This window comes from Gambusia affinis, linkage group LG23, assembly GCF_019740435.1.
Source record: "Gambusia affinis linkage group LG23, SWU_Gaff_1.0, whole genome shotgun sequence".
NCBI classification, from domain to species: Eukaryota; Metazoa; Chordata; class Actinopteri; order Cyprinodontiformes; family Poeciliidae; genus Gambusia; species Gambusia affinis.
Genome location: NC_057890.1, coordinates 12,139,887 through 12,383,679, shown reverse-complemented (window position 1 = coordinate 12,383,679; position 243,793 = coordinate 12,139,887). Strand labels below are relative to the sequence as shown.

Genomic DNA, 243,793 nt, shown 5'->3' with positions numbered 1-243,793 from the left:
ACATACTGCAAAGCCTAATTTTGTGGAAGCAATTAGGTAAAGTAAATGAACTGTACCAAAGTCACTGCAGCATTCTGCGATGGGATCATTGAGTATTGTTAGCGTGGCAGCTGCCGCACGCTTGTCTGGCACCTCATTCAGTGCTAACTGGCTGCACGTGTGTCAAAAGGACAGGTCCAGATATATTACATGCACACACACTGAGGGCTACATACTATGCAGGCGTAAATGCACACCACGACACACAAGAAAAAGGCTGGCACGTGTGCACACACACACACTTGCTAATCCCCCACTTTTAGAGGCACAGCAGGAGTGCCTTGGTCTTGTGGCGCTTTATTAACTAGGGTGGGGACAGGGATAGAGTGGTTTGGAGGAGGTGGGGGCAGGAGGTGATGGGATGGAGTGGAGCATGTGGGGAGTCCCACCAGGTGCTAATAGATTTCCTGCAGCTTTGAAATGTTTACTTGTATTGGTCCCCTGGAATGGAGTCGGGTTTCATCTGTGGCAAATTAAGTAGACCGAAGTTTGACCTCCGAAGACACAACCTTATGGTGAACATTGATAAACAAACTAACTGAGTGGGCCAAACCTGTGGACAACACCTACACAGGTTAGATGGAGGAATTCCTGCTGCACCCTCAGACTCTCGTTTCAAATAATAGTTTAATCATACATCAGCACAAGAAATTTATTTCAAAATTCTTTCAAACACACTGAGTTTGTTTCGTAGGTTTTAAAGGACTAACCTGGCATAAGTTTTAACATTTTGTCTGAAATAATCACATTGGTTTTGATAGGAAACGCCAGTTCAAAGACTTTATAAATCCTCCTATCTTACATTCACTGAATGGTGCTTTGAAAATTTAAACTGATGGAGAATCACAGTAAAAAAGCTAGCTATAAACCCTGATATTCAATCTGTTTGACAAATAGCAGTTTTAAACGGTTGACATGAATTTGTATTTAGCCACCCTGAGTCAACCATTTGTAGATGCATATTTCCAAGCAATCTCAGCACTAAGTTGTTTGGGGTACGTCACTATCAATTCTGCACATGTATTATTTTGTCAATAACCTTCTTGAGAAAAGCTAATGTTCAGTCAAATTGCAAAATTAAAAATCGATGTCAGTGGGCATGTGGCTGCACAGTGGTGCAGTTGATAGCACTGTTGCCTTGCAGCAAGATGGTCCTGGGTTCGATTCCCAGCAGGGGGTCTTTGTGCATGGAGTTTTCATGTTCTCCCTATGCATACGTGGGTTCTCTCCGGGTTCTCCGGCTTCCTCCCACAGTCGAAAAACATGACCGTTAGGTAAATTGGTTTCTCTAAATTCTCCCTACGTGTGGGTGAGTGTGTGTGTGCGTGTGTGTGTGCGTGTGTGTGTGTGTGTGTGTGTGTGTGTGTGCATGGTTGTTTGTCCCGTCTGTCTCTGTGTTGCCCTGCGACAGACTGGCGACCTGCCCAGGGTGAACCCCGCCTCTCGCCCGGAATGTTAGCTGGAGATAGGCACCAGCACCTCCCGACCCCACGAGGACGTCAGTGGGCATCAATTTTCAAGTCTTGTCACATAATTTTATTTGTAGGTCTGGACTTTGATCGGGCTAATGTAACACATGATTTATGGTCCAATTTAATCAATTCAACTGCATGTATGTTTTACTGCTCTGAAAGTAGTTTTCATTTTGAACAGAGTGTTCGCTACATCCATCTTCCTCTAAACTATGGCAAACGTCTTGGGCCTGTTTAAGAAAAGCCTCCCCATAGTAGGATGCTCTCATCATACTATGGAGTGTATGATGAGAGCCCATGTTTCGTGATGTGGATAATACATTAAAGGTAAAATGCAGCTTAGGGGTATTAGTAGTGATTTAATAGCCTTCCCAATTCACAGTTTTTTTTTTGTTGGTCTTTTACAGACCGACTCCGTAAAAGCACTTTAAGGTTTGTGGCTAACATGAAAACAAACATCAGGTTGTCAGAGCCTGGAGTCACAACTAGCAGGGAGTTTTGTCTAGAGATTGTAACTTAAGTCACACACAGACATGCAAGACATCTGGGATAATAAAAGTGCTTTTTGTCCAATCAGTCTGAATAAAGGAGTTTTCTTATCAGAACAGTTTTCTTATCAGAACACTTGAAACTAAATATAAAAGTGACGTTGAATTAAACTATTAGACAATTTACAGCACAGGGGAAGCTTAGCTGGCCATGCAGATCTGAAACACAATGAAGCAAGCTTTGTGTTTCTGAATAGTCAGATTCCTTAAGGCTAATATTAGCATTTACAGCCAACATTAAAAATGTTTGTGCACACCGCACTTGTTATACACTGATTAACACTCATTTGCACTCGCTCTGCATTAAATTACCCCAGTGCAAACCACCGTTGGCAAGCTCACCACATGCCAACTCTTTGATCCCGACATCCTCTGTAGTTTCTTGTTGTTGTCCTTGTAATTTGTGTGTGGGTTCGCGCGAGGGGGGTCTGTAGGTGTACATCTGAGGATTTACAAGTTTGTTTATCTTTGTAAGGTACAGAATGTGCGAGTGTGGGCTTTGTAGAAATATTAGCGTCTGCATGCAGCATCACTCTTGCGATGCAGCTGTAAGTTAATTTGGCTGTAGTGGATGAAGCTTGGCGTGTCAGAGCATCTTTAAGAGCTTACATTTTGATTTTTGTCAGACTTCAGAGCTTAATCACCATGTTATTACACATGATTAAAATGTGCTGACTGACTTCTCTGATCAGACACCTGTGGCTCGCAGAACAGGAAATAACTCACAGTCTACCAGCGCTAAGCCATTGGCCCGACTGTTATGTAACTTCAGCTGTATCTATTTGGTAGGAGTCTCCGTGTGGTACCAGCACATAATTGGCCAGTCGAGCAAAGTGACTCATTATTCGCCACTCTCGACAAATTTGTCTGTTTTGTCTGTTGGTCACAAAGATGATCAGCCGGTGATTCATAGATAATCATTTTGAATGACTGATTAATGCTGCATCATGCTGCTGAGTTTGATATCTACCCTAATCTAAAAAGAGATCATTTCCTTTCCAGAACTGGATCATGTAATGTAAACAAGCAGATTAGTTGTCCTATTTCTTGTGAGAGCAACACTTTGGGTTATATTTAACAGATTTCACCATTCAAAACAGGCACATTTGTCTGATCTCAATTTTGATCTATATTCCATTCATTAAATTCCAAGTATAAACCAAGTACATTTCCAACGACAAGTGCTTTAACAAGAAAACAACTGCAACTCAAGGAGTAGTCCTCTACAAGCTGAACATCCACACTGAACCTGCACTTCTCAGCAAATCCTAGTAATTATTTTCTCATTAATAAAAAAAATAAAAAACACATACTTCCGCTGTATCTATTTGTTAGAAGTAAATGATAAAAGTGTCAAGTTACATCAGTTTTCACATTCTTTAGCAAATAAAGATGACAAAAAAAAAAAAAATGAAGTGATGCCAGATTTTAGAGTGCAATTCCAAAGCAGGAATAAAAATACCTGTTAATTACTGGTAGCAATGCATTTGAAATAAACGTGGCTTCTATTTAATTAATACTAGCTGATAATAATCCACAAGTTCCTGTTTTACTAGCATACATACAAGTGACAGAGGTCCATTTGTCTTTGCCACTATTCAAGATCAGAAAGACAATCAAGCATGCCAAGTTTGGTATGGCAGAGGTGTGATGATCCTCATTAAATAGCACATAGCTATTAAAATTTCCCCCATATTTAACCCTTCCACAGTCCTAAGAGGCGGGATACAATGGGAAAGCTTTTTATTCTGTGTGCGGTCTCGTTGAGGTCGCACTGACCCTGATGGGCCTTTACAAGGTTGTGTGTGTGTGTGTGGTTTCGGGAACTGACAGGCTGATGGGAGACCCCCATCCATTCCCCGTTGTCCTCCAAAGTATCGGTCAAAGAATGCGGGAGGGTTGAAGTCAAAGCAAAAATGAACAAGTCTGAAACAACTGTAAATTTGACAAACAAGGCCAGATTAGGACCTGGGTGTTGGGTGGTTAAGGCTGTTTGGCTTTAGTGACCAGGATTTGCAAGGGAGGTTAAAAAAAAAAATCCTTCCCCCACAAAGAATTACTGTAAATACTCAACTTTAGGTTGGCAAATCTCCACAAATATCAAATTCTATTTACAAGCCAACTGTTGTTGTTGTTTTGGAGACACTTCAGACCAATTACTGCAAAGACTAACGAGTCCTAAATGCTATTAAGACATCAACTAACTGTTTGCTTTGTTCATATGGCACAAAGGTTTTCTGCTACGATTGCTCTAATATAAAAAGGATGAAGGTTCTGTATACAGGTATAGGAACACACACACACACACACACCCACACACACACGCACACACACACACACACGCCAGCATGTCTTTCTGTGTAGCATAAGTAAATACATGTGGTGCGCTTACTCCTCTGTTTTCTCTGAGACAGCTGGGATCTCCACCTGAGCTTCACTTTCTCCTTGGCCAAAAAACATGAAAGGAACATAAAAAGCAAAATGCTACCAGACTGCAGCAGTTACAACAAAGCAAGCACATTAATGACCAACAGGTGAGTCACGAAGTGACACAGTTCCGAAACGGAGTACAAAGTTAGACAGATACAATAAAGCAGGTGGAGGACATTTGGAGTCTAAGCTGGTTTGGAAATATGAGAGAGGCTTTGACTGGTAAAGAGGCTTTGGGCCACTCTAATCCTTTTATATGGAATTTACCTAGAACGCAACCAAACTGAACTTTTGGAAATCCAAATTATAATTATTTGAGGCCATTTGATGCACTTTTTTAAATAGTCTACTGGGAAACTTCAATCATATCTTGCAAATTTTACTGTATTTTTATTTTTATTTTTTAGCTCTATCCCATTATGGTTAAATCTTATGTTGCTTATCAGGCAGGTCTCCTTTGTAAAATAAGTTTTTAATCTCAATGGGATACAACTTGGTTAAGTAAAGGTGAACTGCGATTCTACGCAGAAAAATCCACCATCGAAGGATTTTCTGCAATCTTTTCAGCACTGGCAATCTGCAACAATAAACATCTTAACTGTTCAAGCGCCTCTTTAGATACAGTGAGTTTAGTTTTGACATTGTATTGTATTTTTTTTTAAACTAGACCTTTCATGTTCCTAACCATTTAATTCAGTTTTAGTTTATTGCTCATATTTTCTGATCTACATCTGGAATGACTGATTTGAACTCGCACCAAAAGGAGAAAAATTGCCAGTGAATGAACTACAAAATACTTAAACTTTCTCAAAATATGTATTTCAAACTATAACGGCTATTTTTTATATCTCACCACATTTAGAGAAAAACATCAAAAGGGATAGAACATTGAAATGGCCTCTGTTTGCTTTAGTTTTCCTCTATATTAGGGTTGAATGATGGTAGCGAAAGTACATGTGTTGCACATTATGGTGACAGATTAAAACTGATAAATAAGGCAGGATATTGTTTCTTGTTTTACATAAACCAAAGTGTAGTCAAAGGGATTTTCTTGTTAAGGATCAGACAACAAAACTGAACCAAGAACTAGGAGCTATTTAGGCTAGATGAAAGAAAGCTGTACTCCTACTCCAATATCCACTATCATTATTGCATGTCTGAACATTTTAAGAGTTGGATACTGCTGAGCCCCGAGGGTGGAGACCTTCTGAATGAAAGGCGCCGAAAAATATTCTCAGCTTCATTAATACCTGTTAAGCAGTTAAGAAAGAGAGTACCCCTAGGAAGAGTTAAATAAAAGTGGTTTATTTCATTATGGTTTAGGTGTGGTTGCACATTTCTCTGCCGAGCCCAAAGTCAAACCTTTAAAATTACACAGAAGAGCTGAAGAGGAGTCAATGTGGAAATGATGCAGAAACAAAAGGAAACCTCAACAATGCCTTGGTGGTCTTATTCTAGCTCGAGGTTGTCTGTTTTCGTCTAAACTTAACCCACAAAAAAAATCTTCCTTTTTTTCCCCCCCCTCTCTCTCTCTCTCTTTCCCAGGAAAACATCTAGGAATCTTTCTTGGCTACTTCTGCGGAAAAGTAAACCGGGTTTGTTTCACTTGTGCACAAATGCAGACTCTGTGCAGACACGAAACAGGTTCCACATGGGGACAAATGAGCTCTTTGATAAACTAAAGGTAGTCGCCACTAAAAGATCGCTTTCACAGAGCAGGAAGGGAGAGCGGAGAAAGTATATCTTCTTCATCTCGAGTAGCAAAGAATGAAAGGCACGAGCTAAGAAGAGGGAGGAAAATAAGGAACGCTGCACTTCAGACAGATTTCAGTTTCCTGATTTGTAATGTCCTTAGTGGTTTTCCAGTGACACCATTTCTACTTATTGGAAAACCCATTTTGCACAAATAAATCTGCTGGTGTAATGAGAGAACTGTTAATGGTTTGAAATGTAATTACTTGCACAATAAACCACTCTTATTTACTCTGCAGGCTGCGTACTTGTGGGACTGGGGGCTAGATGCGCCGGGGACGTGAGCCCACAGTCTTGGGATAACAATCAAAAACACAACACAACTGACCTCTCAGTGTAAACCAACAGGGTCATCTTGTTGCCAGACGTAAGATACAGAGCTGCTGGCAGGAAATCCTCTGTGGGCTGTTGACATCGCAGCTCATCCGTGACAGACAAGGAAAAACACTTTTGGAAGGGAAGAGTTTGAGGAGGAAAGGGGTCAGGGAATTTGAGCCAGACAGGGTGCTGTCACAAGGAAATATGACTGAGCATGATGATAAATTTTATGCCCGTATTAACTTAAAGCAACAAAATGCAAAGAAACAAACAAACAAACAAAAAAAAAAAGCAAAAAAAAACGACCCCCCCTCCTCCCCCCAAACAACAACAAAAAAACTATTCTTGTACAGATGTTATAAAATAGATTTGGGATTTATATTCTCTTTCGAAACTTTTTTTTTTTTCATAGACCAGGGGTGTCCAAAGTGCAGCCAGGTGGCCATTTATGGTTGCTGGACTGATTTTGTGCAAACTCCAAGCAAAATTGCCAGCACAGGCGGTTGCTATAGAAGGAGTTTAAAAAAAAATTGTAATGATAGTATGAAATCTCCCAAAATGGTAGAAGTCAAATTCATCTTTTAATGACCCTGTATTTTCACTTCATTTTAATAATCCAGGAACTTTTACTCAGAAGGAGACCAAACTGATACCATCACACGTGGGTAAAACAGGCTGAACAAGAAACGCATTCACATGAGCAGCTAGCAAACTGTTGGTAACTCAGGAGAGATCCAGTTGTTTTGAGAAATATGACCTTCGTGGAAAAGTGATAAGAAGAGATCTGTTGTTCACAAAGTGATGAAAATTCCTATTGGCAGTTTGCCTCAGGTCATGCAGGGGATAAAGCAAAGTGTTTTGGCCAGATGAGATAAAAATGCAACTCCTCTGCCTAAATACAAACACCATGTCTGGGTGAAAACCAATGCTGCTCACGTGGTGGTGGCAGTATCATGCCATCTGTTGTGCTTTTCTTCATGGAAACTGGTGTTTAGAGTTGTTTCTACAAAGTATTTACTCAGGGAGACTGAATCGAAATGAGTGTCATACTTCTTAGATTTTGAATTTAACATCTTTTCGAAACTATTAATTATTTTACAGACTACTTTGTATTTGTAACACGACACCCGAGTAAAATACAGCGCAGGAAGTCTGTATTTACGAAGTGACAAAACGTGAAAAAGTTCAAGGGGTATGAAAACTTTTACACGGTACCACAATTTTAAACTCTCGGTCCCAGTGCAGTCATTTAGCTCTCGGGCTACCTGCAAGAAAGACCCTTTTCATTAAAATGAACACTAATGACATCAAAATTGGTCTCATTCAAAATGTCCCAAAACGCCTTAGGAATTTCCGGTTATCCTCATGAACCAGGGTAAGTTTAATGTGCGTAATAAAGAGCAAAATGAGTGAAAGGTTTGTCTTTTGGGGGCAGTGAAAAAAACGGCAGCTCGAGAACACTGCAGACTCAAGACACAGCTGGTTTCAGGTACAAGTGTGAAGTGAGCTGTGTTAATGACTGAGCCACTATTTGGTCAATGTGGAAGACAGAAATTACAGTACATTTACAGGTTGTTGCCAACTGATGCTGGTACCAGCTTCTTTGTTGTGACATTCAGCTTGACTTTTTTCCTAAGGTTGTCAGTTTCAATTGTCTGCTTGACAACTTGTCACTCTTCTATCACATGCTCACATAATCGGATGGAAAAAGTGTGTTCAAAATGTGATTAAAGTAAGAAAAAAATAATCTGCTGTGGAAACAATCACACACACGGGTATAAACTTAAGAAGAAAACAGGGTAAAGGCAAAATTTTATTATGAATATACCTCATTTGACATCAACTTTTCTCTCCCGGGATGTTCAATTTGTTCACTCCCCCCTCGCCCCATTTGATTTACATGTTCTTTTTTGAAACAATCAACCTCCACAACGTAAGTACTGTTGTGAGAGACTCTGTCCACCAAGAGTACCAAAGCTGTCACACAGAGAGCGACTTGATGGCTCCATCCATCAAAAATATTCTCTAAGAATAAAATGGCACAATAGATTTAAAAAAACAAAACAAAACAAAACCAAAAAAAAATCCCCTCAACTCATAAACATCAAAATTCCAGAAGGAAAAAGGCAAACCCACATGGTCTGTATAGAGAGCACCAACAGAATCAGATACATTTTATACCACACTGAGTTTATATTGTTCCTGAGGTGACAGCATCTGATTTTAGCTAAATTTAATAAATACATTGTTTTTCTGCCAAAAATGACTTGACAGACCATGCCAGCATTCTTAGCCCAGTACCTACACCTTGTATGTACTTTATTTTAAATGTATTTAATATGAGTCTTGTTTATTATTTCTACAAGGAAGAGTATAAATTGACAATTTTTTTTAATATGGAATTTGTTTGGATAGTATTTAATCAAAAATGGTCTGCAATATATGGAAGCGTTTTGGAGGCAAGTTGACAAGAACCTGTGGTTTCATGGTAGTTGGGAATAAGATGAATGTCAAAAAACACGTCAAGGTCAAACTTAGCGTTCCAATGATACTTTGTCATCATTGGGTCTGATTAAGACATTAAATGATCCATAACAGAGTTCCTGTCTAAGCTCCTGATACTCGTTTTAAGTTAGTGATGTAGCTCAAATTTGTGCAATTCTTTAAAATTCTAGCATATTTTTATGCGTGGCTTGCTAAATGTATTATAACTTGCACAAGCTATTTTGTGGAAGCTAAATTTTTCTTTCACCATGAAATGTAAATTTTCAGCCTTTATCATGATGTTCATAACGGAAGACTATTTTGATTTGTGCAGCTTCCAGTCTGTCTGTGTCAGATGCTGCTCCTCAGAAAACGCTTTTACAGAGAGCAGTAAAAACACGAGTCATTGCTTGTTTGTTTTTTTTAAATGTTCAAAGAAAGGCTCCAAGCAGGAGACAGGCTTTTGTAATTCTATTTGCACAAGATTAACTACAACAGCACTAGAATGTAAAAAAAAAAGAAAAAAAAAAAAAGAAAATGCTAACATTAATATAGCATTTCAGCAAACTACTCAGCATGCAGGAGCGATAGTTTATTGAAAACTGTAGAAATAGACTTTGAGAATTAAGAGTTTATCTTCAGAAACGTATCTCATCATGTCAAAGGAAACAGAGGAAACTGAATTGTCCAGAACATAGAGAGTAATTTCATTTGGACACACTCACATCACTAATCAATACATGTAGGCTAATAAAGATGGCACTTTACTGCACTAAAAACCAGGGCTTAATTAAACTGTGTTCAAGTTTAATTACATAAAGTTAAGACTTTTATCAGCAAATATCTACACTACATTTAACTTGATAATTACATTTTTGGGGAATAAGTAAATCCTGTCAAGAGACTACTGTAGTCGGCAATGTTTCTTTGCCTACTCTTAGTAAATTTGTGGGTTTTACACTCAACACTAGAAAGCTTCTTGTCGTGTCATTGGGTGTATTAATGGCATGGGCAATGGGACAGATAAGAGCAGGTTCACACAATAAACCGCAAAACTTTCAGTCTATTTGATATTCATATAGACATTAACTAACTGCATTTAAAAATACACTTTAAGCCAAAACTGGGTACACACTGGTACTGGCACTATGACATCTTTGGTAGAAAGGAGGTAGTCTTTAATAGACAGTTGTATGTAAAGCCAGGATACTTAAGAAAATCACCAAATGTGATTTTTATCTGCAAAAACTGTGAATATGGATCACATCATTAATCTTTAATAAGAGGTACATTTATTCTAAATATAAAGCATTCCAACATCTCTGAAAAAAGATTTGTTACTGATTGGGTAGAAAATGTAACTCTACAAATAATTTACTGTGGAGTGTAGCAAAGCAATAGAAAAACAAACATGTCTAAAAGGTATAATTCTGCTAATTTTGTGTCCATAGCACACAATTAGGCTGTAATAGCAGGCGGCAGACGTTTAACACCACGCTTGAGAAGTCCAAAGGAGCTGTCAGAAAATGGTAGCAGCTAAATATTAAGTAGGAACACATAATCTCTGCTGAGCTCCATTTTACAAGACAAAACATAAAAAAAGTTTTCCATCTTCCATAGCCTTTTAGAAAGGAACCAAAGCAAAAAAAGCCAATTATTAACCCTTTATATATATATATATATATATATATATATATATATATATATATATATATATATATATATATATATATATATATATATATGCACTGCTGTTCCTTTCAACACAGCCATGAAAAGACAAAACACCCACTCCCTGCAGCTTGACAGCTAATTGATTAGCTAGCTCCTAGCTAAACCCCTCCCCACAAAAACTGTACAAAGTTAAGTTAAAAAGCGCTACAGAGCAAACTATTACATATTATATTAACAAAATAGCAATTTTGCTTTTATGCTAGTCTTTTTATGGTATACTTAATCATGTTCTCCAGTGCAGATTAGCATGTTAGCCAGAGCATGTAAACAAGTTACCACTGAAATAGTGCTGCTATTTATGCAATTGCCAGAACTTTAAACTTCATAGCGATGCTAAAACGTAGTCATATGGTATCATGAAGTTTTTGTCAACGAAGGAAGGTAACCTATTAGCGCCAAGTTTAAGAAATAAATCATAGGAAAACCTGTAGACAGTTTCCATTTTATATCTAAAGACAGCTGAGAAACAATTGCTCAATTTCCAATTTGTAGAAAATGGGCTAAACCACTGGTATGGTGTATGCATCATGGAAGGCATCAGTCAGTTTGATTGAACAGTGTATCTAAATATCATTAGTCAGGATTTTTTTGTATGCAGTAAAGCCAAATGCTGTCTCCTCAACAGGAGGGCAGTATTAGCTGATCATACCTGGTTATACAGTGGATAAATGCTCGACAACGATATAATGCTTTCCAAGGCTACACATTTTAAAAAAGCAGAAGCACACCAGATTTTATCAGCCATCTCCATGCAGCACAGGTATATAATTTCAGATACTTCAGTCGTGCCTCAGTAACATTGCATAAGTGCTATATCATAATAGGTTCTCCGCAAGAGAAGAGAAGTTCAACTATATGGCACTTTCTGATGGTTAAAGAGGTGAATAGATACAATTGTAACCACATGGTTGTTGTTAGAAGTCTAATGTTACAGAAAATGCCTTGAGGATTAAAAGTGCACCTCAAAAAACCTGCAAAGTGGATGATTATACCAGTTTTGGTTTTACGATAATGTCAAAACCTCATCTGCCACCAACAAATGTTTGTCACACAGAAATGAAATCCTTGCTTATGAAGTGATTAACTGAAAATCAAAAAAAAAAAAAAAAAAAAAAAAAAAAAAAAGTTCACGGTTAAAAATGAAACAAAGCAAATTATCAAATTCTTTTTTTTTGGTCAGCCCATAAAAATTATTACTACACGCATGCATCTGAACATACACTTATACTTGGACACAAATACCCTGGCTTTGTTTCAAGTGCATTACAAACTTTTTTTTTTTTTTTTTTTTTCCCCAGAGTGGATATCTTATAATGTAAGCAGATTCAGTTTCTAACATGATATTTGATGTAAAATGTCAACAGGAGGGATCATTCTAAAATGTAACCACACTGGCAGCGTCAGTTATTTTATGTGCATCATCAGCCACTAAAGAGTACACGATGGCAGATCATCTTACATCTGACTGGCTTGCGTTACCTTTTTAGCCAAGTATCAGTTTCGATTCTGAGATCAACAAATTCCTGATTCTCAAACTGCAAGAAAAGAATAAGTATCAAGTAAAGTTTTTTTTTTTTTTTTTTTTTTTTTTTTTGAAGAACGTTTTCAAGCGGAGAATTTAAAGCTTGGTTATAATGCACGACTTCCAGCCTATTTGGGGTATATTCCACAAATCCTTCTGACATTACAAATACGTAAACTAGCAACCTAAAACAAATCATTTCTGACACCCTTAGACTTGTGGGAAGGCCAGATTTCCAATGTGGCTCTCAAAGGCCAACACTTCATTTGTTTTCACTCAAGAAGCTGGCAGATTTGTTTTGCTTGGAAGCGGTGTTCAGACCAATTAGCGCATTCATGAAACTAGTAAATTGTTCTAAAAAATAAGATCATGCTTCTGTTTACTTTTACAGTGACCTCAATCAAACATTTTTTTTAATATATATTGTATTTTGCATACACATAATCTTTTTTTGCATACAGCATGGTTGAGCCCACCATGCTGTAAGGATATTTCTTTACTAAAAACATGGAAGTTGGTTAGATTTAATGGGAAGATGGATGATGTTAAAAGAATGAGTCCAGGAAGGAAAACCTGCTAGAGACCTAAAGACTTGAGACTGGGTGGGAATTCTCTTTTCAGGTGTAATTGCAGCAAAAAGAGCTTCAACAAAGCATTGACTTGATGAATAAATATAAATGTACAAAAAACCTCGACCTTTGTGGCTGTAATGTGATAAATGTTAAAAGTTTGAGGTGTACAAGTATATTGACGGGGCATGTAGCAAATGTAAGAACAAGGCACAAAAAAACTACAACTTCCTCAAACAGCAGCAGCAGCTCGTTTTTGAAAAAATAAATAAATAAAGATGAAAGGAGCAGTTGAAAGAATTAAGAATGCTGATGTACTATAGGAAATTTAAAGAAACAGGAACAGCATGTAACTAAAAAACTGCAACAATAAGCAAATCATTAGAATACTCAATTTAATCTATTAAATGGACCAATTGCTAGACTCCTACCAAACGTAAATTAAAACATGGTTTATTAAGTAGTAGCTATGTTAATCAATGTGAACTTACTTTGCCTTTCTGAATAAACAAAAAAAAAAAAAAAAAAAAAAAAAGGGAAAACACTTTCTGGACAGTTGGAAGTGTTGCTCTATTTCTGAATGCAGAACTCTTGCTACCGCTGAGAAACATTTGCAACTTTTAAACATTAAAAAAAGACCCCAAAATGATCTAAGACTTCTTTTTTTCTGTCCTCCAATGAATTTCCAGGGAGGGATCAGTTTTGGAAACAGGGCTATGAAATAATTGGAGACCAACATGCACTTGAATTTCAATGCAGACAGTAAAATTATACAGCGACAGCAAAAAATATAAATGTACCCCATATGACCACAGAAAATGTTGCTTACTCCTCATTCAGATTCTTTAATGCATGAACCCTGTATAGACACTTCGCTCAAATAACCAATAAATAAGTCGATATATTCAACAGTACACTCCATTTAGCAGCTACAGTCTACAGAGGGTTTGTCTGAGTCTCACAGTCCACATGGCACTAGACATTTTGTCCACTGAGCCACAGAGGACACAAGCAGCACGTCTCCTGATTGGTTAATGTGCGCTATGGCAACAAAGAATACCCTGGAACAATCCAACAAAACAAAAATCGAGGCAGAAAATTCAAACACATAACTCCAGAGCTAATTTCAAAAACTAACTCGAATGTTAAAACTCAACACCCATAAACAAGCGCTCTGTGGCAATAGAAGATTTGGCTTCTGTGAATAAACGCAGCTAAGGATATAGTTTCTGCTTGGGAGAAGGGTTACGCCAGCAAAAGAACATCAAACTGTAAGAAACATCGTGAAAATGTGGTATTCTCTTAAAGTATCTCTAGGACATTAAAAAAAAAAAAATTATGACTTCGCTTCTACCTTAGAAAGTTGAAAATCAGAAAAAAAAGCACTGCAAGTCATTTCTTATCTTTTTTCTGGCTAAGAGTGATATTCTTCCTGGTAGTGGTGGAAAAATGACTCAACTTTAATAGTCAAGCCACTACACTCATGACGTATGCCAACAGTTATGGCACTGTACCAATGCTTAAAACGATCTCTTTCAGAGACACAGATTTTGTTGGAAAGTTGGTGATCACGATGAATCTCTTCATTTCTCAGCTGAAGAAACAAGAGTCACAGTTGAAGTCCAATCGCTTTACCCTTTGTCCTCCGTTAAATGTTTTCATCCACATCACCCAAATGAAGACACTTTGAGAACACTCTGAAAACAAAAGAAATTCAGTCTCTTCTTCTTCTTTTAATTAATTTATTATTTTAATTAATTATTTTTTTGTTCCGAGCAGCTGTTTGCTTTGGGTGGCAGCTCAGGATGCTGGTAGCCATGTTGTTGATCTGGAGGGAGTGAACGTAAAGGGCTAGATCATGTTTATCTCAGGTCATGATGGGATGGCATAGTGCCTGGAATCAGTCACAGCCCAGAGCAATACCACCTGAATGACCACCATCAGCCAAAGTGAGGGGGTCAGGCCGGACACCCCGCCACAGTCTGGGTCCTCCTCCTGGAAGGACAAAGAAAAAAATAAATACTTAAAGTTGTAAAATAACTTGGAAATGTTTAAACTTGCTGTGTTGAATCACACTTTCAAGCTATTGCTGTCTGATGAAAGAATAGTAACGATAAGTTGGAGTGGTTGTACTCAAGCTCCAATATTAAATTTGCAGTTGTAAAGCTAAACTAAATATCTAATGAATCTGGAGAACCATCATATAGTTGTTTCAACAACTTCAAGTCAGAACTTTGAAAACAAATGAAAAATTTCCATTGTTCCAATGTAACAATCATAGGCTGTAGTTCCTCAGTTGTACATGTTGTTTAAAGAGTAAGCTATGATAACAGTCAACAAATTTAAGTGGAGCTCAGTTACATCCTTTTAGTCAAATACCAAATCATTACCAAAAACAAAATTGGGTAAAGATTTTACATTAACTTTAGAAGTTAAAAGAAAACTTCTAAAGTCTATCTAATGATATATGTTAGCTGTACAAATTAGACTAGTCTCTGAGCATGGGTAAAATTATTTCTAAAGATGTATTTAGTCATCATGCCATAATTTAATTCAAGAGGACCTGAAGCCATCTAAATTTTAAATAAGTCAAGGCACAAAGTTAAAGAAAAACAAAAAAGTGTTCTTGTCATGACAGTAGAGTTTTGAGTACAGAAGATGCTTCATCTACGGGGAATCATCCATGTTCTTAAGAGCTCACTTTGCTGAACATCACTCAATAAGTCGTTAGGTTATTTAAAATGTTTTCACATGTGATGCAGCAGAAGAAAACAAAAAGAAAAGTCGCAGGACAGTAGGACTGAGGAGCTGTTATGGATGTAGACCAGGGGTCTGCAATTCCTGTTGACAGCCGGTATTCTGCAACGTTTGGGTCCTCTATCTGTCATTAACATAAATGAATGTTTTGTGCCAAAGACTTTGTGAAACTTGCTGAGATACCCAGGCGGTAATTCAAACTTTTGATTCAGGTGTGTTAGGGCAGGAATGGATCCAAAAGTCACAGGACACCAGCCCTCGAGGACTGGAGTTGCAGAACGTTGATGTGAACAAACCAGGACTTTGGTGGAGTAACACAAATCATGAATGAGTGTGACGTCCTACAGTTACCCCTGAGCCATAGAAATCACAACTTCTATCAATGACATTACTTATGTAATGACACCTACCTGGGAAAGAGTTACTGTTTCCCCCAAAGGCTAAATGTTTGCAGAAGTCTCCTTTACAACAGCTTCCAACATTGTTCTCATTGGTTTTTATAGTTTTTTTTGGTAGCTTTTAACAATATAAATGTTCATGGTGAAGGGGATTTGTGAGTTAGGACAGTAGTTCACTATTTTTACTGTGTGAGCAAATATGCTAAATAAATGCTAGCTTATGTACCATTGGTACCATAAGGTTGAAAATAAATATTGAACTTGAGACTGAACCTCCTTATGTTCCCTACTGACAAGCTTTCTGTCTATAGAGAAGTAGCAGTTTTCTAATTCTAATTAAAGACAGATCATTGAGGAAGACAAGTAATACATAAAAAAAACTGTTGAAACTGAATATGAAAATGTGAAAAACTGTATGTAATACCTTTGAGCTCTATCAAAGGCGTGCAAGTGTTTTTTTCAAACCACTACAACCAAACTTCGTCTGTATGCATACCACGGTGAAAGCAAATTTCAAAGCTTTTTAGCAAATGGAAACCAAGTTGATAAACATTGAGAGACGCATAAATATGTGGATGCAAATGAGAGGTGAGTGATCTGTTTTTGCTGGTGTCTGGGTACGTCAAGAGTCACTAGAGGCACAGGAGTCTCTGTAGCTCGAGACAGATAATGATAGATGAGGAAAGATACAAAGAGCATGGTTCGCAGTTCAAAGTCAGGTGAGATGGGGAATATATTGAGGAGAGACAGACAGAGACTGGGAGGTGAAGTCAGACAGTAGTATAATATGAGCGAGTGACAGCCGATGAGGACAAGTGTGGGAAAACAACGGAAAAAGGCATGAAGTCGTGGAACAGAGTAGATATTTGAAAAAAGCAGGAGAGGAGATAAGGGTAGGAAAACAAACTGAGGACTAGAAACAAGAGTACAAGACATGAAAGCCAAAAACGGTTAGATTCAGTGTCAGAAAGTAACGGGACGTTCATGAGAGACGGAGAACTTGCTTTACGCGACTGACCCGAGACAGCACATGAACAGTGGCAGCAGTAACATGAGCAGAGAGGAAGCCAATGGGGAGCCAGCGCTCCTTTGGCACATGGCCTCATCCTAACCATCAACAGACAATCACAAAGCAGGACAGAGAGAAAGCAGAGAACATGAATCATGCAGCAAAAGGTCAAAGTTAGAAATCAAACATAAGCAGAAAACTCCAGAGTGAAAGAAGCATATCAAAAAAAAAAAAAAAAAAAAGTCAGATGCGTTCAATTAAGAGGCAATAAGAGTTAGTGTGTGGGTGAGTGTTTGCATTTGTGTGAGTGAGAGAGACAAAGCAGGCATAGAAGATCATTTGTGAGAATGTCAAACTGACACTGGAAAAAGGACTATAGAATCAAAATAAACGGCGCGCTCCAGCCTTGAGGTTTCACACGCAAAGATTCTGTGCAGCTCAGAAAAATATTTGTTTGGCCTGGATATTCATTAATTCTTAGAACATCTGACTGTTTATCTCTGCATGGAAAACCTTCACACGGACCTCTCTTTAGGGAAACAAGAAAGTGTGACGTGCATCAGGTAAAGATAGTGATGGATTGCTGCCATGGGTAGGATTCTTCCATGACAAACTCAGCCAAAAGTAACGAGGGGAATTTCCTCTTTTCCAATAAACTTAAACATTATTCTGGAATTGGCTTCATTCTCTCTAATAATTTGTTACTATACCTTTCATTTTTGGGAGGTGGAAAGTGGAAAAGGTTAAAGTATTTTTTTTTCATTTTGGCTATATTAGGGTTCCTACACATTTTCATGTCAAGATTACACACTTTTACAGGCTTAAAAATAAAAAAAGACACTTTAGTCAATTTTAAACCAAAGCTGCTCAAGACGTAATTTTTTTTAGTGAGCTAAAAATATTTTACTGAGTTGATTTTTACTCATTTTAAGCATGAAAGTAAAGAGGAAGAAGACATTTTTTTCCTATGTGACATATTTCTACAATGGCAAGCCTTTAAATAAGCAACCTGTCTATAAAAATGCCTGAAATAAAAGTGGAGGGTGGATGGATGGATGGAGCAACCAACAGATTCATAATGGTAGGATGAACAGAGGAACAAACTTGATTTTTGTATGTTTGTTTAACTTATATAATCAATCCTGATAACTTGAATAGATTGAGGACAAACTAGATGAACAAAGTTGATGTATGCATTACAGTATGGATGGAGAGATTGATAGACGGACAGATGAACAGTCATACTGGATGTAAGTATTTAGATAATTATTAAGGAAAAGTCTGAAAATACAAATATTGTTCTAAACTTTTGTCTTTTTCCATATTTATCCAGAGGTAGGAGATTCTTCAAATTCCTAACCTCTTCACACTATATTGAATATGTGCAAGAACTGTAATGTGTATCCTTTCTATTTCCATTTCCAAATGTTTCAGATGTTAAATTAAAGTTTCTAACATCTATGAATCAGCTGTGGATGAAATTACAAAATGCAATTTGAAACTGGGAAACTGCAGAACTACTCACCGGGAGTTATCACCTGGACCTGCACTTCCACTCAGCTCTGTGGCAAGTTCTAGTGTCTTTCAACAGCTCGCAAACTTACCATAGGTCTTGATTTAACCTTAACTGCCCTCAAATGTCCTATTTCCTGCAGCATCTGACAGCTATAAACCCACCGTTTACAGAACACCGCTGTTTAAGCTATTTTGAAATGTGTGCCATTAAAGGAAGGAAAAACTTCAATAAAAGAAGAAAAACAAAAACAATCACTGTATGCCGTTTCAGTCTTCTAAAGATTGTCCTTCTTACGAACCTTCCTTCTGGAAATTGTGTGTGTGTCGAGGAAAAATGTACAGAAAATTAATACTTTTGAAGACAAAAACATTTGTCAGTGATCTCAAGAAAAAGAAAAGAAAAATAACTTACGTGCTCAGTTTTATCAAAGCAAACTATTGGGCCTTTCCTGTAGCGAGGACTGAGAGCCATTTCACAAGGATTCGGCCCAGCAGCTAATAGAGTCAGATAAGAAACCACAACAACTAAAGAGTGATTCAGCAAAAAAAACAAACAAACAAAAAAATCCATTCTCTTCATATGGAAAGCTCTGATTGCAGTAGACATAGCTACAATCCAAATGACCTGAAAGAACATTAAATATTTAAAACGTGGATTTTGAGCACGTTGCTCAATATCTCCATGACGTGGCAGGCATTTTCAACCCTATTGGGTTTTCCAAGAAGCTCCTTCCATAATTGAATGCAGGCTTGAGTGTTTGAAAGATCATCTCAAATTTGTTTGTAAGCTACTTGGCAGACTGATCTCTTGGCCATGTGCTATACAGACAAAGACACTCAGCAGGCCAATAGGAAGTTTGTGTTAATTTGGAAAAGTCAGTTGTGGAAGGGAAATTATTGCTCTTATTACGGTTGCTGAATCTGCCAATTCATGACTGCATCCAAACACAACCTTCTTTGCACAAGCTTTTCTTAAACACCTGTCCACTGAATTAAATGCACACATACTCTGCTGTATAAAGTTTTTTTTAAAAAAAGGATACACTGCTTTTCATCCTGTATTAAAGGCCCCAATCCACATGACTGGCTGTTGCCTTGTTGTCTGTCACTAATGATTAAGACCAGGTTTGTATTTGGCACCTTTTCAGCTAGGTATTGCCTAGAAAAGAAAAAACACACAGAAGAGAGATGAGAGCACTTTTTCAACTTAAGAGCCTGAGTCGAGGAAAGACACAGTCTCACTAAGCCATCCTTACAGGAGATGTGGGAAGTAGAATATTTAACCCAAAATGAATACAGAGGAAGATGCAGGAATGGCACCTTGCTTTTTTTTTTCCTGCATGCGGAACTAACACTACTAGAATTGATTGCAACTCAAAACATCATTTTGGAAAAATCAAATCTAAGATATGTTGTGTGACACACTTTACCTGGTGGAGTTTGCACACTCAAATAAGCCTCCAAATGATGACTCATTGTTCTCAAAGAAGTACTGCGTTTGCTCTGTGATGCACACCTCCTTAGACATTGCATCCGACACTTGATCGTCCGTTTCAGCTGTCGGGTGATTTAGAGCATGTAGAAATTAACTTTATCACTAAAAATTACAACAATATAATCAGCTTAGATAACAACACCTATGTGCAGCTACATTTTCAACCAGCAGACGATAGGCGGGTCTGCACGAGTGAAGGAGCAAAGAAGAAACAAATATGGCTGCAATGTTACAGATTTGATGTGTCAAAAGCTTTTAAATACATTTTTATTGCAGTGAGAACCTCCCAGTAAATTTATAAAAATCCAACTCTTGAACTCGAGTATATTTATTAAGCATGTAAAGAAGTCCATGTTATACCGTTCCTATGCAAATTCTGATTCCTGTAGCTAAGATGTTATTTTCCATAGATAAATACGCTACGTTTTTCTGAAACCAAAATGATGTTTGCAACAGCCAACAAGCACATGTTTACAAAAAATAAAACACAATAAAGAACACATGCTTCCTGAAAATTTCTGCTTGTAATGTACAGTCGTGACACAAATTTCAAGTGGCAACAGCAAACCTACTTCAAAACTGTGTTTTATTAAAACAAAACTGGATCCATATGGCAGGAAAGAGAATTAATCCAACAAGGGAACATCTTCATCACAAAACAGACAAGCCTGATCTTGAGGCTTTGTTCTGAAGTCGTTTGTGATCTGTCATTTCTGATACTTCATTTTCATCCGCACAAAACCCGACACCTCATGTATCTGTGTGCACCAACTGAATCTATCCCAAGAGGAGGATGGGTCTGAGTTGAGTTTACAAAGTTTATTTTCAATAACATAAAAAGTTTAAGGCCAGTTAGTTCTTTTGCCCAAAAGCAATATTTGACCCTTTTACAAACCGGTTACATCTGACGGGTGAGTTCTGAGCCATAGTCTAACTTAAAGCTTCAAAGCCCTTTTCAAAGAACCAAAAGCCCAAATTTAAAGTTAGAAAAGCATCTTAAACATTTAATCAAACACACTCACCTGCATCCAGAACATTTGGGAAAGTGATGCTGATCAGCAACTGTTGCACAATTGACCTAAATCCAAAGACAAGTTCATAAGACATAGAATATTAAGCAGTCAAAATATCTCAACCAATTCAAAGGTGCATCTCAAACATTTAGAATACAAATTACAGCTTATTTCAGTCATTTAGTTCAAGTGGTGAAACTCAAAAATAAATTTGGTACAAGTATATATTTCTGTTAATTTTGATTTATTATGGCAAATAACTAATAAACCCCCATTCTCCTGCTGAAAAATAAAAACAGTATCCTGCTATGGTCACAATGTGCAAAGGCAGTCCTAAATCTGAGCAAAATAAATAAAAATAAAAAATTACATGAGAAGTTCCATAAGGCTTTACTCTTGGGCCTTGTGGAACCTGCCCATTGCTTTATCGATATTTCTGTTTTTCCAAGATACCCAATGATAGAATATTTTTTTAAAAATGTGTTTCATCAGCTAAAATGTTAGCTGATGAAACAGCTAACATCAGCTAACATTGAGTCACTACATTAACACAGTCTCTTATAGTCAATGAGAGAACAGGTCCATGATATCAATGAGTTGATCAGTCAGAATTACATCTCCCTCCTCAATACATCAAAAACAATAGTCATTTTGGTCCCAAACTACGGAACAAATGAGCCCCAAAGATGCGACCAAATCTCTAAAACATGCAAAAAAAACCCCCCTCAAAAAATCAAATGACTGCAGCTAAAGAGTCAGGCCGAAATTTTGACATCCACAGAAATTTAATTATCATCTCCACCTGTCACCAATTTAAAAGTATCCCCAGAATTATGGGCTTCCTGTCAAAACAGGACACAGAAAAAAGCATATATTTTAGGAATAGTGTCCATACAGCTCATTGAAAAAACAATTGCTAAAATAATAAAAATAAAATAATAATTCGGTAGTTGTAGCTTATTCTAATTGCTGCTCCAAGAGTCCTGGCCCCACCAGGGGAAAAAAAAAATCTGATTTCTAGCCCCTAAATCACTGCACCAACTATTTGTAAAATAATAAAGTTGGTTTGTAAGGCTCTGAATGCAGGCCTCAATACATTTCAATTGATGGTGAAGAATGAGCCATATGGACCCCCCTCAGGTTATCAGAGACCTGTTTTGTGTTCCCAGGGCCAAATACAAACCAGGTGAGGCAGCATTTAGTTTCCATGGTTCTGAGCTATAGGATAAATTCCCTGAAAACATGAAATGAGAAGAAACTGATGGCTTCTTTAAATCAGGACTAAAAACATTTTTCAGCAGTTTATTCTTACTGAACTAGTTATTTGTTCATGATGTGCATTTTATTTTTCTTTCATGTACTGCTTTAGTCTTACAGCTATGCTTTTAATGCACTGCTTTAATATAGTTAAGTTTTGTTACTTTTCTGCAAAGCACTTCGAGTTGCACTCTGCAGAAATTCTACTCGTCTTGGTATTTTTACTCTGTTAGTTATATATAAAAATACATTTCTTGAGAAACTGAATGTGGGGCTTTTATTGGCTGGAGAGCCCATAGATATTAAAATTAACTGCTAAAGACAATAGAACAATTTCATTCTATATACAAGTTCCACTTCATGAAATTAAACTTTTTGATTTGGTTATTTATTGCGATTTAGCTGGAAATTTCAAACTAAATTTTGTACTCAAATAAAAGTCGTCCACACCAAACTGCAAACCAGCAACAAAGTGACTCAAAGGCTCAATTGCATCTTTTTCCAATTAAAAACATGAACGTGAGGTTTTGGCCGTGAATATAGCCACACTGTCTGTGGCCTTCAAATTCAGCTTTACAGGACATATTGTAATACAAGCTGGTGATGACATCAAGACAGTGGGACGGAGCATAAATCAATGGAAGATTTTGTGGAATGTTAACCATCTTGGGAACAATTTATCTATGAAACAGATGCTATACTGTATGTGCATTTGGAGGAACAAATCCTTGGCTGCTTTTCATTACGAATTGGACTGAAGGATTTACAATGTTGGCTTTAAGATGTTTGAATTTGTACGAAAAAATGGGAGGGGAATGAATCTAATTGTATCCATATTAGGGAAAAATAAACTAAAAGTGACTCACCAGGCTGCAGCTGTCGCCCACCATCCCAAATTCAATATATCTGCTATTGTGGGCTAGAAGAGGCACGGGAAAACAAATATCAAAAAACAGACAGTGAATGAAGAGTTTGACAGATCATCCTAGGCACATCCTGTTTATTCTCACAGTGGCTGCTCAGATTTACAAGGCACAAATACCAACAGGCCCTGCCAAGGAGTTTTATTTTCTTCTTTTCTCTGAGGAAATTAGAACGCAGTTCTCCTGAGCAGATGCTCAGAGTAAATATGCAAACAAAGCACCGGCAAGAAAACAAAGTAGCCAATGGGTCGAGGGAAAGAGCCAACATGCTGCTTTGATTAGGGTTAGCATGCGAGGGCCTTGTTTTGGAGAGTCGCCGCCGTATTCCTGCACTCCAGTTGATGGCAGGTTGAGTCATCAAGGAGTTTTTAAACCGACCGTGTTAGAGGCATCACCCGCCGCTGATGGGGCCTTTGATCGCTGAGTATGCCTTTCATCCTATCCTGATCAATCCAGTGTTTTGTACACATTCTAAGTCAGGTCGGGAAATTACACATTTCCATCTGTCCATTGATGAGGACGGTAAACACTTTTTCTTTTCTTTTTTTTTCTTTCCTGGGAAGCTTTTGTCTAAACCTTGAAGCACCCAGAGAAACTCGCCCGTCGCTGTGATCTCTGCATGCAATCTGCGCCGTTTCACTCCAATTTGTGCGTTCTGGAAGTGATGTAAAGCAGTACCTGTTTCTGCATTTCTCCATGTGTTACTCAAACACATTAGACCACCTAATCTTGTTACTGTTACAGCAAGCCCCACTCAAACACTTTTCACCATGCCTCTCTGCTCTCCCACCCCCTCATTTGCTATATTCAGATTTATGGCTCCCTGGCGACTGATGACCTTTGTGTGTGAACGGGCAAATATAAGTTCAAATCGCTACACTTGCATTCATCTCTCTGCTCATGCACGCAAATTAGTAAAAAGAACATGTATGAATATGGAAAGGTGTGAACAAGGCCCTGGGTGTTTTGCGTGGACGGTCTCTGGCTTGTGTAACTCACCACATAAATGGATCGCAGGCCTGCAGCCGCTTTGCTCTCTCTCTTGGGCTCACAGAGAGACTGGTAGTCATAGGTGCTCTTGGCGGTGAACAGCGACGAGTTGACCAGAGTTCTCATGAGGTCAGGGTCGATGACACCAAAGAAACAGCCAATCTAAAGTTGGGAATAGGGAGAAAGCGTTCCCTTCAGTATTCGCTTCACTCTCGATGGAGAGTGCAGGGTTCATGGCACGGTGTTTTTAAAAAGAAATTTGATTCCAAACAAAAACAGAGTGGGAGACTGAAAATTTGCCTCAGGCCCAAAGGCAAAGTCTCCCGGTGTGTGACTGCGTGACCTCAAAACTTATAGGGGAAAACAATTTCAGAAACAAAGGCCAATTAAATTGTTTTGGAATGAGACAAACACCTATAAAGAACACCTTGTAGAAAGACCTGACTTTACTGAGACTGAGACTTCATGATCTATGAACTTCTTCACAGTTTACTTTCTTTTACGGAAGGTTTTTTGCAAATAAGAACTCCAGATTGTAGAGTGCAGAATGGAGACATTCTGCAGAGTTACCTTCAGGCTCTTGGCTACTTCCTTGATCACCACTGAATTTACCCTGCCTGTCAGTTCAGTTGTTTAAAAATTTTTGTAGGTTTGTCATCCTCTTTCCATTTTAGGATGAAAAATATGAGAAATGTTCGAAGGTAAGGTTGTTGTCGAAAGAAGTATTAATATGTTTCTTTCTACTTTGAAACTCAGCACCACTTTGTCTTATGATGTACAATTCCAGTTCAAAAATTTTTTGGAGGTTTGCAGTTCTAAGTAAATGTTAAAGGAATACAGCAATTTCCTTAATACAATGTATATACAGGCCCAAAGGCAAAAGGGATGGTTGAACAGGGATTTCACAGACACTAAAACCAGGATGACAGACTTCATTACAATATAGTGAAAACAGTCCATCAAGCAGCTGTAATCTCAGAGGTGTGACATGACCGCATGTTCGAAAGTGTTTAAGTACTCATGTATCCAGGTGGGAGCTCTCACATACAGTAAGTATCTTGTTGCACATGTGCTTAAATGCATGTGTGAGCACTTTAGGAAATGCAAACTATCCTTTTCCTTCCACTTTGTAGGGTCACTGTTAACAAGCGGCCCCTCCACACAAGCTTTCCAGTTTCTAGCCAAACGATGTATAAATCTTCCAATCCATAAGGTAACGAGAGCCTTCTACTCTTTCTCAACGCAGCAAGAGAAAATAATGAATTAACGATCTCAGCCTCGCCGGCTGCAGACTCCCAGTAGGTACTTAGGAGTATGAAAAGGAATGAGCTGGGGAGAGAAAGTCATAAAGAGGGAAAGACGTTTTGCTCCTCAAGGAAATATGATTGAGCGCGCAAAGGCCTCTACAAACAAAGCTGCTGGCTTTTTAGTTCAGCTGCCAAACATCAGAGGACAGCTGATTTATCCAACGGACACCCAGCCCTGATTAGGACAGAGTCAAAGCTGCATGAAGAAAAAAAAAAATAATTTCATAAATGACATCAGCGGTCCACTGTTAGTGTTTAGCACAAGAGAACAGGGGTGTTGCCTATATGTTTTCTGTGCTTGCGTTTGTTTGATTTTTGATAGAAAAATTTACCAAAATAAAAATTAATTTATAACCTGATGTGGACCCGAATATCCTTGATTAACTTATTTGTGTCTATTTTAAATGGCCTACAAATAATTGATCTATCTAATAATGTAGTAATAGTGATATTTACGCTGCACAAACACAAAATCTTACAAAGTATTTTTGGTGCAGTTTCTAGTACAAAAATCTTGGCACACTTGAAATAAAACAAAACTAAATGGCAAATAACTTTTCAGCAAGAAACAGGAGATCGATTTAGGCCAATAAATCCTTAAAACTGACACAAAAGTATTAGTTCACAGACAGATTATTCCACTTATGAGATTTTTTTTTTAATGTCGTAAGTGAAATGGACATTTGCACAAGAACTAGATCGAAAATACTTGATAAGATTTTGTGTTTTTGCAGTGTGGATAGAGATTTAGTCAAAAGCATCTCATAAACTTATCACTGGACCAAAATTTAGTGCTGCTTTAGTACCTTGCAACCTTTTGGAAAATTAAAGATTCAGATGTCTGAGTTAACGCTGTTTCTTAGCAGTGTTAACTGTCAAGCAATTCTGAATTAAAATACAAAGACCCACCTGATTAACATAGTCCTCTTGATTAGACATCACCAGGAATCCGCCATCATCCAGAATGACACAGTCTATATACTGAAATCACAGAAATGATTATGCAGATGCGCCACTATGTTGTCTCAAACACCCCCCAAAAATTTATTTAAAATAAAATAATAAATAATAATAAAAGCCACTCTTACCGGGTCACCTTTCTTACAACCACAGATTTCATCCTTGCACTTTAAACACAGAGAAACGGAAAAAGGGTCAAACATCGACACTGAGCTATGCTTGAACGCTTCATGCTGATAAATATCTACTTACATTCATCCTGTAAGTGATGTTGATGAAGCTCTCCATCCATGCATAGATGTCCAACTTCACACCCACAACTGATCAAAAAAAAAAAAAAAAAAAGGAGAAACAACATAAAATCCAGACGTCCTAGATCATACTGGTCCTCCGTGTCAACTTTACTCTTTGAACCTGAAAATTAAACTTGGCTAAAGATCACAGGCGATGAGATGACTTGATATGTGGTTCGTGCATGTGTGTTAGAGAGCAGGGAGAAACAGATGAATGAGGGGTGGCGGTTATGAAATAAGAGTGTGACTGTGGATGATAAAACTGTGGTCCGATGGTTGCAAATGTAGGTGTCTAACAAGAGGAGCCGCTGTAAGTAGGCAAAGAGGCTTAAAAAAAATAACAAAAATCACGTTTAAACATTAGAATGCTGCTTACCAGCTGGCTTGAGTGTAACGTTGTGAATCTCGAGGTTTACTGCTCGGCTCACGAGGACATCGTTATCACTTTCTGTGCGAAGGAGACAGGAAAATTTATCTTTTTTTTTACAAGCATTTTTTTTAGAAAGCAACCCTGATTATATAGTGCCCGATATTTGGCAGGTTTACCGCTGCAGTGTGTTGGTGTAAAGATGTACACGTCGTTGTCTAAACTTCGCTTGTAAAAACTCGACTCGTAGGTCTCTGCTTCTTCTTTCCAGTCCAGCCCGGCACTGTTGGACATGCAAGCACACGATGAAATCCAAATTCTGCTTTTTAAAAAAATAATTTACATTTTACGTTCTCGCAATCCCGCTGCGGTTAATTCACATTACATAGTACACAGCAACACTTTCAGTTATTCATGAATTCTTTAAGGCGATATGTTTTTAATTTTATAAACTTCAGTTTAAGGAATTTTGGCAAAAAGAGAAAATTGCTTTACCCATGACTATTTTGTGAATAAAAAAACACATTTAAAAGCTGATGAGGTGGAAGTTTTCCTGACATATTAGTGGGAACAGAAAAATCAGCATCAAAATATAAACACTTTACAGTAACATCAAAAGATTCAGATTACATCCTTTGGAAATAAGAGCCTTTCTGATTTTGGATGGCAGTGCCAATCTGTCTTTTGAGCCTTACTACAGGTCCTACATTAACCTACTGCCAATCAGAAATGTTAACTGGAAAAAATAAAGTTTTTTGTGAATCTTATTTCCTATATACCTTTTGGGGAAGACGCGAGTGATTCCTCCATCAGTCGCAACAAATCTGGCAATAACACCCTGCCTGACAAGCAGGGAAAATGCAGCTATAAGAACATGGTAACAAAAACCTGAAACATGTTTTATGCATGCTTGACATTTACTGGTGATGTTGAAATATTCAAACCATCTGTATCGCCAAACAGCAAACACGACCGCTTTACTTACTGCAACTCATTCTGTTTCCAGATCTTGATCAGATCAGAGGTGATGCCGGCATCAAGGAGAAGCCGGTTTACAAGCTCCACATTACCTTAGTGGAAAAAAAGTAGATTACTTAAACCTACAATTTTATAATTTAATACAAAATGACTGAAGAATAATTACAGATATTGAAAAAAATAATGACATGGATGAAAAAAAAAAGAGGAGAGGGAGTTTAAACACAACACAAACATCTTCTGCAATTTCCAGGCAACCAAAAATAATTAAACCTCAGGACTAAAAACACCCAAAAGGCTCAAAAGGGAGCAAAATTATATGGAACCCCCCCATTGCAATTCAAAATTCTGTGGTGTAGGTGGTGAAGTGGTGCAGGTGTAAAGAATACTTTTGCAGACATCCAACAAGACCACATGACAAACATAAGAGGCGATAAAAGGGATTGCCCCTTTTTTGGCCGTTCCTGGCTCTTTGAACCCACCATCGACCCGCTCCAGTCCATAAACGTCAGGGTTCGCCGATACACCTCCGCCGCCACCTCCCCCAGTCTTTATGGCACGCCTCACACATCAGACAGAACAGCTGGTGTAACACTTTGGTCCCCTCTGAGCCCACCATCCAGTGGTTTTCATTAGGGATTCTTTATTGAAGGCAGCCCAGGAATTCCTAATGTACTTCTTCGCCACTGCAGTGGCTTAACCGCGTAAAGCGTGTAACGATTCCTGAGCCGCCAATCCTCCACATGGGCCGCGCTCCTCTCCCTCCCTTGTGGTTCTCTGTGGACTCCATTAAACTAGCAGCTAATAACAGTGGAGGTAATAATTCAACTGGGTGAAAAGTTTTATTGGATTGATCATGTTGAGATGTTTGAAGTAAGTCCTTAAATGCAAACCATCAAATTAAACAATGGAACGCAATAAAAGAGCCCTTTTATAAATGTCCAGGGAACATTTTGCTTTGCTCAATGCGCCAACAAATGGGTAATTCATATCAATAAGTGTATGCCAGAAAGGGTAAGGATGGTAATGCGTTGGTCAGATGTCACGGAGAAGGTCCGTCGGACCTGATTTGTGTTTTATTGCTCTGCTCGCACTCTGGGCTGCATGTGTCCTGCTCTTTTTCACAAACACACAGTAATTGGATGAGGTCGAGCGGCTACAGGAGGGGTGTGGGAGGCATATAACTGGTGGATGGTGTGTGTGTGAGCGAGAAAGCCAGCGTGGGTGCGTGTGTGTCACAGCTAAGCCGATGTGCCTCACACATGTGCAGCCAGGCATGTGATGGTCAAATCTTTGGAGTTAGCATCAAATAGGTAACATGAAGGGAGGGGGTTCCACATTACAAAGCTTTGCTAGGTCATGCACACCAAACCATCCGGCCAAAGCTCAGTGGGGAATGACAGATTTGGGAGAATGGTCACTTAGAGAACTCACATTAAATGCTTATTGCTTAAAGTACAATGGCAGGGACTTATTCACGTCGCTAAAGCAAACGTGGCAAAGACAAATTTCAAAAGTTTCGTTCACACTATCTCCTATTTTATCTTGTTACAACCAACATATTGAGTATTTATTGCAATTTTATGTGACAAATGTCACAAAATAGCACATCACTGTGAAATGACAGAAAATGGAATATGTTTAAAAATAAATGGATGCATAAACATCTGAAAATTATTTCAGGCATTTGATTTCATCAGACATCCACAACTCAAATGGACCAATTCACAAATCTGGCCTTTGAAGAAGAGTAAGAACAAATAGATTGGTGAATTCAAATCCAGTCTCACTTGGAGTTTGTCACCCGCCATGTAGGGCAGACGGCAAATGTGGAAGATGGTGCTCTGCTAGGATAAAACTATTAACTTTTTGGCTTACATCCCAAAAGTGTGGGATGACAAAAAAACAACAAAAATCTTCACATAATACTTGACATGCTACTGGCTGGTATTTGCAAAGTCCAGGAGCAGCATTCATTTTCCTTGGCACTGACTGACTGGATTCCCAAGAACAGAGATAAGACTGCAGATGTTGCCAAGACAGTCTCCACTGTGTGTATTTATGCAGATTAAACATATATTTGGTGTTTGAACTATTAAAATAGACAGTTGCAAAGGTTTTCATGGGGATTGCGGTCCCCAACAACCACAAATACCTAAATCTTTGGGAAGGCTTGCTTATAGAGTCTCTCCATCCAATCTGATTGAGCTTGAACAACTTTACAAAAGAGGATTAAAAAATACTTTATTACCTAGGTGCAGAAAGCTGGTAGAGATGTACTGCAATGGACAAGTAGCAATGACTGCAACAAAAAGAGAGTCTACAAAAGCCCCTTCTCCATGGTCCACTCTCACTCTAGCCAGTAAATGTCTGGTTCCGTTCTAACAAAGTTAGACACATCACCATCGGCAGTGTGTCCCTCGCTATGTGGGCAAGAAAGCGGAGGGCCGTGCAGTCGGGGGCTATGGTTGAAGTTTCGATGATGTCATTCACTAAATTTTGTTGGCCCATCTATATGCTTGTTGATGTTGAACAGTAAAGTGTGAAAAGGGTTCGTCGTGCAAGGCACTAGCATTGCTGAAAAGAGTACGATTCCACTTACACATAGGGTTGTTTGGAGTCTTTGTGTCAATATAATTGTTGAAGTCCATCAGGTACTCTGTGTTGTTCGTTTCCTTGTCAGGCGGCTTCAAGTCTTTGCAGTACATCCTGAGGAAAACAGAATCAAATGTATAGGTAGACTTAGTCAAAGCAGTCATGTTGGGAGTGAAAGTAGGATTTACATGCATTACATGTAAACCTACCTTGGTGCAATAAATGTATATCCGTATTCATCAAACTTGTCTGCAAGCAGGCTCTCAGAAACTAGATGAGTGAATAAATATCACTTAGGTTAGTAGAAAGCGGTTGTGATGACATCACTGGGAATAATAAAAAACTTAATACATTTTTAACAATCCTTTGGCAGTGAGCAGAAATCACACCTTCTTGGTAAAGAGATATTTGAAGAGCAACTCCATTAACATTTAGACAAAAACACATATGACAGTTTGCCCATTAATCAATTCCTACCACAATGTGGTACTTGGACGATGGCATTTTATTCCAGCCTGCAGATCAGTTTATTTCCCAAAGTTGAAAGTTTTAATAAGTTACATAATTACATTTTGTAATGTTTTTCAAAACTTCATAAAAAGCTCCATTACTTAGAATAATGGAGATGTCATGAAACCAACAGCCCATTGTAATGGTTAAAGAAACATTTTGTATTTTATTGAAATTTATTTAGTGCTCTGCCTTTGATAAACCTGCATGTTTCTGTGCATACTCAAACTTTACTTTGATATTTTCTAAATAGTTTGCTTTTTGGCATTTTGAATAAAAGTGTGTTTATACTTTGAGAAATGTTGTGCAGCTTTTCATGAAGCCAAACTTCCAAGTTTTGTGTAATGTTTTCACTCAAGAAAGTGCTTTGACAGCCACCAATTTAAACTGATTTTCTGCTCACTCCCTGCTGCTCAGAAATGTGATGTGGCTTTCATAAATACCATTTACCATAGGAATACCATTTAAAGTTATTTTGGTTTGATTAGGGGGTCATAATTTGTAATGTTTTATTAGAATCAGTGGAACCAAGCTGGGATCAAAACCAAAACAAATAAACACGGGCATTAAGATTTTAAAAAAATCTAGTTAACTTGAATTATTTGTAAGATTTTAACAGAACTTTTGACAGTTTTTCCTCATTTAAATGTCATTCTGTAAAAAACCCCCAAAAAACAGTTGTATTTACATTGGTCCAAAATGCTTTGTTTGTAAGGGAGACAATTGTGACACCTTTGTATGAAAAGGGGTGCAAATTAGTGAGATGGTGAAAATACCTCTTTGTAATCATGTTTAGAAGAATGATGTGCCAGTCATTTAAAAAATGATGGGTATAATTTTACACGCATCTGCTTAGGATTAAATCAGTAATGATGAGAAGTTAGGGAGGCTTATTAGATTTAAGAAAAAAACAACAGTAGATTTTCTTTAGCACAAACATTGGCACAAATAAGTGGACAACTTGAGCAACTTTAATTGATTAAAAAACTAAAAAATAAACATATGATGATGAAATAATGCGACGGGGCAAAGATTGGGAGTGCAGACATGAAAGTAAAAAGAAAGGATACTTGCCATCTTTCCCTGGAGTAGAAATAATCCCAGAGAAGAGAAGGTGAACAAACACGAGGATCCCCCAGGGAGGAAATGATGAGAAGGAAAAGAAAGGGAGGGGAGAAAGACAGGGTGAAACCACAGAGGTCAAAGGTGACAATATTTTATTCACAGAGCGAGTCCTGAATAGAAATATTGCATTGCAAGCAGAAGATTTCAGGTCTTTGGATGCAGATGGTGCTGATGGGGAACACACAGAAAGGCTTAGACTGCGGTCAGAGGATGTGTTTCAGAACCCAAATTAACATCTTTTTGATTATTTGATCAATCTCAGGAGTTGCCAAACTTGTGTGAAGGATTTACTTTACTTTTCTTGGATTTTATGTAATAGACCAAACCAAAGGATCAAATAATAAGGTGGGAGGAAGAAGATACGTTTATTTTTGTTATTTTTTTAAGCATTTTGTGCAACTAAATTTATATTTTGCAACACTTATATTTTTTTTTTATATGATTCAAAAAAGTGTTCGCAATGTGACAAAGGGTCCGAAATTCAAGGGTGCAGAACAGGAGGGAATTGGGATATGACATTTCTTCTGGTTCAATTGAGTTGCGATAATAAAGTTTTATTGTAAAGAAAAAATGAATAAAACAAAAATATGAGGCAGGCTTCAGTTTCAGATGAGCTTCAAAGCGTTATGCGCTCTGGAGGATTTTGACTGAACACCCACAAATACGAAAAATGATGACCCTGCATTCAGAGGGACAAACAGAACAGATCAAGCTTAGTGTGTAAAGAAGAGTCCTGCTTTTCATTAAGAGTAATTTACCAAAGTTGTAAAACATAAAATGAGTCAAAAAAGGAGAAACTGGAGAAAACTCCAATTTATACTCTGGGTACAGTCACGGCCTTCTCCTTTATGGCTTCACCTTTAAATAATGCAAACATCCTGTTCGTCTGTTCTTCCTGCTACAGTGGGCCGGTGCCAAAACCACATCTGAGGGCCATTGGATCAGTCAAAGCAGGTGGGGGAGTTAATACATACATGGGCTCACACACACAGACACACACACACCCACTGTCTGCAAAAAGGCTGGTGGGATGCCTTGCATGCAAAGAGCTGTCTCTGGGTGAATTAATCTTGCTTGATTCATCGTGATAAAGTTGTCGTTAATTGCGGGGGAAACAAACGGAGAACAAAATGCTTTGGTGTATGTGAGTCTGCAAATTTACATCTAACGTGTGTGGGTGATGAGAGAGAGAGACGAGACAAGGATGGCTGTGGGGAAAAGTACAGAAGGGGGATACTTGCCCAAAAATGCTGCGGAGGTTCCATAACAGCAGGAAGGGTTAGGAGTTCAGAACAAGAGGTTAAAAGATTGAGAAGAGAAAGGAGGGAATTGGAAAGAGACAAGAAAACAGGGTTACACAATATTTTATTCAAATGCGCATTGAATAAGAATATTGTACGCAGAAGTTCGAAACAAAAAACAAAACAAAAAAACAACAACTTTACAGTACATGTGGTAAAAGGATTAACTTCAGGTGAAATAATAATTACATGTCAAATGAATTAAAAATATCTTCAAAAAGCTACTTATTAATTCAAAAAGTGAAACTCATTTAAAAACTGTTTACAAATTCAGGTGTCATTTATTTTCATTTGGATGTTTATGTCTTGCAGGCAGCCCAAATTTCATCTCTTGAGAAAAATAAAAATTTTACAGAAGACCAATAATAGTAATAATATAATAATCATAATAATAATACATTGTGAAATTTTTTTAAACAAGTTAGTTTTGTGTCCAAGCATAATGATGGAGTAGTATAGGGCAAACTTTAGAAGTGCGAATCAATGAAGAAGAAGTAAAAAGTTTAGAGGAGATTCATAAAAAGAAAAAAAAAAGACACAAAACCTCTTAATATAACAATTTATAAATGTATATAACATAAAAGGTTTCACTTTGTAAATTAAATCACCACTAACTTTTTTTCAACTTTTTGATGATATGTTAATGCATAGAGATGTATTTTGTTTTTCAACAAAATACATCTCTTCACCAAAAAAATTTATATTCACATAATATCACAACATAAAATGTTGTGGAAATTCACTTGGAAAGCCTAACATAAACTGGATACTGATTGCTTTAAGACAGACTGACCTAAAGAGGAAAAGTCTCAATTTTCACAAATCGGTCGAGTTTCTTTCCATTTTTTTCTCTGAAGTGTTTTTGCAGCGCTTGTGGCTCGTATTTTTGTGACAGTAGGCAGACAGGAAAGAGGGCGAGGAGAGGGAGGAAGACATGCGGCAAAGGACATCGGGAATGGGAGTCGAACCCGCGACGAGTAAGGCCCACAAACGTGGGGCATGCTAAACCCCCTGCATCACCACAGCACGCCCCTCAAATCGGTCAAGTTAAAACATAAATTGGTGCCATTCAGAGGATGTAAAATAGACAGCTAAATTGTTTTTATACTCATTTTCTAGTTTGCACTTTAATAATGCAAAAGTGAATCTCAGATGTTTGAAGTTCTTTAAAGGTCTTCCAAGCTTTTCAGCCTGGTTGCAACTTTATTTAATAAAGCTGCCAGAAACAAAACATGATGACATGTTTTGCGGTAGAGGGAGCAGCTTCAAGTGAGCTCAAAGCATCTGCCAACTGAATCTATTTTATTTTTTTTTAATGTTTTTGCACACGCACTGGGCACCTAAAGCAAATTTTTTCCAGAACAGCCGGAAAGATTGCAAGGTTTGTGAAATGCATGTAAATTAAAATGTATCATTATGGATGCAAAGTCTAATGATCCAAAAAAAGAAAAAAATAGAAAAAAAACAAAACAAAAAACAGAGCTCAACAAGGCCCAGTTGCATCTTAATCCAAAAATACAGAAATACCACAAGGAAGAAATCAAAACATTGAGTAATACTTTAAGCTTCTCCAGACAGAAAAATTTACCTTTAAGAGAAAATGCACATAAAAAAATCAAAACTATGCACATTATTTTAGTCAAAAAGACTGAGCATAACATCATCATTATTTTCTAATTAACCTCAACTTCCTTAGTAAAGAACTGACTTGTATACTACTTACGACATACATGGCTGATGCAACTTTCCCTTTCAGTTTTAAAGTTTAAATGCAAAACATTACTAATGAAGAAATAGAAGATGTTCCAACAGAGGCTAGAATATCTACTAAAAGACAATTAGGTTGATTTAGACATTTGCTCTTGCTCAATTTTCTAATTCATGTTTATAGCCCTTATGGATAAAAGCTGCAAAAACAAAATTTCAGTTTTCCACACGAGGTGAGAAAACTGAGGAAATGTCTATCATCCCATTCATTCACGGCTGTTAGGGAAGGACACCTACAGGGAATGCTGGGAAACTGCTGATTTATAAATAATCATACATGTCAAAGACCAATCATGAGTTGCTATTAAAGAGGCATAGAAGTGATACAGAAAAGAATGTTTTTTTTTAGAATTTACACAATTATGGCTGAGGATTTTTGAAAAGGATGCCGTGAAAAGAACATGTCTTTGGCTCAGTGTCGAAGGCACAATGCTGCTGTTTTAACAGCAAGCATCTTCAGACACAGAACAAGCTGTATGTGTTCAGGTGACTTTGTTCAATGTGCCATTTGTTTATTCTAATGAACAACATTAGAATAATGTTGTTGAAAGACTACAAGCTGGCATGGTGCGGGATGGGTTTCTACTTAGTGGATTAGTTCAAATATCTCAAAATCAGTTCCAAAGATGTGCATCAGATGGTGCCATAAAACCAGAAGTTACGGGCTTAGTAAGCTTTTCAGGACGTTTTCTCAGTTGGGACAAACCCGTCTCTTTTCTGCAACAAGAACAGAAATGGGATCACTCTCTCTCTAGATGTTATCTTGTTGGAAATTTGTGATCCTCCTTACTATAAAATTCCAAAGAAAGGAAAGTATTATAAAAAGTTGAATACATTTTGAACCACATTACATTTTCCATTTTTAAAATATTTCAATTTGTAAGTAAAAAGTATTAGCATTAAAAAACGGGGTGTGCAAAGGCAAATATGTAAAATTTTTGAGTTGCAGTTGAAGGCCCACAGAAAATTCCGCCCAGGTTCAAATGGCCCCTGACCCTGGACCACATTTTGTACAACCTGAACAAAGTCTGATTCTGAACATAGTCTATTACAAATGGTCCTCTCTGAGTTTTTACACTCCTCTCTCTCATGTAGGAGTACTAAGGTCTTTTTTCCCCACACATCTAAACATTGTTTTTGCAAATACTAATAGGGGCTTTTTACAGGAGGATCCCCTCATTTGTGTCCAATCCTGTTGATTAGGATATACAAAGGAGCTGTGCTTAGGTGCATGAGAAAGTATCACGTTATACACCTGGATTTGTTTATGTGCATGCAGTTTTCTGAACTTTAGTGTACACAAGGTTTCAGGAAGGAATCCAAGCGACTCTTAGGACATGAGGCCCCTGGAAAATAGTCAAGCCAAATTCCATACTTTTCCAGACAGTGTAGGAACTGCGTTATGTGTAGAAGGGGACAGGACAGACCTGCTCTGATGTTTCCAGATAAAAAAAACAAAAAAAAAAAAAAAAAAAACTTCCAACTTCACCACAGATTAGGGCATGTTTTGTTTCAGAAATACTAGTAACAACTGTTATAGCGTGGTGTAGATGTATAGGGTAGTCATGTTGTTTTTCAGAGCTCACTTATTGATGGACAGAATCCATGACAGCACTTTACTTCCACCAAGTACTGTTTATCTAACATCTGTAAACATAAGTGTAATAATAGAAGAGGCAGGGTTTTAGCTGTGATGTAAAAGTCAACTTACATTTTGCCTGGGTAATTGTGTCGCCTATGGTTGCGCGGATGTAGTGCATGCTGTAGTTTGGCAGGACCAGGGCTAGGCTGGGACAAAAAGAAAACAAAATAAAAGCACCACTTTTAATCATTTTCAGCAAACTATCCAATTCTCTCAGCTTGTAATTAAGGCATTGTTTAAAGTGCTAACAGCATGCAATGTGCCTGTTTTTACATGAACTCTCATTAAGCACAGAAGCATTTCGCCATCTTTAGCCATGTTTTCCGAATCCAAAACAAACAGCAGAACTCACTGAATTTCAGATAATGTTTCTCATAACATACACTTATGCAATATTGATAACTAAGATCTGTATGAGTAATATCCTACAATAGGTTCTTGTAGATTTTTAAGCCAATACGCAATTAGCAGAACTCCTTTGCTGAACAGCCATGATTGGCTGAGGAAATATCTGAAGAGATTTAAGAAATGGAGAAAATATTAACTGTGGATTTAACAGGAAATGAAGCAGGAAAATGGCCCCGAGTATGTTTTCAAGTTTTGACTACAGTGAGCCTAAACAGGACTGGGGAATGACCTGGCTTTTCACCAATCCTTCTGATAGCTTTTAGAGTGGTTAGTGATTTGTTGTGATGAAACGATGAACATCATTCATGAGTCCTATGACCGCAGTGCTTTGCAGTGATAGGACTGCAGCTTCAATGAGGTTAAAATAAAAGAATCTTATGATGCAAGATATCAGCATATTTGAATATAAATGAAAATATTATTTCAATAACTCATTTCAAAAACAGTATCTCTTATGCAGATATATTACAGAATGTAATGGGGAAGTTGAGTGGAAAGAAAAAGTATAGCAGAAAATAGTGCAGAAGCAACAGGAATAGCTGCAATCTCGAGCGGCTTGTGGAGCAAAGTCCATATAAGAATTTGGGAAAGATTCACAAAGCGTGGACTGCAACTGGCACTACAGACTCAACAGCACACAGACGTATCCAGGCAATGAGCTACAACTGTGACATTCTTTGTATCCTTGACGCCAGAAGCGTATCAGCTGCACAAAGGAGAAAAAGGACCGGTGCTTAGCTTTGTGGTCCAGAGCTCTAATTTTAGAAAAAATTTACTTTTGTATTTCATTGTGAAGATCAAGGTCCCAGACACTGGAGAAAGACTGAAGGTGCACATATCTGATCACACTGCCAAAGGTCATCAATACTCACTTTAATAACCATGATGTTATCTGACTGGCTCTCCTGACATACATTACATTGAAAAACTAAAGAATATTGTATGAATTGAAATACAATAAGAGTTAATTTTTTTTTATTTGAATTACTGAAATCCTTAAAATAGCCTAATTACTACAAAATATATTTAAGAAACCCCCTTTTTCTTCATTGTATAAATGAATGTTAAAGCTTGGGAATGTTTTATAATGAAACATTTCGGTTGATCTACTTAATCAAGTATCATACTGGAGTAAAGAGTTTTACCTGTAGTCTGTTCCCTTCACAGGAGCGAAGGTGTAGGTCCTCTCACCTTCGTCAATGTAGCGCTTAAATAATGATATTACTGTCAGTTCAAGAAGATTCCAAGTCAAAAAGGATAGAACCGCAAACAAAATAAATACATCACCTCATCTTGAGATTTCACCAGTGTAGATATTGTGTAGTTTCCCGTTTTCCCATCAATCATTTTATTTCTTATCTGTGTACAAAACAACAACAAAAGAAACATAACACCAAATATATGAATCATATCCTCACACCATCATATGGTTCCAGTTTGTGAAATCAAATTAGAAAACAAATCTGTGTGTCAGACCTCCACTTTGATGTCGTTCTCCAACTCTGCATCCAGAAAGTCGAGTGTTACAGGTTCATCAAACTTGGCAGTCTGTGAGAAAATGCATAAAATTACTTCTGTCAGTTTGGTCAAGTGTGAAAACAAGGCAGGAGGGGAAAAAAATCCCTGAAAACATCAGTTACTAATCCGCTTCCAAAAGCAGGTTGTAATGCTTTGCAGCCCTAAAAAGGGAAATAATCAGGAAGAAAATCCAAGACACATATCTGCAACAAATTTACCTAATAGCGTATTTACAAAAAGCATATTTCACAAATGTCAGGATGGAACATTTTGCCAAGCAAATAAATCTAATCCTGCTAGCAAATGATGGTTTCCCTGCAACATGTACAATTTCTTGCAAAAGTATTAATGCCCCTGTTTTCACATTTTGTCACATGATAATCACAAACTGCAATGCATTTTACTACAATATATAAATAAAAATTAATTGGTAAAATGAGACACGTTTGTATACAGCCCCTCTTACTCTGATCTATCTAAATAAAAATAAGTGTCATCAATTGCTTTCAGAAGCCACCTATTTAGTAAACATAATTCATCCGAGTGTGATTCAGTCCTTGTATAAATACAGCTGCTCTGTGAAGGCCTCAGATTTTATAAAGAACATTAACGAACAAAGAGCAAAGAAAAGGCCAAGGAACACAACAGAGATGTTATGGGAAATGTTGTGGAGATGTTTAAGGGCCAGATAAGGAGAATATTATCAGGAGACCCATGGTAACTTCACTTTAAACACAAAATCCTCATATAAAAACATGACTGTGGTAGTATCATGTTATGGGAATGTCATTATCAGCAGGGAAAGAAACTTTAATCATGACAACTACTAGAAAAACATCCACATCAACGCCAATAATGGAATATATTAATAGTTTAGTAATCTGCCCAAATGATCAGCATTTCACAAAAAAACTAAACAGATCACTTTGAAGCAAATGTTCTTGTCAGTTTAAAATTCTACTTTTCAAATTCCCTGCAACAGCTAGCTGTGCCGCAAAGCTAATGTTGGTGTACACCTGGGCAGAAAAAGGAGAAGAGATTGACTTTTTATTGCCGACGTCATCTACAACAGCACTTTAGCTAACATATATGCCAATAGTTCCCGTTGAGCTGCCACTTCTGCCATCAGAAGTGAGGCTTCACGAGATAATTTTGAGGAAACGTCTGAAATGAGCCATGTTTGACCAACACTATAAGTAGCAGACTTAAACAATAGATTTGATGTATATTCTGTTATTAGTGTGAGCAACAAACCAGCAGAATCTTGGAAACGTTTTTCTATAAAGTTCTACAATGCAGTGTGAAATGGTAAAAATAAAAACTGTATAACATTTATACAGTTTTGTCAAGCTGGTTTATTTTTTCAGAACAGCAATTATTTTTTCTAACAATTGTGAGATTTTGCTTACCAGCGGTTGAAGATTAGGGTGGAGCAACACATACCCATTTGGATCAATAGCAAAGTAGTAGCCATTTGGACCAAACTTAAAAAAAAATAAAATGAGAATTAGTGGGGGGGTGGAATATCTCTGCATAAAGACTAAAATGAACAGAACATGTTTGTCTGCAATAACATGACTTATGAGCTCTTACTGTGAACCGAGGCGTAAGTCTCTTGATATCTTCTAAGGAGACATCAATAGCCATAACTCCCAGGATGAGCTGGTTTTGTGACTTCTGAGAGAAAAAGCACAGGAAAAACAGAGAATGTCAGCTGCAGAAAGAGAAACTGTAAGGCCCTCTTATGAGTTCGGTTGCTTTTCCTGGATGAGTCAATTCCCTCTGTGGACTGTGAAGGATTTCAAGGAAATGGTTGCAATAGAAATCTGGACAGTTTCATTCCCAAAAGCTTCATGTGCTGCAGTGAGTCACTGACAAGGCATTTCCAGACTTGCTTTCAGTCGCACTGGAGGTAGGCTCCAAGTCCTTCGAGGTAGACATGCAGACTCATCTTGAAGCATTTAAGCTACCGGATCATTTCTCACTCTGATCTGCATGATTGATCTATTTTTGAATTTTGCTGTGTGACTTCCTACATTCTCTTCTTGTGGAGAGCTTTGGGGGACCTCTGCATCAACAGAGGAAACAAGCCAAAGCCACAAGAAGATAAAAAAGATCAAAGATGAAAGCAAGTATTCATGTTGAACGTTTATCTTTTGATCTTTTTAACATTTGGCATATTAATGCATCTCTGAAAGCCAAAAACCTTTTAATCTATGAAATCAAAGAGGACGGTCAAAAGCAGACGGAAGGTGTTGGTAAAGATGCCAGAAAGAGATATTGTTATCAATTATTAGCACTTACAGCCCTATGCAAAAACAAAAATGTTGGGGAGGTTGAAAAGTGACTTAACTAAAAAGGGATTTTGTGGATACCTTGGAGCCTGTGTCAGTCTTGTTGAAGACAGGCAGCGTTCCGGTGATTACAAGACCCAGTTCCTGAAAGACAGAACATAACACAGAGAGCATGCTTGTAAAAGCCGTGTAGAGTTATAACCATTATAGGGGCTTGCAAATTTATTCAAGCGTCCCAAACTCTAATGCTTCCTCAGACTACAACCACAAATATATGGATGGTACAGAGTTGTGTTATCTTACCATTTTAAATCTACCTAATCTACTCAAATTGCAATGTGATTCCACACATTGAGATTTTGTAGAAACTTCTTTCAATGCAATAACAGTAAAAGTTCTTTGGGATCTGCCTCTACAAGTGGCACAAGGTTATAAACTAGGTTCATTTTAGTCAGATTGGTTAGAAAACATCTGTGACAATCCATACCTTAATCTCTAATTGTCAGTTGGATTTATGGCTGGAACTTTGACTGGGCAATTCTAACAAATGATTGTGCTTCAATCTAACCTAAATAATGTTACTGTACATCTGTTTTCCTGACATAAAATGAATTTCTGCCTCAACGTAAACGCTACATGGATAGTGGAAAACTGAAAATAAGACTTATTTTTTCACATCACTTTACACCACAGATGATGCAGTGTTCTCAGTGAGATGTTCAACACTTCGAAAATTGCTTTATGACCAAACTGACTTTAACTTCTCCATAGTTTGGTCCTTTGATGATGATGATGATGATGATAATAGTTTATTTACTGATGCGCTCAAATCAACATTGGTTACACTAGATTTGATCTCAGAGTGAAGGAAGCTGAATGCAAAAGTCCATCACACCTCAGATAACATTTCTATTTGTGCAGCGATGTTTCAAGAGCACATGCAATTTGCTTTAGTACATTTTAAGTTTGTAATTACTGTTTCTAATTAATACAAAACCATTTACAGATATAGATGTAATAAAAATTTGCAAGCGACTACTTGCAATTTTCTTCAAAAAACTGATTTCATGGCTACTGTTTTTTTTAAAAAGACGTTTTTGGTGCCGAGACAGTCGAAGCAATTTCCCAAATGGACAGTCTCCAATCAAATCCAAACTTCTTTTATCAGTCTGGTTTCTTATCTGAGGTCTCCTGGCAGTAAATCTTGACAGAAACATAAACAAAAAAAGGCAACGCTTGGAATACAGTTCATCTGTCATCGTGCAAAAACAAGATAACACGACGGCAAATAACTAAACAAGTCTTCAAGAGTACATGAAACAATACATAAAACAAATTATCCCAGGTTCACACGGTAAGTAGCATAAATTTTTCACCCTTGTAAATGTGATGGTGTCACCTCTCCCCAGCAGAACATACCAGTGCATCTAGGTAGACATTAGTCCACTGGACTTGCTTGGCCTTTCGGCCTCTCTTGGGCCCGCTGTCAGCTCTGACCATTGGCCGACCCAAAACGTCCAAGTACTCCTGCCAAGATGATCAGAAACTTATTTTGCAACCTGCACATTGAGAGTTCTACCACAAGGGGGCAACATAAGCAGCAAATTGGAAGAGCCAGAGTTTATGGATGAGAAGTAATGAGAACACCAAGTACAATTACTGAAATGTGCTTTTATGACTGTGTTTACCTGAGTGTTCAGCCGAATGGCCCCAATAGATGGAATCTCATAGTAATAACCTGAAGGAGAGAAATGGATTTATAAGACAAGATCCTTTAGAACATTGATTTTTAAAAAGGTTTTATTTTATTCCTACTACAGAAATCAACTTATCTCTCAGTTCTCCAAAATGTTTTGTTAAACTTGACAAAAATCAAAACAAAAAATTCTAAATATTCAGAGCAGCAAACACACATTATAAAAAATGTGTCAAAATACCCTTAATGTCTGCACATCATTTCAAATTGATAAAAACATCAACAATAGTGTTTTTTGGCATTAGTGTGCAGGCCATTACAAGTAAATGGCTTGTACTTGTATAGCGCTTCATCAAGTCCATAGGCCATTTAAAGCGCTTTGCACTACATTTAGTCATTCATCCACTCACACACACACATTCACACACTGTGGCCACTACTGGATAGTAGCCACAGCTGTCCTGGGGCCATTTGACAGTGTGCCCCAGAGATGGAACACTGAACTTCCCCATTAAAGGAAATGCAACAGAGGCAGTTTTTAATTCATCCTTTATTTATTTTTTATTTCTTTAGTTGTTAAAAAATGTTTGACACCTAATAATTAGTGTTTTCTGGATACGTGGCCCATTTTGCTCAGCCATTAGGCTAAACAACAACCAGTTCTTATTATGTCGTAATACAGCACACATTGATCAGGTTGGTAGGAAAGGTAAAAGAAAAGAAAACTCAAAACCCACAGCTCACTTTCAGAATAAAATCTCCCTGACAACCATTAGACACTCCATTTGTGTCAACCAGCTGCTTACCTGCCATGGCAGCCAAAGCCTTTTTTTTCCCGTGTTATTACAAACGCAAATATTGATTTAATTCATACAGTGATGGTTTGTTTCAATGAAGCAATGATTGACCTTTTTTGTAACAAACACTCCAGCTGAGTTTGGCATGAAACAAAAGGATGATTATGTGGAAAAGCACCTTTTGCATTAGGTGGTGTATAATTTAACAGCTCTGGAAAAATTTTTTAAAAACACTGCACCAAACCCTGAGTTAAAACACTAGCATTGTTGTTTCTAAATTAATATGTACTTGATTTTTTGCTTTATTATTTTGACCATTTCTCATTTTCTGAAAATAAATACTAAATTTTTGCTTGGATGTTTGGAGACATGTAGACATTAATCAGTAGTTTATAGAATAAGAGAACAATGTTACTTTTACTCAAACATACACATATAAAAAGTAAAATCAGAGAAACTGATAATTGTGATAAAAGAGGTCTCTTAAGTTTTTCCAGAGTTAATATATAAGACAAGATCCTTTAGAACATTGATTTTGTTCAATGCATAAACCGCTATGGACTTTCATAATTGTTATTAAAACATTACAAATCCAATTATATTTCGTACCTTTATTATTGCAGGCCATCCACTGTATTGGGCCTTTGTCGTAGCTGTGCTGGCCTACGGAGAAAGTAAAGATGCGCACCTGTAAAGGAAAGTAAGTGCAATAAGATGAAACAAAAGATGCAGAGAGAAGAACAAATATTAACAACCATGTTGAAGCTGAATATGAAGTCCTACCTCTTGCTTTGGGTTGTATTTTTGAAAGATTTCCTCAGCCCTCTCCTCTCCTCCATCAGTGAACAGCATTATAATCTTGTTGCAGTCGGCCCTCGACACATTGGTCTGGTTTACACAGAAGCAAGGACTTTCAACTTTACTAAGAACAGCTACTGGATTAATGCTTGTGAAAAGAAACAAATAGTGCATTATGAGTGCAATATCTGAAAGAACCAGTGGAGGGTGGCATATGCTCACTCTGAGAATATTTAAGAGCTATGGGTGATTATCCAACTTTTGACAAACAATTCTTGAAGTTGAGTGGATATGAGCTCTTTCATAATACAAAGATTTACATAAACAAAAAAGTTTAATTAGTCTACACACAAGTTTTTTTTGTGATGTTAAATTAGAGGCCAAGATCAATACTGACATTTTTAGCATCAGTGTGACAACCAACCAATCAGACTCAACCAAAAAATAAATTGACTATTTAGGGGTTAAGATAAAAACATACACACAAGGGGATGTTACTGGGTTTATAATTACATTTAAACTCAAGTTACACAGTCGGCACACAGCTGCTGTCATTTAAAGTGCTTCTTATTAGCTCAAAGTTCAGATGTTTGAATAGGCTTTGTCTGGTGTTTTCTTTGTACCTCCTTTAAATAAAATTCAGGAGGTTCCGCAGTTTGTACACCGACCGGACTCAAACGAATGGGTCATTAGCAGGCCTCTACAGAAGTTAAAGACGTCATCAGAAGGTTAAGTGAGCCATTTATATTAATTGTCCCACACCACAGTTGGTGTGGGACAATTACCCTTGAAGAATTAAGTTGGCCATCTATGCAGGGGAGTGCAAAGTCACATAATCATAGCATTTTCTTACTTTCCATTTGCTTTTCAATAAAGTTGAACAGGTCAGAGTTCACACTGAGGGCGGAAAAAAGTTCTGAGCTGATTTATCCTGGTTTCATTTTATTTTCTCAAAAAAATCCTGGGATTTTAACAAAGGTATGCAGACATTTCAGATTCACAGTATGTCATCAGTTTCTTCAGATTTATATGGGCTACATAAAATAAAAACGAGAATTGTTACCTTTACCTCAATATGGAATTTAAATACAGTCCACACACTCTTTACCTGTGCGAGCTGTTCAAAGGCGAGTTCAAAGCCACTTGTATAATTGGTGATGCCCTCGGCTTTGAGTCTCTGCACTGCCTCCTTCAGGACCCTTTTGTTCCTCACATTGGCCTGCACCAGATTCTGAAAGCATGCCGCAGGCCTGGCGGTTTTGTTGAACTGGGGGGATAAGGGAAGGAGGGTTGACGGGAAGAACAGGGAAGGCACTTGCACATATTTTCTAATAAATATGTGGGTTTATTTTTGCAAACTGTTGCAGTGTTCCTTAAAACACGTATGTTAAACTGCGAAGTAGAAGTGCCATTTAAAAATAAAATGCTACTGTAGACAACTGTGTTAGAGAGAGCAACACAAATTGTCATGTGCAAACAGAAAGACAATAAGGTTGAATGTAATCAAACTTCACACACCGAAGGAAGCTAAATTAACACAAGGATGGAAATGTAGGAGAGACGGAGGGGATGAGAAAACAGTGGCACATGGAGGAAAAAAAAAAGAGCAAAAACAAAGAGAGCTTAAGTCCAGAAAGATTATGTGTCAAGTCACAACTACACATAAAGCAACTTCAGGTAGATCCTGGTGAATAGCTCTCGTGGAGGAACCGATGGAAGTCAATCAATCCACACACAAACACACACATCATCTATAAATGTGTGTGGCCATGGCTCATTAGTACTCAGCATCTGCTTTGGGGCTCTTTTGAACACAGCTCCCAATCATCATCATGGTCCAAACATAGCATAACAAATTATAGCACCAATAACATCCATGAGGGAGTATTTCTGCACATAGGATGAAAATATCGACTCAGGAAACTGGAATAGAATATTCTTTATACTTTTGTTAAGAGAAATATTTAAAAACATTCCATCTCTTTCCCCTCAGATAAAATCCCATTAAAATAAATCATTTTTAATCGCACAGCTTCGCAGTTAGAATGCATCAAAATGGAAAAACTTTCAAGAATATTAACTGTTCAAGGCATCATATTTTCTTTGAGTAGTAGGATTTATTACTTGCAAATCTTGCCTTCTAATGACAACCAAACCATAATTATCAATTGAGAATTATGGTTTGGGTATTCAAATCTATTAAGCTCTTTAAAATTATTTTACTGTAAAGGCTGACTGAAATGGGATACAAAATTGATATTGTAGAACAAGATAAAAATAGGGTTGTTTGTTTTATTAACTTACGACTGAGTGTGGGGGCATGCTCAGTCACAGAAACAGAAATCAGAGCAAACTAAAGTCTATAAAGCATTATGTCATAAACCATTCTACTAAACCTCCACACCCGGTCCAAAACAAATGCACACCAGTACATCTAATAAGGGAAGTGAAACAAAATGTTATTTATGGCTAATTTGGAAAGCAGAGTAATTTATGTTCCCAGCCATGAGGAGAGACCGCAGGGAGAACAAAGTAGAAGCAATTAGGATAAAGGAGATGCTGGACAGAGGAAAGTCAGATCCAAGTACACAACACATTCTGAGCCAAGAAACTGGAGGGATGCATTAAGCTGAGAAGCTGCATGCTTTTACAAAAGCATAGAAAATAAGAGTTTGACACGTGACCCAGAAAATGACTACACTCTAATGGAACATTTTAAGTTCAAAAATATCCTTGATGTTTTCCGGATGTTTTCTGTTAAGATCCAGTATGATGAAATGGCTACATTGTCTACTCTGAATCCACTTTAAATAGTTGAATATATTTAGGAAATTCCTTAGTAATCGAGATTTTTTTTTTTTTTTTTTTTTTTTAGAATTTTATGATTGTTGATACACAATAAGTCATCATCTTCATAGATAATGAACATTTAAGCAAGAAAGGGTCCGATAGTTACAAAAGTATCTGATTAGTTTGAGGTAGTTTTAGAAAGGAGACAATTATATCAATTTATCAATAACTAGAAACACAAAAAATATACCTCAAACCACGTCTACATACGCTACTAGATGAATTACTTTATGAAAAGCTTTTACACTCGCATGGAAAAGCTCTTAGAAACAAAAGCCACAGACACAGTATTACACCAGAGAAAAAAACTTTTTATGCAAACCCACATCAGCAACAGTAATGGGAGGCCATGTTTTGGACACTCTGTGGATTTCAGTAGTAATCCCATTCAGTACGATTGCCTCTAATTTGTCTCGGCAATGCCCCGTAAACATCCTGAACTGGAGGAAAACACTCATCCTCTGAACCGTTTTTTTCCTGTGTGAAAGTAATATAGCTTGGGTGCAGAAATGCTTTAAACTGACAGTCACTGGAGCTGTAAACTGTGATGGATGAAGGCTTCCTCCGCCCTAATGCCAGGAAACCTTTGGTACTTGAGATTTCTATCAAAACTCAATTTGGCAAGGAAGACATTTTCTATTCCATCCCACAGAGTTAGAAATGTGGCAAAAGAACGCAGCGAAGATTCATTTGTCGAAGGTTTCATGTTGCATCTCATAGCTCGAACTTGAGAATTCATTTTCAAACATATTTGGGTATCCTTGCTCTATTCTCTGATAAAATTTATAGTTTATGGAAATGTGCTTGCCTTGATATGTGATAACTTAAGTTATTTTTGAAATTTAAATTCCTTCGACAGACTAAAAGATGTTAATGACACAAAAAAGGAGATACAATTTGTAAGAATGCAAATACTTTGTCATAGCACTCTATCGGGATTATCCATTAAATCAGTGAGTTGAATCAAGCTGCTTAAGCAGTTATTTCCAATCTGGACTCCAGCACCTGTAGAACAAGAGTGAATACTCACAGATACCACATTTATGAAGTCATCATCGGAGAGAGTCTCCAGCATCCAGCTGACTGAGGTTTTGATCAGCTTCAGGGTGAGGCCTGATACGCTTCCACTCCTGAAGTACCAGAAATGGGTTTTAGAATTACTCAACCATTACACTCAATGACTGAAACACAGTCATTGTCGCTGTAATTTTATTCTATGCAAATATTACTAAATCAACAAGTAACCCAGACAGATTTGATAAAAGTATTGGAATGTGTAACTTTTAGATTGCTATGCCTTTTCTTGGTACAAAAAAAAAAAAGGTTGTAAAAGAGCCAATTTTTGTACAGTAATGTAGAGTGAGAGCAATGGTTACAATTGTACCAACTGGAACAGTGAAATACAATTCTAGATAACGGTCTTTAATTTCTCATGCCCCCACATACCATGAGAAGCCTTATGAAGGATTTAATTTTACCTACTGGAGAACTAGAGCAATATGGAATTTTGGTTTCACCATATCTCCATGAGGAAAAAGTGTTTTAAGGCGTTTCAACACGTCTTTTTCAGGGACATTAATGAATGAATGGTGACGTGTAAGAATACAGAACCAACACATTATTACATAGCAAGAGAAGATGCCGCCAAAATTAATGCTGCTAGCATAAAAGTTAGTAAGAATTCATCTTCCCAGTGCACAGTAATTGGTGCTTTACATCTGGAGTTTAACATAGAGTGAGAAGCTCAGGCCAGTTGAGGTGGCTCAGGTATCCTCCTGGATGTCTTCCTGGTGAGGTTCCCCCAGGAAAAGACCCAGAGGAACCCAGGACACGCTGGAGGAACTATATTTCTCTGTTGGCCTGGAGACGCTTGGAGAGCTGCCTGAAGTGGCTGAAGAGAGGGAAGTCTGGGCCACTGCTTCAGCTGCTGTCAAAGCGACTCAACCGCAAACTAAGTGGAAGATAATGAATGGATGCTCCTCATACATGCTTGTCCGTTGTCTTCCCATAGCAGACAGTATAGGCATTGTGTTTAGCTTAGCTAAACTGGGCTGCAGCAAAATTAACTCAGCAAAAAGAGTTAAGACACCCCTGATTTCCAACAGAGAATTAATATTCCCTATTTATTTCATTATAAAGAAACTTAAAAGTTGAATTCGCCATTCCTCAATCAGTGTTTTAAAAAAAAAGTCCTAAATGACTAATTCAATCAGGTTTCTATACAACCAAATACATATTTTGTTAATCGAAAAGAAGTGATGGATAATGATTTCAATATGTGAACATAATTATCATAATATGTCAAAAATTCAATCTTAAACTTTCACTCCTTCAAAGTTAATTCTTGAAAGTGTATCTTCCTCAAAGATGACAGAATTAGTGCTGGAATCTCTTGATGCGAGAGTACTTTTGTCATATCTGGTAACGCTCCAGGAGTCCCTTATGGACCTCGGAGTTATTCTAACCTCAAAGTTTTCCAGTCTTAAATCATTGTAGGGAACAACTGGACTGCAAGTAATAAGGTTGGCCAGTGCACTGACTGCTTTTTGTTAGTCAGTGTCACACATGAGCGCAGCCCGGCAGCGCCCAGCGGGATGAGGCCAGTCACAGAGTTAGCATCAGTGCCTCCTGGCGTGCAAAAGCAAATCCAATCTGACTGTAATGTATGAATCATAAGGATGTCACTCACGCATCCACTAAGATCAGCATGTCCTTGGGTGACGCCGCCCCCTGAATGTACCTGGTGAGTAATACCAGAAACACAGACAGATTGTACATATGGAGCACACGAACACATAGAAAACATCGAAATACTAATTCCCATAGAAGTGAAGCTTCACCAAAACCCACCGCTACAATGCACACTACCAGAAAAACAGTTGCTAAATTTTAAAGTCACCTATTTTCTTAACCAACTGTTTGAACATATTAACGTGAGACTCAACCAACTCACCAAGGTCGCCTGCGTACGTCATACAGGTCAATCTTGTTAGGTGAACTTCTCTTGTCATTCCAGGGGGAAGCTGCATGCAGGCACAGCAATGTGTTTACATCACAGTCAAGTTCTCCAGACCCAACCAAAGAAACTGCATTTGTCAACATGTATAAACTAAACATAAATACACACAATATGCAGTATTATTTCACTTTCTTTGAAACAGGCACATTTTCTTCCAGGTTTTTTGCATTGAACAAAAAAATGTCTAGTATCAGAGAGATACAAGAATATATTTGCATGAAGCCTAAGCCATTTTTGAAGCAAGATGAGATAGTCTTGTGTCCTGACTCAAATGTTAGAATTATCTCCTCCGGCTGTCAGAAAGTCCTGCAGCAGCCTGCTAATGACACATTTATTCACATCAGGTGTGCTCAGCATTTAAAGCATGCAGGACTCTGGCTCTCAAAGACGGGAAACAGCCATGCCCAAAATAGATCTTCGTGTGCCAAACACAAACTGTGTAGTTGAAACATAAACGAGGGCACAAAAAGTTTTTAATAAGGTTAAAATCACACTTTACGATTCAGTCTCATTCCCTTTTCTGGCAAATTCTATGTAATTTTTGTTTGCTACCAGACATTGTGGGGATTGTCAGTAAAAATTCCAGATTTTAAGGTTTCAAACTGAGCAACTGCATCAACCAAACTGTCATGTTGTTGATGTACAGCTTTTACAAGCAGTCTTTCATTTACTTGTCAATGAAGTTCAAAGCTGCTCATTTCAAACTTAGTTCTGTGTTTTGTAGTTTTGACACAAAGCTTAGCTGATACAGATTTCTCAAGAAACAGCATTCGGAATATGTTTTCTCATCCTCCTGGTGTGAGTGGTTATTGATTATTTGTATTAGAAGCAGCCCATTGTTAATGAAGTTTTGTTTATGTGGAGATTCATCAACCTGGCGTAAGGGGGGGCTCACCTGGGTAATACCGAGCCAGTCCAGTAGCGGAGCCAAAAACCTGCCAGAGCAGTGAGGGATCATCCTCTTTGTTTTGTCGGAAAATATCCTCCAACTCGTCTGTCCAGTTCAGCTCATTCAAAATGATGGCGGCTGGAAGAAGAAAACGGAATAAATAAATGATCTTTAGGGAAGAATTAAATCAGTGTGCTTAGATTTCTATGGAAAAAATATCCTCTAAATAAAATCTCTAAAAATAATAAATAAACAGAAGAAATGATTATATGCCCACATAAAAATAAAAAAATAAAAATATACAGCTTGTGCAGTATTACATTACTGATGGTGACTACTGGGAGAAGAGAGTCATCTCACGGCTATTCAAACCGACATAAGTCTCCTAAGATGATATATTTTTTTAAACTCCTCTAAAAACATCAACTCCTCCAACAGCAAGAAGTGGCCAAAACATGAGATTCAGAATAATTACAATTGACATTTCTAGAAGCAGATAAAATCTACTGAGTACTGCATAGCCTGAAGCACACAGTGCTTTTCTGCTTCTCCCCAGAAACTCATAATACTTATTGCTCTAAATGCGTAGCTTGTTTTTCAACCATTATCATTGTAAACTTAGTTTGATAAAAACAAGCCCTGACAAATCAAGCTCAGTGGGCGAAATCCCAGACGAAGCACTGAACCTAGATGAAAATGGAAAAAGGCAACGATCATGCTAATGTCAACTGCCAGGAAGAGCAGACCGAAAGTCAAAATGAGGTTTTGCACGGCTTGTTTAACTATCTCGAGAGGGGTCTTATGTGAGTCAAAGTACAATTTGAATAAGACATAAAATATAGATTTTTTGCAACAAGGTACTCTAAGGCCAAAAGAAAAATGTGAGGGACTTTGGTGTGGTTCAACTAACTTCATATTGCAAGATATTTCACCAGAAAAAAGCCTCAAGATAAAATACAAATATTGAGAAAAATCTCATAAAACCCTTAGCATTTGAGCACCACCTTTTATTTTGTTGAATTATTAGCCAAATGCCCCCAAATGTCCAAATACAGCAGGATATTTGGGACCGTGGTGCATTTTAATCAAATAAGTTTTTTTCTTTAAAGGCAAAGAAAATGCAAAAAAATTCTTAAAACAAAATAGAATAATAATAATAATAATAAAAAATAACCATTTAATGATACAAAGTCTATAATCATAGCAAAAGTTAAGGATTCCACCAGCTGAAAGCAGAAAGTCGTGTAGCACTCTCGTGGAGTGTAGAAAAAAACCAAAATGATTTTTTTATTTTTTTATTTTTTTTAAAAACAAATCATTTTGAGTTTGTGAGGGTGTGGGGATGTTCAGCGCTCACATTCCTGCTCCCCAATTTTACAACATAATCAGGTTTCCACTTGCCTGAAAATGGCATCTGTTGGGGCCCCCTATCATGATCCCAATCAGTCCATCAGAGATCTGCACTCTGGATCTTGCAAAGTTAAAGCACTGCATGTTTGAATGTTGAGGAGTGCTTCAGTGGAAGAAGTAACATAAATTTGCCAAATTAAACATTGTTTTCTTTTAAAATCCTATACTCCACGTCTAACAGCGTTCAAATTGTTTGCCTTTACACAAAGAAAGAGCAGAACACAAAGAAAGTGTTTTGCTCTCCATGGCTTTTCACCATCCCTTTAACTTTGGTTAAGGATTTTCCCTCCACTATGCAAGTCAAGGATGGACTTTAGACAATACCTGACAGGTTTTGTGAATCAAATTGTGTCCCAATTGTAAGCAGTAAAAAAAAAATGTTCAGGTCTAACAACCCGATACTCCCCGAGTCTGGATTCTATTGGATTAGTTCTGCTGGTACACTGACACCACTAACTAGATGCGTCTGTCCAAATAAAAAGCCTTAAAAAAAGGAGCAATAGTATGTTTTCGTTTTCAGAAAAAGGTGAAACCATTGCAAAAGAAATGTATGTTTTTATTGGTCTCCAAATAGAATTCAAATATAGACATCTGTCACAAACACACGAGAGTAATAGAGCAGGTTAACATGCAGGGCTGAGCCCTTAACTTCTATGTTGCGGGGATCTAATCCCAGCTGACTGATGAAACAAATCACAGTTTCGGTGTAAACAGATCCATCTGTGAAGTGACGTGCCTGTTGCTTGCTCGAGGTCACTGTGGCGAGAGGAAGAGAGGTGTCACCACAGCGATGTAAGCACTGGTCGGCTCTATTTGTCAGTCGTGGCATCATTTCCCGAGGGACTTCGGAGGATAACACGTGCGGTTTTGAGTGTTTGTATACTCAGAGCGACAAGCGTGGATCAGTGTCTCTCAGAAAATATGGCTCAGAGTAAAAGGGTTTTTTTTTTCCTTCGAGATGTGAAAAATATGTCAAGTCACTGCATAATATATATATATATATATATATATTTTACACATGTATTTTGGCGTGAGTCTCTTTTTGCTTGGATGAGATGGAAAAAAAAACAATAAGGCAACGTTGGAAAAACAATGAAATGAAGCTGTATGTATGACAGACAGCTAACAAAGGAATAGTCAGCAGATGTAATCCAATAATTGAGCTTTTTCAGGAATAGGCATTTGTAGAAACAAATGCAAACAAATTTGTTTCTGCCAATTGTCACCATGTTGCTGAGGTAGAGGGAGTTCAAAGCAACTCTTAGGGTTTTCATGAAAAGGAACTGAAGAATTGACTTTAAAAAGATTCAATTCATCAGTCAAGAAGACATGGGAATATGTTTGGAGAAAACCATGATTCCAGCAGTGAATTAGAAGGCGTTGGGAGTGGGAAGTGAAACTGCGAGGGAACTCTGCTCTGTGCCATGCAGTTGCCTCTGCTGTTCCCTTCCATCAGCTAACTGGTAGTTGACTCTGCTGGCGCACTTGAAAGTAATAACATGGTAGAAGAAGAGGTGGTGAAAACCTGTAATCACTGAATCAGAAAGGGTCTGCTATCCAAAGATACCTTATTACTTTGCAACTTCTGAGGTCGAGAAATTAAGCTAACATGGAAAACGACTAAGCTACTTTTTAAAAAAGGTTTTGTTGGCTCTAGTGGCCTTTATTTGAAAGTAGTTAGACAAGGAAGAGGGTAATGAGAGAGGGGTAAGACATGCGGCAAATGTCGTCTGGCCGGGAATCGAAACTCTGACCACCACCACGAGGATTATGGTCTCAATAGATGGGTCGTGTTTTGCCCCTGCGCCAACACAGCACCACGACTAAGCTACTTAATGCTGCTTCAACATCTTACTTGACCTATGATGTCTAATCTCAATGTAAATATTTAACATTTCAAATATTTTACAAAACGTTCTTGGTTGTAGTGATTATTCTAGTTGGACAGAATGTTTTGCTTTATTTCAGTGTTTGAGTTGCATCTAGAAAATAAGTAAATTTGGTTTTGCAACTCACATTCACATCGTAGCCATGAATGTCCATGTATTCTATTGGACGTTTGTGTAACAATCACCACAAGTATTACCAAGAAAAACAAATCAAAATAGTTGAAATTTAAAATTGAAAAGACCGTGGCATAACCTAAAACCCAGTAAAACATGGCAGCCTACCTAAGCTAATCAATAGAGTGAGAAGAGCTTCCCTAAAAGCAAATGAAAGACCCAGGTGACTTTTTGGGAGGCTGTAAAAACAAGAAGAGACTGTAAGAAATAAAAGGAATGGTACATCCCACCACTTATTTTCTCCCACGTGGTATAGGGGCTTGCGGTCACAATACAGATAAGGACAGACATCGACTGTCTCCCTATGTTCTTGATTTATAGAAGAGGTGAAATCAGATTAGGAGACAACTGTCTGGGAGCCTCCTCGCATCCAAATGGGACCCCACTTAGCCGATTAGAACATCACGGGCAGGCATCCAACTCCTCGCAAGGGACACAAGTTATAGATGTAATGACAGTGAGACAAGGATTGAGAAGGAAGGATAGAAAGATGGATTTAAGTGCACTTCAGAGTTTGGCTGCAAGCTTTGTAAATGAAATAGGATGTGTATAAAGTGGCACAAGGGTGCAAGTAGAAAAGAAAATCCATTTGTAAGCTGTGAGCTTTGCCAAAAGGACTTTGGCAATAACACAATTGCACACACACACACACACACCCACACACACACAGTCACAGTATCTCAGCGCATCACAGTGTGTGCATGTCTAGGGCTGACAGGTGTCACACAGCGTAGATGCAAACGGGCATCAGACGAACCTCGCATCTCCTGCCAAGGCCACAACATTCCCCTTTCATCTCCTCTCATCGTATCCACACTGCTCTACCTAATGAGCGAGAAGACATGCATATGCAGCCACGAGATCCCTCTCCGGCGCAATACGTGCACGTGACGTGACACACACACACGCACGCGCACAAACTCTCACACCTTAAGTGTTTCCAGCTCTCCCTCGATCACAATCATGCATGCAGACAGGCTGATTCATCCGTGGTTTGAGTGTGCGAACACAAACACTAGATAAATCCCAGTCTGACCACCCACACTGGATCAGCACAGAGAATGGATTCCAATCATGTGGGGGAGAAAGACAGTAGCATATTTGTCCACAGGAAGCAAAATTTATTATGCCTAATGAAATGGAGCTAAGGCTAAGGGAAACCAGTATGAGATCCACTCTTTTGGCTCTGCAGAAAGTCTTCTCTTACATAAAAAAAGCGGTGGATTATACAGCTGTCTTATAGCATCATAAAAAGCAAAAGGGACGCCAGCCCCGTCTAGACCGAGTCCCATAATCAAGTTACAACCGACTCTCCTCACGCCAGAGAGGCGCATCTGGGTGTGTCCAAGTCTCTGCTTCTCCTTCAACCAAGATGCCCATTACCATGGCAACTCTGAATATACTGGCCAATCGGAGAGGCAGCAGGGTAGGAGCTGGTCATCATTTCAAGATTTCAAAAGCTGGGAGTTGCTATACCCATAACTTTACAACTGGGCTAATGAGACTTCATCCAAGTCTAGGCTGTGAGCGGGCAAAGATCAAATCTAAACAGGCGTTCACATTGCAGGTGGACAACTTAGGAGCAGAGGCCTTCCTGGGCTGCAGAGGAATAGAGCAACTTAATCCGAACTTCTTTAGAGACAGAACTTGTCAAAGTAGACATTCTAAAAAGAAACAGTTTTTGCACAATCTATTTATATATTTATTAAGGCCAGCAAAAGGAGGATGAAATGTGAAGGCCTCCAACTACAACCCTACATTTATCAGAAACGTGCCAACTTTGAAATATCTTCCCATTGTCACTTAAGTTCAACACTGAAAATTTACTGACCATAAATTTATTGAACGTTAAGGGGAATAAATATACTGGCCCTTCATACAGATGAGAAACTAAAAGTGCACCCCAAGTCGAGCTGCCAGTAGTCCACTCACTATTAGAAAAAACGTAAATAAATTTTTTAAAAATCACTGAATCATACTGAGCATAACGCACTATTGAATCTCCTGAACCCAACCCCAAGCCTCTTCATCATTATAGCTGCAGCTTGTAAAAATAACCAAGTGCATTTGGCAATGACAAAATGTCTGCACAGTCAGAGGCCTCAGAGGCCCGTCACTGCACATTTATAGTCCGCCTTATTGGGAGTGACTCGCTGTATAAGGACATAAAAGTCATGTGATGTAGTCCGTTGTATTTAGAAGGCCTACTGTTAAGATTGTTGCCAAAACTGATATTGAACTCTCAGTTGATGGTAATAACCTCAAACTAAAGCAATATCATCAAGCTGTATGCCTCAATATAATCGACCTATTTCCCTCCACTGAGATTTGCCTGTTTTTCCTTTCAAATTTAATATATAAACATAAGCTGGCCTCATAGGATTACTTCTGTGTTTGCCTGTTATGTTGCAGCTGTGGATTTGCCTTCTTGTTGCCAAATCCATGTCAAGTGTGTGTGTATGTGCATGCAGAAGAAAGACATAGCATGTTTCAGTATGAAGACTTGCCTCCATTTAAAGTGTTGTTCGTTTGTAGGCTGTCCTAGAATAACTGTCTAAAAACCACAAGGATAGAGTTGTCAATTCTAGACCAGTTTGATCAGCTTAATGGGAAAATCTACTTTATTGTAGTGAAATTCTGTAAAGTTGTTGCTGTTAATGATTCCCTAAACATTTTCAGAAAGATGTTGCATTCATTCTGGCTGACTCGCAATCGACCAATTAAACTGATTAAATGAGTTCAGACAGTATGTGACCAACCTCCTGGGGATGCATTTCCTTTTCCAACAAGTATGATATTTTTCTATTAGCCATAAATAAATCAACCTAACCTTTTAAATGTTTTAATTTAAACATTTAATTTAAATGTTTATTTGCAGAAGTATAGACTATATATGGTAAGAAAGATCAAATTGGCTCCTGTGATGGTCTCTAAAACAAAAATAACAAATGTAAAAGGTGTAGCCTATCTCACAAAGAACCTTCTAGTTGCTTTGTGAATTGAAGCTGTTGTTATGAGCCCCAATTGAGAAGTTAGGCGATTAAGCTCAACATCTTGTATCTATGTTTAGGCCTTTCCCAATTTAATTGGAGAAGTTGTGGAGTAGTTATGATGAACTGAAAGAGTTCATTTGTAGAAACAGTGGGAGATAGTCAACAACTAAATGCAATGAGGAAGTCTGAACCTCTTTTTAAAGAATATGGTAGCACTGCATGTTTGTAATAGAAAAAAAAAAGAAATGGTGAGAGATGAGAATGATTTGTACACGTTGTGAATTTACAATTAGCCACTAAAGATATTAATAGAATGTTTTTAAAAAAATCTAGACAGCATTTTATAAAATCTTAGGACAAGCCTAAGCTGTATAATTCTACAATGACTGGAGATTCTTTGAAGCACAGATTTAAATCTGTAAAATAGCAACTCACTTTCAATATTTTTTTTTAACAATTTAGGTTATCATAGATAGAGGGGTGTAAGGAAATCCCAATATATGGACTTATGAAATCTAGATTGGATTATTGTAGCTTATTTAACTACAATAAATAAGCTACAATAATCAGCACGGAATTGAGTTTTTAGTATTATAGCAACAAAGAGAATTATTAGTTTCTCAAAAAAACTAAAGTTGCAGTCTTACCTTGCTTTTGTGGACTCATAATCTGACACATGAAATGTGTATTTAATAAGTACATAAAGATATTTCTATTAAACATTTGATGCTTTGAATACACAAAAATGAATCAACCAATTCTAAAATGTGGCTGTTTTGGAGAAAAAAAAAAAAAAAAAAAAAAAAAAAAAAAAAAAAAAGGAACAAATGAAATGTTTAAAGACTTTGTAGAAACAGAAAGCAAACAAGCTAAGCTGTTTGTCTGTGAGATGAACACAGAATAATAGCATAATATTTCTCAGAGGCGCTTCTTTAAAGAGGATCAGTTTTGGGTGTGCTGACACGCTGTGAACAGATCAAGAAATGTTGGTGGAGTCAGTGATCAGCATGAGGGAAGGGAGCAGCTGGTGACCAGGGTAAAGAGGGGGCTAGTGTGCTGACCAGTGGGTGGATGGCATTTGAACTAAATATAGACTAGAATACTTCAACTGTCTACAGTACAGATGGTGCTCAAAGGCTGAGCGTTTTATCATTGAAGAATACTGTAGATGGTGTCCGTAGTGATGACGAGTGAAAACAGGATGGACGGGAATGTTCTATACCAGCTATAGAAATATACCAGGAAATATTGTATTAACGCTCAGAAATTAATAAAATGAATATTTAACAGCTGTGTTTTTATGTAAACGACCCCACTGATTGAATTGCACACTACCATCATTGTAAACATGGCACATTCAATAATCATTCAATGACAGAATCAATAGGATGTGTCGTGTTCGTTAGGCCGGTTAGTTTTGCATTACTCTCCTACAACAATATGTAAATTATGTGCTTTGTACAAAACTAATTTCTATCACAAAAGCAGTGTCAACTGACATGTATGCGCAAATACCAAACATCTCCACATCTAACTTAACATTAATATTGTTGATGTTGGAGCATACATAGTTTAACTACTGCAAATGTCTCCAAGTCTTTACATTTTGTGACTCAGTATCTCAGTGGGATATTAAAAAAAATTAAAAATCCATTTACGTTTTAGATATAGAGTTTGAATCTCCCAAATTTTTGGCCAATGTTGGTTCTGGCTGAATTCATTTAAGCAAGCCTTATCTTCAAGAATGGTCACTAGAATGCCATTTCTTAGAACAGAGAGGAAATCCTCACAAGCAGAGATATTTAACACTGGTGTGACTGCAAGTTGATCAGGTCTGAGCAGCATGAAGTCTTCCACTAAACCGAATCGTACAGTACAATACAAGTAGTTAATACAATTCTAAACCACTACCAGATTTTCTCTGATTAATGGCCAGTAAGATATTTGTTATGGATTTAGATTAGCTCCTTTTAGGTTTCCCCTGCATGACTGTGTGTTGTGGTACTAATTAAATTACCACACAAGGAAGAGAATTCATTTTCACACCAGTGACAAATGGGTGAATCAGCTCAGTCAAAAAAAAAATAAAATAAAATAAAAAATACAATGACAATAAAACATCACAGGATTGATTGCAAGGAGAATCTTAATGTTTTCGGGCCAAAAAAATTGGCAAAGCAAAAATACTTTTTTCTCACCACCTACTGAAAAGGAGGGAGGAGTTCCTCTACCTTAACAACTGCTCAGGCAGAGAGGCTGACTAAACTAGAACATTTTTCCATTGCATCATAATTCATCTTTATCTGTTTTTCTGTTAGCTTTGTTTTATTAAATAAGTTTTTACAAATATTTTTTCTTACAATGAAGTTTATTCCATTCCACTTACATCCTTCGTATATGTCAGTGGGGATGTGGACGGCAGTGGTGTTGTAAGAGACGAGACGTTTGAAGTCGGGGTCTATTTCAAAGTCCTCTGGAATGAACCTGTTGGTCTTGTCCTCTTTATCTTTATTTTTTTCTTTCTCTTTCTCTTTCAATGCAGTCTTATTTACCTGTGCAAAGGAATTCAAATGAAACAAAACCTGTTAAGTTAAAAAAAGATATGGCTACAAAGACTTCCATTTGCACTGTGATTCTATAAAAGGTTTGACAAAGGGAGTGGATGCATATGTTGCACGTTAATGGATTTGTGTTTAGGGGAAAAATGTGATCATTCAAAAACACTCATCATTTTCCTCTCAGGCACAAATATGCACGGCATTATGAAAAAAAATCCAATAGGGAACAAGATGTAAAATAGTTCAAGAGGAATTCATATTTGTGTACGTCACGGTTTATACACCCAAGATTATATATTGACAGAATGAAAAGTGAACCTTTAACAGGTGTGTTCATCAGTTCATCAGTTGTCGTGATATCTAGCATTTGGTTGTTGCCAAGGTATACATAATGTCTTCTTCAAAAAAAGGGAATTAATATGTACTTACGCCATCTTTGGCATTGTAGTACTTGAGTTCGTTAGCCTGCAAAGTGATCCAAAGACAGAAAGGAAGAGATCAGGAATGACTGACTCAATAACTCCATAAAGCTACAAAAAAAAAAGTGTTTACATAAAACTGCCCCTTTAAACATGTTTCTCCTTTATATTGTAGGGCCCTGTACTGACAGCATGAATCAGCGAGGGAAGTGGTGTTATTTTGCACTGTTGAGCTTCCTGTCAGTACACAGGATAGTCGGTTGCTAACAAGCTAGCCACAGTGTTGACGTTCTAATTCCCCAGAGCAACCAAGCTGGTTCACTGACTCCCACCACCTGTCTGCTTACTTTATAGCCACGTACAACAACAGGACGGCAAGTGCTGCTGCCACTGTAAAGTTAGTTCAAAGGGTTTGTAATCAAATTAAAGCCAAACAAAAGCATCTGCTTCACATTTTCAAGTCATGAATAAGGTAATTAGGTTCTATTTTTATATAAAAACCTTTATACAAACAAAAAGGAGAAAAAGAGGGAAATGACTTTGTTCCATTGTAAAACATACAAAAGCAATGCTGCATAGTACTGTAAAATTTTTATTAAAACTATAAATTTTACAGCTGGGAACTGACATGTTTTTAAAAATATGCAACCATGAGCACTGGAAACACTGTTAATCAAATTACAGTTTTCCAATAAGCCAAAATAAACATAACGTTTAACTTTACCAGGAAACTATTTATTGGTATCTTCGATTTAATGAGATTTAAAATTACCTACCTACCCATTGCCTATAATCTGCATCACGACTAGTGATAAGAATCTCTTCAAAGCTGCACCATAAAACTTTTTAGCTTAAAAAGTTGGTTATTTTATCTCATAGTACACAAATACACTGGAAGGATTTCATTGCATCAGCCATGGTTGTGAAGTACTGAATATCAGAAGGAAAAAGTTCCTAAAAGGATGCTCCTGCAATGTTCCTCTGCTCAGGAATGTTAAATTCACCTGATTGGAAGCATTCCAGTTGAGGGAAAAAAACATGACCAACCACTGTGTGGCAACTTTAGGAAGAATCACCGTTTTAAACCGCCACTGGCAAGCTATCTGTGATTAAATCATGCGCTATACGTTTGCTTTTAATATTTGTATTAATGTGAAGAATCTTTGGCATTTTTACTCAAAGTTACCACACTGAGAATTACACATCGATGCCTCATCAAATCTGGACTGGGATATTCTAGATTAAACTTGGATCCAACCACTGTTAAAATACATGACCAGCTTTTAATAAATATCTGCTGATATTTTGACAATTTACCTTTGGTGATGAACTCCAAATCTTTGAGACTAACAGAACATGTTGTCATTATGCTAGTCTGTAGCTCCTCTACAGATTTCCTTTCAGTTTTAAGCCAGGACTCTGATTGGACCACTAAAAGTGAAATCTATTAGTAAAATTAAAACACTACTGAGACCTAAACCTGCCAGGGATATGAATAGTTTTTGGCTCAGCCGTAATGTTTTTCAATCAGATCAGTATACATTGTACATATGGTTTGTATTTGCATACAGAGAATACCATTATTTTCATTGGGCTCTGTCAGACAATTTTAGTTAATTAAGCAAAAAGGTATGTACTTTGCCAGGTCAGCAAATCTGTTGAGTTATATAATGTATAAATCAGTCAGTCTACTAAAGATATATTTAGCATTTAGCTTCTTTCAATGTTAAATGTTCAATGTTCAATGTTATTAAACAATGCCAAAATGCTTAATGGAATAAAGTCATTAAGATTTGGAAGCACTGGGAGGTGGAGGGGGGAGTCAAACCTAAAAGCTTTAATGGCTGTGTTCAATTTTGTTTTCCCTCCATCACTAAATGAACACTCAGTATTTTTCATTTGTTAATTGGCTGCAATATAATGGCATTTCTAAAATTATATAATAATAATTTTAGAAAACCAACACGTGGAACCCCAAAAACCACCAACGACTGTCAGACATTGTGACTTAACGAGTAAAACAAGCATGACTTCACAGTAGCTGTGAATTCCCTTTTAATGCACTGTTAATACTCAGAATAATGAAAACTGGAAGAGATAAAGTAGTGTATTAGTGTTCCTTATGACCAGGTCTGCTTCTTTTCAGGCTGTTGGGAGAGATAATGAAATGCCATCTTTTAGACTGTTATTAAAATACAATCTTTACTGTAATGAGGTTACTACAATCATATTAGATGACACATCACTCTGCTCACTGTGCACATGCAGCTTACTGCACCTCTTGATCTTTATGTAACACGGGGTGTGTGTTAATGAACTTATGGGATCGGGCCGTGGCCACACACTCACCTCACCGTCGACTGTCCACTCATGTTCTTTTTGAAACTTTTCGGCCTCAGTGGCAAGTCTCTAAAAAGAGTGGAAGAAAGATGTTTTTAGAAATTTATCTGAGTGGGGGGGTGGGGGGGGAGAGAGCAACAAACAATTGTCAAAGATGTGATCATGAAATTAATGAAATATAAAATTTTATATTTTGGCTGAACTTAGCCACAAATTCAAGAGAGTGCACTCAACATCTTCCTTCCTAAAGGCATTTGTTAGAACCAGTGACGACAGTGTTACTCTAAAATTAGACACACACATATTCAATCTTTCCCCAGATCCTAATGACTAGGTTAATGGGTTTATTATGGCCCCAGTTTTTAATCTGTACCTGGTTCAGAAATTCACTGTACTATTAATTTCCCCAGGGAAATATGAAATCTATCTCTTCCTCTTGATATGCACGGCTCTAAGGGCATTAAGTCATGCATAAAGAGAAGAAATTTGACGAGGAAACAAATTTACTCATCAAATGAGAGTGGAAGGTGGGAGGGATTAATTTAGTGAATTATTGATATAGTTTTTGCTTTGAAATTAAGGCAATCACAGCAACCACAGTGTTTTTGATCTCAATGTAAAATGCACTTTGGAATGTAGTTGCCACATTTGTGCTCAAGGAAAAACAAAGTATAAAACCTAAAAAATGAAAAACCAATAATTAATCATCTACAGATAAGAATTGGGATATTTTTCCTTGAATAAAATGAGAATTGGTTGAACTCTGATTCAGCAGGTCAGGCAAGAAAGTGGAAATCATTACCAGTCTGGAAAAACTTGATCCATCGCCGATAAAACAAAACATATATTGTTTTACTGACATTTTAATTTTATGTATTATGACTTTAAGTTTAATTACTAAATTATATTTTAAAATACATAACTTGATCACTGTCCTACAAATATCTTTTTCCTATATGTAGACCTCTCAAGATTTTTTGCTGAAAATGACTTCCTCACTGAATTGTCTATTGGCTCAGAGGCAAATGCCGATGCAGATTTTCCTTCCCGTTCCCCTAAGATCTGGCTTGACATCCTTTCACATCTCATAGCACATGCTGAGGGCCGATGCTATTGTCATTTGAAATCAGGTTAGCTCAAAAACAATCTCAGCTTCATTTCTCTTTACATTTGTGTTATTGGTACACATATGCCTGTCCTGCAGGGGGAGGGGGGAAGGAATCCATAACTGTAACCACACTAAAGCTTGCATAATATTTTGAGAAATATGTGTGCTGACAGTTGGGGTCATGGTGGTCTTTTTACTGGACATATATAAGCACACAATGCCTTCCTGCAGTTTGAAATGCAAGTGGCCAAAACCAAATGGCAATTGTGATATCACTTTCCTGTCAAGCTCAAGACTAATTCAAAGACAAACAATCGATTTGTATTGTTGTTTGCTGTTTTTACGAACCAAATGGGAGGAATCAGTTAAAATTGGTATAGAAAAAAAAACAAAAAACAAACAATCCATTTCCAAATTTAGTTTGGGAATACAGAGAAATTCATCAGAGAGTTTTCTTGATGGCATATCAACTCATGAGGAAACGAATCAAACCATATTCAAAAAGGGGCCTTACCTTGCAAACCACTTGCTTTTTGGAAAAAAAAAAGTGTTACTAAGTGTTGCCCTTCATAGAATAGCTTATTTGTAATAATTTCTGTATACTCTACAAGGGGCAGAAAAACTGGACTATTTCATGCAAGAAATGATGTTTGTCCACAAATCTCCATTAACGTTTGGCTATCAAGTAGTATTTCTTTGACACTTTTAAAGAATGAACAGGAATATGTTCTCCTCCACTCGGGTGTACCCATCTAGTAACATAAATTCATTGTTTTTTTACTCAAAGTGAATTCTCTGCAGATAGAATATTCACAGGACCCACTGACCTCGTCGTCGACAAACCTCAGCTCACAGTTGTCATCTCAAATTTCAGGCACCTGTTCACCCATACACACACCTGGGCACTAATTTGTGCACCCACACACTGACAGAAACAGACGCACATTAATGAGGAACTGAGCGCCAGATGAAAAGGTTCAGAGGTCAAAGGCCAGCAGCTGGTTTAGTTTCTGTCACTTTCTAGCTACTCCATTATGTCCATTCCAGTGTTTTACTGAGTTTCCACCCGAGAGAGTGATATGAACTAAAATGACATGTGTAATATAAATAATGATGGAAGTACTTAATAGATAAAAATCTTAAAACTAGCAGCAAAGGCAGAACTTTCTAGAAAGTACATATTAAGAGATTACGATGTTACAAGTGGTTATTGATCCACTTTATGCTGTGTAGTTTTATGCCCAAGATCCATCCATTAATCCATCTATTGCTCTTCTGAGATCAAGTCATGGAGGCAGCAGGTCCAGATTTAGATCTAAAGAAATCAGATCACGAGGGCTAAGAGGTCAGGGAGGGAAATACCTGCCCTCTCCCTCAGCAGTCCATTCTGGAAAACCCCAGCATGTTCCCAACCCAGAAGCAAAATAAATGGCTCATCTAGCAAGTTGTAATCTATCTTTAGAAGTTGATTGGAAAAGGGAGGTGGTCTTCATGATCAGAGACCCAGCCCACCTCAACTGACTTCTTTCAATCAGGAGGATCAGCTGGTCTACTTATGGCTCCCACCAGATGATACAGGATCCTCATCTCAGCACACATCACCATGTTTAGTATGCTCATTTCAGGCACTTGCACAGACTAATTGCAATTCATTGGTGTAGATGATGGTAGACAATGCTATTGGCCTCCACAGTTTTAGGGACACTGGTGGATCCTCCTGGATCCAGACCAGGAGTGCTAAACTATGTGGGAACTCACTCCAAGGTAAAGAGCCAGAGTAAACCCTCCTGTGTATTTACTCCATTTTCTAGTTCCCAATTAGTTTGAGCTTAATTAGCATCTTGTTAGAGGTTAACTGATTCCTTGTAATGATCAAAAGCAACTTTCGCCACGTTTTGAAGGAAGTCATGTGTCTAATCTGAGTTTTTTCCTCATTTGAACAATCATGTCAGAACAGATGGAACATCTAAATGGATGAATGGGGTACATTTGAAAAAACATCTCAGCTAATCAAGATGATTTCAGATAAAATCACAGGGACAATACATGTTCTTCTGATGTAGAAACACTCCAACTCCTGTGATTTTCATATTCTGTTTTATACAGTACCACACTCGGGTACTGTATAAAACACACACCCTCCCATCACCCTGATTAGAGCATGTAGTCCTGCCAGGAGCGAACGCATACACACAAACACACAGACACACCTGCCACCCCACTGATATGCAGGGAGGCATGGGACAGCAGAGGAAACATGAGCATCTGCTGTTGTGACTGGCACCACTTTAGTCAGATCTATCCTGCTCAGCCCATGGGGAGCTGGGAGGGAAGTACTGAGAGGGGGCTGGGGGGAAAAGAAAGAAAGGGGGAAAATACATTTGCACACATCACACTAAGGCACACACAATGGAAACAGAAGGAAAACAACTGTACAGTAGTACATGCACGGTGACAAATTATTCAGCAGCACTGCTCCTTTACACAGAGAAAGAAGAATTAAAACATGCTAGCTTTGCAGAATGCCACTTGTTAGAAACAGGTGTTGGTTTGGAGATCAGTCATCATGCCCTGGTTTGATAACTCCTCCCTTCCTCAGCAAGCAGACCATGCTATGCTATCTGTGTGCCAGATGGCTGCAAATGAGACCCAAAAACAGCTGCACCCAGCTGGAATGTTTACATGGTAGCCCTGTGCACCAAAATCAATACCCACTGTACAATGCATTAAATAATAATCACTCCTATCCTTCGGTTTATTGTGCTAATTTCGAGATACTAAGATTCTAGATAACTTTGCGACCAACTTGACATTTGAAAAATAGCTTTTTTATATGGCAACAGGTGAGGGAATCATCAATTTGTGGCAGATATTCCACGATTATTGATGCACCCGTCATTGGAATCAAATATATTTTCAAAGGAAATTAAGTGAGCAGCACAATGAATGAGTGTAATTTTGTTTGTACAAGATGAAGCACAGGTGTTCTTCTCCGCAGCTAAATGGGACTGAAAATAGCAGCATGAGCAAGGCAGCGAGCTCTAATAAGGGAGACATCAAACACACACTCCCCTCTTTGTACGCGTACTGTATGTCTGATAAGCATCATGTAGGAAAACAGAGATGACAAACAAAAAGCAGGTTCAGTGGAGCCATACACAGAGTCCAACAGCTGTACTGACAAAAGCAGCCACATACACACACACACACACACACTCCAGGAAGTGGTGAATAATGAGTCACCGGTGGCCAGAAGCACACACAGTCACAAAATCAGCTCAATTTCTTAAGCACACATTAGTACCAATATCCAGATGTATGTCTTCATAGTGTGAAAGAGATAAGCTTGGGCCATAAATTACCAAACAAAACAAGGGCCAGTTGCTAGAAAAATGCTTGGTAATTGCCTGCCAAACTTACAACGATGTGTAATTCCACACTTTTTATTTTGAGTAAAGCGCTAGTCAACTCGAATCAGCCAAACTAGATACAACCTTATTTGGCTTTTTCTCCACGATACCGATTTCAAATTTTCTTAGAGGTGTGACATGTGATTTGGATTTTCTTTCTTTTCTGAAGACAACAAGAACAAAATGTGCTGAAAGAGAGGTAGAAGTCGTGAACTACAGGTCATGCACAGTATCAACACAAGATATTGCTTTTACAACTGGGAGCATCTGATTAGCATAATTAAATTTGAAAGTGTGCCTCACAGAATCAGCCTAGCGCCTCAGATTTATAAATATCAAAAAGGTGCCTTGAAGCAAAGTTTGTTGGTTGGTATGACTCTAAAGAGTAGAAAATGACAGCTCTTAGATTTGATGCATATATTGAAAAAGATAAGATTCCCAAGTAGGCATCATGCCATTCCCTTAGACTTGGGTGTGGCTCATTACAATGGACAAAACAACAGAACTTAATACAATTTGTTCATGCTTTTTAAATAAATGAAGACGCCATTTGGGGGAGAAAAAAAAAATCCCTTTCTGCATTTAATCATGTTATCAAAAACATGTAACAAACAACAAAAGGTTATCCCTCAAAGGAGAGAATACTTTGTTGCAGCTCTGTAAATGGATCTATGAATCCATGAGTCTGTACTCGTTTATTAAGACTAACAGCAGAGGCTAATGACTCTCACCATGTCATCAAGTGGCAGCCTAATAACACACTTGCAGACACTAGAGATCAGTGTCTCCTCCATAATTACACACCACTACACAACATAACATAAAAAAAAGCCTTATTCCACCATTACACTGTTGTTCTCGTCCTCTGCAGACAAGTTAATGAGCACGGAAGCTCCTAAACAAGCAATTCAGAGTTTTATACATGAAGAAGACTGATGAGGATAGTCGAATGAGTTTTCTCACTTAGTTAGCCCAGAGTTAGAAACAAAATTTGATAGCAGAGAAAGTAGCAAAGCAAAAATTATTCACAATGGAAGAGGGGCATCTGTTTATGATCCCCTTTGTAGCTGAGCAACTAGGGTGTCATGGTTACCTACTGCATCCATGGTACATGCACTCTGCAGACCAAAATCTCCCAGAGACCAGAGACATTTTATTCATCCGCAGTCCCAGTGTAGCACAGGCCGTCTTTCATCTCGGCAGTTATAAGTCAAGCTAAACCCACTCTCAATCGTGGTGGCAGCAGCCCACTCTCAATTAAGCAAATTTGGTTTTCCTCTTGATGGAGAATCACTCCGGGAGGGATTCAAACCTATGCAAGATGAGGCTGAAAAACTGTGTTTTTCTGTTTCCATAAAGGGATAGCAATTGTGGTTCAGTCTCTGGTGGGCAGCCAAAGCCTTTTAAATCTCCTGCCAAACTACTAATGCAATCCAAGGCTTGAAATAACTGGGCAATCAATATTCAAATTTCACAGTCTGCTCTGTGGTGCAACGCCATCTTTAGTTGTCTGTCTTTTTCTTTGGCACAGTTGAAAAGAAGCAGTCTTTTGCTTCTATTCCCCCCCCCAAAAAAAGAAACCGGTTCTTGTCCTTTTTAGTCAAATTTTTTCTTTCCCAATCAAAAGGTTCCTAGACCGTTTCATGTTAACATTTGTTACTTTTTGAGACTGAATCAATTTTCTAGTTCTTATCACTTATTTTTAAATTTTGTAAGTAAACAGTACAAGTTCTCCACAAATTGTTATACAGACATTAGGCCTTGAACTGGCAAAAATACCAGACTGTAAGGAGAAAGAAGATGACAGACTTAAACAAAAAAAAAAGAAGAGTAGATGAGACAAATTGGATGGCTAGATGAACCAAAAGTCAACTGGATAATTCAATGCATAGATAGACACACAGAGTCAGTCTATTTCAAAAGGTGGTAAGAGGTAGTGAAAGTTCCTAATGATCATTTAATAGATGTGCGTAATTTGCAACAAGTGCTACTTTCCTCCCAAGGAACAAGAAGCTATAGGCGGGAACAAAGTACAAGTTATTGCTTTCAGACACAGAAACACTTCATGTGTGTTATTCCTCTTTTTTTCCTTTTGTCCAACCATCAATTATAAAAATAAAATAAAATCAGCTTATATAAGCCATCTGCATACCTTAAGAAGACTATAAAAGAAAAATCCTAAGTGTGGAAGGCTGACCATAGGACAGTGTCATTTCTAGAAAATAAACATGTATTGGGACGTCTCTAAGCCAGAAATATAGCAACAGTAATCATTAAAAAACAAAACAAAAAAAAAAAACATAACTTGCCAACATTTTTAGAGATTTCTACCAGAGTCACTGTGGAAGGAAGGATGACCTATTCCACAGGGAGACATTACCGGCTCCATCAAAGGCTGTTGGTTAAGAAGAACCATTCAATAATTGATGAGCAGAGAGCCAGATGAGCTAGAGGTGAACTGAATATCAGAAGGAGTCTATTTTTTGATGAGCCAGGATAAAAAAAGAAAGCTGAGTAATTGTAATTAAAAAAAAAGGTGTATGTTGGTCGAGACTGTGTGATGCTGGTCCATTCACTATTAATTGCACCTATGCTGCGCTGTGAAAGATTTATGTAATGGCACACCATTGAAAAGGAAGAGAGTCTAGGACACACAGAAACTAAGATATCCAAATACAACTATTCCTTCCCAATCATATGCATTTATGTACATATGCTTGTGCATACATATATAAATACCATTTAATTATGGCACTGAATGATGTGTCCCTACTGGCAAGATACATTTACATAGTGTTACATAGAATTTGCATATGAATTACTCCATTGTCAGTTTTAGTGACACAATTAAAAAATTAAACTTAGAAGAATTTGTACCACCAAAATATAACCTCTATCTCATAGAAGCATTCTACTTCAAAGTGTTTCAAATGTAAAGCAGTTTGAAATGGAGAAAGAGAAAAAGACAACATTGACATGCATGTTCACACAACCCAGAGAAGAAACAAGAAAGGACAGAAGTGGATGGAGGAAAAACAAGGGAGGGAAAACAAACACAGGAAAATTGGGATTAAGTGTGACAGAAAGTCAGGCTGAAGTTATGGGAGAAGCAGCGCAAAGTCACAGGCAATACAGCCAACAGAACAGGATTGAGGGAAAGTTTAAAGGAAAAGGCACGCAGTGTGTAAGAAAAAGAAATAAAGCATGTGGCGTGAAATAAGACTATTTTTAATAAGAATAAGATTAAGAAAGTTTAAGAAATGGGACAGATGGCCAAACATGTTGTATGAGTTGCAACCATCTTGGCACAAATGTAAGGATTCAGGGACTGCAATCAAGTCCAAAAGATATTGGTGAAATAATCTGATTCATCAAAAAGGTCTGGGTGAAAAATCTTCCTCTGACGCCCTTTGTAGCATTTTAATCTGGCTAAAAACTGACAGTTCCTAGGAGCGCTGTGCTTCATATAAACTCGGCAGATGTGCAGTTTCACCAGGTAATTCACCAACTATTTGAATTGCTTCTGCTGCTAGTCTCATGGAACTGTGTGTCTAACTATCTACTTGATGGGATCTCTATCTCTATAACAAACAAAATTGTTAATCCAATTTTGTTTCGAATGGTATACTAAGAGGCCAACATCCCAATGACAAATTGTCTGCAGTAGACCTCTTATCTTTAGTATACTGTCTGGAGAGACAGAGGGCACAATTTTACACTCATCTTGCTTAGATATCAATAAATTCCTTTCAGAGAGAAAGCTGTATTACACTCATGTTGAGCCACAATCCCTTCTTCTTAAAACAAAAGGAAGGGAGATACTAGGCTCAAAAAGGACAGAAATCAACTTTATGACAGACAGATAAATGGTTGTTATTTTTCCTTTGATGCTAATTAACAATTAAATTAATGAACTGTCCATCAAGCAATCTCCTACTTTATTATTTCACTTTTCTTAATAGCTAAAATGCATAGCTGATGAGTCAAATAAAATGTAATGAGCAAATCTCTAGTTTAACATCCCAGTTTTACTACCCGGGATCACAGCGCGATTGTGTTTCCCTCTCTAGGTGCAACACAACACCAGCAACTAATTGTCCCTCATCCCTAGGCAGTTATTGGGATGCTTGGCGGGACTGATGTTGCAATCGATGGGACTGTGACCATGGCAACAGGCCGACAGATTTTAATTGCATATTTCTGGCACTCTGAGCTGGATTGATCGAGATTGGGAACATCCCAAGACTCTAATTTAGTCGGCCTGATCTGGTTAACCTCATGAGCAGTGAAAGGTTGTGCAGATCAATTTAGCCTCCTGCCTTTTCTAAGTGTACATACACAGAACCAAAAGTCACAATGATGATGCCATCATGCTGATGCCTTGTAGCATCTGGCAAGTCTGCTCAGTGCATTAACTCTTTAAAAATTACCTCCGCAACTTATTGGGGGCAGTAGATAAAATGGTAGCAGTTTCCAAGATTTGATTACAGGTATGTTTAGTGTAGCAGAGTTTGAATAAATTGATGAAACATTTGTTCAATTTGGGAAAGATTGTCAATAGATCTGCCTATAAGTTAATTTTAGTGGTAGCATTAATTAGATGAATCATATTTGTAATGGCATTTAAGTTTAAACTTCTGGTAAACAGTTTAAGACATGCCGTTTACTTATTAAAAAAAAAAAAAAAAAAAAGAGAAGAAAAATGTCATTAGATGGATTAATGTGTTTTGTGGAATTTATACGAGCACAAAACTTGATGTAACCTCATAAAGGAAACATAAAACTTTTTCAATAATTATTCTTGTTGGAAAAAGTTTGGTCTTTTTCTTGAGTTGTGTTCAGTGAAATATAGTCCAAAACTGCCATGTGGTCTGGGATTGGCATAAGGACAGATGCAACAATAATAAACATTTGCTGGAATTAGAAACAAACCCTCTGTGATAGCAACAACAAGACAAAGCAGCACAAACTGTTACAATATGAAAAAAAATTTAAGTGGCAACTTAAATTAATCTATCTGCACAATATGTGATTATGTTTGATCAACAAATGTCTTGAAGCAGTGGAAGAGTTCCAGTGCTTGTTCTCATTGGTAGCAAACAGAAAACAGATTTTCTCTGCTTAGAGAGAAATTTGACAGCACAAACAAATGAAATCGCACATCCAACAACAGATTCAAAGACTTGAGAGCTTGGCTCTCTCAATGTCATAGGTTTGCAAAAAAAGGAAATCTTACCTTTAGGGCTTCAGAGCGATTAGCCAGCAGCTTCTCTATGTTTCCTGCAGCCGTTGCCACCAGCTTTCTCGCATTGTTGGACTCCATTTTGAAGTGGTTTTGGTGTTTATGATATATCTAAGACAATCACAATAGAGAAATGCCTGGGTGAGAGAGTTAACTTTCTATTAAGTGAAGACATATAAAAATAGAAATAAATAAAACCCAGTTTCGTCCAGCGACAGTAAAAATCAGGATCTTGGTAGCAGTTTTGAAATTTTGAGTCATGTTTTTTCCTAAACTTCACTTAATTCAAAAGCACAATTCTGATTAAGCTGACTTTTCCCTTTGATTAATGTCAATCGCCAAAGCCCAATGAAAGCTACCTTAATGCTGATAAAATTGTACAGTCAAGCTAAAGCAAACTATTTACTAGAATGTAGAATATGACCCTGCAAAAAGAATAAGGCATAAAAATGCCAAACATCCAATTATTTAGCAGCCGGAAGGCATTCTACTGCATTCAAAAGCACAGAAATGAGGCATATGCGAGCATTCGTCTTCATGATCCTTGCATGCAGTTAATTTAGTCATTCCATGAACATAATCATGTTCGCTGCTGATTTTTGTGACGCTTCAAAGTTGACTGATTTTATCCTCGGAGGCATCCATCTTTGTGGATTAAAAAAATAGTTGTGTGAATTCTGTGATACAGAAGTTTAGATGCAATTTTATCTAACACTTGAAAGCTTTTGTTCGTGATCTTATCTGTGTGTATATTGTGCAAGCTGAAGGAAATGATGTCGTCCCAGATATAAGGAAGAGTTACTATAAATAGTCTGTTGATGCTTTTCCAACAGATCAGGTCAAGCAAAGAGGGTTAATTAGAGGATAAAACCCAAGTAACAAACCACACACAATAATTAACTTCAGCTGAAGAAATCTTATTTCTTGCAATCTATGCTGACATCACTTAGTTCTTTGCAAAAGTTTTTATACGCCTTTAATTTTTTTTCCTCACCTTGCTGTACACCTAGAATGTGAAGGTTGTAATCCTCTTTGGAAAACAGCTCAAACACAGTCAGTCAGGTAAGACAAAGTACCTTAAGTTAAGATTTACTACTGATGCTTTCTGGGATTTAGATCTGGACTTTGAAAGACAAAACATTAACATGTTTTGATCTAAAAAAAAAAAAGAAAAAGGCATGTCTCAAGTCCAGTCCTCAGCAGCTACACTCTAAAAACCTTTAGATGTGTTCCTTCTCACCTTCCATCAAACATATGGCTAGTTGTGCCTCAAAGTGTTTTTGATATAGGAAACAAAATTTATTTGTTATCCTTTTTTAACAACATCGGCAACATTGGGCAAATCTGTGGACTGCATGTCCAACAGATGTCCTGTTAAATTCTCCTACCCAAGCTGTGGGTCACTACAAGTCTTCTGACTTACCCACTTTTCAGGCATTAGTTTGCAACGTTATTATAAAGTACGTATCATTTTGCTTCCACGTCACAAATGATTCACTGTTTTGTGTTTGGCCATCAGATAAAATCCAAATTAAATACATTTGAGTTTGGGGTTGTGACAAAACAAAGTGAAAAAGTTTAAGGATACCTTGCAATGAAAAGTAGACTAAATTTAGCAAATAATCAGAGTTGGGTTAGAACCTGGGTCACAGATGTGATGGTGCTCATCATATCTGTGACCCAGATGTGATGAGCAATCAATTTAATGGCTCCATTTACTATAGAATAACAATGTCAAAGAAAATAAAGCCTCTTACCTTTATTAGGTCCTCCAACCCACTGGCTTTGTCTGTTAATGTGATCAAGTCTTTTTGAATCTGGAACACCCAGTCTTTTATGCTGCAAGCGGAGAACGGAGAAAAAAAAAATTGTTTGTCTCATTCAGCTGGAAAACCACCTACATTACCACATCATATTATCAAGTAAACCAACTCGCTAAAATATCCATACAGACTCAGGGAAGGGAAGCGTGAAATATTAATGTTTAGTCAAGTGTGAACTGTAAGTTGCTCTGGTTCCCATGTGTATTAAAGCAAGGGCTTTCATGGTTTTGAAAACTGTCATGGCCTCTGGGTTAACATGCTGGCTAATGTATTTTGCCCATGATGAACAGAAAAAAAAAAAAATCAAATAAGTTTTTTTTTTTTTTTTTGAAGGGGTGGATGTAACTTCCTAATCTAGAGAACGATCAGAACATATGAGACACCTGAGTCAAGTGTAATCCATCTTTACCCTTGCTATATTTCATAACCAGAAGCTTTATGTGACCTTGGTGTGAAGCCAGCTTCAATTAACATGTATAAACAGTTAAGAGAACTTCTAAACAACTATGGATCATATTTCTCCACTGTAGCTTAACAGATGACTTTCAGCACAGCAGCTCCTTATAGAGTAATCGACATGCAGTTCAGTTTTGGTTATGCATGTTTGTGTACAAGTGTGTGCAGGATCAGCGCTTTCAAAACAATGATGAGTCTCTCCACTTGTTTGGAGTAGTGCTCAACTGACCACGGCACTATTTTCCATGTCTGTGCCTGGGCCCTTGCATGAGTTGTGGCAAATTGAAAACGAGTCTTCTTATGGTTTTTGACAATAGCTTTCTTCTGGAAGCCAGGTTTTTGCAGCTACAACTACAGGTATATATTAAAAATATGTATTATGAGGAAGTTTAAAATTTTTTTAACTCTTTAGAAAATGTAATTATGCCAGATTCATTACATAGATATTTTTTGTTGACTCAGTCTTTGTTTCTTGGGATTTAGATGATTACGGCTTGCAGATAACAAAAACCCCAAATGTAATGTGTCAGAGGTCTTGGAGGTTAACAGCGATGTCTGGGTAAGTCTGCAGTTGTGACATATTTTTAATTTTTGGATGATGAATTGAACACTGTGGAATACTCATATCCTGTCTTGTCTGCTCTAAAAGCTGCTTTCCGATCCCCTCTCAATTCAATAAATATTTGATGCAACTTTCTTTTCTGATGTGCATTATTTCCAGTGTGCAGCTAAACAGGTTGGTATTTATGTCTTCATGTAATTTGTCAGGATGGTTTTAAAGCACTTCAAAAACATTTGAACCATGTTTTTCAATGCTTCAAATCGATGAACCGGCTCCTGCCCATTATTTTGTTTTAACAAGCACTTTTCTGGTGATTAGGATCTTATAAAAAGAACTGACAAACATTTCTCTGCAGAAACAGTCTTGACATGTAAACAGATGCGAATACAATGTGTCCATCAATCTCCTGTTTTATGGCTAATCTTTGCGAGTCTTCCAGTTTAAAATGTAATATCTCCAAATTGTCTTCTTCCCCAGCATTGTAAATTTTTTGTCAATGAAACTGTGCAACATTTTTTAGATCTGACCACTGTTCATATTATCAGACCAAAGAGATAGAAGTACAGTGCAATATGACCAGCGGAAATATGTGGCATAGCAGCCACACATTATATTTAGCCTGCCAAGAGACAGCTGCAAGTGGCTCAGGGCAAATATAGAATGAACCTAATGTCAGCACATTCCCCTTTTCAAACTTCTGCACCCAATGTTTCACTGAGTGGGGCACATAGCCAGAGGTTGATAAAAAAAAAAAGGTATAAGCAACTTAGCATATTTTCAATCAAACAAGATCTCAAGGTCTATATTTTGGAGTTTATTTTAGCATGAATCCTACTTCAGAGTTTAGAGAGCTGTAACCCAGATGCCCTGGTAGATGACAGGGCATCTGGTGTTTAAAGGGAAAGGCATTGTAATGTGTTGGTTATGGTTACAAATGATTATTTACCAAGTTTGGTATGCACTTGTCGACTTAATTAAAAATTCTTTTAAAATCCTTACATTCAAGTTTAAGTTTTTGCTCATACCTATTTCTTTAGGTCGATTAACTGACCTGCATTAAAAACTTCAGCTCAATGATCAGCTTCCATAGCCATTTCCATGACAACAATTAAAGCTGCAGCCCTACTGGAAAGTGAACCTCCACTCAAGTCTTAAGTCATATTTCTAAATGCATTTAGCTTCATCCAACTTCCCATAATTTTTTTCTAGGTTCCCTGTACCAGTTGAACAAAAGCATTTCTACTGCATGGTGCTGCCATCACTACGTTGCACTGTGTCCATCATGATGCTAACTGCTATTGTTCTCCAACAACCTCCGAGGCTTTCACTGACCAGCTGGACTTAGAGAGAGTTCCCACCGTTTGACTATTCAGGTGACTTCTGAAGGCAAATGATTGCACTGGATTTTATACGGAAATATTCAGTAGAGTGGTGAAAAAAACAAACAAAAAAAAAAAACAACAGCACCTTTTCAGATTCTAATTTGTAAATCATTCTGAAAACCATGCATCTTTGCATTATATATATATATATAAATGACAAAAAGTGAAAAGATTCAAGGAGTGCAAATACTTCTTAAAGACGGACATATCTGTGGAACATTCAGCTTTTTGGAAAGTTTATGTAAAGTACTACAAAGCACTTAAGTCAAACAAGCTCTCTTCTAAGAAGTCTTCCTATGAGTTCTTTACAAATTTGTTAAGAGTTGTTAGTTGTGTTCTAAGGAATACAGAAAAATTGAAGGTAAAGTCTTGGTCTGAAGGCTTCTTAAAGTTAAGTAGTTTTCAAAGAAAGACCAAGAAGCTATAACAAATATTTAGAGAAGTTGGTATGTAAAGTTTTGTCTATTCTAAGCCCCTTTGGGCTTTCTACCTTAATCTTTTGGGAAATGAGAGCCAGGTAAGGGATGAATAAGGACAAGCACCAGAAGGAAACAACCATAATGGCGGCTGAGCAATGCAGAGTGATTTGTCTGCAGCGGCTATCGACCTCAGGGCTGGAAATGAGAGAAACCATGTGAAAATCAGCTGAGTGTTAGCCCCGCTGGCACCGTACGCCTCTGTTCTCTCACACTTGTCTCACTGAGTCATTAATATCACCCACTTATAAAGCAGGCATTTTTTTTCTATGACAGACAGTTTGAGCCCCTTTTTCTCCTCAACTTCTTTTGTCCATTTTGCCAAATGTTATTTAATATTTAGATTTTTACCCATTCTACTAGAGTTTATCCCAGGAACTTCTAAAACATAATTTCCCTTGTAAATAGTTCAACCACTGAAAAGATTAGACACCATTGCACAATCATACCTTCTTAAATCGGACAAAATTCAACAGTGTCCAAATTTGACAAGTGTTGTTGGAGCACCTTTTGGAGTAATCATGTTGTTCTTGGAAGGAAGAGGATTCAGATGTCACCACACCATTTGGAGGCAGGAATGTACCAAGACATTTGTTAATTACTAGAACCTGCCAATTATGATCATGACAGCCAGGAGACGCACTGGGAAGAAAAAGTGGCCCAGCATGGATTTTCTCAGCAATAATAAGCAATTGTCTGTGATTGCTTTTAAACAGTGATAGTGGTGGTAATTTTTTGGAGCAACCACTAAATCATAACCGCTGAAGGCCGTTATGCCACCTTGGGCCAGCCCTTCATGACAAGCTGGAGCCACAGCACTGTGCATCTGTGCTGGATGTAAAACACAAAATATGTGTGAAACACAGGGAGATTTCCAGCTCTCAGGCCTTTCCTGAGAGCTGGCCTCTCAGGAAAGGCCAGCTCATTCCTCAGAGTAGGCTCTAGTAGGGACAGAGGAGGCTTTTCCCTTTCATGACTGTTGAGTTGTTAATAAGCACGGCAGCAGCTGTTTGTTTTTGTAGACCAGGCTTTATGGGACGAGTTTTGTCAGCTGGTTCTGTAGCTCTTGTTCATGCGTTTACGGGTCCACTCCGCTGCAGCTCAGTGAGTTGATCTGTGAAGCGCTTGAATGTAGCAGAGAAGAGATAGAGAAGGCAACCGCATACTGCGTGAGAGTGACAGCTTCTCCATGGGCTGAACCACCAGCCAACTAACTAATTGGCTAACCGGAAAAATCCCCAGTAGTCCCGTGTGCCTGTCTGCCCCCTGATGGCGACCAAGGTGACCTGTCAAAAAGCCAAATCTACATCAGCATTTCCTCTCCCATTATCCAAGGAAAAAGCTCTGCCAACAGGACCATCTGTTCAATTAAATTAATTTTTTTTATTCACAGCATTTAAAAGAAAGAAAAGTCACTTTCTTGCACTGTACATTTCCATGGCGACAATAACAAATCCAACAACAACTCTATAGACATGCCAGCAGCTCATTCATTGACCCTACTGCTCAATCTATCTTACTTTACTTTCCAAATTGAGTCTTAAATCCTGAGAAAAAAACAAGATTCACTCAGTGTTTATTTTGTTTTGTTTTGTTTTTTTAAAGTGTTCACAGTGACTTCACTTAGCATAGGTCAGTAACCTATGACAACCACTTTGTTTTTGGAATCCCAAATGGCTATAACTACGTAAATAAGAAAATGCATAAGTGTGGTTATGCATAAAACATTACAGGACATAATACATTTGAGACAAAAAAAATATATTTATGGGGTTTTCTAATAGGAAAAGCAAAAATCTATTAAGCTTTGAGCTCCATAAAAAAATTATCTAATGATCATTGATGCAATTGTCTATTGCAGCCACTTTCAGAAACCTTTCAGGGTTATTTACACAACCTTCTGATCCAAAATATAGAAAAAGTAATATCTAGTACCACATTGTACAAACGACAGTGCAAAGATTCAGGATTTTCTGTGCAGTTGCAAGTTAAATAGGTCACAACTTGCCTAAAGTATTAGACCAGTGGGTTAAGCATTTGTTTGCTTAACTGCAGCTTTTCATATTAATTATTTTCTCTAAAGTTGATGGCTGTTATATTTTATTCATATCAGTGGTTTTTTCCCCCCCACATTGTGCCCACTGCTGCTGCCATCTTTCATTGGCACCAAGTGTTCATTTTTAATTGCTTTAAACCAACTTTCTCTAAATGAGCATTTATTAACATAAATGTCGTGTTTAATTGCAAAGCCAAATCGCACAGCATTTTTGTGGGCTCACATTACTTGGAGACCACATGGAAATAATACCACAACTCAGAAGTAAAGGTTTTGGAACAACAACAACAAAAAAATAAATAAATAAATAAAAAAAATAAAATAAAATAAAATCCAAGGCTTTAGTTTCATCAAGTTTAAATTCAACTTATTAAAAAAAATGTTAAGCAAAACTGTTAAAAACATAGAATACTCACTGTAATCACCATTACATGATTTCTTGTGGTGTTAATATGATTCGCACTTGGATCTGATTCTGCAATAAGACACACACACACACACACACAAACACGCACACCTGCAATACTGCTGCATATTGTTCACAAAAGTTATGTTTGACAGCAGATATCATCTCAAGCTGATTAGCTTTAGAGAGCCAGAGAAACACTTGGCTGGAGGTTGGACAAACAGGAAGAGAGACGTGAAGGCTCAAATTCAATATCAAACGTCATTATGTTCTTTCCATATTCTCAACATGTACAATAATGTGTTATTGAGTTAAATGCCATTAAATTAAATGACACGCTGGCCAAGCAAGCATAATAAAACAAACAATTCAGTCTCATTGATGAGAGCTTCTTCTCACTAATCAAACTCTCTAAAATAAAAATGTTGTCTCTTACTACAAATTCAACACTTTTACATAGGAATACTTTAAAATAGAAAAATAATCCCTCCAGTTCACTATAATGACTGTTCCACCAGCTGTTCTGTGTATGCAAGTCAACACTTGTCGGAGTCTATCAGTAACTAGAGTGTTAAGTGTTTTAAAGAACAGTCAGGGGTTATCTGTGGGTCAGAGGTAACCATGGCAGGTGGAGGAGCCAATATGAAATATATAAATATGCAAAGAAGGTCAAAAATACATAAGCCAAAGCTATACAGAGCTTGAGAAGCAGGAGATGGCAGTATTTATTTTTTAAGACTAAATGTGGTTCTAAAAATAAAACTGCACAATTTTGATGTCGACTGTCAATATACTGGGCTGGCTTTGCTGTTAGAAGGAATTATGAACTGCCACAAGTTAATGGTAATGTTCTTGAGTTGTTTTAGGAATGACATCTCCTTAGAACTGATTTTGAGTACAGATGCAAAAAGTAATTGGGCAGGAATGTGATGACATTTGGCTGCATCAGTTAACAAAATGAAAACACAACTGCATTATAGCAGTTGAAAAAGGTTAATGGCTACTTTTAAAACACACACCATCATCACATCAAATTACAAAGTTACAGGAATACAAAATTAAATAACCTTTGCTTTTCTAGCTATTCCAGCTTCTTAATATTTGACTCTGAATCTAATCTACATTAGTTCTTCTAGAGAAGATAAAGTCATCACAAAATATTGGGTTTAAAATATTATAGTCATTGTAATTTGGGGTCAAGTCTGTTCTTGGACAAAAAAAGGCTGAAATGATCTCGAGCAGTGACATACAAGGAGAAGGAAATGTTTGAGGAAGTGGGCAGGAATGTAATTGAACCACGAGGAGATAGCAAATAAGAGCTCTGACTGAGAAGCGATGCAGCAGATAAGTTGTGGGCTTGACGGGGTTCTGAAAAGGACAAAAATCCACTTTGTTTCTTTATATGTATTTTATAGAAGTTTCCCCCGAAATCTGATAGGCCAGAAAAGAGCAGCATTATTTGGAGAAGCAACTAAAAATGCCCACAGATTCAGCAACACGAAGTTGCCTGAGAAAACTTTTAAACAGTTTAGGGAGCAACAAACTGGAACATCAAATCCTCCCTGGCTTTGGCCTTGTACAAGGAAGAGAAAACAACCTTAAGATTGAAGAGTTTGGTTAAAAGCTGACACAAATAGCCAGGACCACGGCCTTTTAGAACCGTGTGGGTGAGAACAGAATCTTCAAAACAAATTCTAAAAAACCCCAAGAGCCAATATAGAGCCTATAACACAGGGGTGACACAAGAGTACTTACTAAAAATCTGTCTGCTGAATTCTGAATAACTTACAGACATAAAACTGATATGTCCAGACTGGTAAAAGAAAAAGAGCATACCAGTTCTCATATTTTATAAATGTTTCTTAAATGTAAGAAACAGGAACAAGATATTGATCTAGTCAAAGCCTAATGAGTCGAACGCTACTCCTAGATTTTTTCTTACATTGGATTTAGTTACCGGATAGAAAGAACCAGCTGCCTGCTCTTCCAGAGATGCTTTGCTATCCATCAATTGTAGATGGAGCACAGGTCTGGTTCTTATGCAGTTGTGATATACACACCAATATTGCGATGGCAATTTCAATTCAGTAAATTGTGGATCTCTATCCTCATTTATGCTTTATGAGGGGTTGTTTTAATTTCATATAACATTCTGTTTGTGTTATGAAATGCCTGCCTTCTGCTGGTAAATCTGTTTGAAAGTTTTCTTCGTTTCAATTCTGCAACATGATTACATGATCACATTAATCATGACTCCAAGACATAGACACATTCTTGTTCCTCCTTCTTCTGGCCACATTTATAACCACAGATCCCGAACCTGAAACCAGGTCCTGTTGTTAAGAGAAAATTAAACAACATGTTGGTGTTTGTTGGACAGAAGGTTTTCCTCATTATCTTCAGAATATCTGACCTTGCTTCCAGTTACAATCAGACTTGTGCACATTTTTTACAACAGTAAAAGGTCCTTAATGTGTTGACAATTGATAACTTATTCAGATTATTTTTGTTTTATCCATCATGCATCACCTGTTTCCTACAAGGTTCAAACAACACTACTGATATTTCCCCATTTACCGAGGTCAATAAAGTGATGATTGCAGGCTTTATAAGTGTCTCTCTGTCCCATTATTTTCTATGGCAAACTCTGATGTCTCTGCCTCTAATGTTCATTTTCCTCTTAGCAAACCAGCCAGAACATTTTATTGCAACTCCCCATCCATAAGCGGAAAAGCAGTGTTTAAATGAAGCCTTGACAACAGTAATCTCAGCGCTTGATAAAGCACTTACATTGGCTGAACAACAGCTGTAAATGAGCTGAGCTGAAATTTTATGAGACCACTGCAGAATGATGAGGAGGGTTTGTAGGCAACCAAGAGCATGTGTGCTTCACAGCAAGAGCAAACACACACAAAAGGTAGCTTAAGGGAGGCAATATATTTATTTATTTTTGCCATTTTCTTGTGTTTATATATAATTTTTAAGTATAACTACATACATCAGTGTTTCATGAGTTTTCCTATTTCTGAGGCTCATTACGAAATGAAGCACTCAAGTTCTAATTCATCACCGTTTATACCAAACTGAAACAAACAAAAAAAAAAGATAAATAAATAAATAAAACACTACGTATGTTGTACTCTTCCATGCAGAAAATTGAGTTCTGTGATTCACAACCAAATAGCATGCATCAACTTTGTTCTTGACTCACATCGTTTGTAGTGGAGCAGAAAAGGTTTACAATGCCTACATGCAGTACATCTGGAAACTATTCAATGCTTCACTCTTCCCACTTTTTTATATTGCAGCCTTATTCCAAAAATTGTATTAAAGTTTATTTCTTTCCTCTAAATTCTACACACAAAAACCTCATTATGACAATTTGAAAACTGGGTTTAGTATTTAGCAAATTTATTAAAAACTTAAAACCAAGAGATCATATTTACAAAAGTGTTCACAGCCTTTGCTTAATTATTTGCTGATCCACCTTTGGAAATCACAATATTTCACTTTCATAAGTGAACCCAGCAGCAGGCTGGGTTTGTTTTTTAATATGTGACGGTCAGAGTACCCAAAGGATACCTCATCATGAGGGCAATATGTTTCTCAATAAATGTAATTGTATTTTTGTGCGCTTGTAAACATTCTTTGACAAAAACAATACATTTGTGGGATGGGTTTGTGGCAAGAAGCAAGGCCAGATTTTCTGAAGATAATGAGAAAAACCTTCTGTCCAACATATACAAACAGGTTATTTTAAATATTTTAAATAAGATTACCTGTTTTCAGGTTTCGGGTCCAGAAGAAGGAGGAATGAGAATCTGTCCATGTCTCGGAGTCATAATTACCATGATCATATAATCATGTTGCAGAACTGACTGGAAAGCAGGAAACAACCCCTTGTAAACCATAAATAAGGACAGAGACCTGCAATTTACTGAGTCAAAATTGCCACCGCAATCTCAGTTTGTATAATAATTACAAAAGACTGCTTAGGTGTGGTATACGGGAGTAATTATTTCAACTGGAAGATATTTAGGCTTTATATATTACTTATATATTAGGACTAGTTGGACAGACTAACAGGCCTAAATTGCCTGCAATAGATGGTAGTTACAAAAGCAGAGTTCACAGAGAGTGGTAGGGAAGCCTAAGGTTGAAAGGATTTGCAAAAGAGAAAACAATGTTAAAATACATTAAATAGGCCTAAAAATAAATGTTTTTACCAGTTTATTAGTCACATTACGCAGGTCAAAGCTTATAGAAACTGGTTCTTATTGAATAATTAACTGCTAACTCTTTCCAAATAGTTTATTTTCCATTGCCCACCCCGCAGACCGTCTCTGCCGCTTCTTCATGGCCTCTGCTCTGATGACTAAACCTCATCAACCCTGTCACCTTCACACTTCCTGAGCAAACTCGCTACTCATCCATCCATACATCAAAACTACCCTTCAGCTTTACAGCAGACAGACAATCTCTGACGGATGTGCAAGTATAGACAGTTCAGGCCCATCCACATCCACCCCCTGGCCAATATGTCCAATTAACATCAGTCTACTCGCCTACTCAGGCAGACTGTCAGTGTTGCACTGAGGACTGGCTACAGTGTCCAGTGAGGTCGCAACACTGGACATAACAGTTCTTACATCTCAACGCAACTCTGTTAAGCAGCTCAAAACAAGCCGAATATTATCATAGAACCACTTTTTTTATGCTTCCTCAAGAAACAGAGGTCTTGTGTTTTCTCACCAGAGGCAATTTCTCAATCTAGAAATCTTGTCATTTGGTATTATGACTGCTTAATAACTATTTACATTTACATACTGATTTTTTTCTTAAACTTTCATATTGCAAGCCTAACTATCAAGTTCTACTCCAGCCTTGAACATAATCCATTTGTTGCAACATTACCTATTTCTTACAACAGGAACTGCAGTGAGTGTGGCCTGACTTGAGAACTCTGCAATGATCCTGTAAGAATATGCTCACCATAAACAGTATGGAGTATTTTCTGTCATTACCATATTGATTATCAGCACTTACAAGACACGCAACTTAAATTTTTGTTCTTAGAAATGGATAATTATGCTTTTCTTTTTCTTTTTTTTCGTAATTTATTGCAAGAATTTGGTAACCATTAGTGAGCCTAAAATGGAGTGGGAAGCTGGGCAAGTTTATTCACAAAATAAAGTTGGTGATAAGGCAAAGCTAAAGTAAAACACTGGTACAGCTAAATTAATGGGTCACATCAGTACATGTTTTTAAAGGGCTTTTTTAGCGTAATTAAGAATACTTGCTTTCTTTCTGTTTGTGATACAAATGTCTGATAGAAATTTGAAAGACAAGAATCTATAGAGTGTGAACAAAAGACAATTCCTGACATAATTCACCACTGAATGCAACATAACTTCTGCTTTTTAGTTTGAGCTGAGTGTGTTTTGTTAAACTGCTATTCAGTGATGGCAAAAAGAAAATGTTTTGCAGCCATTAAAAAAAAAATGTATAAAGTCAACAAAAGAGTCACAAAGTCTTCCTATTTTTATTTCTTTGATGTTCATTTTGAACTTCACTGTGCCATGTTCACTGTATATAAATGTGTAAGTACACCAAGTTCCTGCAATGTGATTCAGGGTCAAGCTCTGGTAGTTAAATGATTAAAAAAATATATATATATTTAGCCAATTTATCACATCAAGCTTTTGTAAACTCAGCAACTGGAAGGACGGGAGTGACTGGCCTCAGCAGGCCATTTGTCATTTACAGATCTTATATCATGTTAATGTCTAAAAATATACAGAATATTCTCAGTCATATTTTCCAATCCAACTTCCAGACACACACAGCCCACTCCACTGACTCTGTGCTGCATTTAATAAAATCAACTGCTGTATGGGTTAAAGTGCTTGATTATACAGACATCTTTCTCTGTAACATAACTGTGATAAAAAGCTTACAAGACACTCGCACTACTAGTCTCTGCAAGCATCTGCTTCCTGCAACAAAATAAGCTTCTAGCTTATTTTGAACAGCTGCTAGCTATTCCCAAGGTTGCCTGGGCAACAGTGTAATGGAAAATTCTTGGGAATTTCCATGTGGCAAAAGATTGTTAACGCAATAAAGCTGCACTGGAGTTGCTCCCTGTGATTTCTTGTTTACAGACATGCCTGTCTCTTCAGAAACGTGGGACGGGAAACTTAATCTGGATTCTATGTATAGGTAGAGTTTACAAAATTTACAGGAATTTGAGCATTCACGTCTCTGCAAAGCCTTCTGCCACTTTGCGCTCCATAGTCGTTTTTGCTTTACCCTAATATTTGAGCAAGACCTTCGGCTTCTTTATTCCTTATAAGAGTAGGGCCTTTCTAAATTTAGAAAGAATGGGGCAAAAGGAAGTGAAGAAAGACAGAATAATATGAATACAGTCTGAAAGATAATGTGTAAGCAAACGAGCTTACAAAGCTTACAAATCATAGTTAAAAGAACCCAAGACCAGAATTTTTCATTTCTTGTTGGTTACAGTTAATACAATCCACCCCAAACGTCACTCTGCTACCACTGCCATTTTCAAAATGAAGGAAAATCATTTCTTATAACTTTCTTTTCTTGGGTATTTTACTAAATGAGACATTGTCTCTTGGAAGATGCAGAAATATTCAACCGCCCAAGATGTTATTTAATCAAGACTTGCCTGAGGCATTTTGAGTAGAATTAAAGTGAATATGTATAAATAGCAAAAAAAAAAAAAAAAAAAAAAAACTACCAATGTGTTGGACCGTGTGCTTGCAGCCAGCAAGATTTTCCAGAGATGCAGGCACATTTTCTGGTTCAAATCTTCTTGCACAGTGGTTACATAAAGCAAATACAAAGTATTAATACGTTTTCTTTGTTGCAAGTCAATTGTAAAATGTTGGCTCAATCACTCTGCGATTGCAACATGGCAGATTAAAGTCACAATTGTATGCATAATTGAGAGTTTCTGTTTGTTGCGTCATTTTATAGTGGGTTTAACGATGGAACTACAGACAACAGTATAAACACCAAGTGTCTGGGATCCAGAGGAAATTACTACAGGTTAACATTTGTGTCACTCAGGCAAAAGTGGATTTAATACAAACTTAAGACAAGTGCTAAGAAGACAAGAACTCCAAGAAGACAAAAAGGATAAAAAGACAGATAAGTGGGCCGGGTAGAAAGAGGACGGTCAGGAAGAGAAAACATTAACCCATGAGAAAGATAGTAAGAAGAAAAGGTCAAAAAGAGAAAAAAAAATACTTTTTTTTCTTTAGTTCCAGCTAATATGAGCTCAGATTTGAAACATGAGTAAAAAGTTATATTGATTTTTTTAATGGAGCTTATCCATTGTTGTTGCCACAGATTTAGATATTGATATTAATATCAATATTTAATAATGATATTAATATCTGAGAGTTTAAACTGAATAATTCAATCTCTCCATCTTTGCCCACAGCATTTTATGTTCTTAAGGATTTCTTCCTCACGCAATCAAGACAAAGGTTGTGAATCTAAATGTGACAATCCAAAGGAAAACGCAACTCACGCCGCTCTGAAAAAAGGCAATCTGCAGCACAACTAAACTATAAATATGGTCTCGTATAACAATGCCTTTGTTTATACTTTGAATGCTGTCTCCGGAGCTGACCTTTCCCCGTTTTAAGCAATCACTTGCATCTGGTTGTGCAGCTCCCTGTGTGAACATCATGTACACAGCCCACAGATCAATCCACTTAGTGCCCATAAAATATAGGGAGTGGGTAGGCGACTCAAAGTGTGACATCATCGCTCCCAGCCATTAGGCTAAGTCCCATCATCACTCATGGCTCACCACCTCTCCGAGACCAGACTTGGGCTGCATTCAAGACCAATCCTGTTTTGTCCAGGCTCCCGTGAACCATCAGGATTCTTGTCAACCTGTTGATTAACGGTGAAATGCTGCATGAAGAGTATATAGAGCTTTCATTCAGGAACTACTTTCCTCTTGCCATGTGCTGCAAATATTGAATTAGCACCAGAGATATCCAGGTCAGAAGTCAAATTTAGACAAGGGCAAGAGACACCCTGCCTCCTCCCGCAATATCTCCGCCTCATGCTATGAGTTCATAATACAAATTATTATGGGCAAATTACATCATTTCACCTCATGACTGAGAGCAAACCTGCGTGATCTGAAGCAATGAATAAAACAAACTGCACATCTCATCAAACTGACAAGGGTCTACTTACAAACATTTGGTTCGGATTATGTCACTTAAAGAGGTATAAAAACAAAGTTTAACAGCTGCACATTGACTCAATTTATATTTAGACAATTCTACAACAAAGTTCAGGATTTCTAAAATTAGATTCCATCAAAAGGTTATGAGGAATTAATATATATCTAGCAATAATTGATATTTTTGACTGAATTTCTAACAATAAAGCTTGATGATTTTTGTGAGGATTGTGGGTCACCGATGATCTTCTTCCAACATGCAGTCAAGATGGAACGTATGAAGCAAATCAAGTCAACAATAAAAGAAAACAAAAATAGTATAATTCTCAAAACCTCCATTTATCCAATAATAATATTGTTGTTTTTTTAACTCTATTTACCTTACCAGTTACTATGCCCCCCCCAAAAAATCAACTTTATCTTTTCTCTTTACTTTTTACAAAAGGACATTAATGACCCAATTCCTAGCTTCTTTTATCATGGATGTAATTATTGACTTCTCTAAATAACCACCCAATGCAACTTAATTTTTAAAAGTTTCATAACAGCCTTAAAAAAAACAAACAAACAAACAAACAAAAAAAAGAAAAACGTGAACCATTTAAGCCTGGGCTGATTTGGTACTGCCTAGACTAGTCATTTAGTTTCAGTATTAAAAAATATATAAATAAATAAGAAATAAGAGGCAGCTAGGGGCAACTAATCTCGTTTTATACTAAAAGATGCCATTCTTTAAAAAAATAAATAAATAGAAGCAGCTAATACACCTGCAGAAGACAACTCTTTGTACCTTTAATTAGAATAAAACCAGATCAGATGATAGAGGCTGAAGCTAACAGCTAGTCTGAGAGAGGCAGGGACCAAACCAAACCAAGAATCTTAATCCCCAAAAAACCTCATGCTGTTTAAGCAAACATTTTGATTTTTATAATAGTTTTCTATCAGATTACTCTGACTTGAAAAGCTTAACACGTTCTATTCTTAACCCATGTTTCACAGCTGTAGTTTCTAAACTATTCACATTCTGGATACCAAAATGACAGCTAATAAAACTTGTGACATCTGCTAACAAATGGCATGATTTGGCAATTTATTTGTAATTAAAAGTATAGTTAGTTGTTTTCATTATATATATGCTTATAAAACATTTGGTTGATTCTTTTTGTAACATCCTCAAGAGCCCCCATTTATTTATTTATTTAAGACCACCAGATAGCATTAGGAAACAATACCACAGGAAAGCTACATATTCCCAATAAAGGATGCCAATAGTAGTTCAACTCTGTACTTGACTTCATATAACTTAAATTCAAAGCAAGTCTCTTTAAAGGCGCAACTGGAAAACTTTAGACATTGAACTTTATTTATCTTTTCAGGTATGACAGCCAGCAAGACACATGTCACACCGCTGCAAGCTGATATAGTAAGGACAACTAAAACATGTTTCATGAAGTCAAATTTGACTTCATATCGGCCACATGCATTTTTAACAACTTTCACTTTAACTCAGACTAGTGGAGAAAAAGTGTTACGGTTTCACACCAGCAAGCGCTCTGACAAAAATAAAGCCGTTATTTCCCAGGCGCGCATTACAGTTACTACCGGAGAGTTTGGAAAGCCAACAGGCTCTTTTGAGGCTATACTCACATCTGGGATGTTGGGAATTGTCCGGGCGAAACAGACGAAAGAGTCGTCAGAAGAACCAACATGCAAAGAGAGTAATCCATGGCTTTTGTCTTTGTTCAACCCAAGATGAGGGAGAAAGAACTGATCACCAATCCAAAGCAGCGTCCTCCGCATCCAAACGCCTCACAGCGCCATCGGTGCACGTTTGGAAACAAATCTAATCTGGTCGCTATCTGACTCCCCCTCCTTCTCATCATCCTCCTCCCACCGGTGGAGTTGGGGGATTTGCTTTTTTAGGTTCAGACGTGAGACAGCCTACTGTTAAGTGTCCAACACTTGTTGTGGAAGGCTATTAGAGAGCGGTTCAACAGCTTGTGTCAAAGAATAAAAAGAGAAAAAAGGGGGAGGGCGCAACAGATCGGTGCCCAGTCGCACACTGCAAGAAATATTCCAGTCTGGGATGTCAGACACGGCGAAAGTGCATGTATGCTGTTTATCACCAGTTTAGTGGAAAATTAACACGCAGGCATATGCTTATTGTAACAGTTTGCGTGCGTCTGTGTGAGATGAATTTGGAGCCAAAATAAAGAAAAAAAATAGTGAAACTACGCGTGACCAGTGGGTCTCAGTGTTTCCGGGGGTTGCCAGATGGGGACCACATGGCAGGATTGATAGGCGTCTGCGTCTTTTGGCAACGTAAAAATTAATTTGTTATTTTGCTTCTACTTCTAAACAAAGTTAGATCTAACATTTTAATAGAAGGTAGACTCTATAGTGGACAGGCGTAACTAAAATGAACTACTTCAGTGAGGATTATAGTACTCTGCGTAAAGAATTTAAGATTAGGGTGATGGCAAGGAGGCCTTCCAACATCAAAGCCTAAGAGCTCATTAGGTAAATTGTCAAAATGTCAGTGGAAACATGGAAAATGTTGTCCTGCAATATTAAGACCTTGATCGAAACACATTTTACCGCACTATTTTTTTTACATGCTAGTCGTATGAATAATTTTGGACTTAGCTGTGTGAGATTTAGATCAGTTTATTTTTCCTTTCAGTGTATAGATTTTACTTAGCCCTGGTTTCTTTGCATCCTTGACATAAAGTCTACATTGCAAGCTGGGCATTGCAGGCAAGGGCAACTTTGCTGGTCACATGACTTCTTAGCGGCACTTTCTGGCCTCAACCTCGACCTATAAACCAGTCAATTTGTCATTCAGTCGAGCGTCTCAAGAAAGTCTCAGAATTATAATGGTTCACCGTTTTACTATGTGTGTCACTACAAGCCTTCATTTAATTTTTCATAGTGCAAGGCCTTTGTTTATGCTGAAATGTGATAAATTCCACTTGCTTCAAGGGTTGTGGCAAACCTAACATGAAGTGACATTTCCCTTTCCTGGGAAATACACCAAGGTGAATACTAAAATGCTGTTTCTCTACAAACACTTTTTATAAACCAATTTCCTCTATTATTCCACGATCCGCACAGTTATTTTCTGTGTAAATATAACTTGTTTGTCTATTCTTTTATGTGCATGCAAGTAAATGTGTTGGCGGTGCATTTTAATGAGAGTCACAACAGGCAAACAGAGCAAAATGCTCCTCACCCGCTGTTATTTGAATCACATAAATAGATTTACTGTGCAAATAGCTGCTCAGGCTGCCCCTCTCAGGTTTCACTGTAACTGACAAAAGCTGATCCTTAGGGATCTCTTGCTAGGCAGGAAGGCAAGGGGATTGAGGGAGGAGAAATGCATTTAAAGAGCAACAGCAGAGGGAAGGGAAGTTAAAAATACTTAAGTGTGCAAAAAAAAAAAAAGGTTCACTCCAATCTGTCAAGAAATAATTTCTTTATAATCAATCATTAACCAATAAGTAATAAGTCATGATTGTTTACATTTTTCAGAAGAAATTAAATGGGAAAAAAAATGCAACACATTGCCAGGATTTTATTGCACATGTACACATCTCTCACAGAAACATCCAATCGGGATAAAAAGCCAGGTCTTTGTTGCTGTGAGGCAGTAGTGCTGGCCATCACAATGTGTAGCCTACAGCATCTGTATGGTGTAACTTAGCTTGTGGAAAGTGTTGTTTTGTCTGAAACGTCAGTTGAAAAGAAAGAAGTGGAGATTTTGCCAAAATTGCTTTTGGCAAAACATGACAAAAAACCTTTAGGAAGGCGATGATATGCAATGATATGTCAGAGACATGGTTTACACAAAGAAAATTAAAATTTGGTTTCAGCATTTCTAATATTTTTGGTTGCAAGTTATAATAAATCGCAGAAAGACCATCTTGAAGATGCTTTGTCTGTATGAAAATTGGTCTTGAATTTACAGTGCAAGGGTAGAATTATGAACACAGGGTTTAGAAAAAAAAAAAAAAAAAAAAAAAGGTTTGGTAACTGAGCAAGTCAAAGCCCAGACCTGGGAGAGGTTACTGTGGTGTGGCCTTATTGCGGTCCATTAAAAACAGTGGCAAACTATAATGTACCCAAGTATTGCTGTGAGGAACAGTAGCTTGAATATTGTACCTACTGATGTTAGAGACAAAAAATATGTCTTGTAAGAAACGATTCCAGATAATTGATCCTGAAGCTGAATCTACAAACTACTGGATTTTGGGAATTGTTGTACTTTCCAGGGACTGTTCTTTCCTTAAAAATAAATAAAATTTATAAAAAAGGAAAAAAAGTTTTCTTTTATTTTATTTTCCAAACATAACCTTAACATATTTTGGTTCATAATGGCTGGACAACAGCAAGTAGTGAAAAAATATTTATAGATATAGATTTATGGATATTTCTAAAGGTTTCATGAATGTCAGTAGCATGGCCCTCTGTACTCTTAGTTTAACCTGTTGAGCAGTAAGTCCAGCTGGCCGCGGGTTATGTTCTCAGAATAAAGAAGCTGCAGCGGAAGTAAAGTCAACATGTGTTTGTGTGTAATGAAATGTGACACTGTTGTCTGCTTTCTTAGAGCATTAGGAACATATGTGAAGTATGGGGTGAGGAGAGGGAAAGATTGTGCCCTTCTGTCCTCAACCACTAATCACATCCACCTGTGAAGGGAATTGTGGCCGTTTAGAAACTCTGTTGTCTCTTCATTAGACTCTTTCCAGGGGCTTATAACAAATTACATGCATGTCATCTTGCTGGTGGAAAAAGGAACATTGGTTGGTGATAAAAATCTTCAAACATTTTGGAATAAGTGATTTCTACTCCACATGTACTTTAATGTACAAATATCAGTAAACTTCTCCATGCAAAGCACAAAGAATCTATTCCGTAACTAGATTAATTGCTGAATATTTTTTAGCAAAAGAAGTCAAGCTAAAATCTACAACATAAGGAATATTTCTTTGCCCATTGGCTTCATTTTTGAACTTTGTGTTTTTATTGCTGTTCTATTCACAACCAGAATACCCTGAAAATGGTTGTTGGCAATACAGAGAGCAGTTCAAGCTGCAAGACGTGATTCAGCATGATTAAGCTGATCTGTCAAGTCTGACCTCCTTCAGGAAACTTGAAATGTTATCATTTCATTCTGTCAAATTCTCTGCAATACCATAAAATTGGCATTTCCATCTTTCTGAGCCTTCTACAAAAACAAATAGGGGGCATTCATACAGAATCTTGAATTCAGTTTTACCGAATACACCACATGTACTAACTGCACTACCAATCTTCTCCACCCTTGGCTTCCCCACAGGCTGTCAAGCTTAATTGATTCATTAAATTCTACTGGGCCACTGTGTTACCATGGCAACAAATGACTTCCATGTTTAAACTTTAATCACCATCACCCCCGCACAGTGACTTCTTGGCAGGATGATTGGACATGTGTTCTATCGCTACGCGAGTTGACATGGATGGATATCTTCCTCAATAGATATTCTAAAAGTGAAGGAGGAAAGTTGGAACCTGAAAGAAGAGCATAACGATTTGTACAGCTATGCTTTAGTTCTTTTTAAACCAAGCCTTCAATAGAAGGCACAATCTGTCAACCTAATGAAGTCATGTCATTAGATAAGGTAAGTTGGAAGGTATCAGGGAGTTGGCTGTACTTCAAAGACTTTTGAACATGAGAAAGATTGACATTATATATATATCTTTAAAGTAAATGGAAGGTTAATTTAAATGAGACAGATAAGTAACAACGGTTTTCTTTTTTTCCAGAATGACTGCAAATATTTGCTTACATTTGTTTCTTCATTAATATTATGTCTGCTTCAAATGACAATCTATGAACGGATCTAAAATGTGTTGCATCTGCTTCACGTTTCTTCTTGGCCATAGATGCAAATGTTACACCTTGTTGCCTCAGAACAAATTGAAATGATGGCGGGCATGTATGATATGATCTCTCACTTGGGACAGGGCAGTCTCTGTACACTCTGTGCACTGACTGATCACATTACTATTAGTGGAAGCCTTTCTGTCAGGGGGATAGGTTAAAGCCCAGAGAAGAAGCAGCACAGGGTGAAACAGGCACCAAGTGATGGGAGCTGCCCTCAGGGGGGGATCTGAAAAGATTTGATGTTATAGGCTCTAGATGTACTGTATCCTTTCAAGCTCTGGTCTGCGAGGTTGAGGGTTCTGTGCATCCTTAGCTGTTCTCTGCAGATTTTAAAATCCCATTACGCTTCCAATTTGGGGGTGACAGCCCTTGAACTAGAAGGAGACTATGAACACTTTGAAGTAGAGAATGTGAGTTCAACTTTCCACAATTAGTGGACTTTTTATTTCTTATGCTACTGATACCATCAGTAGGTATTACAACGTCCAGTAAACTGTTTCAGCTGCTCATTTTGTTTTTCTTGAATTATTTGACATCATCCACACTCATTAAAGAACTGGGAAACATTGGCACATTTAAAACCATACCTCCAGTGCCCCAATATTTGACGCCTCATTACCTGCTCTGGTGTTTCCAGTTGATGGTTTTATAACCCCAGCCAATTGGTGTTAAGTGTGCAGAAAGTAATTCCCTGATTATGGTTCTTCCTCAAGATTCTGCTGCCTGGGATATTCATTGAGGTTAGCACTCAAATTGTCCACTCTTGAACTACAAGAGAACTTGTTCCATTCACAGTAAAAAACTGTATAAGTGACTGTCATGATGCCAACTGATTATCAAAATGTCCATCCAAGACCAGTGGAGACTAGACATTCACTATTGTAAGAATATGACCACTTCGCTTTAATGTGCTATTTATTGTTTATCTCTATAAAGGAATTAAAAAGAAGTACTTTGAAAATATCCAATTTGCTGTGCCTTGGAAAACTATTCATTCTCTGTAAACTTATTAAATGTTTTGGCATGTTTTACTTCAAATATCTCTTTTGTTTTCATACAAAATCAATAAAGGTGAACGGGTCAGTATATTCATAACTCAGACCTAATACTTTGTAGGACAGCGTTTTGAGGAAGTCACAGCTCCAAGTCAGTGACCACCAAAGTTCCCCTTCTGCTGCTGCTATCCCTCAAGCATCCTGTTGCCACCATCAACAAAGGGACAGTGCCAAAACAAGTGGACAACAGTTTAAGGATATGAATCACAAAATGTACAATTTACAGCAAATTCTTTCTTTAATATAGAGTTCTCATAAAAGGATTAGTGCAAACATCTGCGATAGCTTTTAATTTTAAACGGGTAGGATATTCTGATGAAGGAAGTGATATTTTGGTGTTTTTGTCATGTAAATTGTTCCAATGCTATTTTAAGCATAACTTCTAAGCTTCCACTTCAGTCTCGTCACATAAAGAAGTGAGTGATCAGAAATGATAATATTTAACATTAACACAGCCTGCTAGAGTTTTCGGTTTGTAAACATCGCAGTAAAAGTTTTAGACAGGTAGCGCCGACTTAGCTATTTATCGTGCTACGGTAGGAAACGACGAGGCAGCACAGGTGGTCAGAACAACGGCTCATGTTAGATCATTTCACCTGCATACGGTGAGATCCATGATAAATTCTTGTTGAACTTCTGTCTTTTTTTCCCCTCTCAAAATAGCCCAGGATTCTTCAGCAAAGCTGCTGGACAACTTGTTTGGCAACACTGAAGCGATTCCCTGCATTTACTGGCTGCCCCTCACAGAGGAGCAGATGAGAGACGCATCACAGCTTTTATACTGATTTTAAACATTTTTCTTCTTGTTGCCTTATGAACAAAAACTTCAGCGTATTTTGTTTGAATTTTATTGACCATAGTTGTAAAGTTTAAGCAGAAAGATTTTTTTAAACAATTTTTCATTCTAAATGTTTGAATAGCGTGGCATTCTGACCTTCCAGAATAACATTTTGGGTGCTCAGGGCACTGTTCATTGTTAGCTTTTTTAGAAAAAAACTAACAAAAACAAAGCATTCCAAATATTCACAGATCAGCTGGATTGTATTGGACACAAATAAACCATTTACAAATAAATTAATCTCTGAAGTTATTTGTTGTGCTGGATTTTTTTTATTAGTGTACAACATCTTTCTGAAATTGTAAAATGAAAGTTTATTTTGGGGATATATGATGGCAACAATTTGGCCTATCTCAAGAGAGATATCTTATGTTAAGATAAAATTAAGGCAAACTATGTCATCTTCAGATTAGATACTGTTGCAAATAAAAATACAAACTTGAAATTTTGCCCTGGAATTAAGATTTAACTTTAGTTATTCCTATATTTTACAAAAAATTAAAAATAAGGCCAGTGTGTTAGCATCTTTCATTTATCCTGTATATTGTGGAATGTAGGAAATAATTGTCTCACAGTAAGCTCTAAAAAAAAAAAAAAAAAAGAAAAAAAAAAGATAAAACAAACCTCCTCTTTGGCCGCTGCAAAGAGATCTAACCTCTGTTCAACCTGAGATGAGATGATGCAGTCGGCGACATTGTTTGATGTGGCCCCTCCAGATTTCTGTCGTTTTGATCATCCTCTTCTCTCAGTGAGTTGCTGAAGCAGAATGACAGCCAGACATTTTAATGCCTTTGCCTGACACAAACTACATCTTTGAAGGCAGAAGAAGAGGACATATACACATCTTTATAGTTTAAGAATCTAAGAGATCTTTCACAAACAAAAAGGGAGGACACAGATGAGGAATTATGGAAAGCGAGATACTGTGATGATAAATATGAAGGACAACAGACAGGGCAGAGAAAAGGGAATCATTCTGACAGAAAGGGACAGCTGGGCTTTGATAAAGTCGTCACCAGTGACAAAAAGACTCATTCAAGAAGTTAATCCAAAACACATGGAAAGCAGTTACAGATTGGATAATTTGACCCAAAATTTACTTGATATGGTACTCAGATTCTAACAGCTATAAAATCTTGGATTTTAGTTGCTCCTCTTGCTATGAACTGTCACTATAACCAAGTTGATTTTTTTTCATATGATCAAGCTTATTCCATTTTCCCATCTTGTTTCAAATACATTCTTCTTGATCTGTGGTATAAAGACTTATGTACTCTAAGGATCACATAAATGCTTACTTCCATAAAATATATAAAAGCCTTGAAATAAATAAACAGTTTAAATGCATGGTTCTTAATATATGGTGATTGGAGTGCTATTAGTTTGCTCAATGGAAATGGTGATCCTCTTTTTGTCATAGCAACATACAAATAATATATGAAGTTGTGCAAAAAACGAATCTGACAACCAAAATGAGATGCTAGCTTCAAAAAGAAGCTGCACAAATTGTCAGAAATTCTAATATTCTTAAAAGGAAAGGTTAGAGAAATGTCCAACTTTGACATTTGAAATTCTAATCTCACATTTTTAGAATTAAGTTTATGTTCCAGTACCAATGGATATAATAAACTGCATCCAAAGAAAACTGCAGCATACTGATTTTTTTTAAAAAATACATATACAATAATAAAAATAATTTCCACAGTAATGTGTGGAAAGAAATTATATCCCTGTTCCAACACAACTGAATCAAATGAATTGCTTTTTAACAGGCCTCTGCAGAAATACCACAGGTGGAACCTGTCAGTACTACACGTGGTGATTTATATGCACTGCACAAGAGAAAATGAACAGCTTATGCTTTTCAATTGTGCTCAATGAATATATTGGGGCATAAATTATTTTTGCTGTAAAACCTGGCAAACTAAAAACAATAAATGAACTGGGGGAGAAACAACACAAACCACTAAAACAGATGAAAAAAAAATACATTCATACTTCCCAATGACATTCCAATAAGCCCATAACTATACACACACCTGATGCTGAAACAACATCTGAAGCTTGAAGAAGTGATGCTACAGCAGGAGCTGGTAACAAACCCCATCTGTTGACAGAACAACCACGCGTTCCTGAGCAGAAGACTGATCAGCCACAATCAGCCAAACACCTGCGCTTCAGGGCGCCTGGGAGGAACTGCTCAACAATAAAAAAGCAGCACGATGCCACCTTCTGGAAACATGTTGTCACTACATTAAAACTGTAACGTAATGTGAAGATATTTTAAATATACTTGTTATACAACAGTGCACATAAAAGTGAAAAGAATTAGGACACCCTATATGTTTTTGTAACACACTGAGTTCTTGTACATTTAAAAAAAAATACAGAGAAATTCAACTGAAATCAAAGCAGTCTTTTAAAAATCTCCATTATGTAATGAAGAGTGCAATTTCTACTGAGGAATAAATGAGGATACTCTACACTTAATCCCTCTAAGAATGGCTAAAATCACACATATGCACTGAGGTGTACATGATTAGAACATTGCATTTGACAATAGGCATTTTTCAAACCTCAAATATTAATTTTGCTTTTGACTTTTTACTGTTGAAGTAAGAGTGAACATCAGCTGGATCTGTATTCAGAAAAATTATTGCTGCAAGTTATGAGTCTTGTAAGTGACTCCAAGAAGTCCAAACAGAATTTAAGTTCAGCTATGAAAAATATACTAGAAGGAAAAGTAGTCCAAGCAAATTCACACTGAAAGTAGATGAAAATATCCTAGGTGAACAAACTTATCTCAGGTCAAGACTAATAAATGTCAAGAAGAAGCATCTCACTGATGTCATTCCAACAAATAGCATCAGTGCACTGATGACAACTATGAGAAAAAAAACAGACACAAACAAACAAAATAAATCGGGTCATAAGTGAATACACGATAGAAAATAATACGTTTTGTACTGATATTTAATATTTAGACATGAGGCAATAGCCATTTTTACAGCACATTTTGCATAATTTATCAATACCTTCTGTATACAACCACAAAACCATCACAGTAGATTTATTTTTTTTTTTTTCTGTTTACTTACAAGTGAAAAACCAGACAGGTTTTACAAGCAAAATCTTTGTACAGTCAGCATACATAGTCATTAATCTAAGCTTTTCTTCATTACTCTACCCCCTCTCTGTGACATTTTTGCTTAATATCTTTCTATACCTTCTTTCTCATTTAAGTTTTTCTGTAATAATATCTGGACACAAAAATAGTATGAACCACCAACAGAACATGCAACATCCAGTGAGCACATTTAAATTCTCCTGCGGCTAACTCGGGTTGTCACAATAAGACTTCTGTGTTACGACTGTGTTAACCTTGTAGTGTTCTGTGTAAAGGGTTTGGTTAATCTGGGTCCTTATAAGCAGACAAAACATCTTTTTTTTTCTTCTTTTTTTTTTTACAGCCTATCCACTCCACACTGTTTAAGAGAAAATACATTTCCTTTTATTATGTCCACTAAAACATCTCTTACTCCCCAGTCCCCGTCATAGATATATTTATATGTATGTATAAAAAAACTAAACTATATATTTACAATGCTAAAAACAGGGAGATGGCATCTTTGTTTAACTCTGTGTGAACACGTGGAACCAGTTATGACTTACTGCAGGTGTTTGAGTGGAAACACATAAAAGAAGAGACATGGATGAGACCACATGGCTCGCTGCACACAGGCACATAAATATCAACCTAAAAAAAAAAAAAAATACAGAACACAAACAAACAGAAACTTACAGAGACCTTAAAACAACTACCACCTCATGTATAATGTCCATTAGATACAATCTTTTACAGTCTTTTCTTTGGATAATTTTTGATATGCTGACTGTAAATCAAACTAACTAAGAGATAGGTGCAGACAAGAGGCAAGTTTTTTTTTTTTTTTACGTCGATTGTTTCTTTAGCTTCGAGGAATTTCTCGACGTAACATAATATCTCTGAGTTTCAGGTCCTCCTGATGTTGTAAACAAGCTCTACATTGTGTAAAAAAATTGTTTTCTGTACACTTGATATGTACTGTAAGCAAATGCAATTCAACTTAACGTGACACTGTCTCACAGGCAATAAATACGTAAACAGCTGTACAGCATTACAAAAATCACAAGTTCAAAAGAAAACGAAACCAAATTAAAGCAAGTAACCAGTTGTGGAGGATGCAGCAGTGCAAATTAGGAATCGGTGGCTAACTTCTGGCAAGTTAAGATGCAGTTCCTTCCCTCTTTTTACAGTGGATGTTGCATAGAAATTACTCAGGTGTTAGTTTTACTACTTGTTTTAGCTTATGATATTGGATGAATCAGTAGCAGTACCTCTCAACCTCCACAAAGCCTACCTTTCTCAAACATAATGGACATAGAGGACATTGTAGATGATACTTTTCATTTTAACTTAAATAAATGACAAACAGCACAGCATTATAGCAGTTAAGATGGCAGTAGTACATTTACATGTGTTATTGTACCCCACAACTGCTGTTATGTCATTTTACCACTTCTTTTATTTTGTCACAGTAAAGAAAATTTAGCAGGATGCCAACTTTTTACATTCTAAGCAGGACAAAAAGTGCAAAATACCACAATAAGCGTCTGTTGTTAAGAGTGCCGCCCATACAAACTGAAGCAAGACTGATGCAAAAACAGCATTTGCTGCTCTACAGAATTCTCCAGTTTTTGTTTCTTTGTTACTGTTGGATGTTTTGGATAATGAAACATATTTAAATATTGCATAAAGGTAACATGGTTAAATACAAATCGCAATTTTCAAATGTTGATTTCATTTACTGATTACTATCATACTTGTTGATTTAAAAAGTGCCTTAAACTGAACCAACAGCATGAAATAGGTCAAAATATGCTTCCATAATCTAGGGGGACACAAACTTAAATCACAATATAATGAAATTCAGTAAAAAAAAGTCACTTACATTTATTTATTTGGAAAGGGCTGCAAAACCATTTCTAATCCCTTGGGACCCCAGTGAACCACAGTGAGAGCCATTATCCACAACTGGAGGAAACAGGGGGGAACTTTTCTAATGGCCATCCTAAATTTATTCCAATGACTTATCCAAGACAGAACCCAGAACAGCATCTCACAGCACTACAGGCCTCGTGTGTTCATAATCCAACAATAATAAAATGGCAAAAATGGTATTCATGGAATAATTCAGAGGCCAAAACCACTGGTGACCAAAAATAGCATGGAGTCCCTGCTAACATTTTCCAAAACAAAAAAAACATCTTAATGGTCTCTAACTCTATTAGAAAAATATTCTGTAAAGTGACGAGAATAAACTGAAACTGGATGTGTAGATCCCTGCAGTTGAGTGCAAAATGACAGCATTTAAAAGAGAGAACGTCATACTGATTTTCATGTATAATGGTGGCAGACTCAAAGTTTGTGGGTTCTTTGTTTGTGTAGTACTTTAATGACTTGTTTTTGGTTTAACCTAAAATTCTGCTCTGTACTAAAAAACCTTGATGGAACTTATCCGACCAACAGTTTGTTACCTTAGCCTCCAGAACGCAAAGAGCAAAACAATAATCCAAAGTATACAAGCAGGTCCACTTTTAATGGAATGACAAAAAAAAGAAACATGGGGAGGCCTTGATGTGACATAACCTGAAACTTAGCTTATGTTTGCAAACTCTTAACTTTAACACGGTAATTCTGCGAATATGAGTGGCTCAACATTTGTCAACAATGTTGTGACTTGCAATAGGTTTACATTTTCATGCAGCGCCTTGTTGGTTAGGCTAACCATTTTTCCCTTAAAGAAATGAAATCATCATTTGAGATTAGCTCTTTTTTTTATTTCATGACGTTTTATAGGTCTGATTTCAAAATAGCTTGAAGTCTTGAAACATTTAATTCTGACAAAACAGAAGAATTATGTAAACAACAAATCCTTTTTCACAGCACTTGGATCTCACAAAGCAAAACAGGAAATCTATGGTCGACGTCTCACATTCTACGGGGCCGTCGTGGATAAATAAAACCTCTATGTCACAATCGTCAAGACATGATTGTCTGTGATAAAGATATCTATTTATCGAGATATTTTAATCTCCAACTATGACAATTCACTATTTACAGAGTGAGCCTTAAAGGTGTTTTTTAGTGGCAAAACATGTGGTGCTGCATGCCAAATAGACTCATGCGCACAATATACTGTATAGTATCCAATCTGGTATATATTTATAATAATTCTCTACCAAACAAATTAGAGCTATATGATAAGACAAAGGAGGAAAAGTACAGTTGTTCATTAAACTTAAAAAGAAATCTAAAACATGCTTGGTTTTCTTCTTCCTTGATCTGGAATGCTAAGTAGGAAGAGTGTTTTGGAAAATATGCTTCCATCCAAACATGGATTTTTAAAACATCTGATAAATAACTGAGACAAACAATAGAATTTTACACCAATATAATAAAAAAATAAATAGCACTTTTCTGTGGCAGAACCTTCTTTGTCTCATTTCTAAAAGGCTTTGAAATTCAATAAAATTCTGAAAAAAAGAAAAGGTGTCGATGCAAAGACTCATTACTGGATAAAGCATCTGAATAAATTAAAATCTACAAGTGTGTCAATTCCCTGTTTTCCCCTGTATCTTTAGAGCCAAGGGTCTTCCTGGGTGGAAATGATTTTGTGCAAAGTAATTGTGTGCATGTGTGTGTTGGTGGATTAGTATGTGTAATACCTGGTTGATCTTGACCTCTGCTGAGCCACATCACCTGCTGTTTGTTGTCTCCTCCCTTGGAAAACCTATGGTGTATCCTGCGCCCTGTAAACGTGTTCAATTTCATGTAAACGTGAATCCAAGGTCCCTATGCTGAGAGCGTCATCCGAAACAAGTCCCACACAAAGGCTGGAGATGGAGTGATTTAGTCTCCTTTTGTTCCAGAGCTCCCATTCATCCAAACAGCCAAACGGGATCGGTCTTGTAGATGCTCAGCTAAGTTCCCTCTGATTTCACAAACCCATCATCTTTTCAGTTTTTTTGCTTTAAAGTCCTCAGTGTCTCCCTATGAGTGGATCTGGGCCGTGCTAGCGAGAAGCTTGTGCCAGCCCACCACTCGTTTGCGTAAGTCCATTTTGTCCAGCCACACGTAAGCCTCTCCGATGAGCGTCTTCTTTATGAACTTGCCTCCATTTGACACAAGAAAGAGCTTGTAAAAGAAGGAGGAAATTAATACATCTCACTTTTTGAAGAAAAACCTGTACTTCAGTAGCTCTGCAAGAGTTTATTTTTAGACTCTTGCAATGTCCTTTCTCCATTTTTACACATAGAAACCTGGAACTTCAGTGTTTTTTCTGTGACAGACCAGCAAAGAAGTAGCAAATTTCTGTGAATTGGAGGAGAAAGGACAAGAAGTCCAGTTCGTGCTTGTAAAAAGCTGCGAAACAAACAAAACTAACATGCAGTTTGCTTTCACATTTATTAACTATTCAGCATTCAGAAAAAAAACAACAATGTCCTGAATAATCTTGCAAGGCATATTGCTATCAAACATCTGAACATTTATCATCAGATTGTCAATATTCTTAAATCAGGTACTCAAGTTTTGGTTATGTAAGCATCCAATTGAGTTACCTGTAGTGAGTGTCCTGTTGGGTTCATGCAGAAGCGGAAAGTTTCATTGAAGGACGGCTCGCGGTCATGACGACACACTCTGGTCTTCTTCTTGATGATCCTTTTCTGGGTGGCAATGTTCACCACATAGAGCTTCACATAAAGGTCTGTAAAGACCAACAGACATTGTCGTAAAAACCACAATTCCATGGTCTCGCTCTTCTCAAAAGAAGTGAACAGAACAGAACTGAACATAAACAAGTCCAGTGCACAAGATTCAGAGACTGTCAGATACAGAAGACATAAAGGTTTGAGTATGTACAACTTCTGATAAAGCAAAGGTTTAAATTACTTCAAATAAGTTGTAAGTCAGGATGAAATCCTTTACATAAACTTGTAAAATAACCTCAAGCAAATTTACTGCAAAGACTCAAAGGACTAACTTAATTGGCAACAGATATCTCTACACTTAGCTGTCGCCACAATAAGGAGGTAATGGTAGGAGTCACTGAGCCACTACTTGCACCAGTTCACCTATACTCTCAAAGAAAAGAGAGCTGCCAATCTGCAGATCCCATCTGGAAGCAAATGCAAATCAAAGAAATGACAACCAGCTGGAGCATCAGAACCCACAGCCAATATGGCAAAATAAGCCACTGTGAGTGACAATCTGTGCAAAGAAACCGAGAAAAATCAAAATCCTCTGTTTATAGTAGTCAGACTGTCACTATGACATTGCATGTAACATGTTCTATGCGTAATAACAAAAATAAACTGTATTGTGTTTTAAACATATAAAACATCTTTTTAAAATGTGTTACTGTATCACTTTTAGTGTGTTCTAAGTCTCTTTAATATTTTTGAATGTATTTAGACCAATTTTGTGTGATGTCAGAGCTGATAATGAGGCAGAAATACACATTCCATATGTAATATGTGCTGCTCTTATAAGAGGACGATGTATAACCCTCTAGGGGAGCTAATTTGATTTGTGGTTGGTTTTATGTAAGCAATTATCTAAAGTAAAGGTACACTAAACATGAGGGTAGGCTAATAAGAATATTGTAACAACAGCTGCTGTGCCTCAGTAAAATAGGAAAGGATTTAAGAGGCCAAGCAAATGTTTACGTGGGTTTTTCTGACTTTCATGTATGTTTGAAAACCTACATGACCAGGTGACGCTGCTTAGACTGTTTTCATTACCAGGCAAATGGTCTGGAGTCTTAAACTTGTAGGTGATGTTGCGACACTGAAGAATCTCCAGGACCAGATGCTCCCCCTCTGTCCTCATCTCTCTCTTCAGAGCAATCTTGATCTCCCCCATCACCTGAGTCTTTACTAAAAACAAACAAATAAAGTGATCATGCATAAAATGAGGGTTCTTGGCTGATACACTGCACAGTCTGAGCTTTTCTCTGCGTTCCTCTGCCGCCCTCTTGTGGAATAAAATATTAATAGCGGGAAGCGTGTACAAAAAAACTATGGTACATCGTTGTTTATACATTTAAAGTGACATAAAAGTTGATGTCACACAGGCGAATAACAAATTTTTGCCCACTTTGTCTCCTTAATTACTGAACTAATTTACAATGAATATGATTAAAAAATAGAAACACTTTTTTTTACTTTAATGAATGAAATCATCATTTGAAAACTCCGTTTTGTATTTTCTCAGGTTATCTTTATTCAGTACAAACATTTCTTATCTGAAACATTTATGTGCGCCAAAAAGCAAAAATAAAAATAAATGTATAAGGGGGCAAACGCTTTTTAACAGCAATGTAGGTTTTAGTGTGATAAACTAGATTAGCCTCTAAACAACAAGTAAGTGTGACAAAAGAGCCCATATTTGTCAATGAGATGTTATGTAAATGAGCGTGTTTTCTCAGTGAAAAACAAAATGTAGATGGTTAAGAAGGATCACAAAATGTGTGGTCGCTTTCTTTAAAACGGTTGACGAAAAGAAAATTTTAATTATCTGATATTGTAGAAACTGTGATATGCAGTACATTGTATTTCGTACATTTATTGCTAACAAAGCAACACGTAGCCTTATACAACCTTCACCATCACTGTGTCCCGTTGAAGATTTCGTCATATCTGTGCCATTTGGAATCTTCCCACTAAAAACAAGAAAAGAAGAAAAGAAAAACAAATGACTTATTTGTGCATTTATGTTTATTAATGATTTGAAAACCAGTCTATGATAACCAAAACCTTAAACAAGACAGATACACATTTCAATCAAACAAAGGTCAAACAAAGGTTTTGACTTGGCATTTTCTCAAGAGTCGACTTCTTTCCACTGTAGGCATTTTTTTTTTTTAGCTGAAGTCTTTTCTGACGTATAAAGAGACTGAGCCTACTTACAATCGAGGGACCTGGAAGATTGCGCTGTCCACTTCATTTGTCTCTCCTTCTTCATCCAAAAGGCTGTAAGCACTACCGCTCAGGCCACTGTCCAACGAGGCCGCAGTAACTGGAGCATCGCTTGATCTGTAGCTCGACCGAGCTGTGCGTATACACAAGCACACCCATCACCACAGAAAGAAAGGCAAAAACCGGATCTTAGCTCTGTCCAAAATAAACGTTAGAGCTAAGAAGCATCGATTGACATCCGCAGCAGTGCAAATCTGTCAAAATGAGTAACAATCTGTTATGCTGTGGACAAAAAGGACCAGAGAGTAGACCAGACAGTAGTGAACTCCACGCAAACATTAAGGAGAAGCAAGAAGCATGTGGACACACATTTATTTAAAGTCTCTCTCAGCAAAAAGACAAAACAATGATAGCTTAAAAAAATACCACATATAGGATGATGCAGACCACACAAGAGGCACAAAGGTACTACGTTCTTTGTTAATCGTCTGTATGAAATTCTGAATGTGTCCACAACCTAACCATGGGAGGTATTACTGGCGTACAGCGCAGTGGAAAATAATTTGCCCCCTTACAGATTTTTCTGTTCTGGCTTTTCCGTAACAAAATTAATCCAGATTACCATACAAACTCTAATATCAAACAAAGATATCCAGAGTAAATACAAGAAGCAATTATGATTGAATTTATTAAAACGCTATCTAATCCAACCTAGCTGCATGTATAAAAGTAATACCTTGCTTGTTACAGCATAAGTTTACTGTTTTTTTGGTTTGATTTAATTAGACACAACCAGATCTGACTACTACCAGACCCAGAGGTGGTGGGAGTTTTGTGGCCTGGGGCTGCTTTGCTGTTCTCGGAACTGCACATCTTGCTGTAAATGACTGAACCATGAATACTATACTCTGTCAAAAAAAATATAAATAAATCCTGACGGAGAATATCCAGTCATCAGTTTGTACTTAGCACAACCAGTTATTAGATTAAGGTGCATATAATTTTTACATACGGTCAGCTTACATCAGATGTTTTTCTTTCCTTCTTAGGAAGTGACATTATCATTTGAAAACATATATTTTGTCTTTCAGTTTACTTAAAATGTCTTTGTGTGAAAAACCAAAACTGAAAAACATCTATGAGGGGGAAAATACTTCTATTCGGGAATGCAAATTTGACTTTTGACATGGTTTACAGTACTTTTAAATGTACCCGTCTGATTAATAACGATTTACTTACTTACTATTTTATTGTTCTATGTCTTAGACCTTTGTTCTCAAACAGGCGGCATCAGTAATGATGTGGAAGTGGTGCAGAAAAGGATCCATGTCAGCACTGCTTTCTTTCAGGCCACTTGATGCATTATCACCGACTGATTGCAGACTTCAATAACACCATGTTGTTTCATTTAAGAATATCAAAATTTGAGACCTTTTTTTTTTTTTTTTCTTAAGTGAGTGAAAATTGTGGGTGACCAAGATGGAAGCATGTCTTGATGCATGAATCTGGTGATGTGGCTGAGTGCAACTCTCTTTCTGCCTTCCTGTCTCACTCTACCTTGTAAGACTCCCCCTGTTTCTTTCTGCAGGTGTGCGTTAGTAGTACTGCATCCTCTCGTTCTTTCACTCTCTCTTTCTCTCCTTGTTCCCTCATTGCTTCAGTCACACGACAGAGGAGGGGAGACTCTTGGGGCAAACTCTCACCTCCGATGCTCTGCGGCCTCTCCTCTGACACGGCTTTCCTGAGGCTCAGGAGTCTGCCGTCTGCTCTGCTCCCTTTGGCCGACAGGGTCGATGGCAGGGCAGGCAGCCAGTCAGACTGCGGTCTCTGAATGGTGAGCACACCAACTACGCTGTGTCTCTGGTGCCTTAGCGAGAGCTGGCTCCTTTGGCCTGGACGTGTTTGCGTTTTGCAGGGTCAACAGCAGGAAACAAAAGGTCACGGCATCGCAGTTCAAGATGTGAGAAGGGAGGAGCAAGATGGAGATTCAGAGCGCAGTTCATCTTCGCCATGGTAATTAGCTTGACTGAGAATCACATGCAGCCACAGTGCGAAGTGAACATTCACCCTTCCCCACGTGTCTCGAACGAGAGGGGTGCGCAGCGTCAGCCCGGAGTGCATTGTGGGTCCAGAAAGGGGGTGGCGTACAAGCATGCACAACCAACTCAGTGAAGGAACTTTAAAAAAGCTGGTTGTTGTTAGATTTTAAAGAAAGTAATTTAAAAAAAAGAGAGAGAAAAAAAAAATCAAAAGGCCAAAATATATTATCTGGGATTTTTTTTGTAATAAAAGTTGGATAAATATTAAATAGTCAAATTTTATCTTTTATGGGGAAATTTGCGGGGGAATTTATTGGTTTTGAGAAATTTGAGAGTGGAATTGAGTAAAGGTTATGCACCTTTATCACAGTTTAACTTTTATTAATTCTACATCAATTTATGTTGAATGAAGAAAAACTTATTTTAGTTTTTATATTCATGGCCTAATCTTGCGTCTTTTTTGGGGGATTTACTGAAAGGTGGTTAGAGAAAATGTTCCAGTGTAAACGTGGGGTGTTCATTCTAAACATACGTAAATACATACAGGAGTAGGATGGCGCACAGGAAACAACACAAGAGGACCAGACGGCCTAAAATCTCAGGAGGACTAAGAGTAAGATAAAAAAGGAAAGGAAAGGAACGAAAAAGAAAGGCCAAATAAAAAGGAGGAAGAGATGAGTGTGAGGAGGCCATGCTGCGTGGGCTCTATTTGCGTCTTGGTTTACTTGGTGGAAGGCGTTGTGGCGGCGGCTGCTGCTGTAACTGCTGTTGGGCTTCGCCCCGTGCTATCACAGCAGATCCGCTGCCTCCAGTGCTGCTGTCCTGATGGTGCTGCCTCGCAGCGCTTTTGCTGGAGCGTGAAGCGCCATGTGAGCGAGAGTGCTGGCTGTGTCCGTGGCTGGGGCTTTGGCTCTGGCCCTCGGACGAGGAAGGCTTCGATGTGCCAGGATTACTGTTGGATTTCTCGATAGTGGTCACCTGTGTGTCTAAAACAACCAGATTCACCAAATTACTTAAAAGCTAGTCTTTGTTTGACAGAACTGAAGAGGCTGTGGCCTGCTCAATAGCACTTGCGCTGAGCCTAGGACCCTCTGGAGCATTCTTAGTAAATTTAATGCTAATTTGTCGTTATTTTTTTTGCAAAAGTAGGGAGGCATTCAAAGCCTTCCACAGCCATGTTGCTATCTGTGGCAGAGGAAAGATAGCGGGAAGCTAAGGCTAGGCCTCTGAGCTGGGTGACATTATGGCAACCAAGAAAACAGACCATGGCAAAGTAAAAAAGCATGAAGCTGAAGCTACAAGTGAGCGCATAATGAGCAGCAAAGAATACAGGTAGTGAAAACAGATAAACAAGGACAAAGGTTGACACCGAAGGAGAGAAACATGGCAAAAAGAGAGAGGAGACAGGAAAAGGAATCACAGGGAAACGCAATACCCAGTACAGGGAGGAGGGGAGCAGGAGTAGCAGGGTACCAGCAGGGTACTGACAGTTGTTTGGGACTGACAGGTTAGGCAGGTGAGGAAATTCATCGTGTCCTACCCTTGGCTGGATCTGGAAAGATCCCATGGCTTCGACTCTTGGTGACAGATGATTTGGGGGAATCCTGACTATCATGAGTGGGGCCGGAGACTTTAGGGGACGAGTGCTGTGAGGAAGGTTTGGAGGAACCATGGCGACCCTGGCCTGAGTGGGAACGTCTATGGGGGTCGCCTTCGCTTTGCTCCTTAAGGGGGAGCCATCGAGGAATGTTGTCCAGCTGGGCTGTGTTGGACAGGTCAATAAGAACCTGGGGACAACCGATCCATGTTAGTAAATGCTCACAGATTGGGTAAGTCATTTGTAAATTCATTGAAAAAAATAATTATATATATATATTGAAGGCAACATTTACCTCTCCTAAGAAATCATTAGAGGAACCTTTGTCATAGTCCCAAACACTCACTTCCAGAGTCTTCTTCCTCAGCTGAAACACAAACAGTTCAAATTATGTCAAGCACTGTTGTTCTACAGTCAGTGATCCTGGCAGAGGAAATCAGAAGTGAAAACTGTTGCAGATCTAGAGTCAGAAAAAAAGCAGTTAACACCTCTGCAGACCTCACACGCCCTGATCCAAACTGTTGAAACTTTTACGCTCAGCTTGGTGTTAAAGAGTGCTATTTTAGTTGACGGAAACATGCATTGGGCTAATACTTTGCCAAACAATTGCAGATGTAATTTGACGCAGAAGCTTGTGATAGCACTGGTGTAGGGCATGTGAGGTTAAATCTGAATTAATCAAAAGATTATTTTGATAATCTTTTGATTATCCAAATTTTGATAATCTTTCAAAGTTTTGATTATCAAAACTCACCGTTGATACGGTAGTATAAAATGAGTATGTGGGTCAAAGAAAGAGCTACCAGTGGTGAACACATTGCTGTGTCCTGACCCAAGTCCACAGTAAAATGCAAAAGATCAGAAGGATTTCATGCATTCCAAAAATACTTCAGTACCTGCTCCAGGTGGATGTTTTTATAGATGACAGTCTGGTTCCACTCAGGATTGAGGCTTTTGCCTGCATGTTTGGATTTTCTCTTGTTTTCAGCACTGTGGGAAAACATCAGAAAATGTGCACTTTGTTATCACTTAGGCAAACAAATAAATACATGAACCACCACACTGTGACAAGGGCAAGTAGCTGGGTTAAAAGAGGGCACAATGTGAAACTATAGAAGGAAGGCAATGAAAGTGATGGACACTGTTTTTGGATGGTTAATAATGCAAAGACCTACGTGCATGGAAAGAAAGGACTGATGTCAGGGTGTGCTGCAAAAAAGTCCATTTTGTGGTCCATTAAGTCATTTAGTCTCACAGAATTTCAACATCCTACCGTATGCTTAGGTGGGCCATTTGGAAAATATCTTCAAAGACGTCGATTTAGTATTTGCAGAAAACCCGAAAGTCATGAAGTAGGTCAAAACCATGACTCTGAGAGGGATTACATATTTAACCTCTTATGGAAGAGAACACAAACTGAATAAATGACTTTTTCACATGGATGTTTTTTGCAGAGATTTAGGATTGTTGGGTATGAGATTTTAGTAGGTTTGGAAAAGACAAGAACAATTCACTCTATGCAAAGTCACAGGTGTGTAGCTAATGTGACAGGGTGTTAAGGGTGCAGTATGGGACTAAAGATTAATGTGGGGAGCTGTAAGCAGATTTTTAAAGCCCTACATGGATAAACTAAAATGGTTAGACCTAAAACCTTGAGCTTCAAATTTTAATGGTCAAATACAACAAGCAATCTATCAGGAGTAGACAAAGGCACTGGGAACTATTTGGTAAGTTGGGCTAGGTTAAGGATGGTAATTTTATTGCCAAGATTTCAAGGTATTAGTAAAGTTAACAATACCAAAACATAAAATGAAGGAAAGAATGAAAGGAGTTACTAGACACTGAACCGATCAACCATGATCCTACTAAGTTAGCTGCCAAACTGACAACCAGTTTGGTTTTATTTTTTCTTTACTAAAACACATCTAGAGTGGGCAAGTCACATACCTGGCATTCTGGACAACCATGACCTGACTGAGGGGTCCAGCATGCATTAAATGTAGAAAACAACATACAGAAACAATAGTCAGAGGGAAGGTGGAGGTTCAGAGCGTCTCTGAGGACTGTGAGGGCTTCAGGGAAGTGGAGCTTTGAATAGATTTGGGCTTACTTTGTGGTTTCTTTGTGTTTTAAAAGTAAAAAAAAAAAAAAAAAGACAGAAAATGTGCGAAAAAGATTTTTAAGTTGTTGTTATAATGTTTCACTGATAGTGTGTTTAGTGCACCAGTATTGAGCAGCAGACTCAATTTTCTAATTTGAAAATTGTGTAGTGACTTATCAAACTCCAACTTCTTATACAACTTCACTGTGTTGACATGACAGACAAATAGTTGAAAAGTGATTTTGTTACGTTTAGAACTACTTTCTCATCTTTGTTATTACACAAAGCTATGGTGGATGAGGCTACCTGCTGTATCACTCCACCTTGTCCCGGTGATAATTTCCAAAGAACTATCAAACCTCAAAAACCACCAGAATGTATCATCTTTAAATGTCGCTGGAAAAAAACCAACTACTAATAATTACTAATTACTAATAATTACAACTACTAAACTAATAATTTACTAAACATTTAGCGGACTGATGCACTACAGCTGGACAGGTGAATTGATACAGCCAGCCACTTCACAGATATCAAAATCTTCTCTTCAGTTGTTTAAATTACTAAAATTGGCTAAAATTGAGTGTAGAAACTCACTGCACCATGAAATCCCTGTAGCACAGCTAAGAGATACAGATAATTACAGATGAGATTACAGATAATAACAACATAGATATATATATATATATATATATATATACATAAATATATATATATATTTTAATATATATATATATATATATATATATATATATATATATATATATATATATATATATATATATATATATATATATATAAAAATCAAAACTGTCAATTTTACACCTTTTAACTTCTGTTACGAAATCGCTTAAAACTGCTTTTGGTCTTTATGTAGCCAAGATGCTTGTTGATGCATATTTTACACATACCTAGGACTGTATTGATACTCTGCAGCCATTTAGTGCTCAGAGTGTAAAGGGCATTTAGTAGGATTAGCTATTTTGGGAAGGGCATAGTTTTACTTTATAACAACTCAATGGTCATGACCTTATGGCAGATGGGTTTTCACATAAAATACTTTTTTGAAGGGGCCCCCCACATATTTTGAGCCCCCTCAAACAGCTGCAGGTCGGCAACCTAAAGGAAAGAAATTTAGTACCAACTTTCACCAAATCAAACAACATGTTTTTCCTCTTTTTCTGGTTGCTGTGCCTTAAGCGATTGTTCTCAACAACCTCAAGTTGGTTGTCAGGAGATCTGTGATGGAACTAGAGAGTCTGTGTGGGGATTACAGTTTGTGCCAATAGCTGTGGAAAGTCATGTATAGCTCAAAAGCATATACATGAGAATGTGCACAAGGGTTTATGTCTCGGTCTAACAGTTTGCCTCAGTACTACCAACTTCAACATCCTTACCTGCATCTGGACATATATGAAGCTGAAGATCTTAGAGAGTGTTGGCCAAATGCATAGAGCCGCACATTATTATATTTATCATAAATGATCAGTGAAAAAAAAAAAAGCAACCCACAGAATTCGACAGAAGGTCTCATCTCAGGCAGAAGAGAAGGTGAAAGAGTAAATTGCATTATAATGCTATCAAACTGAGAGGGGAGCCCTGGACTTATTGAGGGAGTGTGGATCAGATTGCAGGCAAATATGAGCACTATTGATTTTGTCTGCATTTATACCTGCAGTATCACATCCATCAACAGCTTGAACACATGTCTCCATTAAGCCTCACGTTATTCACGTAATACTTGTTAAGCAGTGATTAGAAGCTAGTAATCTTCGTTAAAAAAAGAGGAGATGACGTGAAGCCTAGCTTACCTAAAAGCTAGTTGGCTCAAAGTGTCATAGTGATGTGAAGTTGATATCAAATAAAGACCATGTGCTGCACATCGAAAGATGCAATGGTAAGACAAAAAAAAAAAAAAAAATCAATCTTAAATCGATTTTAAATGAATGAAAATCCAGTTTTGTTTTCAGCAAAGTGGCTGTGTGTGCAGCACGGATGGGAAAATATCAGATGGAACAAAACATCATTTCAGTCTGGCTCTAATTCTGAATAAAACATGCGATGGATTTTTTTCCCTAAAATTTTTACACCAGCAATGTTCTTAGATGATAACTTGCAATCATAACCAACTTTGCTCCATTTCAGAACCAGTTACGGTGTGCCTCAAAATTTGCACTCCCCTGACTCACCCTCTCCCTGGTAGGAGATACACTTTTACAAATGGATCCGAGTAGCCGTTGTTGTCACGGGGTGCGAGGTTTCTGGCCTGCAGGACATGAACTATCAAGTTGCCAAGCTGCTTGTCGTAGTGGATTTGAAGCTGTAAAAGGAAAAGGCAGTTGAAAAAAAAAGGAAATATCCCACGAATGGCATGAATTACCTTTATGTCGTCTTGGATTCAGAATATTTCAGAGACACTAAAAGTCAGAAACACATTTTGCAAATAGCAGCGATTTGTTTTACAGACCTGTATCTCTCCAGAGATGGGGTGGGAGTGGGTCTTGGATCCTTCTGTGGTCTATAAAGGAAGAGAATAAGATGCTAAGACTGTGATAGATAAAAGTGTGTAGGTGGGGAGTTTACTGGTGGGTGGTCCTGAGGTACATAAAGTGCAGAACTCTGCTGTATTTGTTGCAGTGCTTGGAGGCACAACTGGGAGATTATTTGCTACAAGGGCCTTAAGTTTATGTCTGTTCATTTTTCTGTCTTTTATGCAATCTGCACAACAATACGTTTTTTCAGCTTATGTGTGAAATGGATTGTAAATAAATGATTTATGATTCCTTTATCCGTTTTATATCCTTTAAAGTTTATTTGTGCACACTTTATGTCTTTACAGTGTGAGCATTTAAAAATCAAAGTCAAATTTCTTGTTTCAGATTACAATTTTGATAGACTAGAGTGTTACTTTCTTTTGAACCTTTTTCTCGTTTTCTCACATTACAGCCACAAATGTAACATTTTTTAAGAAGATTTTGTGACAGAACAAGACAAGGTTGTGCAGCAATTTCCTTCTTTAGATGTACATTTGTAGTTTTGGGGAAAAAAATAAAATAAGAAAATAAAAATGGTTAAACCACTTTGAAAGCCCAATTATGTTGGTCTACTTTTGTACTTGACTCTTCTGAGGTTTATGTATGAAACCTCAGATCCCTTCCCTTTGACTTGCCTTGCTGGCGTGGCGCTTCTTGCTGACGGAGGGGGATCCAGGCTGACCGGGACTGGACGTCGCAGACGTTGGAGCGGCCAGGCTCGAAGATGATGCGGACATGGGACCCTGCTGCTGTGACACTTTCTGCAGCTCAGCAGCTAGCTGTTTGGGATCAACGCCTGGAGATCTGGGAGGTTTCTCCCCTACAAGTCAAAAAACCCAAAACAAAACGAACATCTTACAAACACAATCATTACACAACTTGGTGTCCTCGTTTGTAGGAGCGATATAGATGAGATCATAAATGTACTCTCTAAGAACTCTTTTGGTGATTCAAACCTATGAACGCAACATAGAAAATGTGTGTGTGTAATTGTCCATTTCAGTGTGTATTAAAGTTTGGCCCCTATATTTTGTTTTCTCAAATATACATTATGGAGCAACACTTTCATTTTGCCTTCCAACAGAAAATGCTGTAACACTTTATTTGACAGGTTGTGAATAAGACTGTCATGACACCGTCATAAACATGACACAACACCTGTCATGAACATGAGCAAGTCTTCATAAATTTGCTATCAAAGTATTACTGATTAAACTTTAGCTTTAGTTACATAAAGCTACATAATTTTTAAAGTTTAATAAGTAATACTTTTATAACACATTTCTTACTTTTATAACACATTTCTGTCAGATCGTGATTTCTTGGATAATTTCAAGTTGTCATAACAAAGACATTGTGAATAATGTCAACTTTGTATTAAAAGTGTCATGATTTACCGAATGACACTTTATGACAACAGTCATAAATATTCATGTAGACATACTCATGTCCATGATGGTGTTATGTCATGTTTATGACGGTGTAATCTTATTCACAACTGGTCAAATAAAGTGTTACAGCATTTTCCTTTGGAAAGCAAACTGAAAGTGTTGCTCCATTACATTCTCTAATGAAAGAGAACACAACTATTGAAGATGGGTTAAACATTCTATAAAACTGTCAAAGAGACTGCATTGAAGAGAAACCTCAAGTGATGATCAAAATTAGGAAAACACAATACATCACCTTTGCTGGGCTCCTGCAAATCAAGATGCTGGGAATCTTCAGACTCAGCCAACATGTTAAGATCACTGAAAAGAAGAGACTTCATTTTAGCTTTGAAAATCATACATGATGAAAGATAAAGTAAAAAATAAAAACCTACAAGATAAGCGCTGCTTTAAGTTTAATTAAAGGACTCACAATAACCTCTAGAGTTAACAAATACGGAATTGCTAAGTTATTTAAAGCAATAAAACACATAAATAGATGGGCAAAAATGGAAAAAATGGTCCAAAAGAAAATTAAGAGGATATATAAAAAAAACAAACAACATAAGTAAAAAGAGTAGAAGGTGTGATACTTACAGTCTGACACATAGTTCTGCTTCGTTACACAGCTGTCCAACCAATCCTTGCACTTCCTCGTAAGTTTTTCCCGTCAGTAGAACACCGTTCCACTCTAAGACTTGCATTCCTGTGAAAAGAAAGGGCACGAGGACACCATCAACAACTCTGTATTTACTATGCTTTTACTTTTTTTATAGTCAAGATTAAAGCAGGCCACATCAAACCACAACAAAGGAAATTAAAGCCTGAATGGGTCTATTTAACTAATAGAACCCAGATTTTTTTCATTTATCATCTAAGGTGAGTTTTTACAGTAGGATATTTAAGATACGGAAGTAGAAAGTTAATCTAGAGACAGTCTTCAGACATTATGTCCTCAAATGTTAGTCAACACAGCAAAGCCACAGCAATCTCTCATCCTGCACACTTACATGGACACGACTTACATGGATTGAAGCAGCTCATCAGTAGTGTCTTGGGTTTGCGACGATACTCGCGGGCTGAATGAGCGTGAGTGACAGGGAAGCTACACTGTAGTTTCAAATTGTCACTTTTTAAAGATGTCAGATTTCAGCGACCAGCTGAACTGACCAGACACACACAGTCATATGTGCAAACACTCACACTTCTCCATGACACTGAGCTTCTGAACATCCCAACGTTTCTCCATGCAGCAACACAGTGAATCGGAACCAAATGCTTTGCAACCATTATGCTCAGCGCTAATAATGATCTGATAACTTGTGGAAAAATCTATTCTTATTAAGTACCTGCTTTAGCAATGGTTGGAGAGCAATGTAATGTTTGATGTACAATTGCTCACCTCTAAACGTGTTTTGTACATTGACATGATCTCTAAAAATGGCATAGAATTATGAAAACTGTCCAAAGGGCACAATGCAATACCGATGTTCATGACTCCAACATTTTTCTGATACAGCTCTCAGTTTTCAAGTTGCACACATTTGTTTGGACCTTTTCATGTTCTAGGTGATTTCACTCATCTCTGAAAGAAGAAAATAAGGTCCTGTGTCCTGCCCCTCCTACCTACTGCAAAGAAAATGTGGGAATGACCATGACGACTACAATAGATGAGCTTCTGCCTGACGTAAGAAAATATTAGCTTGAATTGTCAGAGGACAGTTCAAATATACTCTTTAAAATAAGTGCACTCCTATGTATGTGAAATAAAAAGTTTCAAATATCTGACAGGCTCCGATGGATTCATATGGACTTCAAAAGAATGATTGAATAATGACTCTAGTATTTTTTTTTTAAAACATATTTTCAATGGCACTGTAAGTCAGGATATTGCTGGGTTTGATTCAGACACTTTGAGACACTAGTCTTCACTCAGGGCTCATCTTGACCGAGCAGCAGACAACTCAGGAGACATCCACCGTTCTAATGCAGTGATGAGGCACATCTTGGGGTGGCTTTGCCTGATTTATACTGGCAGACTGTCATCCCCAGCAGAGGGGAGATTTCTGGTCAACTACAATGCCCTTGCACATCCTTATTTTATCATGAGGTGCAAGTCTCCCCATTTGTTAAGCCATCTTATTCTCATACCTATTTGTCATTACAAAGTGTATATATATAAATATATATAATTTTTTATGAGGGCTGGTTTTTGTTGCGCAATAAGAAAGGTTATTCTGTGGTGGGAAAAAAAAACAAATTAAACTGAATACCTTTAAAGACTAGATAAAATGTAGAAAGAAAATAGCTTTTTACACTTCTTGACAAAAAGTGTATAATTATTTTTGAGAAACTTATGAACACATTTACATATACAGCCTATACAGTCAGTTAAACATTAGCTTCTGTAGTAGTAGATATGGTGACTTCTATGTCATACAGTATTTGTAGTTCTGAACAACACTGTGTGTTTTAGTAGATTGGGAGATTTATCATATCTGAAAACAAGCAGAACTAGACTTGTAATTAGAAATGCATTTTCAAAAACCCTCAAGGTTAGAAAACTTGTTTAGCTGTTTATTTTATTTAATACCGAAATAAAAGAAAAGGAATTTAGGGGAAGGTTTTACCTTCAAGAATTTTTCCTGTTTGTTCTGCAGCTCCACCCGGTAGGACTTTGGCAACATAAGCTCCAATGTCTCCGTTCCCACCTGGAACCTCCTTTCCTCCAACTACACGGATACCCAAACCATTTCCTGTTCAGGAAAAGACAGAAATATTGATATTATGAAAATATTTGTGTTATTTTCAATAGGAAAGTAATGCATGAAAATTGATTTAAAAAAATAATTTTATTGTCTTGGAATCACAGTATGCATTAAAATGTAAAAAAGAATAGGTTTTCCAGAAGAAACTAAACAGACAAAAAAAAAAATACTTGTGAAATGGCATAACTGGGATTCTGACCTAAGTCCGAGAAAAAAACAGAAACAAACAAAAGAATGCCATAATGTCACCTGAGGAGCATTTGAGTAAGATTATCCAATTATTTCCAAATAAAAATGCAGTGTTCTGAATGCAAAAAAAGCAAATAAAAACATGCTTTAGCAAAGTATTAGTTGAAATGGTATGCGTTCTTACTCAGGTTGTTTTTCTTTTCAGTTGAATCAGAAAGCAAAAATATTTCTTTGACAGAGAAAATGATTCGTCATAGTCTAGTTATTTTACATTGCAGAAGCTTTCTGTTTTATTAGACAGACATGTGTGCACTCTTGAGATCTGCTGTATTTTATGTTACCAATATGAAAGAAGCACGATGTCTCTATTTGAAAGTGAGCTGTAAACATTTCCAATCCTTTGTCTAGAACCAGCTTCACTATGTGGATTTCATCACATTAAGTTACTGGTTTCCTCCTTTGCTCAACGGCTCCACGCACAGCACAAATACTATCAGTCATCCCTTCCCTGTGACGGACATGCTATTTTTTGAACATGGCAAGCTAACTGTGAAGATAAGCAAGATCAAAAACATGTCTGCCATCTTTGAGCCTGAAGGAGGTGAGTGATAGGATGTGACTGGCTCCTTCAATGGGATTTCAGTATAAATAAAATGCATGACACTCATCAGTCGTGCTCCTTAAATCATCATCTTGACATGAAGATTTAGCCACACCAAATTACAGTGATGAAGAATACAGTCCAATTCACACTGATTAAATGAAACCAACATAGAACACTAAAGGCAGTATAATATCTACATGGTTGATAAGTGATTAGCTTACAATACATTGTGAATGGAAATGTCACCTAGAGTTTCACAGTACTACATTTAACTTTATTAAACCTGTGTTACTTTACCTGTGACACTGCGGTCTTTGAGATCCCTCTGCAGTTTGACCCTGAGGTGAGGGAACGGATAGTATGGACCTTTTCCCTGTTGTGCATACAAAAGGAAAATATGCAACTAATATTCTGCACTCACATTACATGTAAGGTATTTGTGTCACTGGATGTGAGTTACTACATTCAGTTGTTACGGCGTCTTTGTTCATCGAATATGTAAGCATTTTATACCACTTCAGTCATTTCAGTAAAAAAGTAGGATTACGCCCACCTTAATTTTATAAATATGAGACAAACAAAATCATTTGGTTCTAGTAAGTTCTTAAAGTAATTTATTTATTAATAATTAAAAATATATTTCTAAGCTTGATCACTCCAAAAGACAAATAGCACAGACCTATTATTGACTGAACAATTCTGTTTCAGAGAAAGCTTAAATATCACATAAAACCAATAAAAGACAGTTTCAATGCAGATTTTTTTTTATCTAAATATTTATGGAAAACATAGCTTAGATTACCTTTAATTCTCAGACAAAAGTAAAGGTCTGAAATGATTTCAGGTCATTACATTCACAAGGCGGCCTTTGCTTGTGAGCTACGTTGTTCACAAGGGTAGGCCACAAAAATTTAAAAACGCTGGCAGTCCAGTGAATTTGGGGAGCCATGTCATCTGGTCTTGGTCTACTGAGTTCTGTGAGCTCTAAAGTCACACAGTTGTCTATAAAGAAACTTTAGAGCCTTGTCCGCATCTCAGTGATGTGGACAAGCTTAGCCGAGAGGCTGATTTCTGTTTCCAGCAAGATTTGGTACCTGCCCACACTGACAAAAGTACAATGACCATGACATCAAGCTCCTTGATTGGTTAGGAAACTTTCCTGACCTAAATGCCAGAGATAATCTTTGGGGCATTGTGAAGAGAGACATGAGACATGCAAACAAGCCAAGTCTGTTATTAAAACAACTTGAGGCTCCCTAATCCTATAAAGGATTTCTAGATAAGTGCTGAGTGCACAAGACATAGAGATCTTCTTTTTGATCTAATGCATTACCCTAATTTTCTGAAAGCTGAATTTAAAATTTTCATTAGCTGTAAGTCATGATCATTAAAATTCAGGAAAATTAACACTTGTAACATGTTGAGTCTCTACTGAATTACTTTTCAGTCATATTCCAATTTATTGAGTCGCATATTTCACCTGTCTCTTTTCTTGTCCATTCTCTGGCCGTCCATCCCTCGGTTTGTCAAACCAGTCCGTCTCGTCTCGCCTGAGGTGATAGGCTTTATGGACAGAATTCAAACTCATTCGGGGTCAGAATGTTTGCATCTTACAAAACAGGATGGGTTCAAGTGTATTTAAATGTGATTCCATGCTTATAAGGACACAGCTGATTATAAAAGATGAAAACATATTGGTGACTTACAAACTGAATGGCAAAACGAACATTGATGTGAAATAAGCAGAAAAGTAATGCAGTTTGTGGATGACTTAAACAGGATTACTGAGGCGTGTATTATGATCAAATAGTAAGGGGAAATAAAATCCTCCAGGAATGTAAATGTTGGGTGTTGTATATATGAATATGAATTTTCCTCAATTGAAAGCAAGCAGTTTTATTCAAAACAAATTCTATGACATTTGCAACAAAATCTGCTGCTTTTAAGTAAAAAAATTGCTCACAATTCCACTCATTTTCCCCAACATTTAGTCAGAATTCCATTGAAAGATACACTGTACTTGTGGTTCAGGTTAGCATGTTAGCTCGTGGATAACTGTAGAACTAAACTAATACTCTACCATTAGTTGCATCGTCTCTGTTCAATGCCATCATGGAATCAAATAGGGCTGTAATTAAGGCAAATTGGTTTACATTGCAAAATCGTGGCAATTACTATATTTACCAGACAGAATAAAAACAATTGTTACTGACTTTTTTCTTGCGCTTATTTTGTAAGTAATGTAAAAATAAAGGCCTATGTGTTTAAGTCAAAACAAAAAATGGAGGTATTGACATTTTAGCAAGAGAGATGCATCACGTTTATTTGTTGTCAGCAAGACAACAAGCAGAAACAATAAAATCGCCCAAGTTAAACGTTGATGAGGAAATGTAGCATGGCCGGGTGGATCCATAAATAACACAACATTATGCCTGGGTTCTGGTTCGGATTAATGATAAACTACAATCTGCTAGATATCTGCCATTTTCTCTAATGCATCAAATTAGGAAAGCACATATTTTGTTTGAAAGATAGACAATCTTAGTAGGTCCTGGGACAACAAAAACTGACAATTTCTTTTTTCTGCTGACACCTTAGCTTTCTCCTAACAGAAGATGGCGCATTAAAATGGAAAAAAAAAAAACAGATTAAGTGTAAGGCAACTATTATTTGTATCCAAATTCTGGCTATTCAATAATCCAGGTAATAGGTTATGTTTTAAGTCATTCTTTTGTAGCCTAAATGACAACAATTAGTCCTGGCAACCATTTATTAGCTGAAAAGTCATTACATATTTGGCTGAATCCATTACCCAAATATACTCAGAGTTAAATGTCCTATTTGACATAGGAGTGCGTTTCCAAACCACTCAAATTGGGTTGTTTTTATTTCAAAAGTATTCAAAAGATCTTGGTCTCAATTTTTTATTCTGCTTTTTGGTAATCTCCTACAAATAAAAGCAAAGTTTTTTAGCAGTTCTTTTCTCCATTTGATTTAAAGTGTTGAACTATACAATAAACTAAACATAGAGGTCTGTGTACACGTTTAAATCTTGATTAGAAATAGAAGTATTACTCGTGAAAGAAAAAATGATAAATGACATGCAATACACACATTTCAAAAGACAAGCATAAAAGACATGCAAGTTTAAGATTTGAATTTATTATGTAGAAATAAATGTTTTCCATCAAATCTAATGCATTTCATTTTATGATAACAGCATCTTGTGTTTTTTGTGTTGTGTTAGAGTGTTCTCGACCATAAAACATTACAGATAAATTTAGAAACTGTTACATTATATTTGATGGGAGGAATCTCTACAAATGTAGTTGGAACCAAAATTAGACTGTCATGCAAACAAAAAAGGTGAGACTATACAGTGAATGTAAAGAGAAATGTTACAATATATATATGCAAGCAAAGTCAGCATAATAGACAAAGACATGCATACAGACAGACAATAGTTATGGACAGGTACTGAAAATAAGATGCACAACAAAGTAAATGTTGAGTAGAAGAACAAAAATAAAGAAGCATGCACAAATTTAAAATATTAATCACAAGCTAAATATGTATGTCATGCATGCTAGCATTCAATGCATATCTCACCTACAAACTATTATTCACAAGACACTTAAAAAGGAAAGAGATGCAGTCTTACAAGTTAGTTTTTTACCTTCACTATCTGACATTGTGCCCTGAAGATCATCCAGCAGCACATAACTCCTACCCCTTGTTGGCTCTTCTCTTATATGTTGTTGCTGCTGGGAATCTTGTAGGGATATACAGGAACCAAATTGGTCCCTTGAATCAGCTGAAATAGGAGGCAGGGGCCCAGCTGATGCACGAGCCATGCCCATTGGTTGACCAACGGGGCTTAATGGACTCTCTTCCTCTGAGTTCTGTGCCACAATAGGAATTCGTCCACGACCGCTTTGCACAATTGGAAGGCTGGTGGGCTTGGTGCGACCAGAGGGGGTTTGATAACTTGGACCATCTCCAGATGACTCTCCATCTGCTTTAAGCCTCAGTGAAGAACTTGAAAGGTCCCTTTTGATTGACAAGTCCAGGCCGTAGCATGAAGTAGGTCTGGATGAGGGTCTTGACCGGCTACCACTAGGATAAGCAGAGTCCAAGCCCAAGCTCTGGCCCAAATTTAGGGATCCAGCTAAATTGGCTCCCAAGGTAGACCCAAGATACTTTTGTTGCTCTGCAATATTCTTTCGGAGGCCAAATGTAATTTCATCCTGCAGCAGCCTGCTGGATCTGGGCGACGCACTGGTAGATCCCAAATAGTTATAATCAGTTTCCAAACCCCTGTTGTCTGTTAGAGAGGAATACTTGGAGGAGATTTTAGGATCTAGTATTGGAGTTTTGTGCTTTTGGTACAACACTGATGCTGGAAGTTGTTTTGCCGCCTGCTTCTCAAGAGTAAGTCGACTGATGCTGTATTTGTCTGACTTTGGATAGTGTCTTTGGGAATAACTAGAGACACCAGTGCTTGGAGTATAGTAGTTTTGGGAGAGACCTGTCAGTTGTTCTAAGCTTTCTGTACCACCTGTACTTCTTCTAAACTCCTGCTTGAGCTGCTGCTTCAGGAGTTTTAATTCATAGGGTTCCTCCATTGCATCCTCTTCATCAGGAGTCTTTCCAAAAGCATGAAGCCTGGAGGTGGAGCCCAGAAAGTCAGTAGACCCAAGATCTGCAGCACTTCTACGCAAAAGCTTCTCTGCCTTAGCCAGCTCCCTCTCAGCTAGACTATAAGATGAAGACAGACCTGTGGAGGCCTTAGCTAACTCTGCAGCATCTTCCAGCAGCATGTAGCTCCGAGGTGTGTGGTGTTCCACCTCTGTGTAATAGGAATCAGAAACAGCGGACATTGGGCTACCTGCTATGCTTCCCACCTCCAGGGCTCTGAGGTCTAGATGGTTACCATATTTGTCATATTTCACACCAAGATAAGCTGATGACGTGGGATCAGGCTGACGGCTAATGACATCGTATTTAGTTGCATCAAGCTCTGACAGGAGAGCCGCTTGTCTTGCCGCTTTCTGCTGCAACAAAAGCATCTGCTGATAACTCTGCTGCTGGGCAGTAGTAAGTGAAGGAACAGAGGAGTAGATAGAGTGAGATTGGTAGGTCTGTGGAGTCTGATAGATTGATTGCTGGTATTGGCTTTGAGGATATTGGTACTGAGAGTATTTTCCATACTCATGCTCAGTTTGGGGAGGAGCAAAATCATCAAGTTCTGAGTGAGGAGCTGTTCTGGGGCGCTCAAGAAGGTGATCCTCAATGTCCTCATCTTCACCACCATCTTGGACACTCCTAGTCTCTCGGATGTTACTAACCTCACTGTCTGACATGTAATCTCTATCCTCTGCGACACTCTGTAAATAGGCCCTTTCTCTTTTCTCCCTTTCCTTTAAAAGTGCATCTTTTCTGCGATTGATCCCCATCTCCAAATACCTAAGCTTAGCATCAATCTCTTTCTCCTCTTCATCTAGTTCTGCCTGTCTTTTGCGGAGCTTGGAAGACTCTCGCTCAACCAGATCCAGCTCCCGATCAATGTCTTGTAATATCTTGGCACGTGCCATGTTTGAATTTCGGCACATTCTTCGGCGAGCTGAGTTTGTGGTGTATGCTGTCTGTCCACTTGTTGTTGACTCTTCTTCAGAGGGGGGATTGGGAAGAGTCCTTTTCACCTTCTTTTGGGTCCCCGTGGGTGTGCCGCCTAATCCTTTCCCCTATAGTAAATGGTAACATAAAATATCAGTCAATTAAAAACCTTAACACATGAACATGTTTGAATATATGATAACATTTATAGTGTCTAGTCTGTAAGGGCAGAGCTATCGTTGGCCTGTAGTGCTTTCTTGGGTAAGTGATGTTACTTCCTGCTGGTGTAGATAGCAAACAAGTAGCTGAAACAAAAGATCCAATCCCACCTACTACTGAGATCAAGGTAGCAAATACATCCACACCAATTTCACCTGAACACACACAGACTCCTGTAGAGGACATCCCTTAAGAAACACCTGATTCAGAAGAACTAACAACACACTCATTAGCAGATGATGTATCACAATTTTTCTGTTTCTGCATTTATTCCCATAAAAATCACAAAACGTGTCCTCTACAGTCCACCAAAGTAGTAATTGGTCTTTCTTAAAATCTGCATCAACATTTCTTTCTGCATGTTCAGCTTACTTTCCCCAATTATTAATGAAGGTATGGAATTCTCAATGGTAACTTGCCTAGGGAGAATTTTATTTCAGGAAATTTGCTATGACAGAAAAATGTTTTCCTTAAATATACTTAAATCGATTTTACTCATTACAAAAGAAATGGGGAAAAAACAACATCAGCAACATCTTGCTCAATTTCTGACAATTGACAAAAAACATTTACCTTTGTGCAAGTGTCTGACATTTGTCACAATGGTGCAGGAAAATGTAGTACTCACCATATGGCCATCCCCATACTGTGTACCAGATGTTTCTCTTTCTTCTCCTGTTGGACTCATGGGTTTTGGGTCAGACATCGATCGCTGCATGGTTTTGGGTCCCCGAGGACTTGATGGAGAGGATTTTGATAGGTCTATGCTTTCCCTTAGCTTTTGTGGGCTGGTATCGCCTAGGGACTTATCATAGGACACAAATTCAAGGGATTTGCTAGGTGATATACATGGTGATACAGGAGAATAAAGTACTTTAGGTGATTTAGGATGAGCTTGAAGGGAAGAAATTTCTGGTTTTAGGTTGGCAGACTGGGCTATTTCTAAGGGAGTAGGACGTTTCTTTGGTGAGGTCCTTTCTGAGTCTGACACCTCCATTCTCGTGTCCATTCGAATATTTCCATCCGAGTCAGTTTGTATAGAAATTTCAGTGTGGGCTTGAAGAGACATTGAACCCCCACCCCTATCACCTCTAGCAGTACGGGGACGACTTTGTCGACTTCTCTGGGCCTCCCATTCCTCTTGATCCTCATCATCAGTCTGGACGCAGCTATCAACACTCTTTTTAACACTTTTCTTTTTTCTTCCTGCTGTGTAAGCTTTGCTTAATACTTCATCCTCCTCATCAGTCTGACATCCGCTATCTGTAATTTTTCGAGAAAGCACTGTGCCGTCAGGTCCTAAGACAATGGCCTCCTGTATGCCATGTCCTGGGATGTCTGCACCTGGGTACATCTGACGAAGCTTTTGCTCTTCTAACTGTAGTCGCAATTGTTCTTGGAGTCTTTGTATTTGCTCAAGTTGCTCTTGTTGTTGAGCATATGTTTCTTTTTGCATCATAAGATGAGCCTGTCTTTCCTCCTCCTGTTGAGCCAGGATCTGCTGCTTCATGGCTTGCAACTCTTCTAATTCCTTCTGTACTAGGAACTGTTCTTGTTCACGGAATCGCTGAATATTCTGCCGCTCCCATTCCAATTCCTCAGCTAAGCGTTGCTGCTTTAGCTTTTCCATTTCTAGCCTCTCTCGCTCTGCCTGATACTGGCCATCTCCAGGAACCATTGGGGACGAGAGAGCTTCCAGTGAAGCGGCTATAGCCTCTAGGGATGCATCTGTATATGTGTCAAGGGATAAAGATGCCGCTGCTGTAGCTGTACCATTGACAGCGCTAACACCTCCCTTTGAGATCTCCAGGTTAAGAGGAGCATCTCCTTGTTCTTCTGTTGTGGAGATGGTGGAGAGAAAACTTTGGGATCTTGTAAGTGGTAAATTCTGGAGATTCGACAAAGAAGGCATGGTGTCACTTGTGTGCATACCTGAAAAATTATTATATGCTGTACTAAATATGGATCCTGGCTGAGTAGTAATTGCATATGTTGATGGGACTGGCGCTGCAACAGATGAATAGACCACTCCATTGGATGACCTTAAAACACTACTCGTCCCAAAGAGTGAACTGACAGCACTTGTGGCACTTGAATGGGAATATGGGGGGATTGTCATTCCTGCATAACTGCCTTTCTTGGAGTAGTCAACAGCTTCACCTGTCAAAAGTCAAAAATATATTTTTAGTCCATGTTTTCATACAATTCATTCTGAATCAAGCCATGCCTTCAGCAAATAAAAAAATGCTGCCAAGATAAAAAAAAAAAACTATTTTATATAGAGGTGGAACAAGCAAAACAGGCACATGCAAAAAAAATATGTTGAATGAAAAGCACAATAAAATCCATGCAAAATAAAACAAAAGAAATGAAAAATCCACATTAGCCATGAATAAGTGGAGGCAGTTCAAAGTGACATTGAAGTGACAGATCCGCAATGTCACTGCACTGACCTGCATCTGATATCTTCGCTGAGGTGAGATCTACTGCTCCCTCTGTTGTGACACTGAAATTATAACTGTTCTTACTCTTGTACATGAATAACCCAGCTTCTGCCAGATTGGTGTCTGACATGGAGGGTTTAATTCCACCAAACCCTCTCATGCCATAAGGTGTTCGGTCAAATTGATAATGGTCATCCCGATATCCAAAACGATCTTCAGGCAGAGGTGTTGTAGACTGCTGAGTTGCACAACTTCCTGCAAATGGCAGCTTGTACACAACATCACAGCACACAGCTCTCTTCCCTGCTGTTAGATCCACTGGTTTGCCATCATCTGTGATTACCGTTGTAACCACATCTGCAGAAGTCACATCAACTGATACCAAAGTATTGAAAGGTTTTGAGGTACTAAGATCAACAGCTCCTGCCACTGTGGTTCTTCCTGTAAATAATCCATTGGCAACACAGGTTGCCACAGGAGGGACTGGAGCAGTGACTGGCATGGCTTGGAAACCTGCTGCCATTGTATTTGATCCAACTGAAAGGTTAATTGGGATTTCTGCTGTTGCAAGAGTGGAGGGCTGCGATTCAACTGGTCGATATATAATTTGAGAAACGGGTTCAAAAGCCTTGTTTTTTGTTAACTGAAGGGGCATGGAGGAGACTTGAGAAACCTCTTTAATGTCACATTGCTGTATTGTGGCAGAACAGGTCACAATAGTGATGCTGTCAGTTACTATTGAAACAGTGGAAGATTCAGTGCTCAGGTTGACCACAGGTGATTGCACTGCACTGGTGTGGCGACTGACATCATTCACAAAAGACTGACGTCTTGAATCTGGAGCGGTGGACAGATCAACACCATTCATATTTGAATCTGAATCAACCTTAACAGTTCTAAGATCTACCACCTCAGAGGGTAGAGAGGTTGTTTCAGTCTGTGCTAGTATTTGAGGTTTAGGTTTCTCTATTGACATTGGAACACCAGTTGCTATTGGAGTTGGTACTGGTGGTGGTGTTCTTTCATGAACAACGGAGACAGTGGTTCTTTGAACTTCCGTAGTAACCACTTGAGATATGAGGTTAGGCATAACAGATGGCTGTGCTGAAGCAGATATGGCCTCAATTATGTGACAAGAACTAGAAACATGTTTCTCTGGGCTACAAATCTCTTGTTTTTCAATAGACTCTGTGACACGTGTATACGCCAGAGGCACTCTGGTTGGCTGAGGAGGAGGGGTTGGTTGTTGATTTTGCTTTGGATATGGGTGTTGAGGCTGTGGTTGATAATAACTCTCATGCTGACCCTGCTTTGAGGGAGATGCCGGTCCAGGACCGGAGGGGGCTTGTGTTGTGACATTGTCAACTGGAGAGCTAGGCTGGGATGGCAGTGTGATGACTACATACGTGTCACGAAGATTGCTGGCATATCTTGGGGAAGAAGGAGACTTTGGTGAAGGCTGAAATGTCTTGCCCTCAGAAGAGGGGCTCAAATTAAGGACTGAGTCATTTGGACCAGTGGGAAGTACCGTAGGTCTTGTTGGAAGAGGGGCATGAGCAGGTGAAGGTGGCTGTGAACCAGGTTTTGGTGCAATTGGTGGTTTGGCACCATGTCCTGGTCTGTGACAGTCTACAATCCCATGAATAGCTGGCTTTGGAGGAACAGGAGGTGGAATATGAGGTTTGTACGTTGGAGTAACAACTTGTCTAACAGGCGATCCTTGGGGTGAAGTCATAGTCACTGGCTCAGATTTTTTCACAGGTGCTGAAGCCTGAGGTGGAAGCGGAACTGGGGCTTTCCTGGGAAAAACTGTGGGTTTTGGTGGAGTGGGAGGAGGCTGGGGTGGTGCAACAGGTTCTTCTCCTTTTTCCTGAGAATTAGCCCGGCGCAAAATATTTGGCTTAGGAGGGACAGGGGGAGCTGTTGACACTACACTAGATATACTAGGTGTGTATTGGGGGACTGTTGGTAGGGGTGACACATTAGCAGTCACAGAAGCTGATGATCTTGGAACAGTACTAGAAAGGTCCACAAGTTCAACCTCAGAAGTAGAGGTTTCATTGTCAGGTTGCTGTTCTGTCTGTTCTGTTGTGGTTGAAGGGGAAATCTCAGATACTTCTTTTACATGTTCAGATTTCTTTTCTGATATTATATCTGATGTTCCCGTCACCGCCTGTTCCTTTTTAACTGTAGTTTCATCATCAGAGGATAACTCTCCAGAAGAGCATTGTGTTACCTTTAAGTCTGGAATAGGGTGAAGAACCTTTTTTGATGAAGTAGTTTCCATTTCTGGCTCAGGCTGAGTTGGGCTTGTTCCTGGAGTTAGAACTCTTTTCATCAACTCCTCATAGGCTGCTTCAGCATCTAACAGTGGCTTCCCATCTTTGCCTAATGTCACTGTGCCGCTTTGTGGGAAGGTACTCTCAGCTGGTTGAAACACAATTTTTGGATTAGGGGTTTCATTTTTTGGCTTTATGTTTTCATATTCTTGTTCTAGCTGCATGAATTCCTTTCTTTTCTTGATCATGTCCTCATAAACTTCATCGGGCGATCTCAGTTTTTTGGGTTCAACAGGAACAGACATTTTCTCCGTCTCTTCCCGATCAAAAGAATTGTCAAGAAGAGATGGATAAACATAGTCTTCAATAAGCATGCCACCATATACTGTTTCCTTTTTTGCTTGAATTTCACCTGTGTCAACTGTTGGAGATTTAGCCTTTAGCATGATTTCTTCATAGGCCTCATCAGCAGATTTGAGAGCTTTCTTCTGAGATTTATCAGTGTTTTGATCATCTGTTGGGGAGAGAAGAGATACAGATATAGGCAACTGATATGTTTTTTGCACTTCTGCAATTTTTGCAGCATGGATCTCAAAACCTTCAGGATCTGATTCAATACTGGGGGAAAAGTCAGAGCAGGATGATCGTCTGATCTCCTCCATTTCTGCTTCCTGTCTCTGTTCTTCAGTTGGTGAGGCATCTTCAATCGGAGAAAGGTTGCTCGGAGGTGTCTTTGTATGCTCTCGCCTTCTTTGGGCCCGAATCTCATCCTTATCTTTTTTAGACTTTTTTCCTGAACCCCTTTGTTTTTCTTGCTCCCTGAGAAGTTCTTCCTCCTCCCTTAACTCTTCCTCCTCTGACGAGTCTTCAATAGTGGGTAGCATTTGCCCAGTTTGTCGGTGCTTGGCTTTTCTGTGCTGTTTACCCTCACCAGTACGAACATGACTTGGACTGCTGTCACTATCCTCGTCCATAGATGAAAGAGACGTCGGCGATGTTCCGGGAGTGAAGCTAGATGCATGTAGACTAGATGACCCTTCACCCCGAGACCGATCATCTGGAGAGTCTGTTAGACTTTCTATTTCAGGCTCTCCATCTGCACTAGGTATACATATAGGGCTGCTGGTTACATTCAGCTCAAAAGTTTGTAACTTGCGAGGTGCAGAAATTCTTTGTTCTTTCTCATCCTCTTTGACAATATCAGATTTTTCTGCTGATGCTGTGATTTCCTGAACATCGTCATCATCGGGACTAATAGTAGTTTTCTTAGTTAACCGTCTTGTTTTTCCTGATGTGCTTTTCTCTACAGTCTCTTTCTTGTCATTTTGTTTCTTATCGTCATCTCTAATCTTTCGCCTGACTAAGCTTTCTTCATCTGATGGAGAGGCATCCTCATTCTCACTCATTTCTATGATCTGTTTCCTGATAAACTCCTCATCATCTCCTGACATTGGGCTTTCTTTTCCAAAACTTTCACTGCTATCATCCAGGGAATCTGCCTTGACATCAATTGGCACAAGAAGCTTTTTCTTTCCAGTACTTTTGGCATTCTTCTCTGAAAGGTCTTTATCCTCTTCTGAACTGGGAGAATCAGGCGAGAGAGGAAGAACCTCCAATTTGCGTCTGGTCTTTAAAGTATCAGTCTGTTTCTCCTCCTGCTCTGTGTCTACCTGGGCCTCTAGAATGGGAAGCACAGAGCTTTCAAGTTTTGCTAGGTCTGATGGGCTTGTGAGATTGTCTTCTTTAGCTTCTTTCAATTCAGGCTGTTTCAAGTTCTCCTCTTGTTTGATCTGGTAAATAGAAAGAAATTCATTGTTACTTCTGGCAGTATACAATCTGTTTCAAAATATTTTTTTTATCATTCTTGTACGGGGCGGCTTTTCCTTATATGCAGTAATGACAAGTTGCAACAGTTTTTATCAACAAAAAAACATTTGGTCGAATATATTAAAGCACGTGTTCTAAAACATATTACAAATACATTCAACTGCATTTGAAAATCTTTAGCAATTTTCAACTATAATTTAACACTGATAACTATTTCCATTTCCTATTTGCTACTACTCTTTACACCCAATTTAGAAAATATAGCAGAAATGCACGATTGTTTAAAGTTCTACTGCTACGCTTGCTAGACATTATGGTCACCTCAGGAACTGCATCGTCATCTCCATGCTTTCCCACAGGCTTAGTTTTTGCATCCATTTGCTCCTCCGCGCTTTCTTCCTTCAAACCTGCATTGTCCTCACTAACAACAGACTGGATTTCAGATTCTGCTAATGGGATTGAAGGTACTACAGCAGGCACATGGTCTGAAGCTTCATGCTTCTCTGAAGTGGAGCTCACTTCTACATCAAATTCTGTATTGCAATCTTTGTCACACACTGCACTTGCTTCAGATACTGAAATAGCTTCCTGCAGGCTGCCAACGACAGCCTGTGACTCATCCTCTTTCTTGTCAGTTTCTGCCTCCCTATCCTTGACTGATGGCTCAACAACTTCCTCAGACTCATTTTGATATTTTGTGGGACTCAACCCAGCCTTTACCTCACCCTCACAGTCTTTCTCCTCACAGGTTTTATCACTTGGTTTTGATTCGATGATATCGGCTGAGGTTAGCACAGGTTGTACACTTTTAACTGGCACCTCAACAGCATTCGCTTCTTGCTGTCTTGATTCGACAGATGGTGGATCAGAGATAACCATTGCTTTGTCAGACTGTTCATTCATCTCTAAAGAGCTATCCTCCAGGCTTTGTTTTCTTGCCTGTAGTACAGCCTCTGCTATTGCAGGAGACTTTTCTATTTCTTCGGATTTCTGTAATGATGCCATTGTCTCAACAGGGCTTCCTTCAATAGCCTCAGACTTGGTTTCTTGCTGTATATCTTTATTTATTTGAACATCTTCCTTTGGCATTTCCTCTGGGACAGTTACTGCTGCTGCACTTTTCTTTTCTACCTCCTTTTCTTTCTCCATTAGAATATTTTCAGCATTGTTGCTGACTGCTCTAATTAAGCATGCTTCATCATCATGTTTGCTGAAAACTCTTTGGTCATCAACTGTTTCTTTTGTAATTCCCTCCTCTTTTAATGATTTCCCCTCCTCTGATTTTACCTCTACTGGTTCTGCTGTGCCTACTTTTACTTCAGTGTCAACTCCCACTAGTTCATTATCTTTCTCAGTTGTTTTATACGGAACAATTTCCTTGTCATCAATAATTTTCTCAGAGTCTTTTGTTTCATCAGCGTTTTCTATATTTGCTTTCTCTTGAACATTAGTTTCTTTCTCTAATGGGGCTGCAGCAGGAAAGATATCTACTAAATCTGGCTCCTCTTCTTTGTCTGTAGTCTGGTTTTTTGCCTCAGCTTCCTGACCAACTTCCTCTAACACTTCAAGAAAATTTTTATCTTCATTGACCGAAGAAATCTCTAATTCTGTATCATTTGCTGGTGTTGCTTGTAATTCTTCCCTTGTGTTCTCAGTTGCATCGGCTTTGACAGCAGGGTTTACAGAGGTTATCAACTCTGTTGCTGACATATTTTCTGCAGTAACATCATTAGAAACAACTGGTGCAACGATGTCTGCCCTAGATTCTTCAGTGATGTCTCTTTTGTTGATCTCTAATGTTGCGTCTGACAGAGTTAGCTCTGCTGGTATATTTTGGGGTTTGTCAGTTGAAACGCCACATATTTTGTCATTGTTTTCATCGGTCGCAGTAGTATCTGGCTTTACTGGAAGTAAAGTCTCCTCTGTAACTCTTTCATGGATCACCGAAGCAGCTGGCTCAACTGTGGCTTCTGGGAGCTTCTCAGGTGTTGACTCAACGGTTTTCTGATCTTCTGCGGGAGCTGCACCCTCACTTTGAGCAATCTTGGCATCCGACCTAGTTTCTACCTCGACAGAGCCAGCTGTGTTGCCTAAAACAGCATTTGTCAATTGGCTTTGTGCTTCATCTTCAACGGTTACAGACAGACGCTCTGCCCTAATGTCAATGCTATCTTGTTGCTCAACTGCTGGGATTTGACCAGCAGGTCCACACTGTGTTTGCAGTTCAACATTAAGAACCTGTGTGTCAGACTGAGAAAGATTCTCTGCCGCTTTCTCACAGCTACTCTGTTGTTCCTCAGCCGCTAGAATTTCACTGACAGTTGCACTCTGTGTTTGTTGGTTAGTGTCAGGTAGCTCTGTGTCAGGATGAGGACCATCCTCTGGTAGGTTCTCAGAATTGAGCGGTTTGTTCACAACAGGTGGGATTTCTGAGTTTATCTCAGCTAAACTCTTTGAATTTAAAAGCTGTTGATCAGACAGTGGTTCATCTGCTAATGAGTGTGTTATTAGTTCTTCTGAATCAGATGTTTCCTGAGGAATGTCCTCTACAGGAGTGTGTGTGTGTTTAGGTGAAGCCGGTGTGGATGTATTTGCTACCTTGATCTCAGTAGCAGGTGGGATTGGATCTATTGGTTCAGCTACAGGTTTGCTATCTACACCAGCAGGAACTGGGGTGGTGGAGGGGTCAGAGGGCGGAGCGGGTTCTTGCTTCTTTGGGGACGCCATGGATGGTGGTGGGACGTCTCCCAGCTGGCCTGACATTGCTTTTTGAGTCTGACAGTTCAGGCAAAGCCATTCTTTCTGCAAGACAAATATGATGACAACTAATCAGTAAATACAAAGCCTCCAGATCTGTTTAACAATGACTATAGATAACCTTGTCTAACTTCTGAGTTTCTCATGAGAAGTCCAAAGTTATCATTAACAAAAAATACTTTTTTGTTAAGTATTTCATAAATTTTTGTAAATGTGTTCAATAATTTCTGCCCACTTATTTCACCAGACTTTCAGATAGCAATTTCTTGTCATGTTTTGGGGATTTGTGTCCAACATTTGCTGTGAATTTTACAATAATAGCCTCACTAGGAAAACAAATTAGAAACATGTAAATATTTGTAAATGTAAACATAAACAAAAGTACACTCAGCATCAACACATTTCATCTGAAAAATACAACATACAAAATATGTCATTGAATTTTTATGACTGTATGCATGTGTAAATTTTAAGCTGGAAGGAGAACTGCACATATTGCATTCAAAGACCTAACTCTGTTCTAATAATACACATTTTGCTACTTATGCAAAGTACAATAGGTGGCTACAAAACCCTCTTCGAAATCACCTGGTGCGAAGTGCCTTTATAGCTGTGTTGTCATGCTGCAACTGTTTTATTAGTGTTATCTATCCCCATGTGTTTGCTGTAAAAGAGTACTCTAGAGGAAGACGCTTCATGTAAACTGGACATCCTCCTGAGTGCTTTTACTCAAGATGTGGATCTATTGTTGGTATGTAATGTCCCATGGTGCTTTGCTAAAGCGGAAAAATGATAAACAATCAATATGGTGAGACTGGAGATCAAAAAATAGCACAGACTCACACACACTCGACATATTTGTGTGTAGACCTGAAGTGCAAACAATTACCTCAGATCACAGTTTGACAAATGTGTTAACATCCTTCTACAACCTACCCTGACAGGATTTAATGCTAAAAATGAATTTTAGAGTCATGCAGTCTATCTCTGCGCGTGGAGAGATGAAGAAACAGCAAGACAGGAGGGAGGTGGAAGATGATGACAGAGGGGGAATTTAGCAGCAGCTCAGCTTGATTAAATAAGGCATGAACCGCCATGTTGTAGCCCGTGGCTTGGAATGATTAACACACCTGCATGTGGATTTCTCTAATAAGGCATGGAAAGGCAACCAAAATATAGAGATGCACTGCTTCCTGATACAGAACCATGATGTGGGGGCTTTGGCGTAATGACTAGAAAGAGCAGGCACTGAAAGGTAGAGAGATGGCTGCAGATAGAAATACTCATTCAGGCTGTTAGTGAGCTCCAGCCTCCTCAGAGCCTGTTATCACTGACGTTATCGAGAAATTTCAACGGGAACGTTTTACTACCCATTCCCTCTGTCACTGTCTCTAATAGAGCTACTGAGGGGAACTGAGCCAACTGCAGCCTCCACACAGAAATAGATTCCTTTCAACTTTTTTGCCAAAGAAAAGGCAAAGCTGACAAAAAACTGAACATGTATAACAGCAACAAACACACAATTGATGGAGAGTTCATAACTTACTCAGCAAAATGGACATCACTCCATGAGTCCAAAAAAATTGTTGTGCAAATTAGTGATAATTTGCTTCCATTAAGCCGTCTTTCTAATCCATTCACTCAGACTGTAATAATCAACAAAGGAAATACAAAATCCATATTTATATATAGAATAACTAGTTTCGGATCAAACCATGACCCCTAAAGAGCCCCACAAGAAAAGTCCTAACAATGAGATTGACACACACCCACTTACTTGTTTCTAAACACCAATCATCTGATGCCATACTGTTCTAATTTATGAAACAGTATGTTGTGATCGATTGGGTCAAATACTTTTTTATGGCCTATGACAACCTGTGCATTTCTTTGGAGCCATGTTAGTTTTTATTTCTCCAGTAAACATAGATAATGCACTTATTAATAACAAGAGTAAACCAGTAATTTAATTATTGGGATCCGTATTACAGATTTTCACAATGTTACGACTTTAGTTACTTTTATTTTGAGGCCACAACAGCAAAATGAAGGCTTGAGGTGCAGGATGAGAGCGGCATTTAATTGTAACTCAACTCTTGAAAGCAACCAAACAGGCTGGCAGCGATAAAAGAGGATCTTACACTGAGTGAGAAAACCCACAAACTCCTTTTGACAGGGAGATTGATTTCTGGAATTCTAAAAAAGGTGAGTTCATTAGCAGATGAGAAACAACTGGGTAATGCAGGAAGCTGCGGCACTGGTGGAAGGTGCAGAGTAAATTAGGGAACACAGAAAACAATCATGTCAACAAAACAGGACAGAAATGCAAGCTTAGGAAAAATGAAACTCAAAATACCACAGATTGTGATTAAAAACTGAGATGCACATTGAATTGTAAAACTATGTCAGATCCAGCAATAAGTATGCTTTCCTTTTTATAGAAGAACGTTGTTAGAAAAAAGATTTTTAACTGACGTGATTTAATTTACTTTTAAACACTAAAGCTTTTGATAAAATGAAAGTCAGAATGTTTTTGCCCTTCTTCTCACTGATGAGTTTCCATCTTAATTATAATGCATCAAGCTGCTGGAGGAACATTACAGCCTCAGCTCCTTTGTAAGCCAAAAAAGGTCTTTGCCTATTGACGTAGTTGACACTATGTCTGGATCAGTGGGCTGAGATCAGATGGGTTCTCTTTTACTAATACACAGCAAATATTTCTTATTTGAAAAAAGAAACTGAATAAGGAATAGAATATATTTCATCACAAATAAATAAGAAAATGTTCTTTGACAAAATGAAATTCATTTAACTCTTAAAAATCAACTGTAGACAAAAAGCCAAAGAAATGTCTCGGCATAGTGCAGCGCTGGCTTTGGCTTCCAACACCAGTAACTAGGCAACATTTCAATATAACAGATATTGTTCAAGCTTTATTGAAGAAGCGACATCTCCGCCTCTGATCAAAAAGTGATTCCAAGTGCCAAGAAGCTGCCTTGCACACCGCCATCGTTTTTTCAACAATCTCTGGGTTCATGTTCACAAAATGATTTTGCCAGACAGTAAATTTTAACCAATAAATGCAGTGGAAGTGACTCACAGATATGAGTCACGAACGCTCAGACAAATTACAACAGTCAGGTTGTCATGCTCTGTACTCCTTACAGCTGCAGAGGGTGATACCCATATCTTTTATGATGCCCCCTTCCCACTCCCCCCTTTGTCCAGTCGGGCTTCCTTTTATTTATTTATTTATTTATTTTTTGTCACAGTAGCTTATTGTCTCTTCTCTCCTCTGGCCTGTTCTTATGACTTCTACATCGAGATGTTATTTTGTTTGTACTCCTCATCCCATTGCACAAGAAAATTCCACTGGTATGCAAGTGCTTCAATGAATCCGCTAAATATAAAAGAACACATCTTATAACTCTCCAAAAATATACTGGACTTTCATTTTATGTTTCATGCATAAAGAATTATTTACAGTTAGACCTTTTCCTTATTCCAAGCTGTTTTGTTGGTTTCTCCATATATCATCTGGACGCATTTAAAAGAAAAAGAAAAAAAAAAAGAGCCAGTATGTGAATAGGGTGGAGGGGGGCAGGAGTGAAAGAGAGAGCAGCAGCAGTCAGGATGTAACAGCCTGTACTAACTAGATGAGGCTGGTGCCAGAATGTGTGGGTTTTCAAGTCTCAGTGAGGTTCTGCCTGCCTGTCCTCCGGTCTCTGATGAAGCCTCAGTGCTGGCATGCTGTATGCTTAGCCCCCCCTGGCCATTCCTTGGCACAAAATGCTCAGTAGCTAAAATATGGCTCTGGCCAAAGCGTGCAGAAATTAGTAAATTAGAAAGGGGATGAGGGAAAATCCTTGTGGTGGGTCTAACTGTCCAAATCGCCACTTGCTAAACCTGAAAAAAGGTGCAGTGCATTGCAAAAGTATTCATATCCCTCTGAAATGTTCACATTTTAGGTATTTTTAGAATATTATATGCATACTAAAAAAAAAGCTTACAAACTACCATGATATTGTTGTTGAATATTGCGATGACATCAGCAGCAAAAAGCAATCTTTCATTCCCGTACCATCTAAAGGCTCCTATCCGTTTTTGTGAACAATTAAATCTCAAATCAGGTAAACGTCCATCTAAAAGGTCAAATATATTAAGAGGGTGCAGAATGTAACTGCATTGCCTTTGGAATATTAGACATAAACAACACTTCTCGTTATTGTTAACATACGCTGTGTGCATCCAGTCTGAGTGAGTTTTCACAGTTTTTTAAAAGATCACTGGGTAAACATTACTATCTTCAGATGTGCAAAAATGATAGAGGCTTACCTCATACAACTTGTAATTAAAATTGCAACATCCAATGTTTTTCCAAAGTATTTGCTCAGATGAGTAGAACACAAAGGCAAAGTGCACTTTTCAGAATTCTTTTACAAATACGTTTTAAAAACAATGCATTGTGTTTTTTTCAGCTTTAGAACCATATAGTACTTTGTCCATCTGTGACATTAAAATATATTGAAGTAATTTATGTACATGCCTCGGTTTTTGATTTTGTCTTGTTTTCTGTATCTGTGCTGTATAAGTTTTGCCCTGTTAATGTTATTTTCTTTTCTGTTTTTGTATAAACGTTCAAAAATACCTAATAAACATAATTCATATATTGAAATTTCTACTGTTAACATTACAAAATAATCCCACTTTAAGAGGTATGAACACTTTAGCAAGAGGGATATATTTTTTTATTTGCTTGCACTGCACTTCCAAATTAGTTAATTAATTTAAGTAAAAGTATCCCACAAAGACTAAAATGTTACCCATTTAAAATCATAAAATTATGGTTCCCACAGAATGACACTGTTAAAGGAGGCGATATGAAAGAAGATAGTGGGAGGGGGCAGAACTCTAGTCCCTCGTATTATCCCCTCTCCTGCTTTAGTGGATCTCTTTTGTGGCTGTTACTATTTTTGCACACATCAGGCTCTAGGCCAAGTGGTGGTGAGAGCTGTGAACACTGCATGGAGTGAATACAGATAAAAATACATAAACAGCAACAGATCTATCTAAAGACCGGCCTATTGTGTAATACACAAAACGAAGCGGACGTATTAAATGTACAAACTATTAGAATACTAATGAATGGCAGGTTAGTGATAAAAGCCGCTGTGTGTATTGTTGGTCTTTATCTGCCGGTGCAGATTATGGGGAGTTTAGAATGGGAGAAAATGTGGACGTGATCGCAGAATAACGATAAGGAGGAAGACAAAGTAATGCCTGCACAAGTCACTGTTTCTATTTTTTAGATGTGAAAATATAGAGTAAAACGATGTATGAATAACTGAATTTTAGCAAACAATGACACTAAGGATGAGCAAGCCATTTATCAATATTTAAGTCAAATTGCATAGTTCTCAAAATCATAAATATAAACTCTTTAAACTTTTAGATCTTCCAGTAAAATGGATAGAAACATGTTTGTGTTTGTCCAAATTTATCCTTGAAATAATTTTATTTTATTTTTTTAACTCTGTGTCTCAACATGGGAAGGTTTAGGTGAGCAGCTATTGTTTTTTCTAGAAATTCCCTGATTTTTAAAGATTAGCTTACTTTTGCTTTCTTTCCTTTGAAGAAGGGCTTTACAACATAGATATCCAACTTTTCCACATTTTTACCCCAATAAACTTCCTCGATAATGATCAAATTAAACACTTGGAATATATATTTAAAAAATGTTTGTTTTTTATGTTACAGACGTTTTAGGGGTGTCAGCTGTGATACTGGCAATTCTAAAAAAAATTTACCATCATTACTGTGACTAAATTCTGTGCTGTAGAAATGTACTTTTTATGCAGCTTTAGAAGTGGTGCCAATAAGGGGATACTTTCAATATTTCAAAATCTTCAGGGCAAAACTCGAGTAATAATGATTTATTCTTCCTTTATGTCATTTCTCCCCATCCCCCAAGAGTGCACATAATGGTGTATAGAATTTTGAAATCCATATGTAATTCCTGCAGTAGAGTTGGTCAATTATTAATGTCCAACCAAACATCCCTGTCCCTGTCCTGCCTTTAAAACGTTGGGTTTTAAAGGCGGTGGCAGTGAGACCGCCATCTGATAAAAAACCTTGAAACGTAGCTGTAGATTTTCTCGGCGATGGTGAGACGAGATGAAACACTCCAACTCTTCGATTCATGCTCGTTAGCAAAGTCGTGCCACTCCCATCTTATGTAAGACTCTTCCAGCACGCACTCTCGTTACTGAAAAGGCCAACATGACATGAAGTCTGAGCTGGAGGAACATTGTTGCTCAGCGCAAGGCATACTTTTACAGCATTCCCCTTACATCAAAAAAAAAAAAAAAAAAAGAGACGGTGGGGGAAGAAGAGAAGGACAAAAATAGATGGCTGTAAGAAAGACAGAAATAACTAAAATGGTAGCTCACAGATAAACAAAACAAAACAAAAAGATAAAACAGGGTGAAATGACTAAAATATCAAAGAATCAAAATCAGATGTGTTGTTGGCCTGTTCGAGTGCCTTTCATTCACAAGTTGCGTTGTTGGGGATTAGATAAGACAATGAAGCCTGAGAGGAGATGACAAACATCCTGTTGCCCTTTAAATCTTTTAAGGAAATACAGATTACGCAGGTGGCGATATGTACGCGCACTCACCATAATTTATCTCAACAAAAAGACAACAGACTGACAATACAGCCACTTAAAAATCACATCTACAACAGGTGAGGTGTCGCCAGTCACGTGTGCATTCAGTGTTCCACAGTTCTGCTTACAAAAACCCTGCAGTTAAGTATCCTGGCTCCTATTCCTGGAACAGCACATGTATCCACAGCCACACCCTCACATGCGTCAGCGAGCAAACCTTTGCTGGCAGTTGACGTGATGACAGCAAGTGACACAGAGGTGACACACACACTACATGGGGGTTAGATGGCTCAACGAAAGTCTTGTGTGCAGAACATTCTGTATGCCATTCATTTTTTCCCAAGTTGGATTTAAGAATGCACCTAGAGGTTCAGCTGTGTCATAGGTGAACGGATGGCCGGCAAAACTAGATGGCGATATTGAAAAGCTTTATGAAGTTTGGATGCCTATCTGGAGTTAACCAATCACAAGAGTTGACTTGTGAGGAATAAATGTTGTAAATACAGTTTGCAATATGAAAGATTCTTCTATGGTGGCAAAGCCAAATATCCTCTGAGCTCAAAGTGAAAATGACACGGTAAAGGTTAGAGTTAAATAAGGTGAACTGTCTACGTTGAAGTAGATATATATATATATATATAAGATCCTGTGGGACTTCCAGATCCAGACAGACAAAATGGTGAGGGCGAACCAACCAGACATAGTCGTGGTGGATAAACAACAGAGGAAAGCCGTAGTGGTGGATGTGGCAATACCAAGTGACTGCAACATCAGGAAAAAGGAGCATGAGAAATGTTTAGAAATACCAGATGGCCTTTGTTTTATACCTGAAGGTGAAGACCACCAGTGGTGCCTGTGGTCATATCAAAAGGCAGTCTTGGAACAGTGGCTACAACACTGATCCCAGGAACAACATCAGACATCTCAGTCCAGAAATGTGCAGTCCTAGGCACAGCCAAGATATCGTTGCATTGCAGGTATTAAACATCTACAGAAACTAAGAGGAAAGAAGAATCACCACCATGGTTTGGGTGAGAATAATTTTATTTATATATATATATATAAACTGGTCTTAAATATTCCATCCTGAAGTACACCTAAATAAAGTGATGGACCTGTTTGGAGGCCCTCGGCATCACAGGTAATCTGCCATGCTTAACAGTGGGCATATGAATGTTTTCCACGGATGGTTCTTTGTTTTTATACCAGACACAAACACCATGTTTGTTATCAAAAGGTTGTCTTGGAGACTTTGTTGTCCACTGTTTGATACAGTTCTACAATACTGAGCTGGCACAATAGGCTTTTAATGCCCAGCAAACCGGAAAGTTGCATTGCAGGTATTAAACATCTACAGAAACTAATGAAGGAAATGAAAAAAAAAATGGTTTGAGTATCAATAATTGTGTCAGGGATTTGACTAAAATAATTCTTATAATGGAAAGATTATAGCTTGTGATTATTTTTGAAAATTTTCCATACTAAATAATTTTCTAAACTGTCTGAAAAACAAAAATTAAGCATCAATGGCAGAATACCTAACAAAGAAGATTTTTATGTCAGTTTAAAAGAGACACGCGTTTAACCAATTTATTGGTACAAAAAAAAAAAAAAGCAAACGTGATATTTTCAAGTACCAGGTTGGTTTGATAAAGACATGCTAAACAACCTAAGTTTAAAAGGTTAAAAAAAAAAAAAAACGAAGGTTGGATGGAAATAGTAAAGGTTTTAATTCCGTTTTAGTTCTACTTCCTGTTACGGAAGAATTCCAGGAGAGCTATAAATATGCAGCAGATTACCTAAAGACAAAAATAAATCGAAGCCAGCTGCAACCACATCCTGCCAGTTACCAAACTCAAATGATAAACTGTGATCACTGCCCGTCAACACACATATAAATGTTAGAATATTAAACCTGGAGTCAAGCAGCAAAGTAGAATTTACTATGAATTAGCACACATAAAGGTACATGAAATATTAATTTGGTACAAATATGACTTTTTTATTTTTATTTGCATCTTAACAGAAATTATTTTGTTCATCTATAGCATCAATAACCAACACCCAAGAACATCTTTAAGAAAAATCTGTAGTGGTCTGTGTATATTTCTGAGCCTGTGTGCATAATCTCGGAGTAAATTCAGTTTTAGTTTTGAAAATGTTTATGTTTTTAGTTGAATAATCATTCTTTACAATAAAAAGCAATTCAAATTGATTATTAAAAGGTTTAGAAGATGCTCATGTGGAAAATGAATCCCTGAAAATATCTAATTCAATCTCAGCAGTGAGCAATTTTTATGAAGCACCCAAAGGACTGACATGTCTAAAAGCAACAACATAGAAAAACAACAGGAATATGTACTTTGTTTAAAAAGCAAAAGGCGTAGTTAAGATGGAAAGTACTTCAGTAATAAATAGCTTTCCTACCTCTCCTAAATGAGGATTAGGATTAAATCCACACAGATTGCACACGTTCTTCTTGCACTCAGTGCACACGCTGTAGTTGGGGGCGTCTGACAATCCAATATTGAGCTCCAAATTACAGAGAGGGCAGTTTCCCTTGGCAACTGAAGTTTCAGACTGAGCAGACTCAGCCGCTGTAGATTTCTCTTCCTGCTCTGCGGCTGCGTGTCTGGGGGGCTCTCTGGACCCGGCAGGCGGGGTGTCTGGAGCAGAGTCGGAATCCGGTGGTGATCCAGGTGCAGAGAAAGGAGAGTCAGGAGGAGAACCTGGTCCAGAGTCAGGTGACCCAGGAGGAGACTCAGGTGCTTTGGTTTCCTCTCCAGAGACAAGAGTGGTGGCTGAGCTCAGAAGCGATGAGCCAAAGCTGAACATTTGAGATGCAGCAGCAGGAGGCTTCGCTGACTCCGTCAGACCTCCCAGACCCCCAAACAGCTTTCCAGCCACGGACTCTTCTTGTTTTGGCACAGCCTGAGTGGGAGGCTTCGATGACTCCATCAATCCACCAAACCCACTGAATAGTTTCCCCGTAACCGACTCCGTCGCTTGTGCAGCCGCTGCGGGGGGTTTAGCCGAATCTGTCAGCCCTCCTAAACTGATGCCGCCCAAACCCCCAAAGAAACTCGATTCTTGTTTGGCTTTAGCTGGAGACTGCTGAGGGCTGGACTTCTGCTGAATGGGACGCCCTGTTTTGGGGTCAATCTTGGGTGACCCTGCCAATGAGGAACCTGGAGAAAGGGGTCCAGGAGATGAGGAACCCGGGGATTTCTGCCTTGGTGTTGTTGGCGGCGTCAGCCCTTGGTCGGAGGTGCTCTGCTGCTTTATCAGCAGCTTTCCAGGCTTGCCACCTCGCTGAGGTGAGGGTGGGCCAGAGCCTTGCATGGGCTTTGACATGCCAGGAGGATCCATGCCTCCCATTGCTCGCTGCATCTGACAGTTCAGGCAAAGCCACTCTTTACCCTGCAAAAGAAAAGAAGACAAGTCAGATGTTGTGGTTTTTGTGACCATTGTTCAGTAGTAACTTGAAAGTGAAACATCAGTTGCACAGGATCAGGAATCAAAACCAGGGATCGCTGCATTGAGCTATAACCCTGATATATAGAGGGTCTGGTGTAAAACATGTAACCATGATAAGTTAGATATAATTGAATCGCATTTTTAAAAACTGTTGTGTTCATCTCTATACAGTGGCTTGCAAACCTACTCATGTATCTTTTCTAAAGAACAGCTTCTCAGCTGCTGCAGTTTGGAAGAGCTTGACCAACATCGATACCTGTAGGGACCCATCACTACACGCTGTGACAATCTCACTACATGAGTGGCTGAAGACCTCAACAGCTTCTTCTGCACGTTTCAAATCCTATCATTTGCACCTCTTACCCATTTACCCACAACCCACTCTCCTGCACCGCGAAAGGTGTAAACAGGCTTTTTCACTGAAAGCCGCCGCTGACCAACTCGCCCACATCCTCAGATTTAACAAGTCTCTGGAGCTGTCTGAGGTTCCCTCCATCATCCCGGTCCCCAAGAAAAGAACCACAACATAATTAAACATCAACAGGCTTGTCACATTGATGTGTGTGGTCATAAAATTCCTTAAACAACAGGTTTTGAAGGTCAGCCAGAAAGTTACCACTTGTGGTTCCAAAAACTCATTTTAGGATACGAGGTGTTTCCAATTATGTTTGATTCCGTCGTTAAGCAACCAATTTCCATCTTTATAAAACAAAATCCAAAATTCGCAACAGTTCCATAATTAATCAGAACAGCAGTTGGTTGTTCTAGTAAATATTAGTGCTAAAATGGTTGGCTTTCAAAGTGTTTACCGTTACAGACCCAAACACCTGTCTCGAAAAAAATAATGGAGGCCAGAGCCTTTTGTTCAGTGTTTGGCTATCGCTTTTGGTTTCCACAACATGCCAAGCACAGTGTTGAAAGAGCCAGCTGTTGACAGTTTGATCACCATCTAGAAAAAGAACAAAGTGTGCATACCTATTTGCTACTCGTATGTTGGTGTGTTTGACATCTTAAAAGGCAAAAAAATAAATAAAATAGAAAGTTCTTGTTGATCCTCGCAGAAGAATTTCTTAAAGAATTGTTCTACAAAAGTAGGTTAACTCCTGACCAACCAGCATTTACAGTTCATGTGTGAGTGAATGTCGTCACTGGCTGGCAGAGTTCCTTCCTGTGGCCATGATGTGAGTCACCTTGTTCAACATTCCCCAAGTCCATATGGTCACTCTGTTTCCCAGATCATGTGTGTTGCTCTTGTAAGCAACATGTCCTCTTTTGAATCAGGGAGGACTGATAACCTGGACTCTGCTGTAGTTTCAAATTGAGCATCATAACCAGTTTTTATTTGAATGATCCATTTGTATAATTTGCAGCATTTATTAGATATGCACTAGTCTGGCTTTCTTTTTTTTGTTCTTGCTAAATTCATTTTTCCTCAGAGGTCTGACTGAATCAGATTTTTTTTCCCCCCTCTAACACTAAAAAAAAATATGTGTACATATTGTTCCTTTATATTCATTATCTTTCCTCAAAGTTTTGTTTCTTTATGTCTGAATACTGTGAGCGATTGGAAACCAGTCACGTTGGCAAATAAACATGATTCATAATCTGATAAAGCTTGAATCAAAATGATACATTTTGTACTTTTGGGGGTCTTATTCCTGCCGTTTAGCATGTAATGCAAACACCAATGTCAGTGCATGATTAATGGGGTTTTTTCTTCAAAGAGAAATGCCAGAATAAAATCAATGCCTCTTCTACATGCATGGCATCGCTCACTCCTGTGTATAATCCATTATGAAATCTGTGGTGGTATTATCTGTGACCTTTTGAGAACTGGAAAACTCCCGGCTATTCATGTAGACACAGATCATAAAATTATCTTACTTTCGCTCATTGGTTAAGACATAATTAACCATTTGAATTTTTTATTTTATTTTAAGGAAAATGCAACTACAGCAAAAGACAGAAAAGCTGTGAGGGTCTTACCGCTGAGTCTGGTGGGCTGAAGCCACACAGGCTGCAGACCTGGTTCTTGCACTCAGTGCAGGTGTTGTAATTGGGTGGCTCCTTAGATCCAGTGTTGAGCTGGGTGGTTTTACACAGAGGACAGAGTCCACCTGCAGGCTTTCCAGCTGCCTGCTGCCCAGGGGCCCCTGAACCTTTTTCTGGCATGGGGCCTTGCTGCCCTTGAGCGTTTGGTCCAGGTTTTCCAGGTCCTTGTTGTGGTGGGCCACCTTTTTGCTGCTGAGCTTCACCCTGATTTGGTCTAGGTGCCGGCTGCCCTTGACTTTGCCTGGGGGCCTGACCAGGGGGTCCTTGATCTGATTTTGGCCCCTGACTTTGCCTTGGTCCTGGGCCAGAAGGACCTTGCCCAGATTTCGGCCCCTGACCAGGTGGTACTTGCCCTGAAGGACCTGATTTCGGTCCCTGACTGGGTGCACCCTGACCTTGCCTTGGTGCCTGTCCAGGTGGGGCTTGACCTGGCTTTGGGGGTCCAGCCTGCTGTGGTCCCTTTGGTCCTTGACCCTGCTGGGGGCCTTTCCCCGGTGGCTTCCCTCCCTGCTTGTTCGCCACTTTTGCCGTCGCATCGCCCTCCTCCTCGTCCCCGAAAAGTCCAAACTTGGGAATGTTGACAGCGTCGCCCATAGATGTGATGGAGGACGTCATTGACGACATGGCGCTGAGGGGATTGGCCCCGCTGAGGAAGCTGGAGCCAAACATGCCGGATGATTTAGTCTCTGGGCCTTTTGGCTCCTGCCGGAATTTGGATTCAAAGAGGCTTAAGGATGAGGGGCTGCGGCCTGGTGTGGGTCTGCCAGGTGGACCCGGGTTGAAGGCGTCTACAGTTCGACTTTTACTTAGACCTGCAGGACCCCTGGAGGCTCCTACCTGCTGGTGAGCATCAGATTCTGAAGGTCTGAAAAAAATAGAAACAAAATGATCCTTGTTATGTCCATTTGTTTACAAGTAAAAGAAATGCAAACACACAACTAAAACAGGTCGATAGTGCTGCTGGTTCAATTTTATATCTGACATTACAACATTTACTATTTAAACTTCATTAAAAGGACAAGCAATTTGTTAGTCATGTCTGTTTCTGCTGACTCATTCACACTCACCATGACAACAAGTCCCATCCTCAAAAACTACGCCCAATATTCAGCCGATAAACAGAAAATACAACAATTTATTTTTTAATTATCAGAGATAAGAAGTAGCCCTTGAATTTTAATATTTTCTTTACATTTAGTCTTATTCCAACCTCTAACTTTAAATTCACTAGGATTTTATTTGCTAGAACAACACAATGTAGTGCAATAAAATGAAAAGGGTTAACAATCTTTAAAACATTTAAAGGAAAAAAAAATGTATTCACTCCAATTTACCCCTAAATAAAATTTTGCTTCAGTTGCCTCCAAAAGTCCCGCAGATACAAATATAAATCCATTTGTTCTCATAAGGCAGCTGACAGACACATAAATACTGGTGAATTACATGTAGCGTGGATATTAGACAGAAACTGAGAAGCAGTCAGCTGTAGCCTGCATGTTAGGACAAAGAGAGAGCCTGTAAACCCAACCTACACACAGAATGCTGCGCATGCCAAGTGGAAGTGGAACGTTAGAGAAGTGCATCAGTGGAAGCTAATGGACCAATTGGCTGCCATTGATTAAAGCATGATGGTGCATGTTTATAACACACACTTGCATTGGTTTCTGCTGTAGTGAAGGTCCTTGGATGCTGTGGTGTAATGAAATAAAATTCTCAGGTAATAAAGTTTAATGTTGCAATGAGTATAACTGATTATTGTCATAGCACGCATGAGAAATATGTTACTGTAAAGGGTAGCAGCCGAATAAAGGAGGGCTGGTCAGAATGGTGAGTGAACTTTGGGCGTGTTTAGAGCGTGGGGGCTCTGACAGTCTACTGACCAAATGAATGACCAGTTGCAGGTTATATCTACAAATCATTATCCTTAGGCAAAGTTTAATACTTGTAATATTCAATATTCCTGGAACATTCAATTCAACGTGATACAATTAAATTCACCAAAATATTTAGGAAATATATTAATCATACTAAAAGTTTAATTAAATATACATTGGATATACATTTTATATGAAACCCTGCACAGATAACCAGAGTTGCAGAATTTCTCAAATTATAGGGGGATCATGAATTAAAACAGCATTTACAGGCTTTGTTAAGTATAAAAGTAGACTGGTTACTATGCAAGTAGTAAATTACCAAGTAAAGAATACTGTACAATCTACTGAGTTAATGAAAAAGAACACTGAATTTTGTGTGAATTACCCTGAAGTGTTTTTAATTTGATGACTATGAAGTGTCTGTGTAATGGCACAAATAGATTAATAGCACAAATCGATTAATAGCAATATCAGAAGATGGTCTGTGGTAAATTAAGTTAATCTTGGTTCAAAATGTGACAGACTTGTTTAATACTTCAGTTTTGTTCAGTTTTTGAAAATATATATGATAAGAATACAATCTGGATATAAGTCAGAGCAGCTGTTTGCTGACTTAATTTAAAATGTTTGCTGGACGCACACAGGCACTTAATGAAAATCAACGAATCAGGAAGCTTTTACTTGCAGGTTGTATTGAGAATTATTGCACAGAATTAAAATGTACTTTGTGTGACATCACCATGACATTAGTCCTTTCTACAAATACACACCAGTGTGTACAAGCTTAGGGGCAACGTAAATCATTTACTCAAATGGTCTACACTTAACAGCTTATGTTCACCTCTGATGAAGCTGAATTTTCTTCACAAGACTTGACTCTGGGTTGCCAGGAGGTCTTTAAAGTGCAAGTCTTAGCCAAGTCTGAAATCATTTGTAAGACAAATATGCTACTAAGTGTTTTCTTTTTCAGTCAAGAAATTTATTTTGGGAAAAAAAAAAAGGCTACATTACTAATTACTAAAACAATTCAAGTCAATTGCCTTATGCCTAATTTGATGTTATCAGATTTATGTGCTTATGGAAAATCGCTTTTGGAGGTTGGATTATATATATATGAAAAATCTAAAGAAGTGTAATTGATTTAATGGAAAATGCTGGCATGTAGTTTTAGTTGCAACTCAAGTTGCACACGAATTTCCCATCACTGCATGTAAAAGCTTTTTATTTCGATGTTTGGCATGTAAATGCAGCATTATTCATATCACAATATATTATTCCTATGAATAATATTACCTCCATTATTCATAGGAATAATATATCGTGATATGAATAATAGGCATTATTCATAATAGGCATTATTCATATCACCTCCTACCCCTCTCTTTAGGGTCCAGAAGGCAAAAATACAAGACAGCAGAATTACAAGATAATAATAGCAGACAAAAAATTATAAAACATGAACAATATAAATGGGCTCAGATGTTTTGTGGTGGCCCTACAATGAAATTCTGCTTGGGGCCCCATAAAACCTTGAGCTGGCTCTGTCGACAAAACAATAATTGGCGTAAAAAGCGCCGCAGTGAGTATTTTCAGCACCACGGACAGCGCTAAGCCTGTTTCCTAGACGGCACGAGATGTAGCAGAAATTCAATACGGAAAACAACAACAACACAGAATCGTCTGGGGAAACACAATCAAAATAAAATAAATTAACGTCTCTGTTCTATTTATAGTCATATTAATATTGATGCACCCCTCCCCCAATCTCTAGTTCGGATATAAATAACATTTCTTTCTCTAGTTTGAGACAGTTAGCACAGAGGCCCATTACTCCATCCGATACGAACAGAGATGCACCTTCTGGCTGAAAGACTTCATTGTAAAACCATAACAACAATTTTGCAGTGTTTTTTTTTTTGTTTGTTTGTTTCAAAATGTACCAAGATAAATAGAAACTTATTCACGATATTTACCATCAAATAATGGTTGCATATATATGTAGTTAAGTGTTAAGATGTTCAAAATGCAAATTTACTAAAGAAGAAGAAGAAGAAGAAAAAAAACATTGGGCACGACAAATTTTCTTACCCAGCAGGCATTTCGACCGTTTCTTAAAAATAGGCTAGTGGAGGTGTGTCTCCTCACTGATTTCACACAGAACGACCGATCGAATCGGCCCATTCTGGTGACTGGAGTGTATTCATTTACACCGCCACGAGCTGCAACTTTGCCCACTTTACAGCCAATTTTGTGGATTGAGCGATTAATTTTTTTTTTTTATTTATGTTTTAACCGAAGACTCCCATCACTCCTCACAATGAACGCTAGGAACAAACTGGGGTTTCTTGTGCGATTTGTGGCATTGAAATGGGTGTAAATGGGACTCTCCGCCTCCCTAATGCATATTTCTTAACAACCACACACACAGAGATGCAGACATCCGCTCAGGCCTCACACACAAAACGCTTGGTCCGTTTAGATATTTGGAGTGCATTGAATGATGCCATTTGAAATCCCTGCCTTCGTGCAGCTGCCGGAGCTCCAGGTTGCCTGCCCTGCGCCCTTGACATCGCCGCGGCCAGTTGTCTCCTCTCATCCTCGCTTAGCTCGCTCAGGTTGACCGGAGTGCCATCGGAGATCCGGACGAAGCCGCCCTTTCCGTCAGGTGCCAACCCCTCCGGCAGACCAGACGGCGGCCCTTCTCCTCCTTCCAGGCTCGCTTCGTTCCCCATGATCGACCCCTCCCGTTCCCCCCAGTTCTCAGATCAATCCGACACCCGTCTTTTTTATTTTTTTATTATTTATCTTCGAAGACGGTGAATCTTGGAGTATCGAAGCATGACGGATTGTTTAGATTTCTGCAGTTATTTCCCTGTCCAGTCGCGCTTCTCCATTTCCTACGTTTCTCGTTGTTTTTCCTGTACCTCGCATCTCTCCAGCTTCAAACCACAGTTGCCACAGTTTTCCGTGAGGGGGGTCTTTGTTTTATTACTGCTCATAACCACTGAACGACTTCCGGAATACGATTACAAAAATAAAATACTTCCCCCCCCCCCCCCCCCCCCTGGCATTGTTTTCGCCATTATCATTATTAATAAATTCACACCTGCTTTGACCAACAAAAATCTGAACTTTTCAATCCAAATGCTTTGAAAGAAAAAAAACCCTACATTTTATTGCCTGATATTTTCAGTAATATTTAACTGTTTCTATTTTATTCCATCCAAATTGAAATACATACTGTTTTAACTTCAGTTTTCTAATATTACCAACCCCAAATAATAATAGTATTTATAAAAATTATTATTATTATTATTATTTATTTATTTATTTTTTTTATTTATTTTTTTACAAACAAGCTGTTACATAAATTATAGGTAAGATTTTTTAAATTTATTTTATTTTATTTCTTTTAATTTTTTGCAGCGCTTTTATATTTATCCACAGTGGAAATGTATTTTATTAGTCAACATTAAGTGCTTTAAGTTGAAAAAAACAACAACTTCCGTTCTTCTCTGAAGAACTCCAGTTAACTTAACGGAGGTACTCCAAACGTATCCTGACCAACCGCGCATGCTCCACCTCGCAAGTGATCCTAAGACATCAGTGAAGGAAATTGTGTTTAAAGGCGACCATCACTGCTACATGTAGGTTAACTGTGAAATCCAGAGTGAGATTTCAAACAAACAAAAAAAAGTCACAACCCTCAAAATACAAAACCGTGTCATGTTCAGTCAGCAGAGAGCAAACCAAATATGAGTTTGGGGTCAAGATACCAGGGTCCTTGGAAGAGCCTAAGGATGATCATAGTTGTGTGATTGCATATTTTAAAAAAGAAAAGAAAAACGAAAGCTTAAAGCAAAACAACAATGTCAGGCATCATGATTTCAAAACATACAAATCTAATTTTAGTGGAGTCTGCCATCATGAAATATTCAGAAACACAGATAAGACATCTGCAAAGGCCTACAGATGACTCATAGATTGAATAATATATTTTCAGTACGCAGCTATTATCTCTATAGCCATTCTGGTAGATAAATAAATATGATGTTGTACATTGGCAGAAATCTGTGAGGGAATCAGTTTTCACTTATTGAAACGCAACAATAGATTCTTTATTGCCTCTTCTCTCTTTTATGAAGATTTGATAGCTTGGGTTATGTAAAGGAACGCCACAAAGGATCAACTGGTCTCAAATTAGGCACCAGAGCATCCCATCTTCAAAAAGACAACCCAGTTTAGATGCTGACGTGAACTCATAACCAGTCATCATCCCGCGTGGCACAAATCAGACCTACAGCATATTTATTTAGGTCTACTGCTGTGGGAATATGCACAAGCAGGAAGCAGTTACAGCACAGAGGATATTAAAACCTGTCGGCTGTGCTCTACATCAACAAGAAGTGTAGCACTACGACAGCAAGTGCTCATTTGCTGTGTGGTTCCGTAGGAGCCGTTGGGCAGATGTGTCCTCATTGGAACAAACTCACGTTCCCCCCAGGCACCTGGACAGGAAGCCCCGGAGTACGAACATGTGACAGTACAGATCATTTGAACTCAATTTTAGATGTGTTGACAGGAACCAAAAGTGTGATGCTAGATATCTCGCAATCACTGGGTATCTCTAGCTTGTAATAACCTTGTGAAATATTTTGTTGTGTTGGTTCTGATGCAGCCGTCGTTCAGAGAATGATTGCATATTCAGATCACAATCAGGCCCTGAAAATAGTATGTTTTGTCTTTTCACATCCAAGGGAATGCTATTTAACTGAACCAATCTGTATCCATATGCAATTATTTGTTCTGACTTAAATTCTTGGGCTATTCTACAAATTGCCATAGCACATGATAGATATATATAATGATGACCATAACATTTCTAAGCTTTGCCGAATCCCTAATACTTTTATTTCAGTCTTTTGCCATTTTAATTTATTTTAATCAATTAAAATTTTCTCATCCCACCTCCATCTCCTTGACCTTCCTATGCACAGGCATGACTTTTAAAAAAAAAAATTTTTTTATACAGTTATCTCATTCACATTTTTCCTTCCATACCCCACAGTGTATCTGCAAGTGTAGGCACGCATTTTCGTGACTGTCTTCAGTGATAAATGATGGTAGCATAATGATCTCTTTTTTACCTACTTACTGGGAAGAGTGTTTTCTAATTTTCTGTTCTGAGAGGGCGGATAAGCAGCCTATGTATGGCAGCCTTGTGTGAGCGCGTAGGTACAACCAATACGCCCCCATGTACACACGACACAGATATTCACTCATAAAAAGCAAGAATGCCTTTCCAAACAGAGACAAAATATAAATAGGAGAAGTGTGTTCAAACCAAGAAATATGATTACTGCAAGTTCAGATTTACGCAAAATCCTCACGTAAAGCTAAATATATATATTTTTTACCTAAATTAGTGTTATGGTTAGACTACGTATTTTCTATCCATTAAATTAAGTTAACTAACTTTAACTTTTTTCTATAGAATGTTGAATAAGTGTTTACCTGGATCAGCTCATCACATGTAGTTAGGTTTTATTGAGAGTATTCATGTCACATGAACTTGTTCCACATTACAACTACTAGCTGTAACATATTGTGGTGCATAATTGTAAAACTAACTTTAACTGAAATATTCCTGAGAGTCAAGAGATTTTAGAAGTCACCAAGCTAAGCAAACTTTTAAGAAAGCCACATAGGAGCTAATGGATAAATCTGAGAAGGAGGTGGTACTTCTATATATATATATGGATTTACTGGCATATATATATATAATTTTAGTAGCATATCTATCTATATATATATATATATATATATATATATATATATATATATATATATATATATATATATATATATATCTCTCTCTCTCTCTCTCTCTCTCTCTATATATATATCTATATATATATATATATATATATATATATATATATATATATATATATATATATATCTGAGGGGATATACTGAAAGTGACTGACTATATATATATAGAGGTGATATATATATATATATATATATATATACTAATCAATAGAAGCAGAATAGCTGGGGCAGGGTCTGAAGACAAGAACCGAGGGAAAATCACCAGTTATTACATAAAAGGAGACGGAGTGTTCTAACTCGATCAAAACCTCAAGAGTAATACTGAAACTTAAGCCGATATTTTATGGCCTAATTATGCGTCTGAAGCGTTGAAGTTTGTATTGAAAAAATAAAATAAAATATAAAGCTTCATTTCTGTTATGCTTTCAACGCAGGCCTCTGTAGTGACATCTTGTGGCCAAAAGTATTAAAAACAGCTTTAGCTTTAATGCTCAGTTTAAAATCAACTGGTATGATTGTCCGCTCTACAAGCTTGGATTGTTAGCTTCTGTTTAGTTTTCATATTGGGGTATTATTCTAGTGCTTTGTACAACTGAAAACAAAGTATGTCACTAAATCATTTTGATGAGTGCTTCATGTTAATTGATTATAACATATCAAGACAAACAAAAATTAATGCTGGGAGGATATGGTTATGAGGGACTTAATTCCATATTTAATGCAGCAAACTGACCAATGGAAAGGTATGTTATAGCAATGCATCATACTATAACTTTCATGTTTAGACACGGTTGAAGATGTGCTCATGAACTGGGAGATCAACACACTTCTAGAAAAAAATAAGTCACTGACATCTGCCAGGCGAGGATTATAAAACCATACCAAATGGTTTGGGATAAAGCAATCTAAAGGTTTGTGTTGTGAAACCTTCAATCTATCTAAATTAAAACAATTCTGCAAAATTCCCCCTGCAGCAACGTAAAATACTTATTTCCACTTATCAAAAATTATATCCATTTATTTCAACCAGGTAAATTGATTGAGAACAAATTCTCCTTCTCAACAAAGACCTGTTCAGAAAACATAAAGACGTCATACAACAGCATGTCAAAACAGTTGATGCAGCAAAGAGTTGCATTAACAGGCATAAAATTAATGTGGTAAATCATCAAACAAATTGATTTGGATAAGTTTTCTTCAAATGTACAAAACTACATTTTGTATTTACTAAGATTACCCTTTTCTAATATCAAAATTTGTTTGGTGGCCAAAAACATAAAGAAGCTGTCTATTTGATGTACATCTATGTCAAGTTCAGCGAAAAGGAATCTTGAAACTTGACATGTTAAGAAATAAATAATCAACTTCTGAATTGTGCATTATGACGAGCCATCGTGCTGGATTCTCCAGTGTTTTAGAGATGTGTTGCTTGAGGAGCCTATCCTCACTGATGTAACTTGAGTCTGGTAACCAGATAACACAGACTGGGCCCATTAAATATGAATACTCATTTAGAGCATGAGGCAAGAGACTAACAAAGGCAGACTCTTTTTTTTCTCTAGAGTGGACCAAATAAAAGTAGAAAACTAACCAAGCTTCAAAAACACACCTAAACAGACCCTTTACTGAATTCACCTGCAGGTGCTACAAGAGTCATTTGCTCCCCCGTGATATGGTTGTCTAAACAAGCTACTTGACTCTTCCCCTGAGAGCTTTAGCATCCTAATTCAGTCCCATTTCTGATATAAAAAAAAAAGAGAACGTCACATACCTGCTGCGTGGAGTGTGTCCTTGTTTGTATCCTTTAATTCAAAGAGTAATAACGAGGAGAGGCGATTCCCAGGCGACAATACTCTTGCAAGTGATGTTTAATTTCTCTTACATTAGGGCTGAGCCTCACTTATCCTTATTAGCATCCCGGCTAATGTTGTCCAAAGGGGAAGTTTCCTTCTGTCCGTTGAGTCACTGGGGATAAAGAGTTCTTTTAAAGTCACAGAGGTTTCTCTTGCTTCCCTCACTTTACCTCACTATCCGCATAAGCTCACGGTAGATGTACCTGGGTGCACCCCTCACACACACGCACACACACACGCACCCAGTCCAATGAGGGTGCACCCATGCGCAGACTTAAAACCGCCTCTCTAATCCTCTTTTCTTCTGAGGGATAGGCCAATCAGTCACTTTGCTTTGCCCTGTAAGCTGTTTTCACACAGCGCAATGTGTGAGTTGTCCAGCACGAGCTCGCAGTCACAGAAAAGGGTCAGACTGAGAATCAAATGGCAAAACAAAACAAAGGAGAGAAATTTTCGCAGAGAGAAATTCTTCTCGGGCGACCAGAGCAAACATTGCACCACCATCTGTTGATCCCATTAAAAGCAACAAAAACAACAGGAACAAAAACATAAGCTAATGGCATGTGGTAGCCACACAGCTGCAGGGAGAACATTAACACTTTGCATGTTTAAAGAAGTGGGACAAACGTTTTTTTGTTGTTGTTTCAGTGCAAGAGCAGCCAGTTTCTTGCCACAAACTATGTGAATAACATTTCTCGCTCCCTAAGGACGCACAGAGACGTATGATTGCGCCTCTCCAAACGGTGAAGGATTTACAAAAGTCCCTTTGTTTCAAACAAACTCAAAGCTGCAGAAGCGCAAAGAAACAGCACTGAGCTGCTGAAAAACTCGAGATGAGATCCGTTTGAGACGTTCTTGGCAGAAGTTGCGCTTGATGAAAACTCAAAGTGATAGCACACGACACATTTAAATATTTAACCCGAGTCACGTGTCGTCACTCAGACGTCGAGGTGTTTTCTACGTTTGTGAACTACCTAAATCAATGTGTGCAGGAATTATTTCAAGACAACATTACGATTCTCAGCTGAAGGACAAGGGGAAGGGTACTTTGTGGTGTAGAAGGACTCTTAATGGGATTTGCTGGTTGTTGTCTGGAGGCCAAATCTCCAAAGCCAAGAGTGCAGCTTTGTGATTGATGTAGTAACAGGACAGGCTGCTTGGTGCATAAATTTAAAGCAGCAGTGGTGAAGAGGGATACTTGGCACTATTAAATAATCCGTATTTTCTTGGTGCCTAGTCTGAGCTGAAGTTCTTTGTGCACTTCCTTGCAATGACTCAGTGTGTTGTGTTTTTCCTCAGAATTTACCTTTAATTTGTGTGTTTGCTCTAAGGAGATGTCAAAGGAAAGGATTTTCTGGGACCAGTAGAGAAAGCAGTCTTCTCCAGAATAGGAACATGTTTTCAAATGCAAAAAAAAAAAAAAAAAAATCATCACCTTATGGATAAATGAGTGCAACTTCTTCCTCTGAGAGGAAAGTACGAAAATAAAAAAAGGTGCAATCACCTGATTGCCTAAGTGTACGCTTGCTTAAACTAATACTTTGCTAAAAGCTCATTCAATGTTTAATTAAGTTACCCCCTGCCACCTGCTATAGAGAACCTGATTGACCTGGAATAAAGCTCAGCATCAAAACCATACCTCACAGAGAGGTCATCAAAGATCAATAAGATCTCATTATCGAAAAGTAATAGTCAGGAGAAGGGTACAAAAAATGTTTTCAGAGCACTCTATATGTAGCTTGGCACAGTGTTGAAAGTCATCAGGTATTTAATTTCAACAAGTCCAATGGTACAAGTGCAAAAAAGACAAATATTACTTTAAAAATAACACTTTCTTTTTTCTAAATTCTAAATTTTCTAAAATCATGGCTCACCAGTAACACAGAAAGGGTTTTCCTCCGTGTGTTTGTTCCCTTCATGCATCTCACTGACATCAGCTGATGCTCATTCAGTATCTAAATGCTGATTCATCCCCAGAAGAGAAGCAGTGCCCAAGGGAGAAAGGTCCTATTTCAGAAAGGGAGGAGTGAGACGAAATGTTAAAGCGATGCTGCTCTCACGGCCAATTAAGCCGTATATTCTCCCTCAGCGTTCATGAATTCAGAACCGTTCACACCTGTTGTCAACACAGTGCGTCACAGACCGAAGCATCACCACTTTTTACAATGAGGGGGTAAGTCCCTCGAGTGTGGGCGGACTAAACACAGATGAGTCACAGTGACGACAAAATCAAACGCAGCATATTACTAAGGTAATGAGGGGCTTACATAAAATACTTCCACGCCTGCCGTCTCCATGGGGCCCAGAGATAACTGTCCAAGTCCTGATGCAGCTTCAATAAAATCTAAAATGACAATCGGACCGATGAGCTTTGGCAAACCTGGCAAAGCATTTCTTGAAGCCCTTGGTTTTAACAATTAACAAGACCATGTTCCACTGTGAAGGGTAGATGAGGAGGAGGCTAGTGTTTGTCAGGGTCTTTTTACATCTTACCGCTGATTCTCAATGTAAATACAGCTGTTTTTAGACAAGTATCATCCTGTTAGGACACTAAATATGTGGCAATACTTATTAGGAAAGTTGCTTGAAGGTCCCTTCCCAGCAAGACAGCAACTCAAAACATGAGAAAATGGAATAGAATTTGTTTTCTTGCCTAAAAAGTGGACTTGATTTTACACACATGGCATATTTATTTGCAATTGCAAAACAAAACGTACAAACAAACATAAGCTCTTTAAGAGAAACTGCACATAAGGGATTTTAGTGCCTTTTTTGTGGGTAAAAAGTGTTTTTATCATTTTGAAAACACCGTACTCACCAAGATGGTAATGCTTCTACACTGTGCAAAGTTGAAACTTCACAAATCAGACCCTGTGGAAGTCATAAGTTTAACGTTTTTCTTTTTTTTTCCTGCGTATGTACTTCTCCAAACCATGCCTCAACGCAGGCTGCTGCAATCAACATGAAGCCAAGAAAAAAGGAGCACCTGGAGAACACAGCAGGGTTCATTCTGGATGGAAAATGTCACCTGTCATCAGGGAGAGCTGCTCTTTCTAAGGGTCCTGCTTCAGTTGCCGAAGATTCTTTCCGCAGCTGCCACTCACCTGCAGGGTTGCCAATTACGGGATGCCTTAAAGATTACAATAATGCATGCAGCCCCGCTGGGGGTGGAGTGCAGCATGCAAATATCTGCAGACATGTAAAGGGTTAGTTTACAGCAAAGACAGAGTAGGTGATTAAGGGGAAACACATTTACAGATGCTTTGCCATCAGACAGATGTGGTCAGTGTTAGCTGGCAAGAGTGAGAAAAAAATAAGAGAGCAAAATGAAGAGCTAAAACCGCAAGTTATGTATTTTAATTTATTTAGTTCCTAAATAAGTTCATGAGCCTGCTGCTATCTTATCCTTTAGTGTCAAGCTAAATCTCCTCACTGTTTGCCCTCAGCCTTTATTTCCCACAATTCCTCAAATGACTCCAGGGCAAGAAAGAGAGCTTCTTAATAAAACCCACTTTCAAGACTTATGAGCAGTTCTGGTAGTGGAGGCAGAGACACACACACACACACACACACACACACACACAACACAATACTTTGTTAAAGTAATATGTCTTGAGCCCACAGAAATTAGTGTACATAAGCATACAGAGATACTCGGCACTCCGTAGGGTGTTGTAAGATGTAACAGATTGGTTGTTATCTCATGCCCGCTGGTCTGATAAATTGGTTTCAAAATTCTACCAATCAGAATCTTCTAAAGTATTCATTTATGTTAAATGGTAAAGGCCTGAATATACTTGACAAGACATACTGGTGTAGGAAGAAAGCAGCTTGGAGTGTGTGCAGACCACGCAATAGAAAAAGACGCTAATAAAAATCTACTGAATACAGGCACAGACTTTCCCTCTGTGCAGCTGAAAATGACTCTTGTAAAGACTAAGACAAACACTCAGCACATACAAGGGCAGTTGTTATGGTAACCGGCAAATTCATAAACCCTGAGAACAGAAACATGATTGCAGCAATCCAATCACTACAGCTGATACCAGCAAACACGCATATGTGCCCCTCCATTTTTGTCCATGACCTGATTGTGTTCTTAATTTTATGTTTAACTTTTAGAATAGGTCAGGATAATGCAGCACAAAATTATAAAAAAGGCTGAATGAGCAATGATATGTGTATAAGGAAGCAACCACTGAACGTGTTAAACAGAGCCCTCTGGTGGTTTCCTTGGAGAATTACTACTTTTTTAATATCCTCCCGCCCCCAGCTATTTGTTCTACAGCTTTTTTTTTTTTTTTTTTTTTTTTAACGAAAACAAATTACTGTATGTGCTTATTTTTTCTTTCAGAGAAAAAAAATCTATTACATGGTGTTCTTTACATTTTTTTATTTTCAAAAATTGCATTTTTCATTTTCTTTAAAGTCAGTGGGGATTAACAGCATTTATTTCAGTGTCATCTGGAAATACGTCTTATTTCTTAAGAAATAAGACCTTTCAACATATATATTTTTAAAATACTCTAAAATAAAGCTAAAGAAATAATATATATATTTTTATTAAAACCTTTTTCTATTACCAAAGAATTAAAAATATATATTTTTTGCATTTTTATACACTTAAATTAATGAAACTTGTAAAATACTGCATCTCAAGTGCTGAAAAGTCAGATACCTTACAAGATTTAGCTTTTTGGAATATACTTTAAATGCAATTGAATCAAACCATTTTTGGAATGCATATTACAAGTCCAGTGATCTTGTGGTGATAGCATTTTCATCCCATTAAGTAGATCAAACAGCTTTGTTAAATGCATGTTGCATGCAGTAAATCAAGAGCGACATATTATGAAAATGTTGGATCTGCTCCAATAGTGCTTCTCAACGAATGTGCAGTGATTCAGAATGTTGTGCTTTTAACAGACTGTGGCTTCAACCAACAGAAGATAATCAGCTTCACATTAAAGTCGAGACACATTTTATTCTTTGGATTCTTCAGTGAACGATGTCAAATGATCAGATGTAGTTGAAATCAGAAGGAAAACCTTCCTGTACTCACACTTCTCTTTAGGCAGTAGATTTTCCACTTGCATACATTACCAGTCAGAATGTCTGTAGCCTTCTGCCAACATCCATCACACTAATGCAAGAGGAGGCATTTGTTTACAAATCAGTATTAATGTTTGTAACTGTCTTGAAAGATTAAACTTGGTATATTTTCCTCATTGGCTATTTTATTTACACAAGTTATCTTCATTGGAAAAAACCAATAAGTAAATAATTCCAGACCACAAAGAAGGCTTTATGGTCTGGAGCATGTATGTATGACAAACTAGTAAAAACATAATCTGTAAGGTGATGAATCCTTTTCCACAGCACTATAGAAATTGCTATTTTATTTATTGCAATTTAGAAGTGAAGCACATACAGATCACTGGTTTTATTAGGACTACTGGACTTGAACTCAGGATGTTTTCAGAAGTTAAAATTGTTCCATAGCACATTGTTCTATAGGGACATTTTTACTGCTTTTAAGTAAATGTCACCACTAATTCAGATTAAATATAAACGATTTTATTACTTCCTATTTTAAGACATAAAAAAGCAAACATGTTCCCTTCAGACCACAAAGAAGAAAACCTTCTTTGTGGTCTGGAATTATTTACTAATTGTTTTTTTTCCGATGAAGACTGGAGTTGGCTGTAACAGCAATATTGTATATAAACCACTGGGTGTCGCCATAGTGCAGGTGTGTTCAACCCCAGTCCTCAAGGAGTTGAAAACACATCTGCAACTTTCAGAGGTCTCCTGGTCCAACAGACCTGAGTCAAATGGCTGAATCCCCTCCTCCGCAGGCAGTCAGGTTTTCCTGAGCCCTGCCAAAGAGTCCCTGATTATTTGACTCAAGTGTGCTGAAGCAGAGACATATCTAAAGGTTGAAGGACATTGGAACTTGAGGACTGACGTTGAATACCTCTACCATAGTGGCTACAGCCAAGCCCAACTTGCCTCGTCAAATATAACATCAAACACAAAACTCAAGGGTTATTCGTGGCTTGAAATGTTTGTACTTATTGTTTGACAATTAATTTCACATTTACTTCACTCAAAGTACTTCAAAAGCCATGCACATGTGTCAACGCGGTCAATGCAACAAGATACGTCCCAAAGCTCTGCTCCTATTTAGCCTTATTCAAGCCCTTTTAGCCTCTTACACTAAATAACTTACCAGGAGACTTCAGTCAGGTTGATGAGGGTTCAGGAAGCCTCAGGCAACACGGTGAGACTGGCAGTTCAAAGCTTTGAACTAGAATGAGCTTGTTACACTAACATACACACACAAAACATTCCCTAAATTAAACTTTGCAGGACATTTTTGTAAGAAAGGAGAGCACAGAAACTTTTATTTTGTAACGGAGATGTTTATTTAGACAACTGAATGCATGCCAGAAAGAACTGTGTCACAGCAGCGGTAATTCTCTGCTCTCTCATACTTCTAAATCTCAGGGAGAAACAAACTTCTGACTGTTTTGTGGAACATTATTTGCTCTAATTTATTGTATCAACACTTTACTTTAGTCAAGTTGAGGAGAGGGGGGAGGACACAGTAGACGCCATCTTTGAATCAAAGATTAAGGGGGGGATCCTCAACGGCTTTGGCCCGAATGTTTGTCATTCATATCACTGTTTAGGCAAAAAGGCAAAAAAAAAAAAAAAATGTTCAAAGGAATTGTAGCTCTCACACAAAACACGTAAAAAGACGATAGAAAAAGATGCACTTACTGTAAGGTAGCATTCACATGCAGTATAACGTGTCTTCTCCTCAGACTAGATTTAACAATATTCTCCACTATTTCATACAGAGATTCACAGCTAATATTTTTCAGTTTGGAGAATTATCTTACACATAACAGCTACTAGGTGAAATGAGGAAATGGTGGACGGGTCGAGAGAGAAAGAGGACATGATGAAAGGCAGAAGAGATAAAATTGTGCTTATCGTTGTCAAAATGAGATTAGTGAAGCCACAAAAAGTTGTTGTGCTAAACCTGACACTTTTGTCCTCCGCCCCAAAAAAGGGGGACACTCTTCAATAAAACTTTAGCCAGTTGGTCCGGTAATTAGACTTTGTTGCTGATGCAATCATTTTGCCGATGCACTGATGAGCAAAAATATATCAAAAATAAATCCAACCCTTTCACAAAAAAAAGAACAATAAATAATAATTAAATGGTGCTCTTGTACTGTAATTTTACTGTATATACACAGATAGTTAAGGTTGATGTATATATGTACAGAAAGCAATTCAGACTGGGTTTTCAGCATAGCTTTGAACTGAGATTTTTGTCCCAGTTTTTATTAATTAAAAAAAAAAGTATTAACATCATAAGTTACTCAGGAAATTCAGGGGGCGGATGGGATTATGCACATAAAGAACAGGGCAGTGCCTTACAATAGTATTCCTAATCTTTGCTGCATTTTGTCTCGTCGCGACAAACATCAATGCGCTTTTGTCCACTACAACAAAGTAGTGGACAATTGTGAAATGGAAAGAATAGGATGCAAGCTTCTCCAGACTTTTCACAAGGACAAATCTGAAAAGTGTGGCATGCATTTTTATTAAGCACCCTTTAGGTTGATACCCGTAAATAGAAAATAATAATAATAATAATAATAATAATAATAATAATAATAATAATAATAATAATAATAATAATAATAATAATAATAAAACAAACAACCTTTAGAAGTTACCTAATTAATAGTGTCCACCTCTGTGTACGTTATCAATATAAATACAACTAAACTGTGGAGGCCTCACAGGCTTCTTAATGGACAATATTGAACAAACAGCATCATGAAGACCAAAAACATGGCAGTAAGGTTGAAGAAGTTGTGGAGAGGTTTAAAGTAAAGTTAGGCTATGGAACTACATCCCAAGCTATGACCAAATATAGAGTGATGCTTAATCTGAGGGCATGGCAGCTGCAAACCCTTCAGACTAGCTTAACTTGACAGGCTGGTCAAGAAGAGGATAATCAGAAAAGCAACCAAACGTGACTTTGGAGATCGTGGAAACATCACAATCTCGGATGAAAAAAATATGTTGTCTGGAAAACTATAAAGTCACACACTCCTGAAATATGTCCCTAATTAATTGGGCCAGATTAATTAGGGCTCAATTAATTAAGCATCTACTTTTAAACATGTAAAAAAAAGACGCTCTGTCTGTGTGAAATCACTTTTTCTCCACACGCAAAATGTTGCATGTGGAGAAAAACTAACTGTGATCGCACCATTCCTACAGTGCCATACGATGGTGGCAGTGTCATGCTGTGGAAATGCTTTTCTTCAAATGGGACAGGAAAACTGTCCAGAGGTGATGGAAAGATGGACTGAACGAATGCAGACTGTTTTCATGAGTTAAAATCACCTAGACGTAAATCCACATGAGAATATGCAGACTGGTGATATAAGACTTGAACACTGCTCTTCATAGGCGCTCTGCACTCAAACTAACTGAGCCCTGAGCAAAGACTCTGAGCTGTAGTTGCAGCAAAAGGTGGTTTTACTAAGTACTGAAACAGATTTTCATTTAGAGAAAAAAACCGAAAGCCACATGTCCATTTCTTTCCACCTCACAGTAATGTGCAACTTTATGTTGGACTGTGTCATAAAATCTTAAAAAATACACGAGTATTTGAAATAGTTGGCTGCGAAAAGTTTAAATGATGTGAGTACTTTTGCAAGGAACTGTCTTTTCTTTTTAGAGGATGTGTGCACCTTGATTGAGCACAGATTATAAAAGGAAGCGAACGTAACAGGAAATTTAGAATCTCGTAAGGTAAGGAGTAAAGAAAATAGCTTATTAAAATATTGATTGACAACAACATGCACAATGCTTTCCCAGCCTCAGAGGAATAGGTTATGATGAAGAACTTGGTCTGCACAGTGGTATAACTTTGCATGTTTCCTTTGTTTTTCTTTGTTTGAGAACTACTGGTGCAAGCCGTGCACATGTCGAGGTGAACCCTTCTCTTTCCCGCTTTAAGGGCGCTGTTGTTGATCTGCTCTTCTCCTTACAAAGTTCTTCAGAATACAATTTTTCCAACCACTTTCCGTGTATTAAGTTCACACGTGGAAACAGGTCGCAGTGGATTATTCGCTTTTGCTTCAGTAAATGTCTGCAAATTTATTAACGTCTCTGTGGCTGTCCTGTCAGCATTATAAGTCAGATAAATCCGTGACTTAACATTTTTCAGTCCGAGTCTTATATTTATAGCTTATGTACAGGAAGTTTGAAAGAGCGTCTGCCAGAATGTATTCCCAGACAAACAGGTGTGTTCTTACAACTTTATCGAATGCATTCCTAGCTTTCAATCCTCTGCTTGTCTTTTTCACAAGTTCTGTCCATTTGTCTTGCTTTTGTTACAAGGATGTAGTTCATGTATGTTATCTCAGAAAATGTGCTGAGTGTTTTTTTTTTGTTTGTTTGTTTTATATTATGCTGGATTCACAACCCATAGTATGTGCTGATGCTGATGCATGGCTTTGTGCTTGTACGTGTGTAGATTTGCTTGAAGGTGTGCATCCCAGCTCTTTTTCTCAAACGCTACGTGGGGGTCTTTGAAGCTCATGGGTCCTCCTGTTGCGTCCCTTCTTGTTTTCCTGCATCCGTCTCCATTTTGCCGTATGCTGGCTGCTGACCCGAGCGCCCCCCACGACCTGCGACCCACCCGGGCCACCCTGCACCTTTGCTCCGTTTCCGTCCGTCTTCGGGCCGTTTTTAGGGACGGTGCTCAGATTTGGTTGACCTTTCTGGGTATTCTGGCTCCGAGTTGGCCCCTCCCCCACTGGATCTCCAGCTTGAAGCCACGACCTGCTGTTTGGCGGACTAGCCTGCTGTTTCTGAGCAGTGGGGGCTGCAGCTTTGGGTCGCGCCGCAGAGCTCGGGGCACTGTCAGATTTGCCGTTGCTGTTGGGAGCTTTCACCTTCTTCTGTTTGCGCTCTTTCTTCCAAACTCTGTCACAAAATTCCTCCACGCTGTTCAGCTCCGGGTGGTCTAAGAGAGACAGGAAATCTCTGTACCAGACTCTGTGCTTGGCTGAGTTACCTGCGCCGCCCCCTGCACTGGGAAGTCCAGGCAGAATGTCCCCCAGTCTCTGGGTGGGGATGACCTGCAGGTTGAGACGCAGCAGGGGCTGAATGAAGCCGTGTTCCACCGCCTGGCAGTGATAGACTCCCGTGTCAGACAGGGACAGGCTGCGGATCAACAGACCCTGGTCTGTACGCAGCACCCGGTCATCCATCTTAATCTGACATAGAAACACAGACGCAACAAGAACACAAATTAGCAAGAATATAGCGGAAACTTATTGAGTCTAAACCACATTTAATCTATGCACAACGTTTCATACACCAACTATTTTTTTTTTTTTGGCTTTAGTGGCCTTTCTTCTACAGAAAGTGGACAGGAAATAAGGGGGAGAGAAAAGGGAAGACATGCAGCAAATGGTCCGAGACTGGAAACTGAACCCAAGTGTGTTAAGAACAACAGCCTACCACTGCAAACTGAGCCACACGGCGCCCCATTAATAACATTTATACCCAATTTCTTTGTTGTGTATTTAAACAAATAGCAACTTTAGCAACTTTCTTCTGTGATATATCTTTTATTTTCTTGAAGCAACTTTAAGGCAACTGCAGATTAAACTGTGTACAAAGTCCCCTGTCATTATTATATCATGTATCCCAACTTTTCAGCTTCACTTTATACACTACTTCCTCTTGTACTGTGACATAAAAATCCCAATAAAGTGCAATGCAGTTTGTGGCATTGAAAAAGGCTAAGGGAAAACACTTTATGAGGGTCTGCCCACTCGTTTTTACATCAACACATATCATATTCTGTGTTTCTAATCCAGCTGTAATATCCGTTCAGACCAACTTATAAAACGTCTTTGTTTTGCATCAGATAAACCTTCGGACCCATGGCTCTGTAGCTCAACTCAGCTTCCTGTATCCTATTTCTCTCTCTTACTGGATCCTGAAACAACATGCTCTCAATGACCAGCTAGAAAAATATCGCCACAGTGCAAATCTTTTCAAAAAGTAATTGGTTACATCCTCGGGTCAAGGAAGCGACCCTAAACATCCACACCCAGGGTTTTTTGCACTTTGAGTTCCACGGATTAAAGATAACAAAGGTTTTGGCTCAGAGAGTAGAACAGGGGGGTAAAAAGTCATTTTATCTGCAAAAATGATATATTTCTTTGTTTTTGTTTAAAGGTGGATTTATTATCACCTGCAGTCTATAATGCGAAGACACTGAATTTACGTCCAGAAATTTCCCCATTCTTCAGAGATGTTCCCTATTTGACGCAAAATGACACATGTTCGCATAAAAGTGCACACAAACCTCTTGCTTGCGATCATCGTTGGGCCTCTGCAGCTGCCAGTAAATCAGTGCTCTTTGAGATTTGGGGCTGCACTCCAGAAACATGCTGCTGTTTTCCACACCAAACACACTCCTGTCCTCTATGCTGCCTCCTAAACCATCCATGTCGTCTAACAAAAGAAAGAAATATAAACAGTCAGAGAAATTGGTATCAGTGGAAGGCAGAGTGTGTGTGGGAGGCAGTTTTTGAGTACCGTGATGTTGAAGGTCTGAGCATTGTGAGAGCGGATCTCCGTTTCTGATGTCTTGCCGCCTGGTTCTCCTGTGATTGAAACGTCAGTGTAAGAGATTGTTGGCAATGAAAACACCAGGGAAGAAATCCATGTTATACTGACCCCTACCAACAGCTTTATGTCGTGTACTGTTCGATTTCAAACACTAGAGGGTAATATTACCCAGTGCAGCTGAAAAATGGTATGGCGTTCACCCTTTACACCACTGCTTATTCGCATAAATGGAGCAAAAATAAACAATAAATCCTAAAATCTGGAAAGAAAATCAGAAATGTAAGCCTGCTAATCAAGGCAACGCCTCGCTTCATTTCCCTCTGCCCAGCCGTTATTACGGAACACATTCTGAATTGTTTTGCCATTGAGAAAAGCCTCTTTTTTTTTGTCATCTCTTTGTGAAATTCCACTACGTCATTTGGGTTTCTAACATAATGGTGAGGCATTTTCATAGTGCGGCTTTACTGAATAGCTCTGAATGTTTCCCCCCCGCTTCTAACTGTCACGGTTTAAAACTGTCGTCTCGTGATGTAATAAGGAAATGGGGTGAGCTCAACACGAGGGCTGAACGGAAAGACGCTGAGCAGCAAAAACCAAAAAGGAAACAAAACATTTGTTAGAATGGTCAGTAAGCATTGTGCAATCTACTAACATGGTTAATGATGGTTTCAAACCGTTGGAATTTTGTTTTTTCAAAATTGGTCACATTATAACCACAAACACGTATTGGAATTTTATAAAACACAAATTAGTGTATAATTGCTACTTAGAAGAAAAATGCTACATACTTCTGTTTTTGTTTTTTGTTTTTTTGTTGTTGAACAAATTAAAATCTACTCCTTATTCTGGCACCCAGAAATAAAATCCAATGCATTTGCAATCTGAAAATGGACAGAGTGTGGTACGACTGCCACCTAAGCAAGAGGCACATTAATTGGAGAAGAAACCAAGAAGATCACAGTAACTTAATTAATCTGGGGAAATTATAAAGAACTAGTCATGCACAGTACAATTCTGGGGTTTATGGAAAAATGGCAAAAGAACTTGTTATTGTATTCACATTACTGTCAATACAATATCTGCCTATGGCAGTGGCAGCATCATGCTGTGGGGACAATTTTGTCCAGTAGGCAAAATTAAGTTCTTTAAAAATCCCCCAAGGATTTCACAGAAAGAACGGATTTTAGCTGAAAATGTGTTATATGCCTATAGGTTGGATATGATAATTAGTTGATTTCTCAGGGTAATTGCATTTTTATTTAGCAGTGTCAAAGTAAAAGGGGCCAATGACAAATCTATTTTATCAAATCTTATTCACATCATGAACTACTTTGTGTTGGTCTATCACGTAAATTCCAAGAAAATATGTTTTCAAATCCAAAAAAACAATGTCAACAAGGGATGTTCTCTCCTCTTCCCTGCTTTAACAATGTATTCTCTGTTGCTCAAACACTTCCTGTGCATTTCGTGGGTTGGCGTTTCTGTCTTTTTATGTCCCTTTCTTGTTCAAGGGAGAAAAACTATGTGCCGTTTTGACGAGACCTAAGAGGAGCCAGCCCTGGCCTTTAACCATGGGGTGTGCCATCTCAGCTGTAACCCTGCCAGGCTGGAGTAAACTCACTGGCCTAATTCTGCTGGTGTGAGAAGTCCTGGATGAATGAGACAGAGGGCTGGTGTTGCTCGATGTGTGTGAGAGCTACAGCGGTCGGCTTAAGCCTGCTGGTTACAGCGCCGGGTAATTTGAGGGTGTTCATACCTCCTGGCTGCAGGGTGAAGCGGTCAGACAGCTCCTGTTGGCTATAATTTAGTGCATGTGAGCTGGAGTATGTATATTTATGAGTGTGTGTGTGTGTGTGTAGCCTGGCTGTGGGGTGATGGACACAAAATTGCTGCTGGCAGGAATACTAACCTAGGTTCCTGGATTGTATTTCTTGGAATGCATACTTGTGCTTGTGCGTATTTAACGGGAGTTTTTTTGTGTGTCTGTAATAATCTGATCACTTCCATGTTTAGCTGGTCTGGCATGTGAACTGTGTCTATGTTTTTCTTTTCTTTTCGTTTGATTTTTAACAGTTGCTGAAGGGCTAGTGGGGGTCTGGCATTAGAGAAGCAAACCTTATGATCCAAACACATCCACACCTTCAAATGCAGTTTGCAGGTGTAGTGATAGCTCTGAGGAGTGACTATATTCATTAACATGATTAGGAAGACATACAGCCTTAACGAATTCTCAGAGGATAAACAAAGCTTAAAGAGGAGTTTTAAATGTGTCTAAACTCCTACCTCTTGGCGGTAGGAAAGTATCTGGAGCACTCAGCACCATCCCAAGCGCAGTAAGGGTCTCTAGCCAGGCAGCACTCGGCGCAGGCTTTCCCATACACCTCACAGCGGTGTAAAGACATCTGTGATACTCCCAGGGCTGAGCCAAGGTACAGCTGTTGCTGTGGGAGTGAAAGAAAAGGCGAGCACGTAAAATTAAGTGTCCCTGCGTGGCTCGACTGGAAAATTACTCAATAAGAAAAGGAGTCGCTTGTGGGTTTTGTTGTTAAAAGGGACACGATCTCTGTTTGGTGAAAAACCAACAAACGCTTCTTCAATCACTTCACTTGAACATTTTTGGTGTAATGACGCCGTGCGAAAACCAGCTTTTACCTGTTTGGTGGAAAGCTCCATAGCGGTAATGGGAGTGGGCTCCTGTACAAAAACAAACAAGAGGCATGAAGTTCACAAGACGAGTGATGAAAAACACGGAGTTGGAAGGAAAAACAAAAAGATCTGCAGTATGGACAATCTGTTGGAATTGCTTAGTTTTCAATGTCGTACCCTGAAAACGGTCATCTCCTCAAGCACAACCTCCTCCAGGTCATGCCAGCTCTCTCTGGGAATCGTTACCACTTTTAGCACTGTTCCCATATCTGAAGAAAACAGATAAAAATATGAATAAGTGTGTATGACTCATTGTGTTTAACTTTATAGACGAGGTCAACTGATCCAAATACTTAAATCCCCGCCATGTATTTTTCTCTCAGTCATTTCACTCCTCAATTGTCCCTTTTGGTGCATTTAAGCATTTCAAATGTGAGACGACTGGAAGCCCCAACAATCAAACTTGGCAATTTATGCCCTTTTTCTGTCAGCAGGGGGAATAGATTGATCGAGTGTGGTCAAAATTGCTGTGGTAAAGTGAGCTTGAGAAAGAATGAGGAGCTGAGGCAGAAGTCATGAGAACAAAACTGAGACATAAATACTTATTTTCTGATCACTTCACAGCAGTAAAAAACAAACAAAGAACAACCATTTAGGAATGGATTTTTTTGGTTAGCCCAGTAGATGCTGCTTTTTCTCTTCCAGCAGCTGGTTCTAGCAGATGTACTATAGTAGAAAATATAGTATCTTGTACTATTTCATATTTTTTTCCATGTCACAGGCCAACACAATGACGCACATAATTGAGAAATTACGAAAAATTAGAAATGGTTTAGAAATTCTTATCGCAATACACGTCCTAAAAGAGTAGAGTGCATTTGTAGCAACTCCTGAGTAAAAAAAGGTTGCTACAAACCCCTGAATAAAATTCAGGTCACATGATAGGTACACTTAATCTAGGTGTCATCTATTCAGTGTATAAACCCAGTTGCTCTGTGACACTGCTAGTCGGGACATGAAACTACTCAAAAACAGATAACTAGATACAGGACAACCCTAGAAAAATAGGGAAGAGTTTGACAACATTCCTAAAAAATACAGCAAAAACCACAATGAAATGGTTTAGATAATGTTAGGCCCAGACCTGCAGATTTAAAAAAAAATGTCCACACTTTTTTGTCTGTAAAAGTTTTAAAACCTTGCTTTCTTTTCTTTCCACTTTAAAATTACATGCTTCTCTGTGTTTTCTAGGACATGAAATCTCAATGTACCATTAAATCTATTATTGTATGTGTTTTCAAGAAGCTACCATAAGTCTGTTTCAGGCTAATTTGCTTTGATTTAACGAAAAGAAAAGAACGAAATTAACGAAAAGCTTTCATTGGAGGAAGCTGCCATAAGTGATGAATGATTGTACCTGTGCCTATGAACATGACATCGTACTGCCCGTCCTCTGCTTCAACTCTGTCCACCACTAGCTGGGAGAACTGATAGTCCACATCCGTTCGAACCATGATGGGCCGTCCCCCAATTGGGTGCACTGGGTTGTACATGGCAGGATGACCCCTGGCGAAGGTGATGACATCATCTGGAAGGTCCTTTGTGGAATCAAAACCTCCGAATGTTTTGCTGGGGCACTAAAATGTAAAAAAAAAAAATAAAGAAATTAAAGCATGTATTTACGCATGTATTTCTCTGAAAAAGGTTATGTTCTGTAGCTCAACACTTACAGTGCCAGGGCGGGGGTAGGGCACTCTCCCTTGGAAAGGGACCCATTGGTAATTGGGCCCATCTCTGTGGGCATAGGGACCCAGGAAAACCCTCCTGATGTCAGCCATGCTGTACATACACACCGCCGAGCCTTTAAATATGTTACTGTGGAGAGAGAGCGTCAAACATAGAAAGGGTGAGAGTGCAATAGTATACAGAATGGGAAGGGGGAGGAAAGGTTTATTATAGACAAACAAGGGGGATTCATAAATGATTGGGCACAAGGCCGGGATTAGGGTCTTGTGGAATACTGAAGAAAGACAACAAAATGACCCTTCATCACACAAAGATGGAGAGGAGCGAGGCTGTCATTACCTAAGTACTAGATGACAGATTGGAACTTCTCTCTGACTGTTCTCAGCCCCGTGAGAACAGACAGGAATTTGGGCACGCCACCAACAAAACCCAAGACCTGCTAGAGAGCTTTTCTTAAAATCCCTTCCAATATTTTTGCTAGCCTTTGCCTGTGCCAGATGGATGGATTTTGCCTTCCCTGTTCATATGATCTCCAAACAGGCAAAGAACAGTCATGTGGAAAAAAAACAGAGTGAGGGAGTGGGGGGTACCTATCCAGTCTATGCTTTGTAGGGTCAAACAGATTGCAGCAATTTACGCATTGACTCATCTAGATGGGGAAATTGGTAACTCCCATTAAATATCATACCATCATACAATGATACGGTGACAATTTGAACTGAAGTCAATTATCATTCAGTCATGGTTAGAATTTCTTTCTTTTTTTTACAGGGTTCCTACACAGTCTGTAAAGGTATTTGATTTATAAATTCTCTAGGTTTGGAGAAGTTTGGAAATATTAAATGTATTATGGAGAACAGTTTTGCATCAAGACTTTATTTCTGATCTCATTGCCTATGTTATCTTCATCCCTCCGTTGACCATTCAGCTACCCAAACTTTCCAATCCATCCTTCCTCTTTCTATTCCATTTTTTTCCCTTTGATCATTTTGCAATTTTTCCTTCCCTATTAAGGTTGACTTTGTCTTCATTCGTTCTATCCTTTTATTCATTCCCTTCTTTTATCCCATTTGTTCTTTCCATAGAACAGTGAAGAATAAAGATCCTTCCTTTCCTCCATCTTTTCATTCTTTTTGTTCCCTCCATTCTAATATTATTACCTCCCTTTCTTTTCATCATCTTCCCTTCCATCCTTTATTCATTCCTCCCTTCCTTTTTTTATCACTTATCTTATTTCTTTCTTTCTTTTTTTTGGAGAATGCCTGCCTGCATGGAAGCCTACCCACCTACCACTATAACCACTATACACGTATAAACTGGAACCTCGAGTCTGGAAAAGTGTTGAGTTTTGACATAAAAAATGTGTAGTAGGAACTTTTGATTTAAGCCTTGGATTATCATTTGATTTAGTCTGTTAGCTCTTAAAAATATTCTAAAGTTTACTCACTCACACCCAGCATTTAATTCTTCTTTTTTTTTTTACCATATGCCCACATGTAAGATTTTATTTCATGAAGCAGATCTTCAGCACAACCTACGAACCAAATGACTCAGGAACATTCAAGATGTCCTTTGTGTTGCTGACTGCAGTGGGAATTTGTATCAGACTAATTAGGGATGTGGCTGGCATACACACACAGCCAACATTATTCACCAAAGCATGGAAGATGAATGGATTAGCATTTGGAAATGTTAATTACAAAGAAATTCAATTAACTCCAGGGGCAAGAAAAGACACTCCAATATGCGCGCTTAGGAAGACGAGCGGTTATGTGTTTGTGCAGACACACAACCAAAATAATATGCTAAATACACACACGCGCCTACACACGCAGGGGCACAATCCAACATTGATCTGTCAGTTACGGCTTCCGTGTGCCTCATTAAGCAGTGATATTAAAAGTCAGTTCCTTCTGAGTGTCTGGTCTATTCATCTCTGAAAATCGGCCACTTAGAAAACCAATTAAACCCCTTTAATTCCTCAATGCCCCATAATTGAATTTTAAAGTGCATGTGTGTGTACGTGCGTGGGTGATTCTGTGCAGCAGGCACGCAAACACGTAGGTGGACGCCCGCCAACGCGCACCAGTCTCAGCAGAGAAAAGCCATACGGGTGTGGCAACGCAAGGCGCCTGTCCGTATGTGCTAGCCCGCACCGCTGTTCCATTCAGCTCGTCTTATCATTGGCTGTGATTGACGGGGGGACGTGTTTGTCCTCTGTTGAAGCCCCTTCACACAGCAATGGACACAAAAATACCCCCGCAGACCTCCTCCTCCTTTCCCAAATGCAAATTTACCATCATCACGATAAGTGCCACCATCTGTGCCATTTCAGCTCATTTATCTGCCCTTCCCCATGAATTCACCTCTCCACATGCTTAAAAAGAGCCACACCCGGCCCCTAAGAAAATCCCCATTCATGGCTGGGGTGGTGGCCAGGGGAGGAACGTGCATTCCTGCTAAGTGAATATCATGTTTCTCTGGCTCCCTCATGCTCCGTAATGCGATTTCCCCGACAAGGTTTGCCAGGGTTTCAATGAGATGGGGGACAGGTAGTGAGGAATGGGGGAATTGGATGAAAGTAATTCCTAAGCAGAGAAGTGGAGAGGTTTTTGATTGGAGAGGAAAACAATTGTAGGACAACTGTAAGTGAATTAGGGGAGTGCTGTCTGGGAATTTCGACTGGACCACACTTGGTTGATTACATTCTCCTCTGAGCTTAAAATGCTAACTAGATCACACTAAAAAAGATGGAATTATTTAATGATTAATTAATAGAAAATATAAAGCCTATGTTTATAACATACAAAGAAGCTGGATTTGTCAACAAAAATAAATCAACTTCTTTTGATCTCCTGGCAGGAAATTGACGAAACAAATACGATAGGGCCAGAATTCGTCATGCTATTTGAGAATTTAAGCCCTTAAGTGCAGAGACTGAAGGTCATTGTATTTAAGGTCTGTACCTTGAAGTAGTGAATACGGCGTAGATAACTGGATTCTTTGGGTCCTTGGAACTCATGAGAAATACATCCTCTAGAAATCAGACATAAAAATGAGAGAACATTTTAAAAAGGATGGTCAACGTTTATTTATTTATTTTTTTCAGTTTTGCAAATTAAGAACCCATACTTACGGAGTTCATCAAAGTGCGTATCAATGCCATTGACCCCGGGAACTGAACAGATGAGACGAGCCTTTAGAAAAGTAGTCCATTTGTTCACAAGGCTCCTGTGACCTCCCATGTCATTCTGCAGAGAGAAATTACATTTCTGTCAGCTCTCCATAACCCGAATTACCTCGAACAAAATTAAATAGCACTGGTGTTGTCATTATGATTAAGATCATTTTTATTCTTTTTGTGTGTTGATACCTTACACAGTTGTCCTATCCTGGCAATTGTAGCCTTCCCGGTGTGCTCTCCGTCCATTGCATTCTCTTTAAAAAAGAGGAAGATCTTGTCGTCCTCAGGGTTGTCACTTTCAGGGATCAAGTTTACACCAATAAATCTGGGGTCTGGAGCAAAAAAAAAAAAACATTATTAAGGAAAATCTTAACTGGCCTACTGTAATGTTACGGGATGTCCACCTGTTTTACAAGCAACATTTATCTGGTACATTTATCTGGAAAAAAAAGAGAATACCTCAATCTATGTGAATACCTTCTGGATAATACTGTGAAATTAAACACATTTCGACTATGAGATATCCAAAATCTTTTTATTTCCAAAGCATTCATTTACTGTATTTTTTTCTTTCTTTGAATTTTTCCACAATACTTTTTTTTGACAAAATAATTGCAGTGGAAACGCAGGGGGAACAAAAATGTTACCTCCCATAAAAATAACCTCTTTTATTTAAGACAGCAGCTGTATTAACTCAGAAAAATATTTTGAAGAAACTCATTTTAGACCAAAATGAATTTTTACATTGCTTGGATTTTAATGAAACATTTATCCAGGACATGGCATCTTCAAATGCCTATTTATAAATGACTCGGTTTCAGGGACATCAAAAATCCAGATTGTGACTTCCCTAGTTATTTCTAAATTCCAATTTCAATTCCAGTACTCTTATGTTACAACTCCAAAATCAGTTCAGTTGCATTTTGAGTTATACCTAAGTAAACCCCACACTTGGTGCCATTTTGCTACACTATCTGACTTTACCTGGAATAATTGCTCCAGATCCAGAATCAATAAAAGCGCTGTCTCCGTACCACATCCTCACAAAAACACATCTAATAACAATTGAATAAATATATAATCACCATAAGTTTGAGAAAATATCAAGGCTAATCGGAAAAGCCTGAATTTAGGTACCTAGCGAGCAGAAAGTTACCACAACCACTAAAGGCATCATCACAAGGCGTAAATGGAGCCTGCGTATGAAAAGCTTGGGGGTTAGCTGGGTAGAAACAAGCAGTGCCATGTTACATCTCTGCAGCCTTTTAGGATATGGAGTAGCTGTGAAAAAGGAGAGTGCGGCCAAAGTGGGGAGCAGATTTATAATCGCCCGCTTTGGTGCGAGAACTCCGTTATAAATCATGTAGACTTCTCAAGACCTTTTTACGATGAATATGGGATGCTAAATGTACACCATGAGAAATCTTTTAAGCTTAGAAAAGCATTTTTCAATAAATCACACATGTTATTGACAAAAGAGCTCTTTATTCAAAGGATATTAGAGCCAGATTCAGAGTGAATAAGAATGTGAAGAAATCCATAAATATACCTAGCAAAGTCTAAACTACCATTTAACCCTAAATCCTTTAAGAATCATCTGGTATTAGTGATTCATTCCATAGTATTGCTCTTGTTACGTTGTAGTACCATGTAACCTTGTTGATAAAGGCTCAATGGAAGATCCCCTCCCCAGTAATCCATGCAATTACAATCCTCCCTTTGTTGAGACGCCGTTGGATTTTGCAGAGCCAAATGGCTGCAATCCCCGGCGTATTTGTTTGAACAAGGTGAAAGATTGATGGGGATTAGAGCTATAACAAAGACTTCTCCCTTCTAAATGACTCCTATTAATATGTCACAGTAATCAGCACCACCGAGACCAGTATTTGTGATTTTGATGGTATGGGTGGGTTGAGAGGAACTGCAAGGAATTTGACTCCGCTACAGGAAAACAGCTGAAAGTGGATTAGTTCTGTGGGAAAGAGGAAGGAAAAGGGATGGCACAGCTTGAGGGAAAAGTTCGAACTGACCTTCTGCAGCTCTTTCAGTCCTCTTGCAGTGGTGATAGATAGCCAGAGAGACTGAGAAGTCAATAACCCTCACTGCAGCTCTAATCTTACTACAACAAGAAAAATCCAGTGGCTCTCTGATTGAGCTCTGATATCTGATGTCTGCATATGAATGAAAATGTTTCCAGACCTGAGGCTTAGGGGAGAATGAAATATTTCAAAGTCTAATGAAAAGATCAGCAGTATCTGTTTTTTTTTCTTCAAATTATGGGCTGTGCTGGTGGTTTAGACCACACTTAACCAATTTTACTTCACAAGTAAATATTGATAAAAGTTGAAAATTTAAAAAGCGAAAAAGACAGTTGGTTGAACGGGAAGGCCACAATTTAGTACAAATATGTAGCATTAACCAGCCTTTGAATTTTGATCATTTACTTACATTCTCTAAGCTGTGATGTTTTGCTCTCCTGCTTCTTTGGTCCTTGAGTAGTTTATGATTCAGCCAAAAATAATACCCACAGTTTTGCTGCTAGAGCTGGTTTCTCAAAATAACAGCTGCTTTTCAGATCGTTTTAATTTTTATGCTGTTTTGCTTGTAAAAATAATAACGATATTTCTCAGAAACTGTAGAGGAAGTCCAAATGTTGGCCATTTCCTCCATCAACTATCTACTGTGGTCACTCTAAAGTCCACTTCTTGTTGGCTGATCCCTCCCTCATGACATCTCCTCCACAGGGAGCTTTAGGTGTGGGAAGTTGGTGTGGTTTTCAAACACAAAGTTTAAAATTTAAAGGACGCTTTTCTCCTTCAGAGAGGCCAGAACAGACGCAGTCATGTGGCCTTAATCTTTGCATACTGCTGTTACAACATATCTGTCCCAACCTAAAACTGACAACTGAAGCAATGGGTTTACCTTATTTTTCTCACTTAGATAAAAAAAGCCAAAAGTTTTAATTAAAGCATCATGAGATGAGAGTAAATTTTTTTTGATGTTCCTGGTCTTTAACCAACTATAATTCTGAAGCAAAGGGGCATTCTTCTGAACAACTTGACATCAATACAGGATGTGTAGCTAAGAAGTGTCTTATACTGTAGATCAGTAATTTTTCTGTCTTAAAGAAGAAGTTTATCATACCATTAAGCCATCGCGAATCATGCTGCTCTGTTCTGATGGGATGATGATCTCCGAGGGTACGGAAAATGGCAAAGTCCCTTCCCATGAAATCAGCAGATGTTCCAGAGTACAGCTCTCCATCTGCCGAAGAGTTGTTTCAGTCAGAAATAAAGAACTGTCTCCACGGTGAACGTGTTCCTTGAGCTGATAAAGGCAGTGGTCAAACTCACCAAGCAGGAGTGACGCTGAAAGCATTTTGGGGTCGTAGGGGCTTTTCCCTCTGCCATTCTCAAATTGGGAGGCCAGTCGGAATATGTTGTCCTGCGGTGAAAGGGGGTCAAAGTTCAGCTTGAGGCTAATGAAAGCCACATATAAGCCTGGTTGAAGGTGCATTTATAGTCTCTGTTTCAAGTTACAATATATTCTCATTATAGAGTTCTATTTTGGGCTGGGATGCAAAACAAATTCAGCCTGACATGAGCAGTGAGTAATGTGTTGTTTTTTATAACAGTAGTTGCTGTTCTGCCACAGGTCAACAACAGTTTCTGCAACAGTGAAGTGTAAAGTAAAGTAGGAAAGAGCAGAAATAAGTAAGATGGTTGTTTTTCCATCCGGTGATGGCACTTTTTTAAGCTCAAGTGAACAAATGTCTAAAATAAGGCCTTAATGGTGAAAGCACTCACACCTCTGCCCATTATTGGTCTGCAGAACTCGTGCTGGTGCATTGATTAACCTGCAGCCCTCTACTGAGAAAACTGATTAATCTTTAATGTAAGAGAAGAGTTATTTAATATCCAACTGCTACAACTGAACTATTCGCTGGCCCATCGGTTCCCCCTCTTTTCTCACACAAAAGAAAACACATTTGGAAAGATAATTGCTGTGGTAGACATTTCAGATATATATATATATATATATATATATATATATATATATATATATATATATATATATATATATATATATATATATATATATATATATATATATATATATATATATATATATATATATATATATATATATATATATATATATATATATATATATATATATATATATATATATATACACACACATATATATATATATAATTAAAGACCTTTTAAATTATCCCAGGGTATATTAAATAATAAAATACCTCTGCTCTTTTGCCCATTTCCAGATAAGCGCAGATGGGGTGGAAGGCTCCTGTTCCACAGATGTACAGATGGGTCTGGTTATACGGTTGAAGGACCCGGATGAAATTAGAACACTCCTTCTGAAACACAAGTAAAAGAAACACAAGGGCTTTAACATTACAGATAACTTTATACAAGGAATATACAGAACATAAAGCAGGTAAATGACATTAAAGTATCTCTGTTATTTAGTAGGGAATATCATAGTTACTGAACTTCTATATCTTGTCACAATACAATTTATTAAGGCAATTTTATACAATAAATTGGCAAAAAGCAGTGATTTATTATGAGCTGAAAGGCAAAGTAATGCATGCACACAATAAAAAAATAATAAAAACTGTGGCTTTATTTGCATTTATCCACTGAGTTAACATTTCGTAGAACCACCACAACCATAATCACCACAATTGTGCCAGGTCACGTTTTACATGTCTCTAACAGGCTTGCACATCTGGAGATGGACAATTTTGGCTTTCTTGTTGCCACTCTTGCATAAAAGCCAGATTTTTACAGGGGACAACTAATACTTGTCCTGTCAACAGATCCTCCAACGTGTACAGTGGATCTCTGGCATTCTTCCAAAACTACCATGTGCCTCTTGGCTGCTTCTCTGATTTATGCTCTTCTTGACCGGGCTGTTAATTTGGCAGTATGGCTCGGTCTTAGTGGGGCTGCAGTTGTGGAATACTTTTGCCATATTTTTATGACAGACTGAATAGTGCTTTGTGTGCTTCCCAAAGATTGGTAAAGTATGCAAGAAGCTAACCATGCTTCAAACTTATTCCTGATCTGTCTGGTGTTCTCCAGACAGATCACGTCTCCTGTTAAACCCAGGCTTAGAAATAGAAATTGCCTTCAGCTCTCCACAGTCTACACTGGGGAGGACATGGGTGCAAATGCCTTGATCTTGCTGGTTGAAGAAAAGACAACATCTTCAAAGAAACCTTCAATGCAAAGTAAAGTATGGTCTGTTAGATACCTCTGTATTTCTTGACTGTATCCAGACCAAACATGAGACTGGCCACTTAAAACCATCTGTCTAAGGTTGGGTGTATTAACCAAATTGGTGAGTTGTGAAGGCAACTTATTGCAAATGATTGCAGAGATGGATATCCTGGTAAAAGGGTTGAGTGGAGATTTTCCTTTCATTTCATTATAATGTACGACTTTGTGTTGTTCTGTCAAATAAAATCCCCCAAAATATGAAACCTATGTAACCTAAGAAAATATGTAACCTAAGAAAATGTAAAAGAAAAATTTTAGTAGTGGTAGGAATACTTTCATAAGTGTTTAGTGTCTTCAAACTGAAAAAGACTACCGGTAACTAAAAACAAAGTATCCGGGCTTGGGGAACAGCTTTGATTAAAATCCAGTATATGAGCAACTTTCCAGTTGGTTTGGAAAGACTTGCGAGGCAGAGTCTCCATCAAGGAAACCCCACCTGGAAGTCAAATCAGGAAAATCAGCCGCAGCTCTTTTAATGATCCATATGCTTGAACTCTCACATACTGTTTGGTTTGGCTCTCTTCTAACTCTTGATGGTCCCAGCGGTATCAGACTGTTTATTAGGGTGCTAATCAGCAGCATTGGTTAATGCAGGAGGCTTATTAGCAGCCTTGAGGAGCTGATTTAGGTACACATGTTTAAGAGATTAAGCTCAGGTTAGCCCAATTATAAATACATGCTCAATATCCGTCGAACAAATAAGTACACAGCTGCAGGAGGATTTGGAAAAACAGAACACATCACATTAGATGACAGCCAAATTACCCCCTTTCTTTTCCTGCCTCTTTAACACAAATATCTGTTCAGACTTTCAAGCTCAGAGACGCCTCATTCTGATTATGTGATGCAAAAATGGATGCAGGGCATCAGGTTGAAGTGATGACATTTTCCAGAGCAGCAAGAAATAAATTAAATTTCTATGCTGCAGAAAAGTTGCAGTCTTTCCTGCAGCATAGAAATGTCTAGGTTGGGGGGATTCAAACAACAGAAAGTGTTGTTTAAGCTCCGACTGTTTTATCTTCCTTGGTAAATTTTCTTAAGGAGAAGCTTTGACATTCTGAGAAATAACGTACTTTAGTTTCTTGTTTAAGAGGGTGACCACTCTCTCTGTTTTGTAGGGATGAATTAGAGAGAACTGCTGGCTGGCTTTCAATGGCTAGATTGTTAGCCTGCTAGCAAACAGATAAAAATCGGGATTTATGCTTTCATGGGTGGCTAGAGGATGAAAGTTTTCCTGACAGGAAGCCTGTCTGGTCTCACGAAGGAAATAAAACACCAACACAATTTGGTACCAACGTTAAACGATGTAAACAATTGTTCTTTGAATATAATCTTTCAAAGTGCATGCCATAACATTGCCTTCTCAAATATTCAACAAGGTATGTTAATATCAGCAGTTACACAGCTGTCATTTCAGTTGCAATCATTGGACTTGGTGTCAAATTCCCAGTAAGGAAAGTAACTTTACGGGGCAACTCATCTAAATTATTAAATTACTTAAATAACTGTTTAAAAAGGTTAGTTTATATTCACTTATTTCACACAAAATAAGTTAAAAGTATTAATAATATTATCCATTTAAAAACATCAGTAAGACATTTATACAACTGAACCTCCATGTAAAGCTGCTGTCTTGAATGTATGGGTCTCCGTTCCTTAACGACTTTACCTTCTGTGTTTCCTCTCGTTGAACTGCCGAAGCCCTCTGTCCGCTCACATCATTCTCACGCCCTATTATGTGCATTTCATCAACTTCAATAAAGCCCCTCAAGGGTCAACTGTGTTAAGAATTTAACACGGGTGTCTTTGTTGGATTCGTCAGCTATGCGGTAGGTAAAGTTGCACCTAAATACTGACAGGTGTTAGGAACAGTGACACGAGTGCAGCTGTGAGTTGCCCTCCAGTAATAAACCGTTTTCTTGATCACAAACCGTGACAAACAAAGTCCACACGGAGAATAAATGACTCATTTTTGGATAAATTTAATCATTCTTTTTGGACAGGGTATTGAGTATGACTCTCCGTCAGAGAAATGGGTGGACAGATTTGGACGTGTGTGGGTAAGTTAAGAAAAAAAAAAAAAATAAAATAAAGGACAGGATCTCTGAGTAAATCCAGAAAATGTACTGGACATTTGCAAGAAATTTGCTGGATTTTGATTTTCTTTTTCCATGATTACTGGGCAGCAAATCACAAATGACATCAGGAATTTCAACAGAAAGCTCTAGTCGTGTGTCTGAACTCATGGTTCAGTACATTGTGGTGCAACAACCTGGACAATGTTACAGTCGCTCGGCTAGGGATAGCAATAAAGTCCTTAGGCATTTTTTTAGAGGGGGGCAGCTGTTACATTTGCTTCATGGCTGTAAATTGTGGTTTAGAAAAAGGCATTGCTTTGGGAGCTCTGAATGCTTTGGTAATGTCCTAATCAAGGCCTCTCTGTGTTTTACTCCGTCTCTGCTCTCACCGCTTCATTCTAAAAGGTAAACATTTTCACAGCAAGCAAATGCCTAATTTTGCCTATTGTGCGATTCTGTGAACTCTTTCCTCTGTGTGATGGTGTGCCAGTGTACTGCTCATGTACTTTGGAATGCAAAAGTATTCAAATCCCTTGATGTTTTCCAGATTGTCTCACAATGCAAGTAGAATTGCACTGTACCCCCAAAACCACCCAGTTAAACATCTTGGTCAGAGCATCATGCAGTGGGTGTTCGTTTGGGGGAAATAAGTACGACTAAGTACTGGCAATTAAATAAACATGTTAGAGGGTGCTGAAGATGGGAGGCTAGGGTGGAGGTTCAGCATCCAGAGGAAAAACAAGCCAGAGTACTTGTGAGATTGTTTGGGCTAACACCTTTTGTATTAGAATGACCCAGTCAAAGGCCAGACCTGAACTCAACTTACTAGTTGATCAATCTGTGACAAGACTTGAAAAACGCTCTTCACTTTTTATCCAACCAAACTGTGCTTCAGCTATTTTACAAACAAGAATGAATTAAAAGATAAATCGCTAGACGTGGAAAGCTGGTGGAAACACAACCCGAAATACTTGGAGCTGAAACCCAAATTCAAGGAACACCATTAGCATCACTCATGTTCTATTCTGCTTTGACCAGGTGTTCTGATCCTGCCAAGGAAAATCCACATCTTGATACTGCAGTTACTATGTTTCACAATTGCAAAGTGCACAGTCTGTCCACTTAACATCCACTACTTTTAGTTGATTTATCACATAAAGTTATAATCAATGGCTTTAAAGTTTGTGGTTGCCACATGCCAAGCTCTCGAATTTCTAAAAAGGGAACGAATGACTTTGCAAGGGGTGGTCATTTTCACTTTAAGCAAAATCCAGAAATCTGCCGTTGACTCTGAGCCCAAAGGAGCCGCCGAGTTTCAAAAGGATGCATGCAATTCCAGATAATCCTACAAAACCTGCAGCCCTGGACTCGAGATTCATCCAACCATGAAATTGAGATCAGATACAACACCGAGAGGGCCTTTCTAAACAGCAGCACAAAGATAAGATACACTAACACCAGTGAGCACACAAAGTCGGTTGCATGCAGTCCGTGTTCGAGCAGATTTGTCCACGTGAGCCAACACACGGTGTCAGATAACATAAATTCAAACAAAAAATCTCCACATAAAAATTCACACGCACGCTGGAAGTCTGGTAGATAAACATGCTCCACAATTTAATCTTTCATCATGAAAGCAAATCACCTCAGCGTCAGTGTCCTTGCCCTGTTTATGTACCATGTACACTCAATCCGTAAGGTTATTTGCAGGTGTCACTGAGAAACGGTGAACTGGCCCGTAGAGGGTTAAATGTGGCAGAGGTGAAATGGAACATCGCCTTTATCAGAGGTAATTTTCTAGCTCTCCAGTTCTATTGTCCCTTTTAAGAATACTCTATCGAGATCCTTACTTCTACTCTAAATAACATTTTAGATTCATCTGAAAAGATTAAGAGAAAAAAAGAAGAAAATTGAACGGATAACGAATACTCAGTCCATGGATCGAATCCAAACATGATGCCACAATGAATGAGGGACTTACTGCCGAATCCTTCCCTGCCCACTTGCATTCATCCCTCTTGGAGGGGGTGGCAGGCCACGCAATCTGTGCAAAAAGGAGAAAGAAAAATTCTAATTAGAATGGAGGTTGAGAGAAAGATGAATGTGTCTTCTCATGAAACGAATGCAGGGAAACTGTAAGTCCTCAGTGTAAATCAGGGGGATAAAGGGACACATTTCCACTGAATTTGCCTTAAAGCGATCAATTTTAGGTTACTAAATGTTTGATTTATGACATATTCCCGATGATGACGTGAAAACAGCTCACAGCAAAACAAATTGAAATAAATAGCAAGTTTCACAAAGTAAAACACAGCATGTGTTTTTTGTAAAATGCACTGAAAGAGATTAGAATGTTCAGGGGCGTCAGCAGCTGTTCTCATTCAAATTTCCACTCGTTAAAAATCTTAAACATAAGGTTGTACTTTTCACTTCAAATATGGTCAGAAAGTTATTTTGCAAGTTGACTTGGAGGAGTTTGATCTCACTGTTATTCACACGTGGCCCCTGGTGAACACACACTGAAGGAGTAAGTGCGCATGTTTGAGCTGTACTTAAGTAAATCTAGGATGATTGTACTCTCAGGACGCAGTTGTGACAGAGCTCTTTTTCTCTCTCCTGGTCACACAGATGTCAGTACACAATGGAAATATATGCACATACATGTTCACGCATTAATACATTCTCAAATTTCTTTAGTCCAATAATGTGCTTTATCGCTTTTGTGCATCAGCTGCATTTTGTTAACACAAAAACCTGTGCAGCTTTTTGGCATTTTCCTGTAATGATGCTAAGCAACGCCTGTAAACAAAAGACAAAGAAATTCAGGGACATATTTCCTCTCTTTTTTGTCTTCTACATGTATTTTTCATCAGTTTCGTTTCCCTGTGCAGCTCCCTGCAGCCTGCAGGCAAGTCCATGTCAGACCCGTGTGTCTGATAGCAGCCCGAATCAGATAAAAAGACTGCTAACCTAGTCCAGGTGGAGTAATGGAATTACGAACAGCCGTGTCTGGACTGAGACAGACGGTGGGCGGAATGAAGGCAAAGAGAAAGGGAGATGAAGTAATGGATTCCAGAGGGGATTTGGGCAGCAGAGGAGAGGAGATTTAACATGAGTGTGAGTTTCTCTCCAACACACAAACATAACCAAACTTCAGACTAAAACGGAGTTTGAATTTTACCTGCTTGTGGTCTCTGTTTATGTTGACTAAGTCAAATGAGAAGATATAGTCCTCGGCTCCAACCAGCAGTCTCCCTCGCTCCTCGTCCAATAAGAATGTGTCATAGCCCGAACTATTTGCCAGGCCATTAAAGGTAAGGAGGTTACTGGATTCTAACATTTCTGAAAGAAAAAAATACAAACAAAGAGTCACCTAAATGCAAAGTTGAATTTCAAGTACAAGTAGTGCCAGTAAATATATTGCTGCTTGCTAAATATTTCCCTTTTTTAGAAGCAGGGTAAAAAAAAAATTATATATATATATATATATATATATATATATATATATATATATATATATATATATATGTTTTGCTAATCATAATGTGAGGCATTGCAAAATTATAACTAAGGAAATTACATGTTCCATTAATGTCCACATAAATATTTGCAGGCACTCACAAACCGAAGCATGCCATTCAAGTCCAGCATTAGCAGTTTTAAGAGCTCACAGCATGTCACAATCAGGAACCGAGCTCAGACTGCTCAGCCGTGTGATTGGTTGAATAATTCATAAAGGAGTCTGAAACAGTGGAAACACTACATGTAAGGAATTATGCGTGGGTGGTTTCATGTATCTGCAAATAGGATATTACATAAATTACCATTAAGGGATTTATGACTGCCAATGTACTTTTGCACAATGTTTCATTTAGATGTACAGATTGGTGTAAGGTATGAGATGTCGATGTGTCACAGCACTAGAAGAAAATCAAGAGCAATTTGTGGCCTTAGGTACAGCTGCTGCTTCATCCAAAAGTTAAAGTTTAATCACTAAATCTGGGTTTCATCAACTATGAGGAAGCTTAGAGCTGCAGTACGAAAACCAGCAACAGAGACGACATGTTTCCACAAAAAACTAGCTGAAACAAAATGAAAACAAAATTACAGAAACAGATTTCCTTTCAATACATAAGTCCCTGAAAAGAGACTTATGATTCTTGATTCTAGGTGTTTGGGCATAAATTAAAATAAATTAACTATGTTACTAATAGAACTGATGTAAACAAAATAATAATTCAGAGTTTTTTTGGCAAGAGCTTATTGATGTGATAAAATTCTTTGCTTTAGTGTAATTTATTGGATAAACTGATATTCTCAAGTACAGGGACTTATGAAATAATAATAATAAAAAAACAACATTATTTTTATTTTATGGAAGAAGGTGTCACAGTTCTTCAAGCACATTCAATCAGAAGTCTTGAATTTTTTCTGGTACTATCCAGGAAAGAGACTCAAATGTCCCCTTAGGCCCACAGTGAGGTACTGGATGGTTACATGTTACCAACTGGAAAACCTTTTAGTCAATTTAGAAGATGAGTCAAGTGTACAGAGTATACCAAGATTTAGAACACAGCTATAAGCACCAACCATGTGTACTATTGAATCAGTTTTGCACTGTTAAAGAAGAGGATCCAGGACAAAACTCTGAGGCAGACCAAAGGAAAAACTGAGAGAAGGGGCATGATTGATGTCTATTAAGCCATTTGTTCTGGATGTTTGTTCAGGAAACTTTAATAAAAACAGGTTTGGTTTGTCACTCTGGAGATTTGAAGTGGGCAAAGGTGATCTATTTTAATATTTTTTGTGGGAAAATTCTCCGTTTTAATCAGAACCACAAAAGGAGATGAAACAACAGCAAGAGACAGTTTTAAAAAGGATTTTAAAATATTCTAGTGAGATGTTCACAACATTAATTTGTAAGATACAGTGTGAATATGAAAGATTTGAAATAAAGATCAAAATCATTGAAGTTATGGTAGACTTTCACACTTACAAAATTTTAACTCTTGATTAAACATGAATTGTTCATTGAATCATGCAGTGCCATCAGATCAGAACTTCATATTAGACATAAGCTAACTCAAAAGCTTAAAATGTTTCGTTACGGAGGCTTGAGGAAAATAAGTTTGCTCTGCCACAAGTTTGTAAACTACTCCTACAATGGAGCAAAGGAATATAAGTTTTAATACCATTAGTGATAAATGAAAATCAAATGTTGGACTGCAGGTTGTTGTAAAGCTGGTGATTATTTAGAAGCAAAACATTGTTTTGTTGTAACATGCTTTAGTAGCATGCTTCTCTAAACTATTTTTAAGTCAGTAGCTTGAGCAAAAATCTGCTAAAGTCAAGTACCATACTGTGCAAGTAAACAAACAAACAAAAAACAGTTAAATATTTAATACATATTTCTATAGCGGACAGCAAAGTTTTGTTGTATTTCTGTATCTAAGATATTCTTCTACATATTAATATTTTTTTATTTTTTAATAAGTTAGCTTGTTCTGAAACTGGCCAGGCAGTCTAAAACTAAGTTTTACAAAACAAGAAAATGATAAAGCAATTACTAATGTTTTACTCAATACACAACATGTAGAACAATAATACATCAAGCATCACCATCAGCATTAAGATTAGACACCAAAGACATTGATTCATGACATCTAAACAAGCACAACCAAATAAATACACATAAGAGAACAGTCCAGTCATCGCTTCCTACAAAACGCGGCTTGATGGGACGTTATAGAAGCCGTCCGCAGCCGGTCACCGTGTGTAAGATCTTGGACATCTGTCCACATGAAAGAAGGAACTGATGTAAAGGGAGATAGATGAAGGACGTGGTGTTTCTATCCGCTTTGAAAGAGCAACAGGTGGGTGGCATGGGGCTGCGGGAGGGGCGTGGTTGTCACCTAATAAAGATGGTTGCACCATATCCACATCAGTTGAATTTGGGTTTGAAGGAAGCAGAGTGGGTGGGTGTGGGTATGAGTGGTGGTCTGTGGTCAAGAGTTTGCGTGAACATTTGTAGAGTGCCAGAGAAGAGAATGTGTGTGAGCTTCAGGGTGGAGAGATCATTACTATATTTCAATATCCTGCCATTCGCAAATATATGGCTGCCATAACTGTCACCACTTCAGTTATTACCAGATTGGGGTTATTTAGAAAATGGATAGATTTAAGAACTTTGATTAAATCTGCTTTTAAGCAACCAACCCAAATCTACAGAAATGTAGAGAAACTGATTATGTGTTTAGATATCAAGTCAAAAAGAAGCACAAGGATACAATAAGCCTATTTTCTGTGTTATATTGAGGCAAGTCTTCAGGTTCATTCAGACTTAGAGAAAGTTAGATTTAAATCAGATAATAGGTAAGCAGAATGCAGTACAGCAAATTTGCTGTGCATCCTGATTTTGAGGAATCAACCTCCATCTGCCATTGAATATGCTGGACTTGGGAATGTTGCCCTTTGGAAATCTTACGATTAAACTAACGGTATACGTGCTCTTGGGCACAAACATGGATTCTGTTGTTTTAGTAATGTCGCTAGGTTTAACCATATTATTAGCTAATATAACATACCATACTATAAAAAACAAAGGTGTCCCCATTTATGTCCGGTCTTGAAGAGAGAGCCAAACTTTATTTCTTAGGGAACAAAATTCTGATCAATGTATTAATGTGAGTTCAAGAGGGAAATATGAAAATATGATTTTCAGTCACAGTGGCATGGAGTCTTCTTATGTTTCAGCAATGGAAAAAGTGGAATGGACATGGGAAAAGAAAAACTCGACATAGACAAAGAATAATGAATTACATCTAGAAGATTTTGGGATGGCAAAGGAGAAACTGGATAAGTTTGAATTCGCAGCTGAGAGTTGAGGTAAATCGATGGGGAAAAAAACAACAAAAACTTGTCATGCAAAGTCTGTATATAATGACCCGTGTGATGTGAAAACAAGCTGAATCCAGGAGTTAATCCAACATGAACTCTGTCACGAAAGGTTTCCTCTAAATGAGCCGAGGTAGAAATAAAAAAAAAGAAAGAAAAAGACAGACATACATCTCTCGACATGTGTTGATCAAACACAAGGTGGCCTGTGCACACAAAAACACAGAAAAGGCTTTATCTGGGCTGAGATCTACTGTGGTTTGGAAAAAAATTCTGAGAGAACTGGAGCGTAAGCACCTAAGGACCTCCAACCTAAACACAGACACGCTCGTTTGGAAATGGGAGCACAAGAGATGGGGAACAGCAGAGCTCATACAAAATATAGCAACCGAGCTGAGAACATGCATATTCACAGAGAACATAAACTCTGGCACACAAAGGAAAAGGAGATTTATCATAAATGCGCCGTGTTATTTTTAAAAATGCAAACCCCACTCTTAGACCTACACCGTGACTTGAATACATACATCACACAGGTTCTACTTGAAAACAGATATGTTCCATCAATTCTAATCTACTCTGAATTTTTACTTACGCAGCACAAGCTAGTTTAACAGCAGCACGTAGAACACAGTCCCTAACCTGGGACCCCCAAACACACACACACCAACAAACAGTGTTGAATGTGGCCTCTTTGCCACACACAGCAGGCTCATACAACCCATTTAGTGCACACAGATACTGACACAAAAACTTCTCTGTACACATTCACTGAACACAATTCAGCCGGACACATGTAATCTTTCTCCATTTAGTATTCATTTTGCACTCTTTTCTTTTACACAAATGCGCCATCTGCTCGTGTTCAATAACAAACTCCGCTATTTACATGTGGAACCTGAAGCTACACTCGTCAAGGTGAACACAGCCACACAGATGCAGTAACATACTTTTTACATTCACTCAAACGTATGCAAAAGGATCCCACACATGCATCCATGTGAAATCCCTGAAAATTTGTGATTTAATTAAGCTTGTGAATTAACTTTACTTAAAAGAAACAATGGAAACTTGATCACAAATCCTTATTTACATACCAAGCTCATATTTAGTACCTGTAAAACTATTCATACCTTCGCCCTTCATACTGTGTCTTGCTGCAAACACAATATTCTATGTATTTTAATAATGTTTTAGGTGACAAACCAATGCAAAGTATTTCATTACGTGAAGTTTAAAAAGAATACACAGTTTAGAAAATCTAGAGTAAATAATCTAAAAACCGTGGAGTGCATTTGTGTTCAGGTACTGTTGACATCTATAGAAAAAGTCTTGAAACTTGTTCTTTGAACAACAGCCGAAGTCAGATTGGAGAGTCATTTTGAAGTCTTGCTAACGCTTCTCAAATGGTTTACTTCTCAACGTTGACATGAAGATTTTCTTCCAGGATCGCCTGAATCAACACTAAGTGGGCTTCCCTGTCTCTATTGGAAAAGAGCTTAATATTCTCCAACAATCCTTCGAGGCCGCCGTGAACCTGTTTCATATCTACTCAATTCAAATTACGCACAGGTGGATTCCACACACAGATTAGGTAAATTCCCTGTGTCCAGAAGTGAAAAATCCAATTGGACGTCCCGACAGACACACAGCTGTCATGTTGTTATGTAATTGTGAATAAATCTGGAGTCCATCTTGAGCATACAATAAAAATTAACACACTGCAAAAACTCAACCTTAGAAATCAGTGAATGTTACACCAGACCAGCAGAAATAATAATAAACTCCTTCAAAATAGATCACTTCTGCAAAATGCTACAACAATTGTGTTTGTCTATTTTATTTATTTATTTTTTTATTACCAGAAATTGGAATAATTTGACCACAATATTTTACTCAGTAATTTCTACTCTAAAAAGCAATAATTATGATAATGCATTGGTTGTCAACTGTTTTAAAAAGAACACAAGAGGAAAAAAAGATTTGTTCTGTCCTTGTCCTGGAGAATAAATGTGTGGAGACTGTGAGAAATGTTCTCAAATAAATGCTTTTTTATTTTATTATTTTTTCAAATGAAATCAAATTACTTACTTGAGAAGTGTCTATGTTTTGTTTTTTGGTTGTTTTTTCACATTAAAACAGCCATCTTTAAAAATTGTTAAATAAAATATGTTTTAATTTATGGCAAACTTTTTCCCATAGATGCCACTAATAAATTTCGCTTGAACCATACTTAAAATTCATGAAAAATGAAACGGTAAAATGCAAAGGTTTTATAGGATCTCAACACCCAAACATACAAAAAAAATAAAATAAAAATCTGTCTGATATTTTAGTGTATTAAAAAAATGCATTTTAGTTTCAATCAATGGTCCAAAAATGCTGAATGGACACAAATTTCTGTACTAAGTTTCAGAAAATGGAACAACAACAAAAAACAGAGTAATAAAAATTACATACTATTATTCCCAAAATACCAAATGTGGGCAAGATTTTCATTAACAATCAAGAAATATACAAAAATGAAATAAAAAAATCAGAAATTTCAAAGATATGAATATTATTACCATGCAGATGTGGCTACTCATTATAACATCCCATCAGAATTTTACATTAATTTAAATATTATGACATTAGTATGTCTTTAAAGCCATCTTCTGATTCGAGGACAAGGGCATTTTTAATTGTCACAGTACTGGGCAGCTGTTTAGGAGACAAGCAGCCACAACTGTGAAAACACAATTCAATCTATTGGCGTAGTTTGAAAATGATCAGTTGAAGTTATAACTTTTTTCAATTTGGCAAAAAAAACAAAACTACTGTGAACTTAGATCTAAAAATATAGCAAAAGGTTTCGGTTAATGGCTTTTGATCTAATTGTTCCTTTTTCTTTTTTTTTTCTGCAAAACCAAAAAATATCTTTATCTTGTCTCAAAAAACTAAAGGAGCATTTTGCCAATGTAAGGGGTTTTCACTAAAAGCACCCAAAGCACTTTAAATTCTTATTTAATTCATGCACAAAGAAAAACAATATATATGGAGAAGTACAGCTTGAAACTGGCAAGCACAAGCAAGTCATTGATATAAATTAGCATTTGTGTCTCTATCATATTTCAGTACAGAAAATAATGTGCATCATGTATCACAAAGCTTTGGAAATGAAATAATAAAAAAAAAAAAACCTACATTCAAAATTCAAGTGCAATTGTCTATGGAGTGCCCTTCACTCCCCCATTCTGCAAGCAGGCAGGCATTTTTTAGACGCCTACATGCCACGCAACGGCGGAATAATGAAACTCCATGAAAGAAAGGAGACGGGCATTAAATTATGTTTATCTGAATGTCGGCTCACGCTGCTGCGCAAATGTGCATTTGAGTGACGGGAACCACAAAAGCCCCGCAGCAGAAAACCCTTGACTGAGATCCAGCAAATAGATGGTATTCCATTAGAACATTGCAGCCCTTTTCAAGAGATGTTTCATCTATCAATTGTGCAGCAAATGCTCTAAAAAGGAGAGGAATTTTCAAAAAACAATTTCTTCGCAAAAGCCTACAACTACACAATGATGATTAAATAAAGATAAAATTTAGAACCCCAAAAATGTCAGTGTCTAAGTTTTTTTTCTTTTTTTAATATGCAGTAAGAAGCACAATTTGCTGCTCCCATGGCAGCCACAAAACACAGGTGTTGGAAAATGAAAAGAAAACACACACACGCAAAAAAAAACAAAAAAAACAGACAGCCGCCTGATGGAAATTTGCCTTAAGCTTTGCTAAAGAAAGTGTTAAAATAATATCTTAAGCTCAAGGATACCCACACATGCCAGAAAAAGTTCACCACTTCGCTTTTGTCTTTTTAAAACACAGTAGCAGGTGTGGGGTGGTTTCCTTGGCGACCATCTGTATAACACAAGCCGACCTACAAGAGACCTCATTCAGGTGTATTTTGAGTGACAGACTTTGACAGGAAACAGGTTCTCTTTCAGCATGCATTTTTACCATGAACTCTGAGGCAAAGAGCAGCTCTATTGTGAATTTTCAAATTAGAAATAAAATGTGAGAATGAATTAACTTGGTGTCGATTTCATTTTTGCTACAATTTTGGCATTTAAAAACAATCCGCAGTTTATTTCTCATGAGCTGACAGATCCATAACCAAATACAACACCAATTATAAACCAACTGTGACTAGAGTTTATTGATGACATTTGTAATAGACATTCTATGGATTGTTTTTCTGTGCCGTTGCAGAGGCTTCAGTCTTAGTTTTCCTCTCCGATTTCCCTCATGCGCAAATTAGCAGCTTGCGCCCAGGTTTTATGTAGAGAGGATAAAGTTGCTACTAATTTTAATGATTAGAATATAAAAAAAATATTAACGTATTTAAGTTTCATTATTCTTTTATTTTTTTTTAAATTAACATTAAAAACATATTTGGCCAGTACACACACCGCTTTTTGATTGTCTGTGAAAAGCAGAAACGATGACTTCACCAGAAGGCTGTAAAAGTAAAGCAGGAGTCTTTCAACCACCAACAGGCAGTAAATGTTCAAAGTATCTGTATTCTTGACTTCATAACAGCGCAACGAAGGACGCAACATCAGTAACCTTGCAACTGCTGCTAAGAAAATAAAGTTTTCTGCAAAGTTGAATTTTTGACAAGTGTCTTCATTGTTCAAAGCAGAAATGCAGCAAATTTAGACAAAGAAATTCCTGCTGACCTTCACAATAAGAGTTTATAGTATAAAGGCTTTGAGGTGAACTTTGAAAAACATACTTTAAAGACAGTTTTAAAAAAGACAAAGATGATTCACGAGTCTCACCTTGGCTTGTCAAAACACAGCTGTCTGTTTGCTGTCATAGTCTGTAACTACTTTTAATAAAGAGACGATGATGAAATACTAATAAGAGCAATAATAATACACATAATACACACTAGTACTAACAATCATATTGATAATGATATTTATGCACCTGGTCTTGTTTTAGGTACTGTTAATAATTTTATTACATCCATATTGTTTTGTACCTTTTGAAAAAATAATAAATCCCTCGTAAGAACACATAAAGACAAATATCGTGTCTATAATAAACAGACACAATATGTATGATACAAATATTTGTATTATTACATCACTACTGAAGATTGTAATTTGTTTGCGACATTAATTTAATAACAAGCCAGCTGTTTGAATTCATTATCTTTAATATTCATCCCTTGTACAAAAACAGAACAATCAGAAATGCTTGGTGCTCTATGATTTATGACAGGCAGACAAAATTTAAATGGCTACATTATTGTCCATTAAATATTCAACAGCTGTTGGACTTCTTTTTATTTTCCAGCAGTATGAGTTTCATCGACTCCACGGATATCCTGAGAAGGCTCTGCGTATATGTTACTGGAATTACTCTCTTCTTAAAAAATGAAGAGAGTAATTCCACTACAAATTTGATATATGTAGTTTTTAGCTTCATTTTAGCCGAATTTACACAGAGAATCCTAATAAGACATTGGATATGTGTCTGATTTTAATGACAGTATATATTACTATAGACGCTAACTGTAGTATTAGTGAAGGCAACATTTATGCTGCAGGAAAATTTAATAATCCCTACTAGATCCTCTTCAACAACTCCAGCTTGTATTTAAAAAATTCAAATTAGCAGCTTGCGCCCAGGTTTTATGTAGAGAGGATAAAGTTGCTACTAATTTTAATGATTAGAATATAAAAAAAATTCCTGAAAAGAAAAAAATAAAGTCATTATCCAATTTTTACAATTTTGAATACCCTAAAATTATATTGAATTTTACTCTCAAAGTTTCTCATCTTCAACTCTGAACTTATTTTTGTGATTGCAAGAAATGCCTGTTTCCCCTTCAGAAAACGAGAGCGAGACCGAGAGGAGGGAGACAGGATAGGAAAAACATATTTCACTAAAGGATTTGACGGGATAAGCAAAGCAGTAAAAGTGTAGCAGAGTGAGCGATAAAGGCAGCAGAAACCTAAAATCAGGGATAATGACAGCAGGCTAAGCCAGAAACATGAGCTCACATGAAAAACACTCACACAACAAAAGCAGTAAAATGTGGAACCATTTCATTAGCGTGTATCTCCTGTAGTCATTGGACGGCTGGACCGCAGAGACCAGCACTTTGACCACAGACTGCTTGGGGCCTGGTTGCCAGCTGTAGGGATCCCACTAACACACAGTACTCAAATGCTCACAGGATAACCAGGCTGTCTGGGAAAACACACACATGCACATTTCTCTTTGGTATGTAAATAAAGCCACCGACGTGAACCTGATGGAATAGAATAAACTGTTAAAAATGGGTTGTGTCTATCACAATATCACTCCTGCAGAAAAAGGGAAGATAGTGCTATCACCATGCAGTTTGATGGATGGACTTTGAGAGGAACCAGGCTGTGGTTATCATGGCTGAGTCTGGAGCCTGAGCCTGTTAGTGCAGCCTGTCAGCTGCACGATGTAGCTGAATGTCAGCTCTGCCATTTTATTATAAATTAATGAGGCGAGGCTAGAGATCTGAATGTAACCCCGGCAAAGTGTGACATCGAACACACTGAAGCGAAAGACGGACTCGGTAATAAATCTGAGGACAAAACCAAAGATTCCAGCTTGCTACAGCATCTGAGGATAACGTGTTACACTTTTTTTTTTACAGTATTAAAGGAATTTTATTAATGTCTTTGCACTCCTAAACTGTAATTTGTCATTTGTTAATTTTTGACGTTTCTTTTGGGAAAAAAATAGTCAAGGGAAAGAAAAACCAATACACAGCAAACTGTAAAAAAAAAGATTAAAAATGGAGAACTTATTCTTTAATTGTTTTTGGCTTTAACAATAACATACACCAAGTCCAAACAACAAAGCCTTATATTTTCCTTTGACTTGATTACCGTGTTTGTTTGCCTGCTAATCCTTTCCCTTTCTCACTCATTCTGTGTGTCTTTCTTTAAAGATGTTCCTCTTTTTCGTAACAGGACTCTGCTCAGATGGAACGGTGCACCATTTCTCCATCTGACTGACAAGACTTAGCAGCTGGTGGGACCCATTCATACCCACATTACTGCAATCTGCACAAGGCTGTAACTCAAGCCTGCGTCCCAAACACAGATGCAAAGACACAGGATATTTTTCTGGTGTGCATGCCTGCGCATTTCTTAAGTACACATAGACCAAAAAGTCTTTATGTATGCAACACTCAGACACTAATTGGTAAATAAACACAAACGGTGCTGTTGTGGCTATTTGAGTTCTGATCATATTTTTTTGATAAGTTCTACACGTGTATGAATGTTTTTTTAGTTAGTTTTTTTTACGGGAGATATGCCACATTCCAACCAACAATCTTGGGAAAAAAACCAAAGATGAGGAACGAGCCAGTACGAGATTTTCAAGATACGGTAAGGTTGAGAAGAGATTCTACAGCTTCACAGTTTTTAGACAAACATTTACAACAAAAATCGACAGCACTACGCCTTAAGGCTTTATTTAAAGCATAAGTTACACGAGCTAAGTTTAGTGACAAGTTATTTATTTTTTACACTTCTAAACATTTGTTTACTGTTATTTTTTATTTTTTTTATTTTGATACATAGTGAATTCACAGAATAAAAATCAGTTAAATTTAGCAGTAGTTTTCTCTTAAACAGTTCCTATCCACACCTGTCTATATGTTTTCCAAAACATTTTTGCCTTACTTGCAACAGTCTTCCATCAAAGTTAGTGGATTGTTTTAAATACTTCAAATACTCTGGTATATCTGTGTAGACTGCATCTCTGGAATTTAAAAACAAGGTCTATTTTACACATCTTGACTTTTGCCTTTTTTTAATTTTTGTTTTGTTTTTTGTTGTTTTTCTTTTTTTAGCTAAGAACATTTCCATTTCCACTAACCTTCAAATAAGAAACAAATGAAGAGAATGACTGTGTGGAATGAATAAAAAGCAAAGACAACAGGAACTACAGCTCTTTTCTTTACCCAAGCACTGAACTTATGCTTAGAATACCTTTCAATTTAAGTTAAGTTAATATCAATGTGAAAAATATAATGGAGGAGTATACTCAGGGCTTATTGCACAAAATAATCTACCTTTTTGCTGTTCTGCTCTTAATAGAACAAGCTGGTATTAGCTCGGCTGTCTGCTTCAGTTGCCATCCTCCAGGGACAGCTACACCACAGAGCTGCTGCTTGTGTCAAAATCATTTAAGATAATCATTTAAGCTTTATTTTCCAGTTCAAGATTTTATATATGTATTTTTTTTTATGACAGGAAATATTTCCAAACAGCTGATTTTGGCTTTCTTGTAAGCACAGGAAAAACATATTAGCTTTCTTTCTGCCAGCTGTCTGGTGGCGCACAGGGCCATTTGCTGTAATTCTCAATGCCGACAGAGAATAGTTCAGTCATTTCAGCTCTTTGATTCATGAAAAAATGCACAATCCAGCAAAACGGTATCGCATAACATTTAGGCAGTTTTTAAGCCACACCTTTTATATCCCTAGTAACCACGTCTACCACAGAGACATCAAAAAAACATTTCCACAAATTAAAGTACTGAAAATTTGCTTAATGTTTTGTTCCAAAAAAAGTAAATAAATAAATAAAAATCTAGTCACTTATTTCTTGATGGCTGGATAAATGGCTTTTGTTTTTGCAACTTGAGATGTCATTGCACAATTATCTGTGGGGCAACAAGAGTCAGAACAAATGTGTATGCTTACAGATTCATCATACCGTCTTTCAACTTGTGGACCAGATTGGTGGGAGCTTAGCAAACTCTGTGGTCAGTTTTGTGAGTGAGTGCATGGAGATGAATTACATTCAAGTTTAACGTGGGGGCATAATGCAATGGAGGCTACTGGAAAACATTGGTTGTGCCACGGAAATGTGGACGCGTGGGAGCAAAGATGAAGGTTTAGTAAGTGTGTGAGTGTGTGTGGGTGTCTGTCAAAATACAGTTGAAAAGACTAACAACCAAGGAACATATATGTATTAACTGACCTGCAATCAAAGAGACAGAAAAAGGAGACGAGTTTAAAAAGAAAATGCCGCCACACACAGACTTCTTAAAGATTGCACTTAGGGTTTGTGGTGTTGTGGTTCCTTCAGAGACGACTTGGCCACAGGAGAGGGAAGGAAAGAACTATGAGAACGAGAGAAAAGGAGGGAGACGGAGGCAGGCATCTCCAAGGTTGGCGCGTTGGGAGTACACCTTGTAATTAACTACATCCGCTCTGTCAGCCACAGCCAGTAGAACGGACAGATACAGACGAGAGACTCTCCAAATGTGATACACACATGGTAATTCACACATCAAAGAAAAAACGGGGTAAAAATGAGAACAGATAAACCAACACACATGCAAACACCCACAAATGTACAAACTGCACTTATCTTACTGGAATTCAGTCACTCCGAGACATATACAGGCTTATTATGAGGCATAGACCAGACATCCCTGAGAGCAGTTCCACACCAAGGGCATTTACAAGCCAACTGCAGATGTCTAATCCCTTTCACAGTTTTGTTCTGTCTTTCTTATTCTTGCTTTGATTGATGAGGAGAATGGTATGAAGAGGTCGTGTGGTAGGGTCACCTAACCCTAACATCCAAACATTTTTTTTGTCTTGCCTTCTTTTTCAATTGCTAAAAAGGTCCAAAGTTTTAAAGTTTATGCCATGTCCACTTCCACTGTTGGCATGTCTGTGCCTCGGCTGACCTTTAGGGGTCAGTGTTACTCCTGATGGCTGCCTATAGTGTGCAAGATTGCAGTTCAGGGATTTATGCGACTGTAGGTCTGGCTTAATTCACTGTCTCCTGTAATTCTAATGGTAAAACAGTAACCTTAAGTCAGCTCCTCTTCTTCCCTCAAAGTGTAATCATTTTAATCAGCAATCCAAACAAGTTGATCTGTGGTGAAATGAAACATCTTCCTAGCATTTACTTTCACCACCATGCCTTCCTTATTATATTAGTCAAGGTGAGGAAGTAAGCATTACTGCAGTCTCAAGGAGAAGAGAAAATTATTAACTGCTGTGATCATCGTAGTGTCCCCCGTGAAATGGCAACCTTTTCGCTGAATGTCTAACTGACCCCACTGGGAAATCATTTACTCTCCACTTGCTCTGGCAGAATATCCCGAGAGAGGTCATTTTATCTACCTGTCTCCATTTCTCAATCGTTCTTCGCCACAAACTGCTCACTCTGCAGTCGTTTGCCTGTCCTTTCCTAGATTATAAGAATTCTTCACTTGTGTGTGACTATCAAGTCCCTTGGGGGCTTGTCATCAGCTCTCATTTGAGGCTGATTTCATGGGACTCTGCTTACATGCTCTGTATATATCTGAGTACCCCTAATCATACACTTGCATAGCTAATGAGACCATCCTGGGAGTCAGAGTGTGATCATCCTGCTCTGGAGATTTGCTTGTTTGACTATCCTTCCCATGAGAATTCCTCCCTTTTGTTTATTTGACTTAATTTCTAGTCTGGCTTCACGCAGCGTAGAGGTGGTGACTGACACTTCATTTAACAACCAGTCTAGTCTCCCTTCCTTTTGGTTCATCTGCTGTACGTCTGACAGCTTGTCTTTCAATAAAAATGAGTGCTTATACCCTCAACCCTCTTCCACATTATTGGCGTTAACAGACAATTCTATTCTGATGGACATCCAGAGACCCATCAAACACCTGTAGAGACAAAACACATGAATCGCCGGTGAGCGGGCAGCACGAAGAAAGTGACACACAATGCATTCTTGCGAGCCAACAGCTGACTATAATCACGCGCTCAACAGAGAATTCAACAGCCCAATAAAAGATCCCAATTCGTGAGCTCATGCATACGCACAAGAACCAGGTGTCTGAATATAGAAGGACAGGCAAGACCTGACACATTTGTTGCACACAAGCTGAGACACCTCTTTCAGTCCAGGGGGAGGAAATCACAAGAGAGGGTGTTGAGTGCTCACACCAAGATCTAACAAGAACATTAACAAAAACAACATGACTTTTAAAGCAAAATGCATGGTTTTTTTTATCTTTTTTTTTTTTTTTTTTTTTTTACAGTACTGTATATCTCACAAGACGAGAACCAGACCTGCTTTCTCAATTTGACAATGCACATCCATCACTTGTACAGTCTGTCAATCCGCACTTTGATGCTCGGCGACACGTCTCTTGTCTCGCACTTTTGTCGGCAGCATGTTCACTTGTCAGACTGAACGTCATAGAGGATCACAAAAGACTAGATTTACATTCTTTAAACAGATGCCTGCATGTAGTAGGGCTGACATTTTCCCATCATCCCTAAAAGCTTGGCTTTGTGTGAAGTGATGTGATAGAGCCCAGGGGATGTTTGACACGAAGCAGGTAAGTCCAAAAGTCAATCTTCCCATGTCATCACAGTTTAAAGGCTGGGATAATGACTTGTGAAGGAAACTCAACAGAACAAATACTGAAGTCATTGACATTTTTTATTTTAGCCCAAGGGCATGTGGAATCATATCCATTTGGAAACTGAAAGGGTGATAAAGAAAACTATACTGCCCTCAAAATTACAACTTGCCCTCCATCTAAAGAATAAAGCATGTTATATAGAAGGCCTCTAAACATAAGTTGCGCTAAATGTCTTGTCTAAATATAGGGATGAATTGGTGACAGACATTATTTTCAAACCATGCTTAAAGCCAACATCTGATTCTCCCTCAGAAAAGAAAAATACTGAGATTGTCCCAAAAAAAAAACTAAGATTTTGGTGACAATCATGTGAATGAAAGGACTTTCAACCACACACTCATGCTTTCGACTGCAAATCAGCTTGTTCATAAATTTTCAGAGGGTGTAACGAAGAGTCACAAGACCACACTTCAAGCAGTGCACTTTCCTAAAAATTCTCCCCCAAAAAATGGCAAAAATGTTACCAGTTATTTCCGTCCAAGTTGTCTGCTATTACATGGAGCCTGATTTAGTGCAGGGTGTGAGAGAGGAGACGAGATGGGGAAAAGAGAAAGAGGGAGGAGAAGGAGAGGAAGAACCGGCGCTCCGCAGTCTCCCCTCAAAATAACACAGAAGGAGAGAGAATAACATGTTTGCTAGATACGTCAAAAATGTCCACGTGCATGATAAATTCTTACTCTCCCTGAAATGTGCAAATAGGTGACATAAGTTACATTTAATTACATTCAAAAGTCCTCAACTGTTGATTTTGAAATACGGTAAGGAGGTGCATCAAAGAGGACACACTCTATGTCATGACCAGCAAGATCCCACCAGATCTTTTTTGGGGGGAGATTTTGGGACAGAAGTCACAAAAACTAAGGCTCTGCTGCCTGTTCATTGCACTTAACAGGGCTGTGCAGTACCAGCAGAAGAGGAGAAATGACACAGGGGCCAATATATACATTTAACTTCAGGCAGGAGTGCTTCCACAGCATATGGAAACAATCTCCCCATTTGTAAGGAGAATTGCGAATTCTTGAAGACAGTCAGCATAAGAGAGAGGGAAACAGCAAGGAAATTGGAGGAAGGAGTACGGAAGGTTTTGAAGAGAGGTAGGTCTTGTGCGCTGACCAAGAGAAACAGAAGCAGAAATAGACTTGCTCTGATAAAGGAAGAAAAGGGATACTCAGCATGCCAAAGAATAGATGAAAAGAACAGCACTAAAGAGCACCCATGGGCAAGAAAAACAGGTCTGGTTTAAAAGCTAAATACACAAGCAATCCCCATATAACCTGGAGTCAGAAAACACAAGGAATGGGCTTACCCTTGAATGACAGCTTTAGTCTGGGAACGTTGTGCTTGGGATCAGCTCCTCTTCCCGGCTGCAACGTGAAGCACAGCAGCACTACAGTCCGAAGCAGGTAATCCATGGTGCTGGAGTGCTGCTGTCTGGCCTCCAGACCAGGGGGCCACTCAGAGCCCAACCCCAAGAAAGGTGTCCTCCGCTGAGGTATGCAAACGCTGAAAGTAGAGGTTCCAGGGAGAGGGGGTGGGCGAATCCTAGTTGTGCTCCTGGGTTTGGAGTGCAGACTGTTGGGGCAGTTTTGTTGCGTGAAGTCAGCAGAGGGGAGTACAGCTCACATGGCTCCCCGTGTGAAAATCCAAGCTGTATAGTTGACTGGCTTATCTGTCCTCCCCCAGGTGAAGACCCTTCAGCTCGACTGTGATGAGAAGTAAAGGCAGAGTCAAATAAAATCAGAGCACTTATCCAGTATAACAAGGCTATCCTCTTGCTGGAGATTTTTTTTTATCTGTTTCTGTCCACTGGCTCCCACTCTTTGAGCAGACACTCACAACAACCCTCTAATCCTTGTGTGCAGCTCCACCAGACTGCGAGAGAGCTACACCATCCACAGCGAGGGAGGGGAGGGAAGGCAGAGCAGCTGAGAGAGAGGGAGGGAGAGCAGGAGGACAGAGGAGGTGGGGTATTACTTGAGAGCAGTGATGAAGACAGTGTCATAGAGAGGAAGTAGAATGGTTAAGATTTATAGTCTTGACTTTTCCGCACTCGTTTCCTTTGCTCTTTGTCATTTTTTCCCTCCAGTCTTAATTTATTCTCCCTCACAGCAGTGAAACCCCTTCCCTTGTGTTAATTCCTCTGCCACTAACTGTCTGACCATGAAATTTAAAGTTTAATCACTGGGTGCCCCTACCTGGTTTATCAGGGTGCTTGAAAAGCAGAGTTAATCTACTCAAGCAAAAAAAAGAAGAAGAAAAAGGAATCCAGAAGAGGGAGCTGCAAAAAAATTTATGAAATCTTTGACTAAAAGGAATCTTTCAGATTTGTATGCATGAGTTTCAATGGAAAAAAAATGGTGAAAGTGTTTGTTTTTGCAAATTGTTTTGCATGAAGACATAGATACAAGATATGTGTAAATATGTGTAAATGCAGTGGAGTTTGTAAAAAAAATAAATGACAAATGATAAATATGGCATTTTCTATTTAAATGTGGTACCCTTGAAGCTAAACAATTCTAGCTGAAGCTATTTTCCGACTATGAAACTGTTTTTTTCTTAGGCTTTTTTATTTTTTTCATTATTATTATTATTATTATTTTTTTTTTATTTATTAGTAGGATGCCTACTCTCCATTGACTGGACACGCAAATAAGCAACATAAATTCATTTGATTGCTACCCAATGCAAAGATGGGGTTTATGATGTGTGACCCACATCATAAACAGCTATTGCACCAAAGGATGCTTCCACTTGTAGCCTAAAGAAGTTGGAATTCAAACAGCAAGGTTTCAGAAGATAATCCAGTTTCTGTCAAGTAAATTATATGTCAAGTATATTTACCTGATTTGTAGGAGGAGCTTGTTGTTTTTAAAAGCAAAATACATATGGGAAATAGAGAAAAAGCTAATTCATTAACAAATTCAATTTCTGACTAAATATCTTCCTCTTAAATGAGAGATTCCACCAATGTTATTAAAAAATATCCTAGAAACCAGTTCTTTGTCTTTCCATTGACTTGTTTTGTTTCGTCTTCTTCTATGTTGTGTTTCTGGTTAGCAACCACCACACCTTCTGCTCCATCTCAATGGCTGACTCATTCTGAAGCATTCGCTTCAAATAATATTATTCAAACCAGAGGAACTCCACCGAAAGCTGTTGATGGAAGGCTGCTTATTGTGGTTTCAAAAGAGTGAGTCACAAAAAATAACAAGAAAAATTGATTGAAAAAAAAAAAAGTTGTACAATTTTGTTTACTTTCCATGCACAGTTGCTATGTTCTTTGGTGGTTAAAAGAATCGCCATTTTAAGACACTTATCTTAGCAGGGGAAAAAAAATCTGAATTGTATGTTAGATCTAAATTTATTCGATTTTTTCAAAGTTTCTGAAGGTTTCTTTTATTTGTTTTCTATTGTAATTTGCAAGTTGCATTTTTGTAAGTCTTCGCCATTGCGTACTCAACTTGTTTGGGAAGGAAAACTAGCTGTCTTCCAGTAGATAATTCAATCCAGTCCTTGACAATGGAAATAGCTCTGTGTCTCAAACTCTATTACCAAGTAGGGGTCATTATTTGTCACGTTTCACATGGTCGTCTGGCTAAAATGAGAAATAAAACATCAATTAAAATAAGACTAACTATAAAACTAGTTGCAATTAAATGTCAAAGTTCAGGCTTTTTATGAAGATTTCATGTAATTTTTATTTATCCAGGTTTAGTAGAATTAAAATCTAACCCCGGCCATTTATTTATCAATGTATTGTGTCTAAAAAGAAGTACTGATTGTCTGGGGTGTCATCCTGTTTGCTTTGTGGTGTCGGACACAAGTGTCAGTAAATGACGAACAAAATGTCTTTTCCACAAGTGACAGAAAGGTGCTAAGGGAAATACATGGACAAATTAGGTCCTTGTGCACTTTAACTAGGCCATTAATCTGGTCTCTCTGGTTGAAGATTGAGCTAAGCTGTAAAGCCAACCTGTCGATTTTCCACTTTGTCTACATCCTGACAGTCACCTACGACCATTAGATATTATGTTCAAAAGAATAAGACATCAGAAACAAGTGGCTCAAATTAGCCTTAAATGTTTTACTCTTCTGGGAGAGTAGCACACATGGTAAGTGTTGCATTATTCTCCACTCAGAGAACGAGGTTTAAGCGTGTTTTTGACTTTTCCAGATGAAACCATTCAGTTAAGAGAAAAACATGCTGGTGGGTCACCTGCATAGTCTGGGACAGATCCTGTCTCTGGTAAAGTCATTCAAATCACTGATGTAGGCCAACAAAGCTCCCTTCTCTTAACCTTAGCCAGCCCCTACAGGTTGGGGTGTGCGTGTGTGTGTGTGGGGGTGTGAGGGCACCTCCTGCTTCCTCTAAGAGCTGACTCAGCAGTGGTGAGGTGATAAAAGCTTTGATAAACAGGGGTGCTGATGTGTCAACCCAGACACATCAAGATAGTAAAAGAAAACAACCTGAAAACTGGGCTTGGTGGTGTATGGTAAGCAACCTGAATGTGTATGTGATATCAGGGCGCCCGCAGATCCCTGCTCACACGTTGCGTGTTTTGAAACTATTGCTGCTGTAACAGGAAGCATATCTGATTTCACATTCTTGAGTCTGTTGTTAATCGTTTATGGATCGTATTTCAGTCGCAATTTTTGGTAGTTTTTTGGAGTGCAGACTTATAAAGCAGTGTAGGTTTATGATTGTAATCTGATTTGTTTATTAAAATAGACTGTTCCGCAAAGTTTAATATGATGATATTTAAATGTCTGCTTTACTGGCTGCTATTTATATAGAATAACTCCTTTTTTAGTTAGTTTAATAAGGCTCCTTTTTCAAGATCTATCACCATTTTGATCAATTTATGTCTGTATAAAAGGCATTTTATACCTAAGGACATAACACTCTACATAACAGTTTTGTTTTCTTGCTAGAATATGCACAAGTGATATAGACAGTCTTCAAAAATGTTTAAATTGTTATGTATATCTTAACCTAACTGTTGTTTATGTTGGGGAAACTCTGTTTTACTGTCAACAGTATGAAAACTCCACAAATTGGGCCCCACAAAAATTTTAATCAGACATGGCAACCTCAGAAAATAAAAAAGCTGTTTTTTACAAGGGAAAAAGCTTTCAAAACCAACCTTTCCCACTGTGAAAAAAGTAATTGACCACTAAATCTGGATATGCCACCCTTGGAGGTAACAAATACCATCGAGTGTTGGAAATAGCTGTCAATCAGGCTTCGACATTGATGAGGAAACAATTTGGCAAATTTTACATAATAGTTTTAATTTCAGCCTCCCTCAAACATTCATTTATTTTTCTTAGATATTAAGAGACGGACTGCCTGGTGTACTGTGGATCAAAGAGCTCCCATACATGCTTGAGATTAAAGTCATGGCATTGATTCGCAGACATGCCCTCTCAATATTTTCTTGCAAAAAGTAGAATATTTGATTCCATGAATTACAGCAGGTTGGTTGGGTTTTGAAGCAGCCCTATACTATTACACCAGGTTTGACTGTGTTATGATGCTGTTTTTGGAAAAGGTTGTTAGTTTTATGCCAGACATAATGGCATACAACTTCTAAAACTTATCAAATTTTCCTTGAGAGTCCACAGAGAAAAATTCAAAAAGCTTTGGTCCATCAATATGGTTTTTGGTAAGTGTAAGATGGGTCTTTGTGTTCTTTCTGGTCAACAGTGCTTTTCATTCTCTTTCTCATTATTAAATTCTAATATTAACTGAGGCAAGTGGGGCCTGCAGGTCTTTGGATGTTGTTTTATGATCTCTCAGAGGGTTTGTCAATATGCTCTAGAGTAATGTTGGGAGCCCTGCCAGCCCTGGGGAGGTTCACCTCTGTTTCACGTTTTCTCCATTTGTGGATAATGGTTGTTACAGTGATTCGACCACTTCCCAACTAGTAGATATTGGTGACTTTGTTTTACTTTTTTTTTTAAACCAAGTCATTATGTGTTGCTTTTTTTCATCTTGTCATGTTATTTTCAAGCAATTTCAGGATTCTACAGATCTGTAGTAATGCACTCTGAAGAATTGAACCAAAGAAATCAAGGTGAATCACAATTAATTCATGATTTAGGGCAATGTTAGTTTTTTTTACCCTTTAAATTAAGTCATCATTTGAAAGACTGACTAATATTAAACTGTGTTTGATGATCTGAAACATTTAAGTGGACAAAACAGAAGAATGTTGTAAGAATCCCCCCGCCCCCCATAAAGTTAAAATTACCAAAAACCCAAAAGTAGAAAATAGCAAAAAAAAAAAAAAAAAAAGGTTGAGCACCTATTTTACACAATACCATTTTATCCTATCTATTTAAAATTTCCTTTAAAATAGGAATGAGATTTGTTGTACTTGAACTATTGCCAAAAACAGGACAATTCTTTTATTGTTTTATTGCAAAATTAGAAGTAGAAAACTTACTTTTTAAAATATCACTATACTTTTGAATACAGTTTTACTAATTTTGAGAAGAAGGAGGAAGATAGGTACAGCTAATTTTTTGGATAAATTCTGATCAACTGTTATACTGTTATTCAAATGTTTGCTTGTTTAGAGGCTCTCTTCTCTATTTAGATTGATCTAAGTACATTTTCAAGTGTGTGTTTGCATGCAACCATGCCTTCCAATGTGCCTTCACTTCAAACCTCAGCTTCCCCAGCTTCAGATTTCATCACCCTTTTAGTCTAAACAACCTTTTTTGTTGTTTATCCAAAACAAAAAGAGGTGCAGACAGACACATGAAAGCACTCTCTCACTCAGCGCATAGCTGCAGACCTCTGTCTCTCTCCTCTGCCCTGATCCATGACCCTGCTTCCATTTGTCTGCATTAGCCGTACTAACATCAGCCTGGCTACCTGTGTCGATCTTTGCTAGTGGAGAGATGTGCTGGAGCACGCCCGTACGGTTCACCCTTCAGGGGAGCGCAGCAACAGCCTGGCCTATCGCTGCTGATCTATTTGCGACAGCCATTGGCACCTCGGCAGCTGGAGCAGCCTTGAGTAATGATGACTTAATAAATGGTGACACACTGTTGGCAGTGGAATGGGATGCCCATTGACAAGGAGCTTCCAGAGGCTTTCAGCGCCTGATGGTAAAAATAGAGAAGGACATGAGACACTCGGCTTGTGAGGACGAAGCGAACGGTGGACAGGCGTCAGAGAGGTCTGGATGTGTGGCCAGTGTCAATGTGCTGTTACTGATATGATGGTGTGTCTTCATCCTGTATGCTGGCCATACTCCTTATTTGTGTTGAGGAAAACGATTACGGTAACACAACCACCGATGTCCATCTTATGAAGAACATCGGAAATATTCCACCCTGTGCTTCGCCCTGATTGGCCTTTGACCTTTTTTAGCACTTGGCTGCAGACCACCCGGCTCACTTCCTAACTGATACCATATTCCTGCGAACACATCATTTGTAAGTGCTGCCTTCGTAAATGACACATGAAGTTCAAGGTATGGACAACCATCATTTCCGTGACGGTGAGGGAGTTTCTCTTCCTGCTCCCTTCCTGTTTCCTAACATGACATCCTGTCGCATGTGAACTGGGGGCACACACAGCAGCCCCTTGCTCAGCAAAGGAAACTAGATTTGAAGAGACAAGAAGGTGGACACAGGAAGGGCAGTAGAATTCACTAGTTACATTACATTTCCTTATGTGTGCAACTTAGCTGACAAAAATGTTAGCCTAAGAGTGGGTTCAAAATAAATTCACACGTTAATGAAATTATTTTGGAAGGGATTGCCATGTAGTTACAAAAATTCAAGTAAAATGTTTTTTAATCATGTTCTTTACTTCTGAAGACTTAAGCAAACTATGTTAATTCCAACGCTTTCAGCTTATCTATACAGTATGTTTTGTCAAAACAGCAGATTGTTTAAAATCAAGAGACTCACTTGAATTTTAATCGAGACATGGTAGTTGAATAAAAAGTGAAAATAATGTTGAAAAGTTGTGTTAGCTTATTTGGCGCTTTGGAAAAAAAGTTAATATTGATTTATGTCAATGGAGTGATCTGTGAATACCAGAGATGTTTTATACTTAGTTGTGACATGTTAAAAGACACCTATTAAATAACAGAGAGTCTTGATAATGTTGACAAACATTTTGTGGAAATCTCAGTGGTCTGGCTACTAAACCATTGATAAATGTTGCCATCCAAGGGTAATTTAGCTGTGTGTAAATATTTACCAAGAATTATAGACATCTATTTTGAAAAATGGAAACTTTGAAATTATAGATGTGTTTTCTGGTGAGTATCCACAAAGCAGGACAGGATCCCATTTTATATCACGCATTTTAAGGTTGAAGGTAAAGGTCTGCCTCCATTTAAAATCATAAAAGATTTAAAATTTTCCAACAATTTTAGGAAACTGAAATGATTTTGAAAGAGAAATATCCAAACGCTGGCAAATGAATCCCAAGTTTTGTGATATGCTGACCTCCTTTCTAAAAGATGCTGCTATCGGTACAGTCATGTCACAAACACCTATATTTGCACTTGCTTGCTCTTTGTGCCCCACTCTTCCTGTTCAAATAAAGCAATGGTGTAATTAAAAATCCATTCTGAAGCTCATTGACAATGTTTCTTCTAGCTCAGAGCCAGAAACTCTGGTAGAGGGAAATGGGAAGCTCTCCTCCCACCCCTATTTCATGACTTCTAAAAAGGTCAGAAGGTCAGCCTGCAGGTTTACAATAGGGTCAAGCAACCCTATCATGTGCATGACAGAGCTTGGGCAATCTTAGCTAAAACCCTCCACCTACACATGCAAAATCCTGGCTTGATGTGTGCACATCCAGTTTCAGTATCCACTCAAGAGAAGGATGTGAATGAGAGCATAAATAAACAAAAGTGGAACCACATGGGAAAGAAAGCACTGCACAGTTGTAACATCTGCTTTCCTGACAGAGGGATGAATGACGGGAAGTTGTTGAGAGTATTGTTGCAGCTCCATCCGTCTTCTGACGACATAAGTTACCCAAGGAGCCTCGGCCCACCAAGATGTGTTCAACTTTCTCGTCTGATGACGATGCCGCTCAACCGATCAGAACACAATTAAAAGACGCAATGAAATTTCAACTAAATGTTGCTGTGATTCATGCAGTCCGTTTCCTCTTGAGATCTTCTGACGTTTATATGAGGGAAGAACAGTCATTTCCCTATCAGTGTGTCATCAGGAATTGTTGAGCAACATATTGCCAAAGTTCAGCGCAGAGGCATGATCTCTTCTTCGGAAGTAAGTTTCAATGCCATAAATGTGAGCAGAAGAACAAATACAATGTTACAAAAGAATGAGTGAGCAACTTTCAACTGAGGGATGACAGTCTTGCTTAAGCCTAAAGGAAGCTCATCATGAAGCGTCAGTGAAGCGGAAAGGACCAATAGAATCCCTTGAGGCAAGAGGGGAGTAGACTAATCCGAAACAAAAAGGATACCTTTAAACTGCATATATATGTAAATGTTAAGCACACTACTGTTTGTGAATGAGGGTTTACTGGGGGAGGACTTAAGTTTGCGGTTCAGCAGAGACAACAGAGGAGAGGCTCATTATTCTTCCTATATTGTTAAACCAGGGAGCTTATAGGTGTTTTAGAAATATGCACTCCCTCACCCCTTCTTCTGATATACACACAAAGTGGATGTGGTCTCTGACAGATCTCTCAAAGAGCATTACCTTCTCTGGTAGATTGCTTAAAGTTAAAAACCTACCCAATTAGGAGGTAGGGATTTGTTGAAGAGCAGCAGTAATACTGAGACTAAAAGGCAGTATAGCTAGATCTTAATTAGAGTCATGCCTATTGAGATTAAGTTAAAGGATTATTTTTTCCCCCAAAAGTTTCATATGAATTGTCATGACCTCAGGATCAGTATCCATATAATTTGCTTAGCCATTAAGTTGTATATCTATCTCTGGAATCATTATTGTTTTCTTACTATAGATATTTTCATTACAATGCCTGTAGCAGCTAATACTACTTATGTAAGTCATTTAAAGTTTAGATGTTAGAAAATTATACACAAAAACATTCCACCCACTTTAACATAAGTGAGGGAAAACCTCAGTTTTTTTAAAATGACAAATTCATGTCTCTATGTTCATTTATGCATGCTGTTGGGCTCTTGGTATTTCTTCATAAAACCTATCATCATATTTACGGCATACAATGATTTGCCCAGAAGAAGGGTGAAATAAATAAATAAATAAGTAAATAATAATAAAAACATTCACATTGCTTGCTTATTTTATTAAGTTCCATTTTATTTGTTGCATAAATTAGACAGAGAAACAGCATTATTTACCATTTGCTGTGCTGCAAACTATTATTGGCAACAGAGGCTTTCATTCATTAAGGGAAAAAAGCTACCCAAATTGGCCTGACCCATTGAGAAAACATAACTGCCATCCCTTGCTCAATTTTACAAACCAAACCCAGCTATAATTGATACCCAACCTGCAGATAGCACAGGTAATTTAAATAGAACCTCCCTGAAGGCTGAACAATTATTGGCATCCATCAGTCTGGAATGGCTTGCAAAACTATTTCCAGGACTTTTTAGCAGCAGGAAACCAAAGCAAGAGTCATAATCCACAACTGGTGAAAACATACAGCAATGGTGATCTCTTCAAGGAGAGGTCAGTCAACCACAATACTCTAAAAATATGCAAGAGATTCAACCTGGAGATCACAGAGAAACTCAGAAAACATCTAAAGCACCCCAACATTCAATGGCCTCTGTTACGGTCAGTCTTAAAGATTTAACAATAAGAATGAAACTTGGAAAAATGGTCTCCATGTCTGAGTCTAAGTCAGCGGCCAAAGCCTCTGCTGAGCATTTGGCAAAAACATGTAGATGATCTCCAAGACTTTAGAGAAAATATTCTGTGGACTGGCAGATACATACAGTTCACTTGGAGAGATAAACTAATGGACTAATGTCTCAGCCAGATCTAAAGAAACTCATTCATGTGTTTATCTTCAGTCGTATTGATTATTGTAACGGCGTCTTCACAGGTCTGTCCAACAAATCAATCAAACAGCTGCAGCTGACCCAGAATGCTGCTGCTCGTGTTCTCACTAAAACCAGGAGGTTAGATCACATAACACCAGTTTTAAAGTCTCTCCACTGGCTCCCTGTAGCTCAAAGAATAGACTTTAAAATACTGTTGTTAGTTTATAAATCACTGAATGGTTTAGCACCACAATACATTAAAGATCTGCTGCTGTTGTATCAACCTTCCAACCTATCAATCTTCTGGTTCTGGTTCTGCTCTGCGTCCACAGAACCAGAACCAAACGAGGAGAAGCGGCATTTAGCATCTATGCACCAAAAATCTGGAACTAATTTCTAGAAAACTGTTAAACAGCTGAAACACTGACTTCCTTTAAATCTCAACTAAAAACCCACTTGTTTAGAGTTGTATTCGAAACGTAATCAATTGCAAACTTATTGACGGAATCTGACTTGATGTTGTGTTTTTGTTGTTGATTCTATGTTGCATTGTGTTTTTGTGTTTGATTTGGTGTAAAGCACTTTGAAATACCTTGCTGCTGAAATGTGCTATACAAATAAAGTTTCATTTGATTTGATAAACATTAAAAGTAAATTTTCCACCACAAGATAAAGCTTGAATTTGTTTGGAAGGTGTGCGTTATGCTACCGTCATAGAAACAGTCAAACACGTTGGTGGCAGAGGAAGGACTTGAGGCTGCTTCTCTTTCTCAAGACCTGGACAGCATGTCACAATTGATCGAAAATCCTGTAGGAGACTATTCAGATATTAGTTTGGAACCTTGAGACCAATCACACTTTGGTTGTAAAATGATCCAAAGCACAATAGCAAGGCTAACTCTGAATGACTCAAAAAAAAAAAAAGACATACCAACAAGTGTTGGAGTGGCCTAGCCAAAGTCTTGACTTAAATGTAATTAAAATATTAGCACATTGTTCATACTTGAGAACGCCCAAACATGGCTGAGTTAAAAAGATTTCTGGAGATCAGAGTGGGTTAAAATTCCTCAGTGTTGATCGTTAATACTCTTTCCCAGGTTTTACAAACTGTTGATTTCAGTGATTGTTTTTAAGTATAACACAACTAGATGTTAGGTTTAGGGCAGGAATTACTTTTTCACATAGGGCCAGGTCAGTTTGAACAGTTCCCCCTGATCAATTGAAATCAGTGTTTTGTATTTATTTAGGTTATCTTTCTCCAATATAAATATACAAAATGTAAATAAAAATAATAATAATAATAATAAAAAAATCACAGGATCCATAAGTATTCCAGGCTTGTGTGAGATGCAAGACGGCAATACTTATTGATATCACTTTTCATAAAAGGTCAGTTTACATAAATGTGGGATTACTTTGCTCAACTGAATTTAGGGTAAATATCGAAACATACCTATTCAGTTTCTACATCTAGCAGCCACAAACAGCTTGTATAATTGTGTATGACAATGTCTGTGAAGAAAAATAACCACCGTACTGTACATGAATTTTTCAGCTGCTCCATGAATTTCCTCTGTCCGGGAGAAATCCTCTCTGTATTTACTCGCTCTACATCTGCGGGGTTGACGGCGCAGGGACAGTGACACAGCACTCTATGCCGCTTCTCTATTAAATATTTACACGCTTGTGAATCATATAAAACTAACCGCTGGTGCTCGCATTACTGCTCAGCAGAGGAGTCAGATTTAATATGGCTCACATTCGCTTCCAAGAAAATGTGTGTTAAATAAGGAGAGGTGGGGAGGGACAGATGGAAGGATACAGACACTGATACCACAGAGTGAATGTGTGGGAATCCAGTGAGAGTTTGTTTTTTGTTTTGTTTTGTTTTTTGCCAGTTGCATTTGCGTAAAACATAATGAATTAAACCAATAGATTATGTTTAGTAAAGGGGTTTTGTCTCCAACAATGTTTCTGCTTCCATAATGAATGCAGCTTTCATGTTACACAGAACTATAATTTAAAATGTGTCTCTGTGGATTTTACATCAATCACGTTATCTTTTAAAGGCTGGCCAATGCACATTACTCATAATTTAATTATTCCTTAGTGTTGTGCAGCGCTGTGCAACAAATGAATATTTAATTTCCTGCAACACCATTACACTAGCTGAGTTTAATTAAATAAAATTTAAGTCCTAGATAAATACAAGCACACTGTGCAGGAGTTATGCAAAACAATGTCACCACATTCAGCAAACATTCATTAGCTGTTTCCACTCATTGTAGCTGATTCAATTCATGTCTCTGACTGACAGAATAGTAGGAAATGCTTCACTTATTAACTTGAAGGATAAGAAATGTGTTGCATAAAAATGCACAACAAATCACTGTTCCCAGAAAGAAATAAGCCCAAGATGAATGAGATTTGTTAAACTGAAAAAAAAACAAAAACAACAACATTAATCAGTATCATATGATTCCCATAAAAGCTTTATAACGTCTCTGGTTTTGCTTACTTTGCACAAATATCCTTTAAACAAAAAAGGATCCTTTGCCAACTGAATTTTCCTAGGATGACTTCATTTCTGAGCGAGCAGAAAAACCATCCCAGACCAAAATAAAAACAACGTCAGTATTCTATCAAGAGAACAAAACAAATGGGAGTCCTTCTAAAGTTTCTAGTGCCTTGAAATTTCACCTCCCATTACTTAGAACTTTGTTTTCTTTAGAGATAAAAGCCGTGAACCTAAAATAGAGTTATGGCCCCCAGTTTTTGCCCTCTCAACCGTAATTACCTGTCAGTATTTATTGTCTTAGCCAACTCCCAAAGCCATTAGCAGAATATTGACAGTTCAAAGTTATCAGGCCGCAGAAGGCAAACTTGGGAAACCCCGGGCTACCTGTGTGGGGGAAGTGGTTCACGTCTGTCACCTCTGCTCTTCATTTTCAATGCAGCCTACTCCGAAGAACAAAACAATCCCATGCTGTCCATTTATTATGAGGCATAAAACGTCCTTCTATTCTACAAGCTCCATGGCAATTATATAGAGCTTTTGTAAATACAAACCATCTGTTTAAACAGAGACTCCCAACAGGTCTGTTGAGGGATGTGTCCCACCTGTAGAAAAGTGCAATACTGAGCAGGTTCTCTGGAATGGTTCTAATAGAATCCGCCTTCATAAAGATGGTCATGTTTACTCTTTTGTTCAAAATGTAGTCTTATGCTTGTTTAAATAAGAATAAAGAAATACAAACCAACATGTCAATGTCTTTCATTTTTCTAGTGGGCAGCTCTCTGACAGAGGCAGTAAGAATTCTTAAAAGAATAATTGAGTGGGATTCAGACATAGATATTTCAGAAGATGAGACTCGAGTGAGCCAGGCAGTAGAGGGAAAGAACTCAGAAGAGGAAGCAGATGAGGATAACCAAGAGCCAGGAACAGCTGAAGATGAAGAAAGAGAGAACCAGCTCACCTGTGCCATTGTCCTTTCTGTTCCAAATTCTACACATCAAGGAATCCATTTTGCTTTTTTTTCTTTGGAGCAAAAAGGAAACATTGACCTTGACAAATGTATTCCAATAAATGCACAGTACCAGAAAAAAGTATTTACCCACCTGGATATCTTAAAAACATTGTCTTGATTTTGTTACACATAATATGTATTAGTTACTTGGGATTGGTCTATTATGCCTAATCCCAGTAACATCTAATTTAAACTTAAAGGTTTGCAGCATCAGAAAATGTGTGAAGTTTTGTAGGTTTGAACACTTTTGCATGGCATTGTGTGCATTTCTAACAAACTCTCTTTGCACCTGAGAGATGAACTAAATGAATAAAATGACTCACTGCACTTCAACAAGGGATAACTGAAGGACAAGCAGCCATGTTAAATGAATGATACGTCCTACCATCTCCTCTCTAGTGTAATCACCCACCCACAAATTGATGCTTTACATTCCCTGTCCCTTGTAACTCAACTATAATTGACAGCAAGAAGTGATGAAATGCAAAGTGCTGCAGCTAAACGACTCCATCAAAGTAGCTCCTCAGTGACCAATTATCTTTCACACTTGCTTGGCGGATATCACACAGTCTTACTTCCTCAAATAAAAAAATAAAAAAACTTGGTTTCAAACTATAATGCAAAGTTATTTTCTCATGCAGACCTCGATGCACATTGATACCGAAATGAAGGCAGCATGTTGTCAGGAATTATTGGAGGAAGATTTGCATTTATGGGGATAATAATGATCCAGGACTCAGACAAATCACCCAGCTATTGGCTACAGTAGAAAAAATAATAAACAATAATAATAATAATAAAAAGGAAGAAAAAAAAGTAAATTTTCTTGAGCAGCAAACTAGGAAAACAAAGCAGCTCAAACACAACTACAAGAAATTTGAAGCCGTGATTAATGTCAAAGTAGACATACTGCATAAAAACTAGATTATGTAAAGTTTTCACCTGGGCCATAGGAATAGTTTCTGTATTCAATATGGTTGAAAAACAGACAAGACAAATTTTTTTAAAAATTAGCTAAGCACGAATCATCCAGATTTTCTTAAAGATGGCAAAAACAAATATTTAAAGTTAATTTAGTGTATGTCATGTTATGAGCACAAATGTAATTAATCTCACTGTTTTGGTAAAACTATATGGGAATATTTATGCGTGCTTCATTTATTCTATTTCTGTTTGTACTCTAATATTAGTTTGTTTCCTCTTTCAGTTTATTTTTGTCTAAAAGGCGGTATTTGTATTGGCAATGAAAAATTATTCAGCTGGTTTGGCGCTTATATTGACTGTTACAATTGGGCTTGGAGAAACAGCAGTAAATTGAATTTTTTTTAAGCATAACTGAAAGCAATTTTCCTTGACTAACTGATCAAAATATGCAACAGATACTTTTAGCCTCAACACATTATGATGCAACATTTTGAGTTAAAATAGAAACAGAACCATGCTAAGTGAACCCAGGACCCAAATACCAAAATTCTTCATGCTTACAATTTAACCATTAGTGTGCAAAAAAAATAAAGGATTCACATCAACTTATGAAAAACAGGTTTCCCACAAATAAAGAAGTTACCGCTAATCTCATCATGCAAACTGCTTAATCCTTTAAGATGTAAAAGAACACCTTCTTTTTACTGCTCTCTGGCAAGTCACTGAGATTTCCGCTCTGTGGCTCAACTCGGACTGTTAAACAGATGGACAGACGGATTCAATGAACTATCTTCAGGGTGGTTAGGTTTCATTATGGCAAATGGAACACCCCATTACTCTTTACAGTCTTGTAATAAATGTCTTCAAAGAATGTTTTAGGGGAAAAAAATGACCATCTTGAAGGCTGTGAGAGTGACCACGAGGACATTTCCATCCAGACCCGAAGAGGAGAGAATGAAGTGAAGAGTCATTTAAATATCAGTGGTTTGTATGTGTACAATAAGCCTTGCTGAAATAAATAAGTCAGTGTCATTTGCGTGCTCTGTCGGACTGGCATTACGGAGTCCATCTGGGCCCGCAAGCTCAGGCATTAAGCTTTAACAGCTTTACATCTGGCAAGTCGTAGAGAGAAGGTAGGAGCAAAGTCAATTCAGAAGCCAAACACTGGCTTGTAGTTTGCTTCAGTGTTCAATGTCACAGCCTGTCTGTTACCTGTTATAGGGCCGATAATGCTAAAGGAAACCAGTAGTCATGGATTGCAACACAGGCAGCTCTGCTTGGATAGTTCCGTGGAAATTCTGCAATCTCTGCATGTCTGGAAGTGAACACAGAGAGGGTGGACAGAAGGAGGATGGTGGAGGGTTTCTGGGCGTGGGGACTCTCTGGAAGACTCAATTGAATGGTGGCCCCCAGCCGAGACTGTCTGGCAAGGGATCAGTCTCATTCCCAGTCTTCAGTCTCTGACCTGTCACTCCTAGTGTCTCAAAGTACTGATGCAAGTACAACAGCCTTAAAAACAGCCCCCGGTCTTGCTGATGAGAAATGGCAAAAGCCTAATGTCCTATAAGGTCAAGCTGTATACAAGCCATTGCTTTCATAATTGTGTACACAGGTGGATGTCTGCAATAAAGACAAAGGTTTAAGATGATACTGATATATTACGTTTCACAAAACGCTGCGTTGCATAGTCTCTGGCATTGTGTCACGTCTTTGAACTTGAGCCTTTGTGATGACTGTAAAACAAGATGTAAAGCAAAATAAGCCACATCAGTCACCTGAGCTTTGAATAGAGGTACTGTTCAAATTTTTAAAAAAGCTTTCTTCTTACCCCAGCTACAAATTGTAAACGTACCTTAAAGCAAGGCTCTTTTCAAAGCGTTTGTTGCCATGCAGTAGATACAATGCTAGTCAAAAGTTTAGATACAGTTGTCTTTTTTTAGTGTTAAATCTTAATACCCGAAGCATCTTGAATAAATTCTTAAAAATGAGAATTTGGTGCACACTTTTTATTCATTTTGACGTTTCTCTAATTCAATTTAAATAAACTATCAATAGTGGTTCAGGATCCAGTGAGAATTATGCCAGAATCTTGTTAGTGGCAACAAAGAGGTGTGGTCCAATGGTAACGTTCTAAATGAGTCATAATCATATCATTGTTTTTCCATATATTTAATGTGAGGTTGTAACCAGGTCTTTACATTCATTGAATATGAAGTGCTTGAATCCATACTTAAAATTTAAGTGAACATGACATTCATGGCCATGATAGATACATAAAAACTTTTGACTGAAACTGTACATTTGCCCATTATTATTATTATTTTTTTTTTGCATTCTTGTCCATCTCAAAATGGAACAACAGACAAAAACTTTTATGCTGACATGAAAATGAATGATTGGAGCAACTGTTTCCTTCCAGCAGTATCACCAGTTTCCAGGCGGGTGCTACTGTGGTTCACCAGTCACTGTGGGCACAGAAACTCATCACATCGTGTTTTTCCAGTGCCAGCCAGGTCACACAATAGCAGCGCATAGCACTGTTGTTTTCCTTCAGGGTGGATTCTTGTTGAATGGTCCACGAAGCAGTGTCCTCCTGTTTCCCTCTGATGTTTGGGCTCGGGATTATCCCCAAGCTCAGTGTGATTGTTTTGGGTGGATTCTGCTCTAATCTCGTGTGCTTCTGTCATACTGTGATGAAAGACAGCCTGTTGGTATTGGCCCAGCGCTGAGGATGACTCACGAGCACAGGTGCAGTATGAGGCAGGACAGTTTACACCACTGGGACCTGACCCTGACAGTGGATTCATATTCTCAGCAATATTTAAGTGCCAAATTAAAACTCCCAAAGTAGTACAAATTAGCTAATCATTAGAGATCTGCATTGACATTAACACTTTAACATGCCAGTGTGAACCTGTCAAAATTAATTTTGCAGTGACTAGCCCTAATAAAATACAAATCTTTCCTTCCCTATAATCCTTTAATTTGTCTTTTTACACATCTGTCAATATGTTCTTTGTTGCAAGGTTTTATGAATTTGACAAGTTTAGCCCCAGTAGCTAAGCTTTTCGTGATTAGCGTGACTTTGGGATCTATAAATGGGATTACCTTAAAATAACACTTGCCAGGAGAACTATGTAGGAAAATTGTGCATCACAAATCGAAGAGTGATGTTCGTGGAAAAAAAGGCCCTCCCTCTGAATCATATTCTTGTCTGTACCTAGACTCTACAATCACAAAGCTTGAACAGTATGGACGTGTCTACCAACCCCTGCATGTTACACGTGTTTAAATCCATTTAGATCCTTTTCCTTGTTGTACAAAAGTATTTATAGTCGTTTTACCACTTGTTAACATGGTCTTGCTACAACCACAAACAGTGTAAATGTATTATAAAGGGATTATATATGACAGGCAAACACAAAACAACCCATGATTGTGAAGTGGAAGGAAAATTATACTTGAAATGTGTCATGCATTACTGTTCATTCCATCCAAAGGAGGTTCCCTAAATAGGTATTTTGGGATACTGGCATTGTACATGTGGAGACTAAAATTTCTGCTTGGGTATGGATTAAGAACACCTGTGAGCAATGTGTTTTCAAGTTTTGTCACAGATTCTCCATTGCTCTCACTGTTGAGCTTACACTGGGGCATTCAATCACATTAATGTGCTTTCCTGGAATGTGATTCGAACTTTTATATGCGTTCACAAATGGTCTTTAGCTAACCTCTTAGGCCCTCAGAGAACAACACTATTTATCCTGAGATCAAATTACACACAGTTGAAGTGACTTAAATATGCAGAGAGCTGAATGCAAAGTCAACACTTCTCAGATTTGTATTTGGTAACACTTAGCAAATCATGCATTATGTTCTTCCACTTCACAATGCTGCACTCCTTTCCTTTGGTATATTGCATAAAATCCAAAGATATGCTAAAGATGTATGTTCAAGTTACAAGGAGCCAAAACATGCAAAAGTCCGATGTATAGTATCACAATGATTTAATTCTTCAATTGACATTTTTTATAATTGATTTACAAGGCCCCAGTGTACTAGCTATGTTTTCCAACCCTGCAGGAAGCCTTTAATCCTACAGACAATACTAATGATTTCCGCTTGGCTAAAGAAAAACATGTTTTCATCGAAGCATTACCCTTTGGAATATAGATTAATTACTGTAATGGGTGGAGAAGTCTCTTCTTTAGCCTTCTACCTGCCAACGTCTGACTGGTAAACATTGGCTCTGGTAGTGGTTGGTGGTCTACAGTCCTCAGTGGCTAACTAGTGATTTGCTCCTCCGGGAAGCAGTCTTGAAGAGGAGGGGATTACTTCAATCCTCTGTCTCTGCTTCACCCCTTTCCACGTCGACACTTCAGATTCAAACAAAGCCACAGGGACTGTGGGCCTCGGGCCCCTGGCGCGCTGCTAATCCCATTCCAGCTGGACAACAATCCGTCTGGCTGGTGGCCCCCAAGGGGCTGTAAGCCTACGGTAAGAGGCTTGAAGAAGTCAGACAGCTCGTCAAGAATGAGGACTTAATTACCCATGCAAAGTCAACCTGGCTAATTGAATAGATTGAACCTGAGAGCTGCCAGAAGAGCAGAAGAGAGGAAGAGGGCATTTTTGTGGGTTTTTCTTACATTGTTAAAGGTGTTCTGTTGCCAAGTGCAAAAAAAATAAAAAATACCCAAAGGATGAGGTTCCCCTGCTGCCTTGGACTTGCCACATGAAAAGAGCCTGCTTGTAAGGTTAATTGCACTGGACACAGTGCCAAGAAGAGGCTGGGATGTTGCGTGAAGGGTGAAAGGGGGGAATGTCTTCAAGTGTTTTGCAAGATGTGATCTTAATTTTTTATGACGGGCTTTATCGGTGGGGTCAAAGGGGCAGTTCTGACTGTAATCCAACAAGTAGGTTCTTTTGGATGCTTCAAGTTCAAAATAAGCATACCAGTTGTCCTTATCCATATGTTCCTTAATACAGATTTTCATGTGTATGTTTGTCACTTTGTGGCAATTTTTATGCCAATAAACTCTCAAAGGGTGTGCTCAGACTGAACTGATGTCAAAACTCAGTCAGCACTCAGTTGTCATACAAAGTGTACACACCTCACAGAAATAAAACAGAAACCTTCTTGACCTTTTCTCTCTCCACTCTCCATCAACACTCTGTTTAAGCATGCCATTGCTGCTTCAGCATAATGTGTTTGGAAATGTTGCACTCGCTCAACTTCACCATTGCTGTAATGGATTTAGCTACAGGACCCCCATCTCTCTTATCCGTAATGCATTCAAATACACCGCCTCTGCCTAAACACAGTGCCTTTAAAGAACACCACACTCCATCTCCCAGACTGTAACGCATTTGAGAGCACAAACCCTGTTTTGGATTAATTTGTCTGACAATGCTTGAATTTTTGATGCCACTTACATCTAATGTGTACTTATTGTGTGCATGTTCGGTGTAAGTATTTCTGCAACACACATGCGTAGCAGCCATTTATTCATTTTTGCTTTAAGCACACAATTGATTAAGTCAAATGGAGAAACAATAACTAATTTATGAAGCCAGACAATATGAGGTTCTCTGAAGATTTATTAAGCTGGCTTTTAACAAACACTATAATAATCCCTTAAGTAGATTTATTGCAATAAAAATATTGATTTTTTTTATGTCATAACAAACTGGCAATAATTTATACATAATTTATCTTAAAAGATGTTGAAGAGGTCATATGATGCTTTTGGTATAGAAAGATTTTAGTGATTACTAAATAGATTTTTATATATTTATTGGTATTTTTTCATGATCACTAAAAACATTTTCTGGTAGTTTTTTTTTCTTTTCTTTTCTAGTTTGCTTCTGGATTCACAGTTTGATCCCTTCTGTTGTGCTTGCAACTAACTTCAGTGAACTTTGTTTTACGTACTATATACTAATTGGTTAAGCTTAGCCATGGAATTTAGCTATGATACAGTTAAATACTCAATGGCTGTGACTCCAAAGTTTGACATTGTTTAGATGATACTGATATTACAGATCTTGGTACACATTTAGTTGAGATGTGGTGGCATGACCTTAAATTGGCTGCTCAGCTTGAAACCCTCTGATGTAGCTGATCTAAATAATTCTGCAAAGTCAACATTCCCCCAGAGGGATACACAATAGTCATTGTATAAAAGTTGTTCCTTTTTAATTTTGATTTCCCTCTGGGATTGATAAAGTATTTTTGAATTGATTTTTTTTCTTCCAATTAGAAATACAGCTCAGAACAAAAGTAATGCTTTGCTTCTTTGAGTGTGTCCCTGACGTGGAAAAATTGTTCACCAGAAACAGAAAGCGAAAAAAGAAGAAGAAGAAAAAAAACACCCACACCTTTGCACAACCATGGAGGAAGGTGCAACATAGCCTGTTTGTGTAAGAGAAGCTCAAACACAATTTCATTTTTTTCAGAGTCAGTTTCCTGGACCTCACAGCTTCTCAGATGGATGCCCAGCTGTCCACGGATTAATCAGCAGCATAAGACCACAGTAGAAACATGGTTTTTACAGTGCCCTCCACAGAGAATGAAACCCATAGTGTAGATGTGTAAAAATAAAATTTAAGAAAAAAAAAAATCATCTTTTATAGAAGTAGCATGTTCCCACATTAAAAAGTTTGATGAAGTAAATTTTTCATCTCTTTCATGCTGCGTTCTTTAAGCGGAAAAATAAAATGTGATGTTTCTGCCCTTGTTTGTCACAGTTGCAGTTTAGAAATGCTTCAAAGAACAATACGGATAAATCTCGGCAATAACTTCAAAAATAGACTTCAAAAAACGATTTTTACTCTTAAAGCAAAGATAATCTCTTTATCCAACTTTGAAAGAACTGTGAAGAATGACACACAGATTTCTGAAAACAGAGTAGCTGAATGAACTCAAAGAACCAAGATTGCCAAAACTGTTGAGTGATTTGGGCTTTCCAGACAAAATGGCTTTCATCATTTTAATGGTAGTTCCCATGGATTATTGCCGCCAACTCTAACTGGCAGATAGACCTGGATCTCATCTGTGAAGTCATAAAAAGGAAGATTATGTTTCCCCAAAGATGGTAAAAAAAAAATGAATAGGGTAGGACCTAAAATGAACCCCTGAGGATCTCCACAGGAGGAATTAGCCTTCTGTAAAACATTAAACGAAGAGGTAGTTTTGATACTGGCCCACAGACTGACAGTATATAAATTATCTCTTTTTTATTTAAAGGAGCTGTAGCACAGCAGTATAAACAGATGTGTTAAATAAAACAAGAACAATCAAACCAAAAGTGTAAAATACATATTCTCACAGATTAAGACAGTTTGATGGGTAAAGTCAAATTTGATAGACAAATTCTTAATGATATAGCTAATTCATATCAAAGAAGTGAGGAAGTTAACATTTAAGAAAAGCTCAAATTTTTTCATTCAGCAAGAAGGGATTTTTTTTTTTTTTTTTTACCACAATCTTTTTTACTTACTCATAACCATTCTTGGATCTGCATCTTTCCTACTTCCTGCATCCTCAAAGTAATTCCCGCTAGATTTGTTGGAAAATCTAAAAAGCACACACTGAACAAATGGCTTTTTGATGCCAAAGGGACATATTAAACACATTAAGGACAAAGCCGTGAATAAGTTTAAGGCAGGATTGGGTTATAAAATATCCCAAGCTTTGAACGAGTTTTAAACACCAGCAAAACAAAACAAAACAAAAAAAAAAAAAAACAAGTTTGGCAAACCTATTAAAACCGAAATGCCAGACAGGGAGAGCATTAATCAAAGAAGCCACCAAAAGAGCCATGGTAACACTAGAGGAGATGCAGAATCAACAACTCAGATAGCACAATCTTATGAAAATACAGTTGTGAATATCCACAGCTCAAAGGCAGCAGAGCTTCTTCATGAAAGTGGAAAGGGGTCTGCAATCACTTTTTCTTTGTGATTATGTCAAAGAAAAAGCCACACACAAACAATTTACAGTCAAAAACACTTGTGGGTTGCAACAGTAAGAACTTTGACAGATTTAATCTTAGCGTTTTAAACAACCCACTGGTACTGAAAACCTCAACACTTTTTAAATTACTTGACAAAAGACTGCAGCAGAAGATTTCAGTTCCATGATTAGCATAGTGGAAAAAGAATTGGGGGGTGGTGGGATTAAAATACTGAAATTAGGTATTAATTATTGTGCAGAGGGGAGTTTTCTGAGGTCTTCCCACTTTGTACTTTGTCAGTTAACTTTAAACTAATCTCTCTTTTCCTTCTGCTCATAATCCCACTTGGATCTAACTCTTTCCTACTTCCTACATCCTTAGAGTAAACCCTGCACTGACCTAGGCTGTAGAAGCCAGTCACCCACGGCTGTGATGCTTGTGGTCTTCATAAGCTAACGACGTTGAGCACAATGGAGTCATGAGTGGGATTAGAGCAACCCCCAGCACATCACTCATGGGTGAGGACAGCTGAGAGTTAAGAGTTACAACAGAAAATGGTTTTTGGAGTTCATTCATTTTGAGTGGATGCCTTTTTGTTTGAAACCTTTAAAACTATTAAGAAGCATCAAATTTCTGTGTATAAATAACTACTAAGCAACCATTTTGTGATCTCACACGTCTTGCTACTTTTTTTTTAAAATAAATATCAAACCATCCAATTTCGGTTTCAGCTAAAATAACACCACTGGTGTTTAAAGTAATTAACCTTTCCTGCTTTTTAAATTGCTTGGAGGGAGAAAGCGGGAATGAAAGTGTGCTTCATCTACTCTGACAGAAAACATGGGACATTTTAGTTGGAGAAAAAAAAAGGGTCCCCCATGAATCCTCTATTAAAAAATGTGACTGTAGATTTGTTGCAGAGTAAGACACAAATGTAAAGAAGCATGGATCTCTCCAGCTCTGTTTAGAGTTAATATAATGGGGGTGGGGGATAGCAGTCTGTGGATGCTGATGGTAATGTAAAGAATAGTGGGTAAGACATTAATAAAAAATAGATCAGTCAAGCTTGACATAAAAACCCCTTTGTTCTTTGATGCAACTGCAGCAGCCACGCAGTCAGCAACGTAATACATCATCTGCAGGAGTGCTGAGCAGACCCCCACACCTTTACCATCCTGCGTATTGCCTCTTGAAGACCACATATACACTTCCTGGCTTCTCTCTAACTGTCACACATACACATGCCTACACGCACGCACGCCCGCATACACACTTTGAGGATTAATATCCTCCACCTCCAACCCCTACCTGGGAGGCTAATACCCAGAGCTTGATAATAAAGGACTGTGTCTGATTCGTGTCTGAAGGAAGGAGCCATGAAATCACCTCCCTATGTATTGAGGGGTTATAGCATAAAGCTGCACCTCAATCACAGAGAGAATAAAAGCTTTTATAGCCGTCTGGAGCTTGTAAGAAAGTAAGCGATTCAAACTAAAGGTAAAAAAAAAACAACAGAGGATGAGGCCTGATAAGTCTGGGTAGTATAACTGTTGCCTTAATTTAGAGCCTTTAAAAAAATCTGTTTCCTGGAGCTCTTTGAGCAGATTTTTAAGCACATGATTATATATTAACCTCCAAGTGCAGGAGACGCTCTGCCTTTATCTCAAGTGTTTATAATAGGATAGATTTTCAGCACAGGGTTGTTCTTTTGGAAGCTAGGTTCTGGTTGTTTGAGGCCATGGAACTTGACAACAATAAACTGCCATTATCTCTTCGAATGACATACTAAAACATGTTTGTCACTGAAACAGTGGCATTCTCTGACCCCGAACACTGCAAGTAAAAAGAGTTTTACTTAGAAGGTCTCTAATGGCCAGAGGTCATCATGTCATGTTTGTCTTTCCTGCAGTGAATTACAAAAGAGCAGGGTGCCGATGGACTGAGGCTGGCAGGTAGGCAGGTAATTCGATGGTAGAATGGATACAAAGTTGAAACTTATCCGAAATAAACAACCATGAAGCAGAGAATAGTTGATCAACATGACCCAGTAACTTTGCTGTAACCCAAATCACAAAAATGTCAAATGTAGATGCTACATTTTCCAGCTTTTCCTTCTGACACCAAATCACATCACAAGTCTGATTGTAGAAGAACATAAATCACTCCTCAGAGCTTGGCTGCAGTTTTCTCTAAGATGTAACTAAATAATAGGGACATGCCATAATTTATTTAAATCGAAGTGATTTTCAATAAATCAAAACATGAATACTAAGAAATAAAGTTCACACCACTTCCACCAATAGTCATGGTGGTAGTATTATGCTCTGGGCATGCTTTCCATTAGCAAAAAAATCTGCAAAGAATTGATGGGAGGACTGATACAGTTAAATCCAAGGAGAATAATGAAAGAAAACTTGTTAGATTCTGCAGATAATTTGAGAACCATACAAAGGTACTTGATTTTAGTACGAAAACTAATTTACACCCGTAGATCATAAAGGCTTAGAATGCTAGGATGAAATTTCCTAATGTGCGACAACAAAGACTATTTCTATTTAATTCTACATCAAACCAAGCATGTGTGGCAAGACTTGAAAGTAAAAGTTTAAACACGTCCATCCAACAAAAGTGTTGGTACAAATACCAAAAGACTCGCAGCTGTAATTCCACCAAAATATGGTTTCACAATGCATTGTCTCAGAGGACTTCAATAAAAAATGCACACCACATGTTTGAAGTTTTTTTGAAGAAAAAAGTTAAATTGATATGCTTTCTCTCTTTTGATACAGTTACACAGGATTTTATGTTGGTCTTTCACATTACGCAAACATATTAGTTTGTGATTCTAACAATAAAAAATTATGTTTAAGAGATGACTATTAATATCATTTAGTATTATCGTATGCTAGTTGCAAAAATGGTAAAACAAGTAATCTATTAAAAGTAAAATAAGCAACATAAGCTAAACTCACTATTATTAGTAAGTGAGTTGTTTATAACTGCAGCTAATAAAAAAAGTATAAACTAAGAGCAGTATTCTCTGGAAAGCAATCCAAGAAAAATGTATTTAGTTTGTGAATTATAATTGACAGCAAGAATCATGATTTAGACTTCCATCACTGGATCACACCGTGAAAAGAGAAGCCAAGATAAATATTTACTTGTTTACCAAGGCAAGAGTAATAACTCCATCGCCGGCCGGAGGCACACCATGACTTTAGCTGGACTGGAGGACACTGTTATAGAGACAGGATTGTGCATCACGACTAATCGAATTTTCATTACCACTGAGTGACAGGCATTTGAGACGGGTCGATTCCGAACCAGCCCTGACATTGACCCCCTCCACACCCTACTCCTCCACACGAGTCTCGTGTCACCAAAGTCCATCATCGTTGTCATCAACGGCTAAACCTCCCCGGGGTGGCAAAACGTTCATGAATTGATGATGAATAGAGTATGTGCAGAGCATAGGACGTTGGGAGGTGCTGGACTTCATCCAAAGTCCCATATTTATCACTACTGTACCTCTTTTGTCAGTTCTCCAATAAATATCATTAAATTTCAGGTCACATAACATACTTCAGTAAGACTGCTGTTGTTCTGTGTCAAGTGAAAATATAGTCAACTTCTGTTGCATGCGAAAGGACATTTGGAATATTTGGCATCTTGACATTAAAGCTAAAAACAGACTGCCTCTGTATCGACATAATACCATATGTATTGTCAAAATTTGGACCGCTGCTTCAGATGAAATATGTGCAGACCTGAAGAAGTTCATCTCAAAGATGTTAAAGCTAACTACATGTTAAAAATCTACAAATAGCTTTGGAAAGTATCAATTTAATGTTGTTAGCATCACATTACTTCCAGATGATAAAACATGGACATTTTATGCCCTGAGCCCCATCTGGCCTTTTATATGTTCTAAATGGCCCAGCGTTTGAAAATTGAAAATCCAAAATTAAACATACATGAAGTTATAATCCTGCAAGCAAACTTAAATATTCAGATTATATGTTTTAAAAAAAACACCTCTTATTTTGAAATTGATTGTTTTCTTTTCGATTAGCTAAATTTGCATACTGGTGTGTTTCAATGTCACACACTAATATACCAAAAAACGGTGGGGAAAGCGATATTTGTTGGTTATTTACTGTTGCCATTATACATCATCAAATGGTTATAAAATATTCCAAATGTTGAAATCTTACTGCTAGATGTCAACAGAAAAACACCCACAGCTTATGCTAAATTTAAACTTCTTATATGAACATAGGCTGTTATTTTCTATCTGCTGAGCATACTGTGACATTTGGAGGGGCAAAAGACGCAATAAACAGTAGATATTGTTAGATCTGCTGTGAGTTCTGGTTTTATACAAGTTGGGGGAAAAAAAAGATTTTGGAATTGTTGTTTCTGCCTGAATTTGGTACTTTGGAATTATCTTATATATGTGTTTGTATCTTTTCACTTTAGTCTTTACAATGCTAGAATTTGTACATAACCTTCTATTTTGATTCTGATTAAAGATACCAAATCAGATATTCTTATCAGCTGCTCAGTACTTAAGCATCCTTTTTACAAAATACTTTATTTTTTCTTACTTCAATAATTTGTTTTGGGTACTTTGCCCAACCTCTGGAAAAAAAAAAATTATATAATATTTGTGTACCTTGCGGCTTTGCGGTGAATTAACATAGCTTTCACATCTGCTGTTCAAGTCATCAATTTTAAAGTCAATAATAAGGTCAGTCATTTCTAAAAATATGTGTTTCAGTCTGTTACATGAGGACAGTAGAAGCATATAGCTATGAGGCAAAATAAGCAAAACGAGGCACTAGTTTTACCGGATTTTGTGTTTAAAATTCAGCTGGAAAACCTCTACTATGCTCAGTATCTACAAGCTTACAATACTGACTACAGTTTATTATTCCACATAAACATTTTAATTAGTAATAGGCTAAAACTTGTGTCTGACTTTTGTTCTCCAATCTATTTAGTCCTGCATTTTTCATCATTCCCACACCATTCCTTCCCCACTAAGTCAGTGCTGTTTATTGTCTTCCATTTCCCACTTCATTCCCTATAAAGCAATAGACCTTTCTCTCTGTTAAGGTCCCCGCCACCTCGTCCTCCTCCCAAGGGAGCTGCTGCAACAGACAGGACCAATTTTCTGCTAATTGGGCCTCAGGAAATTGCTCCTCGTTTTAATTTACCATTGGACAGCCATGAAGATATCTGATCCACCTCCCTCACTTACTCTTTCCTCTACAGCGACTTCAGGTGTGAAGAGAGAGAGAGAGAGGTATGTGACACAACACCTTCTAGCTATTTCATTTTGTAAAATAAAAGGAGCATGCAAAAGTGGAGACCGAAGCCTGGTGAAAAGGTTAACTTGCCATAAAACCCAATGTGCATAAAATAAGCCACACTTCAGGTTGCGTAGCTGATTACACATAGGAAACGTGACTCAAGGGTGTTTAAGGCAAAAGCGTTTTGCAGCAAAGATGGAACAAGTAGTCTGTGTGGGGCCAGTTAGGGTATTTTACCAAAACCAGATTGTCACAATATTATTCCAATCACCCGGACATGTTGCACACGCTGTCCAAACAGGAACTGTATTCATTGGAAGGAGTATTAAGATTAGTTATCACACAATAACAGCCTGAGAGGTGAGATCACCGGGATCAAATGACAATATCTCAGAGAGCAGCATCGTCCAGAGGATTCTCTGGATAAGATGAATAGCTTTGTGGAGACAAAACCTACACAACAACCATAACATTATGAACACAGATTATTCTGGAAGCAATTACTCTGGAAAAATCAATGACATTATACACCACACTAGAGATTTTAAAACTAACAGGAAATAATTGGTTAAAACACTTATTCTTGGCCTAATGGGCAACACAAACTGTCCACATTAGTTTTTCAGTGTATAGAAGGAAATATAAGAGATATATCCATATACCTGACTAGCTCTAAAATTAAACTGAACCAGTTAAAGAGAAACACTGACAAATACTGTAAAGGTGTCTTCACACCTGATAGTCTGATAGATGCCGTTTGATTGCGGGCCAAACCTGCACCACTTGTTACATTTTCAGCTGGTGCAGTTTGCTTTCACACTTCACAGTGTCAAATGAACTAAACCCTTTGGAAAACCATATTCCCCCCTTCCCGGTGGTGCAGATGCACCAACAACCCCTGGAGGAAACAACATAAAAACCTATTTCGGTGAATTCCCTATAACAATGCATTGGAATGGATCTACACATATGACTTATTTTTCAAAATATATGTACCTTGATAGTATCAGGGGGCTTGCTCAATTTGTCTTCAAAGGATCATGAATCAGCCAACGATCCATACTGTCTGCAGAATTGGAATAGGCAGCACTCTGAAAGTACTTAATGGGAAATCCCTCTCTGGTTTTCACAAATATGTACTTTTTCTCTTTGACAGCCTATATCATTTTCAGTTAAAGCTGTTGTTTTCCAGTGTTTTGTGAATAGAGGCATACAGATTAACTGACACTTCATAAAGTATGGGATGTACATAGCTATATTGGATTTTTAGTGCTTCGCTTTGGATGACACTTGGAATATCCTGCCTGTTATAGCATTAAAAAAAACAACCTCCCTAAATCTACTTGGCATGGCTACATGTCCCACATCTGAAGTCATATGTATTCCTAGACAGTATAAAATGATATGTTGTGTTGCAGAAATGTTTTAGAAAATGGCTTTTGTGTTCCTATTGGAGAAAACTAAATATTCAGTTGCAAAAGATGGATGTAGTGTCATTATGGAAACTGTAGAACTATGCTGCACACTTCATTGGCCCCAAACATGTGCTGCTGAATGATTGCATCCTAACCTTGGATGACATTCACACTGATACATCTACAGTGCCTCACAGCCCCCAGCAAAGGCCCACTTTGACCTTTCCAGTGGGCTTATTTGCATCAACTAATCAATATAAACAAATGCTTTAGGAGAGAGTTCCTCCACTGTTGCATATCAATAGTAACAAGTTACCCGAACCAAACATCAATCAGGTAGAAGCACCATTTATTCAAGGATCCCCATCCATCAGTGTTGAACTGTTATATACACAGTGACCTAATATGAATCAATAAGTCATGCTTACAGTCTCTGGAGTCAATTTGCAAAGCCACGTTCAAGCACACCAATGACCTCTATTCAAGGACCTCAAAACAATTACAACAAACATCTACCTCTACAGAAACAGTGCTGTTCTTTAATTTACGCGCTATACAGTGGGTCACTATAAGGAAGAGGGAGGGGTAGTTCAACCTCGCCTTGTTAAAGCATTCATTGATCCTGTCAGTCTGTGTATTAGAGAGGAAACAAAAATCCAGTTAAACAGTCATGCTTGATAAATTGGATCTGTTTGGGAAGTTCCTTTCCTCTTTTTCCAATAAAAAAGGTTGCCTGAATGAGTTCTGTTAGTTTACATGTGAGACAGGAAAGAAGAAGCAAATTACCCACAGAATACGAATACACACACCCGCACACTCAGAAGAGAAGCACTTTTAGGAATACGGACACCATCAGAAATTCTGCTTTTGTCTTGAGCTCCCTATAGCGAACACATGCACACTGAGCTCATTACATCCACCCTGCTGACTGATGGCTGGTTGACAACTTAGCACCTTCAACTTTCTTTCACACTTTCCAAACTTCCGAACTGCTGGGCCTCTGTGCACAGCAGAGCTCATTCATTTGAGGTAACAACTTGGTTGAGAGCTGTCTCCCCCTAAATCTAGTGTATCTTATTGGCCTGAACTCCTGACTTTCTGCTCACACTTTGCTCTTTGAGTATATGTTACCTTTTGAAAGGAACATTTCTGCAAAATAGGAAAACGTTCTTCCCACAGAGAGAACAATAAACTGTCCATCATTCTCGTAGCTAGGTATGCCTCCCTTGGGTTTTGGTTGGTGGGGTGGGACTCAAGCACTCTCCGCTGTTGTAATAAAGTAAATTCATCCATCAGGACGAAGCAGAAATATTATGGCCTGTGTGCCCTTCCAAAGCCTAAAAAAAGTCTCCATATCCTCTGCTGCCTTTCTGGATCATAACGCAACACCTCTGCTTTTACCATAGGTTAAAAACATTGTGTTTGTTGCACATTTGGATTTACAGTATTGCATTAATTGGATGACAGCGCATGTTTGGTCTGGATAGGTTGGATAGGTTATAATAGCATCTTTAACCACAGAAGAATGAACAAAGATAGAAGAAATAAACATGTATTTAAAAAATATAACAACTTAAAATAACATTAAATTTCATGAAAAAATAAATAAATGGTGAACTGCATATGCCTACTAAATGTAACAATTAAATTCTGCTCACTAAGAGCCAAAGAAAGGGCCTTACCACCATTACAGGACAAACAGAACCAAACCAAAACCTCTGCAAAGCCAAACAGACACAACCACACCTAAAAAAGACTAGCCAAAAACACTGTTGGAGCTTAAACCGAGCTTAAAGTGAACTGCCTATCTCTTAGATCAGCTCTCACGCCACCCTACAACAAAAGATATGTCATGTCTGTTCCACCAGTGACCCATCTGCAATCAACTGGTTACCCATTCAGTGAAGGCCCCAGACACGATATCTCCATGAAATTGAACCACGCCACCAAGGCAGGCAACAACACAACCAGCTCACCCCCAATTCAATAACTGAATACACCAATATACAGCCACTGCCAGCCCGAAAACCACAACCACACCAGATGATCATACATCCCCAAGCAAGATATGGACCATGGTCGTCCAAACCACACACTCAAAACTGATCTGCAAACATTGCAGGAGAGCCCATTGTCAAAGCATGCTCGTTCCAGGGAAAATTCAATGAAGCTTCACAAATAGTCATTAGAGATGGCACAAGACCTTGCAGCACTAAAAACACTACCATATTTTGTTGCAGTCAAAGGAAAGTAACAGCCAAGAGACAAACCTTTTGTAAGGACTATGTTTTGGAGTCAAGGTATTTGACCATGTCTCATTCAGAATCGCAAATATTTACAGAATAATTCTAAGTACAAAAGAAATTGCTAACTTTGATAATTAAGAAGCACATTCTATTTATAAAAACACAAGAAGGATGAATAGATATGCTCTTTAATAGCTGGACTACACAAACATGGTTTTGAAGCTTCCACACCAATTAACTACATTAAAACACATTTAGAGCTCAATGAAACTTTTATTCTGGCAAAAATTGGGAGTTCTTGATTTTACATAACTATATTACAAAAATTACCAAATATCTTTAAACTCTATGTAATAATCTACATTTTTATGTAAATATCAGCACTGCAAATAGTTACATAAATTGTTGCGTCTATGGCTCTGTAAGAAATACATTTCTACATTTGTGTTCCTGAATTAGAGAATTATTAACAGAATACTGGATATCGGACAACCACAATAAGCAACATTACTGCACTGCGGTTTTCAGAGACAAGACTATCTATAAAATTAGCCTATAAAAATATAATGAGGTTGTGCAAAGGCAAACCAAACTTTTTATATGCCCTTAACAAATCTCCAAACCCACCAAGAACACCACTTTCAGGCGGGCTCATGGGAAATGAGGTACTACCTTGAGGTAGTATTGCAGTCTTTGGTTCCAGATAGTGATGTCATGTGACCTAATCTCAGCGACATTTGGTTTTCACATACAGCATCTAGAAAAAGATTTTTCCTACAGATTTATTCTGTTTTTGCATTTGTGCCATACCTAAATGTTTCAAGTCAGAAAATAAATATTAGTATCAGGCCACAATTACTTAAATAAATATAAATTACAGTGCTAAATCAAATGGGTTTGTTAATTTTTTTAATAAAAAAAAAAATGAGCGTCAACTTTCTCGAGGTTTCACAACTTAAGTGATCCAAAGGTTGCTATTTGGGGAATAATTAAATTTCTTGAGTCATATTGTTACTCCCCAGGAAGTAATGCAACAGGACAGACTCCCAGTTTTCACTTTCACACACCGACTCTGACAAGTCATCTGCACTATGTCGAAAAGCCCGCAGGGCAATGGAGTGAGAATGCTCTCTCAAAAATCTCCAGTACATACTCCACGTGGGTGGTTGTGTAGTAAAGATACAGTGGGAGATCAGAGAGCGGCTTGTTATGGATTCATGGATGTCAGGTATCAGCTGTCACAGAGGGGGAAAATATACAGGCCGAGATCAATAATAAAAAAGAAGAGGATTTGAATGGGGTTACCATTTCTGTGAGCCCAGGCCTGTTCTCCTTTTGTCACACGTCTTCTCTCTCACTCAATCACTGTCTCTGCTGTGGTCTGTGCGAGGTGTTTCAGTGAACCCACTGACTCTGAGTTCAACAGATATATTTCTTCTCTTTTTGTGCCTCTGCTTAAAAGGTTTCATAAGCTGTGTCAACTTTTAGAATGTCATGACTGCTAAGCTCGTCACAATCGGAGTAGTGCCCAAAGCAAACATTTAGGCATGGCAAACTCTTTCTTTGTAGAAGTCATCTGAGATTTTAAATTGGGATCAAGTTTAGCTACACAACAATTATCAAACTTATGAAAAAAGGAAAGAATGCAATAATCTAAATAAAGCTAACATTGAACACCACTCTCAATGTATTTGTTCACCAACTTTTCTTTTAATAAGTAATATTTACATTACTTGAATGTAATATCCTGTATTACATTCAAGCTACCTTGTAGCTATCCTCAAGGTTCTTCTTTTGAAGACAAAAAATGCAAGCACCTATAATTTGTAAGCTCTTTGAAAATCCAGTGGCTAAACAACTGCTGGATACTGATGATACCAAGTGTGGGATCTTCTTTGCGGATTTCTATCATCTTTAATATAAAGAAAAAATTCACACTTTCTTTTTAAGACTTTGAACTACCTTTCAACTACATTTGATCTTCCTTCATTCAAAATTGAAAATGTTTAGGCTGTTTAAATTTGAATTTAAAAATCTTCACTGAACAGAGAGTCTTTAAAACACAGGTTATGAATTTGTAAATCTTTAAACACGAGCCTTTGGGTTCTCTCTTTGTTGTTAGGAAATCCATTAAATTAGACAAGCAAATGAACTGTAACATTCTGACTGGTAATTTATAGTCCACTCCAACCATGGATATCTTGTCCTGTGACTCAATTTTTGTAAATTGTTTTTGCTGCTCAGTTACTAATTAAATTGAAATCTCTATCTTCAGCCCAAAGCAACTTTGAGGTCATATATCTGAAAGACTGCCTGCTCTTCTTGCACAGTCAAGTCCAAGCTCTTTGCCTCATCTGAGAGCTTTAGGGGAGCAATACATCAGGGGTCAATGAAGCACAACAGCTCCATACCAATCTCCATCACCTGTCATTATATGACCCAGGTACTGCACTTAAGAAAGTCCATGACACCTTGGGGGTATTCCTCTGTTTTAGGTGTCCACATTCAAAAACTTTTTTAAAATATCCAAGGCTTCCCCTGAGGCTTGCAGGACTTGTAACCTTTGACCCAAAAGGTCAACAGACTAATTAGCCAACACCTCTGCACAGTACTGGAATGCTCTGTGCCGCAGGCAAAAAACCAGAAGTAGGCTCTGTCAATTCCAGTCACAAGGATTGTAAACACGAGGAGAAGGATAGCTGAAAACAGGTGCTGGGTGTATGGAACCAGGCACCTACAATTAACAGGAAAGCCCAAGTGTTAACGAGAAAATTGTTTATTAGAAACTGTTGGTTTGCAGAAAAAAAAGGTTGAAGGTTTTATACAAGTATCTTGGAAAAACTCAAATTTCAAAATATAACGCTTGGTACTTTAGAGTTCCATTCCCAGACAGTCTGCTATGGTTGTTAATGGGAGCGTATAATTTAATGCTCTTTGGACGAAGGCTGTGAGTTGAGTTCTAATGACATAAAATGGTCTATGCCCTACAGCAGTTTATTGGCTTTTCAAGGGCATAATGACAATCAATGGCCATGCATTAAACTGCAGACCATGACCTCCATTAGGCTCAATAGAATCGTTCATCTTTTACATTCTAGCTTGTGGCCTACAGAGGATTCTAAGTCATTGTCACAACATTCTCCCTGAAGTACAAGTATCAACTGCAGGCCACCTTGACACAGAATCCAGCATGACTGATGGTAATTGCCTTTTCTGAAATGTGCCGGCCACTGACGACTTTTTTTTTTTCACTTTGCCTCTGAAAAAGACTATCTGAATAACTTTACCTCTTTCATTTAAGAAAATTGTAAATGCCAAACCAAATGGATAACACATGGACTTCTCAATGTTAAATGACTTAATTACTCTGATGACATGTTGCGACTTGTTGGCCCTATTGGTGGCTGTGGTGGAGCAGGGCCAGATTTAGGAGGGATAAACAGACTATTGTGTGAGTGAGGATGAACAGAGAAATTATATAAGGAAAGGCATTTGAAACTGAAACCAGATGTATGACTGAGGGTATGCATGTGGGCGTGTGTGTGCATGCGTAAAGGCAGTCTTTGATTCAGGACTGGATTCATCAAGAAAAAGCTACAGTTTGGTCAGTGATTTTTTTTTCTTTTCTTTTTGAATTTTTACGAGTTTGAGGTTAGTCAAATGTATATTTGGTACAATTTAAGAAAGAAAGTATGGAATGAGTAAGGCTTTTGGTTTTTTTTGTTTGTTTGTTTGTTTTTGTACTGATGAAGCTGTAAGACGAATCCGTGGAAGTGTAATAAATCTCCCAAGTCCGGTGTGCGTTATTTTATTACCTATATATTTAAGAGTTTAGCCACCTTCCAATTCTCCTACAACTGTTGACTAAGAACATCTGAGAAGACTGCCTTTGAATCTGATGTTTTTCCCAAATCACAAAAGATTATGCCTTTACAGAACCTAGATGGAGGTTAGCTTAAGATTCTGACACTTGTTTTTATTTCAAATGTCAGGAGGTGAGGTAAAGGAGGTAAAAGAGGTGCACCAAGCCTCACCCCAAAATGACCTACATGATAAAGTCCTCTTCCAGAACAGACTGTCATTAAAAAAAACTCCCCCAGCAACTAAATAGATTCTTTAACAACTAAGCAACAGAAAACCATTCCTGGGGATGTAATAAAAACATATTCTGGCACGGTTCTGGATTGTATAAACTAAGAAACTCATTCCATCGCAACTCCACAAATGTCTGTTTTGCCTACACCTTGAAAATTTCCTGCCAAGGCACATAAAATAGTTCCAGGTGCACTAATGAAAAGGACGTGCCTGCTTTCCTCAAAGTGGGACCGAGGGCTGTTAAAGAGAGAGGCGTGATTTCAGCTTGGTTTTGTATTAGCTGGGTGTGCTGGACAGTGGTCGCAGTAAAGACCCCTCTCAGACAACAGTTACTGGTGTTTTACTGGTGCCTGCTTAATTGAAGGAGAAATGGCCAAATAATTTACCTAAGTAACCGTTGACAGAAAGAAGGTGACACATGGGAAGATGACTTTATAAAGAATATTGATCTGGTTAAAGTAGCAGTACTTTTGCCAAACAATGTATGTTTTTCGTTGTGGATTTTGTTTTTAGGAACAGAGTTTTTTTTCTTTCTTTCTTTACAAATAATCTGAAAAGTGTGGAATGCATCATGTGATTTGCATTGTGTGAATGAAACACCCCAAATTAAATATCCAGTACGAGGAACTGTCTTCAGAACTCCAGTTTTGTGGTTAGTTTACAAATCAAGATCCCAAGATTTGAGTATCTCACAAATCACTTTTCAATAAATACTTTGAGAATTTATTCTATGGCACAACTGCAAACTGCAAACGACAGTTTTGGGAGGAATTATGTTAATTAGAGAAGGAGTCTGGTTTACTCTGGAAGACCTGCATTGATTCGTTACTCATTTATTCATTACGTGGTCATGCACTCCACAAATCTAACCTTTGTGGAAAGACAAGAAGAAAGCCAGAAGAGGTCCTATTCAAAGTCGGCCACACGCCATTTAAAACAAAGAAGGCTCTAATCAGAAACTGAATGATGGACCAAAACTGAATTGCCATTGCCACAGTGAACCATGGAGGTGGTGTAGGGATGCCTGTCTACAGCAGAGGCAGTGGAGCTGTTCAGAGTTGATGGGAAGACAGTTGAAGCAAAATACAGAGCAATCATGTAGGAGGCTGTAGAAGACTTGAGTCTGGCCCAAATGTTCCAGACATTCTAGCAAAACAGCAACTTTAAACACACAGGTAAAGTTAGAAAGGAATGGTTTAGACTATGGGTCAAATCCTCAAGCACCAGTGTTCTGCAATATTTAGATGCTTCTCTGCTTTAACACACCCAAATAAAATAATTAGGTAATTTGCAGGACTATGTAGGATGGGATTGCATGTTGAGGAGTTAATTTTGCCACTTGATTCAGGTGTGTTGGATCAGGGATACATCTAAAAGTTTTAAGAGCTCTGGTTTAGATCGAAGGATATTTATATGTTGGAATCTAAATGATTTTGACATGTATGCAGAGAAGAATGTAAAAAAAAAAATCTTCTCAGATGTGTAATGCTGGTAGACGTACAGCAAAAATATTTAAGCTTCAATTGAATCAAAAGGTGCTTCTAAAACATATTTACTTCAGGGATTGAATAGTAATCCAAACAAACATTTTTCTTGTAAAACAAAATTGAAATTTATTAATAATTTTCCTTTTAATATACTTTGTATTTCGAGAGGAAAGTAATTTTACGCTATAAAATACAATACGTTTTACAAGCTGAAACTACAGACAAGCCAGCAATGTCATATTCAGCAGAATTCAACAACTCCTAATAGATCAAACTTGCTTGGTTTTCTCTTAAGTTTCCCCCACAATCATCATCTCCAAAGGAGCAGTTTTCCTTTTGAGTTTCATCACTGCCAGTAAGGTGAAACCGGAGCACAGGGAAAAGGGCACCTCTACGTATGGGAAGGTTTAGATGAGTTGTAAACTCCCTCTAACGGAACTGATGAGAAACACCTGGGTGTCTGAGCAACAATACCAGCCATACAAATCAGAGCCAAAAGAGATGATCGAAAGTGAGGCAGCATTCACGGACTTGTGATCACATGAATTGTTTTGAATGAACCTGACTGAGCAACCTGAATTGGATGGATGGAAAACTCAGCAAATGAAACTAAAACCATGCAATATCAACTTTTTTTTTTTACAACTTTTATTAGAATTATGAAACAAGAAAATCTACATTTTTTAAAACAAATAAACTAGTCACACCAATTAATTGATGCACGTGTTTTTGCGTGGAAATCTGATTCATGTATTTTTTTTCTCGATTGTGTCATAAGCAATTAAATTGGGGCAATGGATTCTTTCTGTGCCTTGGCAGGAACACATTCCATTAAACTCATATGAGAATTACTGGTTGGAAACAATCAATGAACACAAAAGAAATACATGAGAACTGGAACTTGACTGATCCTTAACCTACGGCCATCGGCTATTTTAGTTAACAACCCTAAGAGGTAAACTGTTTTGGTGAGGTAACCACATATTTTTAATTCATGCCTTCATCAATCTCAATTACACCTCATAGAAGAGTTCTCATTCATAGTCTTATTCCTCAAATAAAAAAAAAATGCTTTTATGATTCATTTTTCTCCTCTTTTTTTTTTTAAAGAAGTAGAGACCATTGGGTAATAGTACACGAGCGGAAATGAAACACAAATTTCTCTCACCATTTAGTCCTTGATTTGTGATGTGTTTAAGTAGGCATCAAGAGAAAGGTGCCCGTTTCTACTGAATGATGTACATTCATATGAAAAACAATGTTTTACTGCCAATGCAGTCATGGGAAAAAAAACTGAGTACATTCCATGATTCAATAGCTTTTAAGAAACAAGTCCCATAAACGGCTTTATAATTATAATTGTAATTATAATTGCTGCACGAGCTTCTTTTTTTTCCTGTTGCTGATATTTAGCACGTTTTTAATATTTTTTCAGTGAAGACTGACACTTATCCTGAAAATATTTTCCCAAATAGTTTCAAACTGGTTCACTCTAACTTGTGTTTAAAAAAATATCTAAATGTATAATTTTTACATGAAAAAAGAAAAGTATTAAAATTACATTCTTGGGTATTCTTCCCATATTTTCAATTAGCTCTCATAAGAACACTTATAAACCCCTATGTTTTTGTTCATCTAATTAGCACATTTACATTTGCTTTTCTTGGGGAAGGTTAAAAGGGATTTGATTTTTCTTAACAGAAAACAAATTAAATTCTGGTAAACTAAACCACTTTTAGCACCAGTGAATTATTTTCTGTATTTTGTAAGTTATACAATACCTAAGTATTTTCTTTTTTTATATTTTTTATTCAGTTATAAGGATTTTCAGCTGTGTTTTAGATTATTCTTCTGTTACTTTACTCAGTTTCCGGCCAGCTTTAACCGTCTACTGGCTGCCTAACGAGTGTATGTCAGAAGTGACACACTTGAACTCAGCAGTTTTTAAAATTAAATGCTTTTACTCCTTTAAGCGTGTAAGTCTTTTCATTTTACCATTTTCTTTCTTTTGTGCATCCTGTTTTGTATTGAAGAGGGATACATTTCAACCACACTCTCTTTGTGGTAAAAAGTATGTATAAATATTGACTGTAACTGTTCCACACCCAACTATTAACTCTGTGGAATGTCCATAGATGAGCATCTGATTTTGTAGTTTAAACATTTGATCTGACAAAAATCCAAATCAGTAAACATCTGGGATTGTAACATTTGGAAGTTGAGCTTCTTATTCTTTGGAGATAACTTTTATAACCCTGTAGCGATTGATAGACATAACAGCATTTCAAATGTCATGGCTAATGTACTTAATCCTTACAATTGTGTTAAACACCATAAGGCCAGAAAACTACCAAACGCCTGCTTTTATAAATGTGGGGAGGAATAACTGACTAAATGGAAGAATTTTGTCGTTCTGGGTTGCTACTTATCTCCCATGAAAGAAGCAGCAGTTGTTTGAGGTTACTTGGTTTTTCCCATAACTTTGTGTTTACTTGCTTGTCAAATTGGGGTTTCTGACACACGATAAGTCGGCATTTGTCAAAGGTTTTGTCTACGCTTCCAAGCACAAATTTCCCCCACTGTTGTACACTTCACCCTGTGTTTAAACTCCTGCGTGCCTGACCGCTCTGTCTGCACTTATGCGCTGGCATTTTTGCTAATAAGTTTGTGAGATGAGATGCTGCTGAAAGCAGTTGTCATAGCCCAATGTTTGAACTGGCAGCATTCACTTTCCACTTCCAATCCCTGGAGAGAAATGACCAGAGCGGAGTTAGCAAAACATGCTTTCATATTGCTCAGCTGGCCAACCAACCCGTCATGTGCACGTGTTGGGTTATTGCTTTCTAACAATAGCATATATTATACTTAAGCATATATTGCTTTATACACATATTACATATGTAGAAAGTAAAAGTGTCTGTCAATTGCTGTAGCCACTAAATATGTGCTGATTAAATCAGTCATAATGAGTAGATGGACACAGGTTCCTGGACGGCCACCATCTGGCAATTGTAAATTGTTTAGCTTAGAAAAGGACCTGTGAGGGTAACAGGGACTTGTAAAGCACTTTGAGTAAACCCTATCAGAGGATTAGACCAAACACCTTAGAGTGTCCTTCTCTGGCCCTTCATGTGAAATTAAATGGCATTAACTTACTTTTTAGGGGATGATTGATTTTCTTCCTTCAAAACATTTTATTCCTTTTAATGTAATCAGAAGTAAAATGTTTTGCACAAATTACAATTACCTGTGGGCCAGTATTTGATTCTGGTGGTATGATAAATGTAATACCATAGGGCACAAGTTGAAAACGTGAATCAAAAATGAATAGTATAAATGAAATTTCCAATCCCATGTTTGGCTGTTAAACATATTTATCAGACAGAATTAAGACATTAGCTGACTGTTATTTTGATTTTGATAGATTTAAACGTATAAACAAAACACAAAGTTTGCTTAAAATGAAGAATACCATAGGTATTTTGATAAAGTATAAGATGATATAAGCTGATTAATCAGTCAGGCAATCTAAGTTTAGTTATTAAGAGAGGAAGTAAAGGTGTCCATGATACCAACAATATATTACAGTAACAATCAAACATAACTGGTTGTCAAACTACTTCAGGAGGAGATACATACTTTTTTGCTTTTTTGTTTTTTTGATAGCATAAGGTTAATTTTTTTGTGCAACCTTTTTACATCAAAAAAGTATTGATCATTTCCTATCCTCCAACTTTGTTGAGGTTTAGCGTCTTGCTCATGGCCACTAATTTAAAGAGTTTCAAGCTTCAACACTTTCAAACTTCAATTTTAGGCAACTGGAACAATAGTGATGACTGACAGGAGCTTTTCTGGGACTTTTCATAGGACTTACAGGAAAGTTCTTTCTGCTTCCACCAATTTCTTAGTAGCTGCTAAGTATTGTGACACATTAATTACCGCCTGCTGACAAATTATGAATTAATGTAAAAAAAAACTTAAAATATTGCTTACGGGAAGAAGTCTAACTGTGGAAATCCCACTTCCACTTAGGCAATAAAACTGTAATTATGACCACCAACTTTAAAAGTTTTTGCAATATCCTGTTATGAGAGAAAGCAATAAATCTGCTTTATGAGTCCTCACTGCTGGTAATGTCAGAGTTCCCCGTTTCAAAGTGTCATGTTTGAAGAAAACGGCACGACGGCTAAATCTAGCGTGCAACTCTTTGTTCCTCTACAGGTTATCTATCTTACAACTTGTTCTCATAAATTCAAATTTCCACAGCAAATGTCACAATAACAATGGCTTTTCCTGTCCAGGCTAATGGTGTTAGCCCAAAACACGGGTATTCTCCATGTGCACGCAATTTTTTTTTTAAGGTCACATACATATATAGCTCATAAAGTAAAAAGGGCTACATACATATATAGCTCATAAAGTAAAAAGGGGAAAACAACCATAGCCTGTCTGCACAATGAGGCCAGATGACAGAGACCCAAGCAAAGACTGAACAGCATGTCAGCACATTAGCCAGTCAGAAGACA

General features: G+C 38.1%; 3 protein-coding genes and 1 long non-coding RNA gene across 14 annotated transcripts; 1 reads left to right on the top strand and 3 right to left on the bottom strand.

The window, feature by feature from the left end:
- Positions 1-13,697: 13,697 nt before the first annotated feature.
- On the bottom strand, positions 13,698-98,269 carry cacna2d1a (calcium channel, voltage-dependent, alpha 2/delta subunit 1a). Of its 4 annotated transcripts, XM_044108186.1 has the most exons (41): positions 98,135-98,269; positions 96,720-96,851; positions 74,640-74,721; positions 72,877-72,993; positions 63,132-63,191; positions 60,793-60,828; positions 60,192-60,357; positions 51,346-51,477; positions 50,385-50,454; positions 50,121-50,171; positions 48,462-48,561; positions 45,690-45,848; positions 44,567-44,671; positions 44,393-44,471; positions 42,979-43,028; positions 42,710-42,817; positions 41,372-41,434; positions 40,590-40,673; positions 40,406-40,480; positions 38,955-39,026; positions 38,766-38,837; positions 38,624-38,685; positions 37,140-37,216; positions 33,602-33,610; positions 32,310-32,318; positions 30,935-30,995; positions 30,733-30,839; positions 28,138-28,222; positions 27,932-27,994; positions 27,332-27,435; positions 27,162-27,233; positions 26,745-26,812; positions 26,621-26,659; positions 26,442-26,513; positions 24,235-24,387; positions 23,179-23,231; positions 21,065-21,120; positions 19,978-20,104; positions 19,591-19,706; positions 18,960-19,042; positions 13,698-14,863 (listed from the first exon to the last, which is right to left on the bottom strand). In XM_044108186.1, exons 4-41 carry the CDS (start codon positions 72,961-72,963, stop codon positions 14,741-14,743), a joined length of 3,108 nt encoding a protein of 1,035 aa, XP_043964121.1. In that variant the 5' UTR covers positions 72,964-72,993; positions 74,640-74,721; positions 96,720-96,851; positions 98,135-98,269; the 3' UTR covers positions 13,698-14,740. The 4 variants fall into 4 exon arrangements, with proteins under 4 accessions (XP_043964121.1, XP_043964118.1, XP_043964119.1 ...); XM_044108183.1 differs by lacking the exons at positions 96,720-96,851; positions 98,135-98,269 and adding an exon at positions 89,924-90,263; XM_044108184.1 differs by lacking the exons at positions 33,602-33,610; positions 96,720-96,851; positions 98,135-98,269 and adding an exon at positions 89,924-90,256.
- A 781-nt stretch (positions 98,270-99,050) lies between these two features.
- pcloa (piccolo presynaptic cytomatrix protein a) lies at positions 99,051-151,473 on the bottom strand. Of its 6 annotated transcripts, none has more exons than XM_044108027.1 (26): positions 151,116-151,473; positions 146,653-147,583; positions 143,617-144,609; positions 132,084-134,564; positions 127,666-131,725; positions 125,841-127,372; positions 123,054-125,121; positions 121,458-121,505; positions 120,858-120,940; positions 119,675-119,750; positions 118,447-118,572; positions 116,414-116,522; positions 116,073-116,137; positions 115,022-115,206; positions 114,320-114,370; positions 114,042-114,172; positions 111,699-111,725; positions 110,648-110,741; positions 110,047-110,118; positions 109,695-109,941; positions 107,819-108,007; positions 106,107-106,248; positions 105,798-105,859; positions 104,940-105,074; positions 103,758-103,903; positions 99,051-103,332 (listed from the first exon to the last, which is right to left on the bottom strand). In XM_044108027.1, exons 1-26 carry the CDS (start codon positions 151,325-151,327, stop codon positions 103,189-103,191), a joined length of 14,409 nt encoding a protein of 4,802 aa, XP_043963962.1. In that variant the 5' UTR covers positions 151,328-151,473; the 3' UTR covers positions 99,051-103,188. The 6 variants fall into 6 exon arrangements, with proteins under 6 accessions (XP_043963962.1, XP_043963963.1, XP_043963966.1 ...); XM_044108028.1 differs by having other exon boundaries at positions 134,361-134,564; positions 151,116-151,342; XM_044108031.1 differs by lacking the exon at positions 107,819-108,007 and having other exon boundaries at positions 134,361-134,564; positions 151,116-151,342.
- An 11,231-nt stretch (positions 151,474-162,704) lies between these two features.
- sema3aa (sema domain, immunoglobulin domain (Ig), short basic domain, secreted, (semaphorin) 3Aa) lies at positions 162,705-203,212 on the bottom strand. Of its 3 annotated transcripts, XM_044108299.1 has the most exons (18): positions 203,155-203,212; positions 202,625-203,021; positions 186,119-186,279; positions 184,919-184,981; positions 179,812-179,931; positions 178,901-178,991; positions 178,692-178,811; positions 175,737-175,879; positions 175,500-175,614; positions 175,330-175,399; positions 172,348-172,492; positions 172,035-172,254; positions 170,795-170,886; positions 170,624-170,665; positions 170,255-170,412; positions 167,939-168,006; positions 167,706-167,854; positions 162,705-166,602 (listed from the first exon to the last, which is right to left on the bottom strand). In XM_044108299.1, exons 2-18 carry the CDS (start codon positions 202,728-202,730, stop codon positions 165,892-165,894), a joined length of 2,574 nt encoding a protein of 857 aa, XP_043964234.1. In that variant the 5' UTR covers positions 202,731-203,021; positions 203,155-203,212; the 3' UTR covers positions 162,705-165,891. The 3 variants fall into 3 exon arrangements, with proteins under 3 accessions (XP_043964234.1, XP_043964232.1, XP_043964235.1); XM_044108297.1 differs by having other exon boundaries at positions 202,625-203,199; XM_044108300.1 differs by having other exon boundaries at positions 179,812-179,928; positions 202,625-203,199.
- Positions 185,348-191,509, top strand: LOC122826446. Its single transcript, XR_006369803.1, has 4 exons — positions 185,348-185,464; positions 185,829-186,054; positions 186,150-186,251; positions 191,279-191,509. It is a non-coding gene; the product is annotated as an uncharacterized LOC122826446 (long non-coding RNA).
- Positions 203,213-243,793: the final 40,581 nt, after the last annotated feature.

Coding starts and splice junctions, on each gene's coding strand:
- pcloa (XM_044108027.1), bottom strand. CDS start 151,327: ATGGGGAACGAAGCGAGCCTGGAAGGAGGAGAAGGGCCGCCGTCTGGT. Junction 118,573..119,674: donor CAAAGACCGCAGTGTCACAG/GTAAAGTAACAC, acceptor TTTCCTGAACAG/GAAATGGTTTGGGTATCCGT. Junction 110,742..111,698: donor ATGGTTGTCCAGAATGCCAG/GTATGTGACTTG, acceptor GTTTTCCCACAG/TGCTGAAAACAAGAGAAAAT.
- sema3aa (XM_044108299.1), bottom strand. CDS start 202,730: ATGGATTACCTGCTTCGGACTGTAGTGCTGCTGTGCTTCACGTTGCAG. Junction 179,932..184,918: donor GGGCAGGGAAGGATTCGGCA/GTAAGTCCCTCA, acceptor CTTGTGTTTCAG/AAGGAGTGTTCTAATTTCAT. Junction 170,413..170,623: donor TGGAGCTTTCCACCAAACAG/GTAAAAGCTGGT, acceptor TCACTCCCACAG/CAACAGCTGTACCTTGGCTC.
- cacna2d1a (XM_044108183.1), bottom strand. CDS start 90,003: ATGGATTACTCTCTTTGCATGTTGGTTCTTCTGACGACTCTTTCGTCT. Junction 42,818..42,978: donor CCATTCGGCTGAACACTCAG/GTAAACACAGTC, acceptor TCATCTTGGCAG/GAGTACTTGGACGTTTTGGG. Junction 40,481..40,589: donor GACTTACGCCTCGGTTCACA/GTAAGAGCTCAT, acceptor TTTTTTTTTAAG/TTTGGTCCAAATGGCTACTA.